This window comes from Thermobia domestica, chromosome 3, assembly GCF_964235325.1.
Source record: "Thermobia domestica chromosome 3, izTheDome1.hap1.1, whole genome shotgun sequence".
NCBI classification, from domain to species: Eukaryota; Metazoa; Arthropoda; class Insecta; order Zygentoma; family Lepismatidae; genus Thermobia; species Thermobia domestica.
Window position 1 is genome coordinate 28647266 of NC_137456.1, and position 288358 is coordinate 28935623.

General features: G+C 36.1%; 1 protein-coding gene across 1 annotated transcript; it reads right to left on the reverse strand.

Annotated features, from left to right (window-relative positions):
* Nucleotides 1-20365: 20365 nt before the first annotated feature.
* Nucleotides 20366-135897, reverse strand: LOC145681716 (glycine receptor subunit beta-type 4-like). Its single transcript, XM_081753329.1, has 7 exons — nt 135880-135897; nt 133976-134208; nt 88738-88820; nt 78889-79026; nt 70986-71187; nt 25710-25878; nt 20366-20697 (listed from the first exon to the last, which is right to left on the reverse strand). The coding sequence occupies exons 1-7, from the start codon at nt 135895-135897 to the stop codon at nt 20431-20433; spliced, it is 1110 nt and encodes a 369-aa protein (XP_081609455.1). The 3' UTR covers nt 20366-20430.
* Between the last annotated feature and the right edge of the window lie 152461 nt (nt 135898-288358).

Below are 288358 nucleotides of genomic sequence, written 5' to 3' on the forward strand. Positions count from 1 at the left end.
ACATTTGGCTATAGCTGCACATTGTCAGACAAATATTTGTAGAATCATATATTCACTTTGTCATTGTGTAAATTTTCCAATAAATGAAAGACTAGCATTTCCGTTCCATCATACTACATTCCTTTAGACTGCATGAGCCTTCTACGTTTCAAGGGGTAGTCTGGATCAGAAGTCAAGTGTGCAACAGAAGCAGGAGAACAGTCAAGTTATATTTGGAGCAGTGGCGTATTTAGTGGGGGGGCTTCCGGGCTCAAGCCTCCCTTCCGAAATCTTACTTACTATAATAAAGTAAATGCAATATCTTGCAAAATTTTAACATTTTCAAGCAAAGCCTTCCCCCACCCGAAAGTTAACAAAGCCCCCCCCCCCGAAACAAAATCGTAAATACGCCACTGATTTGGAGGAAGAAGCCGTCTTTAGACCATTAGACTGGAACTTTGAAACACTGAAAGTTCACCGCAGCATAATCAGTCTATAAAGAGAAACCAGGCTATCATCTAGCGATTATCATCGAGCTACTGCAGTGCTCCATTTATCGCTCCTGGCAGATTTGACGAGATAATAATCCAGACGTCAACTCCATTTGATTTCTTCAATTGCCAGCCAAGAAGTGGAAAGGTATTTCTAAGAGGCTACTCATTATTCATCACGACCAAGATGTCAACAAGGACCAATAATAACTAAGGCAAGTGCTAATTCCAATTCTTTTAGTTAAATCCCTTCTTCTCTCCCTCTTTTATCTTCTTCCTTATCGAGTCTTTTTTTGTCAGTTTGAAATGACTGAGCTTCATTTAAGCATTAAAATATAACCTTTCAGTATAACAGTTGCTTGTGAGTTGTCGGTTCTCATCGCCATCTACATTCCTTTGCTTGAGAATTTCTGGTAATAAACTGTTATAGACTAACATTTGAACCAATAGAATTAAAGATCCGTACTGTTACAGGGCGTAGAATACTGTGAAGCTTACGCCTTTGTAACGATTCCGAATATCGAATATTGAATAGCTCAAAGTAATTTTATACTAGAGAGTTGTTGAATACTTGCACATCTCTGTAATTCCTCTTAATTTTTTTAGACAGATTATTAAATCATTAGGCACATTCTTTTTAATGTAGTTTCTGGTAGAAATAAAAAAAGTGTAGTAGAATTAAAGTTTTCCCATTCACGAGCGTGATCCAGTTTTGTTCCATTTGCTTTCTGTTTCAAAGAGCGTGCGTTCGTCGTGTATTAATATAAATGTCATTAGGATTAGGATGATAGACTTCGGTGCTAGACTCAACAGCTGACAATGTTATTATCGTAGTTAACAGACTTCATTGTATATATCTTCACATAGCTTCAATAGAGATAAACTCGTTTTGATTATTCTCATTTATAGTTTCAAACAATATACTTTCTTGGAGGTAACACATAACCTTAGTAGCAATAAAGCCTTCAGTCAGTTGGCGCATGCTTGGCTTTTGGTTTTCTACGCTTGCACTTGAAACGCATGCTTTCTCACAATTTTCCTTTTGTTGTACTTGTAAGCGATGTTTTAGACCCTTTGCAGAATGTCATAGCATCACTGGCCGTTCATTGGCTATTGACTTGACTTGTAAAACACTTGCAGCAAGATTGAATGGAACACTGAATGCAAGGTTTTCCGCATGTAACTTCGTTACTGGTATCCAGCTTGCGTCCTCTTGTAATTAGGATTCCACGTTAATCAGTAGGTCCATGTCTCATATTGCCTCGCTGCTGAACGGAATATTAAACTCAAAAAATCAAATCAATCCAGCTTGCGTCCTGCTTGCATGTTTTCCATTCAAACTAGATACAAGTTTGGACGACTTGCAATTCAAACTTACAGCAAGCGGTTTGCAAGTCGTCTCTGCTACTAGGGAATTTTTTATGAGGATATGGTTACAGGCTTTAGAGTTAGACGATGAAACTCCTTAGAAGCTGATAGTGTTAATACCTCATGTTCAACACATATTTGGTCACACATGTTTTGTAGACCGACCTATGTTACAGAAAATTTGGTCCTAGCTTTAGTTTAGATATCTAACTAAACTACTGAGGAAACCAAAAAGTGTAAAAAATTAAATAAACTGTAAAAAAAAAAAACAACCTTCTTAAACAAAAGATCTAAACAGCAAATAATAATAATAATAATCGCCCAATAGTCATAAATAACTCATTATAATTATCTACTCAGCAGTATACCTGTTCTTCGCACGGGGAGAATTGGTTTTATTTTGGACGTAAAGGGCACCAAAACGTCATCAATCAATTTAGGAAACCCTAAAACTATGAATTCCATACTAATATCGGTCATTTTCAATTATTTTTACATGTCATAATCCCCCTCTCCTTAAGAGTACTAATGGGAGCTGAATTTGGATTTAAACAACTTCGTAAGTATCACTGTTCATCTCTACAACCCCGAAAACTGTGTATTTGACACTAATATCGATCATATATGAAGGGTCCAGGGGAAGAAACTGATAAGTCCAAAAATCGATATTTTTTGTTTTTGATACAGTGTTGTTCTATGAAAAGGGACGTTTCTGTTGATTTAATGACGAGGGGAACACTATGATAAGTCCGAAAATATTTACGAGTAAAGAAAACCCATCCTGGGGAAGAATATGTTAAGTCCACTACCTTCTGGGGAAAACTCTGTTAAGTCCAGGTTATTGTTGTGTTGTACAAATGGCAGCATTGATATCGGCCATTTAAGGAATTACTTGTTCACAGTCTTCGTTCAGAAATGTGCTCTAGTTAAAGTGAAGTTTACAATAAAACGTGTGTTTCTTTAGTTGTTGTGGTCAGTGGTAATGATCAACAAAGCATGGATGATTCCCTGAGTGAAGAAGAATCTGCTGCACCTTCAACATCTAAGAAAAAACCTTCATATGGAAGAATTCGAAATGTAATGCAAAATTCAGACGACAGAGCCATGAGACCGGCCCAGAGTGCATCTGCAAACGACGTTTTGAGAAGATTATGACGTAGGAAAACAAGAAACCATTAGACGAATGAACGAAATGATGTCAAATGATGAAATTAACATATACCTGTCAGGCTTAAGTGTAATCGTACCTGTGCAGAGACGTAGGCCTAGGAAAAACGAGAGTGAAGCGTCTTATTGTGATGCATCATATTCATACCGACTGCGGGTGGTACAAGAAGGATAGAGAGAGGAGGTCAGTGTTTGTAAAGCTGCATTCGCTTCACCTCATGGTATTGGTCGCGGGAAAGTTGATGATCTTACGAAACTTTTGAAAACTACTGGTAATCCTCGGCCTATGATGGGAAGTTTTAACGTATTACACGTTACAGAATAACTAACGTAACCTACCCTAACGTAAACTAGCCTACAAACTTTTAACTTAGCTTTTAACCAGTGCTCTCAATCGGGTCGATTCTGACTCGAACAGGGCCAGCTATTTTCGAGCCACTGGTTGGGGCAGCTCGGGTCATGAGTAGATTCAGCTACTGTCGTGTTGCGGGTCGATCAAGTCAGCTCGGATCAGGTTAGGTCAAACATTTTTGTTTTGGGTTGGTTCAAGTTGACCCAAAATCCGACCGGAACCTTACCCGAAACAAAAATGTTTGACCTAACCCAATCCGAGCTGACTCGACTGACCCATAACACGACCCTAGCTGACTACCCATGACCCGAGCTGACCAACCAGTGACTTGAAAAGAGCTGACCCGATTCGGGTCAGAATCGACCCAATTGACAGCATTTCTTCTATATACTGTCTCTAACCTATCTTGTTTTCACCTCAACTAATTTTAAAAGCATAACTCATTTAGGCCTATCATTTTTAGGGTTCCTGGAGATATCTCAAGAAAAATATGCAGATTTGCAGTCACTGAAAAACTATTGCTCTTTAAAGGCAGTGGAATACTACACAAGCCTTCCAAAGACACAGTAAATCAAAAACCACCATTAAAAAGACCATAATATGTACAAGTGTTACAAAGATGTGTTTTTATTATATTTCTTACAGCAATCTTGAGAATAAAATAATCATCAGTATCAAGACAGTACTAATTGTTTGGGGAAAACTCTGATAAGTCCGATAAACAAAGCATAATACTTTTTTATTGTTAAAAAAAGTATTACTACTATATTATTTTTCATACTTTATAATATCCAATCACAATAAGATATAACTAAAATGAATGTTTACAACAATACGCATTGCACTGTAATGACATTTTGAAAAATATATAACTTCAAACTTTAAATTTGTTGTACTGTAAAATTTGCAAAATGTGACTTATCATATTCTTCCCCTGGACCCTTCATATATATATATATATATATATATATATATATATATATATATATATATATATATATATATATATCAAATGATCGATATCCCCTTCCCCTCCACCAAGTTGCACCGTCAAACTGAAATGATAAAAAAAAAAAAAAAAACAATTTCAGGCCCGAACCTCATCTATGTTGAAAATTTGAACGAGATCGGTCGGAGTTATTAAGCCAAACATAGTCCCTTTTATTTTTACGTATATAGATAAAAAGTGTGAAGTGTGTGTGAAACCAAACAAATTAATGCCGTATAAAATGACCATTCAAAATAATTTAATATTGGGCATCAATTAATTTGTTTGGACTAGTACAAACTTCAAGAAATTTTATCGGTAAAAGCAATGCTTTTATTTCCAATTTTATTTATCATACCATCTTGTTTCAATAGATAACACTCCAGTCGTAAACACATGTAAAATCAAATTAAGTTTTAATGTAAATGTTATTCAAACAAAATGTATTATCAATAATATGGACAAATTGTTGTCGTTCCAGTATGTTGTAAGTATCATAATTATTTTGTAAATTTTTGTATTAAAATCTCTCAACTTAAAACAAATCTCCAAGTGTTTCAAGTATTAAATGTATTAAGTGTTTTAGTAGTAAATTTTGTCGTATTAATAAAAAATAACCATTGGTCTTTTGATGCATAAAATTAACTCAAAATTCAATAAGATCAGTATTGTAATTTCTTTTTGAACTCTTTAACTTATCAGTAGTTATAGAAAGAGATAGGTCTGTATTGTTACCACCTGTTGATAAGCCTAAAGTGGGACACATCGAACCCATACAGATCATCAGTTTTTCATTGCCAAATTTCTAGGCTACATGGAATAATTAATTAAGATTAATTAGAAAGAAATTGATATATTCATGAATGAAAAAGAGGAGAAAGAAGTATAACACTAGAGGACGCCGTTCCCCCACTTCCAGAAATATCTATGGCGTCCCTCCACTTTCTAAAAATTACAATGGGCAAAGATAGGCACGAAGGACGGTATGACGTCATCCTTTTCCTTACCTATTCATATCCACTTTTTCGTCTGAGAGAAGAGGCACGGTATTTTAGTGTAGAGCGAGGAGTCTCTGGTTCTATCTCGACAAAAGGTGCTTTTGTGGTGGAGAACATCATATTAATAGGGTTTTGTCGAGTTTTTATGTTTTCTCCGACATTCTAGTTCCACCAATTATTTCATAACTACTCACATTCATTATTCATAATTCTTTTTTTTTTTTTTTTTTTTACCTCAAAGGGCATAGCCATGGGCGTAAAAACCACATATTTTATTCCATCGATGAATAAATGAATGAAAACTTAAAAATCAAACCACACGAAAGAGAAAACTCGTAGCATCAGATTGTTGGCTGTTAGATGAATCAGAATTTTTAAGTCATTTAACGTCCTCATTAAACTCCGATCAATCAATTAAGTCTTAACGTAAGAATTACTCGGGATACGGACAAAATCTCGCGGCCGAAACATCGCCGCCCAAAATCTCACCGGCCAAAACCTCGCGTGGCCAAAACCTCGCCGCCCTAAACCTCGCGGGACAAAATCTCGGCGGGGCAAAACCTCGCGTTGCCAAAACCTCACCGCCCAAAACCTCGCGAGCCAAAATCTCGCCGGGCCAAAACCTCGCCGCCCAAAATCTTGCCGGGCCAAAACCTCGCCACCCAAAACATCGCGTGGCCAAAACCTGGTGGGCAAAAATCTCGCCTGCAGCTTAATAAAAATTCAGCGTAGTATAACAATATCTGCTGCTTTTCTTATAAGGAAAAAGAAAAAAAGGAAGGAAGAGCTTGGTGTGGTGAGAGTAGGGGCGCCGAATTTTACTTCGCCCCAGGCGTCGAAATCTCTAGCAATTCTATATATATATATATATATATATATATATATATATAATCCCACTCCCCCTCCCTTTTGTTGTGCCGACAAAGTGAAATTATAAAAGACATCCTAGGCTCGAACCTCATCTATGTTGAAAATTTGATTGAGATCGGTAGGATGGCTCAAGAGGTAGTATAATGTAACAAACATAGTCATTTAATTTTTATATATATATAGATTTCCAAAGCATGCATTAGAATTTTTCTGGTCATTATTTTAATGTAATTATGTGTTATTACTAAATATATACATATAGTAATATATACAACATTCTACATTGAAGAAATCGTCGTGAAGAGATTTTATCCTGACGACATTTCTTCCCAGGCGACACTATGTCTCGCTTAATTTAGACCAGGCGAGATTCTGTGTCGCGAGATCATTACAACGAGGTTTTGGTCAGGCGAGATTTTGGGTATGGCGATATTTTGGGCCGCGAGGTTTTGGAAGACGAGATTTTGGCAAGGCGAGATTTTGGCCAGGCGGGGTTTTGGCCAGGCGAGATTTTGTCCCGCGAGGTTTTGGGCGGCGAGGTTTTGGCCAGGCGAGGTTTCGGCCCGGCGAGATTTTGGTCCGCGAGGTTGTCGCCGCGAGGTTTTATACCCAAACCGAATTGCTCATTTCTGGTTTTTAGCAATCATGAGAAGCTTCTCTCCCTCAGGTTCAGTACCAAAAAGATGAAATGAACGATGAGTTATAACCTTAAAAAAGGAAGGACGAAGATAGGTAAAAAACATGGAAGAAGGGAAAACTATCCCACGCTAAGATTGTAGCAATTTGTAAAGGTGTCTAATCCATCCGAAGATGCAGAACAAAGGACAGTGCGTTAGGGTCTTCAACTCTACAGCAAGTTGAACCATGTTCTCTTTGGATATTCTCGTATAGAATGTGAGTGAAAGTCAAAAACTTGGTTGGAAAGAGCAAGAACTAATTCTTTGCCGTATAGTCGGGTCCCTTCATCTGCATTGGGAACCTTGCTGTATCCAAAAACCCTTGTTAAACATAGAGATACGTCACTTCGAGAGCTTTTATCAAACTAGTTTTCTTCTACCTGCATTTCTTTCTGTAACTTTCTTTTTCTTATGGATTGAAAGTAGTCCTGATTCTAAGTAAATGCTAAATTTTAAAATCTTTGTAACCATTACAAATTACACTGCAGGAATGCTTCAATAATGGCTTACAAACTCATACCTAGTCCTACAAAAGATGTTCTTGGGACATTCTTGGTTAAGTGTTCAACAACCAATGTGTATTTGCTGTAATACCGTACGCACATAAGTGCTAAAACTCTGACTTGATTGGATCTCAAAAGAAGGTTAACACGGAAATGTAACTCAGACCCTTCACAACGAAGCCTTCAACGTCAGTATTTAATCAAGTGCGAGCGAGACCAGTACCCAGAAAATTAAGCTAAGGCGGAGAACGAGGTTTTTTCTATAAAAAGACTAACTTGAGTTCATCTTTCACTGATACATACATTCCAAGGGTGGACAATCTTTTCTGTACTACTTTTTTTTTAAAAAAATAATTGACAGTCTAATTATCTGTTCAGTAGTCCGCTAGTATAAAACAATAATAGTGGTCGATACAGGCAATATGACACAGACCATCACGCTTCGGTCGACGCTTTTTCCATCCCTGGTATATACCAACAAAACTGAAAGCTTCAGGGCTATAACGGTAGTCGCTGGAGGACCCAGCACCCGATAGCTATGGGCTTGGTGAGAGGTCAACGGATAGGGAAGTTCGAGATACATTCTACTTTTCTGTGTAGGCGGTCATAATCGAATTAATTATACAGAGTGAGCCAAAAGTTATGAAGATAAAATAACTAGGAATAACTTTCTTTTATTTCTCATTAGTTTCTATTGATATTTCACTCGGACGCTTCTGGCCAAGTACCCCTATTTCTGGATGAATATTGTCAATGAGCTGCTGTAATATTTGTAGTTTGTTCACTCAAGAATAGAAGCTCAAGAACAATATTCGTGCAGAAATACGGACACTTGGACCAGAAGTGTCAACCCCTGTAATGAATCATGTGCTACACAGGACCCGTATTTGTGACACCCATATTGGCGGATATCTACCAGAGATTATATTCTGCATATAAGTGTAAACACTCTCCCATTCTTTGTCTTTAAGAGGCCTAATCACTGCGAAATTAAAATACCGCTAGTTTTATAGTAATTATGTGACATCTTCAAATTAGATAAAAGATAATCGACATGTGCAACAAGAGTGTGCTAGACAATTTATTTTGCATGAGATACCGTTATCGCGAGTCACCTAGTAGCTTAACGTTTACAGTTATGTAGAAATGTGAATATAAATACTGATTTTCTAAATGGCTGGAAATCAAAAGCAGATAACGGTATCTCATGTAAACTTGTACGTAAACATGTATCTCATGTATCTTATCTAGCGAGCTCTTGTTCCACTTTTCGATTGTCTTTCATCTGTTTAAAGAAACCACATAATAAGTGTAGAATTAGCGGTATTTTAATTTCGCCGTGATGGGCCCTCTTAAGTCTGTGAAATATTGATGGAAACTAATGGTAAACAAAAATGTTAATCACAGTCATAACCCCTTCGTGACTTTTGGCCCACTCTGTAATTTAACAATATAACATTGATGATATATAAGAAATTTTTAGGCTAAAATAAACAACATTTTTTTTTAGAATTCCATATATTTATTTGGAAAAAAAGACATAAGCAACAATTACTCACTTTCCGTGCAAATATACGTATATACTGCATGTATAAACAACTTGACTTATATATTTTACATATATACATAACAATTTTTAAAATATGAACAATCCAATATAATTATCCTTTAACAGGCTAGATATCAACCACTATTCTTTTTAAGTTTAATATAATATAAAAATACAAACTACTCTATCGAATACAACAGATCTATTCCATTTAGGTACCATCGTGTGGGGTTACTTTGCACCTTCAGCCTTTATCTTGCACCATACTTAAAATAAACAAATAAAACAGTAAATTGTAGAAAGTATACGTAATATGCGTATGACGCCATTTTGCCATCAGCGTTGATAGGTGATATATTCGCCGTAGCAGCAATTTTTAGATTTACGTCGCACGATGCTATTTAGGCTAAAGAAGACAAAGGATTAATTAAAGTGTATTATTATGAACGAAATAGTGAAATCAGAATGTGTGAGGAATCTGAAGAATCCCGAAAAAATAAAACAGAAATTCATATGACCTCAGCTCGAACTGCGAACTGCTATATTATACTTATTTTACAATCGAATTTCCCAAATACTTTAAAACATACCCTATAACATCATATTTATATAGCTAGGCCATTCAACTTACTATTTAATGTAGATCCATGACGAATTTTCAATATCAAATAGATCGTAGATTTTCTTAATGTAATAACGAGGAAAGTGCAACTATTTTTACTTACCTAATAGTTATAATTAACACTTTTATCGATACTATACAAGTGCATAATTACCTAATTACTTCGATACAAAAGAAATTATGACGTTTATGATCTCCATCATACTTCTACTATCATTATCGTTATAGCAGTCCTTCATTGTTGCCCCCCTATTTCTAATAAATAAAACAATAGAAAACTTTGAACAAATTGTACAAAAACTGTAATACCCGTTTTAGTTGCGTATCAAAATTTCTCCTTTAATTTACCTTTGTGTACATCCATATTTAAAGTTTTCCTTTAGTTATCTTTGTGCACACCGATATACAAAGTTCTGCTGTAGTTATCTTTGTGCACACCTATATGAGAAGTTCTGGTTTAATTATCTTTATGCACACCCATATGAAAAGATCTGCTTTAGTTATCTTTGTGTACAATTATAAGAAAAGTTCTGCTTTAATTACTCTTGTGAAGATCAACTTAACTTTGTGCACATCCATATACAAAGTTCTGCTTTAGTTATCTTTGTGCACACCCACATGAAAAATTCTGCTTTAATTACCTTTATGTTTATCTATATGAAAAGTTCTGTTTTAATTACCTTTATGCACATCGATATGAAAGTTCAGCTTTGGCTATCTTTGTGCACACTCATATGAAAAGTTCTGCTTTAATTACCTTTATGCACATTCATATGAAAAGTCCAGCTTTAGTTATCTTTGTGCACACCGTTATGAAAAGTTATGCTTTATTTATCTTTTGTACACTCGTAAGAAATTGTTCTACTTAACACCTATGACATAGATATTAGCCTATGCATTTTCCATTTCATATTATTATCATCACTCAGTTCTTATTGTATCATTTACATAAAGAGTACGAACATAGGACGTAAACTTCAAAACGTATAAATAGTAAAAAAAATAATTGTTTCTTAGCTAATTAAATGTAATATAAGAGAAAACGAAATATAACTCTGTTAGCGTGTAAAATAGGCTAAGTTTTCTTATGAAGTGTTTACATTGGGTGGAAAGTAACCCCAGATGAAAGTGTATTCCTTCCTAAATACGTTTAAAGATAAATATTTACAAATGTAGTTTATTATACATGAGAAATTACAGATAGTTTAGTTCACAAATAGCTAAAAATAATGATTTTACATATATAAAAAACACTTTATAAGTGTCCAGTCATGTTCAAAAGACCTTAAGCATCAACGTTTGTTTTCAGAAATTCTATACCCTTGGATGTACGTAGGATTCTTGTAGGGCCACATAAAAGATGTTTTTTTTCGTGTTCAGAAAGTTTAAAAAAATCTCCTTTTCTCGAGATTCGTATCTCCTTGTCTCTTACTAGAATGTTATATTCAATGGTTATAAGCAATGTCACATGGTATGATATTAAAAGCAATACTAAATACATTTAATTTATTTAAAAAAAAACTGAGAATAAAGTTTACTTTCTGCCTTCAGCCAACAGTATTACAGAAACACATGATTTTTCTAACAGGAAGGATGATAGCTTGGAAACACTATAGCCAAGTTTGAATGATAAACATACCTCTTGCTTCTCGGTTGTTGTTAGTTTTGTGGACAGATGTAGCCACTAAGACAAGAAGGTATTTCTTTATTACGACTAATAACTGATAAACCATGGAAAAGGAGGGAGAGAGTTAATATAAAGACTAAAAATAAAGAGTTCTTTCCCTCAAAGTTGTGGAATCTTTAAACAAGGCAGAAATGAGTAATGTGAATGTAGAAAAGAAAGGTATCTGTCCATAGTGGCAAAATCCATAGAGACACAATTAAGAAAAAAATAGAAGTAGTGAAAAGATTAGGAACAAACCGTAGCAACAATGAAAAATTATGAAGAAATCATGGAAATAGTGAAAACGTAGGAAGAAATCATGGAAGTAGTGAAAAAGTAGGACTAAATCATAGGAATAGTGAAATGTGATGAAGAAATCATGAAAAAAGTTAGGAAGAATCATAGGATTAGTGAAAAATTATGAAACAATCATGGAAGTAGTGAAAAGATAGGACCAAATCATAGGAATAGTGAAACGTGATGAAGAAATCATGGAAGTAGTGAAAACGTTAAGTAGAAATCATAGGAATAGTGAAAAATTATGAAACAATCATGAAAGTAGTAAAGAAGTAGAAAGAAATCAGAAATAGTAAAAAATTATGAAGAAATCATGGAAGTAGTGAAAAAGTTAGGAAGAAATCATACGAATTGTGAAAAATTACGAAGCAATCATGGATGTAGTGAGAAAGTAGGAAGAAATCCTAGAAATAGTGAAAAATAGGAAGAAATCATAGAAATATTGAAAAAATTGAAGAAATCATAGAAGTGGTAAAAGAAAGTAGGAAGAAATTATGATCCGTTTCTGCATTTGCACATATGATATAATCACAAGAAAATAAAAATACAGCTATTTTTACGCACTATAGAGTTTTGAAATGATTATCTATAATATTTCTTAATTTTAAATTTCTTATATAACATTGTTATGTTCACCTTATTATCTATGAGAATTTTCTATAGACAAGAGTAAAGAGTTTGAGAAAGAAAGGTAGTTGCTTATTTTTTAACATGACCATGCATAAAGTTTGTAAAAGGTAATCATTCACTCGCTTACAGAGCAATTAATTACATTTTGTATATCTACGTTTTAAAAATCACAATATATTCATTATGAAATTTAGATTAAAAGTCTGCTCTCAAGCGTAAAAACCAATTTTCATATTTTTTAAAACTAAGTATTCTTATAAAAGCTATTAAAATCATATTTAAACATACTTCTTTCATAAATATAAACATTTTCAGAATATTATTCCTTAAATATTATATTTGCCTTTTTAGTGTAATAACTGAAATGTTCTATGTGTAAATTTATTAATTTTTGTGATAAGGGTTTTGTTCAGAGCCGAAACCAGGTGCAGACGAATTGGACAATATTTAAAAGGTGCAAAACGATGATCCAAAAATGTTTAGGTCTAGGGGTGTATACTACAAAATATAACTTAACGTGTTGTATTCTTCATCGCCGATACAATACAGAGAATTTCCTAGACCTGATTAGTGTAACGAACTCCGCAAAATGATATAGCTTGTATTATTGTATTTCGGTTCATATCCCGGTAGATACTATGAGTAACTCTATGTCCTTATAAACTAATATCTTCTTCCAGGAATTTACGACCATAGTACCATCATACTCTACAAAGAAAAGAGCTCGTTATAGATCAAAGTATTGAGAAATAAAGTTAGCGGGTATCCGTTGCTATTAACATTTGAAATATCGTAAGGAACATAAGGAGCAGTGCATAAGCTTATCTAGTCGTAAATAAACGAAATCAGTATATTGAATAGGAGAACTGTGTTACAAATAGATTATGAAGCGAAACAAGTACAAGATGAGGTCTTAGGAACTTGTAGTATTAATATGGATGTAAAATATGAAACAAAAATAAGAGAAATGAAACTAACAGCAGACGAATCCTTTAGAAAGAGGAAAAAAGGATTTGAAGATATGTAAATGACAAGTAGGCTCACCAAATGTTTAATTTTGGAATATTATATTATACAGAGCTGAAACATTAATACTAAGAAAGAGTAATTAAAAACGAAACTGAAAATATTCGAAATCTGCGAAGGAAAGAAGGAATGAAAAGAATATTAAAATCCAGTGTTAAGAAAAGTTACAGAGGAAAGGGCATTGTATGGTAAAAAGTTATAAGAAACTTGATGGTACATAATTTCTGAGCAACTTGTTACATTATTAGTATTTGACCACGAGATTAGACAAAGCTTATCTAATAGAAAGAGATACATTTTACGACACATCACTTTCACAACATCTTTTCGAGACGAGTTAGCCTTCTCTTGTCTAATTGCCAAACCTAGAAAATAAAAAGTAAATGAGAGAAGGAAAATACAATGTTTGCATGTGATGTGTGATTACGAAGTGAATAACAAGTCAAAATGAGGACATACTCCAGGAGTGCCTGTAACTTATTAATTTATGAGACATTCTACTAATTTTATCTGACATGCACGCATGAAAATAGTATTACCTTTACAACGATATTATATATTTATTTTTGTAATTTCTTCTGTTTTTATATCTTGATTTTGGGCAACGGTGCATAAAAGTACACAATCTGTCATGTAGAAGAAGAAGAACAAGAAAAGAATATATATGTCGTTGATTCTAAATAGAAAGAAATAAGATTTAATCTTAGTAGCTGAAGATATATGTTGATTTTATGTGTATAATCGTTACATTTAGTTACCTTAACAGCAGATAGTTGCTTGTTTTAAACGTTGTTATGACAACCGAAAAAGAAAAATATAATTAATGGAGTTTTGAAGAATAAAGGTAATAGTGATATAATTTGTCGTGCATGATTTAATGTGATTTGAACGTTTTTATATATATTTTAAGAATTACGCGGACTGTGGGCTGCAATGTAACGTAAAATATATGTATAATATAAATTAATCCTTACATTTAAATGGCGTTATCTTGCCCAGGACTTACTTTTTGATGGTGTTATCTCGCGCAGGACGTTACATTTATAGATGGTGGTTTACCGACCAGGAGTATTGAGATTAGTTTGAAGCAAAGTAAAGCTGTCTCAGGATAGAGTTCAACACGGAGTATACTTTACTCAGAAGTAGGAAAAGAATCTATAGAAACATAAAAATGGGTGTTTCTGGAAATGAAAATATGAATGAGGAAGGTGGTGATGTAGAGCTAAAAGGTATGAACTCTTCAACGAACGTGGCTGATCTTATAAGACAGCTTGGTCAGCAAATATCTCAACAACAGCAAAGAATGGATACTCAGCTACAGCAAATGTACCATCAAATAACTCAATCCATAACACATCAATTAACGCAACAAATGGACACTAAATTTGAACAAAAATTTCAGCAAATGGATATTCGATTTCAACAAATAGACACTAGATTTGAACAAATTACACAGGCTATGACTCAGCGAATGGATAATAAATTAGATCAGATAACACAGCAAATCAACATCAAATTTACAATTGTACAAATTGCAGTAGATGTGGTTGAAACACAGGCGAATGAGCATACTAGTCAGATCACGGAATTGCAGAAAGAAGTAAATGCAATCAAGGAGAAATTTAGTATGGCAAATGATGATCGAGTTCCGGCTCTCAACGTTGGTCTTGCATCACATGAATCCAGAGTAGCAGTTGATGATAGTGATTCATCCAAAGGATCTTCAGAAAAGGACAATAGTGAAGGTAGAATCGAAGGAGATAAGAGAAGAAATCATTTATCTCACCGCATGAAAAAAAATCACACAAATTCTAGACATTTGAAGCATATTAGTGAAAAATAATCATTTTCGATTTAGTGAAATCAGATCCCTAACAAAATTTAGTGGAAGATCAGATGATATCCCGACCAGCACTTTCCTAGAAAAATTCTATGAAGAGTGTGATTTAATGGCAATAGACAGATCTAAATTGTTGAAAATCCTGCCTCATATTTTATTACCACCGTATTCAGTATGGTTCAAAGCAATCCGAAGCAATTTAATTAATTATCTAGATTTTAAAAATGCTTTACTTTCTAATTTCGAGAATGATTTCATGTTGGCAAATCGAGACGCCTTGGTTCGAAACAGACGGTTTTATCCCAAAATTCATAAGAATCTGACTGATTTTGTAATATCCGAATATAACGAATTAAAGTCAATTAATCCATACCAACAGGAATCAAGAATATTAGCATCAATCCGAATCTTCTTACCTTTTAAGTTGCAACAAATGTTGATTTCTGCACAAAGCGTTAATTTCAATCACCTGATTATGATAGTGCAAAATTTTGAAAATGAATCTAGGTTGCAGGCTAATAGTAATCGTAATCAAAACAATACTAATCGTAATCAAGTTAGTTATGTATCTGTTCGTAACCTTAGTGTTAGGGAAGAAAGAGATTTTAATGCAAGAAGTAATAACAGATTCCATGGTAACAATAATAGAACTGAACCTAATTGTACCGGTAGTAGAACAGAATATTAATTTTAGGAGAAACAGGAACAACAATTGTAGCGTTTAGGAATCAAGCGAACAATAAGTTTAACTTTCAACGAAATGAATTTCATAATAGATTCATAGATAACAGATATAATCAAAATAGCAATCGAAATACCGTTGAACTGCGTAATAGGCAGAACCGTATACAAGATTGTAGCGCACAATGTAACTTAGCCGAACCCTTTGGCAATGTAACTTAAGCTAATGTGGCGTCCGACAAAACATGTTCAATTGATTTTTGTTTTATTTCACTTTGAATACAATTATGATTTTATTTGTAATTCTTACTTTGTTTATATTTTATACAGATAATAAAAATGATGGATGCTAAGTTTCAGCAAGTCGTGGTATGAATACAAATATCGTTTACTAAAAGTTATGATAAATATCCTTGAATAAATAAAACATGTTATACGCTATTCTAATTCACATAAACTTTGCTGATTCTTAATATAATAATTTCTTTACTTGTATTATTTCTTGTTATGATATTAATTATTTATTTCATTTACTGTATTGTTATACTTTCTTTGTAATTCGTAGTTCCTGTGAATTCTATGCAATTTACATCTATGTATTGATACAAATATTGTATATTAGTATTGCACTTTTGTCCAGATAGATGAAATAAGTTATATAGTATGTCAGCATATACTAAGTTGGTTCGTAGATGAGCTCCCATAATATTGATTTAACAATCTATTTTAGGACTTAAATAATTAACAAATTGATTATATTTTTTGAATTAGTCTTTGCCGTCGATAATTTTATACAATTAAAATGGAATTAATTTTTAAATGAATATAAGAATGAGATAAAATGAAATTAATATATATGTATTGTAATTTATATATACGAGGGCTATTCGGAAAGTAATGTAACCTTATATGTAAAGAGAGGTAACGGTCCAGGATTCTTTCTTAAATTGTAACCAATTTAAGAAGTCCTCGTCAGGAGCCATTTATACAACGATATTATATATTCATTTTTGTAATTTCTTCTACATCTTGATTTCTTCATTTATATCTTGATTTTGGGGAACGGTGCATAAAAGTACACAATCTGTCATGTAGAAGAAGAAGAAAAAGAAGAAAAGAATATATATGTTCTTGATTCTAAATAGAAAGAAATAAGATGCAATCTTAGTAGCTTCAGATATATGTTCATTTTATGTGTATAATCGTTACATTTAGTTACCCTAACAGCAGATATTTGCTTGTTTAAAACGTTGCTATGACAACCGAAAAAGAAAAATATAATTAATGGAATTTTGGAGAATGAAGGTAATAGTGATACAATTTGTCGTGCCTGATTTAATGTGATTTGATCGTTTTTAGATATATATTTTAAGCATTACACGGACTGTGGGCTGGAATGTAACATAAAAATATGTATAATATAAATTAATCCTTAAATTTAAATGGTGATTCCATTATACGTTATACTTCATTTCAAACTTAATTTATGATTCTAACTTACAATTCTACCTTTACCTTGTTTAAGTCAAAAATAATTTTCTCTGAACCCCGTTAAAATACCAGACGCATTTTGCATCGTAGCATCACAACTTGTAGATATTCCCAGGTTATCGAAGAACGGTAGTGCAATAACACTTCTTAATTTCCATCAATGACCTGTCTACTACGACACAATCTATGATCGTGATTATGATCATAGCTTGTATGGGATGATAAACTATAACCATCATTTTCTATGTTTAATGAAAATAGAATTAGATCAACGTTGGAATTCAGGTTTTCATATTTGTATCAAAATATAGATCTCATTGGTATATAATGAACATTAACCTAATTTTATGCCTGTACAAGTACACAAGCCTAATAATATTGTTTCAGATCGACTGAATTGGAGACACTTTACAGTAATATATGGTAATAGTCAAGTATAGAAACTAAAATAGGAAAATTTATAATAATAATATATAGTATTATGTCAAGTTAACAAACAATCCTTTCTAAGCTGATCGTGCTACCAATGTTGTAGAATAAATGCTATTAGAGACAATGTTGCTTAATTTTTGCTATTCATTGGAGAAGAGTTTTCTATTATTACAATTCTCATATTGGCATTAAATATAATTGCTTCGTTATATCCGTTTCTAACTTCAAAACAAATGTATTAATAATTATTCTAGTTTATTTTCTTTCGTTCTTAATGATGTTATATATACAACCCATTTACTAACTAAACATTAACTTTATAATTAATGCTTGTTTAAGATTCAATATTGTAATTAGGCCTTTATTATATTTAAATATTAGATCTGCGATATATATATTTGATATTTACATATAAATATTGTATTAATAAAATAACCATATTTAAGTAGTATAGGTATTTGAGAATTAAAGATTATGTTAATATAACAATGTTATATATGTATATAATATTGACAGAAACTTTATGTTCTATGATACATAATATTTTCTCGTAACTTACATTGCTATAATACACAACTTGCAATATGTCCGTTTTTCTAATATCAAATATTATTTTACACATACGTGTTATATATTCTATATATTTTATATATTTATACAAAGTATTTATTCGAATTTATACACCCAAATGTCCGAAAAATATATTATTTGTGGATTTAGAATATGTTGTTATTCGTTAATTCTAAATTAACATAAAATGTGAGTTCAGAAACTTGTCTAAAAGTCCTGAAATTACTTAAATAATTGAAATTGTTAAAATATATCAGGATATTCTTAGATAGAACAATGCATCTTTTATTAATATGATGTGCTTTAGTATCATCACCATCTTCATCAAATATAATCATGCTTCTTTTATGAAGATTCTAGTGCTTTATCAGCATCTTTGTAAAATACAATCATGGTTCCCTTATGAAGTTGAAATGTTACACTATGTTTTTGATAAGTGGGTAATATTTTGATACCACAGCAGGATCTTCACTAAATAAAACAATGCTTTTGTTAAGAAGATTAAATGTTTCAGTACTATATCAGCATTTTTATTAAATACAATCATACTTCTCGTATGACGGGCAAACATTACACTATTTACTGTTTCCTTGTGTTAAGTATTTGTAAAGTTTCGGTACTATATCAATATCTTTGTCATTAAACATGAATCATACTTTTATTATGAAATTGAAAGTGTTGCTACTATATCAGGATTTTCATAAAATACAATCATGCTTCTCCTATGAAGATGGAACATTACATTGTACACTGTTTTTTTCGTTAAGTGTTTATAAAGTTTTGGTATTATATCGGTGCATCTTTTATAACGATTAAACGTTTTGACACTACCAACATATTCTCATCAGATACAACATTGTTTCTCTCATGAAGATGAATTGTTATACGCTGTACTGTTTTATGTTAAGTGTGTATGAAACATATAAACATCTTTATCAAGCCAGTAATGCTTCTCTTATGAAGATGACAAGTTCTCATTCTATATCAAAATTTTCTTTAGATACAATCTTTATCTTATGAAGATGAAACATTACACTGTATACTGTTTCTTTGTTGTTAAATTACACTTTTCTCAGAATAATATCAGCCTAATAAAACGTATTCACATTTGGACGAAAATGTTGAAAGTATATGTTATAAGCTTTATAACTTTGGTTATCAATTAAAATTAATAATGCATCAAAGAACAACAGAATACTAAATATTAACCTAAAGAGTATAAACAATATTATACGCTAACGTAAGCTTAAACAACATGAGCAATTATTTTTATTAAGTATTCTGTCTGTTGGCAGTTCCTGAAACCAAAGAGTTTTTTTGTTTTATGTTCTTGTCTGGAAATGTTTCTTCCACATTCACGATGTTCAGCTTCCTCTTTTAACTCCCAATATTTTCGCCCATTTTTCAAATCATCAATCAGTTGTATATGATATTGATATAGTACAGTATCAGCAGTAACATAACATATAAGCAATACCAAACAAAACACAAAATATAAAGGATATGAATTATAAGACAAACCCTGTAGATAACTCAAAGAATGAATATATAACATAGGCACAGAGGCTATACTAGTCAAAGATAAAAGCAATATATTTATCATAATAAGGTGTTTTTCAGGTATCTTATATCGAGATTTGTAAGTATAGTTTATCCTGTGATGAAAAATCGAAATATTAAAGATGGTCATTAAAATTAACACCCATTTATAAACTTAACCATGAAAATCTTATTATCTTCAATAAATGTATTGAAGGGCACACAATTATTTTACATGGTAATGCTTAACTCTATAACTTAGTTTGAAATATTTCTAAGTTATACATGACTAGAAACGAGGTAAAACGAAGCACTGAATATGATTGAAAATGATATGTAAAAACAGGCAAATGCATATTTCTTAGATTTAACCTTCATTACTTGTTTGATTATTGAATACTGCTTACATACTGCTCATGATGCATAGATTATACATTATATATATGTTTGTTCATAATGTATTTTATATATATCTTTCGGGCATTTCGTATATAAATATGTACAATAAATTCATATGTGCGCTCTGTCAAATACATAATGAAATAATGTATTTTCTCTAGAAGAAATCCATAACACAGTCACTTAAAATATTTCAACATATGATACAGCAGTAACATTTCCTCCTTCAATATTGAAAAAAATATTTACTGCATTATATATACACAGACAGAATGATACTTGGTCGTTCATGTCTTCATATAATATGCCACTTTTTAACAAGTTCTCTCAGTTTATCATCTCTCTCACCTAAATACCCAACCCAATAAACGATGTTGAATGTTAGGAAAGCTACCGGAAACACTGTGAGTGCGGTCATATCCAAAATTCCATCACCAAATGTCTCGTCCTTCTTAAGTTTTATGCTTCTAGCGATGCGACCGAATACTGTTGTTTTAGATACTGACGCAACACTGTGATCTTCTACTAGCTCTCCTGGGAGACGAACTCTATCTTCTATAGCCTGTAAAAAATAAAATTATTTTTGATTGGTTGGTTTCCATGACAGGTGTACATCATATGTTTAATTTTACCATTAGTTAGCATTTTTGCATCACGTAATGTATATAACGTATGTTTATTTTTACAAAACTAAGATATATATCATATCAAGGTTACACCAAGCCACCGCTTCCACTCTAACGTTCAATTATATCTGCTCCTGTTGAGCAGAAGCGTCATTTGTATGATTATACAGGAGCAGATATAATTGAACGTTAGAGTGGAAGCGGTGGCTTGGTGTAACCTTGATATGTGCTGCAAGAATCACTGCGATTTCTTTGTTCAGTATAGCGTAGGAACCAGTTGAATGCGGGAGTGTGTGTGTCGTGACGGAATATTAACTGTGTAAAATAGATGAAAAACTGGAACAATGCGTTTGTGTCAAGTTTTGTTTTAAAACCGAGGAATCTGCTTCGGAGACTTATGAACTCTTAAAAACGGGTTTTGGAGATAAATGTCTGAGCCATCAAACGTATTTATTTGGTTTAACAGATTCAAAGATGGCCACGACTCAGTCGAAGATGACTTATAATCAGGTCGGCCTTCGACATCAAAAACCAAGGGAAACATTGTGAAAGTTCGCAATTTAGTGCCCTCGGACCGCAAACTTAGAATTAGAGAGATGGCTGACGACCTGTTTCTACGCTGTTCAGTCAAACTTAACTGACGATTTGAACATGCATCGAGTGTCCGAAATTGTCACACGAGCAGAACTCTATTCCGAAATTGTCACACGAGACGAAACAACACCGACAGGAGGTGTTCCAAGACTTGCTTAATCGGGCCGAAACGGACCCAGAATAGTTAATTAACCCCTCTATCTGACTGAATAGCAACCTGATTAGTAATTAAAATTGTCGCTAAAAGGGAAGAGATTTGACTCAATTGAAGACATCCAGGTAAATACGAAAAGAGTTCTTCACACCCTTACCAAAGGTTATTTTCAGGAATTTTTCCATAAGTGAAAACATCATTGGAATCGGTGTATTCAGACAGTAAGATTCTACTCTGAAGGAGACCCATCGCACTTTTAAATTACAAGCCCAATCTTAAAACTTTCCAATTACACTTCGTGTGTATAATGTGTTACAAAATCTCTCGAGTTTGCAATTCAACATTTGAGTTTAGAGCAAATAGAGGTGTAGCGTAAAGTCTATTTTACTCTAAACCAATATAAATTTAAAATCAAGTCCAAGGAAAAGCACAGAATAGTAACAAAAAATGAAAAATGGAAATAAAACTCTCAGTTGTCATACTAATCCTAACAAATGTCGCCACCTGCGCTATTGATTAAGATATGCGCTAATATATGTCGCTAAATGTGCCATTTTTGTTAAACTGTGTAGGTAATTTGCCGACTTTAAAATATTGTAAAGAATTAATAGCCATCTTAAAAACTGCATTCTTTCAATTTAATTATTTCCAAATAAGACGAGTGTCATAACCATATTTGGATTTGAGCATTGATATGACATGAAGTTTGAAGTGGTTGCTGAGTATATTAAAATAATAATAATAATACTTTAATTTCTTATACGGTATATATATTCAAACAGAAACATAATATTAACTAACAACAACATTTAATACTGATCCATACATTAGTGTTATTTTTAAACCTTATTTTCTTATTTTAAAATACTTTTCTGTTTAATTCGTAACGAAAAAATCTTACATTTAAATTTAAAAACAATCCATAACTTAAAAAAACACTCATGCTATAAATTTACGTAAAATGTCATACATTATACCTTAAATCCGTGAAACTATTTAGAATAATAACCATTCCTATCATCATAAGAAATATATCATCATCAGTGATAATCTTGCTGGAAGTTAGAAGTTTTCACACACTACATTCATACTTTAATTATGCACTTCTGACAACAATATCATATTTTTCCAGCAATAAGTCTCGTGCTAAGATGGAAAGCATCGTAAAACATAGGTTAAGCGAGGGATTGATAAAGATGCCCGTAAAAGGAAAAAAGTTGAATGGGATGAAATTGAGGAAAGTCGTGACAACATCTCTAAATTAGATATTTTATTCAATAGCACATTAGTAAGTGTTTCCAAGGTGAGAGCAACATCTGGAAGATAAGCATTCTGGTTCGTTAAAGGACGTATGCCTGGAGCAGCCTCATTAAATCTTCTAAAGATTTCGTCGAATTGATTTAATCTGAACCAAGACAACCTACCTCATATGTGGAAAAGTTAAGTCGTAGGCCAAGAACAGATGCTTTCTGATTTATTTGTATTAAGGATGAAAGAACCACTTTGGGTTCACCACCAATTGCTCCATCGTCTAAGTACCAAATGATTAAATTGGTATCCAGTCATTTTACTAAAGAATGAATAGTTATAGCAATAAATTTTGGGCCCAGAGGATCACCTTATCGTACACTTCTCTAACAGAGTAAATACTATTTCCCTCCGGAAACAGATCACTGGTTTCAGCATAGCATTGATAAACATACGGATAAATCGAAGGAAAACCACTCAATACTGGGGCAAGTATGGTATCTCGGCGAAGCTCATTAAATACGTTACGAAAACCCAACTCTACGACCTCCTTAGTAGCACTGAGAGTAGAAGAGAAATAAACTCTAGTTGCGCACAGCTACCTTGGCACCATTAGGAATACAAACACCAAGCTGATAGGGAGATAAAAAGTTCTTAACCTGCTCACGTATTCTAAAGCACACAATTTTTGCCGATATTCTGCCCCAAATATTTCCAATCGCTATGGGCCGAATAAGACAATACTTATTTCTCAGTGCTGTAAGTTTGGCACCGAAAATCAACGGTCGAACTTCCATAGGTACTTTCCCACAAATGTTTAAATAAAATATATCACAAGAGTTTTTCCTTCGATTTCAGTACCTAACAACAAAGAAGGACTTTAAGAATTGAATAACGAAGCTCATCTAGACCTCCCGCGCTTCCTGACCGAAAGGAGTTAATTGCGTTTTGAACTTCAATAGTCGAAATTCCTTGAAAAATGTGTAGATAATCAAGAAGATTCGGAGCAATGAAATTGCCCGGGTGGGCTGGATGTTTCTCCAACAGGGTCGCCAACACCGAGGTGTCCAGGGCCGCAACCACATCATCAGAAATTAAAAGACGAACTGTTCCACAGCGGGACAAAAAGCCAATTTAGTTGGAGAGAAAATCAAAATCTGAAGTTGATCAAAACCATGAGTAACGACATGCGTCTGATAGGGTAAGGTCAGAGGTACATTAATTCACGTATGTTAGACCAATCACTGCCAAAGTGTATGAAAACAGTCACTAAAAATCTCTGTTATTTATTGGTTTCACATACCGTGATTTGAGATGCGTAAGTTAGTGGGATGTTATATTCGAGATATCGTTTGGCCAAAGACCTAATGAAGCTCGTATTTTGAAGTTATTAATTGGAAACTATACGTAAGATTGAACATGGATGACAGTAATATCAGAGCTTGTAATTGCATTTGTTATAACAAATGACGGTACATGCCAATGAGCTTATGTTTTGTAAAATACGTAAAATTCACTTAGACTTTTAAAAAAGTCTGCAAATGTCTGTGTTTTACCATTGAACCTATTACAGAGAGTAGTATTCCTTCCTTCATTTCCATGTCTCATATCTTGCTATTAGTTGCAATCTTCTGAAATACCCATCTTTTTCTTGCAGAGATATATGCCTCCAAGGCGCCCCTAATAGCATCTGATACGGAGAGATGAAAACTTTGCGACCAAGTATTTCCCACCAAACCAGTTAGTGAAGAGTTGTATAGTTATGTAGTAGCAAAGTATAAGCTAAAGAATAGTTCAAGGAAGTATTAAGGAAGAATTAAAGGTACAGGGTTACTATAAATGATTGGAGCGATTCACAGCTCTATAATAACTGTATTACTGTGTATATTGCGATAATTTTTGTTAACAATTACAAATGTTCGATATGTGCCCCATTAGTGATTCGACAGACATCAAGCCGAAAATCAATTTCTCCCCACACTCAGCGCAGTATGTCCCTATCAATGAGTTCAAAAGCATTGTTGATATGGGCTCGCATTCCTGGTAGGTTTTGCTGATAGAGGAGGTTTAAATAGTGAATCTTTCACATAACCCACACAAAAAACAAAGGTCTACGCGTGGGGTTAGATCAGGAGAGCGTGGAGGGCATGACATGAAATGCTTTCTCGGTGCCTGTTACCATCTTGTCTCACTGGTCAGTGCTGCACTCTCGTGGGAGAAATCTTAAGTACATCTGCAACGAACAAAACATTTTAAACGTTGCTGCGGAGTTTTGTTACAATATCTCAATTACTAGAGCTACAGTGAACTTATGAAATCGCTTCAATTATTTATAATAACCCTGTATTTATGCACTTTCAAGGTTGATTGCGACAAGAGATGAAAACAGTGCTGAGGGAGGAAAGAGTTTTAAGAAAGTTTAGTGCTTGGCTTGCTGAAAAATTAAAAATCTATTTTGAGAATGATTACTGTGCATACATAGAACCTGGTTCTTCAGGAAGAAAAAGACCCATAAAGAAGTTTAGCACAAGTGGAGAGGAAACAAAGAGCCTTTGTGTGTAAGAGTGTGTAACAGCAATAATACTATCTAGTAAAGTACGCCTTGACCTTGCTGAAGCGACATAAATTAAGCTGAAAGTATATAACCGTATACACAGATAAGGAGTTACACGAATAATTTTTAGCAACATTTCACCCACGGTTGGAATTTTTCATCTCTCGTTTAGCGAACTTTTGCCCCAACGTTTTGGGAACTCTGGCCTGTAGAGACGGAAGAATGCAGGTAAGACGTCTTTTATCTTTAATACATTTCTATAATATCGCCTTGGAGTTAATTTGTTTATTACTTAATTTGGGTTCTGATTATCTTGACCCACCCTATACTTACACATAGCTTAGTTCAAAAGTCTAAGAAAAAGATGTCTGTCTTCTTTCCTGTTTGTAATACTTTACCTTATGCTCATCATGATCTTCGACTTTCTCTTTCTTTTTCCAGGTATTATTGTATCGCATTCCAAATAAAACGATTGAATATTCCACCATGGCTAATACCACAAAGGCTATACAAGTTATAATCCACACTTCTATGGGTTTGATTTGGTCTGACGCAGGAGTCCGTTGTCTGGAAGAAAAAATAAGCAGTGTTAAATTATTATTCTGCATATATATAACATAATTGCATTTGTCGCATATTTCTTCTAGTCTTTATATTACAGGGTGTTAATTACATTAGCTGAAGCCTAATCAAAACACGTTTATTTTACAAGAGCATTTTATACGAGAAGTTTATGATTGTACCGTTACTACAGAATCAAGGATAGTTTGATGGGCAAATAGTAATGTAACTTTGCCTTGAAAGTAGTATTAGTGACGATGTCGCATGCTTTCTAATGTTTAAAGTGTTCTGCTTCGCAAGTAACTAATAAGGACGGTATAGTGTTTACAGAAAGTGTGAAGTCGGTGAAAGTTGTGATCCTTCTTCCCTATCAATTCCATTCTAATACCACAAAGGAATTCTACAATTATGTTTAAGGAGAGAGTCGCCATGGAAGTAGATACTTTCACGAAGTCATAGCGTTAATTATGTGAAACTTCGATCAGAAATAAAAAAATTGGAAAATAGTTCGCGCAAATTTTATGTTCAGATCCACGTAGTCGTATCTAAATTTTAATAACTAGCATTAATAAACAAAGTATTAGATTAGCAAAACATATATTTTCACAACTACAAGTATATCCATCTTAGACAGTTCCGCTATCCATTTTAAACAGTTTAGCCCTAATCACTAGAAACATGATATTTTTTCTAATCAAAAATTCGTATAATTAACACTTTGTCTGTCTGTAAGTTTTCACTTCAAAGATGATCTTGTTTACCTCACTTAAAGATAACCTTTGAATATCTTTATTGTGCATAGATTGTAGACAACATATGGGAACGACTTATTCCATATCTTTAGGGATGGCCAGCGAAAACCTGTAAAATGACTATTTTTCGACCTATCTTTGCGGCATTATTGAGTAAGGTGCGACTATGAATGCCCATCAATATATTAATGCACTTGCATCGCTGCGACAGGAAGTCAAGAACAAGAATCATATTGACAATAATGAATATAGCATTAAAGTAAGAAAGTGTTATAAATATTGCGATAAAATAATATTAACCGCTGAATACAGCATTATGTAATGACTAATGATTATCCTAGCGTTCCGAAATAATTACGTTGAAAGTAACGTAAGTGTATTGTATCTAAGGACCAGCCGACCTAATATTTTATAATCTGTATACTACTTGAGGCTAATAAAGAAGAATGAAAAGAAACAAAAATGATATAAAAGTACGATATACGCTCAAGGGGCAATCGTGACTGTTGTTGGTAGTCGCTGAAGTATGAGCAAAGGCAGAGGTGTGGGGCATTATAATGAAAAGCAAGAGCAAACGTTATTCTCTTCCACAATAATGCTAGGCCTCACACCACCACGGCATTCTATTGGGCGGTGTCATTGACCTATCCAAGCTACAAATGTGATCTGCCTCAATGAGATTTCAAAGGAAATTTAAGAAAAGTATGAATGAAACTCACTTTCTGTGTGACAAAAAGTACTTGAAGTTGATGCGATACTAACTATAGTTCCACAGAAACTGGCAAGCAAGAATACTGTACTCGTAATATCTGTCGCATAATACTATATTGAGAAAAGTGTGTTGCCACTAGTGAAAACATTCTTTCCGCTTTTTTTTACTTCTACAGACTTTCATTTCACTGATCATTATACCTGGCATGGACAGAAATTCTTAAACAAATGCTTATTTATATGTTTCAGAAGTAACGGATAGAGAGGGAATTAGCCATTCACTTGTTTATTAGGCTCACTATAATTCAAACATCCAACCTTGTGTAGTCAAAGAATGTGACAGACGTCAATCGCAGCATACAAAGTATTTAGAGATAATTCTGCTATTACTCGTTACAGCTCTCGCTTTAGGTAAGGAATGTAAGAATTTCAATTACAGCAATCTTTGAGCTCAAATTTGGACTACAGATCGTGATCCAATAAGCTGGAGTAGGAACTACGGATGAAAGAGATGCTAAATGATCCGGAAGCTACGTTGGAATTAACTTTGGTTTACGTATAGAACAAAAATCCTAAAGGAAGGTAGAGACAACATTACAGCATTTATACATCAAAGTGCATAGTACAACTTTCAGACGAAGAGCAGTAATTACGAAAGGTTAAAATAATATAACAACTTTTGTTTGAAACTTGGTGAATATTATCTATTGTGAGGAGGTTATTAACACACTGTCGATGAGGAAGTTACGTAACTAACAATCATTGTGTAAAGCTAGTTTCCAAATACCTGTCACTCTGGGGACACGTCATTTCTGCACTGGATCATCAACTTGTTAGGAATTTATGCCATTTTAGTACCGACAATTCATAAGGCACTGTCTTATATTTTAACGTGAGTTTCTAGTCGATCGTTGAACCTTAAAACTGACAACTAAATTAGAATTTGATGTCTTTAGTTTGCGTAGTTTAATTGCTATCTTAGTAAACAAATATCTCGATCATAATTGTTTGTAGATGTAGTAATGATCATACCAAATTGATTTAGTTTGATTTTGTTGGTTTGAGTTTAATGTCCCTTTTCAGCAGCGAGGCTTAATCAGACGGGATCTATTGCTTAAAGTGGGATCCGAATTTGACTCAATTTTTTGTTGACGTTTATAGTGGAACTTTCCACTTAATACCTAGGTCGATGATACTCCATAACGCTACCCATGTATTATATCACTAGTGCTAGTAGTGAAACAAAACAGATTTGATTGTTATTATACATCTCTGAAGATTATGAGTTTTTAAAAATTATTGCTTGTGTTCAACACATAAACTAAAGCGTGGGACACAGTCAATAGTGAGTGGAATAGACATATGAATCGAAGGCTGTGGTACGATGTTGCCATGTGCTAGAGGGGTGTGACGAAGAAGGTGATAGATATATCATATAGTCAGATGTGAACCTATTCAAAGATGTGAAAACATTGTAGTCCTTTTTTTGATAACAGCGTTGAAAGTTAACTCGGTACGCCACTTTCAAACACCGTAACAGTTGCTCTTTAGAATAAATACATGGTTTTAAAAACTACTCAATACGCAAAATATACCTATGACAATTTTCGAAAACAGACTTGCTATTATCAATTCTCTTCTATAGCACGCGAATCTTGTGCGGAGTTTATCCGATCCAGTTCGGTCTTTATACAATGCGAGTTGAGTGTGAACTCAATTGTTTCCACGAGTTTCTCAATGTTCTCTTGTTTCCTCTGATGTACTCAATCAACGGTTTCTTCCATCATCGCTGATTCACACTTGCATCGGCCGTATTCTTCAGCCTAAACGCTAGATAAACATATAATTAGTGAAATTTAATTTCAGTGTCTATGCTCTTGTGAAGTAAGACAACAATAACTGCTGAAAGGAATAACAGCTTCCACAAGAAGAGTTTGTGGAAAGTTATAGAGAAATGAACAGATAAATCACTAAAGCTGTGATTATAAATTATGGGTCGAACTAATGGTATTTAGCCAATGAATTCATTACAAAGACTACAAAAACAATCTCCTGGAATACACCGAGAAATGAGAGATCATCAACATGAGCGACGATTTAAAATAATTTGTGAAACCCAATTGTAGTTTATCAATTTGTATGTTGGTGGCTCGTTTCAATCTTTGCATAGCAACATGTAATGAACTCGTAATGATGTGATTTACCATATCTTGGTTACTGAATATTACTACTTACTGAAAAATTATAATTCATATAATAAAAGGAAAATGGAATCGATACTTCATAAAATGTTTGAGGAGTTACACTCATGAAGATATATATATATATATATATATATATATATATATATATATATATATATATATATATATATATATATTAATTTTCAAGTAACTTTTCTAATGTTTGTTTAAATTAATGTACCCTCCTTTATGAAATAGATGGAACGTTTCGTGACACAATTTATACTGACAAATATTCCGATCAAATCAATACGTGTGGTTATTTAATGTCAAATTTATACACAATACCTGTATCTCTCTTAGGGAACCTATATTAAATTTTTGTTTCTGCGAAGTCATATCATTAGAAAAGAAGATCTGTCAGTGTTGGTGTAAATTAAATACTGTATATGCATTAACAGACGTGATGCCTGTCACACTTCGTAACCCTTTTTCTATTTCGCTGCACAATTAGTATGGTTAATGTATGGAGTACTACTGTCGCTGATATAATAAGTTTGACACATCTGATTTTTTTTCAATATATTTCATTCAAATTGGAAGATAAATTACAACTGCCCCAAAATGAGATTGATATCAAAGTTCATAGTACCATCTCGTTACTGACATTCTCGGTATGTTATTTTACCATCTTCGCTGGCAAAGAAACCAAGGGAAATCAATAAACCATAAAAGTAATCGTACTACAAATTTGATTGCAGTATGAAATATCGTATTTATGCGAATCTAATTTGAATTATTTTATTTATTGTTTTGTCCAGATGTAGTGTCCAAAATCATTTTGCGTATTAGAATCGCTAGGGGTTTAGGTCCGAGTGCAACTTGATTCCGTAGTTAATTAGTAATTCATTAAAGTTTAAAGCTTGTTACGCCAGAATGCTAATTTGCGATTCTTAACTTCTTTATGTGTATCACTTGCCTAAGCTTTAATAGCATATAGTGTTGAAATTAGGTAGTTACGATAAGACCAGCAAATATCGTAAAGTATGCAGCGGCGGGTATAGAAGGTAAAAACTTGGGGGGACAACCAGACCACAGACTATGATAGGTATATCATAAGTTTACAATAAACTTTCAAAAATATATAAATAATAGCTTAAGTTGTTTCTGTTACTCAAAAAACTGAGGAGTCTAGTCCCCCGGCCTCGGGCTAGATACGCCACTGATGTAATGCACAACATTTCTTTTATGATAAGTATTTCACGTATCAATAGGCTATAAATTCTTTGTTTGGAAAGTTTATATATAAATCCACTGTTATATAAAATAAATAAATAAATAAAACTTACCATTGATGTGCATTACAACTTTTTTGTATACTTTAAACTTTGTAAGTTTTAAACTTTCTGTTCGCATTAGATTCGCGTAGATAATGATACTAACGTATATGCGTTCTTGAACGTATATGCTTGCTATTTCTTGGCACAAATAATCCCACTTCCCGTCTTTCTGACTTTGCTCTTGGTTACTTTCTCAAAATAAATTCGTCAGGGTGTTTGATAATGTCAAAGTTGTTAGGGATACAAAAAATAAACTAAATAATTAACAATAAATTTCCACATGACTTTATTAATACATTCGAGTAGTCCATTCTTTTCCTCTAATAGTGAGTTGTAGGTATTGGTCAGACAGGGACAAAACCACAATTAACATTGCCACATTTACATATGGACATTACGTAACGGAAGAAACAATATAGAAAAAGCAATTTATATTTAACAAAACCTCATTAGAATAAGGATATTACACGAACTATTAAATGAACAAACCGAATCCTGGAGCTATTTTCAAAACATTCAAACGCGTACGTTTCGTTAAGTTGTGGTTGGTTATATAAACGGAAAACGAAACAAACCCATATTTAAAGTAATTTTGAATTAATGTTAGATTTGAGGTGGATAAACTCGTAACTTCACCATTTAAGAGCCTGGCATACTAAAAAAAAAGTACAAAATTTATCAATTTTCTTTTGCTTGTTTTTCGTAAGTGAACGGTGATAATGAATGCCACTTACCACAATCATAGATAATGTTATTCTACAATAGAAAAAATGAACCTGAAGAATTTTGAGTGCTGCCATCCATAGAAATTACAGTGTTACCATCCATAGAACTTACAGTGTTGCCAGAATAAAATTTTCTCCAAACTCTTAGTTAAAGCAGCGATTAGAGGAACGAACTCAACTGCATATGATTATGTATCATATTGTCTTGAAATAATATGAACTACTTTTTACATAATAGGTTCATTTAGTTTGTAATAAACAAAATAGTTTTAACATAAGGTTATTAACATTCAATAATAATGTTACTTAAAATGTAGTTCACAGGATACTAAAATAACATGATACGTAATCATATGCAGTTGGGCTCGTTCCTCTAGTCGCTGCCTTAACTTAGATTTTGACGGAAATGTTATTCTGGTAACTCTGTAGTTTCTGTGGATAACTACACTGAAAATTCTTCAGGTTCATATTTTCTGTTGTAGAATAACATTATCAATGATTGTGGAAAGTTGCATTTAATTATCGCCTTTCACTTATAAAAGCCAAAAAATAGTAAATTTTCTATTATTTTCTTTGATATGCATAGTATCCTAAAAACATACAAACAATGGATGCTAAATTTTAAGATTTAACTTCCCATAAACATTTACAATTATTTTAAAACACACAGACTAGAGATGCCGAGTTAGATTGAATTTTTATTTAAAATCATTTATGTGTTTTTGATAATATGAAGTCTAAAATTTCAGTAATTATAATATATTGGGTATGATTTCTTCCCATTTTACTTTTCATCATACGAAAACGAAAGAATAAGTGAAATCTTCCTTACAATATAGAACAAAAAACACTTCATACACTATGCGTATGAGTTGCGCTTCGTAGAATATCAAATGTTCGTTTTCTAATGGCCATTAAAGCATGCATTTTAAGTTGAAGCAACGTAATACAAAAATGAAATATTAAAAATAAGTTTCAAAGGCAGCAAAAAGCAAAATCACTTTAAAATGGATACAGTGTCTGTCATGCGACAAGTGGTACCATACCGTATAAAAATATAACTTAGAGCATTTGTGTAAAATATTGAAATGGCACACTATGCATTGTATTCAAACAATTACACTTATTTTTTAAAACAACTGTTATTTTTAAACTTACATGGCCAGTTTGACACAAAATTAAGACCATACATGTACTTTAATACATGTATTACAACATCACATTAAGCTATTTAAAAGGGGGAGGGAATTCTAAGCATACATAAATATACAGAAAACAATAAATACGATACAGATTCACATGAAAAAGCTCACTGCAAACGAACACAGTAACAACCATACTTATAGGAGTACATAATTTTATAATACACATCGAAACTCACATTTAATTAAGTTAGTTTTTGTTGTGATTTTTTTTCTGTTTTATAATTACCTCTCAGGTGGATTCTCGACTATTGGAAAGCTGGTATAGAGAATAATAATTGGTTTGTTATTAGAAAAAGAGTTTTCAAAACGGCTTTGCTATAATAGCCAATAATTCTGTTGATATTTGCATTTTTGGATTTTTAAATAAATTATTGTAAATAATCTCTCCCTTTATTAATAGACAATGATTATGTTTCTAGGGTTTCCTTTTTATAGCTTGGAGCATGCTTTTTTTGTACAATTATTATGGTAAAATCTCGAAATTCCTACTACATGACAAAGATATTAGTATTTATTTTTTACTTACTTTCGATCAGGGATTAAAGTACAGACTAAAGAAAATGAAATGGGTACAACAAGAATTGGGATTTCAAACTTGTCATCCGGTTCTATAAAAGATAGGCAAATCACCTGATTCATGGCTCTCCCGCTGACTCACTTATATACCTATATGACTATGCACAATAATCCTTGCAGATACATAATACGCATCCACTTGTTGAACCACAAGCTATATATGTAAGCAGTGGCGGATCCAGAATATGATCAAGGGAGGGGCTAAACCATAATTTGCCGTTTTATCCAGTGTAAAGATGAATTGAAGCCCATTTTATCCAGTGTAAACCTGAGCGTCAAGGGGGGGCTATAGCTCCGTAGCCCCCCCTTAGATCCGCCCTTGTATATAAGCATACACATGGCGACAAAAAGTGATTTGTACGAGTGTTTATCCCAGAGCCCAGCTGGGAATCAGGACCAATCCCACCATTACCACATGTGCTCTATAGGTCTTACACCCGGAAGCCTTACGTACAGAGTAGAAAGCATACACATATTAGAGTACATTAGAGCTTCGATAACTTGGTCTAATATGCACCGAAGGATGGAGACATTTGTGAAAATGCCGGGTTATCGAGAATCGGGCTAAAAAGAATAAGTAACAAGTGTTTCCTCAGGAAATACAATACTGGACTTGTTTGTATTGGTTACTTGAGAATACAACAGAGAATAAACTGGCCAAATACACTTAAGAAATCGACTAACCCTGGCAAAGGTTGCAGGTAGACTGAATGGCTGAGTGCGCGCCGGCGCGAGACACGTCTTGGAAGAATGGGAGTGTGATACGAGAAAATGGAATGCGCGAAGAGGGGACACACGCACACGGGCAATGACCTTGAACGAGTCTGAGTGTTTTTCTTCGTCCTGAGAAGGTGTGACCGAGTTACCCAGACTACCCGGTTATCGAGTACCGAGTTTTAGGGACTCTACTGTACCTGAATTTATCCAGTGTTACCGGAACGTGTATAATAATGCTAGAAGATGAGGACCCATAAAGTGTCCTCTAGATAAAATTGGATAAGATGTTTCACGACTTCAGGAATGTACAATGTCCTGAAGGAAGACCAGAGGCCAGCGGGATGTGCAGCTTGATAGTTTCGGTATCAGAATGCCAGATACGAGTCCTGTGTGGTTAACGTGAAAAGATATAATAATTTACCCCTCTTCTGTACATTTAATTTGACGTTAATGATTTTATATTGATTGTCCAAAAAATAACATGATTCATCCCACTAGTGCATATCATAACTTTAATAGAAAGTGATAGAATTTAAAATAATCAATTTTAAAGGGGACGAGTTTGAAGATTGGCTCTGCTTTGGGATGAGTGGGCAAACGTCACAATTGGTCCCCGATAAGGGTGGTAGGTTCACCTTCTCCTGTGATGTTTTACATAAGACTCTCCTAGGCTTTAGAAACGTGTTCAACATCAAAGATCAATAAGGGTCACTTTTGAGTTTTGACACTTTACCATTAATGCTATGAATATTATATTGAATATTTCGTGGTCTACCTAAATACTTCCATAATCACATGTGGCCCATCCAGGAAAAATGTCTGAGGTCATCCATGGTGATCACAAGATGACATTGTCATGCAACAGAATAATAAAAAGTGACCGTATAACTGAGTGAAGGGTAGCGTTTGGACAGGGGTAACATCCGATTCAAATAAAATTAATATTCAAGGGTAAGAATTTATTTCCAGTTCACAGATAGTATTTGGGTAAGAAATTGCATCCGGAAAAACATAACAAATGAATGATAAAGAATCGTATTGGGAAGATTAATATTAGGAAATGGATAACATCCAATAGTACTCAGATGTAGAAAAGGGAGTATATTCTCATGACGATTAATCTTCGACTAAGGGACTACATCGGGGTCAAAATTACTGAATAAGGAACATATCTATACAGTAGATACTTTATTTAATTTCATTATTCCGATAAAAATTTATCGAATGCTGGATGATCATTTGTAGGCTATACGTATGTGAACCTACTTCATTGGTCTTCTATTCTTTCGTAGCCAACATAAATTTCTTAATAATGTAAACCATATAAATGAATCGTAGTTCTAAAATAAACCCTATCTAGATTTTATGCTCTTCCTATTTACATTATCCTAAACTATTTTACAAATTAATGTAGTTCGAACACTCCGCGATTGGAAGGAATATCTACTTGTATCATGAAGTACTTACGGGATTGTGGTAAGGAAACCGGAGACACAGGACTACAGTAATCAAAGTTAGGGGCGAAAGAATTCTAGTGAGGAAAGCAGGGACCAATAGATACGGAGAAAGAAGATCATGGCACAAGAACTGAGGAAAGAAAAATAAAGACTTAAAGAAGAGCTATTGGCGGATAGCTGAAGAGAAATGCTAGGAGTGAAGATAATGAAGTGTAAAGAACAACTATGAAGATAAAAGATGAAGATTTGAGGGTTATAAAAAAAGCGATCTGTAAGAGTGAAAATGTGGAAAGGAAAGTTAGGAGCGCAATAGTTATGAGAGGAAATGTGATAGTAAAATTCTGTGGAAAGAATATAGGCCTATCAAGATAAGAGCTGAAGGGAAAGCTGGAATATTAGTTGTGGGGATAAAAGGTTAACACCAAAGGGTAGTGAAAGGGAAAAATGTAGGAGTAAAAGTGTGAGGAGGGATGCTAGGAGTGTAGAAGTTATGAGAATAAAGATGAGTGTGTAAATGCTACGGAAAATATATGTATCAGTAGAATAGCTGAAGAGGAAAGCTGGAAATAATAGTTGTCGAGACAAAAGCTTAAGGTTTGAAGACTGTATAAAGGAAAGCTACCTTTAAGTTTTACGTCCTACGATATGCAGGCTAGGCTAAAGGAGACAGTGACGATGAAATAATGAAGCAAATGATGGAATGAAGAAAGTGGGAAGAAACAGGAGAACCCCCCAGAAAACCCACGCACACGGTGTTTGTGCACAACAATGTTCACTTGAAGCAAGCTGGAATCCAACCAGAAGCGAATGCTCTACCACTGAGCCACCGCCATGGAGAGGACAGGTAAGTACTTAAGAGCTGAGAAAGGAAGTTAGAACGTAATGGAGGGAAGTTTAGGATATGATGTCTGTAGTGAAGAAATTTTGAAGGTCTAAATAAGTATGGAAAAGAAAGTTATGTACCCGCAAGAGGTTGCAAGAACATCCAATTTTGACAGCAAGTATATATACAGTATACCAACAGAATTATTAGCTTTGTGAGCAATCGTTTTTGAAAAAAAGCTTTTCCCGCACGTATGCCATGTTTGTTTAGAGCAGTTGTAGAATTTACCACAGAATTTAAAGGGACAATCTAACATTCTAACAATGAAAGTAGTATAAGCTTCGAAATGTTATCAAATATATTTTAATCTCAGTTTAGTCTCATGGTATTTTATTTACAGATACAAAAGCATAAACGAAGAAAACAACAGAATTATTAGCAATTAGAGCAGAGTCGAATTTAAAAAGAAATTAAAATAACATGCATAATAATATGTTAATTAATGCATCATATAATGTATTGTAATGTTTATGAGATGCCTTTGTCAGCTGTTGAATAGTATAAAAAAATCCATACCATAACTTACTGGATATTGTAAGGAACTATTAACATTTCCTCCAAGTTACTTTAATTTTACAAAACTCAATTTAAACATTAATAACTTTAAGTTTGGGTACGATACCCAAACTGTTTTATTTTCATTCAGAGTCAGTAGTCAGTAAGTACGACGACCCAATTGTTTTTTTTTTTTTTTTTAATGATCAGAGAATAATTAATGACGCTATTTAATGCAACATAATGGTAAGTATTAAGAAGTTCCACATAGAATTGCGTTCTCTCTTTCATAACGAGAAGCTTAAGTAACTAAAGATTCATTAAGAATCCTTAGATCGAGTAGTTTTATATCAATCTCTTTTATGTCTCTTTGTTACAGAGCAGCTTACGTTCATGCATTTTGCATACATGGACTTGGGTTCGATTTCTAGTAACAATTTCTAATAGTACCCAAATGAAATGAAATGAAATCTTTGAGCTTTCCGTCTACGATTATGCCGGCTAGGCGAAAGGAGACGGTGATGATGAGAAATGAATAAAATGGTGGAATGAAGAAAGTAGGAGGAAACGGGAGAACCCCGAGAAAACCCCCACACACGGTGTTTGTCCACCAGAAAGTTCACTTGGCGCGAGCTGGAATCCAACCAGGAACCCCACGCACCAGAGGTGAACGCTCTACCACTGAGCCACCGCGCCCCCCCTAATAGTACCTAGTTTGAATTTCACTTGATTGCCAAGATTCGGACAAGATAAGAATTAGAGCTATCTCGTTTCCAAAATGTGACATGAGAGCTGATGTTTCATCTCAAAATGAGTATCGGTTTCTTTTGGAAGTACACTATCTCGCCTCAAATTTCTTCACAAACATTCTTTCTGATCGTGTCTTGCGAGTCATCAACGATTTCATCATTCTTTCTCATCAACCAACTTCCTAAGAGATTGCGAACATTGTCTTTCTTAATTATAGCACCCAAACGGGGCTACATACTAAGTTTGCGAAGAAACTCCATCAGTTTATTGTATCATATAAAGATATAAGCTATAAGCAGGGCCGTAACTTGTGAGGGGTGTGGTAGGGGGCAACTGCCCCCAGGGAAGCTCCTTTCCGTTCGAGGGGGGCCCATTTTAAGACCTAATTTTTTCCCTCCATATACGATACGAACATAAAATTACAAATGAAGCATCAAACAGGTTCACTACAATACATAAACAAAACAGCACACAAAAGATCAATAAAACAAAAATGATTTTTGGGCCCATTTCAGCAAAAAATGTCTACTATTAGGGGCCCGAGAAATAGTATTTATTCGTATGGCTTTGAGATTTGTCAATATCGTCATCTAAATTAATTTGTCATGTATGGAACGGGCCCAGGGGCGTAACTAACAGCCCCGCAGACCTTGCCGTGTGAGAGGGCCCATAAAGAGTAAGAGAAAGATGGAAAGAGGTTTGACTAAGAATTAGAAAAAGCAACTTTTTCTGGGGGGCACAAATACGCGTATGAATGCTTGCACCCCCAGAAAAAAATCTAAGTTTCGGCGCTGTTATCAAGACGTCTGAATGTACAATACAGACGATGGCCAAGTGTAGAAGAAATAGTGAAAACAAATGCTTTACTACGAGTAAGTACACGTCAGAGTAGTTATTTGGAACACTCAGAGAGAGAGAGAGAGAGAGAGGGGGAGGGGAAGATGAAGAAGAGAATTGAATGTATTGTATGGATATAGGCTTTTACCGATATACTTTCAGTAGAAGTTGTTGTTCATTCTGATGTCATCGAGTTACAAGTTTCTGAAAAGGTCCATAAATATATATCTTACTCTTTCTTATAGTATGCAAATACGTGTCTTAAATACAGTATAAGATCTGAATTCGATGGATTCCTTTATAATAATATGCTTACTAGATAGGAAAAAAAAATATTATTATTCTGACTTTCAGAGTATTTGATATACACATCATGTCATAATCCCCTTCATTTAACAAGCATATTAATAAGAGTTTGTGTATAAATTTTTCGTTCCTGTGGTAATAAATGTAGTATTGCAAGCTAGTTGCAATTTTATAAAAAAAAAAATAATAATAAGGAGTAGATACGAAATGGTAAATTGAAAATGAACCAGAACATATAACATAGGAGACAAAGCAGGTCCTTGAGAAACTGCAAAACGTAAAAATATGGATAATTATATAATAGTGTTGATATAGATCTAACGAGAAGTAAGAAAGTTTGTTGCCGAAATGTCATACAATGCTAGATCAAGATAAAAAAATCTTTGCTTCCTTCGGAATCGATATAGGATGATTGACCAGAAATTCTTAGTTCTTCGGTTAACACCCAGGAATTTGTATAGCATTGCAAAAATTTAAAGCGTTGTAGTTGAAGCTTCATACTCACATTTTCGTGCGTGACTGTCTTAGCTCTTACCTACAGAGTCCGCCAGAAAAATGTATAGACTGTTTACAAAAAACCTAAATATCATATTTCTTAATTACATTTAATTATTGTTCAAACATGTGTTACAAACTTCAAGTAAGTATATGTTTACATTAGATTATCAAAATGTTGGCCATTGGTGAACACCTAACAGAACGACGAGTGATCACTGCAGCTACAGCGGTCAATGTATCAATGGAGACCGATGCACATGCCAATGTACTCTTCGGGCGAAAGTTCTCGATCGTGCACGGCTTGCTTCGACATACTTCATCTTTCATAGTTCCTCACAAGAAGAAATCCATGGAGGTAAGATCTGGCGAACGAGGAAGGAACTCGGGAACCTGATAAAACACTTCCAAACGTACTTACGCTGGTCGAACGTGAAGCGGACTAATGCCATTTTCTTATCCCACTAACCGTGCTGACAGTACTGACATCTGTTGAGCGAAAAACCATACTACAACATAATTTTAACGGAAAACGATTGACAATACGACATCTGTTGAGCGAAAACCATACTAGAACATAATTACATTTCAGAACAATAATTGTCAATTCCGTCAGTATCCTGATACAGAATGACAAAGAGTGTATACATTTTTCTGGCGGACTCTGTATATCATTAATAAGTATAAAACATCTAAATTACTGACCCAACAGCACTTGGGTAGCCAGAGCCTAGCACTCACGCTTTTTGGTGATGTATGGTCAACACATTAGCTTCCTTCCCCTTTCTAGACCGGAGTTTGCTGCTTTTTTCTTTCAAATAGCTCCCAATTTTCCTCACTACGCTGGGTGGACGCCGCAATGCCAAACACATTTGGCGAGTATGAAAGGTCATCCATCTCTCCTCCGACTGAAATCCGGGTCAGACTGACTTCACTAATCTCACGCGGGACGGTATTGCAGTGCGGCTAAACCATTGGTTTATTAGTAGTATGTAATATGTAAAAATTCAACATCTTGTCTTTTTTAATTCAAAATATTATTAATGTAAACATACCGGGGACATGGTGGCTCAATGGTAGACTGCTCACCTCTAATACGATGGATTCTTAGTCCTATCACAGCCCTTATATGTTTCTTAACCATTCACTCTCCTTATTTATCCATTTCCCTTTAATCTAAAGCATATAGCCATGAGAACTAGACGTTAAATGGTTATACATGTATAAACAGTTGTATTAGTTCTGCAGACAAAGTTTTCTAAACTTAGAAATGAAATTACACTAAAATATCTCTTTCTTGAAATCGAGAAATGCACCACTTTAGTCTTAGTATCGGAATATAATTGTTACATGTTTTAAATAAGTGATGGCGATATAATTGCACCAAAAAGAACATAATATATATAATAACGGAGATAAAGCAGATCCTTGTGGAACTCCAGAACGAAAGAAATGGAAAAGGACATATTAGCGCTGACAAATTTATTTTTACTTACTTCAACAGAACAGTCATAAAGTACATTTGTTATAGATAATGTTAACTGTGATACTTTATTCCCCATTAAGATCATACGGGAAGAATGGTGGAAAGAAATATCTCCACGTTTTATTGTTGGCAATACTTTGTGTTCCTCTTTCTGAGTCTTTTATTTAGACTTTGTGTGAACTAGAAATCTTCACAAAATTTGAATACTTCGTATGAGTATCTTAGTGAACGCCCCAACCTTTTTTGTAGCCTTCCATGTCAAGTACTATACCTGCTGATATGTGGGTTTATGTATTTTTAATTGAAAGTGTAATTACCGAATTTTATTTCTACAAACTTAAGAACTTTCAACACCTAAGTGAATTACAGCGCACCGTTTTCTTTTCCTTTCTAGGTCAGAAAAATGCTGAAAAACATTTAATTATTTTACATTAAATATCTAAATATTAATTTCATATCCGTAACCTCAAGGGATTGCAACACATGAGCATTTTCTTCTAATAGTTGCAACCATATTTCGCTCACTTCAAACTTCAACTCCTGTTTCTTCATTCTAGGTCAAGCAAAAATATAATAAACAAAACATACTGAAACATACTGAAACAAAACATAATAAACAAAACATATTAAGGAATTCCGTAGTATGAACAGCTTATAATAATTGCTACACCTTTTCGCTCCCTCCAAGCCTAACTTCCAAAGTCTTTCCTTAGTGGAAACTTGTGCTACAAATCATATTCCCTGTCCAAATTTCAAGTTCATAGCTTAAGCAGTTTGCCTTAGGTGTTGATCAATCCGTCAGCTAGTCAGTCACTTAAGTGCACATAATGTATACCGTTGTCTTTTAGCTCTTATGGTCCTCGCCTGGACAAAACAACACCCCTCGCGGCCAAATATATCGTTTGACCGAAATCTCGCGTAGCTAATATCTTGCTGCCCAAAATCTCGCGTGACCAAAATGTCTAACTAACTAACTAACTAACTCTATGGCCTATGGAACCCGGAGGTTCAGTGCCGCGTTCACAAAAGCTCTCCACTGACTTCTATCCTTAGCTAATTGCATCCAGTTTCTACTTTGTATTCCTATCTCTGCGAGATCCATCTTAATATTGTCCTCCCATCTGCGCCTAGATCTTCTTAATGGTCGTTTTCCGATTGGTCTTCCAGTCAAGACTTTGAAAGCGTTTCTACTTTCTTCCATTCTAGCTACATGACCTGCCCACCTAAGCCTCCTAGACTTGACGACCCTAACAATGTTGGGTAAACCGTATAAACTATGTAGTTCCTCGTTATGAAGCTTCCGCCATTCCCCATTCTCGTTCCTCTTGGGTCCGAATATTCTTCTCAGGATCCTGTTCTCAAATACTTTCAGTCTATGTTCTTCCCTCAGAGTAAGCGACCATGTTTCACAACCATACAGAACAACAGGCATGATTATCGTTTTATATATTTTAAGCTTCAAATTCCTCGACAGAATTCGCGACGACAAGAGATTTTGAACCGATTAGTAACACGAATTCCCTGCTTTTAGTCGACATTTAATTTCTTCGTGAATATGATTTTCGTCTGTTAATATTGATCCTAAATATATGAAAGTATCCACTTTATCAAAAGCATTATTTAATATTTTAACGCCTCCACAATTTGCCGTATTACGGTCCCGACGCACTTCCATGTATTTAGTTCTCTCTGCATTTACTTCTAAACCCATGTCCCTGCAAGCGTTTAATAAGATTTCTGCATTTATTTCTACTGTTCTCCTATCATCCCCTATTAAATTTACATCATCAGCATACGCCATAACCTGGTGAATTCCGTTCAACTCTAGGCCCTGGTTGCTATCTTTGATTTTCCTTATGGCGTATTCCAGCACAAAGTTAAATAATAATGGCGACAACGCATCTCCTTGTTTCAGGCCATTTTCGACGTGGAAGCTCCTGGACAAAAATTTTCCTACCCGTACTTTACTTTGGGATTCACTTAAACATATCTTAATTAATCTAATTAGCTTTCTCGGTATTCCAAGTTCTGTAAGAACGTTGTATAATGTTTCTCTCCTAACCGAGTTGTAAGCCTTTCTAAAATCAATAAATAGTTGATGTACCGGGGTATTGTATTCCCACTTCTTTTCGAGTATTTGGCGAATGGTAAATATTTGGTCGATAGTTGATCGATTTCGTCTAAATCCGCACTGATAATCTCCAATAATTTCATCTGCGTATGGGGTCAATCTTGCTAACAGAATATTTGAAAGGATTTTATAGGATGTTGACAGAAGAGAAATGCCTCGATAATTATTACAGTCAGTTTTGTCGCCTTTCTTGTGAATTGGAACAATGATTGATTCTTTCCACTCTTGTGGCAATTCTTCCTTGTTCCAGATAAGGAGAATGAGTTTGTGTATCTCGTTCCACAATTTTTCGCCTCCAGCTAAAATTAACTCAGCCGGAATTTCATCTACACCCAGAGATTTGTGTTTCTTCAATTTCTTTATAGCGGCTTCCACTTCTATTCGATTGGGTTCTGGAATATACGGTTCTGCGGTGAGTATCTCCTTTTCTCCACGCACATTAGTTTTTGGCTGCGTGTTCAGCAAATCGTTAAAGAAATCTTTCCATCTATTTAAGAGGCTATCCGTATCGGTGAGAACTGTTCCGTCAGATTTCTTTAATATATAAGCACGAGATTGATAGCCTTTCTTAAATTCGCTGATCCCCTTATACATGTCCCGAATATTTTTATTTTTACTATTATCTTCAAGTTCCTTAATTTTAGCTTTCAAAAAATCCCATTTCTTTGTTCTAAAAGTTTTGGAAGTTTCCCGCCTGATATCTGCGAAATTTTGTGTAGTTGTTTCATTCGGATTTTGTAGCCACCGTAATTTTGCCTGTTTTCTCTTCTCTGCTAGTTTAATGCATTCTTGGTCGAACCATGGTTTGTTCCTACGTATTTCCGCGTGTCCCAATTTTTCTGTTGCTGAACTTTTAATGCTATCTCTAATTTCAATCCAAGTATCCTCAACACTAGTGCACTCCGAGTCTTCTAAAACCGAGAATCTATTCGAAACTTCAATCTGGTATTCCTCTCTTATCTGGCTCTCTTCTAATTTCTTTAAATTAAATCTCTCCGTTTTCGGACATTGAATATTACCTTTATTCAACGATAATCTCTCCCGTATTATCGCTACTACCAGGTAGTGATTAGTGTCACAATCAGCCCCTCTAAACGACCGGACGTCAATTATGCTAGATTGTCTTCTTCTATCTACTAAAACGTGATCAATTTGATTATGTGTTTTTCCGTCTGGTGATGTCCAAGTGTATTTATGAACGTCGCGATGTGGGAATTTTGTACTCTTCACGATTAGGTTTTTGGATGTTGCAAAGTTCACGAGTCTAACACCGTTGTCATTACTTTCTTTATGCAAACTTTCGTTCCCTATAATCGGTTTGAAAATATCCTCTCGTCCTACCTTCGCATTAAAATCCCCTAATAGAATCTTCATATGGTATCCCGGGAGTTGGTCAAATATCCGTTCCACTTCTTCGTAAAAACTATCTTTTATATCGTCACCCTTATCTTCAGTTGGAGCATGTACATTTAAAACAATAATATCACACCACCGTCCCTTAAGAGTAATAAAAGAAAGTCTGTCAGTAACAAATTCAACCCGTTTAATTGCTGGTAATATTCGTTTGTGAACGAAAAGCCCTGTTCCTAACTGGTGATTTTTATTTCCTTCCCCGTAAAAGAACGTAAAATTTCCGGAATTCTCAGATCCATTTCCTTCCCACCTTCCATTTCCTTCCAAAATGTCACGGGTCAAAATCTCGTCTCACCCGAAATTTTGCCGCGGTCCAGCGAGATTTTCGCTTGCGAGAGTTTGAGTGGCGAGGTTTTGGCACGCGAGAGTTTGTCCGTATACCATAGAGGACGCTAAAGTGCTTCGTGTCGGGCGCAAAAAAAATTATGCTTCATGAAAAATGACTATTATTGTTAGACGTTCGTAAAGTAAATTTATTTCTTTTGGTATTTATCATAGGAATCCTTCATTGCTGTGTATTTTGGTTGCTTAACCAAGGATAAGATAATGCACATACACTAATAACAAACAAAGATTTCACAAACAACTGCAGCAATATCACTACAGAATTAGTGATGATATGTATCTCGGAGCTCTACTATACATTGCATAGTGTGATGAGTAGGAATTTCTGACAAGCAATTATCAGATACAATTTTCACATTCTACTAAGGTGATCTTTCTTCCCGTAAACCTTTCTTTCAAGTTAGCTTGTGATGGCTTTCAGATCGCTTCCCTCTATTTGTTTCTATCTTATTTCATATCCGCTGTGACCGCATACTGAAGCATACAGTTCTTAAGCATAATATCCCTGCTTCTTCCTTGATCGGCTTCGCGCTTGTTTCCTATGCACTTTTATATCATTCACTCCGAAGGGGGAGCGTTGTTGTGTATTCCAAAGGTCTTCTTCTTGCATGCCCAAAGCTATCTCAGTCTGCTTTCATGCGGTTTTGCTACTATTGGCATCACATTTACTACTCTCTGGTTCACTTCATTCTTAATGTTGTCCTTCCGCGTCATTCCACACATCCACCGCAGTATTTTAATTTCCGTAACACGGAATTTCTGTTCCTCTCTCTTCTTTGTTGTCCAACATTCCGTTCCGTATAATAAGACAGCTCTCACTACTATTTTGTAAACTTTAATTTTCAGGCGTATTGGTACCATATGCTCACACAATTTTTCTGCCGTTCCTCTCCATTTTGTACAACCGTTGCTAATTCTGCTGTTTACATATTCTATTTCTGCATTTTTGGCAATATTGATCTCAATTACTTGATTTTCTCATTACCACACCTTGTATTTCCAATCATATTTTCGTATTCTCGATTACATTTTTACTGAAAGAAAAATGTAAATATTCTATCTTGGTTTTACTAGTTCTAAGCCTCTTTCTACCCAATGTTCCTGTCCAGGGATCTAATTTCTCTGGCAATGCTGCCTTGGTCACAGTCACCAGAACGATGTTGTTCGCAAATAACACAGTCTCTTGCCTATTCTTTCTAAGCTCTTCCATCACAATTGCAAAAAATGTATGGGCTAAGATTAGATCTCATGATGAAGTCTCACTTTAACTAGGATCTCTTCTGTTATCCCGCACGCACTATTCACTTCTGTCCTACATCCATTATACATAAAGTGATCACGTAATAACATATAGAAATAATATTTGTAAGGTAGGTGCAGGTAAATACGGCATATTAAGAGTGTTTGATATTTTGTGGCCTTAAGTTTCATGAAACACAAAGAACAAGGCATGTGCGTTGCAGAGTAGCCTTTTCTGTGTGTAGAAGAAAATGAGGAATTGATGTGACTCACTTCTATTTTGTATCCAAGGTAAAAGAAAAAAGTGTTATAAAGTGGCGTATTTATCAACACGTGCAGGTAATTACGCCAAGTTTAGGATACTACTAGAAACCTGTAATAAATCTTGCAACCGCTTACGTCGTCTGTATTATACAAACTCAAATATTACTACATAACATGGCTGAAGCAAAAAAGAAAAAAAAATAGAATAACCAAATCGCAAGATGAAGATAAAAAGATAAAATGTAAAAACTATAATCTCCAAAGTTGAAATGAAGTTCCAAACTGAAAAGTTTTATTCCATAAGAAGATAAACAAACAGTGCCACTGTACTGAGACTTATAAAAACTACACCGATATTACATGGAACATGTGGGACAAACAAAAACATCTTTGTTTTCTGCAGTCAGTCCTGTACAAGCCCTGGCATATTTTGCTGCACCATGCATAATATTGATTTAGTAGCCATGGAATCACAAATACTGAAATTACACTTACAAAACAAAGTGTTCCTAGACGGACACGAAATAAGGAGTACATTGCTATAAATAATCGGCAACGTTTTGAGTTAGCACTGTGCTAATAATGGATTGTTACCTCTATTGAAATAATAACGTCCTTCCACGGAACCTTTCCGAAGCAAACAACACTGCTGGCGTGGCGGTCTCAGTGCTGTCTCCCAGAGTATTTGTCAAATCGAGTTTGTTCAAGACAGTGGTGTGTATTGGAGGCGCATTCGATCAGATTTCTTCGGAAAGGTTCCAGCAGTAAACATTTGGCGTATTTAGCTGGATTGGCGTATATACCTACAGCTACCTTATGTGTTGTCTAATGATCTGTGCAACCAGGACCATTCATGACGTGGGATAGAGAGCAAATGGGAGTTGAGTTGAAATATGCTCGAGCATTTATCAATAGCCATTTACCAAAACTTCAAGATGCATATTTATTCAATGGTAAGAAAATTATTGGAAGAAAAGTCGATAAGACTAAAGCATTTGTATCAGGAAGGACAGGCAGAGCTCAGACCTGTAATCTAACAAATATATTAATAGAATATGCGCAGATCGAACCAAAATGTGCAGTCACTTCAAAATACCATCACAGATTTATTTAACTGAAACGTACTGAAATGGAGATGCAAATTTTCAAATGACGACAGCTGATCATACTACGTAACTTTTTCTATGGCCTATGGAACCCAGAGGTTCAATACCGTGTTCACAAAAGTTTTGCATCGACTTCTGTTTCCAAAATAGCTAACAGGTTATATTTTTGCGAGATCATTCTTAATATAGTCCTCCCACCTGCACTTAGGTCTTTCGTAATGGTCGTTTTCCGATTGAATTTCCCGTTAAAACATTGAAAGCATTCCTATTTTCTTTTATTCTGACTACATGACCTGCCCAGCTAAGACTGTTAGACTTGATGACCCTAACGAAGTTTGGAAACAGAGTAAATTATGCAGTTTTTCGTTATGAAGTTTCTTTCATTCCCGTTCTCTATTTTGTCTAATCACTGTTCAACATCGAATTTCTTTCCTGAAAGCTAATAGGCGATTCTGAAAGTTTTTTTCCACTGAATTCGAAAATAATAATAGTTTTTGCGTATCAGATCTCAATTTTGGAAAACCCTGAAAATGTAATTACAAGTTTCTACATCCTGGGACTAATTTGGATTTATTAAACATATACTTTTTATAATGATTATATATATATAACTAACTAACTAACTCTATGGCCTATGGAACCCGGAGGTTCAGTGCCGCGTTCACAAAAGCTCTCCACTGACTTCTATCCTTAGCTAATTGCATCCAGTTTCTACTTTGTATTCCTATCTCTGCGAGATCCATCTTAATATTGTCCTCCCATCTGCGCCTAGGTCTTCCTAATGGTCGTTTTCCTATGGGTCTACCAGTCAAGACTTTGAAAGCGTTTCTACTTTCTTCCATTCTAGCTACATGACCTGCCCACCTAAGCCTCCTAGACTTGACGACTCTAACAATGTTGGGTAAACCGTATAAACTATGTAGTTCCTCGTTATGAAGCTTCCGCCATTCCCCATTCTCGTTCCTCTTGGGTCCGAATATTCTTCTCAGGATCCTGTTCTCAAATACTTTCAGTCTATGTTCTTCCCTCAGAGTAAGCGACCATGTTTCACAACCATACAGAACAACAGGCATGATTATCGTTTTATATATTTTAAGCTTCAAATTCCTCGACAGAATTCGCGACGACAAGAGATTTTGAACCGAATAGTAACACGAATTCCCTGCTTTTAGTCGACATTTAATTTCTTCGTGAATATGATTTTCGTCTGTTAATATTGATCCTAAATATTTGAAAGTATCCACTTTATCAAAAGCATTATTTAATATTTTAACGCCTCCACAATTTGCCGTATTACGGTCCCGACGCACTTCCATGTATTTAGTTTTCTCCGCATGTACTTCTAAACCCATGTCCCTGCAAGCGTTTAATAAGATCTCTGCATTTATTTCTATTGTTCTCCTATCATCCCCTATTAAATTTACATCATCAGCATATGCCATAACCTGGTGAATGCCGTTCAACTCTAGGCCCTGGTTGCTATCTTTGATTTTCCTTATGGCGTCCTTATGCTATCTTTGAATAAGCACAAAGTTAAATAATAATGGCGACAACGCATCTCCTTGTTTCATTCCATTTTCGACGTGGAAGCTCCTGGACAAAAATTTTCCTACCCGGACTTTACTTTGGGATTCACTTAAACATATCTTAATTAATCTAATTAGCTTTCTCGGTATTCCAAGTTCTGTAAGAACGTTGTATAATGTTTCTCTCCTAACCGAGTCGTAAGCCTTTCTAAAATCAATAAATAGTTGATGTACCGGGGTATTGTATTCCCACTTCTTTTCGAGTATTTGGCGAATGGTAAATATTTGATCGATAGTTGATCGATTTTGTCTAAATCCGCACTGATAATCTCCAATAATTTCATCTGCGTATGGGGTCAATCTTGCTAACAGAGTATTTGAAAGGATTTTATAGTATGTTGACAGAAGAGAAATGCCTCGATAATTATTACAGTCAGTTTTGTCGCCTTTCTTGTGAATTGGAACAATGATTGATTCTTTCCACTCTTGTGGCAATTCTTCCTTGTTCCAGATAAGGAGAATGAGTTTGTGTATCTTGTTCCACAATTTTTCGCCTCCAGCTAAAATTAACTCAGCCGGAATTTCATCTATACCCGGAGATTTGTGTTTCTTTAATTTCTTTATAGCGGCTTCCACTTCTATTCGATTGGGTTCTGGAATATACGGTTCTGCGGTGTGTATCTCCTTTTCTCCACGCACATTAGTTTTTGGCTGCGTGTTCAGCAAATCGTCAAAGAAATCTTTCCATCTATTTAAGAGGCTATCCGTATCGGTGAGAACTGTTCCGTCAGATTTCTTTAACATATAAGCACGAAGTTGATAGCCTTTATTAAATTCGCTGATCCCCTTATACATGTCCCGAATATTTTTATTTTTACTATTATCTTCATGTTCCTTAATTTTAGCTTTCAAAAAATTCCGTTTCTTTGTTCTAAAAGTTTTGGAAGTTTCCCGCCTGATATGTGCGAAATTTTGTGTAGTTGTTTCATTCGGATTTTGTAGCCACCGTAATTTTGCCTCTTTTCTCTTCTCTGCTATATATATACTGCACACAGCATACGTTATTCACACATTGCAAAATATAAAATACAAACGATCATTAATGGAAAATACATTACTTCTAGACACCGCCGTAGACAAAAATTGAAAATATGTTGCGGGGAAAGGTAGAAATTTTACCGTCGAGCCTACACCTGGCAACTTCGGACGGCGGTGAAACAACTGAGCATCAATATTGTATGTTTACTTCCTTGCTTGTTGGTGTGATGAGCTGTATTTTCTCTTGACGTACTTTGCTAACAGAAGATAAACAACATTGAAATGTGTGTTCTTGCGACTCATAAGTTGTGGATCTTTTGTTGTAAACTGGGCAAAATCTGAAAACGTTGTTGTGTTTTGTGTTTTATAGAGGTACTAACTAACTAACTAACTCTATGGCCTATGGAACCCGGAGGTTCAGTGCCGCGTTCACAGAAGCTCTCCACTGACTTCTATCCTTAGCTAATTGCATCCAGTTTCTACTTTGTATTCCTATCTCTGCGAGATCCATCTTAATATTGTCTTCCCATCTGCGCCTAGGTCTTCCTAATGGTCGTTTTCCTATGGGTCTACCAGTCAAGACTTTGAAAGCGTTTCTACTTTCTTCCATTCTAGCTACATGACCTGCCCACCTAAGCCTCCTAGACTTGACGACTCTAACAATGTTGGGTAAACCGTATAAACTATGTAGTTCCTCGTTATGAAGCTTCCGCCATTCCCCATTCTCGTTCCTCTTGGGTCCGAATATTCTTCTCAGGATCCTGTTCTCAAATACTTTCAGTCTATGTTCTTCCCTCAGAGTAAGCGACCATGTTTCACAACCATACAGAACAACAGGCATGATTATCGTTTTATATATTTTAAGCTTCAAATTCCTCGACAGAATTCGCGACGACAAGAGATTTTGAACCGAATAGTAACACGAATTCCCTACTTTTAGTCGACATTTAATTTCTTCGTGAATATGATTTTCGTCTGTTAATATTGATCCTAAATATTTGAAAGTATCCACTTTATCAAAAGCATTATTTAACATTTTAACGCCTCCACAATTTGCCGTATTACGGTCCCGACGCACTTCCATGTATTTAGTTTTCTCTGCATTTACTTCTAAGCCCATGTCCCTGCAAGCGTTTAATAAGATCTCTGCATTTATTTCTACTGTTCTCCTATCATCCCCTATTAAATTTACATCATCAGCATATGCCATAACCTGGTGAATGCCGTTCAACTCTAGGCCCTGGTTGCTATCTTTGATTTTCCTTATGGCGTATTCAAGCACAAAGTTAAATAATAATGGCGACAACGCATCTCCTTGTTTCATTCCATTTTCGACGTGGAAGCTCGTGGACAAAAATTCTCCTACCCGGACTTTACTTTGGGATTCACTTAATCATATCTTAATTAATCTAATTAGCTTTCTCGGTATTCCAAGTTCTGTAAGAACGTTGTATAATGTTTCTCTCCTAACCGAGTCGTAAGCCTTTCTAAAATCAATAAATAGTTGATGTACCGGGGTATTGTATTCCCACTTCTTTTCGAGTATTTGGCGAATGGTAAATATTTGATCGATAGTTGATCGATTTCGTCTAAATCCGCACTGATAATCTCCAATAATTTCATCTGCGTATGGGGTCAATCTTGCTAACAGAATATTTGAAAGGATTTTATAGGATGTTGGCAGAAGAGAAATGCCTCGATAATTATTACAGTCAGTTTTGTCGCCTTTCTTGTGAATTGGAACAATGATTGATTCTTTCCACTCTTGTGGCAATTCTTCCTTGTTCCAGATAAGGAGAATGAGTTTGTGTATCTTGTTCTACAATTTTTCGCCTCCAGCTAAAATTAACTCAGCCGGAATTTCATCTACACCCGGAGATTTGTGTTTCTTCAATTTCTTTATAGCGGCTTCCACTTCTATTCGATTGGGTTCTGGAATATACGGTTCTGCGGTGTGTATCTCCTTTTCTCCACGCACATTAGTTTTTGGCTGCGTGTTCAGCAAATCGTCAAAGAAATCTTTCCATCTATTTAAGAGGCTATCCGTATCGGTGAGAACTGTTCCGTCAGATTTCTTTAATATATAAGCACGAGGTTGATAGCCTTTCTTAAATTCGCTGATCCCCTTATACATGTCCCGAATATTTTTATTTTTACTATTATCTTCACGTTCCTTAATTTTAGCTTTCAAAAAATTCCGTTTCTTTGTTCTAAAAGTTTTGGAAGTTTCCCGCCTGATATCTGCGAAATTTTGTGTAGTTGTTTCATTCGGATTTTGTAGCCACCGTAATTTTGCCTGTTTTCTCTTCTGTGCTAGTTTAATGCATTCTTGGTCGAACCATGGTTTGTTCCTACGTATTTCCGCGTTTCTATTGCTGAACTTTTAATGCTATCTCTAATTTCAATCCAAGTATCCTCAACACTAGTGCATTCCGAGTCTTCTAAAACTGCGAATCTATTCGAAACTTCAATCTGGTATTCCTCTCTTACTTGGCTCTCTTCTAATTTCTTTAAATTAAATCTCTCCGTTTTCGGACATTGAATATTACCTTTATTCAACGATAATCTCCCCCGTATTATCGCTACTACCAGGTAGTGATCAGTGCCACAATCAGCCCCTCTAAACGACCGGACGTCAATTATGCTAGATTGTCTTCTTCTATCTACTAAAACGTGATCAATTTGATTATGTGTTTTTCCGTCTGGTGATGTCCAAGTGTATTTATGAACGTCGCGATGTAGGAATTTTGTACTCTTCACGATTAGGTTTTTGGATGTTGCAAAGTTCACGAGTCTAACACCTTTGTCATTACTTTTCTTATGCAAACTTTCGTTCCCTATAATCGGTTTGAAAATATCCTCTCGTCCTACCTTCGCATTGAAATCCCCTAATAGAATCTTCATATGGTATCGCGGGAGTTGGTCAAATATCCGTTCCATTTCTTCGTAAAAACTATCTTTTATATCGTCACCGTTATCTTCAGTTGGAGCATGTACATTTAAAACAATAATATCACACCACCGTCCCTTAGGAGTAATAAAAGAAAGTCTGTCAGTAACAAATTCAACCCATTTAATTGCTGGTAATATTCGTTTGTGAACGAAAAACCCTGTTCCTAACTGGTGATTTTTATTTCTTTCCCCGTAAAAGAACGTAAAATTTCCGGAATTCTCAGATCCATTTCCTTCCCACCTAACTTCCTGAACTCCTACTAAGTCCATCCTGTATTTCTCTAACTCACTCGTTACAGATTTTAACGCGCCTGCCCTAATTTTGAAAATACCTACGAAGTGCAAAAATGATCCTGACAACTTCTGTTATGTGTTTGGACGGATAACTCCAAAACCGAAGGTTTCTAAGATAACACCTGCTGTGGAAAAAGGCGTATAAATTGTATTTTTCATCGAAAATTGACGTAGACAAACCCTGGGCACCGCAATTTTGTTGTAAATACTGTGCAGTAAAGCTGAGGGGCTGGTTACGTGGTTCTCACAAGTGTATGCCATTTGCTACATCAATGTTATAATTTGAATCACGTGTTCATGTACACGACTGTTACTTTTGTCTCTCAAATGTAAAGGGAATAACGTCCAAGGGTAAACAATCAGTACAATACCCAAACCTACAATCAGGAAGAAGACCAATCCCACATGGTAAATATTTTCCTGTGCCAGTGCCTCAGACGTATGGACTGTAGACAGCAGTGATGTTGATGAAAGTTAATATGTTATGAATACTGAAAGTGAAGACCCTACATACAGTGCATGTACCAGAGTCACATTTGATAACGCAAGAAGAACTGAACGACCTTATTAGAGACTTGAACCTACCCAAACAACAAGCTAAACTCTTAGCTTCAAGACTTCAAGGTTGGAATCTTCTTCAAAAGGAAACGAAAGTGACATTTTACCGTGACAGACAGCATGATTTCCTCAAATTTTATAGCAGTATTGATGATTGCATATATTGTACTGATGTGGAAGAACTGATGCAGACATTACAAATAAGGGGGCGGGTGGTGTTTATTCTTGGAATCGTCAAAAGCAAGTATAAAGTATGTTCTCATCCACAACGGTAATACGTACCCTTCCATTCCAATTGGATATTCCGTGAATTTGAAGGAGATGTATCAAAATGTGAAACTCCTTTTCGAAAAAGTGAGGTATGTTTAACATCAGTGGAACATATGTGGCAACTTGAAGGTGATTGATTTGGTGTTAGAGCTATACAAAGTATTGTTTTCTGTGTGAGTGTGACAGTAGAGCAAGGGATCTGCACTATACACAAAGAAAATGGCCTACTCGTACATTCCTCACTCCCGGAATTAAGAATATGAAAGAGAAACCCTTTGTTGATAGCAAGAAAATTTTTCTGCCTCCCCTGCACATTAAATTAGGCCTTATGAAGGTGTTAATGAAAGGGTAGGAAATCGAACGACAAGGATTTAAGTATCTCCAAGAAAAGTTCCCAAAAATATCAGATCCTAAACTAAAAGAAGATGTATTCTTGGTCCCCAGATACGTCAATTGATTAAAGATGACATGTTCGAATCAAAACTGAGTGAGGTGGAACGGAAAAACTTAAATTAATTTAAGAGTGTCTCAGAAAACTTTCTGGGAAATAACAAAAGTGCTAACTATGTGCAACTAGTAGAGAAGTTGTCAAATCTGCACACTATGGGATGGAACATGTCACTGAAAGTGCATTTTCTACACAGGCACCTGTCTTTCTTTCCCGAAAATCGAGGATCTGTGTCTGAGGAGCACGGTGAGACGTCTCACCAATCCATTCAGACCCTGGAGCAGCGGTACAAAGGAAAATCTTGTGTGTCAATGCTCGCAGATTTTTGCTGGAACTTGGCACATGACACGCTCCCCACATCACACAAGAGGCAAGCTTCATAAATGTTTCTTTTCGTTTGAGCGCCAATGTATAAATCTGATGTACATACAAAATGTCGCATTTGTTTTTACAAATCTGGCATTTTTTCGCATTTTGGACTATACATTTGCGCATTTTGTCGCCAAGTAAATTAGTTTACAAAGATTAAATACACAATATTATACAAACTCTAATATAGGCTTAATATACGTACTACCAACTTTCGAAAAATCCCTTGCACTTATTCATTCTTTGTCAGTCTGATATGAATGGAAATGCCACGAAATACAAATATATACATTTTCGTTTATGCTTTTGAGATCCAGATGTGGCACGTATGTATTGTTTTTCAACATCTCGTTTTTACATCGAAGTCACAATATTTATTAAAATTCATACTTTAAAATTCATTCATTTTAATCTTTGTTTACAAATTTCTCAACGTCCAGACCTGATACACCATATCTGACCGGATTCGTAATCAGAAGGTAAAAACTATAAAGAACACCTACTTTCATTCAGGGAAGAGAACAAAGTGAAAATTTATAGGACAGCGATTGATCTATCAGTCATAATATATGACAAAGCGAGGTCGTAGAAAATGTCAATGTTTTAGTTTTTTAAAATTTACTCAGAAATAATATATTTCCAATGTATTTCTTTCTTATTTTCTGGCATTAAAATGTCATATTGTTGTTTAACTTTTTTTTTTGTATTTAAAGTTTGGTTTATTATAATTATCAATTTTTCACATCATTTAATGCTATTAACAATATTAAATTTTTTGACGTATTTGTATTAAATTTTTATAATGATGAACAAGAAACAATTTATCATGAATTACAAAAAAAAATATAGTAATACACATAAACAGATATAAACAGTATAAATAAAACAAAGTCGGAAACAAGAAATATTAAATCAGAAATAATTATATAATTATAACGTCAAAAGAAAACTATAGTCCTTCAGAGTAGAAACACCTCATCCAGTTCCTTGCCAGGTGGTAAAGTACCAAGGACCGATGAGACGTTACCACGTTGGATAGAAACGGATATGCGCTGTATTAGATAAGATGTGGAACGAACTTCGCCGGAAACACAAGAAATGCGTCTTCCTACTTCCCTAATGAATTCAAGACTTCTTGCACCCCAAGCACCACTGGTTTCAATAGCGATTGGAGTGAAAACAAACTTTTCGAGAAGGTTTTTGTATTTTCTTTGCTTTTCAGCTTCTCTGCGATTAGCAACAGCTCCAGCGTTCATTACTGACAGAGGGAGACTTGAATTAGCGTATGTATCAGCGCATGTGAAGTCACACAATAAACATTTACCTCTCATCTATGGAACCAGTGTCATCCCATCCGGTCGCTTTCCATCCGAACGACAACAACCAGAAGGTTCCCGTATTGAAGGAAACCCAGCTGTGTTGAGGGCTCCTAGTATTATATCATTTACAGAGGAATGTCGGGCGAATCTACCAGCGCTCTTCATGCATGAAAGGCCGTGCAGGCCACGTTGGTTAACCTCATTCCCACAAGCTGGACAGCGATGAGGCTCACAAACTGCTAAGCCTAAACGTAAGCTGTTTAACTATGTTGTTCATTTAGTAATAGTGAGTTGTCTGTTAGTGTATGCTACTATAGGCAATGGTAGGTTCTTTGAGTTCTTAAAAAAACTATTTCTTCATCGCAGGCCTGTATCCAGGGGGGTCTAGGGGGGCCGTTCCCCTAAATTTTTGCTGGTCCCTTAAAAGTTTTACAGTAGGCTTGCAAAAGAACTATAATATGGTGATGAATTATCATATGGTTGGATCGGGCAACCCTAACTTCAGCCGCCCCTTCCCCTAAGTTTTTGGGCTGGCTACGTGCCTGCTTCATCGGTATTGCATATATTTGGGGAATGTTCTTGTAAAAGTTGAAGAAGAACCGAATATTTGTGGAAATTTGATTTAATGAAAAGTCAAAAAACTGTAACACACTATAAGATCAGGATCAAGAAATACACAGCCCAACGAGAGAAAAATAGCATACTAGTGAAGCAGTCAGATTTGAAATTCACTTTAACAATATTACGAAGTTACTTATTTCTTAATATGTTTCTTAATTATTTCGTAGCATTAATCATGTACAGAAATCATGTCGCTAAAAAAAATACATGTATGTTCCTAAATATATGTATGCAAATTTGCAAGCAAGTGGTAAGTATGAAAGTTGAGTTAATTTTCAGTTTAGCGTTCCATTCAGCAGCGAGGATATATGAGACGTGAACTTAGTGATTAACGTGTAATCCGAACCACATGAGCTCCGTCGGGAATCGAACACAGGTCTCACACGCCAAAGGTGAGTACGCTAACCGCTTAGCCATGAAGGACCTCGCAAGTATGAAAAGTTTCAAATCAAGGAGTGGAGTTAAAATACATGAAATGCAGCATGTATTGTTGCGTTTAGAGGCGGATCTAGCCGGGGGACGGGAGCGTAGGTCCCCAACTTTTTTAAGTGAAAAATAATTCAAGCTATTATTTATATTTTTTTTGAGAGTTTATAATAAACTCATGATATACCTATCACCAATAGCGTATTTAAGGGGGGACTTCCAGGCTTAAACCCCAGCGAAATTTTATTTACTATATTAGAGTAAATGAAATATCTTACAGAATTTTCATATTTCCAGAAATAAAGTTAGCAAAGCCTCCCCCGAAACAAAATCGTAAACACGCCACTGACCTATTACAGTCAGGGTTGTGGTTACTCCCCCCAGTTTTTACTTTCTAGATCCGCCTATTGTTGTGTTCTTAGAAATATTTATCCCAAACATCATTTATGCATTATAAAACGCATTTTCTTGGCATTCTTTTTAAAGAAATTCAAGAAATAAATCATGGTGCTAAAGCCCTTATGGGATCAGAATACATAAGTAGACCCTACGTTATTTCTCTTCTACCGTTAAAATTTTAAATTTGTTTGTTCGAAATATTTGTATTAATCTTAAAAATTAAATACATTTTAAAACAATAATAGGGCCTACTATACAAAGCTTTCACTCTCTACAAAATTCCTGTAGAAACGGTGTACCATATATATTATCAAAAATTAATGGCTCAGAATGTCTTCATTACGTGCTTGATTTACAAAATTAAAAACATACCTATTGTGTTTTTCAATACTTCTTGCAAAAATTTGTTATTTTTGCAAGAAGTATTGAAAAACAACGCCGAAGGTTAATATATATGGATCACATTGTTCATGCCATAGTGGCATGTTAGAATTAAAATTTTGTCCTCTGAGTTTTGTTGAGTCCACTCAGGCGAGCAGTCAGAACTTTTTTGTTGGGAGGAATCCAATCTGTTTTGAAGGGTCTAATACGTCTATGTAGTACTGAACCTCTGTTATTCTGCACTCGACAAGAAGTAGTTGTTAATCAATGCCACCTATCGTCTCAGAAAAATATATAGAGCTAGATCATTTTTATAATAAAAGAATGAGTACAGACGAAGCATAAAGACAAATCGTTACGCTACGTCAATCATTTCTCTGTTGAACAAGTAGGAGTTGTGTACTGTGCAAGTGTGCATGCATAAACTTGAAAAGCGACAATTGTGTGAAGCAAAATAGGGTTCACTTGAGCAGATGGTTCTACTGAAAACAAAATTTATAGGTAAAATACGATGTGAAACACATTTCGTAAAAGAAGCAGAGTGTGAATATAAGTAATTTCTGTCAGTACACAGCATATTGAAATAAATTTGGAATGAAAGTAGTGAAAGTATTCTAAGTGTAACTATTTACTGAGGCGGAAGGCGGAAGAATACAAGAATGCGAAGAAGAGGAAATAAACGGCGGAAATGTTATGTTCGTGTTAGCAATGGACCTTAGCGATGGATGCAATACAAACATACGGTTTTACTACAAAGAATTGTGTGATAAAGAACGTTATATTACCTGATATAAAGTTTTAGCAGCGTCATGGTATGTTGAAACGTAAAATCAACTGTGCGAAATGTGGAAAGGAAGAAAACATTCAGAACAGACGAATTTCTCCTCGCAGCGGGCCAGTTGTACCCGGAAAAGCAGGAAGCTATTTTGAAGGTACGAATAATTACAATTATTTAAGAGTTTTTGAAGGTAAAAATTATTGCGGATATTTTATGTATTTTTTCCACTATCCTCGTTTATGCATATGCCTCCCGTCGCTGATACACCTGCTCCTTACGGACGCATCCCCTTGCTCCGCTCGGGCCTCCCTCCTGCGCTCCTACGCTGACTCGGTTAGATAGCATTCCTGCGTTTTAGTGGCGACCTAGCATAAGTTGGATCGTGGTTTATGAACTAGCTCCTTATTTAGAGAATGTTCTGCAAAGATAAACCGCGTAATGCAATAAATGTGTGAAAATTTGGTAGTATTGTCTGCTCGAGTAATGGCGCAAAATATATGGCGGTTTTAGATTAAATGGAAAATAGCTTGTATTTAAAGAATGTTCCCTACTCAGTTTTATTCTGAAGAGATTTTCTTTCTTACTCCTGAGCAACAATTTAACTCTTAACAGCATTGCAATGCAAACGACGAAAGTGAATGGATTTCCATAAGCTAGTGAATGGATTTTCTTCCTTGGAAAATGTTTTGTTTAAAAGATATTAAAATAACGTGAATTCTACTCAGACATGCACAAAGTTGAGGGAACATACTGTTCCATTTTTTCCATTGATAAATCGCCCCTGAGTGTTTAGTTATCTAATGCAGCTTTCATGCAACTACATATTGGTTAAAATGGAGTTACCGTGGCCCGGTATTTTGCAACTTTTTTGGGGTTTAAAATGGAGATTGCTATTAGCTGTGTCCAATGGCGCCACATTTGATTTCTGTAACCAACCCCTTCAAGGTAAAATTAAGGGTCAAAAATAAAAAGTGGGACTATTTATGCAATGCGGATCAGTGTCCGACTGGGACGAAATAGGTGTCATTCGATTACCATTCATACATACATGAATAACTGATATTAGATTTTCCCGAAAATTCTATTTTAACCCGAAAATTAAGGAAGACCTGGTATTTTGAAACGGTCGGTTCTAGAATCAAAAGTGGTGCCATTGGACACAGCTCATCGAAATCTTACATTTCAAACCCAAAAAGATTAAAAAAATACGGGGCCACAGTAGCTCCCTTTGAACCCTACATATTTGCCAATATATATATATATATATATATATATATATATATATATATATATATAATTGTGTGATAAATTACAATTGTGTTGAAATTCAAACGACTTGCTAGTAGTAAGTGCACTTTCATCTTGTGTGACAGGCCCACTAGATACGAGAAATAAAGAAATAAAAATAAACATAAATAGGACTGAAAATTGCGAAAGTTACTACAAAGAAAGTTAATATCTACTTGCTTAATTAAAAAAAAAAAAAGTTATGTTACTGATGTTGCAGATCTATAACGAGCTAGAAACTTGCGATATATAAATAATTGCTTTCGAAAGACCTAATATTATATGCGAAAATAAAGCATAAGCTCTAAAAGGGAGTAAATATCCCAACATTACCTAGACTCGGGGATATTTCCAACAGGTACCCTAAAAGTAGAAATAGAATAGTACTGTAACCCAATAAGACTAAAATAATAAATCAAGGTTCGATTATAATGGCAAAAAGAATACTCTACTATTAATCAGTAGATCAGTTTGATATATTTAGATCAATATTGTTTCTTTAAGTAGTCGTTTTACTGGGTAAATGTTTATGAAGGAGTAATGCAGAAATTGTATGGGGAATATTTGAAACTGACAGTTTCATAAGATATTAATACAAAACATTTTGAATAACACTCGCATTGAAAAATTCTTGGAAATTCTCTTCTTTCTAATAAACATACATATACGTTTGTGAGTAAAAACTGTTGAAAATGAAATGAAATCTCTGAGCTTTACGTCCCACGGTTATGCCGGTGAAGCTAAAGGAGACGGTGATGATGACTAGTGAATGAAATGGTGGAATGAGGAAAGTGGGAGGAAACGGGAGAACCCCGAAGAAACCCACGCGCACGGTGTTTGTCAACCACAAAGTTCACTTGGCGGGGGCTGGGATCGAACCAAGCACCAGAGGTGAACGCTCTACCACTGAGCTACCGCGGCCCCGTAAAAACTGTTGGCTTTGTCCAAGGAAAAGAAAGGAAAAGCCCTAACAATGCCTCCTGACTAGCTGAGATCATATCTAAATTTAATAATTATATCAGTGATGAAGAGGAACGAACAAGAATCGAACTCAGCTATGTTATAAATAGCGTATCATCATAGGCATCCAAAGCTGAGAGTCAGACATTCTTAGTCCCTAATATTGTCAATCAGAGGCTAAAGTTTCTAAAATGTTTCAGTACTGCTATTATTATTTCTATTAAAGAAGTCCCTAAGTTTCACAAAATTTCTACTCAGGTGCATTTTCATTTTGTAAAAATAGAATTTACCTTCTTCAGAAAATTCTAAATGGGTTTAGTGTCCCCCAAATTGATCAAATATTTTTTCTTTCTTTCGGAATTTTTATTAACAGGAAGGAAGACAGATTGTTCTTCCAAGACTTTTTTTCTGCTCCGGAAGTCAATCGTTTACAGGTGCCTAGTGGGCGTTGTTGTTTCTCACCTCAAAACATTCCGTCCAAGATAACTTCTTGTTGTAGCATTTCTATTCCTCAATAGTTCAATTGAGTTGATTTTTACTTTAACGTCCCTTTCAGCAGCGAGGCTGTATGGGACGGGACCAACTGATTAACATGGAAACCGAACCACATTAGCTCCTACCGGGAATAGAACACGGGTTTCCCACGCCAAAGGCGTGTACGCTAACTGCTAACCGCTTGGCCACGAAAGAGCTCTATATCCCTCAATAGTAGTGTAAGAAGAATACATGATGTCCATAAAGTTTCTTTACAGTTTTTTTTTTATTACAAAAACAAATGAATGGGTACATATGAGTAAACTATTACAAAATGAGGAATAAATATTGCTGTTTAATTGCCTGTCTAATGTCTTTTTTATGGGCACCATTGGTTCCTCGAAAGACATCAAGACGGTGGATGGATGATCAATTTGTTGCCATGTTTTTCATGTCATAGTATCATAGTTGTAATGGCAACAGATATTTCTTTGTTGTTTCTAGCCATTCATGTTTCATATCTTTATTTCGCAATACACGTTATCATTAACATTATTCTATGCAAAGAAGTCCAGGTAGTGATATCGGGTAAACGAGATGACTATATGATTGGGCCACCCCTTCCAATCCCCACTGATTTGAATCCTTTTTTATTTAGAACTAGCAGAATGCCCGTTTTTCGCACGGGGAGAATACGTTTCATTTTAGACATAAACCTTTGGTAGTCAGTGTCGAGTTTGAACGACTTGTGACATGTTAGTTGCTTTGCACAGGCAAAAGAGTGAGGGTGTGTTAAGAGTGTCTGTCGCGCGTGAATATTATATTTTGTTATAAGCTGAAGAAAAATGTGCCAAAAAAGGTCACGAAATGTCAAAATCAGTATATGGCGATAGAGAGATGGCATTGAAGACTGTTTACAAGTGCTATGAGGGGTTCAAAACTGTTAAGGAGTCGGTTGAAAACGCGTAACGATCGAGATGTCTTTCGACCTTAAACAAAGATTAAAACCTCGAAAAAGTGGCACAAATGATTTGTTCAAAGAGGCAAATGACTATTCGAGAACATTCTGAAGAACTAAACATATTCTATGGGTCGGTGAAAAGCATTTTAATCGCCGATTAAAAGTTCAAATGGCTTTCGTTCTTCACCACGGAAATGCCACTGTGCTACCTTGCTTTTGATCCGTAAGTTTTTGGACGAAAATATATTCCGGTCTGTCCACATTCGCTGTGCTCTCCAGATATAGCACCATGCAAATTTTTGGCTCTTCCCAGAAATTAAAACCGCCCTTAAAGAAAAACGTTTTGACACCAATCCTGACATTAAGATAGCAGCTGAACACCATTCCAAAAGAAGTTTTCCAGAAATGCTTCTAGTCATGGATTCAGTGGTGGGATAAGTGTATTACTAGCGAAGGACAGTACTTTGAAGGAGATTACATCATATTCCATGTAAGCTTATTAGTTCGTTTCTTATAAAATTATTCACCGTATTTTTTTTATTACAGCTCGTATATTATTAACCCTGGAACTCCAGACATATTTTTATACCTTTGTGTACCAGTCGGGTCCAATGGACCCACAGTAATATATTGAGACCCTCTAGCCATATAATTAAATTTTTGGGAGAAAATGAACATCGAAATACTAAACAATGTCATTTTTGCTATGTGTTTTTGACGAATTAATAAAATACACTTCGTAGTTATCGTAGTTATACCGTACACTAGAAATATGGTAACTTAGCTTTATTACTATTTCTTTATATGAGCTCAAATAGAAGTTCTAATTTTCAGGCATAATGAAATAGTCAACATTTTACATACACATAATAATAGGATCAGATTACAAGTAGCAAATATTTGCTTCCAAAAATCCTGAAAATTACGATCCGTTTGCATTTTCTTTTGCATTTTTTAAGGTTAGTGTACGAAACATTTTTCACAAACAACTCTGCTGTGCTCAGAACACATATTTGTCTTGCATTTGGTACAGAAGGTTCTTGCCTTGCGATCCCGTTTTGATGGGCAGATCCCACATCGAGCTTTCTTTTTGGATGGCTCTTTTCCGTGAGCTGATCAATCGTCTTCAATATGGGCCATTTGTTTGCCGAGGAAAATCAGGAAGTTGCGGCGTTTCAATCTCTGTAGTGTCTCTCTTCTGTAGTGACAAGAATATAATATAAGCGTTGAGTGCGCTTATATCAATCATGTTGAAGAATATTACTAGAGACCGTCTACTTGTCATTCGCTTTGTGCTGTAACAGTGGGTCATGTGATCCATAGTGTCTACTTCAGACTGTGTATTGTTATAGTAAAGAATTACTTCTGGCTTTTTATCTGCTGTAGAAGTGTCAACTTTAGGCTGGTTATGCATTGTACTCAGAAGAGTAACAGTTTTGTACTTCTTTGGACAATACGAAACTATCATGGCATCCTGTTGGAATCCAAACAAACTGCTTCCTACAGCCCTACTTTTATCCACTTTGGTAAGTGAAGTTGGGAGTTCTGGCTTACTCTTATAATTCCGACGTAGGTGAGTTTTCGTTCCTTCAATTTACGTGCAAGAGAAGGACTTGTAAAGAAGTTATCCTCAATAATTTTCTACCACTTCCAGCAATTTCATCTGTCAGTTGAAGAACGACTCTTTCCGCTTGATTGACTTCTCTTTCCTCTTCTGGAACTTTTCCGCTATATATTTGCATCTTCCACACATAGCTTGTGGTGCTAACACAAATAACCCAGAACTTTATTCCATTTTACCCGGTTTACTTGGTATGTATTGCAGAAAGGGACAACATCCACGAAAAGTTATAAGCTGTTCGTCCACCGTCATGTTACCTCCGGGAAGATAAGCGTCCTGTAGAGTTTTAACCCAGTCTTCAAACATTGCACGAATTGGAGATAGTTTATCATCAGGTCTTCTCTGGCGCCTGCGCTCTGCATATCAAAACGTAGAGCGGAAATGATTTGTTGAAAACAATTCCTGCTCTTAATGGAATTGAAGATAGGTCGATCCTTTTCCTTACTCCAGAGCTCCATAGTTTCTTTATTCTTTGATTTGTATACTCCAATAAGTATTAGCACGCCAATATATTTCTGAAGTTCTTCAACACTAACAGGTTTCCAGTCACGAGGAAATTTTATCCTATCTTCCATGTTAGTCCACTTGCAAATTGTTTCCAGAATGTTCGTACGTAAAAATAGACAAAAAGAAGATTTCTCATCATCAACTTCCCTGTTAGCATACCCTGTAGGACCACGTTCTTTTTAGTTACGTTGGCAGCACCAGCACGCCCGCGATTGGTCGTCAAGGGTACTAAATTTCAATGTTCTATGCTACTTCTAGAGCGGAAAATTGCTTCATCTTGCATGTTTCTGTCACTAACATCAGAAAAATCACTCTCACTTACAGATAACTCTAATAATTCACAGTCCACTTCTCCATCATCCGTCGAATCACCAGAAAAATCCTCCTCTTCTGCCAACAGACATTGGCGTATGTCGTTATCGGAAAGTCCACCAGGCGCCATTATCCTCACACACTAAATCAAATGACTAAAGTGAAACATGCACTGGCTGGTTTAGAATATATTATAGGTAGAAATTTATAAAATGCCCCTGAGAAGTTGTGTCAGGGAGAAAACAGTATAAACCAGTACACATTACGTACAAAAGGAATAATTTGTTAGGAAAACTTAGTAAAACTGCATTAAACTCTTTTATAAGTAAAACATTTTTAAACATAATACTGAAAGCAAAGAATAAAGAACACGCTGATGTTAATTCTGCAATCTATGACCCGCAACGTAAATCAAAACTAAAGTTGAACCAGTATTGCTATTTAAAAAATACAATGGGTCCACTGGACCCACCTGGTACACAATGCTATAATTTTTATATATACCACCTGACTTAAAGGAACAAAGTACTTCTGACATAACATGGGAGAGGAGCACCATAAAGAAAAAGTCACGGAATATTAGCGACCAATCACGAAAACTTACTCTGTAATTAATAAACGAAAAGTCATATGGGTCCAATGGACCCGTTTGGAACTCCCAGGGTTAATAATGAAATCACACATGTATGTCGCGTTGTCTTGGAGGTTAAAAAAAATGTGTTGTCAGACATGAAAGGTTGGGGACCACTGGCCTCGTGTGTCATAAAACTAAAAATTTCATTTAATATTTTATTAAATTCCCCCCAAAATTTAAATGATATAGGAATCCTACTTTGCTTCACTATAAAATAGCTTAAAATGTAAGAGATTAAATGCTTGTAAATAGCTTGTACAAGCTATAGAAAAATGTAGATAGCTTGTAAGAGATTAAAGATTCGAAGTTGCATTATATTTGGGTAGCACAGATTAAAGGGAAGCCGTAATTCTTTTAAAATCCAACATTCCATTAGCTCATTCTGCGTACTTCAATTTCCTAAACGAATTCTAAACGGAAGAAGGGAACTAACAGTGCTGCACTGAACGTTAAACGAAGCGTTTACTGATATCTGCATTGTCATTCTTTTTTTTTTTTTTTTTTTTTTGGAAAAAAGGAAAAGATAAAAAAGAACGTTAAAGAAAAGAATACTGGGAGACAAGTAAAACTGTTTGCCAATACGAAAGAAATTTTTTGGAAGAATAATGCAAATACATCATTTCAAAGAAAATAAAAGAAACCGGAACAAAATCTTTATACTTAGAAATGTCTGCAAAAAAGTACGATCTCAGGACTCTTAAAGACTTGTTCGGAAAGTCAATAATATCAAAAGAACGATATTCTTTTCTTCTAGACTTTTCTTTTCTTTTGCATATTTTCTCTCTTTATTTTTTCGCTTTCCGATTAAGAAAAAAATCTCCAAACTGCGCAGCAGACGGATTTCTAACCTTATATTTAGTTCGCGAAGTGGAAGAAAAACTGGGATTCTTTTCTCGTTTTGAAAATCCATTAATTCTCTTTCTGAGCCTAAAGATCGACATTCGCTACTGAAATAAAAAAAAAAAAAAAATGTCGTCTCGTTTTCATACGAAGATGAAAATGCAGCTACTTTTTCTTAATACACTAGCTAATACACTAGAATGCCCGTTCTTCGCACGGAGAGAATATGTTTCCTTTTAGGAGTACTGATAGGACTGAATCTGGATCTAAACGGCATCGGAAGTATCACTGTTCATCTCAACGACTCCCGCAAACTATGGATTCAACATTAATATCGACATTTTCTTATCGCCTTCCTTCTCCCAAAGGGCACAATCAGGTCAGTTTTGAGGAATTTTACGCTCCTTGTTCCAAGAAAATGTCTCACCTCTTTCTTTTATTTGTTCGTATTCAGTACAGAGTTAACCAATAGGCAATGTCCGTGTATATTAAGCGACTAGTATTGGGACCACATGTGCAGAACTAAATACACGAATTACGCTGGCAACCAGTAATCAATAGCCTTAGCTCCTTTTAGGGTCTGTATAGCGTGGTAAAGCTAAAACTCGGTCTTACTGTGGATTGAACATTAGGCTATGTTTTGTATAAGTCTATCTTAAATGAAATAAAACGAAATCTTTGAGTGTAACGTCCCACGATTATGCCCGTTACGCTAAGGAAGACGATGATTAAAGCAAGTGAATGATGCCCTTTATGCTAAGGGAGACGATGATTAAAGCAAGTGAATGATGCCCTTTATGCTAAGGGAGACGATGATTAAAGCAAGTGAATGATGCCCTTGATGCTAAGGAAGACGATGATTAAGGCAAGTGAATGATGCTCTTTAGGCTAAGGAAGACGATGATTAAAGCAAGTGAATGATACCCTTTATGCTAAGGGAGATGATGATTAAAGCAAGTGAATGATGCCCTTTATGCTAAGGGAGACGATGATTAAAGCAAGTGAATGATGCCCTTTATGCTAAGGGAGACGATGATTCAAGCAAGTGAATGATAACCTTTATGCTAAGGAAGACGATGATTAAGGCAAGTGAATGATGCTCTTTAGGCTAAGGAAGACGATGATTAAAGCAAGTGAATGATGCCCTTTATGCTAAAGAAGACGATGATTAAGGCAAGTGAATGATGCTCTTTAGGCTAAGGAAGACGATGATTAAAGCAAGTGAATGATGCCCTTTATGCTAAGGAAGACGATGATTAAAGCAAGTGAATGATGCCCTTTATGCTAAGGGAGACGATGATTAAAGCAAGTGAATGATGCCCTTTATGCTAAGGAAGATAATGATTAAGGTAAGTGAATGACGATGGAAGAATAGGTGGAATAAGAACGTGGAAGGAAACTGGGATACTCCGAGAAAAACCCACGGGCACGATGTTGTCCACCGCAAACTTATTTGGATGTGGATCGAACCAGCGACCCTAAGCACCAGAGGTAAGCACTCTACCATTGAGTCACCTTGACCCACTATAAATCTCTCGTAAATTTCAGTCTCATGAGTAGCTTATTTCTTCCGGATGCCATACTTTACTTTCTACTTTTAAAAAAAATATGACTCCTCCCGAAATTTATTGCCCTCGTCGCTGGTCCTTGTGGTCCATTTGAGTACAACCTTATTTCAAAACAAAACATGGTAAAATAGAAACACTTATCCTCTGAAAGCTTAGTCATTTTTTTCTTTCAATTTCCAATGATTTATTGCCTTTTAAAGGAAACTACTAATGCACCTTAATTAAAAAGTTAATGCCTCTTTGAGACAAATTAATTTCAAAGACATAAAAGATAGTGTAACTATAACTTGCTTATATCTGCTCTAATGGCGGCTCTTAAAGGAAACCACTTTTATAAACAAAATAAATTTTATGACCACAAGCTGGTGGAAGAAAAGTTACTTAATGCAGTAATTCTAGTATATAGGTTTTTGAGGCCGTGTAAAAGCAAGTAAGGCCTTTCTTTTCGTAGTTTCTTGCGATACCATATAATCTTTTACTGATGTGACTTCCCTCCTAGAGCCACCACTACTAGGTCACTGTTCTATACACCTTTTAAAGAGCAATCAACAAGGAAAACCGTACTTAAATACGGAAATTCAATCTGAAGTTACTTGAAATCAAAAATATCGCAAAGAAGTATTAACGATTAGTGGTGTATGCACTGTTACAATCTAACATTCATTTATTATATGTTTCAAAGCTCCTAGAAGTTGGTTATTTTAACCACTTCAGATTCTATGTTGAACCTCGCCCGACATAAGGTTTTTTTCCTTCTGCTTCTCTCTGGTGTACAGACCACCCGTACTCATTTCTTCGTTTAGTCTATTCTATCTTCCTATGCCGTGTGGTTTGATATGAACAAGTAATCATGCATTGTATTCTTGCGGTTGTCCTAGAGATGGCTCCAAGAAGAATTATATTTAAAATAATTTTCAACAAAAACATGTAAAACGGTTTAAACTGCTGTATGTAACACAAAATATGTGATAAAATCATCAAGTAATTTTGTAATTGATTTTTTCTTTCCAATACTGTATGATAACTGCAGGAAATGCATAATTTCTTTCCCAATAAAAACTTATAAGAGTAGATAAATATAGGGATGACAGTAAAACTCGTTTGAAAAATTTAATCTTAGTTTGCTTGTAATGTTTAAAATCAATGTTCTCTCAATTATCTTAGTTAAAAGAATATAAAGTTTCGTTTCAAATGAAAAAAAAAGAGAATATTTTAAATTTCTTAAGGTTAATTCGCACATAATGTGCCATGCTGTGCCGCTACTACCTTCGACACAATTTTCCTTGGTTTCGGTGAACTTCGTGTCGCTTCGTATTCTCCGAAGAAAACCGAAGGATCGCGACCGACGAGCCACGACCGGATTGGTTTCTCTTCAAGGTGACCGGTCGGGGCACGGCACTTTATGTGTGAATTGAAAACGACAACCCAATTAATTCTCAATGTCAAAGTCTTAAGAGAAACTTTGTGTACCACGACACGGACACGGCAATGTGCGGGAACGGCACAGTATATGTGAACTAACCTTTAAGCTTTCCTTCTCTCTTATTATCAATCGAACCCGGTTCCTTGATGTTCCATCCTTTTTCTCAAGTATTACTTTTTCGTATCCCGAGAGAGTAACACGCGCGGTCCTAGATGCAAATCTCGGTGGGAGGCAAGCTTGTAACCAGAAGTTCATTTCGGAGAGAGTCCAACTGTTGCAACGTTTAAAAGTTAAAGTAAATATTTGTATTTATTCCTCAATCGGCACTATTTCTTTCCTTTGCATCTTAACTTTAAGGGGAAGGGGAATGTACTTAATGAAACACCTAGTGAGGAGTACCTGGCACAAATACAAATCCGACTAGTATTTGGGACCCCACTTTGAAGATTAGGTCTTATTTCACATGGCCTCAGTGTTAGAAAGGAACGCTAACTTCAAATGAACCAATCTTTTTGACTAGTATTTGAATCCATTTAAAATGAACGACACTGCGTCACTAAATTGTAGGCCAATAATTTTAAAACTGAATGTTCTATGATCTCATAGCTCGCTTCTCGCATTCTCAGTTGGAGGGTAAGGAAGACCTGGCCCAGAAACCTAACGCTGATAAAACACAGTGTTGACAGGCACAAAAGAACAGCAATAGCGTAGTTCATGACTTTATAGTCATGTTACTCGTGGATTCAAGACTGTGCGTGCACTGGCAACACTTGCTCTCCTACGTCATTCCCTCTTTGTCTGTGTTTTTCAGATTGTTAAAAAAAATAGTGCTTCTACGTCGTATATCCAAGCCAAACCAAACCGCTTCGCGTAACAGCCTTTTTTCGTGGCCCTGAGCTACTCGAACGCCGTCTGTTAGCGATTGGCTGAACTACATACAGCCTAGCAGCGAACATGTGAACAGCGAGTTGCGTCGCCCTGTCAAGAGCTTTCTAGCAGACCTAGTTGTCGTCACGTCTTTTATACACGTGACTCACTTGTACACCTCACAACGCTGGATGGACGCCGAAAATCGGAATCACCGGCCGGGTATAGAAACGAGAACTGGGCGGACGTGAGTCCAACGTTATGACTACTACATTACGGCGTTCCCTTACGTCGTATATCGGCAATTTGGAAATTACTGTCATACGTGGTCGTCAGGGGTCGTTGATATTTGGTGCAAGGTTCTTCGGTTCGATCTCTTGCCATTTATTTTAATATTGTAAAGAATTACAGTATATCCGTGGCTTATGTTAATCTTTCGCGTATCCCACATAAAACAGAAACGTTCCTTGGACGTTCGTATCGGGATACTGGAATGTCAACTAGATGTCCCATTGTTGCCAATGAATATTCCGTTTACATATTCACTAATTCTTCCATTATTTTTCACATGCAATTCTAACCAATTTCCGTTAGTCTACAGGACATAATTTTAGTGTGAGATAAAACTGAATATTTATTAGACGCCAACGTAAGATATCATCATCCTAACTCTTCAGTGTGGAAAAGTAAGAAAATTTGTAACTAATCTAAATCTGTGCTCGAAGTCAATTAATGTAACTTTTTAACAAGACCTCAAACGTTGAGAGACAGACAAAAATATATATTTACAAAATAAATCGATAATAAAGAATAGTGAAAATTGAGAAAGTTATGTGTATATAAATTATAGTAAATAGTACTTACCTGACTGAATTCAGCATTGTCACTAAAGTAAGTAGCGTTGTCACCAATAGCACCATTCTTCCAGGGACAACTTCAGGTGAGACTAGAAAACTGCCCCAGGACACCATTACAAATAGAGCACTAGGAAAATACGTCACCATTACATGACTCTTAATATCTCGTGAAAGGATTACAATCAGATAGATAAATTTAGGTTTCCATTCTGAAAAGAAAAATACTTCATGAATACAGTAATATTTGATATCAAACAAGAATGTGAGGAATAAAATAAAACATATTTTATTTGTCAAGCCATGGTTATCTCCTTTAGAAAAATTAAATTAAATGAAATCTTTTAGTTTAACATAACATGATTATGCCCTTTAGGCTAAGGGAGACGATGATTAAAGCAAGTGAATGATGTCCTTTAGGCTAAGGGAGACGATGATTAAAGCAAGTGAATGATGCCCTTTAGGCTAAGGGAGACAATAATTAAAGCAAGTGAATGATGCCCTTTAGGCTAAGGAAGACGATGATTAAAGCAAGTGAATAATGCCCTTTAGGCTAAGGAAGACGATGATTAAAGCAAGTGAATGATGCCCTTTAGGCTAAGGAAGGCGATGATTAAAGCAAGTGAATGATGCCTTTTAGGCTAAGGAAGACGATGATTAAAGCAAGTGAATGATGCCTTTCAGGCTAAGGAAGACGATGATTAAAGCAAGTGAATGATGCCTTTTAGGCTAAGGAAGACGATGATTAAAGCAAGTGAATGATGCCCTTTAGGCTAAGGAAGACGATGATTAAAGCAAGTGAATGATGCCCTTTAGGCTAAGGGAGACGATGATTAAAGCAAGTGAATGATGCCCTTTAGGCTAAGGGAGACGATGATTAAAGCAAGTGAATGATGCCCTTTAGACTAAGGGAGACGATGATTAAAGCAAGTGAATGATGCCCTTTAGGCTAAGGAAGACGATGATTAAAGCAAGTGAATGATGCCCTCTAGGTTAAGGGAGACGATGATTAAAGCAAGTGAATGATGCCTTTTAGGCTAAGGAAGACGATGATTAAAGCAAGTGAATGATGCCCTTTAGGTTAAGGAAGACGATGATTAAAGCAAGTGAATAATGCCCTTTAGGTTAAGGAAGACGATGATTAAAGCAAGTGAATGATGCCCTTTAGGTTAAGGGAGACGATGATTAAAGCAAGTGAATGATGCCCTTTAGGTTAAGGGAGACGATGATTAAAGCAAGTGAATGATGCCTTTTAGGCTAAGGAAGACGATGATTAAAGCAAGTGAATGATGCCCTTTAGACTAAGGAAGACGATGATTAAAGCAAGTGAATAATGCCCTTTAGGTTAAGGAAGACGATGATTAAATCAAGTGAATGATGTCCTTTAGGTTAAGGGAGACGATGATTAAAGCAAGTGAATGATGCCCTTTAGGTTAAGGGAGACGATGATTAAAGCAAGTGAATGATGCCTTTTAGGCTAAGGAAGACGATGATTAAAGCAAGTGAATGATGCCCCTTAGGCTAAGGAAGACGATGATTAAAGCAAGTGAATAATGCCCTTTAGGTTAAGGGAGACGAAGATTAAAGCAAGGGAATGATGCCTTTTAGGCTAAGGAAGACGATGATTAAAGCAAGTGAATGATGCCTTTTAGGCTAAGGAAGACGATGATTAAAGCAAGTGAATGATGCCCCTTAGGCTAAGGAAGACGATGATTAAAGCAAGTGAATAATGCCCTTTAGGTTAAGGGAGACGAAGATTAAAGCAAGGGAATGATGCCTTTTAGGCTAAGGAAGACGATGATTAAAGCAAGTGAATAATGCCCTTTAGGTTAAGGAAGACGATGATTAAAGCAAGGGAATGATGCCTTTTAGGCTAAGGAAGACGATGATTAAAGCAAGTGAATAATGCCCTTTAGGTTAAGGAAGACGATGATTAAAGCAAGTGAATAATGCCCTTTAGGTTAAGGAAGACGATGATTAAATCAAGTGAATGATGTCCTTTAGGTTAAGGGAGACGATGATTAAAGCAAGTGAATGATGCCCTTTAGGTTAAGGGAGACGATGATTAAAGCAAGTGAATGATGCCTTTTAGGCTAAGGAAGACGATGATTAAAGCAAGTGAATGATGCCCCTTAGGCTAAGGAAGACGATGATTAAAGCAAGTGAATAATGCCCTTTAGGTTAAGGGAGACGAAGATTAAAGCAAGGGAATGATGCCTTTTAGGCTAAGGAAGACGATGATTAAAGCAAGTGAATGATGCCTTTTAGGCTAAGGAAGACGATGATTAAAGCAAGTGAATGATGCCCCTTAGGCTAAGGAAGACGATGATTAAAGCAAGTGAATAATGCCCTTTAGGTTAAGGGAGACGAAGATTAAAGCAAGGGAATGATGCCTTTTAGGCTAAGGAAGACGATGATTAAAGCAAGTGAATAATGCCCTTTAGGTTAAGGAAGACGATGATTAAAGCAAGGGAATGATGCCTTTTAGGCTAAGGAAGACGATGATTAAAGCAAGTGAATAATGCCCTTTAGGTTAAGGGAGACGAAGATTAAAGCAAGGGAATGATGCCTTTTAGGCTAAGGAAGACGATGATTAAAGCAAGTGAATAATGCCCTTTAGGTTAAGGAAGACGATGATTAAAGCAAGGGAATGATGCCTTTTAGGCTAAGGAAGACGATGATTAAAGCAAGTGAATAATGCCCTTTAGGTTAAGGGAGACGAAGATTAAAGCAAGGGAATGATGCCTTTTAGGCTAAGGAAGACGATGATTAAAGCAAGTGAATAATGCCCTTTAGGTTAAGGAAGACGATGATTAAAGCAAGTGAATGATGCCTTTTAGGCTAAGGAAGACGATGATTAAAGCAAGTGAATGATGCCCCTTAGGCTAAGGAAGACGATGATTAAAGCAAGTGAATAATGCCCTTTAGGTTAAGGGAGACGAAGATTAAAGCAAGGGAATGATGCCTTTTAGGCTAAGGAAGACGATGATTAAAGCAAGTGAATGATGCCTTTTAGGCTAAGGAAGACGATGATTAAAGCAAGTGAATGATGCCTTTTAGGCTAAGGAAGACGATGATTAAAGCAAGTGAATGATGCCCTTTAGGTTAAGGGAGACGATGATTAAAGCAAGTGAATGATGCCTTTTAGGCTAAGGAAGACGATGATTAAAGCAAGTGAATGATGCCTTTTAGGCTAAGGAAGACGATGATTAAAGCAAGTGAATGATGCCCCTTAGGCTAAGGAAGACGATGATTAAAGCAAGTGAATAATGCCCTTTAGGTTAAGGGAGACGAAGATTAAAGCAAGGGAATGATGCCTTTTAGGCTAAGGAAGACGATGATTAAAGCAAGTGAATGATGCCTTTTAGGCTAAGGAAGACGATGATTAAAGCAAGTGAATGATGCCCTTTATGCTAAGGAAGACGATGATTAAAGCAAGTGAATGATGCCCTTTAGGTTAAGGGAGACGATGATTAAAGCAAGTGAATGATGCCCTTTAGGCTAAGGGAGACGATGATTAAAGCAAATGAATGATGCCCTTTAGGCTAAGGAAGACGTTGATTAAAGCAAGTGAATGATGACGGAAGAATTGGTGGAATGAGGAAGTGGGAGGAAACGGGAGTACTCCGAGAAAACCCACGGACACGATGTTGTCCACCTCAAAAATTACTTGGCTGGAAATCGATCCAGGAGCCCACACACCACTGATCCACCGTGTCCAATTATCCTCTTCAGAGTAAAGGAGACATGACGACTGGAAAATAATCGATGGGTTGAGAATGTGGGAGGAAACGAGGGAATCTCGAGAAAACCCACGAGCAAGATAAAGCAACGACGTTTAACACCACCACATACTATTTGGTCTGAGATTGAACCATGGGCCCCTACCACTAAGTAAATGTGTCCCCCCACACAAGAATGTAAGATAATTTCGTGCATGTAAATGAATAAAAATGCACAGAGTTGCTTTTTCATGAATATATTAATATTAATAAAAACTCCATGTAATATTATACTTTACAAAGACTCAAAGGAAGTTTCTACGTAAATATGCATAAATATAAAATAATACAAGTTAAATATAAACGATTCATCAGGTTTCGAAGGGCTATGTTAGAAACTGTACAATACATAGTGTCAGGCCCGTATCCAGGGGGTCTAGGGGACCGGGCCCCCCTAACTTTTTACTGGCTCCTCTAAAATTTTCACGGTATCTTGTAAATGAACTATAATATGGGATGAACTAATATTTTTGGATCAGTCCCCCCCTAATTCCCACCGCCCCCTACATTTTCGGGCTGGCTACAGGCCTCTACAACAGTGAACGATACATGAAAATATACAGAAACTGTCTCTATTTCAGACATAGAGTATTCTTACAAATATTCAATGTGGCTTCCTTTCGTTGCACGACACACATTTATGCGATAGTTTAATTTGTCTCACAAGCGCTCTAGCATATCCCTACTAATGGTCGTAAATACAGCTGTAATACACTCCTGGAACTCACCCAAAGTTTTAGTTTGTGAGGGCACATACACCGTGTCCATCACACACACACACATGAATCACTGTCATATCGGGAAAGCGTTAAGTCTAAGAAGTCATGGGAAAAACGTTAAGTCATATTCACCACATCACCCAAACCAACGGCGTGGGAGTTGTTCAATCAGGTAGCAGGTAGATATGTATAGTGGGACGAACCACATTGAACATTTCCAACCGAGTGTTTGAAACTTGAAAAATTTCCTTTATATTTTCGTGTAACATCCGTTATTCTATGCTACAGACTTTTTAACACAGTCCTTTCAAACTCGAAGAATCTCTCCAATCAGTATATATATATATATATATATATATATATATATATATATTGAAAGGAATGTCTTTGAAATATATATATACAACAATCTAAAGAAAATTTTATACAGAATGCAAATTAAGTCCATAAATAGATGGCTCCAGAAAACAGTGTCAGTTGTTCCCATGTCTAAGAAGTAAGACATTCCTATCCTCATATTTTTAAGCACCCCGTTCAAACAAGTGCATTTCATAACAAGATTAGACAGATTCTATATTAGAAGGTCAATATTCATTAGTTAATGTAAAAAAAAAGTATGCGAAAGAGAAAATTGCATTGTTATTTAGGTGAACCCTCCAATCAGGAGCGGATCCAGGACCGACTTCCTGGGGGGGGGGGGGCGGTGGGTTGTCATACTGCTAATTTGAAGGGCTCCAAACTTTGGGATGGATTTTATTTATATATATAAAATAAGAAAGTTTCCTCTTCTGGGGGGGCGATCGCCCCCCTGGATCCGCCCCTGCCTCCAATAAACAAATATATTTACAAAGTTATTTAAGCTAGGTGTTCCTAAAATTTATAGGTTGGTAGGTTGTTTAGTCACTTGATTGCCAAAATTTCATAGGATTAGAAGTTTTTACGTCAACAATTCATAAAATTAATAGGATTGGAAGGTTGTCTAGTTCGGTGATTTCGAAGTTCGCACGGTTGAAGCAAGTAGTTAGTTATGAGCAGGAAAAATGTATACTCATGGTAGCAATATACGTGGGCCGTTCGGAAAGTAACCTCCGATTTGTTTGAAAAAAAAAAAAGTAAATAAGAAGAATGTATAATATACATCTGAAAACTATTTCTCTGCTCTATTTTTCAACATAGTAAACATTCAAGCACTTTTTGTATCTTTGCACTAGCTTAGAAATTCCATCAGCATAAAAATCTCCCGCCTCTGTCTTGAGTCGGGCTGTGACCACATCTCAGCTCATCATCATCACCGAAAAGGGCTGAGATCCAAGCCACTTCTTCTGACATTGTGAAACGTCGATTTTCACGAACTTTTCAATCAACTTTCTGAACGTGTTCATCAGTGACCAATGTTAGCCTACCACTCACCTCTTCGTCATGAATGTTTGTTCGTCCACTTTTAAATGAACGAACCCATTCACGAACAACTCGTTCACTGATAACACTTGGTACATATACGGTACAAAGTTCCTGATGAATAGCTGTTGCCGAATATTATTGAAAAGTAGAACTAGTGATCAGACAACCTTTACTCTACCACGGCTGGATGCAGGCTGTTCTACCGCGCACGTCTGTGCAAAGATGAAAGATGGTATTGCAGTCCCCACTATTTCACGCACAGTGACCAATCGGAGGTTACTTTACTTTCCGGTTTTATATATATATATATATATATATATATATATATATATATATATATATATATATATATATATATGTGTGTGTGTGTGTGTGTGTGTGTGTGTGTGTTATTGTCCAAGAATTCGATTGTTTTCTTATTAGCTCAAAAGATTCCAAAGTTCAATAGGAAGCGATAAATTGCTTTTCCACATTGTACAAAATTGTAATTATTGACATTATATAGTAATAAAGCAAGTTATCAGTTGTATTCATTTCGGAAACCTTAGAAAGAGGGCTATTCATTTCAGGACTACAGGTAAGTTTAACATAAGGATTTTCTTTGTATTCATTAGTGAGTTCAGTCTCATGAATCTTGTGTGAAATACTTCTGTGCATTGTCCAAAGAAACAAATCCGCATTTAAACACTCTTCTTGTTTTGCTCGAGTGGTTCAAACCTTTACTATATGAGAAGTAGCTTTCGGCTCGCTGGGTTCTTCGCTCCCAGACCCCCAAAATTTACTCAGCCACGGCCTCGTAATCTCATATTTCAACCTATGCTTTCGTTGTTCGCAAACAAGAATACCTTTATGACACTATATTTTGCAATAATAATAATAATAATAATAATAATAATAATAATAATAATAATAATAATAATAATAATAATAATAATAGTAATAGTAATAGTAATAGTTAAAATAAACCCCAACCCCCCTTAGAATATGCAATTTCAAAGTGGAAAGATAAGAACCTATGTTGGCGCAAGTGCCGTGTTCAAAAATTCATTTCAAATTTTTCCCCCTTTCCCTCTTTAGCTTGATGAAGAGATTCATATCTTGATGTCATTTTTATCTCCAAATTTACCTGTAATTGATACACAAATTTGGAACGATCTATGGCGCTGCTTTTGCGTAGGAATTGTTTAAAGGAAGGCACTGAAAACCATTCTACCTTTCCCTTCACTTTCATATTAATTGCTAATAAGTGAATAACATACTCCTTCTTCTGTGAATTTAACCCTTTAATGCTGTCTCACATTTCCTTCCTCATATGGTTCTGACCTACCTTCATTGTAGTGGTATTCCTTCTTTACATGCTTCCGACCTATCTATGAGTAATAGTATCTCATTCTTCACATGCTTTCTACCTATCTATGTGGTAGTGGCATCCTCTTCTTCTCATGTTTCCGACTTACCTATGTGGTAGTGACCTCCCCTTCTTCATATTCTTCCGAGCTATCTATGTGGTAGTAGTATCTTCTTCACCTTCTTCCGACCTATCTATGTAGCACTAGAATCTCATTATTCATTCCGACCTACCTATGTGGTAGTGACTTCCCCTTCTTCACATGCTTCCGGCATCGCTACGTCGTAGTGACTTTTGTGTATAATGTTTGAAACATCACAACTTCTAAATTATTTATCATATTGGTGTCGAAGTTGTTTTCATCTTAAAGAGGATTTAATGAAAATGAGAGTTAATGGTAAAAATGTGTACTAGATACTCTTTCGTCCGTACGGTCAGTTGGCGCTTTAAGCTCGTGCATCACTGAAGAGTTAAAGAAACTGTTCAAAACATTTTCTTTTTTTATCGATGAATTATCAAACTTGTCCAAAGTGATAGACTATCATCTTCATGAAATAGGTGAATTTTTATAGCAAATACAAGAATTACGTTAGAAAAAAATGTTGAAGAAACATCATGCACGTTAAGTTGTATGCATCGCATTCTAATTAAGATTGAACTTACCTGGAGGATTGCCGTCTTCAGAAGTTACAAAATTGACATTGTATTGTGGCAGCTTGAAATTCTTTCCAGTATGCGACTGACGAAATTTCACAGGGTTATCACTCCATGTCAAGTTCATGAACTTGAAGTTGTGCCGAACTGAAATGAGTAGGAAGCAAGTCATTGTAATTGAATTTATTTATAAGATACGTATAAGAAAGAAAAACAAGGTTTTATTAAGATGAGTTATCCAACTTTATATACTATATTTTACAGAACAACGTTAAAGTTTAAAGGTATTAATTTCTTTATCTGACTTGTTCATTCTTGAATATGAATTTGTTTTGTATTAACATTTCTTAAATCGATTTTGAAGCATATATATTAGCGAAAGTGTCTGTCTGGTGCCCAATAACTGATATAGCCTCAACCTGAAGTTCTCAAGTGTATTTGTATGTGTGTTTCCTTTGTATTGCAGCGATCTTTCTGTAGTTTATGTATGCAGACTTTAGCTATTAGGTATCTACGAAGTATGATGGAAACACTTGGTAACGATCTGATGAGCGAGTTGAGCATGTAATACTCGTAATAGTACGTAGCGAAATAAGATGATCTGGGAAATATGTCTCATAGAAGTGACATAGATTCATTTAGCTGTGTTCAGCTTGTTGGTCTCCGTTTTAGAACTGAACAAGTATTTCAGGAAAATGTACTGCTTGAATGTGGGCTGAACACGTATCTTTGGGAAATGGATTGCTTGGATGCGAGTTGAACACATATTTCTGGGAAATGTAATGTTTGGATGTGAGCTGAACACGCATTTCTTGGAAACGGACTGCATGGTTGCGAGCTAACACATACTTTTGGGAAATGGACTGCTTGAATGCGAGCTCAACACGTATTTCTGGGAAATGTAATACTTGGATGTGATCTGAACACGCATTTCTGGGAAACGGACTGTTTGGATGCAAGCTGAACACATATTTTTATGAAATGGGCTGCTTGGATGCGAGCTGAACACGTATTTCTGGGAAATGGACTGTTTGGATGCGAGCTGAACACGCATTCCTGGAAAAAGAACTGCTTGTATTCCAAGTAGCTTAAAGTCCAATAATTGAAAAAATAGTCTAATATATTATTCACTACTACAGACGGATACAATTTTTAAAGAAGATTTTTGTAAACAGTAAATTATAAGACCTTAAACTGGATAGTTATGGTTTAAATTGCGAACATAACTGAAATATGAATACTTCATGAGGTGTTGAACTTTGAGTTTCTCTCCTGGAAAATTTAAGTTTTGAACTAGGCCACTTTATCATCCAAGCGACCAAAACTTTTTTACCCATTACAGCGTGGCTTTGTTACCAGGAACTCTTTTGTATCGCTTTACTTTTAAATTGGTACGGGTAGTGTAAATGAAAATGAAATGAAATCTTTAAATTTTTACGTCCACGGTTATGCTGACTAGGCTAAAGGAGACCGTGATGATGAGAAATGAATGAAATGGTGAAATGAAGAAAGTGGGAGGCAACGGGGCAACCCCGAGAATCCCCCCATACGGTGTTTGTCCACTACAAAGATCACTTGGCGCGACCTGGAATCGAACCGAGGACCCACATACACCAGAGGTGAACGCTCTACTACTGAGCCACCGCGGCTTTAGGGTACGGGCAGTGTTATAATCACAAATCTGCTATCCCTTTTTCACGCGGGTTTATTATAACTGGGAGCTGATATGGTTTGGACTCCATGTTAAGCTGTAGATCAACGTCTCATATAGCCTCGGTGCGAAAAGGGCGCTAACATATAAAATTCAATCCAACCAAGCAACAAAACAATCATTACAATATATATGCCGTAGTGGTAACGGAAATGGCATGGCTGGTCCTGTTCTAATATACGATGGGGTGCTGGGAAGTCCTTAGCTTTGCCCCCTTCCCCCTTCCGATATTTATAATGTTTGTTTTTATTTGAAAGCTACATGTGTCTATATGTTTGTGATGAAATATTAAAACATTGGTACTAAGGAAAGTTTTTTTTTTTTTTTTTTTTTTTTTTTTTTTTTTTTTTTTTTTTTTTTTTTTTTTTAGGTGAGTGCTTGAGATGGCAGGGCAGCCCAACAAGTTCAACGGTGTTGAGAGTCGAGCGGTGATGAAGTTCCTCTTCCTCCAGGGAAAATCTGCAAAGACGATCCATGGTGAGATGCAATAAACATTGGGGGTCCATACACCTTGTTATACCACAGTGAAGAACTGGGTTGTGAAATTTAAGACAGGCCATTTTGGCACTGAAGATGACCCCCGGCCTGGGAGACCATCCATAGTGATTGTGCCAGAAATCATTGAACAGGTTCATGAAATGACTCTCACAGACAGACGAATTTCTGCTAAAAGTATAGCAGAGGACCTAGGTATATCCCTTGAACGCGTTGGTGTCATTATTCGCGATCATTTGCACATGAACAAACTTTCTGCTAAATGGGTGCCGAAATGTTTGCAAGTCGATCAAAAGCGTGCAAGAGTGCTTGCTTCCAAAGAGGTTTTGAGCCGTTTTGAGCAGGAAGGGACTAATTTTGTGGAACATTTGGTCACGAAGGATAAAACATGGATCTATTTATATGATCCAGAGACAATGGAACAATCAAAAGAGTGGCGTCACAGTGGTTCACCGAGGCCCAAAAAGTTTCGTGTGCAAAAATCAAGTTCAAAGGTTCTTGCCAGTGTTTTTTTGGGATAAGGATGGGGTAATCTTTGTTGATTATCTAGAACAAGGTAACACCATAACCAGAGCTTACTATGCATCATTACTGGAAAGGCTTCACTAAGAACTGAAGCAAAAACGCCATGGAAAGTTGTCCCGAAAAGTTGTCTACCTTCAAGACAACGCATCTCCTCACAAGAGCAATGTTGCAATGCAAAAATTGGCTAGCTTAGGGTTTGAAAACTTGCACCACTCACCATATTCACCTGACCTGGCCCCATCAGACTACCACCTATTCCCAAATTTAAAGAAACACTTGAAGGGGCGAAAATTCGCCACCATTTCTGAAGCAATTACAGTAGTAAACTCATGGTTTGACACCCAACCAAAAGAGTTTTATTTAGAGGGCCTAAATAAATTGCAGGCCCGAAGCAAAAAATGCATCGAATTGAAGGGAGAGTATGTTGAATAAATCCATCAAAAAATTTAATTTTGTCTTATTTTTCTTAGTAAAGCTAAGAACGTATCAGCACCCCCTCGTACAAGGACTACTTGATAAAAGACCGAACTAGTTAAATACAGAGCGAACCTTTGTTGCAGCGTTCTACAACTAGCAGTGTCTTTCAGTATATGTATGCGTTGTTTGTCACGTCACGATAGTGTGATTAGTCTTCTATTGGTAAGTTCGTCGATTTGGGGTTTAGCACTCCGTTTAGCAGCGAGGCTATATGAGACGTGGATCTACAGTTTAATGTGGAATTCTAACCACGTAAGTTCGGGTCTCCCGTGCCGAGATTAGTCCTCGAGATACAATAGTTTGAGTGAGCAGGTGTGTATAGTAGACTGATTTCCAGATAGTGTAGAATCAAGGGTCTTGCTGAGCAACGTTATTGAATGAAACTTTCCTACAAGGTTTGGAAGAGGTGTACTAAGATGTTTGAACTACTTAAGTACTGGCACGGGAAGGATTGCATGAAGACAAATGAGTCCTTCGAGTGGTTCAGACGCTTGAAACTGAGTAGAATAACGACAAAACAAGACTTTTAGACCTTGACGACCTTCCATATTAACAGATCCTGACCATATTAAGAATCTTCGTTCAAAAAGATCCCTAACTGTCGAAGAAATTGCTGAAGAATTGAGTACAATTTCCAATTTCAGTCAGTTGTAGACATATAAGTAGGAATTGTAAATTTCTTGGCACTTTGTATCTACGGTCCTTTAAATCTATCACGATTGATGGATAACGTCTCTCGGTAATCACACTATCCGGGGAAGTTGAAGAAACAGGAATGAGGAAGTGGTTTGGAACCGTTATGTTAGGTGCAATACCGACATTTGCTAGGTGTGAATGAGGAAAAGCAAGGAAAAAATACAATATTTGAGTTTTACGTCCCACGCATATGCGATGTACACTAAAAGAGACGGTGATGATGATGAATGAATGAAATAGTGAAATGAAAAACTGGGAAAACTCCGAGAAAATCATGCACACTGACTACTCCAAAGCTCACTTGGCGTGACTGGAATCGAACGAGAAACCCCACGTACCAGAGGCGAAGGATCTTCTACTGAGACACCACAAAACACAGGAAGATAAGACGAATTAAAAAATGCAATGTGGAAACTATGGGCTATAATAGTAAACGCGTTCCAGGTCTTTCACTCACAGAAGAGATGTTGGCAGGAATGTATACTTAGTGGAAGAACCTACTTTAAAGAGGACAAGGTTGATTTAAGCATGTAATTTATCACAACAGATTTTATATTATGAATTCGATCTTTTATCGGTAAAACCTTTTACACATTTTTTTCTTTACTGAAACACTGCTACAAATTCGTAATGACCAATTAGAACCTGAGATCATTTTGCCGTTTCCCCGATTTGAATACAAGTATAGTATTGTTTTACATATTTCAGTTTTTCTAATTTAGAAACATACACTTTAATATTATACCACGTAAATTGTCGTTTTAAGACTTTTTGTGATGAGTACATGTCTTGAGTTAGCTTAAATAAATAAATAAATAAAATGATCGCTGTGAAATGTAGAATAAGAATACTTTGCCTTAAGTGGTATGGATGTCTTCATATCTCAAATATTTTTATGTTGAATTTTGAAAATGAACGGAACAACATTCATTATATACAAGGTGCGAAATTATGGGGTATGGGGAAATTTCCATATTTTTTTAAATAAAATTTCCCATCAGTAATAAATCACTGGGCGTGAATTGTAAGACACTATTGTAAGAAGTATGCTAATTAATTACAGGAATTCACATGTAATCAATATGTATTTCATATGTAATAAACGGGTGAATTAGCGATTAGTTGTGTTCTTAAGCGCTTCCCGGTTTAACCCCCAGTTATTTCGTTTTACTAATTAGGTCACTTCTGATCGAATTTCTTCTCAAATGTGGCTATGTTGTACACGAAATATCTCACAATAAATCACGAAAGAACGGTCGACGAAACAAAGTGCGAATTTTCACATGTTGGTCTAAAGTGAAATAAATACGGAGAACGCAATAGCTCGGCTTGGTCCATCAGGACCTAGTTACTTTGGATAAAGTGGACCGGGACGTATGACCATAAATGTGAGTTTCAATATGTCGAAGCATTGCAGTGTGAGCATTTTTTTTTTTATTTCCTGCCCTCTTTTATCTCAACTGAGATGATTTCGCATTCTGACCATACGGTACGTCGTCAACTTAAGAATTAACCAATCAAGCTTTCTCATGATAGACAAAGTGTTGTATATGAACATTTCAAGTTATAGATAAAATGATAGCTACTTCATGTCTAAGTAGTGGCGTAGTCAGGATATTGTTTGGAGGGGCTATGGACAACACAGGATGCAGGGAGCAATCGCCACCTGAGTTTGAAAATTAGACTAAATATATTTTAATTTATGCATAAATTGAAGTTTTAATGGCAAGAATCGCAGACAGGTAAATCTTATGTGATATTATACACACTAAACTTTAGTAGTGAATCTAACTTTTTATCCTATTCATAGAGAAAAGGAAGCATCTTCTCGGCCTACATAATTTCCCAGGCTACTTATTCCCTCCTCTTGATTTTCTTTAATTGAAACATTTACCTTTCTTTATAACTAAACGATGTAAATATTCCTTTACTGTAATAACTAAAGTCCCGTTATGTTGATATCCGTATAAGTTGGTGTGGAACAACAGTTTCGCTTATCAGCTCGTCTTAGGTTTGGTGTTACTGACGACGATCGATTTGAATCACAACTAACAACGGTCAAATGTATGATAAAACAAACGAAAGAAAGTAACAACTAAGAAAAAGAAACAGAAGAGCAGAATGGATGAAAGAAATAAAAGAGAAAACAGTTCTTACATGGAATGAAATTTTAACAAATACAGTATTGTTTCTGAACAAAGAGCATAAGGACGGAAAATGAACGAAATTCTTAGAAATGGTAAGAAGGATTATTATTGTACGTGGAATGCGAAAGACTGACAAATTTATTTCGGGGGAAAGGGGGCGGATTTCAGCCCAATAGCTCCCACAAATACGCCACTGTGTCTAAGTATTTATTGCATGTATTTCGTACATAACAGAATACATTCAAAAAATTAACAAACATTAAATTAAGTACATATCCTCAATATGTAAGAAATAAATAAATAAAATAAAACAATTGAAGAATGATAAATTACGTTTCTTTTTTTTATAGTATTTATATCTGACTTGTTTCTCAGTTTTGATTCAATTTAGCAAAGTGATATGAGCGCTGGTATTTCTTGTCCCATAAACAAAAGACACCATTTTCTAGATACGTCTCTTGAACTGGATCCAACAGCGAGATACCATTGAGTGCAGTGACCTTCTCTGAAATCCCAACTGCATCATATGTATCAATTTCTTGACGTAGACATAAAAATGTTTCCTAGAAGGCAAGCAAACGATAATTTACGATTTCAAAGCGAGCCTGCGAAAATATACGCAAAGAAGGAAATAGAACGTAAAGAATTGTTGCGTTAAAAAAAAATGGTTTGAATTTATATACATTTGACATGAATTCTATAATCTTACACGTCAGATACTTATATGAGTTCTAACTGGAAGAAATGATATAGAATAGATTTTTCAGCCCTTTAATTATCCGACATTCGATTCCTTTAATATAAATATTTTTGTTGTCTTGATTCTCTATAGACCTACATATCTAAAACTTTTATACATATCCAAAAAGCCTTTCTCATTGTCTAGAGAGTAGGCCCACCTATATGTGATACGAAGAAAAACCTCCAAAAGGAATAATGAACAAATAAGTGGTTACTATGGGCGCACGAAGAAAATTTTCTAGAGGAGCATTCCCATGGTTGCTACATTACGTCTGATATTTAATATAGGTAGTTTGCTATATTACGTATACATTTTCGTGAGCCAGAGATGGGGGCGATCCCCTTGCCCCTCTTTGTTCGCTCAGGGTGATTACGTGTTCAGCTTTTATTATAAGCAAACAGCTCTACCGTATCTTTTCTAATTACAAAGGCGTGGTCACAGAGAATGCACAATTCCCTACATAACATGAATTTTTTCCATTATGGAATAAAATTTTTAGAATCAAAAATAGTACTTTTAACCATTCTAGTATTAATCTTATCTATATTGAAAGTGACTATATTTGTGATTGTTAACACGTTGGCCGTCATGTGCATAATTCTGATGCACAAATAGTATGATGCTAAATACCGCGAAATCTTGAACCATCCAATCAATCTCTATCAAATTTTCAAAACAGGGAGTTTCGGGCACGAGAGTGTTTTTGTCATTTCACCTTGACGGGAGAACTTAGGGGAGGAAGAGGAGGGGGAGTTATAGAAAATAAATAAAAGCTAATAACTCTTGAACCAAACGACCAATCTTGATCAAATTTTTAACATAGATAAGGTTCGGATCTGGGATAATTTTTTATCATTTCACTTTGAAGGTGCAACTTGGGAGAGGAGGAGGGGAATATATATAAAATTATCAAAAATGAAAGTGACTGCGTTTAAGTTTTAAATTCAAATTCTGCTCCACAATTGGGGGAGGGAGAGAGAGATATAAAATTGATCGAATATGATCGATATTAGTGTCGAATTCATAGTTTTCGGGGTCGCTGAGATGAACAGTGACATTTCCGATGCCGTGTAAATTCAAATTCATCCCCCCATTAGTATTCCTGAGGAGGGATAGTGATAATTAAAATAATTGAAAATGGCCGATATTAGTGTCGGATTCATAGTATTTGGGGTTTTTTAATTGATTGGTGTCAGTTTTAGTGCTGTTTATGTCCAAAATGAAACGTATTCTCCTCGTACGAAGGATGGGTATTCTGATAGTGTAATATAAGGTATAATTTAGACTTTTTTTCCTTTTTTTCTGCACTAAGAGTAAATTGTTTTGGAGATTCAACAAAGAAAAAAGAATATTTCTTTCAAAGAGTCTTCTTTCCGGAGAACTGGCTAACGAGCGTACTTTCTATGTTAATGGTTCCTGATTTGATCTCGTGGAGGATTACACATTATAGGTATTCTACCATTATTGGCAGGTCACTTGCACTAAGCAACCTGAGAGACTTCCATGTACCATGGTCTTCAGTTAAGCTGATCGTCTTTAAGTAATAGCCTCCTTCTCTCCCTCCTTCTTTTACCTTCCATTGTATCTTCTAGGACATCCCTTGTAATACAGTGTATTTCTATTTATTGTCTTAACCATTCTTTCTTTCTCTTTTGAATTACATCTAAAATTGTTCTTTTCTCCTCTCCTAATTAATGCTCTCCATTTATCTGTAGTGGCGAGGCGTAGCGTACCCAGACGCCAGCGCCCCAGCGCATTTCTCTTATCGTGCTCACGTAAGTTACCAGCATCTTCGCAGTACCATTTTCACCCTCCGTATATAGAAAGTTATCGCCGGGAGAAAATCTGAAATTATCACGCATATAGTTACCTGACGAGCATTAATTAACATGTTAAAACATACTAAGTGCTCGCTACCATGAATATTGTGTTGGTGTCTCTCATAACGACAAATTCATCTGTGGAAAGTGTTGAGAGTGGAGTTACCCACGTAGTCAATGAATGTTCTACAAATAAAAACTTGCAGAAAAAAAAGGACTTACAATTTGTCTACTTTTCAGACAAGATAGTGTTTATTGTACTTCAATCTATCACAATGTATACACTCTGGTGTTTATGAAAATATGTACAGTAAAAATAAAACATTTCTACGGATTTATGCTTTTCTATATCCTCTGGATAAGCACATAGAACGTTTTCCATTACTTTACGCCAGGAAACGTGTTTTCAGAGTTCCTAGTGCATCTAGGACACAGTAAGTATATACGTAACAGTAGTAGCCCAGAATCTGTTAATATAATTTGTTATAGCGTGTTCACTATGCTCCATAGGTCTACCCGCTTCGCCCCCACTGTTTAAATTATTCAGTACACATTAATTCCTGTACATATTGATACAATTTCATATGTAATAACGGAATAAACCTTATGCCTATATTTAAAAAAGAAGTTTCCCATATACACTAGCTGCAATGATAACATAGGTTAAAGTTGAAATACAGTCACTTCATGCCTATTTTACTATTTAGAGGTTTGTATATTTATGTTAAGAAGTACGGTTTGTATGAAAAGCGAGTTCGGTTACTGCGAAAAGTCTTCACATTTCTTTTTTTAATGGGTTTCCATACGTTGGTTGAATTTATTTTTTTTTATTTATTTTGATTTTCAGGTTTAGGATCCGTTTTCAGCTCCAAGGCTATATAAGGCGTGAACCTACAGATTAAGGTGCTGTAAAATCAGAACTACCATTATGCGTTCAGAGCTTTCTGACCGGGTATTGAACTCGCGTACCACATGCTCCAAAGGCGCGCCTATCAGCCACTAGACCAGCGAGGAGAGAAGTTTCGGTGGTGTAGATGTATAGCTGCAGAAGGGAAGATCTACGAAACTCATTGTATCAATGAATAAATAATGATAATAATGTTAATACGTTATCGACCCCACACTTAACTGTCTCATGTATACACTAATGAAAGAATAATGGCCACAGAAGCATTATTTTTCAATAGACACTGTATATTACTAATTACATTTTAATAAAAGTAAACTATTATATTATTGACTTACATGAGTATATCTCCCAGGCACATTCCTGCACATCCATTGGATAGCGACTGAAATCCATCGTACAAAGCAAGGTGATGCTACATCTGGAAAAGAAAGAAATATTATTTTACTATTTCATCAAAAAATAGTTGTTGTGTAACGGCTTAATCTAATTACTGTAAATATTTTATATATAACTTATTAGTTTGATTACTTCTAAGGTTGGTTTTATCCAAGTGGTTGCGGTAACCGCCACATTTCAAAACTGCATTGAGTCTTCGGCATGATCCGAACCGCTTTGGATAAAATCGCGTTTCCTACCAGTCGGATTGTGAGACCGCAGTTACTTCAGATCCCCACTGTTGTGGATTAAATCACTCTTTTGAAAATCTTTCAGTTTAACGTCTCACGATTATGCCCTTTAGGCTAAGGGAGACGGATGATTAAGGCAAGTGAATAATGATGAAAGAATCGGTGGAATGAGAATGTGAGAGTCCACAGCAAACTTACTTCGCCGAGGATTGAATCAGGGACTTCACACACCAGAAGTAAGCGCTCTACCACTAAGGTAACCTGTTCCTCCCAATAATATGAAGAGGAACCCCAACATCACAAGATGTGCTAGGCATGTACCATTTAGATGTCCTAGCTACTTTTTAGGTACCCGACACTTGGAACATATGATATTCATGTGATAAGTATGTACTTCAGCTACCTACAGTTTTAGGTACTTCTTACAGTTAATTGATATTTGATACTATGTACCACAAATATAGCATTTATATACCTAGCTCAGTTTCGCACTCTAGCAGTCATTTGTTTTTATGTCGTCACTTGCAAAATATATGTGATGTTCTAGGTACGTCCATTAGATACATACTGTTTCAGATACCCTAACATCACAAGATGTGCTAGGCATGCGCATTTAGGTGTTCTAAATTCATCTCCCACATTTGATGCATTTGAAGTTTCATTTCCTAAGCGATAGTGTACTACAAGTAACAAACGCAACAACCACATTAACTTTATTATATGGTAACTGTCGCTGATCATTTTGAAAGTGAATATGGAAGAACCATGATATAAAGTAAATAGACACGCATTTTGTTATAAAATTACACGGCGAACAGATTTTATCTGATCCCAAACGGTTATCGTGGAATATACGCCGTTAAAGAAGCAGTCTGATTTGCCAAAATCAAAAAAAAACTTCAACAGCTTTTCTCTTTACAAGCAACCTTGTCTTCATCGGTTCCGTGGCCAAGTGGGAAAAGCACACGGCTATTAATCCAAAGATTGGTGGTGCGCGCCCATCCTAGGGTAGTCCTACGTTTTTAACTTGTTTAAAGTGTTTTTTTAGACTCACCTTAATGTAAATACATTACGCATATAAGCGATTTAACATATTTTGGGGGAGTAATTTTGTGGTTCATTACACTTACGGCATGGGAAACATACCTAGAACATACTAGGCAAGTTCCCCAGGTACATGTCAGGCATGTGCCTAGTGGCGGACATAGGCTGTGACTATTAGTTGCCATCCATGTGATTTCTCTCTCAGATGTACATAAGGTACATACTGGACACATTCCCATGTACCTGAGGGGGCATGATAGATATATGCCTACTATGTGATTGTGCAGTTAGGGAAGACTTGAAATTTAACTTTATTTTACTTTCCTTGTAAGCGTATAATAGGTAATTACAAGGAAAATGGGTGTTTTCCTTTTCTGCCTAAAGACTCTCCAGCACTTTATACAAAATATTTTAAATAATCTTATTTTTGGGCAGAATGGAAATTTCCGTTCTGCCTAATCTTTCAAGATGGGAATTCTGCGTAGGAATATTTTTTTTCTAGGGAATTTACTTCAGTAATTCTAACAGATTCTGTAAGAAAAATAACTATTTCTTCAAGTTTTATCATAAATTTTAGATGTTATTCTACTTGTTCTTCTCTGAAAAATAACTAGGATGCAGTTCTGTTATTAGCAGCGTTATTCTGTCCACTTTAGCACAAAGATGATTTTTAAATACTTCCTGGGAAATGGAAAATTGATTGACTCAGATGCAAGAAAGCCGCTTGACATTGCAACTGAAACGAACATCAAGCAGACTTACTTCGGTCTAATAAGTCATTTTACAATAAAATTTTATTCGGGTTTCCAGTAGTTTTATGACCAGCATGCTAAAGCTTGCAGTACTTAAAAGGTGCCACAGTTCACGTCCTTAAGACATGTGTGGCTATATACATGATTCTCTACTACATGCAAAATGTCATACATATATATCTATATTGTCAATTTAAATAGCAGTAGTACTAAATATCACATATCGTCAATATAGACAATACAATTTAAAACAAGATCTCATCATCACTGTTCTAAACTTGAAGATATTCTTTCTACAGAATTTGTTAGAAACATTAACCAGGTTATTGCTAATGCAGAACAAAATCTGAGGAAAATTCTGACAAAACAGGCAAAATTCAAGGGAGAGAATCACAGGCACAGCCTAATTAAAGGATGATTATTGTTTCTTCAACTGTCATGCATCAAAAATTTTATCTGTAATGCTTCAGTTTATTGAGATATCTTTTTAAATACTGAAAATCGAATAAAACAAATAAGACTATTATACTATACTAAGTAAATTGCGTCTTTGGAGCGCAAAGGTTCTATATTCAATTTTAGAAATTTTACAGGAGAGCAAAAATAATGGACATAGGATATATAAGGATATATGGCATAGAACAATATTGCATCCATTATTTTATGTAAATAATAAAGATTTCGAATCTTTTTGTCGCCATGTGAAAGAGCATATCATGCGTCATCTATAAGTATAAAAATCTCAATTTCGGATAAAGTTGGAACCTTAGAACCTTTGCGCTCTAAGGACGCGATATATTTCACATTTTGATATTTACTTCTCGTAATTAAAATGAGTGGTCTGACAGTAATATACTAAACTACCTCAAATGTATTAAATGTATAATAAATAGGAGTACCCAGAACTTCTCATATGGGTGTATGTGAAAGTAATTAAAGCCAATCTACTATTTTATTATAAGATTTTTACGTTTTATTGCGTGTCAGTATTTTTCGAAAAGAAAAAGAAAAAAATATTTCATTTCATTTTCACTGTGGACTTAACATCATAAATCTCGACATACTTTTGTATTACATTATTGTTGCATACCGTTATAATGTAAGATATAAAGTATTATGTACTGCATTGCTTTACATTTTACTGTGAAGTAGTACTGTATATGCATTTTGGTAAGCACTTTGAACGTGCTATTAATATACATGTTTTGTTGCTATAAACAGAGTTATAACATACTTTCTATTGTTCTTTTAGGTTATTTCAGTTCATTCGAACTTTTGTTAATCTTGCGCAGTGGCTCAGTTACCTCTAATGCGTGGTATGCTGGTTCGATCCCCGGCGAAGTGAGTTTGTGATGGACAACATGTGCCGTGGGTTTTTTCGTGTACTTCTGTTTTCTACCACTTTCTCATTCCACCAATTCTTGTATCACTCACTTGCGTTAATTATCGTCTCCCTTAGCCTAATGGGCATAATTATGGGACGTAAGATTTTATTTCATAATTTTTGTTAATCCAATCAAATTTTATCTCCAATTAGTTCGGATTAATGAAGTTTTACTGTATTTTGTATTGCCATGACAACGTAACTTTCGGGTGATAGGTATACGTACTATAAAGAAAAAATAATTAAAGTCTTTCAATTATGTTTTTTGCCCTTCAAGAAAAGGGAGACGATTATTAAGGTAAGTGATTTGATGATGAAAGAACTAATAGCATGAGAATGTGGGAGGTAGGAGGAGTGAAATGAAATGAAATGAAATCTTTAAGTTTTACGACCCACGCATATGCCGCTTAGACTAAAGGGGACAATGATGAAGAAAAATGAATGAAATGGAGGAATGAAGAAACCCTAACAGCACAAGATGTGCTAGGCATGTGCCATTTAGGTGTCCCAGCTACTTTTTAGGTACCCGACACTTGGTACATATGATATTCATGCGCTAAGTGTGTACTTCAGCTACCTACAGTTTTAGGTACTTATTACACCTAATTGATATTTGCAACTATGTACCACAAATGTAGCATTTACATACCTGGCTCAGTTTCGCACTGTGATAGTAATTTGTTTTTATATCTTCACTTGGAACATATATCTGTCATGTACTATGTACGTCCTTTAGGTACATACTGTTTCGTATACTCTAACAGCACAAGATGCGCTAGGCATGCACATTTAGGTGTTCTAAATTCATCTCCCACATTTGATGCATTTGTTGTTTCTTTTTCTAAGTGGTTGTGTACTAGAAACAACAAATGCATCAACTTTATTAGATGGCAACTGTCGCCGATCATTTGAAAGTGAATATGGAAGAACCATGAAATAAAGTAAATAGACACTCGTCAATTTGTTATAAAATTACATGGCGAGTAGATTTTATCTCATCCCAAACGGTTATAGTCGTATATATGAGGTTAAAAGAGCACTCTGATTAGCCGAATGTAAAACACCTCAATGATTTATCCCTCTACAAGCGATGTTCTCTTTATTGGATCTGTGACCAAGTCGGAAGAGCATGCGGTTAGTAATCCAAAGATTGGTGGTGCGCGCCCATCCTACGGTAGCCTGACTTTTTTTTTTTTTTTTTTACTTGTTTAAAGTGTTGTTTAGACTCACCTTAATGTAAACATATTACGCATATGCGATTTAATATATTTTGAGGGAGTAATTTTGTATTTCATTGACGCTTACGGCATGGGGAAACATACCTAGAACATACTAGGCACGTTCCCCAGGTACATGTCAGGGATGTGCCTACGGGCGGACATAGACTGTGACTATCACTTGGCATCCATCTGATTTCTTTCTCAGAAGTATATAAGGCACATACTGGACACATTCCCATGTACCTGAGGGAACATGATAGGCATATGCCTCCTATGTAATTCTGCTGTTAGGGAAGTGGATGGAAACGGAAGAATTCAGAGAAAACCCATTCAAACGGCGTTTGCCCACCACAAAGCTCACTTGGCGCGAGCTGGGATCGAACCAATGACCCTGTGCACAAGAAGTGAACGTTCTACTGCTGTGCTACCATGGCTCCTTAGATAACAGGAATATCTCGAGAAAACCCATTGACACGATGTTGTCTACCACAAACTTACTTACTTGGGCGGGGATCGATTCTGATACCCTACAGGTAAGAGGTAAGTACTCAACCAGTGCTCCCCCTAATAGCATAAAGAGAAAAAACTTGAAATTAAAAAAAAGAAAAGAAAAGAAGAAATTAAGAACCAAAATTAGTTGCACTCAGCTACATTCAATAAGTCAAGACCTGACTGAAATTAGTTATAATTTAACCTTAGCGACGACAAGCGACATCTCTTGAGAAGATTTAGAGATACCTTTTGATGCCGTAACGAAGGAGACAGCCACTCTGTGTAGTAATTCAATACAGACGATGTTGACGTAATGGTACATAATTAAGGCACTTAATTACTCCGGATGCCTGTTCGTGACCCCCATTTGGGCATTGTACATCTCTCTCTCTCTCTCTCGGTTTTGTCTATTTCTCTCGGTCTAGCTGTATAGATTATAATACAAGACTTACCACGTTGATAAAACAGCTTGTGGCGACATCTGCCGAGGAGAAAATGAGATAATAATGAACATCAGAAACATTTTAGCAACGTATGTGTCCTACAGGCGGATGGTATATTATCATTACTTCACGTGACCTTATTACTGCTCACCTTGAGGCGTTGTTGTTTCATTTACCGTTACACTATGAATACAGGGTGTTTTGTAAGTAGAAAACAAAAATGAATTTACTAGACGAAAATGGTAGAAACAGACATAATCTTCGAACGTTAAACATTCTAAAAGTTTAAGCGCGTTTGTACATCGAAGGTGGGGAAAGGAGGATAATTTTAAGGTAGCTAACGTAAGTTCGTCTTATACAGTGGCGGATCTATAAGGTAAAAACTGGGGAGAGCAGCCACAATCCAGACTATGATAGCTATAGGCGTGAGTTTATTATAAACTTTCAAAAATATAATTATAAATAATGGTTTCAACTATTTTTGTCATTAAAAAACAGAAGGCCTAGCACCTCACACCGAACTAGATCTGCCCCTGAAGTTATATTCATCATTTCAAAGTCAGAGGTGTAACTGCAAGATGACTAGACTCGCAGATTATTGTTAGCCGCTAAAATACACCCAAATTTATTGTTACGTTGTTGGACTACACGTAAAGTTTTTTTTATATATTCTCAGAAGAAGACATTACCCCCCCCCCACACACACACACATACAACTTTCGTTTGTAAATTTTTCTAGTTACGCCAATGTTGTAAGTACACTCATGTCCAAAACTATTATTGCATATCTATAAATATGTTGTTGTAGGAATATAATTTGATAACGAATTCGACCGGTATTTCAATATAATGTTAGTATGTGTTGTATAATCGACAGCGACATGTATGTGGCAAATTTCATGTCAAACGAGCAGTACATAAGAGCAATGTAACGAAAAAAAAAAAACTCTTGTCCATTTAAGCAACATTTTGTTTTACTCATTCTATTATGATTCGTATTTATAATTCTTTCCCTATGAAATTTACCACAAATATACATTTCAGATTATACACATAGTATCAATATTAAAAGTACCATGCAAAATCATTATCAAATTATATTCTTACAAGAAGACAGTTATAGATATGCGACAATTACTTTAGACATGAGTGTACATAAAAACTATTACTTTTAAATACGATTTTCTTTACCCCTTAACTTACGATTTATTTTACAATTATTATCGGTTATCCACTTCTTTTTATTGATGTCATGTTCAATGACAGTGCAACTAGGCTATTGAAACCTGTCATATTTTGCAGCTATGACCGTAAATAGTTATACCATAACAACAAGCGTATAAATTTAGTGTTCGAACAAAATTTACAGAATATTTGAGTATGTTCATAAATGCACAAAAATGTATTTTTTTTTTTTTTTTTTTTTGTAAAAATTGAAATCCCGTTATATATATTTCGGGATTTTAAGTTAAGTTAACGAGTTACTTAGAAACAAAAACTGTTTGAATTACAATTTTTAAAAAATACCACATTATATTGAGTTTTTAACAGCTTCTGAAAACTTCTTTTGAATTCCTGAAAACAAGAAATGACTATGTCATTCCATCTTTCAATGTTCCAATAAATCCTTCTCAAAGTTTAGTAAGGACAGAAACCATCATAACAGAGTGGTCAGGTTAAAAATATGTCTGTCACATCTCTACGAAACAATGGGCTGAAAATATTATTTTAAATTATATTCTCTATTGCTTCCTCTGGTAACCAAATAGATTTTATTTTAAATTTACTTACACCAAAATTCCAGTAGGAATTTCTTCACCCCTTATGTTTTGAACATTTATTTGTGTAATTGCACATCAAAAAATGAGGTGTTGAAATAACACAAAATGATTACCACTTTAGCGTGTTACTTGTGTGACAATTCAACACCAGCTACATCGCCTTCAGAGCATATCAGAAATACCTCGTTACTGACTGTAAGTATTTGCATTGTTTTTTATTGTTTGATATGAGCAAAGCTTTGCGAAACATTTCGCATTTATGACAAGTAACTAATAACATTCTGTTTTCTGTAATCGGTCAAAATAATATTGTTGTAAATCTGTGAATCATCTGATAACAGTTACACAAATCGCTATGCTTGCATCTGTTTTCTTTATCTGTTATTTTGTGTCTTAGCATATATGAACATTGGTCATGCTGAACCACTTCCCTAATACCTATAAAATCTTTAGCCCTCAGCTTTAGCAAGAGCGCCCTATTGGTTACCCTTTAGGTCTATTTCATCATTTTGATAAACCATAAGCTACTGCATTCATTCTAAACTTTAATTAATAAGACAAAACACTGAATTGCCTCAAAAAAAAAATCGACCTTTTTTTACTGTATTTTATATTTGAAAAACATTGCTTACGATTAGTATTAGGAATTATATTTCTGGACTTTCGAGAGTATGGCTATGTTAGCCCGTCAGTATGAATGGTGATGTCCCTCCGCGACCGATCTATCCGAGGAGAGGGAAGGAAGAAAGGATTGGGGAAGGAAGGAAGTAGCCTGGGACCTGCATGCTAGGTACCATCCTGGCATTTGCCTGGTATGAATGAGGAAAATATAGGCAATCCTCACTCAGGATGGCTTGCCTGAATAAGCTTTTACACTTTTTCGATCGATTGTCTCTACCGGAAATTGAATCCAGAATCGCCTGAACCAAAGACGAAAGCGTTAGCAACTACGATATGCGGGGAAACAAAAACATTTTTTTAAGGGCTTTGGTTTAACAAATACTGTCTTATATATTTATTTGGTTTGTCCATCTGTCCGTCCTGGAGACAACAAACCTCAAGAGCTGCTTGATGGATGACAATCAATTTTGGCCACAAACCTCAAGAGTTGCTTGATGGATGACAATCAATTTTGGCCACAAACCTCAAGAGCTGGTTGATGGATGACAATCAATTTTGGCCACAAACCTCAAGAGCTGTTTGATGGTTGACAATCAATTTTGGCCACAAACCTCAAGAGCTGCTTGATGGATGACAATCAATTTTGGCCACAAACCTCAAGAGCTGGTTGATGGATGACAATCAATTTTGGAAACAAACCTCAAGAGCTGTTTGATGGTTGACAATCAATTTTGGCCACAAACCTTAAGAGCTGCTTGATGGATGACAATCAATTTTGGCCACAAACCTTAAGAGCTGCTTGATGGATGACAATCAATTTTGGCCACAAACCTCAAGAGCTGCTTGATGGATGACAATCAATTTTGGCCACAAACCTCAAGAGCTGGTTGATGGTTGACAATCAATTTTGGTCACAAACCTCAAGAGCTGGTTGATGGTTGACAATCAATTTTGGCCACAAACCTCAAGAGCTGTTTGATGGATGACAATCAATTTTGGCCACAAACCTCAGGAGCTGCTTGATGGATGACAATCAATTTTGGCCACAAACCTCAAGAGCTGGTTGATGGATGACAATCAATTTTGGCCACAAACCTCAAGAGCTGGTTGATGGTTGACAATCAATTTTGGCCACAAACCTCAAGAGCTGTTTGATGGATGACAATCAATTTTGGCCACAAACCTCAAGAGCTGCTTGATGGATGACAATCAATTTTGGCCACAAGCCTCAAGAGCTGCTTGATGGATGACAATCAATTTTGGCCACAAACCTCAAGAGCTGCTTGATGGATGACAATCAATTTTGGCCAGAATGTACAGGGTCAAATGTTAGCAATCAGGTTCTTCGATTGAAGCGAGCTATCTTCTAGAAGTGGACTTAAGAAGAAGTTGGTCAAGTGCTATATACGGAGCATTGGACTGTATGGTTCAGAGACTTGGACATTACGGAAGTTAGAGAAGAAATGTTTAGAGAGCTTCGAAATGTGTTGTTGGAGGTACATGGAGAAGATAAAATGGAAAGAGAGAGAGTAACAAACAAAGATGTTTTAAAACGTTTAGGAGAGAAGAGGACACTTCTAGCCACCATCCTTCGTAGAAAGGCCAATTGAATTGGACACGTTTTGCTAAGAAATTGTCTTCTTCACACCGCCACAGAAGGAAAGATGGAAGGAAAGCGAGGAATAGGAAGAAGAAGAACACAGCTGATCGATGATTTGAAAGATAGGAGAAAATATTGGGAGTTAAAAGAGGAAGCTGAAGATCGACAAAAGTGGAAGAAACATTACCAGGCCCAAATCTAAAATAGAAAAAAAAAATCCTCATTAGTCCCAGGACCTGCCGAAAGGCAGAATACATAATAATAATAATAATAATAATAATAATAATAATAATAATAATAATAATAATAATAATAATAATAATAATAATAATAATAATAATAGAAATCAATCAGTTATAGTTTCAACCTGCATCACTATAGAACAAAAACGATGATAGATAGCGTAAACGGTGATAGATAGCATTTCCTGCAATCGATTAAACGTTCAAAGCGTATTTTTCCTGTCCATCCTTAATTGTCTACTAAAACCGGAAGTCGCAGAAATCCACTACTACTTCCGGTTTCAATATTTAACTACATACAGTAAGAACGATAAGAGATAGTAAGAAGCGTTTTTTTTTTTTTTTTGTATTTTAACAATACACACCCTATTCTTTCTTAACCCAGCCACTTTTCGAGTCCGGTCCGGTCTGGTTTCAACATTGATCGTTATAGAGTGAAAACGGTAATAGGAAATGAAAAGCGATGTTCTATAATCAATTGATAATCTCAGGAATATATTCAATATTCACGCTAATCTCTACTAAACCTGGAAATGATAGAATCGCACTACAACTTCCGGTTTTAATATGTATCTACACACAGGAAAAATAATAGGAGACAGCGTGACGTTTTGGTTTAAGTCGATTCAACGTTTTGAGAATAATAATCAATGTCTCTCTTAGCCCTTTATTCAAATTAAAAATGGCAGTAATTAATCACTATCAGTTTTAGTGTTGATCGCTATAGAGTAAAAACGCTAATATATAGCAAGAAATGGTTTTATATATATAAAAAAGATATACCACATTGACTTGATCCCTAGTCTTGCGTTGCAAGCGCTGCTATCGGCTGAAGGAATTCCACTCGCTTTCTCTCGCTTAGCAAAAGCTGATTCCTTATTGGCTCAACGCGTGGGTGTGTGAGCTTTAGTTCGCATTTTTGCCACATTTTGGCAGCACAATAGGATCAATTAAGTATATTTCATCTTCTTTCTAGTCTCTCTACTAAACCAGAAAATGGAAGATATCTACTAAAACTTCCGGTTTTTAATATTAATTCAGAAAATATGAAACCATACAAAATCGAACTTGTTTCCCATGATGTACTCGTAACAGTGTTACTTGTTACTTAAAACAAATTATATGGTGTCTCAAAAAGAGGTCCGAATTTAAAAAGTCGGTTATTTTTATTTATTGTTGTTGGCAACGTTGTTTTTGCCTGTTTTATTATGAGTGATCATTGAGATTATGTTTTGATTCTTTTTTTTTAAAGGACAATGTTTGTAGAGTATCGTCATGGAAAGATACAGTACGGAACAGCGACTGTTGATTGTTAAAAATCACTACAAGAATGGTGAATGTTTTGCGAAAACTGTTCGGAAACTTCGTACGATTCTTGGACACAATAATGCAGCAAATGAATCCATTGTTCATTGGTTGGTCAAAAAATTTGAACAAATGGGTTCAACAGGTGACATCAAAAGCTCTGGACGTCCTCGAAGTGGATGGAGTTGTTGTTGTGCATTATTCTGTTACTGTACATCCGGGGAAATCATGTTGCCGTCGTACTCAATCAATGCGCATGTGTCCAGCAACAATGCACAGAATTTTAAGAAAAGATTTGCATTTACACCCGTACAGAGTTCAGTTTACACAGGAACTTAAAAAAGGGGATCATGGAAAAAGACGGCAATTTCTACAATGAATCCTGGAAAAAGAACGAGAGATTCGTGGTTTCACAAAGCGCATCATTTTATCAGATAAAGCTCCCTTCTATTTAAAGGGCTTTGTGAACAAGCATAATTGCCGAATATGGGGATTAGAAATCCAAAGAGTAATTCACTAAAGCATACATCCTCAGCGAGTTACGCTTTGGTGTGGGATTTGAAGTAGGGGCTTAATCGGTTCTCACTTTTTGAAAATGAACAAGAAAGGGCTGTCACGGAGAATGGAGTTAGTTATCGTGCGATGATTACTTCTTTCCTTTGACCCTGTTTGGATCAAATAAACATCGACAATTTATGGCTTCAACAAGATGGTGCAACTTGACACACTTCAGAAGACACGATCACTCTGCTGCGTGAAATGTTTCCTGACAGACTAATCTCGTTATGAGGAAACGAAACCTCGATCTTGTGACCTGACACCTTGTGACTGTTTCCTATCTGGACCGCGCTAAGTCACAAGTTTAACAGGTCTGTAGTCTGTTGGAACCCAAACAAGAATTTCGACATGTCCTAGACGAAGCTGATAGGGAAATGTGTGAACGGGTGATGGTTAATTTCATGGACCGAACAACTGAGTGTAGGGCTGGTAGAAGAGTCATATGCCCGTTATGTTTCACATTTAAACCGCAACATCTTCTGAAGAGAATTATGTGTTTTTTTTTTAAATAAATGAATTCGATTTATAGTAGCATAAAATCCGGTCTTCTTTTTGAGACACCCTTTATATATGTTATCTATTTACACCATCTCCCCATTTAGGTTTTAGAATCCCAGTGAAATGCTCTCCTTTTAAAAAATGTATTTCTTTCGCATTAGTGGGTATTTATCAGCTAGAGAGTTTAGTTGGAGAAACACTACGTAAACAACTAAGGATGAAATATGTCCCTTCTTTTTAAAAGTCTCTGGTCCATTAAAGCTTAAAGAGAGAAGGATCCCGAAAGAAAGACAAATTGAAGGCTTTGGTACAAAAGAAGATGGATCTCATATTCTTTCTTCTTGCGTCTTGAGTAGCCCAGAGTCCCATCTGTAGTCAAAGCATTTGAGATCTATTATTGACAACAAACCAACCTACTCACTCAAATTCAGTTACTGCTGTGGTCCAAGTTGGATCGGTACACAACACAACATAAATCATTCACGATCCATTACCGTTCTATAATTCACGTCAAAAACAAAGCAGCATCGCGAAGCCCGGACGCACATCAGTAAACCTTCAATGAGCTATTGATCCGCAATCTATAAGGGATTCTTTTCCCTCCCACAACACAATGACACACACACAAAAAAAAACAGCACTCGTAAATTTATGAGACGTAGAAAATAAAGACTTAAAATACGTGAGAAAATAAAAAAAGAGAGATAATATGCCATGCATGGTGCTTGAGACCTTTTGAATTCTATTGACCTCTCCCATTTTTTCCCCACTGAAATTCATAGAAAATTTCGCGAAAGAAATAAAGAAAAAGAGTTTATTTTCTTACTCTTTCTTCAATACCTCTTTCCCATCACCAAAGCTATTTTTCGTCCAAGTTATATCTCTCTCTGTCTTTCGATTGAGAACCTGACATTTCTTTGTTTCTTCTTTTTTATATATCTTTGTTTTATTTATTTCACGTGAAGATAGATAACAAAGTTGGCATTACAACATGTGTTCTAGTCAAAGAAAGTTGGCAAAGTAGTTAACAACATGTGTTCTAGTCAAATAATAACAGTTGCTACTACAACAACACGTGTTCAGGTCAAAGAATAGCAGTTAACACTACAACGACAGATGTTCAGGTCAATCAAATAAGAACAGTGACACTGCAACTACACGTGTTTATGTGAAATACCAAGTGTTGGCACTACACCATGTGTTCAGGTCAAATAAACAAAAATGTTGATAGTTGAAGTGTTCGGATTCTTTGTTCACACAAAACAAAGGCAATATTGTGCTGTCTTTGTTTCCGTTCTTCTGTTGTGATTCATTTAAATTTATTACAAGATGTAATCAGTGATGATTTCATGGGATTATTCACTCCATTGTCATTATTGCTGCATCTGCTGTCACTCCAAGGTTATTGCTCTCGCTGCTACTGGTACTCTTATTTGAAACGTATATTTCTGGTTACTTATTGCTCCTTCAAAAAGTAGATCTTCAGCAACTACAAAATGAGCTTAGACTTTCTGTTGCTAAGCATGTTGCCACGTGCCTGCCGCGGTTCTGAAACTATTTCTTATTTTTGAATGCTCTATATTATAATGTGGAAACTAAGCTCTAACAATAATTACCGTGATAATAGATAATTATACAATAATAATCAACTTCATCAATAGCTACAAGAAACACACAATTTTAAAACCACGTCGAGACGCAGAGCATTTTCTCTTAAAATTGGCTCATTCCTGAGAAAATGGGGACGAGTGACAACCCCAATTACAAATTTGGCTTAAATTAAGAAACTCATCCTATGTAGCAATCCATAGATCTCACTTAGTTAAAGAAAATTATATGTTCGGGAGTAAATTTTCCGTATTTTTCCTGTGAGTTTCTGCTTGTAAACTAAACATTTTATATTGAACGATGGCCGCGTCATCTATTAAGATGAAAACTGACTCTGAAACATACATCATTTTTTTTATAAAGACAAAAGTATGGTTAACGACATAAGACCATTATTATGATTAAAAACTTATTTTTCTTCTTTTTATATAAATATAATTATGCAAAATGAGATCTATATTATGTCAATATTATGATAGAACAAAGATGCTGGATTGCAAATTCTCATGTGTAATTTTCGAGATAATATGGGAGAAACTAATTTTTATGGTGCCAACTAATTTTTTCCTTTGTTCCAATACTAAGTTTCTAATTCTGCTGCAACAGTTTATTTGCTTACTTTATTAGCTGGGTTGAGTGGGAAAAAATAATGGAATGTTAAAATAGTGGGGGAAGCAAAGAACAATATTAATAACAAGGCAGAGAACCCCGGTGTAACACACCGATTGTGATAAGATTGCACGGACATAGAGAACATCAAAAAAAAGCGACACGTATATATATATATATCGGCCAACAAGCGCATTGAAAGGGTCAAATAGGGGCATAAAAATGGGATCAAAATGAGATTATGTGGAATATAGCGAGAATGAGAAGAGATATCGGAAAAGGTTAAATGCACGAAATACTACCCATAGTCTATACGATTGGCGTTTGCATCCTTCTTGCATATCCCATCTTCGTGCATTGAGATGAATCTGCATTTCTTTCGCATACGGGCAACATATGCACCCAAAGCAAAACCACTTATTTCCTGTTTTCGTTTCTTCTTTCTTTCTGCTCCTTGCGACCCTCTTCGGTCATTTCCGTAACACGTTGCAACAATGTTGTACATGTGATTGGTCCATTTCGAGATGTTCTGCTTTCTTCACATGCGTGTGTTTTACCTCATTGCCTTGCGTTGACTATGGGTAGTATTTCGTGCATTTAACCTTTTCCGATATTTCTTCTCGTTCATAGTATATTCCACATAATCTCATTTTGATCCCATATTTATGCTCCTATTTGACCCTTTCAATGCACTTGTTGGCCGATGTAAAAAAAAAAAAAAAAAAAAGGCGTCGCTTGTTTTTTGATATTCTCTATGCCTGTGCAATCTTATCACAATCGGCGTGCTACACCGGAGTACCCTGCCTTGTAAGAAGAGGAAGAGAAATTAATTGGAACATTGGCTAAGAAGGAACTATATCATCAGACACGTGCTAGAGGCTGTGGTGGCAGGAAAGAGAGGGGGGATCGAAGGAGACTACAATTCATGGACCATAACAAAAAAGAAAAATCATATGTGAAAATCAAGAGGTTAGCTAAAGACCGTGGAGCATGGAAGCTTCGCAGTTGCGACAGCTGATCTACCAACAATGGCAGTATAATTATGCTGCTGATGATGATGACTATAAGTAAAAATAACACTGCTAAAGATATACCACATTCACTTGATCCCTAGTCTTCCGTTGCAAGCGCTGCTATCGGCTGAAGGAATTCCACTCGCTTTCTCTCGCTTAGTAACAACTGAACCCTTACTGGCTCAACGCGTGGGTGTGTGAGGGTGTGAGCTTTAGTTCGCATTTTTGCCACGGCTCAAGACATTTTGGCAGCACAATAGTACCAGATTGTACCTATTGTTCTTTATAACAGTAGTGACACACTTTCTCCTATCAGCAACGCAAGTAATTCTAGAAAGAGAGACGTAAGACCAAGGGCACGTGAATGGCCGTCCACCAAGTCCAAATCTCCAAAGCTTCCTAATTCAACATACATTCTATACACCTTTTCAATAAAATTATGCTTGTTTAACAGGGGAATAATTGATGTAGCATGAAAATTATGATCTATACAATTTTACAACTACTTATTGTCTTTTAGAATGCAGAATAACACCCGTTCAATCAAGGATGTTATAAAACAAAGAATAACACTCGTTCAATCAAGGATGTTATAAAACAAAGAATAACACTCGTTCAATCAAGGATGTTATAAAACAAAGAATAACACTAGTTCAATCAAGGATGTTATAAAACAAAGAATAACACCCGTTCAATCAAGGATGTTATAAAACAAAGAATAACACTCGTTCAATCAAGGATGTTATAAAACAAAGAATAACACCCCTTCAATCAAGGATGTTATAAAACAAAGAATAACACTCGTTCAATCAAGGATGTTATAAAACAAAGGATCTGCCTACACAACAAAATTTTAAAGTCATTCACAGTTTCGCCACCCCCACTGTGCCCCCTCTCTACCCACTAAGCAACTTTTGAGCTAACGAAACGGAAACGAGAGTAGCCAATCGGATACGACGATGCTCGGTACTTTTTTCGGCTTTATTGAGTTAATAGAGTGAAGAAACATATCTGCAGCTCCTCTATTTTGTAACATCGTTGCGTTCAATAGTACATAGACGTAGTAGCTTGTAATATTGAATCCCCCTTTTAAAACTTGCGCCCCTTCCACCAAAAGTTTCTGGATGTGCGCCGGAGTGGCAAGAGAAAAGGAAAAGAATGTAACAGGTAAAAAGAAAGAAAATAGTAAGAAAGAAAGAAAGAAGATTCTAGGTGTTCCACTTCGTTATCAACATGATTAAACCAAAGTTTACTTTCCACATTTTACGCATTGTTAAGGAAAATTGTATTATTTTCAGAAAAAAAAATAGTAATAATAAATCCACCCTTTTTTGAATGAGGAAATAATGAGAGGAAATGTAATATGCTTTAGGATTCTGTTTCATTGAATGCTTTACTCATGATATAAACAAGAGGATTTACGTATCCGTCAATAACTGAACTTGTTGCAGAATATAATTCTATTTTGGAAGGAACATCAAACGTATAATGGTTCAAGGAAGTTTCTTTGATGCCTACAAAAGTCCTAAATAAAATAATAATACTGTACGCATCTATTTTTGCAATTACCATGGAAAAAGTCACATGGTATAAGTGAAAATGGGAATAGTTCGTTAAAGTGGCATATTAATAATAATAAACTCTCGTAAATTAAATGAAATGAAATCTTTAAGTTTTACGTCCCACCTGTTTCAGATACCCTAACATCACAAGATGTGCTAGGCATGCGCATTTAGGTGTTCTAAATTCATCTCCCACATTTGATGCATTTGAAGTTTCATTTCCTAAGCGATAGTGTACTAGAAGTAACAAACGCAACAACCACATTAACTTTATTATATGGTAACTGTCGCTGATCATTTTGAAAGTGAATATGGAAGAACCATGATATAAAGTAAATAGACACGCATTTTGTTATAAAATTACACGGCGAACAGATTTTATCTGATCCCAAACGGTTATCGTGGAATATATGCCGTTAAAGGAGCAGTCTGATTTGCCAAATTCAAAAAACTTCAACAGCTTTTCTCTTTACAAGCAACCTTGTCTTCATCGGTTCCGTGGCCAAGTGGGAAAAGCACACGGCTATTAATCCAAAGATTGATGGTGCGCGCCCATCCTAGGGTAGCCCTACGTTTTTAACTTGTTTAAAGTGTTTTTTTTAGACTCACCTTAATGTAAATACATTACGCATATAAGCGATTTAACATATTTTGGGGGAGTAATTTTGTAGTTCATTACACTTACGACATGGGAAACATACCTAGAATATACTAGGCAAGTTCCCCAGGTACATGTCAGGCATGTGCCTAGTGGCGGACATAGGCTGTGACTATTAGTTGCCATCCATGTGATTTCTCTCTCAGATGTACATAAGGTACATACTGGACACATTCCCATGTACCTGAGGGGGCATGATAGATATATGCCTACTATGTGATTGTGCAGTTAGGGAAGACTTGAAATTTAACTTTATTTTACTTTCCTTGTAAGCGTATAATAGGTAATTACAAGGAAAATGGGTGTTTTCCTTTTCTGCCTAAAGACTCTCCAGCACTTTATACAAAATATTTTAAATAATCTTATTTTTGGGCAGAATGGAAATTTCCGTTCTGCCTAATCTTTCAAGATGGGAATTCTGCGTAGGAATATTTTTTTCTAGGGAATTTACTTTAGTAATTCTAACAGATTCTGTAAGAAAAATAACTATTTCTTCAAGTTTTATCATAAATTTTAGATGTTATTCTATTTGCTCTTCTCTGAAAAATAACTAGGATGCAGTTCTGTTATTAGCAGCGTTATTCTGTCCACTAGCACAAAGATAATTTTTAAATACTTCCTGGGAAATGGAAAATTGATTGACTCAGATGCAAGAAAGCCGCTTGACATTGCAACTGAAACGAACATCAAGCAGACTTACTTCGGTCTAATACGTCATTTTACAATAAAATTTTATTCGGGTTTCCAGTAGTTTTATGACCAGCATGCTAAAGCTTGCAGTACTTAAAAGGTGCCACAGTTCACGTCCTTAAGACGTGTTTGGCTATATACATGATTCTCTACTACATGCAAAATGTCATACATATATATTTATATTGTCAATTTAAATAGCAGTAGTACTAAATATCACATATCGTCAGTATAGACAATACAATTTAAAACAAGATCTCATCATCACTGTTCTAAACTTTAAGATATTCTTTCTACAGAATTTGTTAGAAACATTAACCAGGTTATTGCTAATGCAGAACAAAATCTGAGGAAAATTCTGACAAAACAGGCAAAATTCAAGGGAGAGAATCACAGGCACAGCCTAATTAAAGGATGATTATTGTTTCTTCAACTGTCATGCATCAAAAATTTTATCTGTAATGCTTCACTTTATTGAGATATCTTTTTAAATACTGAAAATCGAATAAAACAAATAAGACTATTATACTATACTAAGTAAATTGCGTCTTTGGAGCGCAAAGGTTCTATATTCAATTTTAGAAATTTTACAGGAGAGCAAAAATAATGGACATAGGATATATGAGGATATATGGCATAGAACAATATTGCATCCATTATTTTATGTAAATAATAAAGATTTCGAATCTTTTTGTCGCCATGTGAAAGAGCATATCATGCGTCATCTATAAGTATAAAAATCTCAATTTTGGAAAAAGTAAGAACCTTAGAACCTTTGCGCTCTAAGGACGCGATATATTTCGCATTTTGATATTTACTTCTCGTAATTAAAATGAGTGGTCTGACAGTAATATACTAAACTACCTCAAATGTATTAAATGTATAATAAATAGGAGTACCCAGAACTTCTCATATGGGTGTATGTGAAAGTAATTAAAGCCAATCTACTTTTTTATTATAAGATTTTTACGTTTTATTGCGTGTCAGTATTTTTCAAAAAGAAAAAAATATTTCATTTAATTTTCACTGTGGACTTAACATCATAAATCTCGACATACTTTTGTATTACATTATTGTGGCATACCGTTATAATGTAAGATATAAAGTATTTTGTACTGCATTGCTTTACATTTTACTGTGAAGTAGTACTGTATATGCATTTTGGTAAGCACTTTGAACGTGCTATTAATATACATGTTTTGTTGCTATAAACAGAGTTATAATATACTTTCTATTGTTCTTTTAGGTTATTTCAGTTCATTCGAACTTTTGTTAATCTTGCGCAGTGGCTCAGTTACCTCTAATGCGTGGTATGCTGGTTCGATCCCCGGCGAAGTGAGTTTGTGATGGACAACATGTGCCGTGGGTTTTCTCGTGGTACTTCTGTTTTCTACCACTTTCTCATTCTATCAATTCTTGTATCACTCACTTGCGTTAATTATCGTCTCCCTTAGCCTAATGGGCATAATTATGGGACGTAAAACTCAAAGATTTTATTTCATAATTTTTGTTAATCCAATCAAATTTTATCTCCAATTAGTTCGGATTAATGAAGTTTTACTGTATTTTGTATTGCCATGACAACGTAACTTTCGGGTGATAGGTATACGTACTATAAAGAAAAATAATTAAAGTCTTTCAATTTAACCTTCCATGTTTTTTGCCCTTCAAGCAAAGGGAGACGATTATTAAGGTAAATGATTTGATGATGAACGAGCTAATAGCATGAGAATGTGGGAGGTAGGAGGAGTGAAATGAAATGAAATGAAATCTGTAAGTTTTACGACCCACGCTTATGCCGCTTAGACTAAAGGGGACAATGATGAAGAAAAATGAATGAAATGGAGGAATGAAGAAACCCTAACAGCACAAGATGTGCTAGGCATGTGCCATTTAGGTGTCCCAGCTACTTATTAGGTACCCGACATTTGGCACATATGATATTCATGTGCTAAGTGTGTACTTCAGTTATCTACAGTTTTAGGTACTTATTACACCTAATTGATATTTGCAACTATGTACCACAAATATAGCATTTACATACTTGGCTCAGTTTCGCACTGTGATAGTCATTTGTTTTTATGTCTTCACTTGGAACATATATCTGTCATGTACTATGTACGTCCTTTAGGTACATACTGTTTCATATACCCTAACAGCACAAGATGTGCTAGGCATGCACATTTAGGTGTTCTAAATTCATCTCCCACATTTGATGCATATGCTGCTTCTTTTCCTAGCGAAGCAATAAACGCATTAACTGTTAGATGGCAACTGTCGCCGATCATTTGAAAGTGAATATGGAAGAACTATGAAATAATGTAAATAGACACTCATCAATTTGTTATAAAATTACATGGCGAGCAGATTTTATCTGATCCCAAACGGGTATAGTTGAAATATATGAGGTTAAAGGAGCACTCTGATTAGCCGAATGCAAAACACCTCAATAATTTATCCCTCTACAGACGACATTCTCTTTATCGGCTCTGTGGCCAAGTCGGAAGAGCACGCGGCTAGTAATCCAACGGTTGGTGGTGCGCGCCCACCCTAGGGTAGTCTTATATTTTTTACTTGTTTAAGGTGTTGTTTAGACTCACCTTAATGTAAACTCATTACGCATATGCGATTTAATATATTTTGAGGGAGTAATTTTGTATTTCATTGACGCTTACGGCATGGGGAAACATACCTAGAACATACTAGGCACGTTCCCCAGGTACATGTCAGGGATGTGCCTACGGGCGGACATAGACTGTGACTATCACTTAGCATCCATCTGATTTCTTTCTCAGAAGTACATAAGGCACATACTGGACACATTCCCATGTACCTGAGGGAACATGATAGGCATATGCCTGCTATGTAATTGTGCTGTTAGGGAAGTGGATGGAAACGGAAGAATCCACAGAAAACCCATGGACACGATGTTGTCCACCACAAAATTACTTGGGCGGGTATCGAATCTGATACCCTATAGATAAGAGGTAAGTACTCTACCAGTAAGCCACCTTGCTCCCCCTAATAGCATAAAGAGAAAAAACTTGAAATTAAAAAAAAGAAAAGAAAAGAAGAAATTAAGAACCAAAATTAGTTGCACTCAGCTACATTCAATAAGTCAAGACCTGACTGAAATTAGTTATAATTTAACCTTAGCGACGACAAGCGACATCTCTTGAGAAGATTTAGAGATACCTTTTGATGCCGTAACGAAGGAGACAGCCACTCTGTGTAGTAATTCAATACAGACGATGTTGACGTAATGGTACATAATTAAGGCACTTAATTACTCCGGATGCCTGTTCGTGACCCCCATTTGGGCATTGTACATCTCTCTCTCTCTCTCTTTCTCTCTCAGTTTTGTCTATTTCTCTTGGTCTAGCTATATACAGATTATAATACAAGACTTACCACGTTGATAAAACAGCTTGTGGCGACATCTGCCGTGGAGAAAATGAGATAATAATGAACATCAGAAACATTTTAGCAACGTATGTGTCCTACAGGCGGATGGTATATTATCATTACTTCACGTGACCTTATTAGTGCTCACCTTGAGGCGTTGTTGTTTCATTTACCGTTACACTATGAATACAGGGTGTTTTGTAAGTAGAAAACAAAAATGAATTTACTAGACGAAAATGGTAGAAACAGACATAATCTTCGAACTTTAAATATTCTAAAAGTTTAACCGCGTTTGTACATCGAAGGTGGGGAAAGGAGGATAATTTTAAGGTAGCTAACGTAAGTTCGTCTTATACAGTGGCGGATCTATAAGGTAAAAAGTGGGGAGAGCAGCCACAATCCAGACTATGATAGCTATAGGCGTGAGTTTATTATAAACTTTCAAAACTGTAATTATAAATAATGGCTTCAACTATTTTTGTCATTAAAAAACAGAAGGCCTAGCACCTCACACCGAACTAGATCTGCCCCTGAAGTTATATTCATCATTTCAAAGTCAGAGGTGTAACTGCAGGATGACTAGACTCGCAGATTATTGTTAGCCGCTAAAATACACCCAAATTTATTGTTACGTTGTTGGACTACACGTAAAGTTTTTTTATATATTCTCAGAAGAAGACATTACCCCCCCCCACACACACACACACATACAACTTTCGTTTGTAAATTTTTCTAGTTACGCCAATGTTGTAAGTACACTCATGTCCAAAACTATTATTGCATATCTATAAATATGTTGTTGTAGGAATATAATTTGATAACGAATTCGACCGGTATTTCAATATAATGTTAGTATGTGTTGTATAATCGACAGCGACATGTATGTGGCAAATTTCATGTCAAAAGAGTAGTACATAAGAGCAATGTAACGAAAAAAAAACTCTTGTCCATTTAGCAACATTTTATTTTTACTCATTATAATTTTCGGATTTATAATTCTTTTCCTATGAAATTTACCACAAATATACATTTCCCGGTTATACACATAGTATCAATATAAAAAGTACCCTGCAAAATCATTATCAAATGATATTCTTACAAGAAGACAGTTATAGATATGCGACAATAATTTGGACATGAGTGTACATAAAAACTATTACTTTTAAATACGATTTCTTTACCTCTTAACTTACGATTTATTTTAGAATTGTCGGTTATCCACTTCTTTTTATTGCTGTAATTTTAAATGACACTATTTACGTGCAACTAGGCTATTGAAACCTGTCATATTTTGCAGCTATGACCATAAATAATTATACCATAACAACAACTGTATAAATTTAGGGTTCGAACAAAATTTACAGAATATTTCAGAATGTTCATACATGCTCAAAACTGTAATTTTTTTAAAAATTGAAATCCCAATACATAGCCTATATTTCGGGCTTTTAAGTTAAGTTAACGAACTACTTAGAAACAAAACCGTTTGAATTACAATAAAAAAAATACCACATTATATTGAGTTTTTAACAGCTTCTGAAAAATCTTTTGAATTTCTGAAAGCAAGAAATGACTATATCATTCCCTCTTTCAATGATGCAATAAATCGTACCCAAAGTTTAGTAAGGACAGAAACCATAAGAACAGAGTGGTGAGGTTAAAAATATGTCTGTCACATCTCTAGGAAACAATGACCTAAAAAATATTATTTTATATGAAATTCTCTATTGCTTCCTCTGGTAACCAAATAGATTTTATTTTAAATTTACTTACACCAAAATTCCTATAGGAATTTCTTCACCCCTTATGTTTTGAACATCTATTTGAGTAACTGCACAGCAGAAAACGAGGTGTTGAAATAACACAAAATGACTACCACTTTAGCGTGTTACTTATGTGTCAATTCAACACCAACCACATCGCCTTCAGAGCATATCAGAAATGCCTCGTTACTGGCTGTAAGTATTTGCATTGTTTTTTATTGTTTGGTATGAGCAAAGCTTTGCGAAACATTTCGCATTTATGGCAAGTAACTAATAACATTCTGCTTTCAGTAATCGGTCAAAATAATATTATTGTAAATCTATAAATCATTCGACAACAGTTACACAAATAGCTGTGCTTCCATCTGTTTCCTTTATCTGTTATTTTGTGTCTTAGCATATATGAACATTGGGCATGCTGAACCACTTCCCTAATACCTATAAAATCTTTAGCCCTCAGCTTTAGCAAGAGCGTCCTATTGGTTACCCTTTAGGTCTATTTCATCATTTTGATAAACCATAAGCTACTGCATTCATTCTAAACTTTAATTAATAAGACAAAACACTGAATTGCCTCAAAAAAAAAAAAAAAAAAAAAAACATTTTCGTCTTTTTTTTTACTGTATTTTATATTTGAAAAACATTGCTTACGATTAGTATTAGGAATTATATTTCTGGGCTTTCGAGAGTATGGCTATGTTAGCCCGTCAGTATAAATGGTGATGTCCCTCCACGACCGATCTATCCGAGGAGAGGGAAGGAAGAAAGGATTGCGTAAGGAAGGAAGTAGCCTGGGACCTGCATGCTAGGTACCATCCTGGCATTTGCCTGGTATGAATGAGGAAAATATAGGCAATCCTCACTCAGGATGGCTTGCCTGAATAAGCTTTTACACTTTTTCGATCGATTGTCTCTACCGGAAATTGAATCCAGGATCGCCTGAACCAAAGACGAAAGCGTTAGCAACTACGATATGCGGGGAAACAAAAACATTTTTTTAAGGGCTTTGGTTTAACAAATACTGTCTTATATATTTATTTGGTTTGTCCATTTGTCCGTCCTGGAGACAACAAACCTCAAGAGCTGCTTGATGGTTGACAATCAATTTTGGCCACAAACCTCAAGAGCTGCTTGATGGTTGACAATCAATTTTGGCCACAAACCTCAAGAGCTGGTTGATGGTTGACAATCAATTTTGGCCACAAACCTCAAGAGCTGGTTGATGGATGACAATCAATTTTGGCCACAAACCTCAAGAGCTGTTTGATGGATGACAATCAATTTTGGCCACAAACCTTAAGAGCTGCTTGATGGATGACAATCAATTTTGGCCACAAACCTCAAGAGCTGCTTGATGGATGACAATCAATTTTGGCCACAAACCTCAAGAGCTGTTTGATGGATGACAATCAATTTTGGCCACAAACCTCAAGAGCTGTTTGATGGATGACAATCAATTTTGGCCACAAACCTCAAGAGCTGCTTGATGGATGACAATCAATTTTGGCCACAAGCCTCAAGAGCTGCTTGATGGATGACAATCAATTTTGGCCACAAACCTCAAGAGCTGCTTGATGGATGACAATCAATTTTGGCCAGAATGTACAGGGTCAAATGTTAGCAATCAGGTTCTTCGATTGAAGCGAGCTATCTTCTAGAAGTGGACTTAAGAAGAAGTTGGTCAAGTGCTATATACGGAGCATTGGACTGTATGGTTCAGAGACTTGGACATTACGGAAGTTAGAGAAGAAATGTTTAGAGAGCTTCGAAATGTGTTGTTGGAGGTACATGGAGAAGATAAAATGGAAAGAGAGAGAGTAACAAACAAAGATGTTTTAAAACGGATAGGAGAGAAGAGGACACTTCTAGCCACCATCCTTCGTAGAAAGGCCAATTAAATTGGACACGTTTTGCTAAGAAATTGTCTTCTTCACACCGCCATAGAAGGAAAGATGGAAGGAAAGCGAGGAATAGGAAGAAGAAGAACACAGCTGATCGATGATTTGAAAGATAGGAGAAAATATTGGGAGTTAAAAGAGGAAGCTGAAGATCGACAAAAGTGGAAGAAACATTTCCTGGCCCAAATCTAAAATTGAAATAAAAAAATCCTCATTAGTCCCAGGACCTGCCAAAAGGTAGAATACTTAATAATAATAATAATAATAATAATAATAATAATAATAATAATAATAATAATAATAATAATAATAATAATAATAATAATAATAATAGAAATCAATCAGTTATGGTCTCAACCTAGATCACTATAGAACAAAAACGATGATAGATAGCGTAAACGGTGATAGATAGCATTTCCTGCAATCGATTAAACGTTCAAAGCGTATTTTTCCTGTCCATCCTTAATTGTCTACTAAAACCGGAAGTCGCAGAAATCCACTACTACTTCCGGTTTCAATATTTAACTACATACAGTAAGAACGATAAGAGATAGTAAGAAGCGTTTTTTTTTTTTTTTTTTTTGTATTTTAACAATACACACCCTATTCTTTCTTAACCCAGCTACTTTTTGAGTCCGGTCCGGTCTGGTTTCAACATTGATCGTTATAGAGTGAAAACGGTAATAGGAAATGAAAAGCGATGTTCTATAATCAATTGATAATCTCAGGAATATATTCAATATTCACGCTAATCTCTACTAAACCTGGAAATGATAGAATCGCACTACAACTTCCGGTTTTAATATGTATCTACACACAGGAAAAATAATAGGAGACAGCGTGACGTTTTGGTTTAAGTCGATTCAACGTTTTGAGAATAATAATCAATGTCTCTCTTAGCCCTTTATTCAAATTAAAAATGGCAGTAATTAATCACTTTCAGTTTCAGTGTTGATCGCTATAGAGTAAAAACGCTAATATATAGCAAGAAATGGTTTTATATATATAAAAAAGATATACCACATTGACTTGATCCCTAGTCTTGCGTTGCAAGCGCTGCTATCGGCTGAAGGAATTCCACTCGCTTTCTCTCGCTTAGCAAAAGCTGATTCCTTATTGGCTCAACGCGTGGGTGTGTGAGCTTTAGTTCGCATTTTTGCCACGTCTCAAGACATTTTGGCAGCACAATAGGATCAATTAAGTGTGTCAAGAGTATATTTCATCTTCTTTCTAGTCTCTCTACTAAACAAGAAAATGGAAGATATCTACTAAAACTTCCGGTTTTTAATATTAATTCAGAAAATATGAAACCATACAAAATCGAACTTGTTTCCCATGGTGTACTCGTAACAGTGTTACTTGTTACTTAAAACAAATTATATGGTGTCTCAAAAAGAGGTCCGAATTTAAAAAGTCGGTTATTTTTATTTATTGTTGTTGGCAACGTTGTTTTTCCCTGTTTTATTATGAGTGATCATTGAGATTATGTTTTGATTCTTTTTTTTTAAGGACAATGTTTGTAGAGTATCGTCATGGAAAGATACAGTACGGAACAGCGTCTGTTGATTGTTAAAAATCACTACAAGAATGGTGAATGTTTTGCGAAAACTGTTCGGAAACTTCGTACGATTCTTGGACACAATAATGCAGCAAATGAATCCATTGTTCATTGGTTGGTCAAAAAATTTGAACAAATGGGTTCAACAGGTGACATCAAAAGCTCTGGACGTCCTCGAAGTGGATGGAGTTGTTGTTGTGCATTATTCTGTTACTGTACATCCGGGGAAATCATGTTGCCGTCGTACTCAATCAATGCGCATGTGTCCAGCAACAATGCACAGAATTTTAAGAAAAGATTTGCATTTACACCCGTACAGAGTTCAGTTTACACAGGAACTTAAAAAAGGGGATCATGGAAAAAGACGGCAATTTCTACAATGAATCCTGGAAAAAGAACGAGAGATTCGTGGTTTCACAAAGCGCATCATTTTATCAGATAAAGCTCACTTCTATTTAAAGGGCTTTGTGAACAAGCATAATTGCCGAATATGAGGATTAGAAATCCAAAGAGTAATTCACTAAAGCATACATCCTCAACGAGTTACGCTTTGGTGTGGGATTTGAAGTAGGGGCTTAATCGGTTCTCACTTTTTGAAAATGAACAAGAAAGGGCTGTCACGGTGAATGGAGTTAGTTATCGTGCGATGATTACTTCTTTCCTTTGACCCTGTTTGGATCAAATAAACATCGACAATTTATGGCTTCAACAAGATGGTGCAACTTGACACACTTCAGAAGACACGATCACTCTGCTGCGTGAAATGTTTCCTGACAGACTAATCTCGTTATGAGGAAACGAAACCTCGATCTTGTGACCTGACACCTTGTGACTGTTTCCTATCTGGACCGCGCTAAGTCACAAGTTTAACAGGTCTGTAGTCTGTTGGAACCCAAACAAGAATTTCGACATGTCCTAGACGAAGCTGATAGGGAAATGTGTGAACGGGTGATGGTTAATTTCATGGACCGAACAACTGAGTGTAGGGCTGGTAGAAGAGTCATATGCCCGTTATGTTTCACATTTAAACCGCAACATCTTCTGAAGAGAATTATGTGTTTTTTTTTTTAAATAAATGAATTCGATTTATAGTAGCATAAAATCCGGTCTTCTTTTTGAGACACCCTTTATATATGTTATCTATTTACACCATCTCCCCATTTAGGTTTTAGAATCCCAGTGAAATGCTCTCCTTTTAAAAAATGTATTTCTTTCGCATTAGTGGGTATTTATCAGCTAGAGAGTTTAGTTGGAGAAACACTACGTAAACAACTAAGGATGAAATATGTCCCTTCTTTTTAAAAGTCTCTGGTCCATTAAAGCTTAAAGAGAGAAGGATCCCGAAAGAAAGACAAATTGAAGGCTTTGGTACAAAAGAAGATGGATCTCATATTCTTTCTTCTTGCGTCTTGAGTAGCCCAGAGTCCCATCTGTAGTCAAAGCATTTGAGATCTATTATTGACAACAAACCAACCTACTCACTCAAATTCAGTTACTGCTGTGGTCCAAGTTGGATCGGTACACAACACAACATAAATCATTCACGATCCATTACCGTTCTATAATTCACGTCAAAAACAAAGCAGCATCGCGAAGCCCGGACGCACATCAGTAAACCTTCAATGAGCTATTGATCCGCAATCTATAAGGGATTCTTTTCCCTCCCACAACACAATGACACACACACAAAAAAAAACAGCACTCGTAAATTTATGAGACGTAGAAAATAAAGACTTAAAATACGTGAGAAAATAAAAAAAGAGAGATAATATGCCATGCATGGTGCTTGAGACCTTTTGAATTCTATTGACCTCTCCCATTTTTTCCCCACTGAAATTCATAGAAAATTTCGCGAAAGAAATAAAGAAAAAGAGTTTATTTTCTTACTCTTTCTTCAATACCTCTTTCCCATCACCAAAGCTATTTTTCGTCCAAGTTATATCTCTCTCTGTCTTTCGATTGAGAACCTGACATTTCTTTGTTTCTTCTTTTTTATATATCTTTGTTTTATTTATTTCACGTGAAGATAGATAACAAAGTTGGCATTACAACATGTGTTCTAGTCAAAGAAAGTTGGCAAAGTAGTTAACAACATGTGTTCTAGTCAAATAATAACAGTTGCTACTACAACAACACGTGTTCAGGTCAAAGAATAGCAGTTAACACTACAACGACAGATGTTCAGGTCAATCAAATAAGAACAGTGACACTGCAACTACACGTGTTTATGTGAAATACCAAGTGATGGCACTACACCATGTGTTCAGGTCAAATAAACAAAAATGTTGATAGTTGAAGTGTTCGGATTCTTTGTTCACACAAAACAAAGGCAATATTGTGCTGTCTTTGTTTCCGTTCTTCTGTTGTGATTCATTTAAATTTATTACAAGATGTAATCAGTGATGATTTCATGGGATTATTCACTCCATTGTCATTATTGCTGCATCTGCTGTCACTCCAAGGTTATTGCTCTCGCTGCTACTGGTACTCTTATTTGAAACGTATATTTCTGGTTACTTATTGCTCCTTCAAAAAGTAGATCTTCAGCAACTACAAAATGAGCTTAGACTTTCTGTTGCTAAGCATGTTGCCACGTGCCTGCCGCGGTTCTGAAACTATTTCTTATTTTTGAATGCTCTATATTATAATGTGGAAACTAAGCTCTAACAATAATTACCGTGATAATAGATAATTATACAATAATAATCAACTTCATCAATAGCTACAAGAAACACACAATTTTAAAACCACGTCGAGACGCAGAGCATTTTCTCTTAAAATTGGATCATTCCTGAGAAAATGGAGACGAGTGACAACCCCAATTACAAATTTGGCTTAAATTAAGAAACTCATCCTATGTAGCAATCCATAGATCTCACTTAGTTAAAGAAAATTATATGTTCGGGAGTAAATTTTCCGTATTTTTCCTGTGAGTTTCTGCTTGTAAACTAAACATTTTATATTGAACGATGGCCGCGTCATCTATTAAGATGAAAACTGACTCTGAAACATACATCATTTTTTTTATAAAGACAAAAGTATGGTTAACGACATAAGACCATTATTATGATTAAAAACTTATTTTTCTTCTTTTTATATAAATATAATTATGCAAAATGAGATCTATATTATGTCAATATTATGATAGAACAAAGATGCTGGATTGCAAATTCTCATGTGTAATTTTCGAGATAATATGGGAGAAACTAATTTTTATGGTGCCAACTAATTTTTTCCTTTGTTCCAATACTAAGTTTCTAATTCTGCTGCAACAGTTTATTTGCTTACTTTATTAGCTGGGTTGAGTGGGAAAAAATAATGGAATGTTAAAATAGTGGGGGAAGCAAAGAACAATATTAATAACAAGGCAGAGAACCCCGGTGTAACACACCGATTGTGATAAGATTGCACGGACATATAGAACCTCAAAAAAGAAGCGACACGTATATATATATATATATATATATATATATATATATATATATATATATATATCGGCCAACAAGCGCATTGAAAGGGTCAAATAGGGGCATAAAAATGGGATCAAAATGAGATTATATGGAATATAGCGAGAATGAGAAGAGATATCGGAAAAGGTTAAATGCACGAAATACTACCCATAGTCTATACGATTGGCGTTTGCATCCTTCTTGCATATCCCATCTTCGTGCATTGAGATGAATCTGCGTTTCTTTCGCATACGGGCAACATATGCACCCAAAGGAAAACCACTTATTTCCTGTTTTCGTTTCTTCTTTCTTTCTGCTCCTTGCGACCCTCTTCGGTCATTTCCGTAACACGTTGCAACAATGTTGTACATGTGATTGGTCCATTTCGAGATGTTCTGCTTTCTTCACATGCGTGTGTTTTACCTCATTGCCTTGCGTTGACTATGGGTAGTATTTCGTGCATTTAACCTTTTCCGATATTTCTTCTCGTTCATAGTATATTCCACATAATCTCATTTTGATCCCATATTTATGCTCCTATTTGACCCTTTCAATGCACTTGTTGGCCGATGTAAAAAAAAAAAAAAAAAAAAAAAAGGCGTCGCTTGTTTTTTGATATTCTCTATGCCTGTGCAATCTTATCACAATCGGCGTGCTACACCGGAGTACCCTGCCTTGTAAGAAGAGGAAGAGAAATTAATTGGAACATTGGCTAAGAAGGAACTATATCATCAAACACGTGCTAGAGGCTGTGGTGGCAGGAAAGAGAGGGGGGGATCGAAGGAGACTACAATTCATGGACCATAACAAAAAAGAAAAATCATATGTGAAAATCAAGAGGTTAGCTAAAGACCGTGGAGCATGGAAGCTTCGCAGTTGCGACAGCTGATCTACCAACAATGGCAGTATAATTATGCTGCTGATGATGATGACTATAAGTAAAAATAACACTGCTAAAGATATACCACATTCACTTGATCCCTAGTCTTCCGTTGCAAGCGCTGCTATCGGCTGAAGGAATTCCACTCGCTTTCTCTCGCTTAGTAACAACTGAACCCTTACTGGCTCAACGCGTGGGTGTGTGAGGGTGTGAGCTTTAGTTCGCATTTTTGCCACGGCTCAAGACATTTTGGCAGCACAATAGTACCAGATTGTACCTATTGTTCTTTATAACAGTAGTGACACACTTTCTCCTATCAGCAACGCAAGTAATTCTAGAAAGAGAGACGTAAGACCAAGGGCACATAAATGGCCGTCCACCAAGTCCAAATCTCCAAAGCTTCCTAATTCAACATACATTCTATACACCTTTTCAATAAAATTATGCTTGTTTAACAGGGGAATAATTGATGTAGCATGAAAATTATGATCTATACAATTTTACAACTACTTATTGTCTTTTAGAATGCAGAATAACACCCGTTCAATCAAGGATGTTATAAAACAAAGAATAACACTCGTTCAATCAAGGATGTTATAAAACAAAGAATAACACTCGTTCAATCAAGGATGTTATAAAACAAAGAATAACACTCGTTCAATCAAGGATGTTATAAAACAAAGAATAACACCCGTTCAATCAAGGATGTTATAAAACAAAGAATAACACCCGTTCAATCAAGGATGTTATAAAACAAAGAATAACACCCCTTCAATCAAGGATGTTATAAAACAAAGAATAACACTCGTTCAATCAAGGATATTATAAAACAAAGGATCTGCCTACACAACAAAATTTTAAAGTCATTCACAGTTTCGCCACCCCCACTGTGCCCCCTCTCTACCCACTAAGCAACTTTTGAGCTAACGAAACGGAAACGAGAGTAGCCAATCGGATATGACGATGCTCGGTACTTTTTTCGGCTTTATTGAGTTAATAGAGTGAAGAAACATATGTGCAGCTCCTCTATTTTGTAACATCGTTGCGTTCAATAGTACATAGACGTAGTAGCTTGTAATATTGAATCCCCCCTTTAAAACTTGCGCCCCTTCCACCAAAAGTTTCTGGATGTGCGCCGGAGTGGCAAGAGAAAAGGAAAAGAATGTAACAGGTAAAAAGAAAGAAAATAGTAAGAAAGAAAGAAAGAAGATTCTAGGTGTTCCACTTCGTTATCAACATGATTAAACCAAAGTTTACTTTCCACATTTTACGCATTGGTAAGGAAAATTGTATTATTTTCAGAAAAAAAAATAGTAATAATAAATCCACCCTTTTTTGAATGAGGAAATAATGAGAGGAAATGTTATATGCTTTAGGATTCTGTTTCACTGAATGCTTTACTCATGATATAAACAAGAGGATTTACGTATCCGTCAATAACTGAACTTGTTGCAGAATATAATTCTATTTTGGAAGGAACATCAAACGTATAATGGTTCAAGGAAGTTTCTTTGATGCCTACAAAAGTCCTAAATAAAATAATAATACAGGACGCATCTATTTTTACAATTACCATGGAAAAAGTCATATGGTATAAGTGAAAATGGGAATAGTTCGTTAAAGTTGCATATTAATAATAGTAAACTCTCGTAAATTAAATGAAATGAAATCTTTAAGTTTTGCGTCCCACTTTTATGCCAGCTAGTCTAAAGGAGACGGTGATGATGAGAAATGAAAGGAAGTGGGAGGAAATGGCAGAACTCGGAGAAAACCGACACACCCGGATTTGTCCACCACAAAGTCCATTTGGCGCGAGCTGAGATCGAGCCAATGACCTTACGCATCAAAGGTGGACGCTGTCCCATTGACCTACCGCGGCCCCTACGAATACTGTAGTGTGCACAACAAACTCACATGGTCAGTGTTCGAACCAGGAACCCCTTGCACCAGAGGAACACTGTACCACTGATTCACCTTGCAAAAGGATGTGATTTATGTTGTTTTTTCTTAACTTTCTTTCAGATAATATAGAATATATAAGGAAAGAGCATTTTATTCAAGCGTATGGGAAGGATACAGAACTAAATACAGAAAAACAATATACTGAGTTTCGTTTAGAACAAATGGTTCGATACGGGAGACTTCGGTTCGATTTCCAGTGGAAATTCTTGGTCCAAATACTACCATAAACTATCAGTGTACTTCTCGTATAGCCTAGGTGCTGGGGATTAATTTGGATTAACTGTCACAGATGGTGACTCCGAATTTAAAACAAAAAGATATGGAGAAAGAAGAGAGTCAGACGAAATGTCAAAATGAGACTAACGAAAAAGATATTAACGTCTGACTGTAGGGTGAGTAATATTGAGGAAAGGGAAGCTAAATTGTGAAGCAGATGAATTCGCGTTTCGATTCAACACAACGTAAACAAGCAATAGAACATAATGTGATAGTGTTTCAGATTCACTGCCTTAGTAAGTAACCAACCTAGGATGTATATGATGCAATAATGGAGTTAAAACCAGAAATGTAAAGCGAAAGAAAATGTAACAGAAATTGCATCTTAACCACATGTAAGTAGACAGATTTAATTTATGAATATACAATGGTGTGCATGAAGTGAGAAAATATTTTAATGTTGAAAGCCATTCTTTGATTATTCCTCTAGGAACGAAGAAATCGCTCTCACACACAAGGTACGTTTTTATTCCCTATGTACAGTTTTTTTTACACTCATACATGCATGTACCCACCATCGCTGACGCGCATGCTTCTTAGGTACTGGCACCCTTGCTATACTTCTACCCTGACTCGATTATATAATATTCGTGCTTTTTAGTGGGTAAGTAGCACAATTATATTTGTGCTTTTAAGTTCGGTTCGTGTCTTAAACACTAGTTTGTTTTGGGGCATATATCTACATGATGTATTTATACTCAGCATTCCTAAATGAATCTGAGCCCATTAATGCAACTCCTCCCTTAAGCATAATTTTCCAAAGGAGTAAGAGTGAATATGTGGCACAATATCTATTCAAACTTGCAGCAAACGAGATTGACATTGTTCACGAATTCTTAGCATTTTCCAACCATCCACCATTGAAGAAAGAAGATAAGAATTCATTGTTTCCGTTAGTTGCCAGTAATGCGAAGTCAACAATGATTAACTGAAAAAGAAAGTACACATTTTGCACCGTAACACAATATAGATGCATACGTATTTGGAAAAGAAAATTAAATGAAATCTTTGAGTTTTACGTCCCATGATAATGCCGTGTGGGCTAAAGGAAACGATGATGATTAGAAATAAATGGAATGAAAAAAAGTGGGAAGAAACGCGAGCACCCCAGAAATCCCTCACGCACATATGGTTTACAAATCCTACTTAGTGCGAGCTGTTTCTTGAACTTGAACTCTCTACCACTAAGACACCGCGGCCTCCATATTTAGAAAAGATCAAAGATGAGTATAAGAAATACCTGTGATTAACAGTTAGCACAGGGGTAAAAGTGCGGGGGAGTCGTCCCTCCACCTCGATAAAATATGTACGGCGTCCTCCCAGTTCCTAAAAAAATTACAATAGGCAAAGATAGGCAGGGGGAATGGCGTGGGGTCATGAGGCTGCCTACCGTTCCCCCATCTTTTCAGTTCCACTTTTACCCCTAAGTTAGGAGTGAATAATGGAAATGAAACAGTGGTAATTATAGGTAAGACATATTTTTTAAAAAACAGCAATTATTAATACAACGCTGAAAACAGTTCATATGGGTGTTTAAGCCGAAATTTACGCCACCGAACGTTGAGAATCCTAAAAACTAAACCACCATTTGTCATTAACATGACATATTTTGTAACACAAACGAACTCTAATTGCTTCAACTACTACGGAATAGAAATGTATATAAACAAAGTAAACATAAGCGAGTGCAGGTTTCTGGATCAAAAGTAAAGACAACAACATAGCTAGATGATAACCAAAGTAAGTATGCTTTCCCAGATATTCTTCTGTAATGCAACAAAGAAATGTTCTTGAAACCAAATGCAACCGAACTGTGAATTTTGTTTATTGATTTTTAAAGATTTATTACAATCACCTACTGGACATTTTCTCAATTGCTGGCACGTTATGTTCTATTTACCTAGTATAACAGAACGACACCTTGTGTACCAATATTTGCGGAAAATTGTAGACTTTAACACCAGTGATTTTTTTATTAAAGCAAAATCAAAATAACTTACTTGAGTGTTTTACAATATTTTTAAATTTCAGATCCATTCTAAAGTATGTGAACCCATTGAAGTACTATTTTTACAATGCATATGTATTAATACGACTTATCATTCGAAAGATTGTTCCTTCAGCTTTCAAATGGTATAAGACAAGACATTCCATTTGTTAACAATAAGCTAGAACTAAATAAGGGATCGATGGCCGAGGCTGTCTGGCAACCGGTTGTGTGTTAATCGGCGAGCTAGTTCTGGCTGTCTCGCTAACCACCTGTATATTAATCGGCAAGCTGAATTCGGCCGTCTCACAGACTGTTGTGTATACCAATGGGTTCAGCTTCTCGAGGCAAAGAAATATACGAGGATCATTTAACTACGGCTACAGGCGAAATTCATCTTGCAAGACTACGGACACTGTTTGACGGTGATCGGCGCTGGACTTGTAGTGAACATTTCTTACGGATCAGTGTTCCACACGCTAACACATTATCTTGGCATGCGGAAAATTACACCCAGATAGATACCCCATGCTCTGAGCGAGGTTCAAATGTGGCATGGGTGGGAATGTGCGCGCCTACACCTCCAACGTTACATTGAGGAAAGCGATGACTTCTTGCGCCGCATTATTGCAAGTGACCAAACGTGGGGAAGATGCTACGAGCCTGAATTGAAATGTCAGTCGAGTGACTGGCGCCACCCAGAATCTTCACGACCGAAGAAGCTTAGCCAAGAGCCAGGAAACGTGAAGGTGATGATGATAATGTTATACAACCACGAAGAATTATCCTGTCACATCAAGTTCTTCCGGGCGTTACCGTCCATGCTGCATACTATGCTTCATACCTCAGTCACCATTTGCGACCAGTATTGCGGCGCAAACGTCCACACCTCCTGGAGTCTGGACCAATTCTTCTACTCGACAATGCCAGATACCATACAGCCAATCCAGGATAGGATAGCATTTAGATTTCTGGGCTGTCGGCATCTAAAGCCATTTAGCCCTTCACGTTTTGAGGGATGACGTCCCTCGGCGAACGCACAATCCGGGGAAAGGGAAGGAAGAAAGAATTGGGGAAGGAAGGAAACAGCCTGGGACCTATAATTTAGGTACCACCCCGGTATTTGCCTGGTATGAATGAGGAAAACACAGGAAATCCTCATTGAGGGTTACTGGCCTGAAAAAACGTTTTACACTTTTTCGACCGAGTGGCCCCAACAGCCAACAGCCAGCCAGACTGTTACGACGATGAGGTTGGCAGGTACTTGATCACCTACCATACTCCCCAGATATGATACCCTGCGATTTTAATCTTTTCTCAGGGGCAAACGTTTCAGAGACCTTCCCAGCATTTTTCGTGCCTTAGGGCATACTGTCAACACTTTCTCACAACGCGGGGCTTTGACAGGTATTCAACGGTTCTGGCAAAGGGTTCAACAGGCTAGCGGAGACTACATCGAAGGACTGTAAGCTTCTTGAGTTGAGTGATTCACTACATTCCATTTAACAACTATGTTGCCACTTCGAGTTAAATGACCCTCGTATTTTTTGTTTAAAAAAAAGCTCTGTTCGTATAAATGAGTGTGTAACAGTGCACTTTCCATTTCATTTATTTATTTATTACAGAAACCTGGTATCTTGCGCTGAGTAGCGACGAATTAGTAAATTTGAAGATATACTTTTCCCTCTAATCATTGTTTTCACTTGAATCCCAAACAAGATTGTGTTTCAGCCAAAACATACGTGCCAATTGACACATCGAGGCTGCGCGTCGAAAAACTGCTATGTGACATTGTCGTCAAATATGACTTATATACTATAATATGAGTGGAAGATAGTGTTGCATCTTCTTTTATATTTCTATATGTGGATTCCAGATTGTTTCTCTACTAATAAGGAAACAAAAAAAAATGGTATTTGTTAATTACGTAAATAATGTGAAACTTCTTTTATTTTGCTTCTCCTGGAAAGTTGTAAGTTCTGTACATAGCGGTTCTTTGAAGCACAGTGACGATAATGTATTTTCAACCTCATCCAAGATTTTTTAAATTTTAATTTCTTAATGGTATTGCATATCAGTACCATCTTTAACAACTGGCCCGGGTTCCCTGGTTCGATCCCAGCTCGCGCCGTGTGGACTTTGTGGTGGACAAACACCGTGCTCGTGGTTCTCCTGTTTCCTCCCACATTTTCATTCCACCATTTCATTCATCTCTAATTACCGTCTCCTTTAGCCTAACCGGCATTACCGTGGGACGTAAAACTTAAAGAATTCATTTCATTTCATTTTTTTCTCAGATACATCTCGATTCTACCAGTGAGCTATATTTCCTAAGTCAACGATAATCGTTTTTTTTTTCTTTCTTCAAAACGACGACGAAAGCATTCCAACCGAATACAAAAGCGTAGGAATATTGTAAAGCGATGAAGTCAAAATAAAATTAATCAGGACTGACCTGTACAGCGGCAAATAGAGAAGAATGATGAGTATTCTCTGTCGGTGTGTGCAGGATACAGAAAATCATGCTTATATACTTCAATAAACATTATCTAGATGTATATGGACATTGCTCAGTCCAGAAAACGTGAATCACAAAATACGGATTTTCTAGGATTGCAGTTCTGTCGTGGCAAGAGCAGCGCTAGGGAAGCTGCTTGTAGCGAAAAATATACGGATTTTACATCTCAATGCGCTCCATATTTACTTTATGTGTTCAAAGATCTGTACAACAGTAACTATAATTAAGGAACGGGCAGTATAACGCCTATAAATTGGACATCTGCGGTTCATTATGTATACTCTTTTTCACTATCTCTCCTAGATAGATATTAAATAATGTTGGTGAGAGACAGCGTTCCTGTCGAACTCCTTCCAGTTGCACACTCTTCTGTCATTTCGTCGCCTGTTCTAACACTTACTGGTTGGTTCATTCATAAGTTTCTTATGACTCTTTGACATTTCAATTCCAACCCAACCTTGTTTAGAACTCCCAACATCAATTTCCGATTCACGCGTCAAAAGCTTTTTCTAGATCAATAAATACAATATACACCTCTTTCCCTTTTCTATAAACTTTTCATCGATCACCCTTAACAATCAAATGCATCTCCTATGCTCTTACCTCTCCTGAATCTGAACTATTCCTCCTCAAGTTTTTCATTTACTCTTCCATAAAACGTTCTCTTCAGTATTCGAAGCAAAATTTTTACTGCATGAGACATGAGACTAATAGTTCTATATAAACCTCACATCTTTCTGGGTTCGATTTCTTAGCCATTGGTATCATCATCATAATCTTCAAGAAGAACTTTGTCCACTCTCATCTTTCATATATTTCGTTGCAAGGTCGGAACAATTCTTTCTTCCTTTTGTTTTTCATATTCTTAATGAATTCGATTGGCGTATTATATGTCCCAGTTTGATTTCCATTCCTAATCTCGGTTCTAGAGTTTTCAAACTCATTTTCTACTTCAACATCTTATCCCTGCTCTCATATACCGGTATCTCCTCAACATTCCTTCCATTTCCAGTTGAACATCCACTTCGGCCATCACAGGGTTATGATCAGAGAAAAGGTCTTCGCGTTCTTGAAGCTATTCCGATATCTATCGTGAATCATAACATAGTCTATCTGGTATTCTCTGCCATCTATTGAGGATTTCCGCCATCTATTGAGGATTTCCTGCCATCTATTGAAGATTTCCATTTATATCTTATTCTTTTGTGCTAATTGAACCAAGATTTGCCAATTACTGGTGAATTATGCCTACAGAAATTGGCCAGTTTCTCTGCGCTTTCATTTCTTTCGCCTAAACCACATTGTATACGACACCACCTTCCTGTTTTTCTCCCACAACTGCATTGTAATCGCCCATTACAATTACACATTAACCCCTCTTCTTCTGTCTATAATTTATTCTATTTCCTCATAATTTTCCTCTAATTTTCAGCTGTATGCGAAATCGTCGTTTTGCATGTCTATATCACCACTTGATCCTTCTTTTTTCCCTTTAAGTCATAACATATCATCACCAAATTCTACCTTTCACTACCTTCACGTTTAACGTTTACCAAGAATTATTCCTACACCATTATGACCGCCCTTTTTATTACCCGAGTAAAATATTCTATATCCTTCGCTGCTCAACACCCCATTAAGTTCCCATATAACTTCACAAATTCCTATCAATGTCCATATCCTAAACCTTTTGCTATTGTTTGCCTTTCTTTCTCTGTCTGTCTTCCCCCATTATTACTTCCTCGTCCAATAGTCCTTCCCTATTTGTCCCCCTCCCGGAGATCCGAATAGGGGATATTTTACCTCCGGAATTATATTTTGACCTGCGAAAGACCATTGTACATTTGTTCTCTTTCTGGTGCCAGCAAACTAGGAAAATATAGAATCGTGGTTTCCCGTTGCCTCCCACCATGCAGTAGCACAGCCGTTAAAGTCACTCTAACCACTGCTGGGCCTACTGTGAAAGTTGCCGTAGATTTTCCCCAACTTGGCTATTGCAGAAGTGCTGCCTTCTCCCAGAGCACTCTTCGTCTGGCTACTCCATTTAGACCAATTCGGTAAGGATCAGGGACCTACGCAGAAATTTATTCAATCTAAATTATATTAAAAATTATAAAATTACTCCTAAAATTAGACTAAATTTATAAAAAAAGTCCCACCCCCTGGGTACATCCCTGGTAGGGATGGTCCTTCTGGTGTGAACTACCACCAGCATAGCTCTGAATCTCACTGTAGCACGCAATCCTCCCTATGTGTCTTCGCAAAGGCGGTGTTTATCAGGTAGGAATTGTAGGTAAGATATATTTTTAAAAAACAGCAAACAATTAGTAATACAATGATAAAAACAGTTCATGTGAGTGACATGCAAGACCATATCAGCGGAAGATTAACCAGTAATTTGAACCAAATCAAACGCGACAAGCAGTTCAGAGTTTTAAGAACTCATATACCACTTACCGCTAACGAAAAATATTCCTAATATACGTCTTTATACAGTAACGTCCTTAGTATCATGGGCTAGAAACTTATTATATATAAACTAAGTGAACATAAGCGACTGTAGGTTTTTGAGTTAAGAATACAGCTAACAGCAAAGCTTGCGGATAAAATTTAATAAATATGATTGCTCAAACATTCTTTGGTAAGAAAAGAAGAAATGCTCTTGAAAAGAAAATATAACTTCATTAAGGATTTCGTTGATTGATTTTTAAAGACTCATTACAGTTACCTAGTGGACATTTTGTTAACTGGTAGCAAGTTTGATTTACCCAGTATAACAGACTGGTATCATACGAATAAATATTTGCGGAAAGTAGATAAATTCTACACCATAAATTCTTTCATTTAACCAGAATTGAAATCATTTAATCCTGTATTTCACATTTTTAAATTTCGGACCGATTCTAAAGTATATGAACCCATTGACGTACTTTTTTTTTTTTTTTTTTTTTTTTTTTTTTTTTTTTTTTTTTACAAAGAATATGTATTAATACGACGTATCGTTCGAAAAATTGTTTCTTCAGATTTTAAATGATATAAGATAAATCGCTTCATCTGTTGACAAAAAGTTAGAACTAAATAAGGATCGATGGCTGAGGTCTTCTTGCAACCGGCTGTGTACGAGGGCCTTGCCGAAAGTTTTTAGCTCTGACCACAAGAAGCATCAAACTGGAACAAAACATTTTAAAGTTTTTGCAACTACTCTCCACGGACACGAGTACATTTTTTACATCCTTTCAAACCACTTAGAAAACTGTTCATTCCACACAGTTTCGTCTATATTGTCCACAGACTCCAAATAAGCACCAATCGCATTATCATCCGATGAAAAGCGATGTCCACGCAAGTGTTCCTTCACTTTGGGAAACAAAAAAATCGCACAAGGCCAAGTCCGGCGAATAGGGTGGATGTGGTAGCACTGACTCCTTCCTGGTTCAAAAAGTCTACAACTCTTGCAGCACTGTGGGCACTTTCATTGTCATGATGCAGCAGAAGATGGACGAGTTTTGATCTTGGATGTTGGGCCTTCCATTTCTTGAACACAGTGGGAAGACAAATTGTTAAGTACCACTCAGCATTCACCGTACACCGATTGTCAAGTACAACAGTCCCAACATATCCCTTCCGTAAGAAAAGAGACGCAACCATTTCCTTTCCAACACTTCAAGGTCTCTTCACTTTTGTTGGGGGGATCTTTATTCTCGAAGCACCACACTTGAGACTGCTGCTTGGTAAGCGGATCATAATGATAAATCCACGTTTCGCCACCCGTGACGATGTTGTAAACATCACGACTTGCCCCTTGGTTGAATTTATTCAACATAAATTCACTACCCTCTTTTTCCCTTTCCGTGAATAAATGTGGGACCCAACGAGGACACCTTTTCCTAAGACCCAAGTTTTTATTCATAATTGTCTGCGCTGCTGTTGACCCAATGTTGAGAGTCGCTTCGATCTCCAGGAGAGATAAATAGGGATCATCTTCCACCATTTGCTTCACAGCTTCGATGTTTTCGGGAGTCACTGCAGTGTTTGGCCGTCCGGAACGAGGTTCATCGTCAAGTGACGTACGCCCCGTTTTAAATTCCCAAAACCGATTTCCAACATTGGCTCGCGAAGGAACAGATTCCCCAAAAGTATTCACCAAAATTTCATGGCACTGCTCTGCGGTTAAGCCCTTCTTGTAATCGTAGAAAATCATAGCGTGAAAGTCACGTCTTGACAACTCCATGGCTAACTAGACAATGGGTCACGCGCGCTTTCTTATCTCTCTTATCTCTGAAAATGCTATCACAGACTCATTGTTGCTATTGATGGCTGAAAGTCACAACATATCAGAATGTCGAATATAATAAACAAAATGTTGCTGTGATGTTAGATTATTGCGCTACTAAAACTTTCGGCATGGCCCTCGTATTAATGGGTGAACTGAGCCCGGCTGTCTCGCAACTGCCTGTATATTAATCGGCGAGCTGAATCCAGCTGTCTCGCAACCGGCTGTGTATTAATCGGTGAACTGAGTTCGAACGCCTTAAAGACTGCTGTGTATGCCAATGGGTTAAACTTTTCGAGGCAAAGGAATATATTTTTAAAAATAAAGCCCTGCTCTTCTAAATTCTAGATTCCGCTTATAAATAATACCACCAAATTTACTCAAGCTTCTTTATATTAACGAAATGAGTGTGACCGTTGGATTCCTCATTTTATTTATTTATTTATTTATTACAGTAATCAGGTATCTTGAGCTTAGTAGCCATGAACTAATAAATGAAAATGTATATTTTCCTCTTAACTTGATTTTCACTTGAATCCCAAACTATCATTTTGTTTCAGACAAAACATATTTGCCAATTGACATCGGCGCTGCACCTCGAAAAACCACTATATGATATTTTCATAAAAATGAGTTATATACTATGAGTTGTGCTGTATTTTCTTTTATATTCCTATATGTGAATTCTAAATTGTTTTTCTCCTAATAAGGAAAAAAATGACATTTGCTAATCATGTAAATAATGGGAAAGCTTTGTTTGTTTGTTTGTTTCCTTTTTCTTTTTTTTCTTTTTTTTCTTCGCAGGCGCAGTGAAGATAGGTATCAGCTGCTTTGTCTAAAAGTTTTATAATATCAATCTCTTAGTAAGTATCATTTTTATTTACTGTGCTTAAGCACCTCAATTAGTAAATAATTCAATAAATACCTACCACCCTGCCTGCTATTATTTGATTTGGAGAAAGCTTTGATAGTTTTCGGTCATGGTATATTTAATTGTGAGTTAAGCGTCCCTTTTAACAGTGAGGTCATATGAAACTTGGAGCTCCAGATTAGCATGGGATAGGAACTACATAATTTTGCGCTTGGAATCGAACCTTGATCTCTCACGCCAAAGGCGCATATCCTAACCGCTTAGCCACGAGGCAGCTCAAAGCTTGAATAATGTATGTCACAGTTGGACAATTTGTAAAATCATTTTTTTAACTATAAGCTGTCTATATTAATCTCAAATTCACTTTATCCATAATAGATGCCTGACATACCCATAACAACAACCTATCCTATTAGATTTTTCAACTTCAAAGAGTTCCATAAGGTTCAACATTATCTCCATTACTGTATACAATATTGAATGATTCTCAATTAGAAAGGTCTCTTAAAGTAATAACCAGAAAAAAACACTGAAGAACCTTGAAAATGTCATAAATGATCACCGATTATCCCTGTAGTAAATTGCTGAGTTGATGAGCTCGTCAATATTAAGCAGTGATAGAATTACTACCCAGCATCTGGTAACGAGAAAATCTTTAACCAGATGGGTATCAAATCTTTAAATCCTGGCCAAAACTTGCCCAAAAGCAATGTTTCATCATTTTTAATTTTTCAACACTAACGACATATTGTAAAAGTTCTGCTAGTGCAGGTAATATGTAGAGCTAGGTTGAGTAAATCAGTCCGGAATCGACTCCCACTACGGGTTTATTATAAAAACAAATTCTCTTATAACAACAGTACTGATAGAAATACTTAAATAATATTCTCTATACTGTAAGGTAAAAGTTAGGTATCGCAAGACCGTGCGGCTAAGGGCAGAATGTCTACAGAGCTCCAGGGAAGCGAGGTAGAGTGGCGTAGGAAAAACCAATGCTCCAGGCAAGCAGTGATGGGGTTAAAAGTTATAGAGCTCCGAAGCAGGCTAAGTAAACTGAGGTTGGAATCTGGACAGAGCTCCTAGCAAGCTAAGTCAGTTAGAAGGGAAGCCAAGAGTCTCACAGCAAACTAGAAGCTTTGAGGTTGGGTTTCTCCTAGTGCTTCAGACAAGCAGGAGAAGGGGAGACCAATCGAAAGCTGGTGCCTGTTCGCTGAATGTTCTCCAATATATAGACACTCCATTCTGCGGTGGCGCTGCTGCTTCCATGACGTCATGTGACTTGCAGGTGAAGCTGGTGGTCTGTCGTCTGCTTCTTGTAGTAATCCAACGTGAGGTGTAGTACTCCAATGTAAATACATGTGGTTGTTGTTTACAAACAGGAGTTAGGAGTTAGAATTTACATTACTGGGCCTGCGGCATCTAAGGCCATTTAGCCCGTCACGTATGAGGGATGACGTCTCTCGGCGAGCACAAACCCGGGCAAAGGGAAGGAAGACAGAATTGGGAAAGGAAGGAAGCGACCTGGGACCTGTAAGTTAGGTACCACCCCGGCATTTGCCTGGTGTGAATGAGGAAAACCTCATTTAGGGTGACTGGCCTGAAAAAGCGTTTTACACTTTTTCGACCGAGTGCCCCCACCGGGAATCGAACCCGGGACCGCACGCACCGAATGGTTCACAAACAGGAGCAGGCAACATTGTTTATATCACTAAATATATACCACATTGACTTGACACCTAGTCTTCCATTTCAGGCGCTGCTATCGGCTGAAGGAATTCCACTCTCTTTCGCTAAGGCTCTCTCGCTTAGCAACTGCTGAACCCTCATTGGCACAACGCGTGGGTGTGTCGGGGTGTGAACTTTAGTTCGCATTTTTGCCACGGCTCAAGACATTTTGGCAGCACAATAGCACCTGGTACATTACAATATTAAATTCTCAGTTGTTGCTCTCATAGCTAAGTGTAGAACTTCTGTGACAACCCTCGTAAAATGTAAGTTCAGATTAGGAATAGACAAATAGTACTTACCCCATTCTGTAGAGAACTGTATTATATCTGGTTATGAACATGAGATCCACATTACGCATTCCTTTCGTCATAGACAATTCCTTCATGGGAACAAACACAATGTCAGGTTTCCATAGTTGTTGACTCTCGTATGCGGTAGCAAATTCCACTTCTGACCTGTTGTAGATAGCTTCATTCAATATAATACGACGATCAACCCAGCCTGTGTTGATAAAAGCATCAATGATCACCTCCTGAAAAGAAAAATGAAATGAAAACATAATAAAAAATACAGACTAATAGCATGTGTTAAAGTATAGAAGCCGCGTTCATAATATTTCCATTCGGCAAGTTTTAATAGTAGTTTAAAGCAATTTAGTAAACAATGTGATCACTACTGCAAGTGACACCAATTGTTAAGGTTTAATTTATTGATTATAAACAAAAGAAGAAACAGGCCTATTTGTGAGGTAAGAAAGAACCTATTGAATGGGAAAACGTGTGGAATCGTTTTCAGTGAAGCTGTTTTAATTTCACATTTTACTATAGTAGTCGCGCTCACAATGTTTTCATTCGGTAAGTTTTAATAACATTTAAAGAAATTTAGTAAACACTCTGGCCACTACTGCATGCCACCAATTGTTTATTATTTCTTTATTACAAACAAAAGAAGAAAATTTTATTTATTATTTAATTAATCATTTATTTATTATAAACAAAAGAAGCGCTTCCATTTGTTAGGTAAGAAATAACCTATTCAATAGGGAAGTATGTGGAAACATTTTGAGAGAATGTGCTCTTTTTTAAAGCATTATACAGGGTGACCCATTCAAAACACAAGTTGGAATCAGGTATAGGCTACCTTTTGAACGGAATGAGATACATGTACAAATGATACACCAGTTTTTAGCTTGATCCATGCAGATATTTTTAAACATAAAAGCAACTAATGAAGACCACGTGTGTATATGCAGTGTTGTCAAATGTAAGTGAAAGTGTAAAAAAATTACAGAATATGGTAAATCGCATGTTATACATGTGCATGGACATGAATTCCATAAATTTCAGCCCGGATTTGTGGGTTGGATCGGTAGTTATCTTAGTCGAAGAAGAACTGTTCATTTTCACCATCAGCTTGTCCAAAATTCTGCCATTAATGTGTATCGGCGAAGAAGTGGTTTTCGAAGCTTTATCCTACGTACTTGCAATACTGCCTGTGTTTTAAGTGCAACAGCATGTGTGTTTAGGTACTGTTTATCACATGGAATGATTGAAAACACTAAATAAAAGCATTGAAAAAAGTAGGAAAAATAGCGTAACTTACATGCACCCTACAATCTTGTGTGGAAGGAAGGAAACGAGGCCTTACAATAGATGTTGAAAATGCCCCCCCCCCCCCGCTCCTTCCCATTCTTGTTCAAACAAAGATTCACACGTCTTAGCATGTTGGAAGCAACTTCATGGAGAGTTAACAGGTTCATTTCCTCAATGGCTCTGCGGATGTTGGTTTTCAGGTCTTGTACAGTAATTGGGTTATTTATATACACGATGTGTTTTAGATATCTCCATAAGAAAAAGTCTGGAGATATCAAGTCCGGGGAGCGACTGGGCCAAAGATTTTTACTTATTAGTCTGTTACCGAAATACTCAGTCAACATATCCATGGTTTCATTTGACTTGTGACATATAGCCCCATATTCTTGTAACCAAGAATCGCGTTCATCATGTTGAGCATGGAAATAAATAGGGTGATTATGTCACGATACACGGTACCGTCAATTGTAGTGTTGAAAAAAGTAGGCCCAATTATTCGAAGTCGTGAAATTGCACACCACACACCTATCTTCTCTGGTTGAAGTGGTTGCTCGTGTAACACATGGGGATTATCACTTGACCAATATCATGAATTTTGGCTGTTCACAAACCTGTTTAAATGGAACCATGCTTCATCACCAAAGAAAACTTTGTAAAAATAAAATCCATTCCTTGCTCTCTGATAAAAGTTTTAAACCAACGACAGTATCTGATGCGTGCCACTTGTGTATCAGCTTCAATTCTTGCACAGCCTGAATCTTAAATGCATGTCGGTGCACCTTTCTTTAGGGCTCTGTGTGCTGTTGTTTTTGGTAAACTTGCTTGCACAACAAGTTTACGAACTGACTCTCTAGGTGACTGCGAAATGCGATACTCAATATTCTGAATCACCTCTTCTGTAAGAACATGCGGTTGTCTGTTGTGTGGTTTATCACGTACAGATTCCAGTTTCGCGAAATTTTGTTACTAATCGCTGAATTGTTGATATTTCCGAAACACCGCTATTTGGAAATCTTTCTTGAAACAAAGCTATCACATTAGCTCACGACTTTGATTTAAAAAAAAACAATGTTCTACAGTAAACACCCTCTTGTCTATGGAGTACCTCATAGCAACAATCAAACCTCTCACTACGACACAACACGAAACACACCACACCAAGTAAGACGATGAACAGCACACTGGCTGTTTATTTCTCCCTTCGCCTATATTTAGCCTCTTCTTACAAGGTTGCAGGGCGCTATTTTTCCTACTTTTATCAATGTTTCTATTTAGTGTTTTCAATGATTCCGTGTGATAAATAGTACCTAAACACACATGCTGTTGCACTTAAACACATGTAGTGTTGCCAGTGCGTAGCGTAAAACTTCAAAAACCACGTTTACGTGGGTACGCAATTAACAGCAGAATTCTGGACCAGCTGTTGGTGAAAATGAACCGTTCTTCCTCGAGTACGATAACTATCGATCCAACTCACATGTTCTGGCTGAAATTTGTGGTCTGCATGTCCATGCACATGTGTGACATGCGATTTACCACGTTTTTGTAATTTTCTTTACACTTTCACTTACATTTTGTAACACTGCATGTATATACGTGGACTTCATTAGCTGCTTTTATGTTTAAAAGTATTTACATGGATCATGCTAAAAATTGGTGTATCATTTATACGTATACCTCATTCCGTCCAAAAAGTAGCCTATAGCTGAATCCAACTTGCGTTTTAAGTAGGACACCCTGTAGTAGCTGCACTCAAACCGCGTTTAGTCGGCAAGTTTTGACAATAGAAATAAAGTCAGGACTCTAGTCACTTTCTGCATGGGTGGCCAAAACTAAGGTTTAATTTATTGCTTATAAGCTCAAGAAGAAACAGTCCAGTTTGTGGGGTGAGAAAGAACCCATTGAATAGGGAAACGTTCGCTTGAAAGAAGTGGAAACTTTAGAGCGAACAGCACCAAAAGTACTGCAATCTGTTGAAGTAATGTTCAGTTTACTGCCGTTGCCTACTCATATATTATGCAATCTAAAAACATTCTGTATTAATTTAAGTGTAGCTGAAATACGTCGCTAGTTTGTCGCAAGGGAGGAATAGGGTTGTGTAAAAAATATTTGAATCGCCTTCCCGCTTACGATACGCATGTCAGTGAAAGTGTAGTGATGCAAATAGCTGTGATACTCTACTTTTGGCCTAAGTTTTGGAACACTCTACCCTCCTCTTCTAGTAAACATCCTTTTACCAAAATAATGATAAAACCTAGCTTGAGGTGAATACTAAGTGCTAAGAGTCATTTCAAACTGATCAACTCGCTTTTCCCGAACCCGAAAAACTATGGATTCAGCATTAACCTAGGTTATTTGGACATTTTATTTTTCATTCTCTTCAATCCCCCATCCATGCCAATGGAACAAAACTTGAACTGCATTACAAGAATCACTATTCCTCTCAGTGAGCCTGAAAAGCTATGGATTTACACTAACATCGACCAATTTCGATTATATTACATATCACTCCGTTCTCACTCCCATACCTGGCGGTATCTTATTCACACAGTGTTTCATTTGACACTCAGGTTACAGGTTCCATTTGCAACAAATGAGGTTGACATTGCTCCATATATTCCAGAGTTATGCTACAATACAAACACACACACATATATATAGTACACGTATAATATCGTATCTGTGGGTTTTCTCCGGGTACTCCATTTTCCTCCCACATTTCATTCCACCAATTTTCCATCATCATTCACTTGCCGTAATCATGCGGCTACCTTTAGCATTACGGGCATAATCGTGGGACATCAAATGGAAAGATTTGATTTCGTACATTTATAATATACGTATATAGATGAACAAGCAACGAGTTCGATGTTACATCTTTAAAACTGAAGAACTGAGTAATATAATCAAGGACGAGTAACGCCTTTCAATCCCGATCAGCTGATACACGAATTTTTGCTTAAATCTGGGCTTAAATGTAATCAGGATTGCTATAAATAGTCTTAGTGAACTCTTTGGATTCGACACTATTCACGCTCATTTTGGACTTTTCATACCTTTTTATAACCCATGCCTTTGGGGGAGGGGGTTGGAGTTTATGGGTATCAGGGGCGTGATTATTCACCTCAATGGCCTCGAAAACTATAGATTCGACACTTATATCGGTCGTTTTTGTTTATTTTTACCTATCTCTTCCCAGCCCTACCACTAAAAATGATGGGCTGGTTTACCCTCACTGCGGATAAACTTTTACTTATACGACATACAAAGTGTCACTCTCAGAAACCACGAAAACTTTGAATTTGGCAATCGTATAAGTCGGTTACAATTATCTTTACATGCCACTCTCTCCATCCCCTTAGTGTTCCTTTCTTTCAAAGTACGGCACCAAGAGTGTCACTATTCATCTCAGCGATCTGAAAACAATAGATTCGACAGTGTTCGTTTTCGATCACTTTTATATTTCACTCCCTTCTGACGCACTTAGGAGTGCTATTTTTTTTTAAAAAAAAAGAATCTTAATTTATTTATTGCAAATTGTAAAGTCGTATGTTTACCAGTTTTGGTTGAAATTGCTTCAGGCGTTTCAGAGTTATGCTGGAACATACATGCATACATTATTAGATTAATATATATATATATATATATATATATATATATATATATATATATATATATATATAAAAACAACAACAACAACAAGAAAATAGAATAAAAGTTACGTTAAAATATTGTATTGTCATTTGGGTGTAAATACTTGTACACAATTTCAGAGCTAATTAATTAATATTAATTTTTAAATTGCATTATTTCTCTGTAACAAAGAAACAAATGGAAGATTAATCTAATTAAATATGAATAAGCATCGTATGTGTAAAAATGTGCCGTCATTCAACTTGTATCCTTATTCTTATTATTTCTTCTTCGGATTTATAATAGTTTCCGTTTTACTCTATACACGTTTTTGTATAACAGAATATACTGTATACGTATATGGTATAGGAGAAACTAAATTCACTTTATATCACAAGTGGTTCTGTAAAAATTAATTAGAGGCTAGCCATAAGGGCTAGCTATCTTTCAGAGGATTACGCCCTCTCTTAGGGACTAGATTTTATGGGTACTAGGGAATGGGAATGTTAGATGGGCTAAGTGATTCTAAATTTTATTGCAACAATTGACATAAATAATAAATAATTTCATATGTGGAGACTTAAGGAACATTGATCCTTAACATTAGGTGAGGTTACATACACAAAGATAAGGAAATAAGAAGATAGTATATTATAAGCAAAGAACATTAATGATCGTAACGAAGGATTAGGTATAGCATGCATGATACGTACGATATAGAATGGGCGTGAATGATGTGGCAAGGTGCATACACAGGACAACACGTGGCTGATATTAATTAGACAAATGCGCTTATCTTGTGCCTAGGGGCTGTTCTAGGTAATGATGAAAACGAATGAGGTCCATGTTGGTAAATAATGGTAATCATTGTGCTGGAAACGATGAGTGAAGGATAGGATGTTCATGAATGACGTAATCTGTAATAACAAGTAAAGCAGGATCTAATGGTGATAGAGTATAGTGATATAATGTGAAGAGAAGCAAGAGTGGAGGATAGTAATAACGGTGAGATGTTGGATGAAGTGCTAAATAATGCATTGTATCCTGAAGTAAAGGGTGGCGAGTTTTGAAACGGCTAGCGATATACAGGTATGTTAGCTGTATTGGGTGTCATTGGGTAGCTTAACAAAGATCCGTAAACGGAGGCACACATGAAATTAAAAAAAAAAAATGCATTAATATTTCTTTCAAGAGAGTGAATGGGTAAGATATTACCCCCTCAAATTTCGAAATTTACCCATCCCACAGAAAATTGTTAAAGCCCAGGATAAAAATGTATAGCTTTCCAAGCACTTGTATTTTGATCCGATGATGTCAGTCTTTATTATTCATTTTACTGATAACACTTCTCTACTTCATTTTTTCCGAAGATAATGAAGAAAATACTTTCATGACGTCATTCCTGGTCCAAATGCACTCAATTGTTTTTCGGTTTGCTGTGTAGAATGTTCCAGTTTAAGTTTGTAAGAAAAAATCTCTCGGAATTACGTGTTCTCCACTGTGCACTTCCAACAACGCACTGTCTCCTCACTATCTTGGTACACTTTTATACGACCCTGTTCATCAACGTACTGACTCCTTACTATCTTGGTACATTTTCATACGACCCTGTTCAATAACGCACTGTTTCGTCACTATCTTGGTACACTTTCATACGACCCTGTTCAACAACGCACTGTTTTGTCACTATCTTGGTACATTTTCATAGTACCTGTTCAACAACACACTGTCTTGACTGTCTTGGTACACTTTTATATGACCTTGTTCAACAATGCGCAGTCTCCTGACTGGCTGGGTACCCCAACCTGTTTGCTGGAAGTGTAGAGTGACGTTAGACATATGACCTTAATCCATTCCTGTGTTGTGTTGCTTAAGAGAGTGTAGGAAAAGAGGTCTTCTAAAATTTACCAACCAAGTAATTAGCTGCGTTGAGGAGAAGATTTAACACACACTCAATGAGTTTAATACTCTTGTGTTTCTTGTTCGAAACTTTTAATTGTTTTAAGTTGATAAAGAGAGTCAAATATCAGAAAAAAATTAAGTTTATTTATGACCTAAATGAATATAGTTTACAACTAAATATAAAGCATTATACACTATTATTCACTAAATTCCAAGTTATTGTTCACTAAAAAGCAAATATCCGAAGATATTACCTGTGCTTGTATCAACGGCCTTTCAGCATAATGAATCGAATAATGAAGTCACTAAGAAATGACCTCGGACACTTATCATTGGATCACTTTATCAGGATTTCTGTTGAAGAAAATGATCCAGGTGAAAGATTTCTAATTGATATTGTTTAGTGATATGCATCTAGAAGGTAAAGAAGGGACTGTTTGATTTAAATAAGAAACGCATTTGCAAGAATTATTACAGTATTATTTAATATGTATCATACGTAAAATATTACATACCTTTACTACGTTTACTTCTTTGGTATATAAATTGTCTGATATTAAATTTAATACGATTAGATATTTGCAATAAAAATGTAGATAAGCACATAAGTTCTATATGGAATACGTAAGTAGCGAATAGTTTTGTGACTGATTAACTTGGAGAAAAACTTTTTATTAGGCCTACTTCAAGCTAAAATTTCTTTGCTGTCTGTTATCCATTTAGAGAAAATTTCAAGTGATTTTAAAAAGAAGAAGAAGAAGAATGCAGTTTTATAATCATGGTCGATACCCGTATATACATGGTTTATGTGTCGTAAGATTTACTATTTACTACCTACAAATTTCTTTAGTAATCATTTGAACATTTGATTATGTTCTTATTAACGAACTTAATGAGTTCGTTACTGAATTCTCTATGACTGTGTCTGTGTGTTTGTCGTTCTGTTATGTATAATTTTCCAAATTTTGAATCCTTCATTCGATAGAGCATCAAAAACCATCTCAAAGAAATGAAGGAATTTTTTGCGTCAATCTTACTGTTCTCGAGATATTGGCCCAAAAAATTCCAATTTCGGGAGATTTAAGAAGCCATATTTTGGGAATCTTAAGTCATAGAGAGATGATATTGATGTCGATTAATACCAATATTGATTTAATACAAACAGTAGTCATAGATTCAATAATTATTGCGTCATTAGTACGGTAATCAAATAAATTTAATATACAACTTTTTATAAATTTCGAAAAAAAAATAATTCTTTATAAGTTCGTTCCGGCAATGCTCTTCGAGCATTCTCAACTTTTTTGGAAAAAAGAAAGGAAAACCAAACAGTAAAACATGTAAAAACAAAAGAAATGTATTATTTTATGCACACTTATCATCTTCAATATTTTAAAACAATAACATTAGAGGCGTATTTAGAATTTTGTTTCGTAAACGAAATTTTGGAATAACACTTGGTAAGTTGAAGATATCTTTTTGTTTATTAATATAAGGTGGACAAAAGCGGGACATTGTCGTTTAGATTAATTAAGTAATATATATATATATATATCAGTGGCTTATTTAGATTTTGTTTCGGGGGGGGCTTTGCCTGAAAATGTGACAATTCTGTAAGATATTCATATACTTTACTATAGTAAGTAAGATTTCGGGGGGGGGGCTTAAGCCCGGAAGCCCCCTAAATACCCCACTGATATATATACTGCTGGATTAACGGGGGAATGCACCCTCCGTCCATTGTAAATATACACTATCTAAAATGAGAAGCTAGCAGTGAAAATAGGAACACCTTCCTAAACTTTCTGCCGTTGTATTTCCGTTTCGGGCTTAAAAGAAAGCAGAGTTTTGTAAAAGCAATAGTTGAAGTCGATTTTCTGAAGGTTGAAGGAAAATAATTCATCAAGCAAAGTAATACTCCTCATTCATACCATAGATGGCCAAAGGCATTAAAAAATTCATATTTAATTCAAATGTAGTGGTATTTATGGTGCACCCCCTGTTAGAAAATCCTGAATCCTGCCCCATATATATATATATATATATATATATATATATATATATATATATATGTGTGTGTGTGTGTGTATACATACGTATATAGATATATAAAAAACACTGTGTATGATATAACCAGTTCCGGATTTAGGTTTGATTGGGCCCTAAGCTCTTGAAAGGGGCCCTTTATACGTCAAGCCTTAGGATTCCTTTATACCTCAATCTTTCTTTTCTCAGAGACATAATATAGCGGATTTTTGGTTTGAATATATACAATATGCTAACTTATGGACCCGATGTATATCTAAATGGAAACAAAGGTCCATTATAAGCTGAGCTGGACAATAGAGAGACTCATTACAAGTGGGCCTGAGAAAAAAAAGCATTATTACTTGTTTCATAAAAGCCTAATACATAACAATTCAAAACACCATTGTTGTATTGCGTTTTATCTTATTTGTTCTTTCTTGTTATTTGGAAATTACGTTACAGTTTTTTTTGTTTAAATTTTTTGGGCCCCGAAGTGAATAGGGCCGTAAGGTATAGCTTGTTTAGCTTATACGTAAATCCGGCACTGAACATAACCATGAATATTTTGCAATTAAGTTAGTTCGTACTGGAAAATTAAAAAAAAAAAAAACTGTCATCTTTCTTAGAAATGATTTGAATTCATACTAAAATGAACACCTGTGCACAGATACGAAACATTGATTGCTACGTCATCAAGTCACACTATAAAAACCTCTTTTTCTCGGTAATCGCGCTATTTTTACTTTTCTAGGTATTCTAAGCCCTCTACAAGCTTGGCTCAGCTGTCGCACGATATACCGGTTTTCACCTTTTTTTATTTTATCGTATTTTATGTCATTCTTGAGAATTTTCAGTGCACGCCAATAATATTACTTTCTTAGTACTGTAAGTAATGTGCAGGTGGGCTACTTTAATCGTCTGATAAAATATCCTGGTTATTGCTCTTCTTTCATAAATGGTTAATGAACCAAGGCCTGTTGAAATTGAGAAAAAATCATGCTCTCTCTCCCTTTTCAAGCTTAACTCTCAAAGGTAGTCGAAGCTTTTGTGAGCAAGCCTTTATTAGTTGTGTCTTTTGGGCGAAACATCATTATAATTGCTAGTTTTTTTCTAATATTCAGTTCTTACTATAATAGGTTGCATTAAACCCAAACAGAGTATAATTGTTTAAAATTTTAGAATTAATTAACTAATTTAAAGAATATGTTATTTCAAGATTATGATAAAGGTATTCAATTTTAATTTACTTATTACTAAGTAAGTTAATGAAGTTTCGTAAGCAGCTAATTACAACGTATGTTGTTATGATTACGTTGAGTAATATGGAGGTTATTATTGTTCACAGGAAATGTGTACAGTACAGCATGAAGACCATGTAATTAGCCATATGTGAAACTTGATTCCAGAATTAATTAAATTTTTGAGAGCTATTTTACATGAATTCCAGTGAAATTACATCGTCGCCTGAATTTAGCTCTTAAAAATAATATACATTTGGCAGTGGAAATTAAAATCTTTATTTTCAGACATGTGTTACATTTTCTCCATTTGAAAACTTAAAATTGAAATAAGATGTGCTTTTAAGAGACACTATAACCCAATTATTTCTTCTGACAAATTTCTAATTATATAGAGTACCTTTACTGATGTAAATGATGCTAATGGTTTAACAACCGGATAGTTCAACGAAATTAGTATTAACAAGAAAAGATGTTCCATATCGGCTTCTTTTGAGTTCAGCTTAATAAACTAGAAACAGAGAAATCCACTGATTTCCACTGACATAATATTCTCTATAGATGTTAATTTATGACAACTTGGATTGAAAAAAAAAATGTGGTTGATCTGAGAATCAAATTTGGGACTACAAATTATTGTGCTTATTATATTTACCGAGTGAAGTAGCTCAAGTGGTAGAGCATTACTTACATTTGGAAGGTCTGGGTTTAATTTCTGCTGCCGACTATCGTGATTGTGGTTTTTCAAGGATTTTCTCAGTACTATCAGGCAAGTGATGGGATAGTACCTACTAAACAGGCCTTGACCGAACCCATACCTTCGCAAATTCTTTCCATTGTTATTGTTGTTGTTAGATATCCAGCATAAAACGGTCTGTGAACTGAATCCAGCGATTATTAAATAAATAAAATATAATATACAGGTTTACTGACTACTACAGTGCTCTGACCGCTCTCTAAGTAACCGCATATTTTCACTTTTACGTTGGTGCTGAGACTATGCAGTCTACACGATTTGAAAGCTGAGTACTGAAGTAGAAATATCGCTTAAAACTGAACATGTGCGGCTGAGCAGGAAGCTGATTAGTTAACGTAGTCTTTAGCGTGCCGTTATGATAAGTTGAATATCCCGCTCCAATTTCCAGTTTAATTGCTCTTTTATATTTATTGAAATTTTATCCTTCTACTTACATATCCTGCCAAATTTGGTTCAGGTTGAACAACGTTTAATGTCAAATTTGGTTAAGATCGAACAATGTTTAATGTTAAATTTGGTTAAGATCGAACAAGGTTTAATGTTAAATTTGGTTAAGATCAAACAAGGTTTAATGTTAAATTTGGTTAAGATCGAACAAGGTTTAATGTTAAATTTGGTTAAGATAAAACAAGGTTTAATGTTAAATTTGGTTAAGATAGAACAAGGTTTAATGTTAAATTTGGTTAAGATCGATCAATGATTAATGTTAAATTTGGTTAAGATCGAACAAGGTTTAAGGTAAAAATTTGGTTAAGGTCGAACAAGGTTTAATGCAAAATTTCATTGAGATTGAATACAGCTTAGGACCAAATTTGGTCAAAGTCAAATACAGATATTGACAAAAATGATCCGAGAACAGAATCGATGATATTAAACAATTTTAGAGGCTTAATAATACACAAGATAAGAGTTATGGGAGAATAAATCTAGACTTTGGTGAAAGGCCAAAATCCGAAATAATGCAAATTTAAATTTCTCAGGAATTACTTTGGTGATTGGAACTCAAATTGGTATTATGCAACTTGTTATTCTAAGGTAGTCACAAAATTTGTTTGAATTAATTCAAGACCAAAGCCTGAATTTGGTTATGGTCGAACGATAAATCAGGAGTTGTAAAAATGACTTGACAATGAGAAACATCAAAATTAAGAGGCCTAAACACTGTGAAATTAAAATACCGCTAATTTTACAGAAATTATGTGATATTTTCAAATAGATAAAATATAATCAAAGTGTGGAACAAGAGCAAGCTAGACAATCTTATTTTGTATGAGGTACCATTATCACGAGTCACCTAGTAGCTTTCCGTTTGCAGCCATTTAGAAACGCAAAAATAAATGCCGATTTTGTAAATGGCTAGAAATCGGAAGCAGATAAGTGAGTCGTTACACATTACACATTAGACAAGCTACAAGCACATAAGTGAGTCATGATAACGGTATCTCATGTAAAATATTAGCCTATTGTTTAGAGAGTTGTTGTTCCACTTTTCGATTATTTTTTTATCTATTTGAAGATATCACATATTTACAGTAAAATCAGCGGTATTTTAAATTCTCTGCGATAGGACCCCCTAAACAATCTCAGAGACAGGTAAAAAAAAAGAAGAAGATAAGCATGGACCAGAAACGGAAAAGAATAAAGCAGAATCTGTAGTATTGTTTAAATAAATAACGCATTTCACTGAACAGTAGTAGGATAACGGTTAGCATTTTTGTTTTGTGATTGGAAGGGACACAAATACCCTGATGCCGACCATTTTGTGATCTTCCTCCGTTTCGCCAGGCGAATACCGGTGCTGTGCTTTAAATATAGGCTTCCTTCAGCTTTCTTTCCTACGGCTGTTGATGCTGTTAATTGTTAATCATTCCAGTATATCTGGAAGTTTGCTAAGCAAAATAAAATACAAGTACTGGAATCGTGGCTTGTAATACCAAAACAATATCACAATTACGGTATTTATGCCGCATTCGAAATGGGAAATTTTAAGAAGAGACTTACTTATTTGTTATAATCAAATCGGGTAAAAAGAAAAGAAATAAAGACCACTGAAAAGTAACTAACGGTAGCAGAATGAACCGTACATCACCAATGAACCATGATGACACATGGTTGCGCGTCCCACCCTGTTTATTGTATATTTTAATCCTTTTTAAAAAGGAATTTTAAAAGGAAGTGTTACTATAAAGCTATGGCTTTTTCTGGTAATGAGGCTTTCTTCGGACTAAGGTTGTCAAATCTTATATTTTCGAGTAAGTTTTACATTTTTTGGGGCACATTTTACACTATACGTTTCTACGAGGGCTGCTATATATATTTCTGGCCTAATAATGAAAATACGAATATTTATCAACGAAAATGGTTTTATTGTTTTTCAAAATATTCTCCATCAAGATTTATACACTTTTGCATGCGCTCAAACCAATTTTCGAAGCACTTTTTCCACTCCGATTGAGACACCTCCAAAACATGGTTTTTGAATGCTTCAACAGCATTTTCTGGCGACGAAAATCGTTGACCACGCATTTTTTTCTTGATGTGTGGGAATAAAAAGAAGTCATTGGGTGCCAAGTCAGGGCTGTACGGCGGATGACCCATCACTTCGACGTTTTGGCCGGTCAAAAATGCGCTGGTTTGAGCCGATGTGTGAGAGCTCGCATTGTCATGGTGCACAATGATTCGTCTTCTCTTGTTCATTTTTCGAATTTCTCCGAAGACTTCAGGCAAACAAATGGTGGTGTACCACTCAGAATTGACCGTCCTACGTTGCTCAAGCGGAACAGTCGCCACATGACCAGTTATGCCGAAGAAACAGGCGACCATTTGCTTCGAAGTGCTTCTTCCACGAACAACTTTCGTTGGATTTGGCTCGTCTTGGAAGACCCACACGGTCGATTGCTGTTTTGTTTCGGGCTCATACGCATAGATCCATGATTCGTCACCTGTGACGATCTTATAAACGTCTTTTGAAGCACCGCGATCGTATTTTTTCAGCATTTCTTTACACCAATCCACACGAGCTTTCTTTTGAGCGATTGTCAAATTGTGCGGGATCCAACGAGAACAAACCTTTTTTACGGCCAGGTGTTCATGCAATATCGAATGTATGCTGGTGGAAGAAATGCCTAGGCATGCCTCTATCTCACGGTAAGTCACATGACGGTCTTGCATTATCAGTTCACGTACGGCATCGATGTTTTCTGGCACAACGGCTGTTTTTGGACGACCTTCACGGAATTCGTCTTTGAGCGAGCGTCGGCCACGATTGAATTCGTTGTACCAGTTTTTCACAGTGCTATAGGATGGTGCTTCGTCGCCATACAAAGATTTAAGTTCATCGATGCACTCTTGTCGTGATAATCCACGTCGAAAGTTGTGAAAAATGATCGCACGAAAATGTTCACGAGTTAATTCCATTTTTTTGCCAAGTTGATTTCTTCAAGTACCTGTAAAAGAAAAAAAAATTGTCGTAAGTCAAAAAGTTCTGAGTACATTTATGCTACAAAATGTCAAACTTTCCAATGGAAATGTCAGATTGCACCTGGCAACACTTAGTGTTGCCTAGGCCAGAAATATATATAGCAACCCTCGTATGTGACTATAAAACGACGTTTTCCGTCTTTCTTAATAAATGGAAGAAGAAACAGTTTTGAACGCGCTTATCAGTAAAAAAAAAAAAAAAAAAAAAAAAAATACAATCTAGGCGAAGCTTCAACAAACATGTTAAAGATACTTTTCGCCGCCCTACTGTTCATTAGGAAACAAGCGACTGAGAATCTCTTAAATTATCGGATTCGCTTTTTCTTTCGTTTTTTATTTAGTTGATCTTTATTTTCACTTTTAAAAAATCTATAAAATAAATGTTGTTGGATAGATAAAAGCCTACCTCGCTACTGAAAAATTCCATGGAACCACTAAGTTAAAACTATATAGAATGAGAACTTGAAATGCTAGCAGAAACATTAAAAAAATGGAGAAGACATCTTTAGTTTAACAAAATGAAATGCAATCTTTCAATGTAACGTCTGACGTTTATGTCCTTTAGGCTAAGGGAGATTAAGGCAAGTGAATGCTAATGGAAGAATTGGTGGAATGAGAATATGGGAGGAAACAGGAGTAGCTACTCGAGAAACCGATGGGATACAATGCTGTCCACCCCCAGCAATGTTGTTAACCAGAGTTCAGTGTTCAAACTTGATCTACATAGAGCAAGAAAGATAAAAGATAGCAAAAATTGTTCTTAAATTGATTTGGCGTTCTAAGAATAGGTGCCATCTTGTCTGTTAAACTTCTATTCAAACCGGAAGTGACAGGAATCGAATATTTCCGGTTTCAATGATGATTCTAATTTTTTTTAAAAAAAATTAATAAATAGGTAGAATCAGTTTCTGGCACCCCAATCGGCGTTCCAAAAATATATTCCATGTCCACTCTAATTTTTCTACTAAAACAGGAAGTGGTGGAAATCTATCACTTCCGGTTTCAATATTGATCGAGAAAATATCACGCCATAGAAGTGAAACTTCTTCACGTGATGTACACGTGTCACTGCTAATTGGATATTTTCTTTTTTATATACAAGTCGGTATTTTTTCTTTTAAGTTTGTTTAATGATACCATTGATTCACCAATTCTGTATTTCAGAACTTACAAAATACACCAATGCACGAAATATGGGATTACGAATACTTGCACACAGTGGCGTATTTAGGGGAGGCTTCCGGGCTTTAGGCCCCCTCCCGAAATCTTACTCACTATAGTAAAGTATATGAAATATCTTGCAGAATTTTCACATTTTCAGGCAAAGCATCCCCCCCCCCGAAAGTTAGCAAAGCCCCCCCCGAAACAAAATCGTAAATACGCCACTACTTGCACATAAGTACTACAATAAAGACAACAGTAGAAAAAGCAACCTCGGTATCAAAAAATGAGATATTAGAGAAGTTCAATCATTTCGGAAATTAAATATTACGTGAAACCCTGCTCCAGAGAAATTTTTAATAAAATACATTAAACATTTTTCTACTATCTTCATTAAATGTGTTCTAGATTACAAAATTGATATTTTTCATTTCTTTCCAAACTTGTGAAGACACAATTTTCATTTCGGCGAATAATTTTGTGTACAAAAATATAGCCTCTTGATTTATAATATCAGCGCCACCTTGGGAACAATATATGCGGAACGCATTATGCAAACAACTCAGGTCTTCCCTGGCACACTGCATTGCTTCTGACGCTCCGCTGAGGACATCTGCCGGCTAAAAGTGACAAACTACACAGCTGGGATACTAATACTGCCTGCATATGACAAGCATACATAGAAATGAAATGAAAGAGGCGGAAATAATATTTATAAAATAAAGAAGGAGAAGAAAAAAAAGGAGGCTGAAATTGAAATTTTATTCGAGGTCTGCTTTCGGAGTTATACCATCGAATTATTATCATTATTTATATATTTTTTCCCTTCTTTCCTTCTTAACAGATGTAGATAAGAGATGTCCTAGTTCTCAAGAGACATTAAATAGAAGTAAATATCATCTTCCTGTATTTTTCGCCATAGTCCGCTATTAATGTCATATACATTCCTTGCTGGCAGCGTTCTGTCTTGTTCCTGAGTTTAAATGTTATGCAAAATACGTGCCTATTCTCGAAAGAAACGTAACATACGTTATAAGTTATTTTCTATTATATTTCTTTCTTTAATGAATGAATATTATTGCTAGCACGGTCAAGGAATTTGAGGAAATTTTGGAAGTGAAAAGTAAATATTATGGAATAGCTTTGTTATGTTAATTGTTCTTGTTTATGTCTAAAATATTGTACTATAAGCTTTAGAGAGATCCATAAATTAAGTCTCTTTAAGATATGCCCAGACAAGGGCGCCCATCAGGGGGAGACAAGGTGGGGCGCTCGCCCGCCCTAGAGGAAATTGTACTTCAGAATATGGAAAATCCAATAGAATTCTTACATTAGTTACAGCAAAATTTGAAACTATTTTTGAAACGTCGCTTATACTTGCTTCCCCTTGGAAACCACAGTATGGGCGCCCTTGTGCCCTGAGTAATTATCAATAACGCAACTCCTGTACTTCTATATCAACGTTGAATTCAGGTATTGTTACCAGACTGCAGTTGTGACACTGGCATCATTTGGGCCTTCAGCACGCCCGTAGATGGGTGCGGCACAGAGATGGCATGAATCAATGTGAAAACTTGACGCATGACCCATTGACCCACCCTCCAGTATGACCCACTCTGGCACACCACCCAAAAAAAAAACCATCGTTCATCAACTCTGACTGCTGTCCTCCTCTCTACTGACTAAAGCGTTTACACACGTAATAAAACACTGCTGTGAAATTATCACTAAAATCGGGGTTTGAATGGCTACGATCAATCTCTCAAGCACCGCTCTGTTACAGTATCCATAGATCTTACCTTCACGACATAAATTGGTAAAGTGTTTATCATAGGCCATATTACGATGAATTTCAATTTATTTATCATATATAATTATTTCCTTGTTGAATTACAGATACTTATTACTGGAAAATGAGATGAAATTTGAAAGTTTCAAATCAAGGTAAAGTGGGCCAAGTAAAGGTGGGGGAAGTGTCATAATTAGTAAGTCTTATTGCTACTATTAAAATTACAAATATCAATATCCAAAAGTACCTGAAGTTTTTTCGCTGAGATATAGGGGAAGGGAATATAAAGTGGCCAGGGTTGGTAAAGTGGTCATTGGGACTTTTCTTTCCTATTGCGGCTGCAGTAGGTTGGTTGAAGTAGGACCAATCAGTTGCACTAGATGTCATTGTAGTTCTAGAAGACAAAGAGGCCAAACGCAACTGTTGTTCTCTTGTATGAAGAAAAAGGTGTTTTCATCTATTGTTGATCTAAGGGTAAGTATAAGTTTAACAATGATTTTCTTCCAACTACATAGACTATTATATTACTATTATATACTGTTATATAGAAGACTACTACTATATAATATTTTTTTTATCAAGTGTAATGCTTCTTAAATTTTTTTCTATTATTTAGTAGCGTTGAAGTTTAGTTGTTCAGAGCGAAAAAAAGAAATGTACTGTATGGCGTGCAGTCGGGTAAAGTGGCCAGAGGCAGAGGTGGATAAAGTGACCATCTCACTGTGCCTGTGGCCAATTTGGCCGACGCTTCCAATTGATCCAAATATTGCCAAATTATGTAATAGAGCCTATATTAGGTTTAATATTTTGATATTGAAACATCAGTTTAACTATTATATACTTGCGTGGCAAAGCACGCTCATATAGACTTAGGTCTATATTCTTGATCGAAATAATGTATAAGTTATTAAGCTATTTTGTTCTGTTAACAAATAAATGCATTTGACTATTTTAAAAGTATGGTTTTGGTAGCTTCTGTTTGAATTCTCTGTATTCAGTATTACCTAACTTTCTTACGACTACAGGTAACCTACTATACAGGTAACCTACTTCTGCCATTCTTTCAGATTAGGCGGATTTTTAATTAATGACTATTGGACATAAAGATGCATTTTAATCCCCTAAATTAACAAATCAATTGTAATACATCAATTCCCCCACCGTATTATGGCGCAGCGAATGATATCCCATAAGCAACAGACATTGTGGCGAAGCATGTCCACTTTGCCCCAGTAAGTCGGGTAAAGTGGACATTTTGTATGACTTGAAATTATCAATAATTACTCCGTAAAGCTTCTTCAAAGAAGGTTCATTTAAATATATCTTAACGTTGGTTTAAAGGGACAAGTTTTGCCGATAGATGGCACTACAGTTTTCATATCTCTCCCATGTATTTTTTTACCATTCACAAAAAGTCACGATTTCTCTTACAAATTTCAACCTAGAGACTTCAAATTTTTAGAAAGGGAACTTCATAATCCATCGAAGGCAATAATCCGTGTCGATATTTTATTTAGAATTTTCTTCATTGTTGAAACGGCTTGATTGTTGAATTGGATATCCAAACCTTTAACAATGGAACTGTTTCAACGATGAAGAAAATTTTAAATAAAAATTCGGCACGGATTGTCCCCTTTAATAGATTTCAAAGTTCCTTTTCTAAAAATTTAAAGTCTCTAGGTTGAAATTTGTAAGAGAAATTGTAAATTTTCGTGAAAGATAAAAAAAATACATGGGAGAGATACGAAGACTGTAGTACCATCTATCGGCAAAACTTGTCCCTTTACACTAACCTTAAAACTTAAGGACGTAAGCATATTACAAAACTTTATCTACTTATTAGGAAGTTTCTATAGGACTGAAAAAAAAATCTCAGGATGGACGCTTTACCTAGACTTTCCCTACTCATCTCAGGTAAGTAAATAGAAACAAATGGAAAAGGAAGAAAAAATGGAGGCCTGGACAGTAAATCGTAGACAAATTCAGCAGTGTTCAGAAGACTCTGTCTACCATGCATTGAGCAGAGTGGATGAGTGGGTCAGAGTGGGTCATGATGAATGAGTGGGTCAGAGTAGGTCACTGTGGGTTTTGGATCGCAGTGGATCACGCCCTGTTGACCCACGACTCGCTCACAAATCTTGGCCCATTTGACGTTTTACGTTTTATTTAAGGTTCATTAATTTAGAAATATCGTTCTTCGATTGGTGCTAGTTTTCATTATTTCCGAGGCTCAAATAGGGCTACAGTTAAGGAAACGGGAGTAGAAAAGAGGCATAAAAGAATCAAACTCTAAGTATGAATGAGTATTAACCTAATCTCAATATTGTTCACTGATATTTACACTATCCGTGGTTTGACTGACAAAAGTTTTTAGAATAAACTATATGAATGTCGCATGTGAATAGTGTATATTCTGAATTAAATTCTTATATATTTAGTTCAGCTGTGTTTTCGAATCTCACTTCGTTACACTTAACATTTCAAACATACTATAGATAAGATCGATCATACTAATAAATAAAATACAGCGTTTCACAACCTCTCTTAACCAGTGATGATGTCAGCTTTAACTTCTTGGGGTAGGGGCAAGCGGTGAAGCAGACATTTTGGGAGACCTAGCCCCCTCCCTTAGTTTTTTGAGTGACGAAAATAATTTAAGCTATAATATATATCTTTATGAAAGTCTATAGTAAACTCATGATATACCTATTATAGTCTAGATTTCGGCTGGTACCCTCAGTTTGTATCTTCTAGATCCACTTCTGGTTACCATTTTATGGGGATTAAAGATATGGACTCAAAGATCTCCAAGATCTACATGACTTAATTAAATTCTTAATTTGAAAGTATTACTGGCACTTTACAGCACTCTTGAGCAGCTGCGCTCGAAGAAAAACTTCTAGGCCGGGTCATCTCCATGGTTGCTATATTACTTCTGGTGTTTAATATACGTGGTTTGCTGTATTACGTACACATTTTCGTGAGCTAGGGGGACGGATCCAACCCTGCACTCCCCTTCCCATGCTTTTAAAGTATATAATGGAACAACATTCGAAACTAAAATAGTTATAAATGTTCCTCAGAATGCTCATATATGTCACCTAAAGTTCAGAACGAAATAATAAATATGTTGGCAGGACTTATACTGAGCAAAATAAGTAAATCATAGTTTTTTTTTTATTTTCTTAAAAGTGGATAAAAACACAAAATGGCTCTGGTTTGAAAAAAATTATCAGTGGTTGTGAGTGGAGTGGTTGTCAGTGGTGTGCCCCACAGATAAACTATCTTTATCTTTGGAGATAGGAAGAAAATTCAAATACTACATGAAAAACCTTAAGGCGGAAATTTGATGCAAACACGTTGAAGTGGCATATGAATATACTTGCATCTAGACTAACAGACGAACAAGCATAAGAAATCCTTTTGTGTACCTGTAGGTACAACGTAACATGTAAATCTATTGAAATCTCGAAATTCTCTCTTTTCTATATCGTCGTTCGAAAGTAAATATATCTTCCGTAATTTGATCTACGCATATCACAAGTATCATTAACTTTTTTTCTTTCAAGTCGAAAAAATGAAATGAAATCTTTAAGTTTTACGTCCCACGGTTATGCCGGTGAGGCCAAAGGAGACGGTGATAATGAGAGATGAATGAAAGTGGTGGAATGAAGAAAGTGGGAGGAAACGGGAGAACCCCGAGAAAACCCACGAGCACGGTGTTTGTCCACCACAAAGTTCACTTGGCGGGGGCTGGGATCGAACCCGGGACCCCAAGCACCAGAGGTGAACGCTCTACCACTGAGCCACCGCGCCCCCTTCTTTCAAGTCGAGTATAAACATGATAACTTCAATGTGCAAGAAACATTTGTCTACTTTGTTCGAGGTCAAAAAAAGAACGTTTAGCTGTGAAGCTATTTTGTAATAAAGAGTAATGTTTTGGCATCTGTAGACTGAAAAGCTGATACAGCAGTGAATCGTAGTAGTGGAAGTCAAAGCCATTATCTCTCTCCCGTCAAGAGAGAGGACGGAGCTCTAGTTATGTAGCTGCTTTGTCCGTTGGTAATAGTGATTTTTTAAAAAAGAAAACTCTCCAGTGACTCTAGTGTGCGATTTTTTGAGAGATCTTTCTTCTGTATGAGCTGAGGTGGACTTGTTTACGTAGTCTCTTAGGGCCATTAAATTGTTTCTGTATGAGTTTCATTCGTTGCACAAATCTTGGAGTGATTGTGGTAGTTGTTTTGTCTCCTATTTCCGTTGGGAAGCGTGCTGACATGGTTGCGTCTTGCCTTGACTGTGTGTGGGTGTGTGTATGTACGTACCTCGGACGTTATGTGGGTGTGTTTGCTGGCGTTTGTGCGTTCTCTGTGTTTAGATTCTCTGTTTGTTAAATGTTTGGGTTTTTTCTCGTTTAGAGTGGACTAGTAGATTATTGTTTGTGTGCTTATTATTATGTTTAGTTGTGATTGGAGGATGTGTTTCGTGGTTTTGTTGATGGCTAGGTTTAGTATATTTTGTTTTTAAGAATCAGTCACCATGATAAAAATTAAGCTACTTATATCATGAAGGTTTTCGTTGCTGATTTTATTTCTTAGTTTATATTGATATCAATATCTGCAGTGGTCACTTGTGCTTGTTCTTCTGTCAGGAACGTGGCTCTGAAAAGGGCCAGATAGCGAGAGTGGTGGGAACTCTAGGGGGTTGAGTATTGGGGATAGCTTGTCTGGTTTGGTTGTGACTCTATCTTTGAGAGGAGCCACTGTTTATTAACTTGTGATCTATCTGCTTGCATGTGCCAGAGAGATTTTGTTCACTGATTTAATGCATTGTTTGGTGTGACTCGCCACAGCGAAAGTGAACTCTGCGACAAGTATAGGCTTATGGGGGTGACCATAGTACAACAATTATGCGAGGGATTAGATCTTGTACTGTTTCTTTATGATTTAATTTTATGTCGTCTGTTCTAGATGCTGTGACCTTCCTCAATGAGATAGTGAATGGTCTCTGGATCGTTTTAGAAGAGTCTGAGCAGAGGAAGGGGTCCCTGTCAGACTGTATGCAGATCGCGTTACAGAAATCGAAGTTTTGTTTGTAAGATCGTTTTTGACGTCTAGTATAGTTAGCTTGACGTCTACGCCTTTTGCCAAGCAGGTGTAGGTATACTGTTTGACTCGCCTATTACTACATTGTTGACTTGCTTTTGATTGTTCTTCGTTTGCTTTCCTGGCATCTTTTTCTGACTGTACTAGTATGTGTCTGGTTTTTGGTTCGAAATCTGTAGACTTGAACTTCTCCTGGAACACATCCAGTGTTTCTTGACTGTTGAAAAGCAGGTGGAAACCATAATTTGTTTTGGTGGATCTCCCTTGCAAGTTTTCCTTATCTTCGAGTTCTAGTCGAGATGGCACAATATCATAGAAAGAGATAGAATCATAAAGGCGCTCAGTGACTTTGGTGAAGACGTGGTGATCTGCAGTGTCGAATGACTTCCATGATTTTTTGTGTCGCTGTTTTAAGATGCATGTACGTTGTTCTCTATGTCCTTATCCGTTATTGTGTTGTTCATTGTATCTGTAGCGTCGTATTCTTCTCTGGGTCCGTATATTCATTGCATTTATTTGCGTTTCTCTCTACTTTTTTCCTCTTACATGTTTCCCGTGTCATCTTCTAAGTGTTCAGTCTTCTTAGTTCTTCTCACCATGGCTTATGGAGTGTGGTGGCGGGGTTATTTCTGATGCATATTGGAGCATGGTGTCAAGTGGCGCTGAAAAGGGCTGGACTTGACTGGTTGTGGGGAGCGAGTGTGTAGAGTAAGTCTATAGTACGGGAATGGGAGTACTCTTCTCCATAAATCAGCAAGGTTTGTACAGCTGAATCAATGTGAATCTTGACTTTCTTAGAGCTCTATAAACTTCTATATTTTTACCAATGTCTGAATCTGGTGTACACGAATTGTAATAGTAAAAAGTGAGTTATTGGGTGATATCAATAAAACGGAGAAGTTACTCATTACGCACAATTTTGAAGTAGTTACTCGCATTGGTATCAATAAAAAGATAACTGAGCACTAGTCGTCTCGGCTGACCTCGAAGAAGCCCCGCCCTTTTGAAGTAACCACACCTCTATTCTCGAGCCGAGTAACTACTCCGCGTTTGATATCAATAAAAATCAAAGACTTTTCTGTGATGTTAGTAACTTCTCCAAATTTGTGGAGCAAGCTAAATAGGTGACTCCGTGCGAAATATGGCAGAGTATACGATTGTTTTGCTATGTAGCAAAATTTATAAATTGCACAGAAATGTTGCAAATGGAGATTACAAAAAACATAAGTTCATGAAAGAAAATGTAGAGTAGTTAGCACAACATTTTTTAGGAAAATCAATGGAAATTTGGGGTGATGCACTACGTAATGATGAAAAGATGCGGGTTTTCTTGCTTTACGTGAGTATTCCGGGATTCCAGGTCTGAATGTCAGGGGATTCTGTTGTGGCTCAAAGTACTGTGTCTATGACTACTACAAGTGTAATGAATGCGATTATTGCGAAATCTGAAAATTGATTGTTTCCGGAGGTGTGTGTAATATTCAAACAGCAAAGGCAGAGTGGCAAGAACAATATACATTTCCGGGTGCTATCGGAGCACTTGACTATAAACATGTGGCAATAAAGAAACCTAGTATTTTGGAGCCGAATACGCTAATAGGAAGAACTCCTTCGTGGCTAAGCGGATAGCGTACATGCCTTTGGCATGAGAGACCCGCGTTCGATTCCCGGCGGGAGCTCATATGGTTCGGATCCAAGTTAATCAGTGGGTCCCGTCTCATATAGCCTCCCTACTGAAAAGGACATTAAACTCAAAATCAACTCAACTCAACGCTGATAGGAAGGGTGTATACATGAGAATGTATATTTATTTATGCCAAGGTGAAAGGGGACACCGTATAATGTGGAAAACGCAATCAGATGGACGTGCTTTACGACGTGACTGGCTGGACTATTTAAAAAAGGAAACAAAGGGACCAAGTGTCTGATTTCGTTCTTAAAACCAAACAATCTTGGACAAGACCTTGGACAACACGTGATATGCACTTGTCGTGATAATCTTGATAGGCCTATTGCTGGATTCCAATCAACATCCATCAGTTCCAAGAGGTTCGTTCCCGCGGTTTCTGTATTACTTTCTTGTTTCCCGTTTTCTTTTTCATTTTTTTAATGCCCGCTCGGATATTAAAGATACTCTTTTGGATTTGTGTCTCATTTGTAGATGTATTTGATATTTCGTTGCATTTCACTGTAATTGCATTCAAAGCTTCGGCTTTCCTTCGTTTACTTTCTGGTAACTGTGACTTTGAAAGTACCACTGGAACTTTTATAATATCCACAAATGCACTTTGATTGAAACTGTCGTTGCTACTTGTCCCTTCCAAGGCGTTTAGGATACTGCGCCAGAAATTACCCGCAACGAAATGACCGCCCAACAGATGGGAGAAATGAGTAACTACTTCTTTTATTGATACGACTCAGTGCTACGTGCAGAGGAGGCGCGAGTAAACGTTCATAAATCTGGAGCAGACTAGACCTGAGTAGTGGCTTGTTTTATTGATACGAAATTGAGGGAGGAGAATACTCCAGGTGTAGTTACTCCGATTCTCGAGCAGGACTTCTCAGGAGTAGTTACTTATTTTTATTGATATCACCCATTGAGGCATGGACTCATTTCATTTTCTTCTTGTACGGAGTGGGAGGTAATATCACTCAACTGTTTTCTTCTTATGTCTTCTTTGCGTTGACTTCGGGAGCTAAGAATCGCCTAACCGCTTCCTTCCTTCAACTTTTTTTTTCTCAAACAGAGCACTAAACTCAAGCAAGTGAGCAAGTATATTTGATTCATCTCTCCGTCATAGAATAAGGAGGGACGTTCAGTCCTGGATTGCTGAATCCAATGCAGACTTCAGATTATTTTGTTTGTTTCCAAAGATATTGCTAAGAGTTCGTTTATATTCTCGTTCTACTTGTATTGGCTGGTCTTCAACAACAGCTAGTGACAACAGTTTTGGCTCCACTGGATGCCTGAATCCCATTGTAGTTCCTCGTAGTAACTCTCGATGAGTTTTCTTGCCATGCTGAGGTCATTTTCCGCTCCTCTCCTTCACTTGTGGATTTCCGTTTCTTCCCCATAGGGTTAATGTCACATCGACGTTGAGTGCTGCATGTGTGTGGCATTATGTTTGCTTTGAGTGGGTGGCGTTATCTGGTTATGGGTGTTATCAGTTGTAGTTTGTGTGTGTGTGTGTGTCGATATATAGGTTTGTATTTCAGCTTGTTGTTTGTATTGACATTGCTTCTGTTACTGTGCTAGGAGTTCTTTCTGTAGGTTAGTTGGATGTCCCAGTGTGTGCTATGTAAATGTCACCTTAGGTTGTAGTAAGAAAGGTAGGTTTGAGCTAAAAGATGCTTTTGCTAGAAACTTTCATGGCTTTTGTTAGTGTCTTGTGTTAGCGGGGATCGGAGATCATGGTGAGTATAGATGCGATACACTTCATAATGTTGTGGGTAGCTTCTTTCATTGATAGGCAATTTGATCTGCTAATACGGTTAATTGCCGCTCTCATTTCTTTGCTTGATGGCAGATATGCTGAAGGTTCTTTATTTCTTTTTTGTTCAGTGTAATGGAGGCTATTGGCTACTTCAGATCAAAATCCAGAGCGGCAGTTGGTGGCCTGCAAACTTATCGTGTGTGCAGAACAGCCGGTCTTTCTTGTAAAATGACCCTGAATGAAAACTTGAGGTTTACTTGTGAGAACGTGTAGGGAAGCTGCATTTGGTAATGAGTTACATAGAAACAAATATTTCACTAGTGATCCTATAATTGTAGTACGTGGAAAAGTGCGAGTAAAATCTTGGCGGTGACGCGGAAAATTGTTGATTGGACTATTCGTTCAGGAGGGGCCAAACTCATTTCAAATATCCCAGATGCTATGTTTATTATAGGTTTTCATGACTCACCGGAGAATTAGTGGATACATAGATGGTCTTTGCATATCTTTTCAGGTTTCTTGTTGCGAATTTCGCATACGTTACTTTATAGGTGTACCTTCAAATGCTTCTTGCGATGAGTAGCTTATTGCATTGGCTCGTTCATCTTTAATGATCTCTAACAGCGTAGGAAATAACTAAATTTAATTTTAAATGAACGAACCAGAGAAATAATTAATGAGTATATACTGTCTGTCAGACTTGACTAAACCTGAGCTCTATGAGCCCCATTGACTACGTCACTGGCAAGATAAACATATGTTTAGATACTGTAATTAGGAACTAGATTCTCAGTCTCGTCGGCAATCAATGAATAAATCAAAACTATTTGATAAGCTTTGTAATGCACCATCTATTTATTGTTGATTCACCCATATTTAAACTATGAAATATAGTATTTTGTTTATAGCCCCAGAAAATATCTTTTAAAATAGAAAATCTAATATTTTGTTTATTATATTGCATAATGTATTATAATGATTATTGTATTCATGTAATTAATGCAAAATTATTACTTACTCCTTCACTTTCTTTAACTTGGATGTTTCTTAAAATATCCAGCTCTAGTCGAACTTGGGCCGCAAAGCCTAGAACAGAAAACGAGACATATGTTATAATGACGAGGTATCTAAAACTGTGTTATAGAAAAAGAATACTGAATAATGTATAGTATATATTTTAAGAATAGCTAGAAACATATTAGGTCAAAGATGAAGTATGCATTTGAATACGAGAGCACTTTGACTACAAAATGTGAGTACAAAAATCTAGACAAAAGGTGCAGAAAGTAAAGCAATACATACTGTCTTCTCCCTCTGCACTAACGCAAATAATGCATTACAAAATTTTCAATATACTGTATATAAAAAGGAGTTTCGTTTCACATTGTGATCTTAATGGTATTCGTGCAAAGTTTGGTAAGTAAATATTGAAACCGGAAGTATTTATTGGCGTGTCACCGGTGTGTCATTTCCAGTTGGAACAGAGACTTAAAAGACACTGATGAAACTAGTCCTTGGGATGCCGAACTGTTTTCGATAATAATATCTCGCTATAGTCTATAGTTCTTCTTTCTTTCTTTTCATATGACTCAATAGTTAAGCCAAAAGTTCAATTGATTTCCGTATTACTTCCGGTTTCAACAAAAGAATATGAGATGAACGGAATCTATACTTGAAATCATGAATTTTTATCGAAAAGCAGTTTGACACAATTTATATTACAATTTTCGCTATATGCGAGTCAATATTGGAAACTGGTGTGGCAGTAAATTTATATCACTTCAGTTTTAGTATAAGTCTATAAGAAGAAGAATAAAGGCATTTTTGACATGCTATTTTTTGCATTTTTTTTCGCTATATATTACCGTTTTTCCTCTATGATTAGCCACAGTAAAAAGAATCATGCAATTCCATATACTTTCATTACAGACAACAAAGATTGTTATGCTACTGTGCAAGTTGCATAGAGGCTAGTAAACGTCTTAGATATTTGAATCTGGGCAAGGAAGTAGTCCTCGTATGAATAACTTAAATTCGATTATATTGCAAGGATCCCCACATCACAACAGACGCACGTGTCAACTCAACACGTGTTATTATTTACAAACAACATAGAAGACAGCAAGCCAACGCGGAAGGACACCGAGGAACGCCGAAAGCAGACGGACCTCACGAAAGAACCCGAGGAGGACAAATAAAAGGAGGACCACGGAGGGACCCAGCATCAGTCGTCCAACTGATCAAATCACCTACACCGCCCTGAGGTCGCACTGGACTAGGGGACACCCATCCTTCCCGAGGTCGCACTGGACTAGGGATCCTTTCAACAACAAAGCCTTGCGAAGCTGCCTTGAGCTGAGGGGGCTATCCTTCCAAACTCACCGAACCGGCAGGTGCCTTGGAGACTGCTTTGAGAGAAGGGGCACCGTGCAAAACACCTATACTCCTCTACTTGGACATTAACGAGGAAACAGCATTATTCTCTTTGTAATCAAAGACGTTTTGTATTTATCAAATTTTATAATAAAATTGGTGAAGGGATAAATCTCGGACCATTATTGACTCTACCAAAATTATTACATGGTGATAGGCACCGGAGTTTTGTACGGGACGCTCTTTTTATTAACTTTTTTAACAGGCACAAGGTCAGTATCAGAATCTATTTTATCTAGGTTTTACTATCAAAATTCTAAATTTAATTATCAAATTTTTCTCTCTTCCTTTCCTTAAGTGCGATTTATGCCGGAAACTAGATCGGGTAAACAGACATATAGATCAAGAGAGAATAACACAAATATGACAGAGGGTGCATCCAATTTATCCTTTAATATGCCACACTTAACGAAGTATGCAGGACACATGCACGAGGATCCGGACAGGTTTTTTATGATATTCGACCATATGGCAGCAATGCAAGCATGGTCACCGGCTAAGAAGAAGGAGATTCTACCAATATATTTACAAGACACGGCACTAGATCTCGTATTACAGCTTAAAAATCAAAATCAATTTGACACAATGACATATGACAATCTAAAATCTAAGTTAGTAGCTTTATGTAGACCAAAGGTCCCATCGTATAAAGCAGAGCAGGAATTATTCGAGGTACAGCAAGGAATGGACGAGCCAATAGATTCGTACTTTTTACGTAAACTCCGAGCAATAAGGCAGTTATTACCGGAAGCAACTGAAGAACAAAAGATCCACCATTTATCTTTGGGTTTGCAGAGGGATTTCCTTAATAAGATAGCATTAGAAAGGTTTGCAACGGTAGAAGCGCTACAGAATAAATTAAACACAATGGGAGCAGCTAATGACCTTTTAAGGAAAAGAGAACACGCAGAGCTATCACAAAAATTACATATGTTATACGGCCAGAATAATATACCATACCTGCATAATACATCCTATGGCCTATCAACCGAACCAAAGTCAATATATCCCGGACAACAGTTATACCATCATACCTATCCTGTGTAGATGCAACCTGTTACACAACCAATGAACAGCTATATACCAGGATATCAACAACAAAATAATATTTCCATGGCAATTCCTCAATCCAACCCTCAAGAAACTCAAACCTCAAGCCAGGAACCTAAGACCGTTCCCCACCAAGAGCAAAATCCTCCACAAAGTGACCTCTCTACCTTGGCCAATAAAATGGCAGAATTGTCGCTGGTGATAGCCCAGACGAATTACAAAAGCCATCAGAGGAATAGGAAACGGGGAAACAGGAGGAGAAATAGCAATAACAACGGGAAGAACAATCAGCAGTTTACGGAAGATCAAATTTTGGTGTGTGCAATATGCCGGAAGCGGGGGCATGGGGCATCTAATTGTTACAAGCGTCAAAAAAACGCATAAGGCAGCCCCTTGACAAGGGGGCCGATAGTTACACGGAACGAGGAGACCCAAAAGAAACCGACACAAATTACGTAATTCCTGTAATAAACGAACAATCAGGACAATTGGCAGAAAGACGGGAAAATATTGCATTAGAGGACGAAAATAACAGGTCGCATTTAACAATTAAAACTAAATTAGGCCTTCAAAATGCGATAATTGATACAGGAAGTACTGTTTCCCTATGGCCCACCCAAATCGTTCCCCCTGGGACAAATATAATTCCATTTCAGACAATAATAAAAGGAATTTCAGGCAATAACATTCATTTGAACCAAATAGCATTAATAAAATTTAAAATAGGTCAGACAACATTCACTCATTACTTTAGAGTAATTGACAAAACAATGCCAATAATAATAGGAATCGATTTTCTCCAACGTTCGCATTCCACCATAGATTTAAACAAGAACACAATCTCGTTTTTTAAACGACCGAAGAAACCGCAGTTACCAGTTCAAAGTACAGAGAATACATTGTCAGCTTTAACGACTCAGATAGTATCACAGACGGATGACAATTGCCTATACCTGACTAAGCAAATAACTTTGCCTCCAAGATCGCATACATATGTACAAGTAGCAGGAAAGAAAAAAATAGCTGACAGAGAATTCCTATATGTATCATTGCTTCCTGGATTACGCGAGAAATTTAATTTAAATGCCCTTGATCAAAAGATAGAAACAAGCAAAATGGTCATGTTAATTTCAAATCCAAATGGCAAAAGCGTAACTATAAAGAGAAATACGCCAGTGGCGGCTCTTGAGGAAGGGCACGAAATCTCTTTTAACGCCCTAGAAGAACCAGATTTTTTTGAAAAAGCATATCAATTTAAAACAAAAGAAGAAACGGAAGAACGTTTAAAGTACACAAAAACACTTTTCAATAAAGAGCTCTTTGACATCAATCCCGAATTAGACAGAAAACAAAAGCAAGCAGTTTATGATTTGTTATTTAAATATAGAGACGTTTTTACATATGCACCTGATGATATCGGATATTTTAGGGGATACGTTCATAAAATCAGAATTTCTAAGTCTGCCGTATTCCACGACCGCTCCCCACCTATTCCATTACATATTAGAAGTCAAGTAGATAAGCAAATTCAAGACCTTATTAAGGCAAACATAATCAGGCCAACTGACAATAATGAATTCTCTTCTCCACTTCTTGTGCTCAAGAAGCCTAATACGAAGGAATTTCGAATAGTTCTCAACCTGCAGAAGTGTGACACTTACACCAAGTATCTGTCGGTACCATTTCAAGCAACAGAGGACGTTCTAAACTCTATAAAGGGGAAAACTTTCATAAGCATTGCCGATCTTTCCAATTCATATTTCCAAATCTTGTTGCATCCTAAGAGCCGTAAATATATGACCTTCGAGCTCAATCATAATAGAAAGTCATACGAATTTTTGAGATGCACAATGGGGGCCAAAACAAGTTCCCAAAGTCTTAGTGTCGCCACAAGAATGATTTTGGAGGGACTACCAGATAGAATTACAAATTTTGCTGACGATCTTATTACTAGTTCGTATAATTTTCCACAGCACTTGCAGGATCTAGAATTATTATTCCAGAAGCTTAGGAAACACGATTTTCGAGCATCACCCAAGAAGACCCACATTGGCTATCAGGAACTTAACGTATTAGGACACCTTGTTAGTGGGGAATCCATTAAAATATCTCCAAAAATAGCTAAAAAGATACGAAATTTTAAGAGACCGACTACAAAGCGGATTCTCAAAAGCCTTATCGGCCTATGCTCATATCTTAGGGCCCACATTAAAGACTTTACGTTAAAAATTGAGCCTTTCCAACAATTAGTAACATCCAAATCTAAATTTAAATGGACAGAGAATCACGATGTTCTCTTTGAACAATTAAAAGAAGATATACTAAACGCTCCATCACTTGCTCACTTTGACGATTCGCTAGAAATTCGCGTTTATAGCGATTGCATTTAAACTCAGGCAGGAGGACTACTCGCCTGCTATGACCCAAAAACTAACACTGAGAAGGTGGTTGCTTATTGTTCCCGGAGGCTAACGAAAAGTGAAGAGAAAGCAAGCATTTGGCAAAAAGAGTTGTACGCTCTTATATACACATTGCGCAAATTTCGCTACTTTCTACTTAATAGAAAATTTAACCTGTACGTAGACGCAAAGTGTATCGCGACAATGAATACCCAGCCGGACAAAGTTGGGAAGTACACAAGATATAAGTTATTTCTAGCTGATTATGATTTTGACATACAATATTTGCCTGGATCCAAACACCCAGCAGACATAATCAGTAGGCTAGAACAGGCCCAAGATATTAAGAAAGAAGGTAAAACAGAAGAAAATAACGAAGAAAAAGGGGAGGACTATTATGCTTTTAAATCAAATAGCCTTCAAGTTAATACTGTAGAAGCAGGAAATAACGAGCCTTTGCCGAATATCGCAAGAGAGCAGCGCAAGGATGAAAATTACAAAGACATCATTTCCGTTTTAGAAGGAAGGGAACCGGAAAAGATCTCCACAGTCAGATCAGCAAGATTTTTTTGTCTTAAAAACGGCATCTTATATCGAAAACAAAACCACCCCGATTATGGATTACTACATCTTTTATGCATACCGAAGTCCCTAGCTAATTTGTGGTTCACAACCTTCCACCGCCAGGCGACCAATCCGCATTTTGGATTTTCAAAATCATACAAGACCGCTATCAAGAAATTTTATATGCCATATCTGAAAAACTATCTTGCTAATAAGATACGCATGTGTACTGAATGTCAACATCTGAAGAAACTAGCACAGAAGAAACAAGCCGAACTCTTACATCACCCGGTGGGAGAGATAGCAACAACATGGATATATGACGAGTTAGGGCCCCTACCAAGCAGAGAAGGAAGAAATAAGTACATACTAGTAGCCACGGAACTAGCCACACGATATGTCATTGCAAAGACAGTAGACGCCATAAACGCGGAAAACATAGAGAAATTTCTGGAACATGATATTATCCTCAAATTTGGAGCTTTTACAACATTATATTGGGACCGACACCCAGTACATGGAGCAACTCGTTTACAAAATTTGGCACAGAAGTACGATTTCGTCTATAAGTACTCACCCGCATATAATCATGCTTCCATAGGATTAGTAGAGCAAACTAATAAAATTATACAGAATTGTCTAAAATTTTTTGTGCAAGAACACCATACGGATTGGGAAAGATGGTTACCGCACGTTATTTTTGGTATCAATACGTATGTACAAGGAGGGACCAAATATTCTGCAAGTTTCTTGTTGTTTGGTTATGAACCCAGGACCCCGCCAGAATGTACGCTAGAATCAAGACAACACATACAAATTGACAGAAATAAACTAGCAGCCATCAGGAAGAAAGTACGAAACAACCTGGAACAGGCGTATAATAAACAAAAGCAGTTTTACGATAAGCGCTATAGACAGACAACTTATAATCCAGGGGACCTTGTATTGGTATATTATCCCACAAGGAAAATAGGCTTACCTGAACATTTCACAGTTCACTATGACGGCCCGGCACGCATCCTGGAGAAGATTAATTCAAATTTGTATAGAGTAGAATTACCATCTAAATTTAAGGACAGAATTCAAGAAATTGCGGTGGACCGTTTGAAACCATTTTACGAAGACCAAACTGAGGGAACACAAGATTAAGAAGAAAAAGGCACAAATCCAAGAAGAAGAATTTAACAAAATTTCTAATACTTACCAGGAAAAGAAGAGGAACACCAAAAAAAAAAGCACTGACATAAATTCGCACTTCTTTATTTCAACTATAAACTATATCTCATTTTGTTACTTAACCTCGTTACAATTTGTATTTCCGTTCTCTTCGCAAAATGCAAGATCAACATTTTTCTCTTTCTTTTTTAGTTTCAAAAGTCATTAATCCTTGCAAGGTCGAAATATAATACTTTCTTGTCTTCAACATCTTTTCTTCAATACAAACGTACATGAATGCTTATTAAGTCACTTCTTATCCTTATACAGGATGTTCATAAAATCAGGCTCTTCACAACATTATATAGAGTGACCAAAAATTCAAATTCTCTATTTTTTTCTTTTTTTTAAAGAAAAGAAGCTATTAAATTCCAAAACTGATTCTTCTCTTTTCATTCGTTCTAATAATAATTAAAATGTGCCTTAATCTTCATAAGTCCCGTTACAAAACAAAATTTAACCAATTGGCTAAACATATCTTCACCATTAGGAACACACAATTCACTGGCGCCTACTAATACTACGAAAGAGACTTCACTGATATAGACTACTCATACCGATGTGACCGATCCATAATAAACTGATATATTTATTCATCACAGTGATGACACTTCTACCCACTTTGAGGGAAATGATAAACTGTTTTTGATCCTGCTTAGTTGGGAAGGAACTACAGTGTTATTACCATTATGTGTATATTTCACAACAAGTTTTTCATAGTGATATTGGTGTTTATAGTGTTTTCTTGTGTATAAACAGTATCCCAAGTGTTTCAGCGTTGGTGCAGTTACCTTTTACTAATTACAATTTTGTACTTTCTCAAAATAATCTTTCAGATTATTTTTTTCCAGTGTGGGGGGTGCAAGGATCCCCACATCACAACAGACGCACGTGTCAACTCAACACGTGTTATTATTTACAAACAACATAGCAGACAGCAAGCCAACGCGGAAGGACACCGAGGAACGCCGAAAGCAGACGGACCTCACGAAAGGACCCGAAGAGGACAAATAAAAGGAGGAACACCGAGGGACGCAGCATCAGTCGTCCAACTGATCAAATCACCTACACCGCCCTGAGGTCGCACTGGACTAGGGGACACCCATCCTTCCCGAGGTCGCACTGGACTAGGGATCCTTTCAACAACAAAGCCTTGCGAAGCTGCCTTGAGCTGAGGGGGCTATCCTTCCAAACTCACCGAACCGGCAGGTGCCTTGGGGACTGCTTTGAGAGAAGGGGCACCGTGCAAAACATCTATACTCCTCTACTTGGACATTAGCGAGGAAACAGCATTATTCTCTTTGTAATCAAAGACGTTTTGTATTTATCAAATTTTATAATAAAATTGGTGAAGGGATAAATCTCGGACCATTATTGACTCTACCAAAATTATTACAATATACATCGACGATTATATTCGACGAATCGTCTCGTTCATAGTTTTTTGAGTTTTGTGACAAACAATAATTTATAATAATTTATTATATAAATTATATAATATAATACAATGTTTGATAATTTATTTTCTCCTTTCTTTCCAATCTTCCCACTTTCCTACAAGGCATAAAGAAGTTCTGTTAAGCACTTGCAAAGTGGAAAATTCCGTAACTATTATGAAAGTAGACTGTTAGGGGTTGTCAACTATCTGCAACCATTTATCAATAATACGAGAAGATAGATACCCTGGAGGTGCAAATGCCCCTAATAGCATTCCAGACTTTAATAGCCTTACTCAAACTTTCAAGGCTACGTATGTAGGTTTGTATAAGCTTGCATTTAAAAGGCTGTGGCAAACTTGCTAGTTCCTTGATGTACGCTTACTTCAGACTTGCCAGTAATACGTAATATTTCACGCTAACCATGAAATTTCTTTAAGTTGACACGCCTGTCAAGGATGACTTAAAATTTACACTTGACAATTTATCTGGATAACGGAGAAACCAAACGAGGGAGAAAAGCGAAACTTTGCACGAAGCAGCTATAAGGAGGGGGACCGTTTTACGTATTAAACACCACTACTCAGTGAACAGTGTTGCCATCCCAGTGTAAAGTTAGTAAGTAAATGGCACTACGTCAGATTATTACATATTTCAAATCAACATGTTAAACGAAAACTTAAAAAAATATATATATTGCATTTATTATTCAGTGTTGCAAACTAACGATGTTATATCACAAACATCAAAAGTTTGGAAGCCTTTATAGAATATACAGGGCAATGGAGATGGACAAGACAATGAGCATCGAAAGTATCTTAGCGTTGGATACTATGGTCATGGAATGACCTGTTTTGAATGAATAGTAACGATCTTATAAGGGTTTGAAAATTTAATTTTTTTTCGAAAATCTTTATTTAGAAAAAATGCTTATATAAGAATCATATCTAGTTACTTGTATATAAGAATCATATCCCGCTACGCTTATCCACCCATAGACCATCTGCTTGCTATGTATGAACAGGACAAGTCCCCTGAGAATCACAACCCTCAATGCCGTATTTATATACATTCTCACATCCATCTTCCTTGATAACAAACAGGGCCTTATTAACCGTTTAGCCTACTCAGCACCATCTGGAAAACTTTCTGTTTCGGGTACAGCTATTATTGCCAACCTATTACTGAATTTACCAATACACACCTCCGATGATACCATACACTTAACGGCATTCAATTACAGCCTGAGAACCATTTAATGTTATCACAACCGACATTCTCTTACATCACTAGCCATAGAGATGGCATTACCTTCTATGATGGTAATGAAAGTCATTGAAAAGAAAACAGTTGATAAATATTCATTTCTGCTAGTGCTCTTAACCTTATCCTGCGCGATTAAAAGTTTTAATAATTATTTAGAAGTACTGTGTAAAGTTCTTTACATTAAAATATTCCACGTATTTCCCTCTATGTGGAAAAGTAAAAAAGAAAGGAAGGAACACCATATTATGCGAGTGAAGTATGTAAGAATTTGCAAAAGAATTCTAATTATGAACTTTGCTGTTAAAAGAGGACCCTCATAGCTTCAGGTAATATAAAGCAAAAATGGCGTATATTTTCATCCCTTTTCTTGGAAAGTTCTCGCCATGGATGGTATGTCCTCATTTTCCCTGCTTTCAAGCACTTAGGTTGTTCGTCCTGCTTCAATAGCTGAATTAACTCTTAGACTTGGATTAAAGTAGGAATTCTCTGCAACGCAACGGTTCACTGACTTTAAAGACGGCGGAAAAGTACAACCAGCTGCTTGCTATTAGTATTTAGAACTTACGGAAAGTAAAGCAGAGATAAAGAACAGTATTTCTGAGTTAAACAATTTTCATAGATCTTTATTTTTCGTTTCATGTTCTTCAAAGCATTGCAAAAATTAAACGAGTAATATTAAAATTTCACAATAATGGATTATGTTGCAACTACTCGTATTAAAGACAATCTTAACCCAAGGGACAATTGTTTTCATATTTTATTATTCCTTTAATAATAGCGCTCCTCCTGTTCGTAGCGACACTAAGGGAAAAAGGAGGGCTAGTAGCTGAAAGTTGTTACAATACAGTTAGCAAATCAACCATACTGATGAACTTTATAAAGACAAATATTAATTTACCTGCATTATAAGGTCAGGAAATCAAAACTGACGAGTGGTCGTTTTCGACCCAGGGGGGCTAATATGTTTCTTTCATACATAAACATATTTACACACACAAATATCTTGATAAAGCATTAATCGAAAAGAGAAAACATATCAAGATACTGGCGACATGTTTTGAAGATTGTAGTACAAAAATAAACCAATTCCCGGCTTGTAGTACTGATCCCATATTAAGCTGTAGGTCCAGATATCATGTAGCCTCACTGTTAAAAAGGAACGCTAAACCCCAATTCAAGCAACACTACTAAATGTTCAGAAAGTTATTAAGCGTATGCGTCTTCAGCGTGAGAAATTTGGTCTCGATTCCACATGAAAGCAAGCTTCTGGCAAACATATGAATCAACAATTTGTAACTAGAGCCAAGAGAAAGCTTCAGTTTCAATGTGTATTTTAAAATTTGCCACCGTGTTCTAACTTTATTCATTTAAATATTATGAGCTTGTAAAATATAATTATTCTTTTAGAAACACCTTGTAATATTTTAACAGTTAAATTTCAAATTATACAGCACTAAACCTAACTAACAAGACATCACAACTTTCTAAAATACTGATAATGTTTAGGTTAGGCAGTCGAGAGAACACTAATAATGCATGGGGTTGCATAACATGACGTTGCAGGCGAAGAAGGCAATTACACCTCCGAAAATTAGTCAAATATGTGCTAATTCACTAAATCTAAAAAAGGAAATCAAAGAATTGTTGCGAAGAAGACGAAAAAACCAAAACCCCCATTCTGCCTCTCAAAACCATTTTATTTAATTGAGAAAAAATATCCATACCTAATTACATGCATTTCTTCATTTAACCTTACACCCCTGTAACTGCCACTCTCAAACACAAATAAGTATAAATACCTAAATCGTATGGTAATAACAATGAAGAATAAGGTTATACTTATATTAGGGAAACTAAAAGAAAATAACTAGCATTCTTATAAGTTATATTGAGTTGGTGCAGAATTTCGTAGTGTTTTTCTTTCTTTCTTTCTTTCTTCTTCTTTTCTTGATTTCTATCAGTTTATATATTACGACCGCACTAGCAGGATTTACGAAATTGTGCCATTAGTACGTCCATTGAACTTTTGAGCTATAGGAAGTTTTTGAATTCTGACTTTTTAAAAAAGGATAGAGAGCTAGAGTGTTTACTTTGGCTAAGTTTGATAATGGAATCACACCGTTAACATCTTCGGTGACTTTAACACCTGTTTATTATTTATATAACGCCTTAGCTTCCATGCAACCTGCACAGTAGCAAAGAATTGTTGGTTGCCTAGCACAAAGGATATGTAGCTTTATCATCATCATCAGAGTTTACTTATCTATTTTTCTTCAAACAATTTGGAAAGTATACTATAATCTGTTTCACATAACCTGATAGGAAAAACAAGAAGTTTTCCCCCCACCACGCTCAAGTATAGATGAATGTTGGTATTCCATCTTCCACCATCAGCCCTCGCACACGGACGTATAAAGTCTATCTAAATATGTCTAAATAATAAATTACATCTTTTATAATAACACTACGTATTTTAAAACACTTAATTACATTTGCCTGTATTAGGGAACATGTGTTATTATAGTGGAAATTTTACTGAACAGTTGTATTGTTTATTTTCCTTCTTTTTTGGCAGTCGGGCTTGTGACAATGTTGGAATGGCAAGGAATCGCAAGATTAGTAATGGAATGGATATTTACTTATTGATACAAGAAATTCATAATATATAATCGAAAGCGAAAATGAAATCTTTATAAGTTTTACGTCCTACGATTATGCCGGAGACGGTGATTATGAGAAATGAATGAAATGGTGGGATGAAGAAAGTAGGAGGAAACGGGAGAACCCGAGAAAACTCATTCACACGGTGCAAAATAGAAAACCAAGTACAATATTATGGGTAAATTATCAGAGCGTTAAGATGATAACAATAGAACCTGAAATACTAAAAAAGAAAAAAAAACACTTCTCGTTTCCTCTCTTATTAACAGATGTTCTTACATTAAAAATAACAAAAAGAAAAAGAACTACATATAGGCATACACACTGATAATAGTGTTCTAATAATAATTTTGTTTGCTAAGCCTCTCTTGCAGAAGAGGGAAAATGACTTTATATTGTCTTAGAAATATTATTGGTCTGCATTAATAGGAATAATCATTTACAGTAAATAACTTGCAGGAGAGAGATGGTTATGGCGTGCAAAATATAAAAAAGAAATGAAATCTTTGAGTTTTAAGTCCAACGCTTATGCCGGCTAATCTAAAAGAGATGGTGGTGATGAGAAATGAAAGAAATGGTTGAGTGTAGTAAGTGGGAGGAAACGGGAGATCCCGAGGAACCCCACGCACGCGGTGTTTGTCCACCACAAAGTTCAATTGGCGCGATCTGGAAACGAAGCAGGGATCCCATGTACCACAGATGAGAGCTCTACCACTGAGCCACCGCGGCCCCAGCCGTGCAGGATAGTCTAATCTTGTTATAAGAGTTGATTATTGTATAAGAAAAGAAAGAGTAACGATAAATACGAGCTCGTTCAATTGTACAAAAATAACAAACGCTTTGGCTTAAAGAGCTCAAATGCTCATTGTAGCAGAAACAAACTTTTCCATTAGATTTTAACCTGCGAAAAGTCAATGTACCACGTTTGTTAGCAACCATCCTTCAAAGATCCTGCTTTACATTGTCCGGAAGCCTTCTCTTTCGCCCCCTAATAGTCTCCTAATATGCTTTTCGAATAGGACTTGGTGACTTGGTACGTATTTCCCATACAAGCAATGTGCCATGTTTATCTTATACGTATTAACTTTACTGTTTCTATAATACTCGGTGACCTGTAGTTGTTGTGAAATAAAAGTTTGTATAGCGTTTTAATTCACCTAAATGCATACCTCTTTTGCTCCAAATATTTTTACCAACATTTTATTTTCGAAACCCCGCAGTTCCCATTCTTGTATTCGTGTTAGGGATCAACTTCCACATTCATAGAAAATTGGGCAGATTAAGATCTTATTATTTTTAATGTTTTCGTTATTTGTTAAGACAATAAAATGTTTTACAGTAGGGTAAACTTTAGTGCATAAATAATATGCAATACTTTTCTTCAAGGCAAATATGAAAAACAGTAATTATTCGTTATTCGGGTTGATAGCTAAAAAGAACAGGAGTGCTTTCTCAACATCAGGTGCGAGCGAATTGACGTACGAATTTAGAGTTTACACGATTCTGTTTATTAGAAAAGCTTCCCTCCATGTCAAGGTCAGCGACTTGCTTTCCCCTTCTGCAGTAGTAAGTGGTGGGAGGTAGGGGAGTTTCCTAAAAGACTTTAGTAAATATTATGCTCTTGTATTGTTTACGACTGCGGTCCGTCTTTCTCGCAGTTAATAGACTACCCGTTTTAAAGAGTTCGCTAAATGATTATCTAGAATTATTTTCCAGAATCCGTATCACTAATTCTTAAACAGGGTTCGAAAAGTCGGATACACTCGTCAACGCAGTTGATTAGTACATGCTATTTACTAATCCGTTTGACGATTTCATCGAAGATGAACAACTAAAAATGCATTAATGCCTACTTGAAATCTTTTATTTATATGTTTGTTTCAAAGATATACTCATATATGAACCAAAATTCTTAAGTTTTCCATATAACTGTAGCAATATGATTGTTGAATTGCCTCATCCAAATTAGTTTTGCTACACTTTTAGTTGATTGGCGCCGAATGACCTGGTTCAAAATATTAAATATTTAATAAAAGTAAGGGGCCACGAAAACAGCAGTACTGTTCTCTGTACGAGGTCTGTACGAAAATACATGAATTTCTATATTACTCCAGTCGTGTTCAATATTAGGGTGATACCTTTCCTCTAGTTTTCAGCTTAATTTCCGTCCACCGTCACAGTCCGTGAATCCACTGTTCAATAGCATCTGCGAACTCATTTTGCAGTGTAGAGCTCATCAGTGGCTAAGCGGTTAGCATAGGCGCCTTTGGCGTGGAAGGCCCGGGTTCGATCCCCGGCGGGAGCTCATGTGGTTCGGATTCCAGGTTAATCAGTAGGTCCATGTTTCATATAGCCTCGCTGCTGAACGGGGCGATAAACTCAAATTCAACTCAACTCGACTCATTTTGCAGGGTATGTTTTAGATACTGGAAAATGTCACTTCCGAGGGCATTTCTGGGCTGAAAATCTCTGTCTCACAGTAAATCCTTCAGATTTGAAAAACAACAGAGGTAACCAGGTTGTAGTTCTTAAAGGCAGAATGGATGAGGAACCACCCCTTTGTTCTTACTCTGTAAGATGGTTTTCTCTTCTCCGTTACACCACCTTCTCTTCATCCAGCTGTTAAAGAACATGATTTGAACTCATTTTGACAACTTCAAAGAGTCTATCCAAATTCTTTCCGCAATACACTGAGTGAATCATTTAAGCTTGCAAATATCCTAAACGTTTATCTACCTGGTATAAATTATCAAGTCCTCGATAGGAACATTCTTTTCTGAGGTAGATGCCTAAATTGGTCTTCCGGATTTCCCCAGTCACTTCTGCGCAGTAGCACTACAGTGAGCAAGGGTAGTGTGCCCACATATATCATTCAATTGAAGACGAATATAAGTATCATTTTCACAACATGGAAACAGTTATTTTATTAGCCACCCCTATCATGAAATCCGTTATTTCAGGTCAGTATCAAAAGAAAGGCTTTCTTTCATAGTATAATATATTAAGAATGAACGTATAGTTCTTGGCTTCACATTGTGCGCAACTAAGCCTCAAGGCCTGTGTTATGTGAAATTATATTAATCTACCGTTATTAGTTTTTGACTATAGCAAAATTACATATACTCTTGGTATACACTCCGTACAATGACTTAGCACAATAAAGGGAAAGCACGCAAAAGACCGCACGTCAGAAATCAATGACTGAGTGAAATTGTACCGTGTCATGCGAAAACGAACTAAGCGCCACTTTCATACTTTTAAGAAAATTACGTATAAAGGTTGATGTCCAGCATTAATGTAGCCGTAATCAAAAGTGAAATTATGTTTCTTTTTTGGAAAGGTGTTGGTTTTCCTCTCTTTTCGATTGTGCAAAATGTTCTAATGCTTATCAGGAACCAATCGTCGCATTTACGTGGATTTTCAAAGTTTGGCGCTTAGTTCACTTTTGCATAACACGGTACAATTATGATGCTCCACAAGGCACCAATGACCCCATCAGGATCCTACCGCCTACAGTCGGACAATTTGTCCATGCCGACCAGATGCCACGGTCGTCATTCCGCGAGAGTTTCGACCGCGACGAATAGTTGCCTTGCCGAGCAGTTGGCAAAACAGCCGGAAATCAGCATTAAATGCGTCGGCGCCGCCGTCGAAAAGAAGCCGGCATAAGGAGTCAGCAGAGTGTCAGAAAGAGGCCTTTCCGACTGTTCTGCCGACTCTGACAATCGGCAACAGTCGGCAAAGGGCATTTTATTTTACGATTTTCGACCGCTTGCTGCCTCGGCAAAAGGTCGGCAACTTTGAACAAGTAGATAGTTGTGCCGCCGCCGCGGACGGATGCCGGCTGCCACCATCGACGGCGGCAATCCCTCTTTCCGACCGCGACTTCCTGATGGGGGAGAAAACTTCTGGTTTGAATCTAGTAATCTACTGAAGAAGTAAAATAGTAAAGTATCATATACAGTGGCAATGCACTCGTATGTTTTTTTTTTTTTTTTAATTCTATTCTTGAAAATTTTTCATTAGGCAAATTTTACGAAATTATGCACAAAACCAATACATGAATATGAAAATTAAATCTGCAACTAATAATTGTAATTAAAACTAATAAGGGAATAAATATATGCAAAAGGGTTGAAAATGTTTTCATAACATCCTTACATTGCTCACCTTCCATGGCAGGCGGCCTCTCTTTGTTGTAGTCATCCGGTAGCGAGAATAGCGACTCATGGTCGTTATGGGCCAAGCACGAGCCAAGAATAGTGCTGCAAATAAAAGAAAAGTTATTTCAGTACATAAAAATATTGAAGTAATTGCCAATTTTAAATTAAAACTTAATATAAAACATGCATTTTCTGTTTTTGTCGCAGATTTTAATTGGAGTTTCTACATTCTTTTTGATCATACAGGGTATATGAAAATGGACGTATTTTTAATGTAATAATTGAAACCTTATTCGTGCTTTTATTCGAACTGTAACGGGGGATTGAACACATGATTGCAGACAGAGAGCATGCGCATAATAGACATGACCACTAGATTCACTACACTTTATACACTTTATACGAAGATTGCCAACTGTCCGGTATTTTACCGGACAGTTCGGTTTTTGATTCACTTGTCGGTGTCCGGTACGACCTCAAAACCGGACTTAAATGTAGAGTAATTTTTCATCTTACTAGTCCTATTTTTTGTGCATGCCATAATTATAGTGCTAATTACGTATATTTGTTTTTGTGGTTTAAATACGATGTATTATTGATGGTAAATTACAAAAAATTACATATGCCGAACCAACCAAAATTGAAATTAGAAAGTTGGAAAGAAATTAAATGAAGTTATTAAGTTCTAACTCCGAATCACTCAATTTTATGTGAAGTAACCACTCTCAGATTGTTTACATTTTTCACGAGCGACGATGACACAGTCTTAAGAGTATAAGTACTCCAGGAGGTGTCCGGTATTTTCATTTGCAAAAGTTGGTAACCTTTACTTTATACGTACGAAGGGTCGATAATATATATATATATATAATGATAACAACAGAAAATTAGTTTTAACATTGTCTTATATTCTTCAATTGTTATTTTATTATTAAGAGCCTGCCTTACTAAAAATAATACAAAATTTACGATTTTCCTTTTGCTTGTTTATTCATTAGTGAAAGGAGATAATGAAATGCAAGTCACCACAATCATAGACAATGCTATTCTACAACAGAAAATATGAACCTGAAGAATGTTCAGTGTTGCCATCCATAGAAATTACAGTGTTGCCAGAAAAACAATTTCCCTGATATCTAAGTTAAGGCAGCGAGTAGAGGAACAAACTCAACTGCATTTGGTTACGTATCATATTGTTTTGGTTTCCTGTGAACTACTTTTTAAATAATAGTTGTATTTAGTTTGTAATAAACAAAATAGTTTTAACATACAGTTATTAAAATTAAATAATAATGTTAATTAAAAAGTAGTTCACAAGAAACCAAAACAACGTGATACGTAATCAAATGCAGTCATTCCTGTACTCGCTGTCGTAACTTAGATTTTAGGGAAATTGTTTTTCTGGGAACACTGTAATTTGTATGGACTGGAACACTGAACATTCTTCAGGTTCATATTTTCTGTTGTAAAATAGCATTATCTACGATTGTGGTAACTTGCATTTCATTATCTTCTTTCACTGATGAATAATCAAGCAAAAGAAAATGATAAATTTCGTATTATTTTTAGTAAGGCAGGCTCTTAACAGTAAAAAATAAATAAAATCATCATTTTTCTCACAAAATATAGGCCTTATCTTCTACATTCCTGGTGCTCAAGAAAAAAAAAATACGATGGGTCAGTGGCTGAGCGCTCTTTTCAGGTGCAAGGGGACCCTGATGCGATCCCCGTCCTCGCAAGTTTGTGGTGGACAATATTGTGGCAGGGGGTTTTCTTGCGTTTCTCCCATTGCTACAAGCACTATCATACCATTAATTATCACAATAATTTCCTTTAATTATTATTCATGTGTTCCATTTACCGTAAAGAGCAATAAAACTAGGTGAGTTCATTTCCATGCTAAAGAAAACCGTTAAAATCGAATTCATCATAAACCGGAATATTTCCAATAGAAATAGTTAAAGCTGGTGCTAAAGAAATTAGAATTTAATTTAACAGTTCTCTCCAAGGCATTGTTTATTGGTAATACGAGATATCTAAAATTGGTTTGTTGGTTGCTGTTTAAAGATTAAAATGTGACCTCCGCTCCAAGGCTGGAAGACATGTGGAAATTAAGTATCCGAATCGAACGTGCTCATATTGGAAATCGAACTACGTCTGTTGCTCACGAAAAGAGAAAAATGAGATTGTGTTCCGTTTAAACACAGCATTCACCACAATTAATTTCACCATCTGTTAAGAACAACGCATCATCCACGAAGAATACAGATTGTAAAGAAAGTAACTTTAGTTCTAACCAGTGGCGGATCCAGGGGGCGACCGGGGCGATTCCCCCAGAAGAGGAAAGTTTTTTTTAATTTTATATATAAATTAAACCCATCCCAGAGTTTGGAGTTCTTAAAAGAAATGAAATAAAATCTTTGAGTCTTACGTCCCACGATTATGCCGGTTAGGCTAAAGGAGACGGTGATGATGAGTGATGAATGAAATGGTGGAATGAAGAAAGTGGGAGGAAACGGGAGAACCCCGAGAAAACCCACGCACACGGTGTTTGTCCACCACAAAATTCACTTGGCGGGGGCTGGGATCGAACCCGGGACCCCAAGCACCAGAGGTGAACGCTCTACCACTTTTTTTAAAAACTTTATTGTACTTTTATTTAGCCAATTACATCAGAAAGGATTAACAAAGAAAATTGTACTGTGAGCATCCAATTATACCAAAAAAAAAAAAAAAGTACAATAGACACATCAATAAATTGCTGCTAGAAAATTAGCAAACTTTTGTTTACGAATTGAAAGTGCTAGAGTTTGCATACGGAACAATAATTGATTGACATACAAAGTCACATTATTATTAAAATCATTACATAAAAGAATATCGATAGTTTGGGACGTGATCCATAAAATTGCGTTATATTTAGTGCTGGGATAAAATTGATAATCCGGAAGCAGCATGAATGACGTACAGTGAATATTAGAAGGAGTTGTTCTGCAGATACGGGCAATGATTTTTTGATAATGAAACCATATAGCTGTGTTTCGTGAGCAGCTTTCGAGCCGGTGTTGGAGAGTATCGAGAACATAACAAGTACCGCAGAAAGAAATATTACAGATACCCAATTCATAAAGTCTCCCGTTAGTAGGATATATATTATGAACAACACTGTACCAAAGAGATTGCATGGCAGGAGACAATACCGGAGTATGAATGTTTTTTCAGATTTTCTTCCAGTGTGTAATTGGGTAATGTTCTACAAGACGGGGAACCGAAGTTGTGGTGCCATGATAATGATTATATAATTGTTTAACAGAAAGATCTTCAAGGTGACTCCGTGCGATAAGCGAGTAACTAATATCAAGAAATACGTCCTTGAGGTATGGCACAAGGGAAATCCAAGGTTGTATATGCAGGGGAGCTTGTAACTCAATATGACGTAGTGGTACACATAACGCCTTGCTGGAAAAGGATTCGGAGTAGGAGCATAATGTTTGGCAGACGCGATGAATCAGCAGCGAGTAGCTCTGAAATTTAATGTCTTTAAGGCCAAGGCCACCATCACGTTTTGATAAACACGCAGTCTCGTGACTTACTCTTAGGCAGTGATTATGCCACAGCAGTTGCCCTCTATGTTTTCGTATGATACTTAGGTATTTCTTCGGCAAGGAAAAAAATTGAGTCAGAAACCAAAGACGAATAAAAATAAAAACATTTAAAAGGTATACTCTGCCTGCAAGACTGACCTGCCGGACTTTACTTTGGTGTATGAGTGCAACCAAAGTACAGGTTGTGGTATGAAAATTGTAGTCTATAGTATCTGCTATGCGACGTTGCCAAGTTACGCCTAAGATTTTGATGCGATCAGTAAAGGGGAACGTAGACAAATACACGTGTTGGTCAGTCTGATTTATACACATCAGGCGTGACTTTTGTTTATTGAGAATAGCACCTGAAACGCACTCATAGTTCGATATGAGAAGTTCAACACGTGACAGTTCCTGTGGACTGGTAATGAAACAATGTATATTGTCTATAAATGCTTGTAATTTTAAGGATGTTGCACCAATCTGTATACCTTGAATGTGTTGTTCCAGTGTTAAAAGAAAGGGAACAAGAACCAAGCTATATAGAATGGAAGACAGGGGGCAACTTTGTGCAATACCTCGACGTACATGGATAGGATATGTAAGTGCACCATTAACCTTTAATCTTACATATCGTTGAGTATAAAAAAATTTAATCAAATTAAGAAAACTGTCTCCGAAACCATAGTTTTCAAGTACCTTAAACATGTAATCATGTGACAATCTGTCAAATGACTTATGAAAATCAAGCGCCAATAAAGCGACCTGCGGAGAACTTGTTTTCTGACACCAATGAATACCTTCTCGTATATTACTTAGTGCTAAAAACATAGGTTTTGTATGATTTAAACCATACTGATCATTGTGTAAGACTTGATTCAGAAACGGTTCTAAACGAGAAGCAAGGCAACGAGATAAAATTTTCTGGTCAACATTAAGGAGGGTAATCGGTCTAAAATTATCAAAGTCATGCGCACCTGCATGTTTAGGTACAAGTACCATTATGCCAGCGGTAAAGGAAGAGATGCACGTGGGCGTGAGTCGGAGTTCGTTATACATTTCTGTGAGAAAAGGCGTAAGAATGCTGTGAAATTGGCGGTAAAATTCTAGTGTAAGACCATCGGGTCCCGGAGATTTATTTAACTTCCCCGCAAAAATAGCTTGCTTGACTTCTCTTTCTGTAAAGGGGGCATTGAATATGTTACGGGCCTCCGGGGTGAAAGTACCGGTCGGACGCTCGAAGCAAGGGTCAGAAGATTGGGTTCGAGCGGGGGAATATAGGTTCTGGTATGCATCGTACAAAGCTGGGATTACCTGATCATGCTCGTGAACTACACCGTTAGGAAAGGAGACCTTGGAAATAAGGTTTTGTTTACCTCTGCGCCTTTCACAGATAACTGTATGTAAAGAGGGAACTTCATGGTGAAGCATCGTTGTTTTGCCTCTCGTGAAAAAACCTTGATTTTTTTTCGATGTAAAGTGAGTAGGAGTGCTTAATTTCCTTAATACGAGGGAGTACGTCTACTCCTTGAGCAAGTACTTTATAGTAGTCACATAATAAGTGATGGTAATAATTATATTGCTCTTTAAGAAGAGAGGATTTGTCTCTGCAGTGCTGTTTACAGATAGACCGTAAGGACGGTTTAATGTGATGTAACCACCATGAAAACAAACTTTTCTTGTGAGATTTAAAGTGCATTAAATAGTTCCACCTATTGGTAATTAGCAACTGTAGATCCTCGTCAGGTAAAATGCTGTTATTGAGTGACCAAACAAAGGATGATTTTAAGTACTTACGGATGGGTAGATCAATGGTACAAACCACAGCACAGTGATCAGAAAAGCATACCGGTTGAACGTTTATGGAGCGCACAAAATTAATTAAAGTGGTACTGACATAGATCCTATCCAAACGTGAGGATCCATTTCGTCGAAAAAAAGTGTGCCTTGGGGTGTTACCTTTATAATGACGCCATACGTCTACTAACTTAAAGTCTTGAATCAATTTACGTAATGTAGGAGAAGTATTGTAACCAAAACTTGAGTCTATAGGATCTAACACTGCATTGTAGTTTCCTACACAAATCAAATCTCTGGTACCAGAATGTAACTCCATTGGAACGTCGGTGAGATAGAAGGAGTTTCGCTCAGCACGTTTGTTATTCCCGGACGGCGAATATAAATTACAAAAGTGTATGCTTTCATAATTGGCTGCGATAATACGTCCTGACGGAAATTTTGAGAAGGCCGTTAATGAGACATCTTTGCGATATATAATAGCTGTTCCAGAACCAGTTTCGGAAAGATTGACTTCCCACAAATGATTAAAAAGAGAAGAGAAATTGTCAATATTGCATTCTTGAAGGAAAATTATATCCAGAGACGATTTGTTGATGTAATCGGCTAGCGCTTTTCGCTTGGTAAGACTAAAAATGCCGTTGACATTAAGAGTGACTATACGCGTGGCATACATATTTAATGGCCACAGAAAAAGAAAGAGACACCAAAAAAGCACGACACAAGGAAATGACACAATACACTTGAAAAAACAAAGACGGGGGGCAACACTCGCACACATTCCCGTTCCATACTGGAAGGTGATATGATCACTTGTCCGAAGAGGCAGCACTATCATTTGCCTTAGCACTTGCTTCACTATGATGGGGATCTACTCGTGACCTCGTGAAACCAGACACACAATTGTTGTTTACGGGGGGAAGACTCTTAGTTTTCTGAAGTTTATTGGCTCTACTGGATGTATCACGAGGGGAAGACTGAGATCGACCTTTGCGACGTCTCTTCTCGGGTAAAGAGGGAAGCTGGGATGCTTCTGTAGATGGTGAATCTCTATCGAAAGAATCCGTCACTTCCTGGTGAGAGTCATCAATGCCCACTAACGGTGGGGTACTTACCGTGATTTCAGGTAGCGTATCCATCTCCGATGCGGAAGATGCTGAAACAGTAATACTCTGTTGTGGAAAATCCGAACTATTAGGCGCTATGGTTGTGGAACTGGAAGAGTCACTCTGCGTTGCTTTAGAAGCAAGGGTCTGCTGGGAGGCAATAGCAGGGGACTGGTGTGAGATGCAGCTGTAGAACTAGGGGGGACACCAAGCGGACAAGTGGATTCAGTTTCATTGAGTGTCTTAGCAAAAGGACTTGCAGCAGTTGCAGTTGAAGGTGGAAGGTTCTCCTGTAAAGTTGGAGGACGTTTCTCACTTAACACAGGAAAACTAGTAAACGAATGAACGTTCGGTTGAGTATCCACTTTATTCAAATTGCCGGGCATGGGCGGGGCTCTGGATGGTGAGACACTGGATACTGAAGCTGATATGGTTGGAGGAAGACGACGCTTTGTACATTCCATCAGAAAATGATTTGGTGAGTCACAAATGGCGCAGGTTTTAACTTGACCTCCATACGTTAACCACAAACGTAAACCACAGATAGTCACATAAGAAGGTATGAGGCGCTTAATGCTCATACGTATTATCTTTCTCCCAGTCCTTACTTCATAGATGTGTCTAGTAGAATACATTTCGTCTGCAATTGACTTAATTTCACCGTAATGAGAAAGCACACGAGAAATATGATGATCTTCCAACTCGGTGGGTACCAAATGTAAACGGACAGTCATAATATTGGAACTGGCAGAATCGATTAAAATGTTATAAGTACCAAGACCATTTGAATAACTAACCTTTCCATTCACTCGAAACAGAATTTGTTCACAAAGCACTTGTGAGATTAACTTAACATATAACTGTTTGCGACTATAATCAAACTCAATACTGACAACTTGATCAGGAAGCAGATGAAAAGTATTGCGGATCCATTCATGCAAGACCAATGTGTTAGGCTTGTTCACAACATCTTGAAATGACAAACGTAAAGTATTCACTCGGATAACAGACATAATGCACTTAGTAGGTAAACCTGTACTTCACACTAGACAATATGATGAAAAGAGTAAATATAACTCGAACTACTTGTTAGTAGAAAATACTCCACTTGACAATGCAGGTTGAGTTGAAGCAAGTTAACACTCACTACTTCCACTCGAACACCTACCGGAACAACGAGGTGAACGGCACGGTATCTGCCGAGCAGCTATCTTCCACTGAGCCACCGCGGCTCCTTGGAGCTCTTAAAAGTAGCTCTAAGTAGCAGTACTACAACCACCGTCCTCCACCAGAAGTCCGTCCTGAATCCGCCCCTGGTTCTAACTAAGTATACTGTAAATCCAGATTGACTTATTATTTTCCATTCACAACAAATTGGAATTATTTTGTGCGTTACTGTTAGTAGTATGTATGTCACTGTTAGGATTATATGTGTCACGAATAGGATTATGTGTGTTGCTGTTAAGGTTATGTATGTTACTGCTAGGAGTATTGTGTCACTGTTAGAGTATACTTGTCACTGTTAACCTTGTGTCACTGTTAGCAGTGTGTATTACAGTTAGGAGTATGTGTGTCACTGTTAGAAGTATGTGTGTAACTGTTAGAAGTATGAGTGTCATTGTTAGGAGTATGTGTATCACTGTTAGAGATATGTTTATCACAGTTAGAAGTATGAGTGTCACTGTTAGGGATATGTGTATCAGTATTTAGAGTATATGTGTCACTGTTAGGAGCATGTATGTCACTGTTAGTAGTATGTGTGCCACTGTTAGGAGCATGAGTGCCATTGTTATGAGTATGTGTATCACTGTTAGAGGTATGTGTATCACAGTTAGGAGTATGAGTGTCACTGTTAGGAGTATGTGGATCAGTGTTAGAGGTATGTGTGTCACTGTTATGAGTATTGTGTCACTGTTAGGAGTTTTATGTCACTGTTTGAAGTTTGAGTGTCAATGTTAGAAGTATGTGTATCACTGTTAGAAGTATGTGTCACTGTTAGAAATATGTAACTGTTAGTAGTATGTGTGATACTGTTAGAAGTATGTGTGTCACTGTTATGAGTATTGTGTTACTGTTTGAAGCATGAGTGTCAATGTTAGAAGTATGTGTATCACTGTTAGAAGTATGTGTCACTGTTAGAAACAAGTGTGTAGCTGTTAGTAGTATGTGTGTCACTATTAGAAGTATGCGTGTCACTGTTATGAGTATTATGTCACTGTTTGAAGTATGAGTGTCAATGTTAGAAGTATGTGTATCACTGTTAGAAGTATGTATCACTGTTAGAAATAGGTGTGTCACTGTTAGAAGTATGTGTGTCACTGTTAGGTTTATGCTTATCACTGATAGAATTATGTGTGTCATTGTTAGAAATAAAAATATAACACCTTTACATGAAGAAAAACAATAGATACAATCTACAACTTAATAGTGTATTTAAACATATGAAATACCTAAATAAATAAATAAATAAATAAATAAACAATATGTTCACCCAGCATAAAATACTGGTATATCAAGTTTTCGGCAACAATACTTGTCATTTAAACAGAGACAACACCGAAAGCCTTCCTATGCGTCATTTATTTCACTCGTATTGAAAGAGACAACACCGGAAGCCTTCCTATTCGTCATTTATTTATTTCACTCATATTGAAAGAGACAACACCGAAAGCCTTCCTATTCGTCATTTATTTATTTCACTCATATTAAAAGACACAATACCGAAAGCCTTCCTATTCGTCATTTATTTATTTCACTCATACCTGTATTGAAAGAGACAACACCGAAAGCCTTTCTATTCATCATTTATTTATTTCACTCTTATTGAAAGACACAGCACCGAAAGCCTTCCTATTCGTCATTTATATATTTCACTCATACCTGTATTGAAAGAGACAACACCAAAAGCCTTCCTATTCGTCATTTATTTATTTCACTCATACCTGTATTGAAAGAGACAACGCCGAAAGCCTTCCTATTCGTCATTTATTTATTTCACTCATTCCTGTATTGAAAGACACAACATTGAAAGCCTTCCTATTCGTCATTGATTTATTTCACTCATATTGAAAGACAACACCGAAAGCCTTCCTATTCGTCATTGATTTATTTCACTCATATTGAAAGAGACAACACTGGAAGCCTTCCTATTCGTCATTTATTTATTTCACTCAAATTATTCTTCCCCTGCTAAGAACAGCTAATTCAACAAATATTGAAATACGAAGTGTAATCAAACAGTACAGTGTCATTTGATTAGAAACAAATTAATAAGTTTACATGGAGTTTGATTTAATTTCTTATGTACTGTCCTTGGCTAGCAATGAACTTATTCCAATGTTGAATCCATGACTGGAAGTATTTTTGGAAGCCTTCTTTTGGAAGGGCGTTAGCTGCTCTGTCGTGGCGCCTTCAATATCAGGAATGGTGTAAAAAGTTTTTTCTTTAAGCAGAGTTTTGAGTTTTGGTTAGAGCCAGAAGTTACATGGTGCTATATCTGGAGAGCAGAGAGAACATGAACAGACAGGAATATTTTTCGGCCAAATTCTCGTGAACCAAAAGGAAGGTGTGACCTGGCACATTTTCGTGGTGAAAAAGGAGGTTATTTGCGCATTTAATCGAGGGTTAAACTGTTTTCCATGCACCCATACGAGATGTGTAGTGCTTGAGAAAGCTCACGAATTGTCATTTGCCTGTTTGAACACACAATTTGTGCCACTTTTTGTATGTTTTTATCTATTTTTGACGTCAAAGGACGTCTCGGCCGTTACTAGTTTTCAACCGACACCTTGCCGCTGTTGAATCGCTCATACAACTGGTAAACAGTCTTAAATTCCGCATCATCATCATACACTGATTTTAACATTACGTGAGCTTCTTTGGCACTTTTTTGTAGCTTAGAACAAAACTTAATGTTGGCGTGTGACAAGACACTCTTAACATGTCCTCACTCTTCTGCCTCTGGAAGCCAACTAACAAGTCACAACTCGTTCAAACTCGACACTGACCTTACCAAAGATTTAGGCTACCGGGCTTACTAGTTGAAAAGGATATAACATTGATAGATGGCACTGTGCAGCTACATTGACCGTACTTTTTGATCACACTTTGTATAATTATACTGGGTATTGTTAAGTTTGTATCTGATAATGGTTAATTTAACAATAAATATTTAAATACAAAATTTAGTTTATGCAATCTGTTTATGTTACCTATGTAATTATGGCTAACTCTTTGTGCATTCAAGATTTATTCTATTTTTTTTTGAATAAGAAATTGTTAATTTAGCAATACAATAGTACAGGGTGTTTGAAAAAGAACTCCCTCGTTTTAAGTATAAATTTAATTGGGAAATGAATGAAAACTTACATCAATGAGTACATATCATGAAAGAGAATTCCTTTCAAGTTTTGTTTAATGTTGGTAGACTTCAACGTGGGATCCATTTGTGGCCCTGCACACGTCGAGACGATATTCCACTTCTAGCCACGTATTCACCAACATTTCAGGTGTAACTGTCCCAACCGCCGAGACGATTCTTTCCCGTAAACGATTGAGATCTCTGATCTTTTCACTGAACACAACATTTTTTATGCGGCCCCAAAAGAAAAAGCCAAGTGGGGTTAAGTCTGGGCTTCGTGGTGGCCAAGGTATTGGGCCAGCCCTGCCTATCCAATTCCTGAAAAGCGAGTGTGAAGTGCCGCACACACATGGTTACTATAATGAGGTGGGGCGAAATCTTGTTGGAAAAACACAAGCCCCTTTAGACTACGTCTGGCCAATGACTTCTTCGGGCTCCGAACACAAGAAACACGGATCTGATCAACAACATCTTCGGAAGTTCTCGGTCTACCTGGTGATTTTGCTTTTAAAACACTACCGGTTTCCTTGAAAGACTTTAGCCAATGACCGATAGTTTTTTGCTGTAGGTGGTTCACCACCATACTGACGTCTAAAATTACGTTGCACTGTTATAACTGACTCAGTTTTCACAAGCCAAATAACACACTGCGCCTTCTGTTGCGGAGTACACATTGTTGCTGAGTTGCTTTGCACTGCACGCCTACCTGGTCTGAACTGAGGAAACAGAGGAAAAAAAACAGCACTGGCGCCATCTCAAGGTCAAGCAGACCTGCCAACTGCAGGAGAGCCAAACTTGGAGAGTTGATGAATCAAACACCACAAACTAGAATAGATATGTCACTTTGTACAGATTCTAGGACACATAAAAAAACTAGAGAGTTCTTTTTCAAACACACTGTGTAAAACTTAGGCGACGAATGCGTTATGCAAGATTCGGTTTAACATTCTTCGTATTATAAAAATATTTACTTTGGAACTGAGCAGGTTAGTAATTGTTGTGAAAAAAATTAGAATTTTAAATGTAATTATGATTTATTTAAAGGTACTTGCAGAAGAATCTATTTCCGAATAACTATTGAGTATTTTAACTTCAATTCTCGGAAAAGAACGTTGCACAAAAATGTCTTCTATTGATAATGAACTAAGGGCGCCACACAGTAAGTCACAAGTAAGTCTTTGAGTTCCTTAGTGGCTAAGCAGTTAGTGTAGAATATGTGCTTTTGGCATGGGAGACCATGTTTGATTTCTGGCGTGGGTACATATTCTTCGGATCCCACGTTAAGTTGTAGTCTATATCTTATATAGTCTCACTGCTGAAAGAAACGCTGAAGTCACAAAGCTCTCTAATAATCAAACCTTCTTCCAGTATTAGACAAAGCATTACTGCTGTATCGCCGGACAAATTTCAAAATCGAAAAAGTACATAAAATATAGTGGATTCGGTTATATTTAGTTGGATTACATTAAGTTACGGTAGATTACATTACATTAGACGTGCAGTTTCACTATACGGATCCATACTGTAAGTAGAAGTAGTAGGAACGGGTTAGAAGCCCGCAGTGGTTGGTTGGGTTCTGTTCTCGACATGAAATAGACAAATTAAACACTTGTCCAAATTTTTCTGTACATTTTACAATTTATGTGACAGCCTTAACATACACGAGTCATTTCGATATTGCCTTTCGCGCCAAGCAAGTGTACCTCTCCGCAAAATAGTCCATCCGCCTTCGCATACAATGCCGCTTAGAACATAAAAAACAACCAACAAATATAACCACTTTCCTAACTTTTACAATTCCTCTTACCTGACTTTCACTCACTGTTCCTCACAAACTTAAATTCTCCAATTGACCCGGTAAATTTCCTAAAATTGGTCTGGCTATACAGCAGTTAACCCTTAGACTATGCTAAACTATGGTTTGTATAAGTAATGGAAGTTTTAAACCTAGCTGCGTATTGACCTGAGCATGGAGGACAGTCAAGCCGAGACGCAGGAAGGCAGGAAACTGCGAACGATAGAGTAAGCGTCGTTGAGCACACTCACACCCGAACAATTTTTTTTAAACCTCTTGCAAGTGACACTTTTGGATCACTTGCTGGTTTTTATGTTTAAATAATGCTTTAAATTTAAATATTGTTTTGTATCTGTATATTGGTATTGATTTATATATTTTAAGTTATTATTATTGTTAGGTTAAGAAATTCAGATCTGGGCATTGGGTGATTAATTATTATCATTATTATTATTATTAATTGTATATAATTGTAATTGTCGTATTTACTATGTATATTTATATTATTTCTATTTTCAGCTATTACATCAAAAAATACCTGTAGTAAAAAGAATAGTTAGATAGCAACTCTGTTTCAGAGAATAACAGTCAATTTCAAAGCATTCAGAGAAAGCTTCTTTTTGGTAGGAGAACACCCTCCTCCCAACCACTCGTTTTTTCTACATAGCTTATGATATGACAGCTTTCCTATATAAACGGAAGATTTTTACAGGGAAGGGGTCAGTTGACCGTCAGTCTTGGGGGAGACTTCGGACAGTCTCCAAAAATGTAGTCTATAGGACGGCCTCGGCTCGGTGGGTCGAGAGGGAACTTTTTTCTCCCCGTAAGAGAATATTAGGTCTTCATGTAAATGAAGGGGGAGTATTACGGAGGTCTTGCTTAGACTCGTTAGGTTCTCCGAGTCTTAAATAGGGCAGTAGGCATGTGCTATATTAGGTTCTACCTTCTAGTAGGTTTTCATTTTTAAGGGACTTCTTCCTTGGACTAAAATGAGGTCCTGTGAGAAGAAGGGATATAGAAAAATAATTCTTATACTAATTCAAGAAACAGATTTTTCCTAGGAAATTAGGCCCTGTAGAATAGGGACAGGATTTGAATGCTACATGCCATATTTAGGTGGATATGGCATTTAGATTAACAATTACCTGATATTAGAATTTTCGAGTACGTGTTCAAAACTGAAGCTGTATACGGCTTTGATCGGTTATAAAGTAATTTGTTCCTCTTACTGGACACATTAGGTTTTTATGAATGCTCTGAACACAGATTCCTGGGTTCGATCCCTCGAAGTAGAATCGTGAGAGGCTATTGATAGAGTTTTTAGATTTTTTTTTTAAATCACATCTCCTATTTCAGGGAGTATGGTTCTTATCTAACCTTTACCTGCCAAATCTATTTAAGGATCTTTCGCTACTATAAGGCGAACTCATTCTCCTTACCTACCTATACCTATAATAAGTATTTAGATAGATATTCTAGTGTATCTCATATTTAAGGGAGTACACGAAATAGGGTCGTAGGCCAGGGCTTTTGATGTAGTGAGTCAATGCCCTTTATAAGTTAAGGTTGACAGAGGACGGTTGTAGTGAGGGCTAACCCTTCCGTCTGCCACAGGCACATAATTAGAGAAACCTTAACTTAATAAAGTTTACTAAAATTAGAGAAAAAATAAGGAATTAGAAAAGGGAATACCCAACAGGTATTTCTCATGCACTTTTAAAGAAAGATATTTCATAGAATTTTTTCATATCAATTTTATCTAAATAAACTTTTAATAGAGGTAACTCATGTGTTATGATTTCATATGTAGATAAGATCCTGAGTTATAAACCTGCTGATTAAGTCAATTACCCTAGACATTACTTATTTTGTTTTAAGATATGAGCCTAAATATATTTATTATATTCTATTTTTTTTTTAAAAAGTTTGTCGAAAATTTTGTGATAGAGACACAAATAGCAATAGCTCACAGTCTGACGGATTTCAGTGTTACATACATTAAAGTAACTTTCACTATTTTTATCTTTCCGACAAACACTCTCTAATGTTGTCATTGGGAAACACTGTCAGCTTCACTTAGATTTCTCTCTCCACATCCTCTCCTGATTCCATCTACCTTTGACTTCCTTGTCATACCCTCTGCTCAATGTGCAGAGAGCCTTACAGAACGGTTATGTCCATCTGTTCGTCTGTCGACAGCTACCAAAACAAAAATAAATAAAGAAAATAACAGAAAGCGAAAAGCGTTTTTGCCTATTTATTCACCATCCTAAGAATAATTGTATGGTGGCTCGTCTGGGAAACTGATCTCCCGAAGAAGTCCGCTCATTTATTCGTTTTCTTTGGGTGAAACATGTAACTGGGGCTGAAACTCACCATTTGTGATGACAGTTTACAGTTTAGCTTTTGCAAGCTTCACACACCCTACATGTTCGACAGTGGAGTATCATTTTTCCTATTCATATTTAACATTTCTATCTTATTGAAAATTATTGGTAAGAACACCGTTATTATTATTATTTATTTATTTATTTTTTATTTATTTATATTATTATTAATAATAATAATAACATTGCAGACTTGAGAATTCACTGTGTCTAAAATCACACAAAGGGTGAGACAAAAAAAAATCACTTATATCCGAAAAGTGGGAAGATGAGAAGCGTGATTTCTGCAAGAATTACAAAGGAAGGCGCCAGGCAAACAAGGTTCGAAATCTGTGTTTTATAGCAATCAATTCTCAAACCGGAAACGGTAGATTGCTACCAGTTCCAGATACAATAGCGATATTAGAATTTAGATTAAACTTATTAATTTAACATTAAATTCCCACGAAAACAACGTTTCACGCAGTTTATTAGGATAACGTTCATGGGTTATGCTATTAGGGTCAAGCTAGTGGGTCTTATAAGATTGTAATGTTATTAGGATCACGCTAAATTAACCTTATAAGATTGTAATGTTATTAGGGTCAAGCTAGTGGGTCTTCTAAGATTGTAATGTTATTAGGATCACACTAATGGACCTTATAAGATTGTAATGTTATTAGGATCAAGCTAGTGGGTCTCATAAGATTGTAATGTTACTAGGATCACTCTAATGGATCTTCTAAGATTGTAATGTTATTAGGCTCCATCTAGTGGTCTTATAAGATTGTAATGTTATTAGGATCACGCCAATGGACCTTATAAGATTGTAATGTTATTAGGATCACGCTAATGGACCTTATAAGATTGTAATGTTATTAGGATCACGCTAATGGACCTTATAAGATTGTAATGTTATTAGGATCAAGCTAGTGGGTCTTATAAGATTGTAATGTTATTAGGATCACGCTAATGGACCTTATAAGATTGTAATGTAATTAGGATCAAGCTAGTGGGTCTTATAAGATTGTAATGGTATTACGTGTTCACGGGGTGATCTATTGGGTGAGCACGGTGGCTCCATGGTAGAGCGCTTACCTCTGATGAGTGTAGTCTCTGGTTTCATCCCCGGTCAAGTAAGTTTATGGTAGAGAATATTGTGTCTATGCGGTTTCTCGGGATTCTGCCGTTTCCTCCCGCTTTCACATTGCACCAATTATTCCGTATTATTTCTTGCTTTAATCATTGTCTTCTTTTAGACTAAAGAGCGTAATTGTGGGATGTAAACCGAAATATTTCATTTTTTATCTATCTATTGCAACAAAAAGTCGTAAAAATATGCTATTTGCTGTTTTAATAATACTTTTTTATATATGGTAGATATGGATTTAGCATATCAAAATGAAGCCATTTTCCGCCCTTATCACTGAACTAAAAGTGGAAGTAATTGAAGTTCACTGAACGTTTGGTTTCAATATGCATCCTCACGAAGCAAAATCGTTTATAAACTCTGCTGAATAAAGTAAAAATGATCTCACCTAACATGTTTAATTTTGTGTAGTAGATATCAATCGTTACATGATCTTTACTGACATCTAAAAGCGTGATATAGTCGCTGTGCCTCGAAGAACCGCTATGTGTTAATACTACAACTTTTTAGGAGAAGCAAAAAACATTCCGAACTCTTAAAATTTTGCAAAATACACGGGAACACTTGAAAAATATAATAAAACTGGTTCTGCGTATATTATGCACTGGACATTGTTATAGCTTGCTTCAACAGTATTAGATTTGTTTATGTAGTACCTTTTGCGCCCTTATAAGCACATAGAGAATTTGTATACATTAATCCATGCATACGTGCACTGAGAAAAAAAAATGTAGGTGGCATACTTAAAAACGTAGGTTACATTCGTAATTCCTGTAGTTTCTGGACTTAACGTACAACCGTATATAACATCCTGCAGCAAACGTATAGCTGAAAAAGTATGTATTATACGTACTGTCTGCACAAGTGCAATGACGTCATTCGTGTGACGTTATCTGCAGTAACAAGTATATACGGAGGTAATATCTAGCTTTGTGACGTCAGGGTCGTATGTAGCATGTGGGTTAATAATGACGACATACACTGACTATCAGGACGGAGCATGATTTCAAGAAGTATGCAATATACGTTCTGTACGTATGTTTCTTGCGTTCAACCCCGAGACAGCATCTATATTGTACTTGTGCCCCATACGTACGACTAGATACAGTATACGTATTGTACGTATGTATTATACAGATTTTCCTTATGTCGCACACAGCTTGTCCAGATACAGCATACAGAATGTCCGTATGCACCATACAGAGTGCATATATGTAGCTTACAGACTGTCTGCATGCAGCATATAGATTATACGTATGTCGCGTACAGGTTGGCCATATGTAATGTATAGATTGGATGTATATAGCTAATAGGTTGTCCATATGAAATATACAGATTTTACCTGTATCGAATACGTATTGCCTTCTTGTAATGTATGGATCGGACATATGCAGGATCTAGAGTGTATGTATAGTGCACCATTATTAAAGTGCTGCAACATACTGCAAAGTGCATGATACATTCTTACTGTAATGTTGTCAAATATTGTTTTACTCTGTATGAAAACAAAAATAGCTTAAAATATGGTTGATCTCCTTTGTGCCAATAATAATAAAATTAACAATACTACACTTTTCAAATCTTAGTTTGGAGCAGTGAAACTGTCCAAAGAAATGTATTTACCTGCAGGGTGTCCTATAAGTTTGGGCTTCCTGCTAATTCGTTGGAAAGCTACTGCAAAGTCAAGTGTTGAAAAGTGACACAAGCGTTAATTTTAAAATTATGGGCACAAAGCAGGGGCGGATCCAGGACGGACTTCTGGGGGGGGCGGTCGGCGGTAATACTGCTACTTTTAAGAGCTCCAAACTTGTTATGGATGGGTTTATTTATATATAAAATAAGAAAGTTTCCTCTTGTGGGGGGGGGGGGCGATCGCCCCGATCGCCCCCCTCTGGATCCGCCCCTGGCACAAAGGAGGTTAACCATATATTAAACTATTTTCGTTTCCATACAGAGTAAATCAATATGTGATATATTACTGTAAGAATTTATCATATGGTTTGCAGTTAGTTAGTTGCAGCACCTCAATAATAATGCAAAATGCACAGCCTTATACAATCCTATATTCAAACTCAAACAAGATTTACGTACAATCATTTATTAAGCTGTTATCATCCATTGCTTGTACGATATAAAGATTATTTTACCTCATTCTTTTCCTTAATAGTATCTTCTACTAAAGTGCAGTTGTTACCACAAGAGGCCTGAATAGAATTTTCCAGAAATAACTTCTCTGTACATTTTAATTAACAGGTTTTTTTTTTTTTTAAATGTCGCAATAATTAAAAGTGTGGTGTCAGCCGGAAACGCATTCGCTTACAATATTATTCCTACTCAGTACTCGCCATTAAAAATGAAACACCAAGAAGGAGACTGGGTAGATGCGCCAAAGTTCCCAGGCCGATACCTAATAGTAAGTGCAGAATACTCTTAAACGTTCGCTGTATTCGCTGTGTGACAACGTGGTGACAGCGGAGGCGTTGTGCAGCCATCGACTAAACATATTTATTCTTCCCTGCTATAGACATTCTGCAAATTTGGACTTTCCTGGATGCATCCTTCTTAGTGCAACATTTTAAGGAAAGAGCAATTTAACAGTCTCATACATTGCTTAAAGAAAGAGCAATGATTCTCAGAATTACTCGGAAGATATATATACACAATAATTTAAAACGGTTATTTCAAACTTTGCAATTCAAAGCACGAAAAGAACTATAGATAAAGGAACACTGATTTTAGCCAAATAGTAATTAGTAAACTCAATCACACTCAGTACCATTAGTTGCTTGGTGTTATCCGTAAGTCAGAGATCACGGTATCTCATTTCGTGTAGATTTTTGCATTTGTTTAACGCTAAAAATGTATTTTATCGCTAATTGAACCCAGTACCATATATATACCGACAGGACGTACCTTAGTCACAAGGTGACATGAGTGAAACACTAAACTATTCGATTGACACCTGCGGCCTTGTCAACACTAGAGAAAGTTACAAAGTGATTAAGTAAATACGGAACATAGTTCATACAAAGTATAGCGATGTATGAAGTCTCCGTTTCATACGACTTGGATAAAGGATACATCTGAAATAGCAACAAAGAAATATATAATGATTTCTCTGGATAATTTGGATTAGTCCAGAATTCGAACACACACACGCTGGTAAGTCCAACATTTTTTTTTTTTTTAACTTCTTTCTTCGGATTCCCAATAAAGTTGACTACTGAAAAGCTGAGTTATAGATTCTGTATTAAAACAACACCTTCGCTAGACATGTTCAGTATACACATTGTCTTACATACAGAACAATACATTAGTTATTAATGCATGTCTGAAATAATAGTGCTTCGTATAGAATTTTACTTCATCCAATCGCAATAGCACAAAGATAAAAAATATTGCTAGGGATAATGTTCTTATTACAGAGAAAAAGAATTAAAATGACTTAACATTAACAATCATTTTCTTTAAACAGAGATAATATTTTATTATAATTTATGGAAGAAAGAAATAATTTGTAGTACAGTATCTTTATTAGGGTTATATATTCGTACAAAATAATGTAAGTACAACTGAGTCTGTCTTCAGAAAGGGCGTACTTTTAGCCACAACCTACACTGCTTCTATTGACTGTCTTTCAAGCAGAATCCTGGTTTGATGCACGAAATACCTGCAACAAAAATCAGAAAATATTTAAAATGTTATATTCAGTGTGCTTAATTTGGTTGTACTTAACAATACAAAGTATCTTAACATTTTTGAGATTAAATGGACAAAATCTGTTCGGTCAGGTATGGACTTTTGGGTTGCACGTAGAAAAACTATGAAGTGTTTATTGATGCTGAACAACAACTCAAAATGTATTACCATTCAAAAGTAAGTGGGTACCTCAATGGTGTTCGGGCTACCATGGGGTACCTAATGTCTGTATTTTTTTTAGATATATGAAAATATATGTCTCTAAAATGTAAGGAACTGACATCTGTTTACCGAAAACCTCAACTCGGTAAGCCTTATGGATATCGAGATATGGGAAAATAAAGAGCGACACTACAGAACTGTGGAGTTTGCGTACTAGATGGTGCAGTTTCGGAAACGTAATTACGAGGGCTTACAACAACCTCAAAAGTAGTTTCAATTAAATACACTACACACACGCCCTGATGGGGGTTTTCGGGTACCATGATATTCCCAGAACTCTCATTTCTAAATATTCTAAAATATGTCTTAATAACGTTTTAAAGAACGTTAGAGGTGTGTGTTTACCGAAACCGCAAGTCGGTACGCCTAACAGTTACCGAAATATGGTGAAATAAAAAGCGACACCATAGGTACGTGGAGCTTGCATATTAGACAGTACAATTTAGAAAATTAATTAAAATATGACTATCAAGATATTGTCAAATAAAGGGAGGATCCATATAGTTATGGGGTTTTCGTGTTAGGTGGTAAAATTTCCGAAACCGGTCATGTAAAGTTAATAAGCATCAGTAGCAATTTCATCTTAAAATAATTAGGTATTTCCATGGAGTTTAAGAACATCATGGGGTCTACCAAGATTAAATTTTAAAAGTTTTGTAAAATATATTTTGACATTTGTAAAGAGTATTAGAAATATGTATTTACCTAAAAGTTCCAGCTAGTACATCTAGCAGCTAGAGAGACACCATACAATAAAAGCGTATTAGATCTTGAAATTTCAGAAAACAATTATTGATCCTAACAAAAGTTAAATAAGATGGTACTTATATGGGTTAAGTGAGAACCTCAGACTCGTCAGTACAATTTCGATCGAAAGATTAATTCAGCTCTAAATTTTCTTTGGACAATTCCAAGCGTTCATCGGGCTCTGAAATAAAGTGAACATTTTTTGTCAATATCTAATATAGCAAGCGAGATATAAGGAATTATGTATTTTATGACGTCGTAAAAATAGAGACCCACATGGATTTGTACTTTTGAGTATTTGCTGTAAGAAGAAGAAATTTCAGAAAACAACCGTATATACCTTAATAGACAATTAAATGGGCGGGGGCACAGTGGCTTAGTGGTAGAGCGCTTACCTCTGGTGTATTGGGTTCTTGGTTCGATCCACGGCCAAGTCAGTTTGTAGTGGACATCGTATTCGTGGGTTTTCTCGGGGTACTCTCCTCCCACCTTTGCATTCCATCAATTCTGTCAACAACATTCACTTGCTTTAATCATAATCTCCCTGAGACTAAAATGCATAATCGTGGGTCGCTACACTGAAATATTTCCTTTTATTTAATTTTAAAATTAAATAGGGAGTTAAGTATGATCGTATTTCTATGGGTTAAGTGAATACTCCAATAGTTTCTGCAAAAAAAAAAAAAAAAAGATTAGTTAAATACCCTACCACTAAGCTACTGTGTCCCCGCCCACTGAATTGTCTATTAAGGTATATACAGTAGTTTTCTGAATTTTTTTCTTTTAGGAAAGACCCAAAAGTACAAATCCATAAAGATCTCTATTTTCACGTCATAAAATATATAATTCCTTATATCTTATTTACTATCTTAGATATTGACAGCGAATTTTCATTCTTTTGCACAGCTCGATGAACCCTTGGAATTGCCTGAAGAAAACCTAGGACTGAACTAATCTTTCGATCGAAATTGTACTGAGGTACTGATTTAACCCATAGAAGTACCATCTTATTTAATTTTGTTGCGACCAATAATTGTTTCCGAAATTTCAAGCTTTTATTTCACAGTGTTTCTCCAGATGTTAGATGTACTAGCTGGAAGTTTTGGGTAAATACATATTTCAAATACTGTTTACAAATGTCAGATTATATTTTCAAAAGCTTTTAAAATTTAATTTTGGTAGACTCCATGATGTTCTAACACCCCATGAAGATATCTAATTACTTTAAGATGAAATTGCTACTGGTGTTTATTAACTTTCCATGACCGATTTCGGAAATTTTAGCATCTAACACGAAAACCCCTTAACTGTGTTGGTCCTCCCTTTATTTGACAACATCTTGATAGCCGTTAGTCATATTTTAATTCAATTTCCGAATTGTAGCGTCAAGTATGCAAGCCCCACATACCTATAGTTTATTCCCCCCCCCTAAAAAAATCAGTTCTTTACATTTTAGAGACATGTATTTCCATATATCTAAAATGCAGAAATTAGGTACCGCATTGGAACCCCATTGGAGTACTCACTTACTTTTGCATAGCAAGGTAAAAACGCCAGTGGTTCTCACTTTAAGTTTGAAAACATACTATTTTGTCTCTTCTCTGAGCATCGTGAATCTGTCGGAGCTGTACCATAGTTGGAAAGACTCACTGATCCTTCCTATAGTGACCATGTAGTCAGAATTCAAAAAGGAGTAGCCCTTGAAGGAAAAACAATATTTTAAAATCCTTGCACCAGTAGTCGTCACCTTAAAATCAAAATGTTCCAGTAGTAGTCAGGATTTTCTACCAGTGTTCATCACTCAAATAACTTGACAATTTATTCAAAAACGCACTGTGTATCAGTTTAGGGTTGAGAATACAATATAAAGTAGTAAGCTTAATAACTTTGCATCACTTTTAGCACTTAAGAAAGAAAATAAAAACGTTTTTACATACTTTTTAAAGCAATTTCAGAAAGAAAAATGTTAACTGAATACAAAAGTTAACTGTATATCACTTCCACGTTAAGAGTACAATATTAAATACTATGTTTAATAACTATACGTCCCTTTAAACTCTCGAGAATGAACATAAACAATTGTACATACATTTTAAAAACAATCTGAGAAACAAAATAAGTTAACTGAATTCAAAATTTAATTATACATCACCTTAAGCTTAAGAATACACTATAAAATGCTGAGATTAATAAAAAATGAAATCTTTAAGTTTAACGTCCCACGGTTATGCCGGTTAGGATAAGGAGACGGTGATAATGAGAAATGAGTGAAATGGTGGAATGAACAAAGTGGGAGGAAACGGGAGAACCCCGAGAAAACCCACGAGCAAGGTGTTTGTCCACCACAAAGTCCACACGGCGCGAGTTGGGATCGAACCAGGGACCCCAAGCACCGGAGGTGAACGCTCTACCACTGAGCCACCGCCCCCCCCTGAGATTAATAACAATGCATTACTGAAGAATGAAAACAAAAATGTTTTAGCTACCTATATTGTATTTACATGTTATTTCTCATTAACATTTTTTTTTTGATAACTCATGATCAAGTCTAGGGATGCGCAAGAGAAAAGATTTGAGGTTGTCTCCTCTCGAAAAGGTGCCGCGAAAGTTGTCTCGTCTCGAAAACTGGATCCGTTTCTATTGGAAAAGCTCTATCTTGTCTCGAATTTCGTAACAAAAATTGTCTCGTCTTGTCTCGTGCGCATCCCTTATCAGGTCCATAGCCAAAAACTTCATTTCGGAGGGTGCTCGATAGGGCTTTGGGATATCCGAATTTAGATATAGATAATCGATGTCGACAAACTATCGAAACTTGTTCGAAATATCGAAAAATACAGCAATATCGAAATATAAACAATATCAAAAATCGAAAATATAGAAATATGAAAGAGATCAAAAATATGGATATATCGAACAAAAATGGATATATGATCTTGGAATACGATTTGGTGGAATAATGAGGGAGAAAAATAATCATTGATTAAATATTAAATTGAAAAGAAATAAGAGCCTGACGCTCAAATACTTATCTATCCGGCACCCATCTTGATCCCCATAAAATATCATGAAGTGCTTCATTGATTCTAAACCCAATAATAGTAATTTAACAATAAACACAATATATAATTTACTACGCACCTTGAAATGTAGAAATTAATGATTGTAATCCCCAGCTTTCCAATAGACCTTTGATTTCTCCAAATGAAGATTCGGATATCTTGTTTCTTCTCAAGCAATAATGGGTTACAATAATCAGTTGCAGTCCAAAGCCAAGTCACTAAGTTAAGCATAAAAATAAAAGAATTCATTAGTTAGATGCATACAAAATCCTACGCATGTAAATCCGAATCTACTTGTATTAAATTGTAAATTTAAACAAACTAAATTATACTACAGTTATAGTGACATCAAACATACATTAAATAAGGTATACAGGGTGTCTCAAAAGTCCCCTGACATAGGGTAACTCTGTTATTATCAGAGTTACAACAGAATGTAGGAGGGAAAAGCATATCCAATTATGATGTTTTCAATCTAAAGTGAAGGAATTTTTAAAATCGGATGACCCGTTTGCGCTGTACACTCTCTATGCGCCCAATGTGAAATGAAAATGCAACGTTGCCATTTACCTGGACCCACAACAGAAGTGAGTGAAGTTACTGTCTTTTACGCTAACATGTCGATGGCCAGCCCCCGTTTCAAACAGTAACTTCATTCACTTATGTCGTGGGTCCAGGTAAATGACAACGTTGCATTTTCATTTAAAATTGGGTGCATAAAGAGTATACAGCACATTCATCTTGTCCGATTTTTTAAAAAAGTGTTCACTTTAGATTGAAAACGTCATATTTCGAGATGTTTTTCCTCTTACATTTTGTCGTAACTCTGATAATAACAGAGTTACCCTATGTCAGGGAACGTTTGAGACATCCTGTATACATCATAAGAGGTTCCTTTCTTAATTCTACACGGATGTGGTTTCATTGAATGTGAGGTGGGTGATACACATTAGGCCTTTTGGGAGTACGTCACACGGACGACCGTAATTTTGTGTTCAAAATTTTTATGAACTGGTGGGATATGTGATACATATGGCCACGGGCTAGAATTTTCTCAGTATGTCAAATATGCAATCAGATTTCATGCAGCTTAATTTGGTGAAAAGCTATTGCCAATTGAACGTTACATTTACCTCTTTCTTGCAGATGTTGAACCATGCCGTTAGCACGTGAGGAATGGATCGAAATAATCAAACTGTGGGGCGGGAGGAGTATATGTGCAGTGGTTGCCGATTGCAGAGTCATCCACAATGTGACTCTGTGTCACATGTTTCAGTGTCACAGTAATTAACTAAATTTGAGAAGACGGGCACATTCGTGAACATACATCGTAGCGGTTCAAACTCGCGGGACCTTGTTCCTTCCCCATTTTGAACCGGTACATGAAAATGCCATTTACTCCATGTTTGCCTGCGCCGATTTTGAAAATTCCTTCACTAATCGATTTCTCCCGTTGAGTACTACAAGAACCAGTTAAAATCTCGCGGGCCCTTTATTCTTCCCCATTTCGAACCGGTACATGAAAGTGCGATTTTTTTTCATGCTTGCCTGCGCCGATTTTGAAAATTCCTTCACTAGTCGATTTCTCTCGACGAGTACTACAAGAATCAGTTAAAATCTCGCGGTCCTTTTTTCTTCCCATTTTGAACCGGTACCTGAAAATGCGATTTTCTTCATGTTTGCCTGTGCCGATTTTGAAAATTCTTTCAGTAATCTATTTCTGTCGTCGAGTACTACAAGAATCAGTTAAAATCTCGCGGGCCCTTTTTTCTTCCCCATTTTGAACCGGTACATGAAAGTGGGATTTTTTTTTCATGCTTGCCTGCGCCGATTTTGAACATTCCTTAACTAATCGATTTCTCTCGTCGAGTACTACAAGAATCAGTTAAAATCTCGCGGTCCTTTTTTCTTCTCATTTTGAACCGGTACCTGAAAATGCGATTTTCTTCATGTTTGCCTGTGCCGATTTTGAAAATTCTTTCAGTAATCTATTTCTGTCGTCGAGTACTACAAGAATCAGTTAAAATCTCGCGGGCCCTTTTTTCTTCCCCAAGCCAATATTTTTTTGTATATTTTGAATGTATTCAAGTATGGAACAAAAGTATTATATAATTCCCTTAGTAGGCTTCTCAACTTAATATTTTTCAACTTAAATTTTATTTATTTTAATTATTTATTTTCTTGTGACTCAATATTTAATTGCAATCGTTCATTGGGGAGAAGGGTGGCCATTCTCAAATATATAAATATAGTATTCTTAAAATTTATGTGTTCTCGTACTATTAGTTTCTTCCACTAGACCTGGAAATTGCAAAATTAATACCTGGAAAACCTGCAAAATTCAGGGAAATTGAGTTCCATATTTATGTATGAACACTGCTATTTACATTTTTTTTTCGAATAGGGAGAACTGTACGAAAGGGTGGTTTGAGAATAGTATAACAGTAGGTTTCTGGGAGTGTTGTTCGAAATGAAATCTTTAAGTTTTACGTCCCACTATTATGCTGGCTAGGCTCAAGATGACGGGGTGTTGTTCGGTGGGGGTCAATGTTGCCAATTTTGGGTAAAGTCGCTAAATAAGGGGAATTCGACCTCAACGATAGCGCAGGGTGACCATAAAATTTTCAGTTAAAAACGGGACAGGTTCTTGCAACACTAGACTTTTAGATCTACCTTTGTTCTTATCAGTGCCTTGATATCAGAGTTCCCCCTCTCTCTCTTCGTTACAGAGCGGGTACTTATGAAAAAGGAAAGACACGTTGAAGTTTGTTTAACACACAACCAACTGCTAAAACCTCTGCTGCCTTTCGAGCAGTACTGCGAACTATAGAGTATGTTTAATATAGGGATTTTCAGTTCAATTTTTGCCGCTTTGTTATTATTAATACTTTTAAAAGGAGTAAAGGTACTGGGTTTGTTATTTACTTCTTTCATTTACATAAAACGGGACGAATACTACTTTTTTCCATCTACTGACGGGACGGCCCCGACACGCCCCTAAAACGGGACTGTCCCGGTCAAAACGGGACGTATGGTCGCCCTACGATAACGACAAAAAAAAAATTCCGATTGGAGACTTTTTTGGGTGATTTTTAAATAACGATTTACCTACTTACACATTTAGCGACTTTTTGCTGCAAACAAAATGTTCATCTGTAGAGAAGCATTATTAGTTCAAAACAGTTTTTACGTTCTTTTTTTCTGTTTGTTTGTTTTAATCAGCGCAAGTGATGAAGAGTTTGGAAATACAGCGTACTCACTACTCCACAATCCTGCATTGTTATGTTACCCTTGCCCTCTAACGAAGAATAACTACAAACTTGATGTCCTTTAGTTCGCAGAGTTTCCGTTGAGAGACACACGTAATACATCATTACCGATAGCAACAAGATTAGCTATAAATGCGTGAAAAAAGGCGAAGAAGGTGTTTGTTATATTTGTCCTCTGGGGTCTTTTAATTATTCTGCACTTTTTCTTTTACAAAAAATTGCTTAACGTAAGTACTGTAGTGTTAATTATTTCGGAACTATTTTGACCACAACATGAACAAAAGTACCCGAAACAACCTGAAATGATCCCTGAATTAAAGGATTGGTTGCGCCCTGTTTACAAAGATGTGAATAGAACCAGCGGCGCAAATCTGTCTTCAACATTGGGGGGAGGGGGGGTAAGACCGTTACCATACTTTTTTTGGCGATGTCCAAAATACTTATGAAGTTGAAAAACAATGTTGTGGAGGATCAGAGTTGTCTTTAGCGTTAGGAGGCTGCAGATTTGAGGCTTATTCTGGGGGACATCTCACGTTCCTTTGTAGCAATCGGACAAAAATCATCAAATTTCTCCCAAAAAACACATTTCAAATCGGATTATTTGGGAGAAGTCCCCCTCAGTTCCAAGATTGGAGGGGACATGTATCCGTCATCCCCCCCCCCTGGATTTGCGCCAGTGAGTAGAACATATTGTTTAGTTTACATCTACAACTTTTACAATGCTTATAGACAATGAATTTCTCGATTATTTCTTATAGCGACTTTTCACCCAAAATTGGAGTCGTCACCTCTCGTTTCGCAAACTTATTGCCAACATTTTAGAAACTGGTTGCGGGGAGAGCTACAATGGATGATTCAAGTTATTTCGTCGCTTCCGCTGTGAACCTAAGTACAAGATTCCAAAAGTCACATTTTTTTGGTTCCAAACAATATGTCTGCTGGGTGAAAGCATAGACTGGAAGGTGTTGCCTTTCCTACCTTATCTTTAATCCCATAGTAGCTCCTTTCCCAAAGTTAAAAAAATGCAATTCTTCCTTTCTTAATAGTACTTATGACCCAAAGTATTACGTAAGCATTGTATGTTACTTATGTAGCTCACAGAGCCGCAGCTATGGGCGAGCAAGCAAAGCACGTGTCCCGGGCGCGTGGTTGGAGGGGCGCCTAAAAGAGAGGTTATATATTAGTACTTTTCCTGGCGGTATTTAATACTTTTCATCAGAGTGCGAAATCATGAAATCAAAGTGAGAGGAAAAAATGAAATGAAATCTTTGAGTTTTACGTCCCACGGTTATGCCGGTTAGGCTAAAGGAGACGGTGATTATGAGAAATGAATGAAATGGTGGAATGAAGTAAGTGGGAGGAAATGGGAGAACCCCGAGAAAATCCACGCACACGGTGTTTGTCCACCACAAGGTTCACTTGGCGGGGCTAGGATCGAATCCGTGATCCCAAGCACCAGAGGTGAACGCTCTACCACTGAGCCACCGCGGCCCTAAAAGTGAGAGGAGACTGGAGGAGTGAAGAGAGAGACAGAGAGACAGAGAGAGAGAGAGAGAGAGAGAGAGAGAGAAGAAAACGCTCGCACTTTTACACTTCAAAGTAAATTAAGTCATTTATTTTTTCTGTCCCCCTCCTCCCCCTCCCCTAAGTTCTGTCAAAGTAAATAGCTAAAAACACTCCCAGGCCAGAACCGCATCTACGTTGGAAATTTGATCGAGATCGGTCGGTCGGTGCAAGAGATTAAGAAAAAATGAAATGAAACCTTTGAGTTTTACGTCCCACAGTTATGCCGGTTAGGCTAAGGGAGACGCTGATGATGAGCAATGAATTAAATGGTGGAATGAAGTAAGTGGGAGGAAATGGGAGAACCCCGAGAAAACCCACGCACACGGTGTTTGTCCACCACAAGGTTCACTTGGCGGGGCTAGGATCGAATCCGGGACCCCAAGCACCAGAGGTGAACGCTCTACCACTGAGCCACCGCGGCCCCCGGCCGGGAATCGAACCCGGGTGTCCCACGCCAAAGGCGTGTTCATTAACCACTTAGCCACGAGGGAGCTCATCTGTGAGGCAGTGTAAACCCCCCCAAAAAGAAAGAAAATAAACGCACACTGGATGTTTGCGCAATTGAGGATCAAAACATTCTCAATGGAGTATGAGAAATAGTAAACGTCAATCAATGTGTGCTTTTGCTTATTCATTACTTCGTTAATACTTAATTCCTTCTAGAAATAGTGAAACAATACTATGAAGAAACACTAATTAAACTAATAACAATTACGTTGTATTTCTTACCATACCGTTTTTACCACCCATAGAATTTCAATCTAGCACTATACTGCATTAGTCACGCCGTAACGAAAGCTGAAATTCAAAGACCTGGCACTCGTTAACTGTTGAAGCTGTGTTGTACCTACCTGTATATCACGCGGCCTGCGTTGGTACTCCTCAACATAAATACGTCACAGCCCAAAGCCAGGAAACATCACAAACAGAAGACAGGGGCACAAGCAGTGCCTGACACTTCACGAACTCAAACCCACCAAGACTCAACTCAACATGACCTTCAATTACGTTCTAGAAACCAAACCAGTGCTAAGGCACAAACTCACCAACTTCCTATATGAAAACACAAGAAAAAAATCTAACGTTTTGGTTCCAAAGTGATGACATAACAATAATACTAAAAAGGTTTTAATTTTCAGTAACCCAAACATTAATTAACTAGGGAACATAACAAAGCAAAAATAAATAAATAAAAATAAATTAAATTAAAAAATAAAAACCTGACAAGTAAGCTCTCCCTGACTACTTTTTTTTTTAAATTTCAGTGAGGCTGTAAAATATGTCAATATCTTCGTTATATATATATATATATATATATATATATATATATATATATTTCATTGTAAACAAGTTCTTTAAACAAAAGAAAGCTCTGAGAGCGCTTACCTCTGACGCGGTAGGTCCCTGGTTCGATTCCTGCTCCCGACAAATAGGCTTTTGGTGAACACTGTAGTTGTGGTTATTCTTAAGACTTTCCAGTTTCCTTACATTTTCTTGATTCCACCATTATCATGTATCTCATCGTCACCTTCTCTCTTACATTGATGTACAATCATGGGGCGTTAAACTAAAAGAAAAAAAAATCTTGCAAATATCCTAGTAAAAATGAGTTTTCTAAACTACACTAGTGGCCCCGCGTAGCGTATTCGCTAACGCTCTCGCCTTCGGTGCGAACGGTCCCGGGTTCGATCCCGGTGGGGGAACTCGGTCGAAAAAGTATCAAAAGATTTTAAGTCCAGCCATCCTGAATGAGGTTTCCTTGGCTTTTCCTCATTCACAGCAGGCAAATGCCGGAGTGGTACCTAACATATAGGTCCCAGGCCGTTTTCTTCCTTTAGTTATGCAATTATGTTAAGCAGCCCTGTAGTAAAACTGCTCCAAGTAATAAATCGTCACATATAAAACGGAATGAATAAACACATAACATTCATTTTGCTACCTTGAAATGTAAAATGTTTCAAAACATTAATATTCAAAGATTTCTCAAAATTCAGATTCACCCATTCCATTGTCCTCAATCATTAACGAGTTTTACAATAGTAAGAATTGTATTCATAAACTACATTACTTACTTAGTACTATATTAAAGCAAGTTACACTAAAAGAATATATAATTAATGGAATATTTAACTAAAGTAATAGTTAACTAGTGTACTTACCCAAGCACTTGTTTCCTTCCTCTCTTCTTTTCCGTTTGTAAACAACCTCGTTTCGCAAGCAAAAGACGGTAGTTCAATGACGTCAGCCATGGCGAAAGAAAGAGGTGTCTATAGGCGGCCTGGATCTCACACACAGATGGACGTATTTAACATATAGCTGAAGTATTTAACATACGTATACGTATGTAAAATACGGAAGATTGTTAGATGTCAGACATCCTGCAGCGACATGATGTAATATCTAAGCGGGTAAAAGGCAGTACCTATGTAGTATATGGATAAAGTACGCTCCGTACAGATTTCCTTAGTAAACATAACGAATCCTTGTATTTGTACAATATACCGCTGTCCGGATAATGGATTTTTCTCAGTGCATTACTGCTGTATCGCCGGACAAATTTCAAGATCGAAAAAGTACAAAAACATTCTAGATTTGGTTAAATTTAGTTGGATTACATTAAGTTACGTTAGATTATGTTACATTAGGCGTGCAGCTTTACTATACGGATCCATAGTGTCAGTCGTAGTAGTAGTAGGAACGGATTAGAAGCCCGCAGAGGTTGGTTGGGTTCTGTTCTCGACATGAAATGGTAAAATTAAACACGTATCCAAATTTTTCTGTACATTTTACAATTTATGTGACAGCCTTGACATACACGAGTCATTTCGATATTGCCTTTCGCGCTACTATTTCATACCAAGTGTACCTCTCCGTGAAAGAGTCCATCCGGCTTCACATAGCCTACAATGCCGTTTACAACATCAAAAGCAACCAACAAATACAACCACTTTCCTAACTTTTACTATTCCCCTTAACTGACTTTCACTTACTGTTCCTCACAAACTTAAATAAAGTTCACTGCACATTTGGTTTCATTATATGCATCCTCAAGGAGCAAAATCGGTTACAAACTCTGCTGAAGAAACTAAAAATGATTTCACCTAAAATGTTTAACTTTGCGCAGTAGACATCAATCGTTACAAGATGTTTACTACCATATAAAACCGTGATATGTAACTTCTAGCATCATCCGCCTATACACGTTCGTTTCAATACCAGAAAATGGGATTAAATAAGCATCGTTAGTCACTGTTACGTGTGACGACGTTAACCGGTTAACTCTATTAATGAACTCGGTCTAGATAATGCTAGATAATCCTCTAGCTATCAACTACTTAAAAAAACATCAAATATTAGTTTTTGTTCCATAGTTACTGTGTGAAGTAACAGATGCGAGTGTATGTTTAATCTTGTAAAGCCCTCTAGCGTGATCCCAATAATATTACAATCCTATAAGGCAAACTAGCGTAATCTGAATAACATTACAAGCTTATAAAGCTCACTACTGTGATCCTAATAACATTACAATGTTATAAGACCCAGTAGCTTGATCCTAATAATGTTAAAATCTTATAAAGTCCATTGGCGTGATCCTAATAACATTACAATCTTATAAGACCCACTAGCATGATCCTAATAACGTTACAATCTTATAAGGTCCATTGGCGTGATCCTAATAACATTACAATCTTATAAGGTCTATTGACGTGATCCTAATAAAATTACAAACTTATAAGGCCCAGTAGCTTGAGCCTAATAACATTATAATCTTTTAAGGTCCATTAGCGTGATCCTAATAACATTACAATCTTATAAGACCCACTAGCTTGATCCTAATGACATTACAATCTTATAAGGTCCATTGACGTGATCCTAATAACATTACAATCTTATAAGACCCATTAGCTTGACCCTAATAACATTACAATCTTATAAGGTCCATTGACGTGATCGTAATATCATTACAATCTTATAAGATCCATTAGCGTGATCCTAATATCATTACAATCTTATAAGACCCACTAGCTTGACCCTAATTACATAGCCCATGAACGTTATCCTAATAAACTGCGTGAAATATTGTTTTCGTGGGAATTTAGTGTTAAATTAATAAGTTTAATCTAAATTCTAATATCGCTATTGTATCTGGAACTGGTAGCGATCTACCGTTTCCGGTTTGAGAATTGATTGCTATAAAACACAGATTTCGAACCTTGTTTGCCTGGCGCCTTCCTTTGTAATTCTTGCAGAAATCACGCTTCTCATCTTCCCACTTTTCGGATATAAGTGATTTTTTTGTCTCACCGTTTGTATAATTTTAGACACAGTGAATTCTCAAGTCTGCAATGTTATTATTATTATTAATAATAATATAAATAAAAAATAAATTAATAAATAATAATAACAACGGTGTTCTTACCAATAATTTTCAATAAGGTAGAAATGTTAAATATGAATAGGAAAAATCATACTCCAATGTCGAACATGTAGGATGTGTGAAGCTTGCAAGAGCTAAACTGTAAACTGTCATCACAAATGATGTTTCAGCCCCAGTTATATGTTTCACCCAAAGAAATCGAATAAATGAGCGGACTTCTTCGGGAGACCAGTTTTCCAGAGGAGCCGCCATTTTGAATTTACCTACAACTAGCACCGTTGGTGGCGGATGGCTGAAACTCTGCAGAGTTGCCAACTCCATGTATTATAATTACCGCACAGTCCTCATTCCTTTCCATGTATTACAATTACCACACACTCATCATTCCTGTAAAATACACGAAACTCCAGAAATATAGACCTTGGAACCTTAGTTTTTGATAAATGTGTGACCTTTCGAATACGTCATGCTAGGAGGTGGGGGAGGAAAAGCGTGAAGTATCCAGGAAGTAACGAAGGTGGCGCTAGATAAAGAAGGTTGGGAACCATTGTTCTAGATATTCTAAGAGTTTCAGAAAGAACTTTTGAAAATTTTGATCATCTGTTTATTTGAAAAAAAGAAAAAGAAAGAAAGACAGTATATAATTTCCCGTCTTTTATTGGTGAATTATAACTTGATCCAAATGTGAAAAGTTCCATACTTTATATCTTGTACGTGCGAAGAAAGATTAGTAATTAAATTTTTAATGACTTTCCTTTTCATAAAATGGCTCTCTTTCGTTATCACTTTTTCATTTTCTGTTTTAATCCTGTTAACACCTCATAATGAGCTTTTACTTCCAATACGTTGAACTTAATTTTTCAACATGAAATAGAATTTCTGTTTCGTTGCCATAGAACGATGTCGTGCTTTATCGCACGACAAGGTCATTTATTTTCAGGAGAACATTATCGCATTATCAGTGTCAGCGAGTCACTTTGGTTCATCGACTTCTTTTAATAACACACATGAATACACTCCGATATATATATATATATATATATATATATATATACGTTATAGAAAACTTCAATGACAAAACTAGCAGATGTAATCTTGAAGGTTAATGTTAGGGAGATAGATTCTTAAAAATATAAACTTAAATTAATCTGCGATTACTATCGGTATGTGTTTATATACACTCACACGCACACATAAACAGTGTAGATAGATACATAGATAGATAGATAGATAGATAGATACAGATATAAATATGGAACACTGTAGTATAGTGGTTAGAGTGTTAGACTTATGTACGTTTGGTCCCAGGTTCGATTCCCAGCCGGTGCTTCCCAATTTTCTGCGTCCACCCAGTGTCGTGATGCAAACTGGGAAGTCACGTGAAAACAAGACGTGATGAAGTAGAAAACTCCTGATGCACCTGCTAGAGACAGGTGTCGTAGTGCACTGACCAGGGCGCCGATTCTGGGAAGGGGGCGGGAGCCGGGGCCCCCAAATCTTATGTGGCCCCTCATTATATTTGTGAATATCCAATATTTGGCATAATTTGAATGGAATTTGTCTTAAAATCCTCATATAGATGCCGTCTGCATCTGAATGGGCCCCCCCAAATTTACAGAGAAATCGGCGCCCTTGATGCTGAACCCGATTTAAGAAAGTCATTCTGTGAAACCAAATAGACATACGTTATTGTGTGACATGTATTAAGAAAGATAAACTTCGACTGCCTTATGCATAGTCGTTTTGACGTATGATTAGCGTCCTACTAAAGGCCTGATTACAGCAGGAAGGATGTGTTAGCCGAAGTCTTTAGTATGGCCAGACTCTGCATAAGGCCCTTACAGTTTCCTTCAAACATATCACAAGTTTTCTACGTGAGATACTCGCATAACACAGCCGATACTCCATCTTCTGCCATTCCTCTTTCATTAATCCGAGGAAATCAGCACAGAAGGACTCTACGCTTCCGCAGAACCCACCACAAAGGGTTTCTTTGCGTGTTTGTGGGTGTGAAAGTTGAAGATCTCTTGCTGTCCGATAGATGGATTTCAAGCACATAGAAAGATCTCTGTTCTGCAAACATCACCATTTTCCTCAAACATCACCATTTTCCATCTTATGTGATATCTTCAAATAGATAAAATATCATCGAAATGTGGAACAAGAGCACCCTAGACACTATCATTTTACATGAGATACCGTTATCACGACTCACTTATCTGTTTTAGATTTCGAGCCATTTTGAAACTCGGCATTTATTTTCGCGTTTCTAAACAGCTGAAAACGGAAAGCCACTAGGTGACTTGTGATTACCGTAGCTCACGCAAAATGATATTGTCTAGGGCGCTCTTGTTCCATATTTCAATTATCTTTTATCTATTTGAAGATATCACATAATTACTGTAAAATTAGCTGTATTTTAATTTCGCCGGTATGAGGCCTCTTAACTGCTTGCTACTGACTCTTGGCGGTAGCAAGTGGAAGCCCTGCGTTGAAATTGAACTTTGAAAGGTAATCTTTCAAAGCGCATGTCTCTCAATAACATATTCTTATTAAATTTCAAAGACTAAATTTCTGAAATCGGGTCCATCATGTTGAAGTGCCCTGTATAATATCTATCCACTGTTAGATGAAGGTCTCTCCAATTGTGCTCTACAACCTTCTATCGTGGGCAATTATTTTCCACATTACTCCACAAAGCTTCTTAATTTCGTCACACCACTTTGTATGAGAAAGTTTTCTACTTCGTTTCATGTCTCTTGGTATCCAAGTAAGAACTTTTTTTCTCGTCCGCCCATCACCATCATTTCTCCTTGTAAGATATCCAGGTCACTACCAGTTCAGTACCATTATTTTTATGATAATATGCATAACTCTTATCACCCTTCTGATTCACGTGGTTCTTTTCTTATCTTTATTGGTGACTACGAACGTATATCTTTCCATGCTTCGTTGTGTAGTCGCGGTAGCTCAGTGGTAGAGCGTTCACCTCTGGTACATGGGGTTCTTGGTTTGCTCCCAGCTTGCGCCAAGTGAACTTTGTGGTGGACAAACACCGTGTGTGTGGATTTACTCGGGGTTCTCCCGTTTCCTCCCACTTTCTTCATTCCACCATTTCACTCATTTCTCATAATAACCGTCTCCTTTAGTCTAACAGACATAACCGTGAGACGTAAAACTTAAAGATTTCATTTTCATTTCATTTCGTTATGTAGTCTGCAAACGATAAATGTCTCATTTTGTCAGTGTCCTTTTCTCCGATTCATAACGTCAAAACAGGCAAAATATATTAATTGAAAATGTTACGGTTTGGACATATTAGGCCTTATGCAGAATCATTTTGACGAATGATTAGCGTCATACTAAACACCTGACTACTGCAGGAAACATGTTAATCGAGCTCTTTAGTATGGTACTAATCACGCGTCAGAACGACTCTGCATAAGGCCCATTGACAATTGACTCCTTAACCTTTCAGCAGACAGCCTCACAATTGTGTGCAGAACACATTACTTATAAACGTTGTAGTTTCCAATATACTCAACAGATGGCAATTCAGTACCTGACAACTTTTCATTCAGACACTAACAAATGTGCTTCTACCTAATTTGTGTACTAAAATCCTATGATTGGCATTTTTTTTTACAACTAAAAGTACTATTCACACTTGTGAAAATATCTGCTGAAAGGGTTAATATGAATCTGCTTCTTTCGAATGCATTTCAGTCCGACTTAACACTACAGTGGTCGCGCGTTCTACTATTGTGGAACAGGTGTTTTATTTTTAGAATCCTGAGCAATTGGCAACACGCTCGACCTTAAGCGGTTATGTACCTTTCTCCGAAAATCTTCTGTACATTCCAGTCTATTTTCAGTGCTTGTTCTTGCATCTGCTCCGATTAGTTACATGATTTCATTAGTGTTCTACTATTGTAGATCGCGCGACTATTGGTGTACTAGTTTGTTACGTATTAGTGGTTTATTTCGTTTTACATTTTCACGTTACTTTTGTGGAATACATGCTTGTATATATTTGAAATGTTAGAATATCAAAGAGAACAGGTGAGTCTTTGGTTAGAACAGGCAGAAAGTGATTGTAAACATGTATTTGGGATCGAAGACATGGAGGAGCTCGAGGAAGATTTTGTTGAAGAAACATTTGAGTGGGTGATACCGAAGATGTACGAGACAATATACTGGAAAAAGAAGAAAACATTCTAGTACAAGCCAGTGTTGAAGTCATGGGTCCAGCCACATCACCTTCTCTCGACACACGTGCGTTTTATATCCGTATAGAGAGAAGAAAGTAGATCTCTTCGCTGGTAGCCTATGTAGATCCTATAATGCCAAGAAACTCACGAATTCCCAATTTGAATATAATACTAGCTTTTCATAGGCTTAGCCCTCAAGGCACCATTTTAATCCTAATTGATGATGAATTCATTATGAACGTAGCTGGTGTTAATGCTCTTAATATATTTAGAGCAAATAAGAACGATGAGAATGTCAAATGCAAGAATTTCCTACAGGATCTAGCTTTTGAGTTGATAAAACCAGCAATGAGCCAACGTTTAGGCATAAAATCCTTGCCAATAGATCTTCGACGTGAGGAAGACTTCTGCTCGGCTTCAACAAAAGTGTTCCACTACTATAAAACAGAGCTTTCGGGGTAGGAAAATGTTTCATTTGTAGCAGTTCTCGCAACAAGTCAACAAGAAATATGTGTGGAAAATGCCAGAGATGGGTCTGCCCAGACCGCCAGAAAAGCGTGAGTGACAATTGCTTGGAATAGATAATCATTTACAAAGAGTACATCAAATCATTCTACCTGTATGATGTATCATAGAAGAAGGTTTATGCTGTTATTTCAACACTTATAACTAAACACATATTTGATTATCCGTTTAAGGTTGTTGTGTGTTAAATAGGATGTACCTAATGTTTATTTTTTTCAATATTCATGCATTATTCAAATATAATAATTTTAAAATATTTTAAAATGTGTATAATACTCAACTAACATACCCAAGACCGAATATACCTAAAAATCATAACACTATAGAAAAATACTGATGTTCTACAGTAGTACACGTAACGGTGGAAAGCGCGACCAACGCATATGCCATTTTCATATTTCCATTTCATATTGATACACTAACATAATATTAGTTGCACAGGATACGTTACGGAAAAGATAAGGGTTCATTCCTGTATAACGGCTGGCCAATTTCAGGAGATTTACCGGGTGAAATGGAGAATGATTTTGATTTTGGTTTGTGAAGAAGAGTAAGTGAAAGTCAGGTGGGGGAATAGTTAAAATTAAGAAGATGGTTATTTTTGATATTGTAATCGGCTGTATGTGGAGGCGGAAGGATCTATTTGGCGGAGAGGTACACTTGGGAAAGGCAGTGTTGAAATGGCGCGCATATGTCAAACTTCTGACATATCGTGTTTGAGTTTCATCGAATTATCAAAAAAAAAAATAATAATAATAATAATAACGAGCGTCAGTTGTTGCAACTGCGTGAAATACAAGATTTACTGAACAGGAGAACAGTTTGTCGTAACCTAACCGAACATATCTAATCTAACCTATCCTATTCTAACCTATCCTAATCTAATTTTGGTACTTTTTTTTATGATTTTCGTGTGGTTCGTCGATACAGTAGAAATCCCATGAAGCGCTTGAAGGATAAATGTTGTATGTAACAAATTGAATATGATGGGAAAATTGACTTTCATAACTTTGTCCGTTAACATACCACCTTCATCGTTTCTAAATATCTGCACTAGGACGAGAACTCACCAAATAGTGTTAGGTAGCATGAGTAGCATATAACACATGCATGAACAGCCAGAGTGCAACATTTCGAAAAATGTAACATAACACCTTTATCCTCCAAGCGCTTCAATTCAAGGGCATAAAAGAGCAGTAATAGTGTTCCCGTGCTACTGTAAAGATTTGGTAATATCTCACATATCGCAAGTGTTAAAAATGATCCCCTTTTAATTTAACGTACTTTTGGGTACGTCAGAACATGATGATTGGAGGTGTCTACAGTTCTTCCACGGCTATGCTGCGAAAGGTGTTTGGGATGTTATCTTTAAGTTCATCCGGGTACGGATTATTGTAATATAGAAGCACCTCGTATTCCGTGTATATACATAACCGGATAGGGCAACCCAGGCCTTTGCTATCATAACAAGGCTACTATTTGTGGCTCACCCTGTATAAATTTAAATTACTGCCTGTGCAGCTTTGTCTGTGAAGAAAATTTTTTTTTTCTTTTAGTGGTTTATTCGAGTTCAACGCCTTTCCTCATTATTGAAGTTATATTATACGTGAATCAATAGCTTAATGTGGGATCCGAACCATCTGAGCTCCTATCGGGAATCGAACTCTGGTCTCCCTAAACCAATAGCCAATGCCAAGTGATCAATTAAACCGTTGCCACAAGATTTGTGATATATCAACGAATCGTGGCACACACAATAATAATGTGTTTCTTCTTATCTCCTTTATTCCATCGTCATTGTGCTGAATCTTATATACAGATTGTCCACGAACTATATTGTAGAATTACATTGAGAAGGTAGTAGGTAAAGCAAATTTTCACGCGGGATTCGGATTTACTTCCTCAACCTTTTTTTTATAAAGTTATTGTTATATACAAATATAACACACAAAGTCTATCTAATTGTGGTCCGAAGACCAATACAAATGTTCTCTATGTAGTTTCTAGCTAACATAGATGTTTTAAGACCCAGGCAGTCAAAAGAAGGATACCACAGAGCTCAAGGCAAGCTAAGTGGTTATGGTTAGGAATTCTCAGTGTTCCAGGCAAGCAGAGATAAGTTGAGGCCCCGTAGAACTCCAGGTAAGCTTAGAGAGCAAGGAAACCACAGAACTTCAGGCAAGCTAAGTGGGCAGAGGACTTCAGAGTTCTAGGCAAGCTAAGAGGCCTTGGTTAGGTTAGACATGTTAGAGCTCCAGGCATGCTAGGAAAGCGATATGACCAGCTGAAACTGATGCCGATGAAGGAGTTACAACGTGTCTTATCCCCTCTTTTTGAGAGTGATGGCGCTTTCTTCTTTTGTTACATGACTTGATGATGATGACAGTGCCTGTTGTCTACTTGCTTTTGAATTGTAGTAAGAAAAGATTGGCCTTTTTAAAATACATACGCAGACCATGTGTAGGATATTATACGCGTCGCATCCAGAAAGTAAGTTTCCCATGCGTCCTATAGCTAGGAAACCGTATGTTGCGCGAAGCGACTACGTGTACGTGAGAGAGTAAGTTCCTAGCATAGCGCATGCGCAAACGGAACTTTCCTAGTGCTCTCAGTAGCGTCGTGGCAGTGGTTGAAGATGGACGTTCCTATTCCAGCTCCCGCCGCGTGTGAAGTGCGAGCAGTGATAGTTTCTGAATACACAGGGCATAACACCGATTGAAATCCATCGTCAGCTGTATCGTTGCAAAAATGTCAATGCTGATCCTGTGCGCCTTGTTTTGTGCTCTAGGGTGAGTTGCTTCGACACAAAACTTATTGATCAACAGGCACTCCGTGACAGTGATGTGCAATAAGGAGCGGAAAATCTGCAGGAACGGCTTGCTCATGCCGTAGGTCCATGGACCTGGCACAGCTAACGATGGATTTCGATTGGTGATATGCCCTGTGCATTCAAAAACTTTATCACTGCTTGCACTTCACACGCGGCGGAAGCTGGAATAGGAACGTCCATCTTCAACCATTGCCACGACGCTACTGAGAGCACTAGGGAAGTTCCGCTAGTGCATGTGCCATGCTAGGACCTTAGTCTCTCACGTACACGTAGTCGCTTTGCGCAACATACCGTTTCCTAGCTATGGGACACGTGGGAAACTTACTTTCTGGATGCGCCTCGTAATATAATTACAGATTTCTTGCAAAATTGAATGAGATTTATCTTTGGGAAACAAAGGGTGTGTATTCCTTAATCATGCAGCATTAAAGCTTTCTCAAAGATCAAACTTCACTTTAACCTTATGGGGTTATATCTGGGGGACGAGGTAGCTATGATATCGTGCTACCTCGTTTTAACCAATGCTCTGGTAAGTATTTGTTTAAACTAATTCTGAAATCTGCGTCCAGTGGGGAAAGTGTCAACTGTCAAGCTGAAGAATGATACCTGGGTTTGTAAAATTACAAATTGTTTTAATAGTCTTGGTAATTTAACACCCATAATTGTTGGTTCAGCAAATGAAAACGATCCCACCTTACCAAAATAAACTTTAAACTTAGAGATATTTTGTTCTTGTTCTACAGAGTTAGATCGGAAAGTAATGACACGGCGCTCCAGCTGTCAACAACGTGTCTGTCACGAGCGAAATTCCTGCTGGTGGGTCTTAGCTAAGCACCAGGCTTGCTAACCAACGATAATTTAAGTGATATAAGATAACTGAAGCCTTATTGGTATATACGATAATAGTCTGGCGATAATAGGCGAATATATGATCATTTTAGAAAGCATATTCTTTTTGCAGTTTTTTAATTTGCAAATAAATTGTAGATATGCATTATATAATTATAAAACACACACACACACACACACACACATACACTGATCTTTTTAAGAGACACTCTCACTAAAGTAAATCAATAATGAATTGACAATTGGCAAAGGGCAACCGTGCATACATTCTGAAAATTCAATTACGTTTACGAGGTGGTGGAAATATTGTTGCTCAAGATAATGTTAATAAGGATTTTAAAAATTGGTGAGAACAGTGAAACCGATTTGTAGTTCAAAATTGAAGATTAGTAGATAAATCTATTATATATTTTTGCTTTGGAGTGGCAGACACGGGTTCGATTTCCGGTACGAGCTCATGTGGTTCGGATCCGATGTTAAGCTGTAGGTCCACGTGTCATATAGCCTCGCTGCTGAAAGAGATGCTAAACCGAAAATCAAATCAATATATTATTAGTAGTAGTATTATATTTGTTTTTACAATTATTACGTGCATAACGAATAAACGATAATTTTAAAGAAGAAAATTGATCATTTTGATTTCTGAGATTGGCAACTCTGCTAACCACTGCTTCCCGGATCGGTCGCTTTCGGGTTCTGGCACAATAAGAATCGCTTATTTGCAAACAGTGTTTAAAAACGATGTCGAAATTTTTGAGAACTCAAAATGCAGAGATCACTTCAGCATTTATACGCATTAAATTTTGTATCAAGATTCCAAACACGCTTTAGAGGCGTTCAACATGAATTTGGAGAACTTCTAGAGTCCAGGGTTTCTTTGGCATGGAGATTTCAAGAACGGAGATTCATCGTTATAGAGTTGAAATCACCGAAGAGTAAGGGAGGGAGTTTTTCCTCAAGAACCAACGAACAGAAGAAAACTTCTTTTGTGTTGTCCAAAGGAACACTAGTTAATGTAGCATGGAACAAACTTGATGGCGTTTGGTCTGGTCTAAGCCAATGAAATGAAAGCTGAGACGCGACGTTGCCATGTAGTGAAGGGTCATGACTAAACAAGTGCATAACGGTGTGAGCAGGTGGCAATTTGACGTGAATATATAGAAAGAGGTGGCAACACCGCATTCATCTCATTTGCAACAGTGTTTAAAAAGAACTCTAAGCTCCACCTTAAAATACCACAAAGTGTATCTCACGCTCTAGATATTCAACGGATATGTTTCTTAAACAAACACTAACATTGTTTAAAACAAGCTCCTGTCAATCTACTTAATATTGCTCGTTGCATAACCTGACAGGTTTTGAACGCATTACTGTTGATAGCAAGAGAAATTTGTTTCAACCCTTCGACACGCAATTTAATCTCTCTCTTCAAATCTGTCAGTTCCACAATAACTTACGTAGAAATAGTGATTTGATCTTGAGAAAAGTTGACATATGTTCACCTTAAGACTTAGCAATCAACTCTATTGAGTATGATATAAATAGGTAAAGGAAAAGGGAATGAATTGCAACTTGAGTCTGGATGTTTTGCAATAATGTAGCGTCAAGTTAATACTCTAGTCGTGCTTTCTGTTGCACGATAGCTTTCGTAACTTTTCCTCCTGACTTTTATGAAGCATGTAGTCTTGATATCCTAAGCTTTATCAGTAATCTTTATTATTAGAGATTCTACATAATTGAAAAAAAAAAAAAAACTGAGTGAACATCAATTTGGAAGGCTGTAGATAATAGAGAATATTGTCTTGCCTTTATTGCTTATGATATCAATAGTTAGCCATGAATGTGTTATTTTAAAGCATTGTGGCTATTTGTCCCCGTTACAATCAACACGATCAGCGTAAATAAAAGTTATAAACCATCAAAATATAAGAAAAACTAGTGCAAAATAGAAATAAAAACCGAAAACACGAGATAAAGCAATAAATATATGACAATAACAAACAGTGGTGTATTTAGAGGGGTATATCGGGCTCAAGCTCCACCCCAAATAAATTTGTTAATTTTTCTCATTTCAGGTACAACAATAATCATTCTTACCATTTCTGAGAATTTCATTGACTTTTCCATTTTCTTATGCTCTTTGTTCAGAAATAATACTGTATTATTGTCAAACTTCATTTCATATAAGAACTGCGTCCCCTTTTACTTTCTTTCTACAATACACTTCCCTTTCTTTTTCTTAGTTGTTACTTTCTTTCGTTTCTCCCATTATACTTTCGACCGTTGTTAGTTGTGATTCAAGTTGATCGTTGTCAGTAACACCAAAACTAAAAGGAGCTGATGAGTGAAACTGATGTTCCACACCAACTAGAACTACAATCAGTATATTTCAGCTTCAACTTTTCTTAACATTTTCTTTCAGGTAAAAACATACACAGATAAAACTGAATATTTCAATTTTTTTTTCTGAAATGAAATCAGTTAATTTGAGATGAGATTACAAATATTCAACGAATGTTCGCAAGAGCGACATTCATGTTTGCCTGGGGAAGTAAGATCCTCTACCAACATACAAGTTTCATATGTTATATTAGTAGACAATAGATTAAAATATTGTCTCTGGTATATTTCTAGATAATAGATTAAATATATATTTAATTCACAAATTTAGGTGGACAATTACCCTCCTGCTTCCCCGTATTGCGCATAGGCCCACCCGAATAAAAATCCTAAATGCGCCACTGATAACAAATATATATCATTAACAATAAGTAGGAGTAATAGTAGCAAGGGAGAAAATTTATAGCAATAATAATAGTAAAAACAATAAAAGTTCAGATATCAACGTTTAAGGTGAACCTTTCCATGTTGGTCAAGTACCGCCTACTCAGTAAAAAAAAAAAAAAAAAAAAAAAAACCTTTAATTATACACATAATTACAATTTCTGTAATTATAAACAATGTAAGATATTTGACTTTGAAACCCAATGTTTTTTTTTTCCTTAGTTTTTTCAACTTCAGTAGATTTCCAATGTAACATGTACAAAAGTAAACTTATGCTGCTGTAAAAACACAAATGTCCTTGATAGAGGTATAGGTTTATCGTATACACATATGTACACATAGAAAACTTCAGTTTGCATGTTTAGAATATTAATTAATACAGTTTGAATGAAAGTTAGCGAAAGTATGTCACCTAATTATCGATTTCCGTGTGCTGTCGATATTCTATTATTTCTAACACGCGTTTTCGTGTGTTGTTATTGAGAAACATAAATATTTTCTCATATAATTAGTAATATTGTTGTTTTGTATTTTTTTTCCAAAGAATAAAGAAATATTTCTGTATGAAATTTGATTAAATGTTTAATATAATGCTGAGCATGCGCGACGACTACGTGGATGCTACAGGGCTCCAGCATCCACACAGGATTTTTAGTGTGATAGAAACAAAATAAAATAAATATTTTTTTACTTGCCATTATCAAAAAATTATAATAAGCAACTAAAACATTGAGATGGAAGTTTAAATTTCTAACCTGTAAAACATAATTGTTTGTTTCAAATGAAAAAATGAAATGAAATCTTTGAGTTTTACGTCCCACGGTTATGCCGGTTAGGCTAAAGGAGACGGTGATGATGAGTAATGAATGAAATGGTGGAATGAAGATAGTGGGAGGAAACGGGAGAACCCCGAGAAAACCCACGCACACGGTGTTTGTCCACCACAAAGTTCACTTGGCGGGGGCTGGGATCGAACCCGGGACCCCAAGCACCAGAGGTGAACGCTCTACCACTGAGCCACCGCGGCCCCTGTTTCAAATGAGTTTGTGCAAAGGGAACAGATGATGATGATGATGATTATGAAGTCTTTATTCAAGAGACTACAAAATAGAAGAAGATGGGACGATAATGCCCATGAAACATGATCTTAGAGACGTGGATAATAAAGGTAAGAATATATTGCTTTTCCACTAGATAAAATCTATTCGAAATGCTACGTTTCTGCTGTGATGAACCTTTTGAGTTGCTTAAGAAATATGTATTAGAATTCTATTTTATTTTAAGATCTACGGAATATTTGTTATACTATGCCAACTCTACCATCAAACAGTACGTTGTTACTATGTCGTTCCTCGAGGTCCTGTCACTCCGCCACGCATCTGCAGCTACGTTGCAGTAGTGCAAGATATCGAATCGAAGCCACAGGTATGGAGATGGTATTGAAGTGATAAAGACTTGATACATGAGAAGAGAGATGCTGAAGCAACAACTGGCAATAATCGATCTTATTTATTTAACAGAAAGGAACCTAAGGGAAGGGTTGTTGTTAGATAGCCAGTATAAAATGACATCTGAGCTGTATCTGATGATTGTTAAATAAATAATATTCGAATACTTAAATAAAAGTATATTCGAAAACCTTAAGATCATTTTATTATGATACTCAAAAGCAAATTGAATAATCCTTCACGCTTATTTGATACTGTAACGGTGGATAATTTCACAAGTGCATTGCTTTTCGGTTATTCTTAATGCTGCATTAAACTTCTGTGCACATTAGTTATAGTACACATTACATTATTGTATTTATTATTTTTGCTCTACAACAATGATTAGGCTTATAATGTTAGTTGTTTATTACACTTAAAAACTCTGTTGTCTGTTCTATACAATTTATCGACTTGAGTATTCATAAACTTTACCTTGGAATTCGATGATGATGATGATTTTGAGTTTAACGCCCCGTTCAGCAGCGAGGCTATATAAGACGTGAACGTACTGATTAACGTGGAAATCGAACCCCCACGTGAGCTCCCGCCGGGAATCGAACCCGGGCCTCCCGCGCCAAAAGCGAGTACGCTAACCGCTTAGCCACAAAAGAGCTCACCTTGGAATTGGAATATTCAGTTCAGCATGATCTGTTAAACGAATTAACAATATCTTGTTTATCAGAGGAAATTTAGCTTGAACGATTCACTTTAGTCAGCGCCATAGCTTAGATTTTTTCTGAGAGACAAGCATTAATACGCATATTTGGGCTCCTAGGAAAATTTGTTTTCCTGATTCTTGGGCCCCCTCTTTTCATCTTTCTCTTACTGTTTATGGCCCTTGTATCCTGTGGGCCCTCCCGCACGGCAAGATCTGCGGGGCCGTTAGTTACGCCCCTGGGCCCGTTTCATACATGACAAATTAATTAAGAGGACAATATTGACAAATTTCAAAGCTATACGGATAAATATTTTTTCTTGGGGCCCTAATAGTAGACATTTTTTACTGAAATGAACCCAAGACTCATTTTTGTTTTATTTACTTTATGTGCTGTTTTGTTTATGTAATGTAGTGAATCTGTTTGATGCTTCATTTATAATTTCATATTCGTTTCATATATGGAATAAGAAAATTTTGTCTTATAGTGGGCCTCTTCGAATGGCCTGCCCCCCAAAGTTACGGAACTGATTTTACTAATGACTTGACTTTATACATGTCAACTAATAAGGCAAAATAAAACTTAGCTCCAATATCTTTTTGATGCTGGTTTACTTTTGGCGCACTACATTTTGGAAGATTTATAGATAAAATTCAATACTTTCCATAGAAAGACATATTTGTAGAGAAGAAATTTGTGCAGGTGATAGAATTAAATTCAGAGTAACACACCAATATTTTAGGTTTAGAACTGTCGGTTACTAGTGCAAAATCATTACAAGTGCTTTACGACGGATGAAATAAATGAGTGCATACGAAAGATGATTGTATTAGATACTATTTTCCACCTGTGGTGTATTTCAGCACAATGCGTAAAAGCTGTATGTTGTTTACAGGTGGATTCCTACTAGTAAGCAACCATGACAAATGCTATTGAAACTTTTATTATTACCAAAACCTACTTGTTTTACTACCTTCGCTTACGGGTATACCCATCGTCACTGACGCGCCTTGTCCGTTCTAACGCACCCCTCGCTACCTCTCGGGGCCCTCAGTTTTGCTCTGCTGATAGATAGGATTTTTTGGTACTGCTAGTTTTGCCCTGTCGTGCTTTTTAGTGGCCACTTAGCACAAATTTGTTTTTTGTACCACTGTAGTTTTTATGTCATATATCCGGACGCCACACGTACACGAAAATCGTAAAATTATTGTAATTTTTCAGCAATTAGGGTCTACGTCTGCTGGCTCTCATGAATATTATCTATGCCAAATGAGATATCTCTTCTCATATCACTCAGCAGAAATCATTTAGAAGACAATAAGAACGATATTAGTGAAAGAATTCAACTATTATTTCGAGTGGTGCGCCAAACGTAAACCTGCAAGATATCTTTAAAGAATAATGACCTAAGCATACTTCATTACTATTTTCCAGTGTTCTTTGTGCTAAATAATCTTAATTAACAATTTTAAAACAAAGTATTTTAATGAAATCTTACTGTTTGATAAACATTGTGTACATATTTCATACAAAATCAAACAAAAAGAAGAAGAACAAAACTGGAAAACTAAATTCAGAGTGTAAAGCGTCCACTTGCTATTATGTTGTGCAGACCAAGGATGTTATAAATAGAGGATCTGCCCACATGTATCTTCATCCTATAAATCGGTGAAGCCTAAAAGCAACCGAGCAAGGGCATTCTCGTTGGCACTGATTGGCTACTCTCGTTTCTGCCATCGTCTGATTGGTTACTTTCGTTTCCGCCATGATTGTTGTCTCAAAACATTGTGATCCTATTGGGCGGAGTAGGCAGAGTAGGGGCGGCGAAACTGTGACGTATGGCTTCAAGATTTTGTTCTAAGGGCAGATTCTCTATTTTATAAGATCCTTGGTGCAGACGCATGTATTTTTTCACACTCGACTTTAGCCATTTTTTTTAAAAGGAGGTCACAAACAACTGGGTGAGGTTAGATTTACATCAAAGTTGCACCACTCGAGTACGACGTACGATAATACGTGGTAATATCACGTGGTATTATCATGGGGGTCAAAGTGGAACGAAACGAGCCCCGTGGGGCTTCTAAACTCCTTTGCTCGCTCAGCTATGTTTCATAACGTAAGTAAATCACCTTTTAGGCATTATATATAACGTAGAAGGGCAAATGAGTATTTTTTTAAATCTTATTTTCATAATAAAAGTTATGATTTTTAAAATAAAAACTTTAGTTAGTGCGGGTTTGAACCCACGCAAAAATCTATTTTCATTATTGCCCCGTGCGCTGACATACTCGGCCACGACGACCGATAGCAGCTAGTGTTTGATTTATGCTATGTACATATGCTACGTGACGAGGAACGAATAACTTCAACCAATCAGAACCGTGTATTTAGCTTTTATGGCCAGGACCAAGCGTAATTCAAATATACAGGGTGGTGCAGACAGAGAAACTATTGGTACACTTGAAACATTTTGAACATTCTAATAAAATCAATAACATTCAGGCGATAATTGAATACGATTTACAAATAAAATTAATGAAAAGAAACTATATCAAATTCAGGTCGTTACATATTGTTTTATCAGTGTATCTTTCACCAACTAAAATGTCTGACATTTAATATACTAGTAGACTATGCTTACATTTTGCTATGTTTCTCTTGCGTCAGATGCAATTGAAACTAACGAGACAGAAAAATACAGCAAAAGCTTATTTTTTATTTTTCTTTCTTTTGGGGGGGGGGGATTACTGTGAGAGCAGGTGTACGCTTTCCTCCTACTAACAAATTCTGTTTAATGTTTGTCTTGTCGCCCGTTTTCCAATATCCCTCTCTAAAGGCACAAACAACGACAAGATACGAGAGAGAAGCACGGAAACGAAAACAAAAATGTTGTTCTCTCTTGAGTGCATTTAGGTTCTACAACTGTTCCATATTTGTCTCGTTCTCTGCTAGTTCCTAAACGCTTTCCTCCGGTTTATTAGACTGTCTGAGGATCCAATGCATCAAGTAGTAAATCTGGATACAACCTCAATATTCCCTATCTGCTTCAGTGTTGCCAAATAAGATTAGAATATTATCATATTATTAGTGTTCCTTCTATTTACTCCTCTTTTCTGTTAAAGAGGAAACATTTTAAGCGAATAAAGATAAAACAGGTGCCATCTACTACAGAGAACAAAGTCGGCCAAGGATAGGGTGCAGTGGCGGATCTGGCCCGATTCCGGGGGGAGTTATGCAGAAGGAGACGGATGATTGAAGTAAATGAATGATGATTAAAGAATTGGTGAAATGAGAATGTGCGAGAAAACACCCATGGACACGATGTTGTCCACCATAAACTTATCTAGCCGGAGATCGAACCAAGGACCCGACACATCAAAAGTAAGGGCTCCAAAATGTCATAAAATGAAAATCATGATGAGGTTATACTTGAACGTTACCCAGTGGTAGAGCGGTCACCTCTGATGCTTGGGGTGTCTGGTTCTATTCTCGCTCCCGCTAAATGAACGTTGTGGTGGGCAAACACCGTGTATATGGGTTTTCTAGGGGTTCTACCGTTTCCTCCCTCTTTGTTCATTCCACCATTTCTTTCATTTCTCATCATCACCGTCTCCTTTAGTCTATACAGCATAAGCGTGAGACGTAAAAATTAAAGATTTCATTTTCTTGTTAGTGTTGGCTTCATCTTAGTAGATGCCGTGGAATAAATACACATACACCTTACACTTACTCACACCATTTTTGAGCTAAAGAGTTTTGTATATGCATTTTGTTAAATTGGATTCCCTGTGGCTCAGTGGTAGAGCGCTCGCTCTGAATGCATGTGGTCCTTGGTTTTCGATCCGAGCTCGCAGCAATAGAACTTTATGGTAGACAAACACCATGTGTGTGTGCTTTTTTCGGAGTTCTCCCGTTTTCTTTCGACTTTCCTCATCCCACCATTTCGTACACTATCATCATCATAGTTTGCTCTTACCTACGGTGCATAATCGTGGGACGTAAAACTAGAAATTTCTTTTCATTTCTTTTTTCTTTTGCTTAAAAAATCTTTCTAAATGTTTTAGATCAGAGCGCAAAATTTTCGGTCGCCGATGGCGACTAGAAATTTAGATCTTGCGACCAGTGTTCAGTAGGAATAGTTTCTGCCTAAACTCACAGTTTACGCAGTTTTTGTTTCGCACGAAAATGATTGTCACTGAGTGAGTGAAAACACGGGAAAAAACACTTTGAAATTTTGCACCCTATCTTAGATTCAGATAACGTAATATCTACGGAATACACCTAACAGTTCTCAGCATCTAGCAACTCTGTTCCCGAGAACAAATTTTGTCGTGTTATCCAGTGAATACGACAGAGAGTTAAACATCCATTAGAGAAAACGAGCTTGTATCTGAGAAATAGCGCGGAAGACCACAAGAGTTAAGATAACGGATAGAATCTCAGTCTTAAAACTTTAAGTACATCTCAGCAAGAGGAAACTACCAACTTTTTCCTTGTTCTTGAAAGGGAAAAAATGAATATATGAGAGACATTCTAAGCTAGACCAACATGGTACAGGGTTAATCGTCCATTCGCCAACAGACATTAAGTAAACTTTTTTCTCTGGTATGCGTGGAGCAATATATGAATCCTAAAAAATTCTATTTAAACACATTTTTATCTGTTGTAAACTGGGAAAACTGTTGAGGGATAATATTGTCTACGATATGTTATTACAGCTTCCTAAATGCCAAGATAGATATCATTTTGAAGAGCAGACAGGATATAAACAAGATTTTCAGTAGCGATATTAAATGCCACAGAAATTTGTAGTAAACAGTTTATACGGCCCAGTAAAGTAGGAAATACAGAATTTAGTGTGAAAATTACAATAAAAAAAATTAGTACATTTTATCTGTTCAAATTGAGAATATATCGTTACAAGATAATTGAGATAGTTGCTTTTTCAACAATATTCACTATACAAAGATACAGGCCCGTATCTAGGGGGTCTAGGGGGCTGCTCCCCTAAATTTTTGTTGGCTCCCTAAAATATCACGGTAGCCTTTCAAATGAACTATAATATGGTGATGGACTATAATATGGCTGGATTGGGCCCCCCCTAACTTCAGCCGGCCCCCCTACACTTTTGGGCTGGCTCCGGGCCTGCAAAGATATTCTAATTTCGTTTTCTTGTCAAAGAAAATTTTTGGAACGAAGCGTATACTTTGTTCTTTTCATATTCAGCTTAATCCTGGGAACACCCAGGGGGTGGGGGTGGAGGTGGGGCTCTGAGGCCCAAAGCCATTAATGTTTAGTGAAAGCCAAAATGCCTTGGTGTTTCTAGGGTTAATAATGATGACCTCCTTCCAATATATTAAACAGAATTTCACCGTCAATAGACTCTTCACGATTAGCGTATACCCTATTTCACTCACTGTCAGTAATCAGTATAACAAGAACCTTCCATCTTGTCATCTACTATTTGATCTTAAGAAAATATTTGATAGTGTATGGCTTAAGGTTCGTGTAAAGGGACAAGTTTTGCCAATAGGTGTCACTACGGTCTTCGTATCTCTCTCATGTATTTTTTACCTTTCACGAAAATTTACAATTTCTCTTACACATTTCAACCTAGAGACTTGAAATTTTTGGAAAAGGAACTTGATAACCTATCGAAGGCAACAATCCGTGTCGATTTCTTATTTTGAATTTTCTTCATTGTTGAAACAGTTATATTGTTAAAGGTTTGGATATCCCTTTCAACAAACAAGCCATTTCAACAATGAAGAAAATTCTAAATAAAAAATCGGCACAGATTCTTGTCTTCGATAGGTTATCAAGTTCCTTCTCGAAAAATTTGAAATCTCTAGTTTGAAATTTGTAAGAGAAATCGTGAATTTTCGTGAAAGGTAAAAAATACATGAGGGAGATACGGAGACTAGTGACATCTATCGGCAAAACTTGTCCCTTTAAACTAACCTTAAAGGGCTAATTTTTATATTCTATTTATTAAAAATAGTAGCATGTCATATTTCATTTATTTCACAACAGAAGAACGTGTATTTCCTTTAATCATAGCTTAAATAACTCGATTTTCTTCGGTGTCACAATATGTTCAGAACAGATTACTCGCATCGAGATAAGAAACAACTTTGCATGGACTGCGTTCAAAAGTGGATAGTTTTGGAGTTATTGGGTGATATCAATAAAAATAAGTAACTACTCTTGAGAAGTTCTGCTCGAGAATCGGAGTAACTATACCTGGAGTAATCTCCTCTGTCAATTTTGTATCAATAAAAACAAGCCACTACTCGGGTCTAGACTGCTCCAAATTCATGAACGTTCACTCGCGTTTCCTCTGCGCGTAGCAGTGAGTCCTGTCAATAAAATCAGTGATTACTCATTTCTCCCATCTGTCGGGCGGTCATTTCGTTGTTTTTAACTTAATGGCGTAGTATCCTAAACGCAATGGAAGGGACAAGCATTATAGGGAGCTGGGTTTAATGCGAGGCTGAGGAATTCAGATTTGATTGACAGGTGCCCCCACCCCCGTCACCAAGAAACGGTCTCTCGACGGTCGTGGGCAGGGTTGCCAATGCGTTGTCAAAAAATTCACCTAATACTCACTTAATTCAAAGAGTTTATGGAAAATGTGCAATCTTTATCGAAAGTTTCTTTCAAACTCGTCATTTACAAATTTTCAAAAGTAGTTACCGTATTTGGGTACATTTTGCATATTACTCATCTATATTTTATAACCACACGCGTGGCGGAGCGGTCTAGCATTACTTCTCTAGCTTCGCTGTGTATAGTTTGTCCTCTCTTACGCTGTGAAGCCATTGTCAAATGAATAATAACCAACAAAACCGCATCCACAAAAGCACTCAACAAATAACCAACTCACACTAACTCTTCAGAATGACATTCACGTGACAATGTTCTACTCCTGGCAACGCTGACACATAGAAAAAGGGTAAGGGACTGGCGCAAGAGTCAAGAAGAAAAAATGTTGAAACTTTTCCTCCTCTGCCTCAGCCCCCGCTAGTAAACAAGCTAGCTCCCTATAATAGCAACGACAGTTTCAATCAAAGTGCATTTGTGGATATTATAAAAAAGTTTCTAGCGGTACTTTCAAAGTCACAGCTACCAGAAAGTAAACGAAGGAAAGCCGAAGCTTTGAAGGCAATTACAGTGAAATGCAACGAAATATCAAATACATCTACGACTGAGACACAAATCCCAAAAAAAAGAGTCTTTAATATCCGAGCGAGAATGAAACAAAAAAACTAATTTTTAAAAAGAAGGGGAAAACAAGGAAGTAATACTGAAACCATGTGAACGAACCTATTGGAGCTTATGGATGTTGATTCGAATCCAGCAATATCAAGGTTAACACGACAAGCGTACAGTCACAAACTCTTGACTTGATTTGACTTGATTTATTGACATATAACACAACAGGCACAGGCCTAATTACAGTGTTACATAGTATATCGTTATACAGATTATATAGGTTAATAAAGCTATTGGTCATAATTACATTTGTCTTACAGAATTAACAGACTTCTTAAAACTACTTACATCCATTGCCAGTACATCCAGATTGAAATTTTCTTTAACTAACCTGTTGTAGGTTGCACTAACTCTCCATATAGGAGATCTGCTTAAAACGTTTGTAGACACTTGGCCCCTTTGTTTCCTATTTTTTAAAAAAGGCCTTCTAGTCACGTCATAAAGCACGTCCATCTGATTGTTTTTTCCACTCCATACGTGTCCCCTTTCGCCTTGATATATAAACAAAATACATACATTCACATGTATATGCCCTTCTTATCAACGTTGAGTTGATTTTGAGTTTAACGTCCTTTTCAATAGTGAGGCTATATGAGACGGAACCTACTGATTAACGTGGAATCCGAACCACATGAGTTCCCGCCAGGAATCGAACGCGGGTCTCCCACGCCAAAGGCATGTGCGCTAACCGCTTAGCCACGAAAGAGCTCTTTCTATTAACGTATTTGTCTCCAAAATATTAGTTTTTTTTCATTGCCACGTGTGTATAGTCAAGTGCTTCGATAGCATCCGACAATGTATATTGTTGTCGCCACTCTGGCTTTGCTGTTTGTATATTACGCACACTTTCCGGAAACAATCCAGTTTTCACATTTCGCAATAATCGCATCCATTAGTAGTTATAGAAAAGTACTTTGAGCCACACCATAATCTTCTGACGCTTCGATCTGGAATCTCGGATCACTCACGTAACGCAAGAAAACCCACATCTTTTCGTCAATACGTAGTGCGCCACCCCGACTTTCGGTTGGTTCTCCTAAAAAAAATGTGCTAATCACTCTACATTTTCTTTCATGAACCTATAATGTTTTTTTCGTAATCACCATTTGCAACATTTCTATGCAGCTTATAAGTTTTTCTACGCTACAAAACAATCATATACTCTGTCATGTTTCGCACAGAGTCACCTACTGAGCTTGCTCCACAAATTGGGAGAAGTTCCTTACATCACAGAGGAGTCTTTGATTTTTATTGATATCAAACGCGGAGTAGTTACTCGGCTCGGGAATAGAGGTGTGGTTACTCCAAAGGGGCGAGGTCAGCCGAGACGAGTAGTGCTCAGTTCTTTTTTATTGATACCAATGCGAGTAACTACTACAAAATTGGGAATAGTGCGTAACTTCTCCGTTTCATTGATATCACCTATAGGGCGCCAAAAACGTGAAATAAGTGAACATTAAAAATTTATAGCTCCACTACTATGGGACCTATCGTAGTCGGATCAGTACATCACTAGTGTGTGTACTATCCAATTATCCATGTTTAAAAATGCTCCAGTGCTTGTTCACCAATTTTAGAGAGGTAGGTGGAGAGTGGTCAAGTACTCCCAAACAAGCCTCTCTAAAAATGATTGTGCAAGTACCAGAGGTTCTGTAAGATTGAGATTTGGATAGTTCTTATACTTGTTTCTCAGTTCGGTCTTAACCCTGCTACGATCGGTCCTATAGTAGTGGAACTATTTTCCTTTTAAGTTCATTTTTTACGTTTTCGGCAGCTTATAACTACGAAATTATGTACTTCCAACCACAGGTCTATATGAACTTTTTTTTTCTTATTTTGATGGGAGGAATTTATTCCCAAAGAATTGCTATAAACTTTTGTAACACCCTGTAGATTACAGAGGGTGTATAATAGTTGTCATGAGATGTGTGAAGATTAATTCCGTTATTTTCTAGAATATAAGGCGTACATTTTCCAAGCCCCTTATATTTCCATAGGAGCATATACGCTTTATTAGGGAATTCCAATTGCAACTAGAATTTACGGTAAGATTTAATAAGAAATCTGAACTGGAAATACATTAAGCTAATAAAATATGATGGGAAATGTTCCCTGTCATCTCTTGCTTGGTTCCGCCTCTGTTTCCACTCACCGGATCTACTGACTTAATTCGTCAACTACATATGTTCAATGAATCCATCTTTTTATTCCCCTAATTAGTCTTTTGATTCCGTCAAAGTCAATCCAATCGCTTTCATTCCAATGAAGGATTCATTCTTCTGGAACAAGTAGCGATAGCGAGAAATAGTTCTTTGATTTGGATTTAGTGTATCAAGGAATACATTCCTTCTCTGTGCATATCGCTCTTACGAAAACCGAAAGTGGTTTTGTAGCCTAACGCAACTTCCGGTTTCAATTTTGCTTCTCAAAGCGAAAATAAAAACTTTAAACGAGAAAGGAATTTCTGATTAAATTTGATTTCCCAAGAATGGTTTAATTTCGGATCTAATTCCTTTTGTCTAACTAGAAGTTGCAGAGCTATTTTCTGTTTCAATAATGATCGTAATAGGCGAAAACTGTAATTATAAGGCGATAAACAGATTTTTTAAATATGATTTTTAGTGACCGAAGTGTAGGTTCAATTTCGTTTTTAATCCTTCTATTGAAACCCAAAATAACAAAACTAGTTGTTTCTGGTTTTATTATTAAGTCTTTCTAGAGCAAAAATGGTAAAAAGTAGCGAGAAATCGTTTCTTAAATACAGATTCAGCGTCCCAAGAGTTGGTTTATCCTCCTGTTGAAGTCATAACTGATATAATTGCTGATTAGCATATTGTAAATTTACCTTAGTTTCACAATACTAAAGAAAACCATTTCACTTTTCATTTCGTTATCAGAAAGTTATGTGGGCTTCAAATGATTATAAACTAACACCAATTTATGTTAGAATACGCAGAAGACATCAAAAGCACGCGCAGTCTATATGTAACTGTGGTCATATTCAATATTTAGGTGAGACCTTTCCGTTCCTTTTGGCTGTAATCTACAACGAGATACTTTGTATCGGTTGATAATTACTTGTATTTTGGGCAGAAAGTGCTTTTAAACAAGCACTATACCTGAGATAATGTTAACTAAAAATAACAAAAGAAGAATGTTTTAATATATATAAGAAATATACATTATTGTGTAGTTGGTTGCTATGTATTTGTTTATGGATACATAATTAACATGTTTGATTGCAAGACAGTTTGTGTGAATATACGTTAAAAGAGAATCAACGAATAAATTATCTCACACTTATCATGTACTTGTAATTTCAGTATAAAAGGTGATAATACTAGTGAATATATATTTACGGAAGATATTTTAAGGTGTAAACGATTACTGCCACAAAAGGATATACTTATATTATTAGCCGAACCAGGGTTGATGACTACCTTTGGTGAGTCGTTGTAAAATTTTTGGTTTACCTCACCCGGGATTCTTGTAAATTCATATCCCGAAGTCTAAAGTAAGGGTGAATTTACCTCAGCAAGAAAGTTCATGAATACGAACTCAACTATTCTCAGAAGTGGCAGAGTAATCACAAGAAAAATTATGATCGGTGAGATAGTAGAGAATGAAACTGTTGACAGTGTTGACAACGAGCAAAATATTGCTCCCGTTACACCCGAAATGTTGACATTAGAAGACAAAATCTTAATGGCATTACAGCGACAGGAACAAAGCCGAAAAGACGATTTAGAAGCCATGAAGCAAAATTTGGCTCAGATGTCCAATGAATTAAAACAGACGGTTCAGCAGAAATCCGAAGAATCAACTAGACAATATGAAGAACTGAGTAGACGATTGGAGCACATAGATCAAAAGTCAGAAGAATTGAGTAAAGGATTAGAGCACATAGATCAAAAGTCAGAAGAATTGAGTAAAAGATTAGAGCACATAGATCACAAGTCAGAAGAATTGAGTAGAAGATTAGAGCAAATAGACCAAAAATCAGAAGAGACGAAACAATCTGTTATTCAGGCCTTGAGAGACATCACATTACAGTTTGATGAAAAGCTAAAAAGATTATCTGAAGATTGCCAGGATAATTACAACCATGTAATCCAAGAAGTCAATTGTGTAAAAAAGGATTTGGAAGTAATAGAATCTTCTGTTCGCCAGCAAAAGATTCAGGTCACAGATAATTCTAACCAAATACGTGCAAATACTCAATTGATATCTACCTTACAAGAGGAAATTAGGACGTTACAGATTAAGGACCACGCATACCACAACAACATGGTTAATGATCGTTTGGAGTTCCCTTGTTCACAAGAGATGACCTCGCATTCACCCGCAGCAGATCAACGTGGACCTTATGTTATCTCTTCTTCAAGTAATCCATCCGATGAGGACATTATTTTGGAAAGAATTCACCCAAGGAATACAGATGGGCAGAAAAGAGATGGTGGAACCACACATAACGCCGTAGGTAGAAATTGTCACTCAACACGAACACGAAATGGTGAAAGGAAGGTAAAGTTAAGTGTAAAGATGAGCGAAATACGTGCTATGAGTAAGTTTAGTGGTAAATGTAATGAAAATGCTACTTCTTTCCTAGAAAAATTTCAGGATGAGTGCAATATAATGTGTATAGATAAATCGCAATATATGAAACTAATCCCTCACTTATTACTCCCACCATGTTCTTTATGGTTTAAAGCAGTACGGGATCATGTCAATACTTATGAGGAATTCAAAGCCGCGCTGATTGCAAACTACGAAAACGACTTTTTACTTGCAAACAGAGATGCCACGATTAGAAACCAACCTTTTAATCCTCGCTTGCACAAATCTGTTGTTGATTTTGTTGTAAATACGTATAACGAATTAAAAGTCGTAAATCCACTGCAATCGGAATCCAGAGTGATTGCATCTATTCGAAATCTACTACCGTTTAAACTACAACAGATCCTGTTTTCTACGCAGTGCATGAGTTTTAATCACCTATTAATGCTTGTCCAATGTTATGAAACTCAATACCATGCTCAGAATCATCAAGCGGGATTAGGCAAAATTAAAAACAATTCAGATCACCATGTACCTGTTCGTAATCTAAATATACGTAATGTGAATAATACCGAACATAACCTAAGTTGAGCAAATTTAAACAATCAGAACGATCAAAATAGACAAAGATATGTTGGGAATTCACCTAACCTAATTAATCGTGACAATCCTTATGTCAGATCACTTAATCGAAGTAGACTCAAAAACAGTCGAAATACATGGGGGAATTCTAGAAATGCCATAAACCCTATGGATAGACATAACCGTAGTTCAAGAGATGGCACTTTGTATCAAAATCAAAACAATGACGCAATTCATGTACAAAATAGTGCGGAACATAATCACGATTGTGCAGTACAATGTACTTTATTAGAATCATGTGCAAGTACGAATTTAAACTGACTGCAGTTGATGTAGTAAGGGTTAAGCCCATATCAGTTATAGATTCTTATGGACATTTATCTTCAAATTTATGTGTTAATGTCAATAATGAAAACAACTCTTATGACTTTGAAGTACAACACATTAAAGGAGTAGGTAATGGACCCATAGATATTTTATTACGTCTGTTTCAATAAATGATAATTTTCAAATGATTTTAATTCTTTCTTGTTAATGTGAAGAGTTATGATTCGCTTCATGATTGATTAAAAGCAAAGGTTATTTATATTGTATTGATTTGTGTTGAAACTTAATTGTCAAAGATTATGTTAAGTATAAGGTTCATTCTATTAAGCTAGTTATTCGACGACTGTCTACATGCGCCATCTTATATGTTACTCGTATAAGATCTTTTTGTATCATGACGCCTTATTGATATAATGTATATTTTAAAATATCATCTAAAGTAATTACTATATAATGCGCCCTAGAAAGATCAAACATTGTTTACATCACCGTTCTTAATGATAATTGAAACTGTTGATCATTGTAATGTGTTTTAAAATGAAATTATTTCTTACGTTTTTGACTTCGCACCCTTCGTTGATTATATTAGTAAGCGACGACGTTTTTATAATAAAAGATAAATATTAAAAGAATAAAAGACTTATTATAAATGTATCTATATAAAATAATTGAATAAAGTTATATACGAGGGGCGATCAAAATGTAAAGGACACAATTAATAGAATACCATCATTATAAACGGACCAGTGGTTCTTAAATATAAAAGCCAAACTCACTTGTAACTTTTATATTCAGTCCCATCATCGGGCGACATTTTATACAACGAGATACTTTGTATCGGTTGATAATTACTTGTATTTTGGGCAGAAAGTGCTTTTAAACAAGCACTATACCTGAGATAATGTTAACTAAAAATAACAAAAGAAGAATGTTTTAATATATATAAGAAATATACATTATTGTGTAGTTGGTTGCTATGTATTTGTTTATGGATACATAATTAACATGTTTGATTGCAAGACAGTTTGTGTGAATATACGTTAAAAGAGAATCAACGAATAAATTATCTCACACTTATCATGGACTTGTAATTTCAGTATAAAAGGTGATAATACTAGTGAATATATATTTACGGAAGATATTTTAAGGTGTAAACGATTACTGCCACAAAAGGATATACTTATATTATTAGCTGAACCAGGGTTGATGACTACCTTTGGTGAGTCGTTGTAAATCTCAGTCCATCCTCACACATCGTCTCAGTCTGTATATCCCTTTCAAAAGCATGTGCATAGTCATTTTGAGGTGTGTGAGTTTTAGGTACTGGAAAATGTCACCTTTGGACGGAAATTGTGCTCCCCGCAATAAATTCTTCAATTTTGAAAACGGGCAGACGTCACTGAAACAATAGTACTTGGGAGCAGACTGAATGAGGTACCACTTCGTTGCTTCTACCCTATCAAGAAAGGACCTTCTTATGGGGTATAACATGTTCTTCCCATACAGTTATCGAGCAATCTAACGTGAACAGAACTTGAAACTCCATGTGGTCTGAAAAATTATTTCTACAATGCAATGAGAGGATTATGTAGGATTACAGACATCCTGCGGAGTTTGCGATTTGTTCTTCATGATTACTCACTCAATAGGAGCAATTGTTTTAGGTGGTTGCACATATTGGGCTTCTGAATCTTGGTGGTCCTTCAGTTGATCCCTGTCCTCGTAAATTCATGCTCTTCTTCCACACAGTACAGATAGTAAAGGTACTTATTACAGTATTTGTTCCATCCTTCTCGTGATTATGGACATATAACAGTCACAATACCAAGATCACCTGCTAAGTTCAGCCAGGGGCGGATCCAGGGGGCGATAGGGGCAATTGCCTCCCCCAGAAAAGGAAACTCTTGTTTTATATATAAATAAACCTATTCCAGAGTTTGGAGCTCTTAAAAGTAGCTCTAAGTAGCAGTATTACAACCCCCTCCCCCCAGAAATCCGTCCTGGATCCACCCCTGACTCAGCTAAGCACCACACCCTCATTGTAGTCCATACTAGAGAGAAAGAAGATGAGGCTGTATAAGCCACGTGGGTACCCCAGGTGTTGAGTCTAACAAAAAGTATAACCCAGTTCCTTAGGTCCAGAGTACGGAATGGAATAACCGGAAATCAGTCTATCATGTGTGAAGAAAAGAAAAGGCAATTACAATTGTATCGTATTTTCCTTACACTATCAATAAATATTAACTGCTATGCATTTAATTGCATAATTAGCCAATTCATAACAGGAACATGATTTAAATTAAAAGGGCATAAATATTTACCTAATTTATTCGTTGCTTATGGATACATGTTACCATGCACAGTTATGTTTCTATAACACATACTGGTATTTCAACGTGACTATTTGTTTCACGTATAGTTCGTGAATCTGCCCCTATCTGCCAGATCCACTGACATCTCGCATGAAATACATGGAAAACCGGTTTGAAACATATTCTCCAACAACACGTTAACTTTTACGAAGTGTTCATCACTCTTTCTACAGAGAGTTCCAAAACAACACCGACAACGTTTGGGAGGTGATTCCTGACACCAAGATAAGACAAAAAGTATAGACCAATCTGGGTGCACAAATGCCTCCTTTCGGAGTTATAGACTGCCGAAAACATGAAAAAATGAAGATTAAAGGTCTATAGCTCCAACACTATGGGACGTACCGTAGTCGAGTCAACACTTCACTTAATAACTAGTATGTGCTCTATCCAAATTTCCACGTTTCAGAATTCTAAAGTACTTACGCAACAATTTTTATAAAGGCTGTTTAGCTACTGGCATAATGTAAAGCACTCACTAACTACCTCCATAAAAATCGTTGCGGAAGTATCTCAGGAATCTGAAACATTTATATTTGGATAGGGCACATACTAGTTTCTAAGTGAAGTCTTGACCCGACTACGGTAAATCAAATAGTTTTGGACCTATGGATCTTTAAATTTCATTTTTTTATGTTTTCGGCAGCCTGTAACTCCGAAAGGAAGCATTTGTGCAGCAAGGTTGGTCTATACTTTTTGTCTTATCTTTGTGTCAGGAATTACATCCCAAACGTTGTCGGTGTTGTTTTGAAACACCCTGTATAATGTGCACTTATATATCATTGTTCAACCGTAGCCAAAAGTTTGTGCACCCACATCTTAAGCTACGTCCAGACTAAACAACCATGACATTTTTAAAATCCCGTCGCAAAACATTTTTAAATATTTCTAGAAAGTTATTTCTTCATTCATTATGTCATCACTTAAAAGAAAGGATTTATTACTGCTGAAATATAAAAGTTTCCATATCTTTTAGGATAAAATTTTTACACTTCCCAGTAGTTTATAAAATTGCGCTAATTTTTAGTTCATAACTTAAAGAATAAGAACGGCACCTGGGGCAAATCTAGAATGTACGAAACATCCTACTTTTTCCTGCGTGACTTTTAAGTTTTTCAAACTAAAAGAACAATCGTTCACCAACACCAATGCACTGCCAAGGAACTTCGCTGTTCTCCCCTCTTTTCCTTCTACTTCTAATGTTTAGTCTCAACGCCACCAGATGGCAAACTAATAGGAAATAGAACACTAACATGGAGGAACTCCTCCAATGACATTCAAGAGAAGTAGGTAATGTCTACAAAATCACTGTTTTGCAAGTTAAAAGAAACTTCGGCGAAAAGCAGACCAGTTATGCAGTGTCACACAAACAGCCTTCAAATAAATGCATTTCACAACATGTAGACAAAATCTTTACTAGACACCTCTACGTTGAAATCAGTGGTGGACAGGGGCGGATCCAGGACGGACTTCTGGGGGGGAAGAGCGGCCGGTAGTAATACTGCTACTTAGAGCTACTTTTAAGAGCAACAAACTTTTTATGGATGTTTTTTTTTATATATATAAAGTAAGAAAACTTTTTCTTCTGTGGGTGGCGATCGCCCCGACCGCCCCCTGGATCCGCCCTGGTGGTGGATCTAGCCCGGGGCCGGTTCGGCCTAGGCCTCTCCAGTTTTCTGAGTGACACAATAATTTAAGCTATTATTTATGAGGGGCGGATCCAGGGGGGCGATCGGGGCGATCGCCCCGCCAGAAGAGGAAACTCTTATTTTACATATTTCAATAAAACCCATCCCAAAGTTTGGAGCCCTTAAAAGTAGCAGTATGACAACCACCCCAGTAGTCGGTCCTGGATCCGCCCCTGATTTATATAAGCTATTATTTATATATTTTTTAAAGTTTAGAGTAAACTAATGATATACCTATCATAGTCTGTGTTCTGGCTGCCCCCCCCCCCAGTTTTTACCTTGTAGATCCGCCTCTGCTTGAAATCTGTAATTTCAGGACAATATCAAAATATGCTTTATTTTGCTGATAAATATATTAAAAACTAACACAGATAGAAGCTTGAAATCTTTTACACTTAAACTTCAAAGACCAAAGTTTATTCGTGCTTAATTCCATTAATCTACTTTTACTGGTTTTTGAGCTATGACAAAACGGTACATTCTTTTAGTGTGTACCTCGCACTTCAACGGAAAAGTAATATGCATTCATACTTTGAGTTGTGTCATGCTTGTATTTAATTTGTTCACCTAAATGAGCTACAACATCTCTAAACGTCGTTCAAATCTGAAATCACAGCTAATAATTAATTTTGAAAATTAGGCCCTTGCACTTTCCCCCAATATTAGTACATCTTTTATCATGTTACGTAGTCAACTGCACATGCCTGTTTAGTTTCTTTTAAACAGTCACATTCTCCCATCTGTGTTTTTGAGGTTCAGATGCTTTGTGTTGCTACTCAAATGAAAAGACACCGACAACCCTAAGTCTGTAATTACATTTCAAGCGGGACTAAATTTCTCAAATGAACTTCGGAAAAGATAAGTGGTGCCGCCTGTTGGTTGTCAAGGGAATTACTCTCACTCATTCACTTGAGCTTACGTTCCAAGCTTGTACTGTGGTGTTGAAACAGGTCGAGAAATGGATGAAGTAATCGAGTTAAGTACGTACAGTATGTTCAGGAGAAATTGTTTTACAATTACTACAGCTTCACAAGTAGAGAAATCGTATTTAGTAGAGATAAATTATTTTATTGTATTCTGTGTTTTAAGAACTGTCATTTATCACTGAAACAAATCATCTTTGACATACCAACAAATAAATTAAAATCAAGCCCTATGTTAAGCTATTCTTAATAACACATTGTTTTTAAAATCTTAATAGTAACTTCAAATGAGATTGGAATTAAACGAAAATAAGCAATGTTTGTTCTGAGCAAACAACAATTCACTGAAAATAACCTTATCGCCATATATTATACAAGGAGTCCATAAAGTCCTGCAGGAAAGTAAAACTCTATAGCTTGGAAACTGCGTAATGTATTAACAAATACTTTTTGGTGTATTTACAGAAAGGTTCAAAGTTTTGTTTCAACTCGTTAAGGTTTATCGCCAAACCTCTAATTGTGCACCATTCACGTCCAAACACTCTTGCAGTCTTTTTAGGAAACCAAGAATTGCGCGTTGGCGATGCTCATCTGGAATGCTCAAAATCACATCAGTTATTTTGTTCTTGAGATCGTGCAGATTAGCTGGCTTCTGCGAATACACCTTGGTCTTCAAGTGTCCCCATAACCAATAATCACAAGGCGAAAAATCTGGTGATCTTGCAGGCCAATGTGTGGGTCCTCTTCGGCCAATCCATCTCTCCTTAAATTCTTTGTTAAGAAACTGTCGAACTTGAAGGGCATAGTGCGGCTGTGCCCCATCCTGTTGCATGTGGACCTCATTAAGGATTCCTAACCTAGTAAGTTCTGGCAAAAGGAATGTCTGTAGCATGTTCAGATAATTGTCACCATTTACCGTCTTTTCCTCGAAGAAAAAAGGGCCGATAATGTGGTCCATTGAAACAGCACAACACGTATTGACTTTGGGACTACCCCGCTTGTGCTCCTCGAATTCACGTGGATTTTCCACCCCCCCAAATTCGGCAGATGTGCCTGTTCACTTTTCCCGACACATGAAATGTGGCTTCATCTGAAAATAGAAATCGAGACAGAAGGTCACCATCTTCTTGTAAGCGGCTAAGCATTGACTCACAGAATTCCATTCTCATGTCACAGTCTTCTATCAGCTCGTGCACAAATTTTAACTTATAGGGCCGGACCTTCAAATTCTTGTGTATGATCTTGTGCAACGTTGACTTCGATAGTCCCAGTTCCAATGACCTACGTTTACGCGACTTCATTAGATTACTGGCTACGCTGTCCTGCAACGTGTGAATCACATCGTCACTCGTTCCTGGCCTTCCACTGCGTGGTAAATCTGACACACTTCCCGTTTCTTTGAAGTTCTCGTACCACCTCTTGATACTTGTTTCTGCTGAAGGGGGGGGGGTCCCATATGTTGTTTGGAACTTTCTTCGCACTGAAACGCAAGATTTTAATTCCGCAAACCACAAAACACATTGTGCCTTTTCTTTAATAGACGTCATCTTAAGTCACGTGATTACCAGCGCAAACGTCATCGAGCATTGTGGCCAGAACAAAACTTTAAACTTCCCTTCCTTCAACCCCAAAAATTTATACATTTAAACGTAACGATTTCCAAGTAATAGAGTTTTATTTTCCTGCAGGACTTTATGGACTCTCTGTAAGCTACAATCTAATATCTAACGAATCAAATTAAATCAAAAATGATTTTTCTTATATCAGTACATTTCCTCGAAAAAGAAATATTTCAGTTTTACGACCCTCGGTTTTGCCGGTTAGGCTAAAGGAGACGGTTATGATGGGAAATGAATTCAATGGTGGAATGAATAAAGTGGAAGGAAACGGAAGAACCCCGAGAAAACCCACCACCTGGTATTTGTCCACCACAAAATTCACTTGGTACAAGCCGGGATCGAACCAGGTACCCCACACACAAGAAGTGAACGCTCTACCATTTTTAAACTTTTTATTTTACATGAATGTTGACAAGTACATTATATAACACAACAAATCAAGAGAAGTAAGTCACTACAAAGAAACACTACATTAGTGTTTGACAAGCAAAATGCGTAAGAAGTTTGTAAACTTTTTTGTCTTTGTTTGAGAAGTTACATTAAACAAATGCAATCTCCGAGTTTGTAAGTACCAAATAAAATCCAAATATGAAAACTTGGTAGGATATTGTAACATATAGGGCATAAAATGTCCATTCAACCAATTAATCGCATTTAGTTTGGTCTGCGAGTACCAGTGATAGTCTCGGAATCGTAAGATAGAAAGAGAGAAAGTAGATACCGGCAAATAAGTTCCAGCATCCGACATAAGGTATTCCAAATTGGTTGACTAGAAATACAGGACGTGATACGATGTAGTAAAATATCAAGCTGACCAAATAAAGAACACTCCGCTTGCACTACACGATGCATAGCAAATAATTTCTCACAGGCAATTTATATATGTAAAATTAAAAATCACTATGTTTGTGACTCGAAATCTCCTGAAACGCCCGACCGATCTCGATCAAATTTTCAACATAGATGAGGTTCAGGCCTGGGATCGTTTTTTGTGATTTCGGTTTGACAGAGCAACGTGGGAAAGGAGGAGGAATGGAAGATATATAAAAATTAATTAATATAAGACTGAAAGTGACTATTTCTGTGACTTAATAACTCTTGAACTACCACACCGATTTCAATCAAATTTTCAAGATATATAAAACGTATAAATAAAAACTAATAAAACCTAATAGCTTTTGAACCACAAGCGGCACTTGTAAATAATCACTAATAGTGCAATAAAAGGCAGCATGATCAGTGAACGCTGGAACAAGAATATCAATTTAGGTGACCTTATACAATTGCGTATACGTGGTATAGAACCTATCAAGCCTAGCCATTTCCGAACTTTTTCAACGTGAATTTAGGGAACTGCCATTGGAATCACCACATCACGAAGCGATAAAGATTTCACAAATTTGTTAAATGCCATGCTAGGATGGAAGTGAGAAGTCGTGTCTCATTGTTGTTCCAACGTGTTTAGATCACCATCCACAAAAATACAACTAGAACCTGCTGGTAATAGGGACAATATGTCTTCATTATAAAAACTTTCGCTTGTTTGTTATTGCCTGCTGGAGCATACAGATTTATCACATAGATACTATCAGTATAAACAATGATACGACGTTCCGATGGAATTCGTTTCACCTGAGAGTAATCAACACCATCTTTCACTAAGATCGTAGTTCCACGGGCATTGGTGCCCGCATTTACAATCGCCCTTATATGGGAAGAAAACTGAAGTCAGAAAAACTGACTTCTTGTAGTAAAACGTATTCAAAATTATGTTGTTGAGTAGATGGTTTAAGGTTATGCTTATAACGGTCAGACTTTATACCATTTATATTAAAAGAAGAAAATTTTCTTGCATTTGTTTGAAAAAAAAGGGGACGTCTGCTATTACAGCAGGAGTGAACTGCGAAACCTCATATTGGATGTAAAGGGAGGTAAAACATATAATTTATATTATCGGAACGTAATTCCCTCCAAATCGACATAACGGAGAAACCAATAATATTAAATACACGATAGAAAAAAAAAACACTGCTTCAGAGAAAAGCATTTCATGACTGTAAACAAAAGGGTATTCGCAAAACACCTCTAACACACATACGCACAAAAGGGGAAGTAAACACACCAAAGATTTTTAGTAACAGAATGGTTCGTCTCTTGGGTATGTGGTTGATCGCCTGACTAAGTCTCATGTTGCTCCGAGTCGTTTCAACGTCGCTATTCTGAGTCAATGACTTGATTTCACTTCTACTGTCTGTAACTAGACGGCTGTCCTTGGATAACACTTTCCTCTTCTTCCTCAATGAACCTAGTTGAAAACAAGTTAGCTTCGATTTTTTTTCAAAACGAAGGGAGGTATCACGAATATCAAGGGAAGCCGAAGTAGATTTTTGATTCTTCGTATTTTGGAGTGACATGGCATATGTGTTTTCACTAAGTGGTACGGAGCCTTCGTTTCAATATCTGATGTATGCAATAAAGGATCTGGGATCAAAGATGACAACAGAGGTTCTGAGGAGTGTTCTTCACATAACGGCGGTTTGAGAGCAGGAAAAGCATTAAGATCGACAATTGCAGACAGGATTCGATTAGAAAAAAAATGAAATCTTTAAGTTTTACGTCTCACGTTATGCCGGTTAGGCTAAAGGAAACGGTGATGATGATTGATGAGTGAAATGGTGGAATGAAGAAAGTGGGAAGAAACGGGAGAACCCCGAGAAAACCTACCTGCACAGTGTTTGTCCACCACAAAGTCCACACGGCGCGAGCTGGGATCGAACCAGGGACCCCAGGCACCGGAGGTGAACGCTTTACCACTGAGGCACCGCGCCATGATTAGAGTCACGATTGTTAGATGTAGAGGGAGGAACATGATTAGAAGTATGCTCTATTCCTTTCAACACGGGGAAACACAATTGTGCGAGTTGATTAAAATGGATGTAGAAGTGCCCCCTATTACATTTGTGCTTCGAAACGGCGAGCAGTGACGGTGTAAGTTTTGTTCAACGATTTGCAGTTGTTTTGGTTTGTGATAGGTCATTTTTGGCGCGTACAAGAAGAAAGAAAAGTGGTATTTTGTACGAAGCCATGACTGTCGCCATGCGTTCCTATTTTCCGTTGTGTCGGTAATTCGCCAGTAAATAAATTTGTCATTTTTAATTCAATTGGTCCAAATTCTGGACGAGTTGGAGCACGGGATGGTACTGTGCATTGAGAGAGCACATGATCAGTAATCAGCCATGGGAAACGTTTTTAGGTTAATTAGAATAAACAACATACACAGAATGACATCACGTTAAGTTTTGAAGGAATTGTTATTTTCAGAATCATATAAACAGGTCGAATCACATTCCAAGTTGCATGTTTATACGCAGCACGCCACTTTTCGTTAATAATTTGCTTGATTTCGCCATATTCCCTTAACACATCATGGAAAAAAGCATTGGCTACTTCCAGAGGCAAATCAAATATCCGGACGTTGAAGTAATTAAGTTCACCATTCGATATACCAACAGTACTGCTGACCTAATTTGAATGAACATAGGGAGCAGTTTCAGGTAACTGACCCAACACTTCATTAAATACAATATCATTTCCAAATTTCACATGCAAAGCAAAGTCGTCATTATGCAGCCCTAAAGCAACTGCTTGGTTCATAACGTCACTGAAGATGTGAGATAACCAAACATGAATGTCACTTGGACTAGGTTTCATATGTAGCATAAAGCGTTCGAATTCAAATTTAAGATATTTTTACGAATTCAAAGCATGTCTTTCCAATAACCACAATTCACACTATACAAATTACTTGTAAAGCACAAAAGCGTTTGTCACTTATCGTATTAGCACAGGAGCAGGTCCAAAGCACTTCAACACCCTTCAACGTCCACCGGTGAACTGCCTCCATTGAGCCACCGCGGCCCCACATGTTCTCCAGTTATACTCGATTCCAATTTAAAGCAATGGAATGTCAGCTTGTACGTCAATGATATGCTATATTTAATTCTTTAAAACGGTTGCCCTATAGAGCAAAGTGCAAAGTATTTCCTCAAAAATCTCAAATTTCTAAACTTGAATGAAAAAATCAATCTTGTAAGTAAATTTGCATAGTATTAAGTTTTAATTTGATTAAAGGGGTAAGCAAGGTTGAAATGTAATACTATGAGAAACAATGAAGAATTTGATTGTTATAGTAATCATCGACTAATTACGCCTGACTTTATTGGGACCTCGCTTGTGGGTCTTATAAAAATCATAATCTGAGTACGTCCAATACTCCACGCGATAACTCTTGAACGAAAGCGATATTTTTTTTTTAATTCTGTTCTTTTGCAATCTACATCTAGAGCTATTATTTCGACCGAGTACTTTAATGGAGTAAATTCGTTAACATCTTTATGGATAATAATAATAATACATTTCAACATCTTTATGGACAAATTTAATAGCGGCTATGCATATCCCGTTTAACACCTATAACATTCCTTAGTGACTATGCAACCTGCGCAATAGCAAAGTAATGTTGGTTGCCTACAATAAAAGGCTATTTAGCTTTTCCTACTGCAATTATCTTGAACGAGATTATTAATGAAGACAATCCGTTAACTTCTTCACAAATAACGGTGATCTTAATGATTGCCACCTATATTCCGTTTAACACCTATAACATTCCTTAGTGTCTATGCAACCTGTGCAGTAGCAAAGTAATGTTGGTTGCCTACGATAAAAGGATATTTAGCTTTTCTTACTGCAATTATCTTGGAAGAGATCGTTAATGAAGACAATCCGTTAATATCTTCAGCGTAACGGCAAATTTAATGGTGGCTGTCCATATCCCTTTTTCTACTATTGAAACAAACAAGTATAACTGTAGAATGCTAGACGTTACGCTCAAGACACATAATCTTTTTTTTTTTTTTTTTTTTTTTTACTGTCTTTAGACTTCCTAACTATGCTATGCCTAAGTGTCGAAAGTCTTACAGAATTGCTTTGCTTACCTGTCTGTTGAAAGGTATCAGAGCAAACCTGGTAAGAGATATCGAGATCCGGTTTATTACATTCGGTTCAGCGTTACAAGAACCTCCATCCCTTCCATTAGCTCTCTATTCAAACAGGAAGTGGTTCAAATTAGTCATTTCCGGTTTCAACGTTTAACGCCATAGAACAAAAATGGTAACAGATAACGAGAAGCTTTTTCTTGCAAAACATTCAGTAGTACAAGCCAGTATATCACAATTAGCAGCAACGCTTTACCAAAACTGCAAGTGGTTCACATTTATTATTACTTCCGATTTCAATACCGATTTCCATAGAGCAAAAATGGTAACAGATACCGAGATACGGAGGAAAAACGGTGAAGGACTTCGAGATGCAGTTTTCTGCAATCAATTCAACGTTTTAAGAATAGATTATATTTCTTTCGTCAAATCTCTATTGAAACCGGAAGTGGTTCAAATTAACCATTTCTGATTTCAAACCTTTTCGCCATAGATCTAAAACGCTATTAGCGGCACGCAAGCTTCTACGATCAATTCAGGGTCTTAATAAATCATATCATGGCAGCCCGCAACACACTACCGAAACCGGAAGTGGTTGAAATTTATTATTACTTCCAGTTTCAATACTCCCGTTTCCTCCCACATTCTCGTTCTACCAAATCTTCTATCATTATTCACTTCCTTAATCATTATCTCTCTTCACTTGACAAGCATAGGCTAATTGTGGGACGTTAAATTTAAAGTTTATTCTTTGCAATTGATTCATCATCCCAAGAACAGCTTCCATCTCTTTCGTTAACTTTCTATCCAAACCGGAAATGGTTCAAATTAAAGATTCCAAGTTTCAACCTTTATTGCCATAGAACCAAAACAGTAAAGGATAGGAAATGGGTCTAATGCCCTTTCGATATGGATTCGGCGGGCTGTATGAATTTTATAGCTTCAAGAATTCAAATCTTGCAGGAAGTTTTATCATGATGAAGACAAGAACATTCTAACTTATTTTCCGTGTATGCATGATATTGGTCATCTTAAAGAAAGAAAGAAAGAAAGAGAGCGAAAGAAAGAGACAGAGAGAGAGAGAAAGATAGAGAGAAATTGAAAGAAAAAGAGAGAAAGAAAGAAAGGAAGGAAGGAAGAAAGAAAGAAAGAAATAGAGAAAGAAAGAAAGAAAGAGCGAAACAAAGAAAGAGAGAAAGAAAGAAAGAAAGAAAGAAAGAAAGAAAGAAAGAAAGAAAGAAAGAAAGAAGAAATAAACAAAGATAGAGAGAAAGAAACAAAGAGAAAGAAAGAAAGAAAGTGAAACGAAGAAAGGAACGATGGTGCGGTATCTTGACTGACGCGCATGCAAAAGTTTACTGTTGACAGAGGTTTAGAGAATTAGAGAGCGGAAAAGCCTTTTAAAGAAGATTCAAGTAAGTCATATCCTAAATTAACAGGAAACTAAAAAGAGAACGAAGAAGAATAAAAAAGAAATTAACTGTCTTTTCGTTCGAAACAAACAGAATCGCATTTAATCTCTTTGCGTCCGCACACGGAATGCGCCATTCACAAAACAAACCGTCCTGAAAGCTAAAACAAAAGTGTCTTCTTTTACGATGGACCTTGGTGCCTGGTGGCTTTGGCAGGATTTTGTCTTATGTCTCTCAATTCAGAATCTAATGTAATGAAAACCCAATCAGTATTCTGGTGTCGAACTGTCCTCTTAGCTTCACGTAGCTGCCATATTTACAGTTTATGACTTGCGACTGTTACTCGAACGATATTCGCCAGGCATTTGTTAGTTTTTTAAAGAATCATTACGTCTCCATGTTAACAGGATTGCCAAACGTATTATTTTTATCTGATATTTTTTTTAAAATTTATGACGAAACGTTTATGTCTATTCCACTTGGAACGTGAGTGAATGGAAGAGTTGATATCCAGTCGAAGTAAATTTGGTCCAGATTCTACGTTATAATGTAGGTTCAAGCAACATATTCTTTTGCTGCTTGCCTAATGATAGAAGTTAATGGAAATCCTTTGGCGTTCTATGGACGATAGTGGTAATTAGTTTTAACCTGTTTCAAAGATGACGTGACCATGCTGAGTACGAGAGCTGATTAATACAGCTAATTTTACGGGTGCTTAATTTGAAATAGATATTCAAAGAAAGCTGTGTCTATAAGATTTACTCGGGATGTGGCTCATTGGCAGATCGGGTACTGGAACTGGACGACACTCGTTTCAAAACAAAAGAAATAAAAGTGAGAATTTCTAGAGAGTTTGCAGGTAAGGGAAGAAGAAAGGAAGGGATGAATTCTGATATCACAGTACTTGTTCGTCCATTGTTTCAGCTGGACTCTTCGTTGTTCTCTCGGTTGTACGATCGGTGGTCTGTCGTCCTGACCACAACGGAATCTGACTCTCTAGCCACCAGGCTGGAACCTGCCGTCGACTGAATTGAAATTCGTATGACTAGCTAGCTAACTCCTCCGGCTACCTACTAACCCCGTTGACTATCTATCTCCTCCGACTTATTCCAAAGACTCCCTGGACTGACTCTCTCGTCTTTCTCCTTCGACTAACTCGGCGATCTCACTCCCCGTTTCCGGGTTGAACAGAGCGTTTAAGGGTCCAAATCTTCTGGTGATCTTGCTGACTCCAGCCACGTGTTAATGAGATGATATAGTTTGAACACGCACTTTGACGCCCGAGAAGGTCAGATAGTCGGAAAAGGAATACTCTCAGCTTCATTACATATTACATAAAATACACACTGACACTATCCATTACATAAACATAAACAAACACTTTTACGATTCAGCAAACAAAATCAGAAAACTACGAAAGAATACATAATCCAAATTCCAGACGTAAATGGATTTCACTAGTTAGGTCTTCCGTCTGTCTATCGTTCTTGACGCGAACAAAATAGCTTTATGTAATTAAAGAAAGAAAAAGGAACAGATTCATGACATCGATAACAGATCCTAACGTAAATAATGTATCAGTCAGTCAATAATTGCGTATGAATTGAATTGAATTTCTCTTTATTTCAGCGGGAGAGGTTCAGCCGGAGGCTGCTCTGCCACCTAACACTTGTCATCATTATAAAGAAAAGAAAGAAAAAATAAAGACACAAATAAAACACAAGATACAAATAACAACATAACATGATAATTCAATAATACTAAAGATAAACAAAACACTCCGTAAATGTAAATAAAAAAAAACTATACTCATACTGCTAGTCCAATTTCATACCAATTTCAGTCCAATTTCGAACTGTAGTAAACCTTCCATGTGTGCCAATGCTTTGTCTCTGAGCTTTAAATAATAATGTTTGGAGTGATAATTTAAATGAATTATACGGTTTGTCAGTTATTGACTTTGATAGGGAGTTCCAGATTCTTTCTGCTGAAATTGAAAATGCCTTCTCTGTTATTTTTCAAGAATGCCGGGGCATATTCAGTTTATTACTTCCTCGGGTATTGTAACGGTGAATTTCCGATCTACATGTTAATTTATGATGTAAGTAAGGTGGTGCTTTATGTGAATTTATTTTGTATAGTAAACAACAGTATCGGAGATATCGTCTGCGGGACATGGTTAGGATATTGTTTTCAGTAAGTACCGGCAGAATATGCTGAGACTTTCTGTAATTGAGTGAGAAGCGTATAGAGTAATTCTGTATTTTCTGAATTGCCCTAGTATTTTGAGTGGAGAGAGAGCTACCATATATTGAATCGCAGTAATCGAACAGAGGCAAAATGAGAGTGTTAACAAGATATAGTCTTGTTTCTTGCGACAAATAGCCTTTTAATTTATAAAGCTGTCGTAAGATGCGCTTAGCTTTAATACACTGTTCAGAAATGTGTTTATTCCAGCTAAGCCCTTGGTCTATTATTAAGCTTAGATCTTTTACAAAGGGAGAAAAAGGAATATCGGAATTCACTACAGTTACTTTTAGGTCATCAGGGTTGATTTTGCTCAACTAATATGATGTTCCCAATAGAGTGAAAACACATTTTAATGGATTAAATAAAAGACCATTCTTAAGGCATCAGTTGCTAACAGCTAAAAGATCCGTATTAAGTAACTCTATTGTGTCCATAATATTTTCAGGCGTACTACTGATGAAGATCTGTGTACCATCCGCATAGAAGTGAACTGATGGATGATTTATGACTGTAGAAAGATCTGCTGAAAAGAGTGAAAATTATAGGGGACCTAATATTGAACCTTGCGGAAGCTCCTGCCTTTATCAGGGATGGAGTAGATACCTGAGTCTTTCCTCCTCTTAGTATTACTTGTTGCTGTCTACAAGAGAGATAGCTATGGAACCATTTAATAACTGATTCCGAGAAATTGTAATATTTCATTTTGGCCAGAAGGAGTTCATGATCTACCAGATCGAAAGCCTTTGAAAGATCCAATAAGACAAAAACTGTTACCATTGAATTCAAAATTGAATCTGTCATTTCTAAAAGGGCTGTGGTTGTACTATGTTCTTTACGGAAGCAGGATTGAGTAACAGGCAATATTTCATTTTTATTGATACAAGTTGTTAATTGCTGAAATGCTACCTTTTCTAGTGCTTTAAAGGTAATTGGAAGTATACTGATGGGACGTAGTTCATCAAGCGACTGTACAACTGTCTTCTTGGGCAGTGGAACCACATTCGCTCGCTTCCACAGTTCTGGAAAACAACCTTGAGTTAATGGGTAATTTACTATGTGAGTAAGTGGAGTTAAAATAAACGGAACAGACAGTCGAAGCATTTTTCCTGTTATTGCATCAAACGCACATGTGTTGGACTTAATACTGTGTATTGCAGTTTTAACGTCTGTTTCTTTTACAGTGTGAAACTTAAACGTTTCAATATTGCTATTTAGTGTACGCGATGAAAGCCAATGCGTTTGTTGATCAAGTACTTCAGTGACACTTGTGAAATGTGAATTTATAGCTTCAACGCCATTTACATCATCTGGAAGAATCAAGCATGAATCGCTCTTAGATACACCAAGATCACGCAAAGTTTTCCATATGTTACGTACATCATTAGTAGATCTCATACGATCAGAAAAATACGCAGTCTTTTCTCGTCGCACAACAGTAGTTGTGAAGTTACGCAAGCGTCTGTAATCCTCCCAATGCAACTGATTCTTCGTTCTTTTATATTTTCTGTAAGCACGGTCACGCAACTTCATTAAAAGTTTTGTGTTACTTGAAATAAACAGAAGAGTGTTCTTAGATAGCCTTTTCGTTTTGAGCGGTGCATGGTTATCAAAAATATCGAGTATAGAGTTTTGTAAAAATTCAACTTTATTATCTATTGTCTCCATTTGAATAATCTTATCCCAGTTGTAATTTTGTGCATCATGATAAAACGATTCTGTATTAAATGAAGCGTAAGTACGATGCAGAATTACTCTACTGGGAGTTTTGGATATTGTATGAAGCTTGAGAGTGACTTGAATTGCGCTGTGGTCTGATGTTCCAATCGGTGGACTAACTCCAAACGAGTGTATCTGTTCCGTGTTGTCAGTAATAATTAAATCTAGCAAAGATTTGGTAGTTTCAGTGACTCTCGTGGGTTCATTTATTAGCTGTGTGAAACCTAATATGTTAATAATAGATTTCAAGTAAATAGTTTCTTGTTTATCTGGACAGAGTTGATCGCAATTGAAATCACCAACAACGAATATTTGGTCGACTTGTGGATATAGTTCCAATACGGCATCTTCGATCGCTGACAATTCCCTATATGGTATGCTGGGAGATCCATATACAACAGTAATACCAATTGACAAGTGGTTCACACTAACAACAAGATTTAAAATTTCTCTATCTTGATAAACATCGTTAGATTGAAAGTCAACAACTTTCACTTTAATATGTTTTAAGTAGTAAATCAGCATGCCTCCACCCCTTCCTTTGTCACTGCGAATGACTGAATATCCTGGAATCTCAATTTGCCTTGTACTTATGAAGTCGTCTAACCATCTTTCCGATATAATCAAAATGGAACATTTTGTGGAGACAGCGAGTAGCCGTACTTCGTCAATTTTAGGAAAAAGAGAACGGACATTTGCATGCATAATCTTAAAATTTGACTAAGCAGGAGATTGAGTAAGGATCTGAATCCCCACATTATTTATGTTTGTACTACCCATATTCAAATACAAAGGTTATAACTAAAATGCATGTAAAAAAAAACACCATTAAAGCAGTAATTGAGCCCTGGCGAAACTGAAAGGCTACACTGACACACATGATATGATGACTGCCTTTACTACCGATAAACATAAAAGAAAATACCATAGAACATAGATGACTGAACTTACAGTAAAGAAGAAATAACAGTCTGGGAATAAATCGCCTTATAAATGCAGCTCTAACATAGGCATTTTTGTATTTATCACTTAACGCACACTTAATAAAACCGTGCTTAAAATTTAGCATTTTCATCGTGTTGTTAAGTTGTTAACTTCATCGTGTCCAGTTGAGATTTGTAACGTGATGAGTAACTAACTTACAACATTGATACAAGTACCGTTGTACAAGTTCAACTTCTATATCCACTAATATATTATAAATTTGTCAATTCACGGCACACAGATAACAAAAGAGCAAAATTGATTTCGACTTACCATAGTTGTCCTTTAAAGTATAAAATATAGTTCTAACATAGAACAGAACAGATAACTGTAACATAAATACACTTTTGCACTACCTGCAAGTTACACACTTTTGCACTACGCACAAGGTCATCATTCACACACTGTAGAGTGCAAACTTTACAGCTCCTGTAATTGAGAAGCGTTCGTAACGTAGTTCTTTTCGCCATTGATGATGACGACAATTTTTCCGTTCCTTGTATACACATTCTTGGGGTCAAACTTCTTAAGTGCCTTTTGCAGTAGCTGCAATCGTGAACTACATAAATCTTCTCTTATCCCAATTCCAGAGTTCTTTAGCTTTCGTTTCTGATTAAACACTTCAGCCCGTGAGCGATAACTAACAAATTTAACAATAATTGGCCGTGTACTACCAGGCTTCTTTTCTCCTACTCTATGAGAACGGCAAATGTCCCTTGTACTTAAATTCACGGCCAATCTCTTTTCAAAGATTTCCAGTGCAAGGTTGTCTGTGTTCTCATTATGTTATGAAATGAAATGTTATGAAGTGTTCTGAAATCAATGATTAATAAAAAATTGATCTCTTTATACTAATGATGTTATTATACTCATAATCACGAGATACATTGTGTTAGATTTTATTATGATATAAACTGTTGTATACTTAATGCTAAATTTAACTTAGTAAACTGACATTTCGTACCACTAAATAAATGCCTTATTATCATAAAATATGATAAAATATTTTTACATTTCTCTTGCTGACACAAACATAGTCACTCCAATATAGTACATCCTAACACAATCTATTGGAAAACTTTCTAATTAATGACACTACAAACAAATGTTTCACCACAAAAATATTACGAGCTTTTTTTGGATCAAAAGATCTAAAATATCTCAATCAAAAATTTTCTTGTAGGCGTTATATCTGAAGAACTACAGATAGTGTAGCCAAACCCAGAATATCACTTAACTCAGTACGACGTCCTTATTCCATAAAATAAAAGGAAAACTCGAATTAGGGGCAATTCAAAAATTTTGTGATCTCTGATTCACAAACTAATTATTGGTCAATATCGCAAACTTTTTTTTGGATCATTCCTAAAATTCGTGGCCAAGTTCGCAATGTTTTGAACCAATTTTTGGGGGATCAATCCTCAAATTCTTGTCTACAAATACAGCTATATTAATATTAATTTCACTACTGATTCACTATAAATGTTACTTGAAGTATTATGGTTTTCATGCTAATAATTTAAATTTGATTAACTAACTCCTCAGTACCAACATATTAATGAGTTAATAATGATCTCTCCTTCTTCGCATGTTTCCGACCTACTAACGTGTTAGCTGGCTGCCCTTCTCGATGTAGTACACCTAATGAAAATCTAACAGAAATCCCGTGAATATTTCCATAATCTTTTGAAATTTCTACTCTGGCAGACAAAATCCCATTAAAATCCAAGAGAAACCCCGTAAATATTTCCATTATCTTTGAAGCTGTGACTGGTACATCCCGTAGAGATTCAAGAGGAATCTTGTGGCTATTTTCTCATAGCTATTAGCTTTAATGATAGAACGTACACACCTACGTCTTTCCGGAAGGCTCTTTCGAAAGCACATTTGTGCAGAGCCGCCGTCCTGCCACTCGTACCAACATGAATTTTTCTACACTATGACTAGAAAAAATGAAATCTTTGAGTTTTACGTCCCACGCCACTACAACTAGAGTTCATGCTTTTTCCACCAGGAGAACTTATTGTCCTTCTGAAGTACACAAAGTACTCTAATTATAGATAAACATGGTAAAACTTTCAGATCGTTACGTCCTGCCGGAAGGAGATTGTACGTTCTAAAGCTCCTACTGTGAGAGGCACGTCCCAAATAAATCCAACTGTTAAAGTTTCTCTTGTGACAGGTACATCCCATAGAAATTCAAGGGAAATCTTGTGAATATTTCCATTATCTTTAAACCTTCTGCTATGACATGAACATTCCATTGAAATCCAACCTTGTGAATATTTCCATTATCGTTAAAATTTCTACTGTGACAGGTGCTCCCATGGAAATTCTGTGGAAACTTTGTGGATACTTCCATTATCTTGAACGTGACTACTGTGGCAGGTACATAGCTTGGAAATTCAATTAAAATCTTGTAGCTATTTCCATAATCTTTAAAGTTTCTACTGTGACGGGTACATCACACTGAAATACAAGGGAAGTCCCGTGTCTATTTTCATTGTTTTTAAAATTTCTACTTAGTACGTACATCCTACTGAAAGCCAAGGGAAATCTTGTAAATATTTCCGTTATCCTTACAGTCTTCACTTTGATAGATACACTCATGTCCAAAATGATTGTCACATATCTATAACTATCTTCTTGTAAGAATATAATTTGATAATGATTTTGCAGGGTATTTTTAATACTGATATTATGTGTATAATCGGGAAATGTATATTTGTGGTAAATTTCATAGGAAAAGAATTATAAATACGAAATTTAGAATGAGTAAAACAAAATGTTGCTAGATGGACAAGAAAGTATTATTTTCGTTTTATTGTTCTTATTTACTGCTCTTTTGACATGAAATTTGCCACATACTTGTCTTTGCCGATTATACACATACTAACATTATAAGAAATACCGGGAGAATTCGTTATCAAACTATATTCCTACAACGACATATTTATAGACGACATGCGACAATAATTTTGGACATGAGTGTACATACCACTAAAATCGAAGGGAAATTTCATGTATATTTTGAAACGTTGAGCACGAAAGTGTACTAACTCTCAAATCGTATTGAGTTATACCAATACTCTGACAGTCAAAGTGCATATTTTGAGTGCAAATCTAGTCCAAGTTCAAGGTCCTTCATTGTCCTTAATATCAACCAATTTTTTTTTTCGCATTGAACGAATTTCACTTCTACCCTGTGCTATAGTGTTTCAATGGAAACCATTGGTCTCCGTTAGCCTAAAAGGCATAACTGCAGAACGTTAAACTGATATTTAAACTGAAACTATTGGGTTAGACCATCGTTTCCCAACCGGTGTGCCGCGGCACACTGGTGTGCCGTGAATGGGCCGCTGGTGTGCCGCGAGGAATCGAAACAAAATTATTAATTTTATAGGAATCAAATTGCAAAACGTAGGGCAAAATGTATATTTGTATTCCACATTACTATGAACCTCTACTATGAATCTACAATTTTAAGTTTCATACCGGGTTACTGTTCTGTACATTTCTAATGCTGAAAAAAGTATTTGTTATCATTGTTATGACCATTATTGCTTCTTTATTGTTGCAGACTATTTCGTAACTTGAAAATTTAAGATATCATTCAATCCTTTCGACAAATTACCTACATTTGTGTTTTAAGAGTAAAAGAGATTTGTTTGTTCGTTCGTTATTTAGTGATCTTCCTTCTTAGTAAAAGGTTGGATACAGTTTTTAAAAAGAAAGCGTATTTTTAAAAACCTGAGTCCAATATTTCATTGAAATTGTTTTTTATTTTGAAATTAGAATGAAAAATAAGCATAATGATTTACCACGGGGAAAAAAACCAGTGATAGAGTTTCCTTCTCTGTGAGAAGGAGATCAATAATCACAGAAAAATACCGCTGTGTTTTATATTTACAAATAATAATATCTGTAAGTGTGCCGCGAGAATCCAAGTAACACATGTAGTATGCCGCAAGTTGAAAAAGGTTGGGAAACGCTGGGTTAGACCATCATTTGTTCAACGCGCCATTTCTGTAATTATTTGAAGTTGTTACTTTGACATGTATATCCCATTGAAATTCATGATAATCCCATTGGCATTTCTATTATCTTGAAAATTTCTACTACGAGCTTAAAATTTCCGGCATAGGTATAAGGGTTTGTGTAATTATAAGTGCTATTGAACTTTTGCAAAGTATCAGTTGGTTTGTAATCACTTCTTTGGCAGTAATGAAGGTTTATAGTACAGTACTTGCAGGTGGAAGTGTGATCTGTCTTGCTGTAGTAAGCTCGATGCTCTCCCTCCATAAAACGAATCCAGTACCAAAAATTCGTGTGCTAGTCATTACACCACCGAGAAGATGTGTAATCCATTAAGCCAGTGTTTGTCAAACTTTTTAACAATGCTCTAGGAACCACTCAAATATTTTTACTATACCTCTGTAATGTAATTTAAAACCACTTCAATTGTTCAATTATTCTTTAAAAAAAACTATGCGTAGTGGCGTATTTAGAGGGGCTTTTGGGCTTAAGTCCCCTCCCGAAATCTTACTTACTATAGTAAAGTATATGAAATATCTTGCAGAATTTTCACATTTCCAGGCAGGCAAAGCCCCTCCCCCAGAAAGTTAGCAAAGCCCCCCGAAACAAAATCGTAAATATGCCACTGACTATGTGCATCTAAAAAATAACAAAAATAAGCAATATCCTACAATCATTTATTCAAATTAATAACAAATCTCTCTATTCTAAAGTTACGAAACACCTCATACACATTGAATGTCGGCCTCACGAGTGGCAATGCAGACATAAAGACGATACGAGTATTCCCATTCATGCCACATACGCTCCAACATATTTGATGAAAGAGACTGTATGGCAACACTGATTATCCAAAGTGACGTAATACCACTTTAAAATATTATAGTATTTTTATGAACACGCTGTATAATAGTACATCTCTACAACCTTTTAGAAGTTTACTTTTATTAAATTCTTTAATTTATTATAGGTGTAAGTAATTTCTATTTTCGGTTATCAACTAGAGTGTAAGAAACGCACTTATATATGCAGTGGCGGATCCAAGGGGGGCTATAGGGGCTAAAGCCCCCCTTGACGCTCAGGTATACACTGGATAAAATGGGCTTCAATTCTGCTTTACACTGGATAAAATGGCAAAATACGGTTTAGCCCCTCCCTTGATCATATCCTGGATCCGCCCCTATATATATATATATATATATATATATATATATATATATATATATATATATATCCTATATATATATCCTATATATATATATTTGTAGCGAATGTTCAGTCTAAAACAGTGATGTCCAATTATAATGAGCCTGAAGGCCATAACCGTCTTTGCTAGTAAAGTGGAGGGCCGTAGCTAAATAATAATAATAATAATAATAATTATTATTATTATTATTATTATTATTATTATTATTATTATTATTATTATTATTATTATTATTATTATTACGTTACAAAAGAAAAATATACAAAAGGTATTTGAAATATTACATACTCAATCCTTGACAAATGAGGGTGACTAGCACCGTTTACAAGGACTGGGATATCTTGTGACGACGTGGATCGTCACAAATATGTAATGTGGATTTGGGTGATGTATATATATATATATATATATATATATATATATATATATATATATATATATATAAATAGGTCACTTATTATTATGGATTTATTAGGAAGTAGATGGCGCCATCTTTTATTTTTATGGAGACATACGACCTTATTCTCCCTTCGCCCTTTTCCATCCTACCTTTTTGGTCTTAAATTCAGGTTTGTGTTGTATTAAGAATATATATTCGAAGATCTGGTACCAGCTGGTAATATAAAATGACGAGGTCCTTGTGATCTAAAATCCGGATTGTGATTGGTTGGGTTTGAACCCGGAATGGAAGCCATGGATCAACTGACGTAGATCGTCAGTTGGTCACTGTTCGAGGTACGTAGTGTTTGTTCTTTACAATTTGTTAAATTAAATTATTGTTTTTTGTGAAAATTGGTGAGAAATTTATCATCGGAAATTTCGTGAGTATGCAAAAATGTATTTGAAAAATGATAAATGCTTATGGATTGTCATATTTAGTCACGAGCAAGTGGAAAATATTGCTGATTGAAAAATTAGATTACTGAAAGACGAAAATTAGAGGTTGGTGTAGGCCATGTTGGAATGGCGATATTTTTTTTTAAATGTATGCTAGGCTGATTTTCTATCAGAAACAGTAAGATTGTTTATTCTTATTATTACTATTAATATCCAATTGTTAATATTTTGTGTACTATTTGTTTTTTTTATTTTTATTATTATTTATTTTTTCTTTGTTATAATAAATTGTTTATCCTTGTTAAAATTGAAATAGTAGGTTTGTCATTGCTAATTAACTTCCTTAAAACAACTGAGAATTTTTGCTTGCAATTTCGTAAATTAAAGGTGAGAGTTATACATATACATATTCTGGGTGCGCTACGCGGCCTTTTAATACAGTACCGGCGAAAGCTCTCCTCGCTTTTTTCTCGGGATTATTTCCCCGGTGGGCGGGTCTGTATTTTGAAAGTTAGATGTGTGCTGTTCTTTTCATTCTTTTCAAGTACGGATTATGGCCCGGGGTGGTCATTCTGAGAAAGAAGGGGGGATTAAGGGTGTTTTTCGTTACAATCTACATCCATTCCTGTTGTTGTGAGCCACAGGAGATGTAAAAGAAAAGAATTTCCAAGGCAGTTTCTGAAGCGACTCTTCACAAGTTTCATGGTGGTAAATGCACTTTCACACAAATAAGTGTTATCAAACATTGACACTCTTTTCCGACCAAACTCACAGTTGTACAGAAGCGCTAAATGGATGCGTTATTTTAAAACGATATCACTTCGTTTTAGCCCTGATTCGCTTTACGTATCTTTTAAGTTATTACGTTATTATAGTAAACATATCAACTACTAATTTACTGACCATAAACATGAATTGCATCCAAAAATCTTCGATTTATTCCTCTGTAGTATACGTACATAAAATGTCAGCAGCAATCATAGCAAATAATGATCTTGATAATACCAACATGTCCTATCCATCATAAAACAATAATCTTACCCATGACAACGAATCAATAACAACGTTCTTTCTTTTAATTATATCTAAGTTATCTGTTTAATTATTGCGCCTCTGATCAATGTTGATAAAATGGGTACAGATTAATTATAGTATCGCTGTAAATGTCGCCCAGAACGGGAATTCCGTAACAGTATTCACGGAGAAGGAAAGAACCCTGGATATTTTCAGAACACTTACTTTTTGAATAGCCCTCGTACTAATCATTATTACATCAATATAAATATTTTTCTTTTCTCTTCTTTCTCCATATATATATATCAATTCATTTATAACAATATTTTTCTTTTATTACTAATTACATATCATAAACGTCGATTCATTACAAATATCATTTATGGGTCTATCCAAAATTATAGGTAATTGATGACTTACGCAGAGTTACTAGTTAATTGTTCCTCTTTTACATTGAGCGATAACATCCATATACAAACAACATTATTTATAATTAAGATCGTCATCTTATCAAAACAACAACAAGATCAGAAGGCAATAATTACGTTTAAAAGCTTCAATTTAAGTTCACTGTCATGGATTTCAAGTTAATACAATCGAATCTCTTTTGAACACGTAAGAAAAAAATAAAGATAAACATAACACTCAAAGTTAGTCAATAACAACATGTTCTATCAATAATAAACTAATAATCTTATTCATGACAAGTCCCAAATAAATTATTAGATGAATCTCGGGACGAACGATTACGAGAATCTTCAGCTGATATGGGATTAACCCCAACCATATCAGCGGGTTTTAGTTTAAATTATGATTAACAAATGGGTCAATTAAAGTACATTGAACACCACAATCTTGGTTATTTTCTCTTGACCCATTTCCTGTTTCATTCATTACTTCGGTCCTATCCCGGCAGTTCCTGCCATCTCGAGATCTCCAATTGGATCTGTTTTGAGTCACACTGGTATGCATCACATTGTTACTGCAATTACGTCTTCCACGAAAGTTTCTTCCGTTCGTCCAACTGTTCCTCGGATTACCATAATTCGTTCCATTTCTGCCGCTAGAATTGAATCTTCCATTAGCTCCAGTTCCAGTACGTATAACAGATCTTTCACTAATTCCAATGCCAGTATTATCACGTGACCTCTCATCGCTGCGAAGGTTTTCGATATTTTCACTAGTTATATTCAGGTTTCTGACAGGAATTGGATTGGGTGGATTACGATTACTTCCGCTAGGGTTCGGGAATTGATTCTCGAAGTTCTGAACTAAAATTATCAGATGATTGAAGTTTACGCATTGAGCAGACAACAGTATCTGTTGTAATTTATATGGCAATAAAATGCGTACGGAAGCGATTATTCTGGATTCGGGCTGAAACGGATTGACAAGTTTAAGTTCATTATAGGCATTAATCGTAAAATCTGTAAGAGATTTATCGACCCGAGGTGAATAGTGTCGGGTTCGCACCATCGCATCACGGTTAGCTAACAAGAAATCATTTTCGTAATTAGCCAACAGGGCCCGTTTAAATTCTTCGTAGGATTTGACATGATCGCGAATAGCTTTAAACCACAAGGAGCAAGGGGGAAGTAACAGATGTGGTAACAACTTCATAAATTTAGATTGATCCACACCCATAATTTCACACTCTGCTTCAAACTTCTCTAAGAACGAGCTTGCGGTTTCGTCACACTTACCGCTGAATTTAGTCATGGCCTTAATTTCACTGACCTTAACGTTTATTTTACTATGATTATGATTTTGTTGGCGTTGATAATGGTCTGGAACCCTTTCGCTCTCATGTATCTGCCTTCTTCTTTTGCGATCTGGACTTTGGAATCGCCTACTGTGATCTTCCACAACTAAACCATCATCAACAGAACTCTTAGAAGAAAATATCCCGTCAGTTTCTATTAATGGAGTTCTCGGGCGGTGATGCAATGCTTCCTGTTGATGATGCAATATTTCCTGTTGATTGGGAGTACCCAAAGCCTCCTTATACATAAGATCATTGTAGCCACATTCCCTCTCTTGTAACGATCTGATTCCCTCTTGTAAGTTGGATATCAGTATGCTATGTGAATTAACCTGGGCAGTAATATTCACTATCTGATTTTTTTGTTGGGCTGTCGTCGATTCCACCGCTTCAACGGCTTTCTTTATCGACTCTGTTTCTAGAGCTAGTTGATCCTGTCTATCTTGCCATTTGTTACTAAATTGTTGAAACCTAGTATCAAGTTCTCGCGTCATATCATTTGTAATTTTGACGGTAACTTCATTAGCTAATACTTGCAAATTTTCTTTCAAACTGTATTGCAAGCGATCAAAATTTTCTTGCACACCTTGTACTTTATCTGCAAGAGATTTATGCTGCACTAGTATCTGTTCTAACTTATCATCGTACAATTTTTGTTGTTGATCAAATTTCTGTTCTAGCTTTTCATCTTGTTGATCAAATTTCTGTTCTAGCTTTTCTAGCTTTTCATCTTGTTGATCAAATTTCTGTTCTAGCTTTTTATCTTGTTGATCAAATTTCTGTTCTAGTTTTTCATCAAGTAGTCGACTAAACATATCAATAAGGTTAGAATAGGAATGTTCAGACACAGCTGTTGCATTTCCAGATATGGTTTCGTTTGAAACACTGGGTACTTCTTCAATCTCAGAATCCTGCATATTAACAATTCTTTGTATTCTCTTCCCGCTTCTTAAAATAGTGAAACTCATAAAAAGGTATATGTACTTATGCACATAAACTCAGTTCTTACTATTCTTCGGAACTAAATAGTATGGTCCCGTGTCTTCGGCACCAGATAAAACGATATCACTTCGTTTTAGCCCTGATTCGCTTTACGTATCTTTTAAGTTATTACGTTATTATAGTAAACATATCAACTACTAATTTACTGACCATAAACATGAATTGCATCCAAAAATCTTCGATTTATTCCTCTGTAGTATACGTACATAAAATGTCAGCAGCAATCATAGCAAATAATGATCTTGATAATACCAACATGTCCTATCCATCATAAAACAATAATCTTACCCATGACAACGAATCAATAACAACGTTCTTTCTTTTAATTATATCTAAGTTATCTGTTTAATTATTGCGCCTCTGATCAATGTTGATAAAATGGGTACAGATTAATTATAGTATCGCTGTAATTTCGAAAGAAGAGTAGAAACATTAAACGAATGAATAAATATAAATGAAAATACTATCAGTAATAAAAATTGTGCAAGCTTTGTGGGCCGCATAAAATAGTTTGGCTGGCCGCATGCGGCCCACGGGCCGCCATTTGGACAGCGCTGATCTAAAAGAACTAAAAAGGCAAACCTCGACGACCACTCGTGGTACGCGGACTACAATTTGAGGAACGCTCTACTAAGACTTTCCAGATGATCGACAAGATTATGCACGTTGTGGAACTTATGTCCCGTTGAACGATCGACGGGCATAAATTTCTTTCTGACTTTTATTATTATTATTATTATTATTATTATTATTATTATTATTATTATTATTATTATTATTATTATTATTATTGTGAATGAACTACTCTGTTAGTGATATATCTTCTGGGACCACTTAGTTCAAATTTTAGTCGCTAGATAGCGCGGATATATTCTTACGTTACAGGGGAAGATTACTTGACCACGTGTCGTGTTCACGCTTATGCTTTAGCGAACGGAATCGAGAGCAATGCGAATGCTTATCAAATTTTGAATTATTTTTTTTCTTTTTTAACGAAGATTTCGGTTCTGATAATAATTCCCTAATCACAGTAAAAGATCAATTATCTTGAATGAAGATATTTTTGAATAAATTATTTTTATTATTGTTTATTGTCAATAATTAATATATAGTAACTTTTAATAGAAAGTAGTATTTTTTTTCTTTTCCAGATTTTCATGTTAGAACAATGATGGCCAAACCGTCGATCGCGAGTTACTAGTAGCTCACGGGGATATTTTCGGTAGATCGCCTTAACGCTCTGGTTGGCTAACTTTGAAATGTAAGTTTATAAGTAATAAACAAATGTAACATTCTTTTTAAAGTTGATACTTCTTTTGATTTATAGCTCACAGTAGGATTTAAAAAAAGTACGGTAACTTAGAAGGTTCATAAGTTTGGTGACCATTGTGTTGGAACCATTATTGTCGGTACAACAAGTTATATATCTTATGATAGAGCAAACTTTCTAGTTTTGAGAAATGTCTTTAAAAGAAAACAACAACCTAAATAAATTATTTTCTATGAATTACAGAAAAATCTTCCGTCTGCTGGGAAAGATGGTTAAGTGTTAAGGATATACATTTTCTGTTTATTACGACCGAAGTAGAATGCTTTCTTTCTGATTCGTAAGATCAAAATAGATGGCGCTGATGTGAAATTTCTTTTAACTTCAAACAAATACATCAATAAGGCGGCAACACTGCTTATTTTGGTGGCATTTCTTTTTTCCTGTATTATTATTATTATTTTTTTTTAACGGAGTAGAAGTATCTGTGAAGCTTAAGTGCGTAGGCGAAACAGACTATTTCCCCGCATTATTTGTAAAATAGAGTCCTTTTCCGTGAAGAGAGAAAGCTGTTGGTCATAAAGAAAAAGGTAAAAACTGCTGGCGCGACAGTTTCGCAGAGAAATAGCATTCAGTTCTGTTAAGAGTCCACAAGAGACTGTTTCAGCTCTATTCACTAGCAATAGAAACACTTTTTTTTCCTTTATAAGAAGAGAACAGAGTTGTCGATATTTTTTCGTAAAAAAAGAAAAGGTTTGCTTCCATTAACTTTAAGCTACTTTTTTTCTTAATGTGAGGCAAGAATTGAAACAGTTGATGGTTCGGACATTTTCACACATCTGATGAAAAAAGAAACAGGTCTGGCTCTACCATATGTACAACACGTGCATGAGCATGGGGCGGCAAAATCTGTCATAACTATATTATTTAAAATAAATATTTCTTGTTAGAAACAGAGTTCATGAAGATTATAGTTATATTTACTAAGCTGACTTATTTGAATACTACATTTATAAATCACGTTTAGGTCGCTCTAGTATAAGGTCACATAGACAGTGCTAAAGCAAATGGTCAAACAAATCCCAGCATGAATTGCTTGATCGTTGTCAAATACAAGAACTCACTTCTTAAACAGAAGCGAATACATGTTCCATTTAGTTAGTTATCACAGTTTTAATATGAAAACTAGTCTTGTCTTTGTCACAAACAAGTTCCTTATCATTGAAGCTGGAAACAATTTTTTTAAAAATATTTTTTAACAAATTTATAAGGAAAATCAAGAAACAAAGATAAAAGGGCTAGTTGCTCAGGAATTGCAAACTGATATATTGAGATTGAAGCTTGATATTGAATTTTATAAAAAGTTTTACCATATTTCCTCTGCAGATGTGTTTGCTTTATCTTTGAATAACATAATAGATTATTATTTAAAGAAAAAAAGAAACAACCTGATTGTGTGTATTTGTAACGTTTAGGTCCTTCTGAGTGCGAGTGCACTTTCCCTCCCCTTTGTTGTTCATGGTGGGGTAGCATACTTAAAATCGCAGGTTTTAAGATTGTTCTTTCTGGAGAAAGGGGTTGGCAAATGACGCCATTATACGGGTCGGCAAATTTCCTAGGGCCAGCTTTGAAGAAGAGTAGGTAACTTTCAAAGGGCGGGACTTTTTTTTTAATTCTTCGCTTTGTTCTGAAAATAATAAACCCTCGTAGACACTGTAAAGGAGCTGACGTTACACTTAATACCTGTATAGATTATTGGAAATGAACAGCCACCATTGTGTTACGTGTGATGAGATCACATTATAAAAAAAAAAAAAAAAAAAAAAGTTATGTCAATGATATCCTAGAAGGTTATGCTTTCAGTACCTACACTTCAGGGTACTAGAGCGCCTCTAGCGGAAATCTCTGAAAACACATACGTTCGAATGAGCTGTAGGAAGTTTGAACAGCCATTCGAAACGATATGTCGAACTGGGCAAGGTTTATCTCTGCTTAATGTGAATCTTTAACGGTTTTCAAGAAAGTGGTATAGTTGAATAATTATCGTGATATAAATTTCAAGAATTTTGTGAATTTGTTAAAAGCTACCAAAAAATCAACCTATTATATTTGTGAAAGTTCTATTTTCTATACCGAAATATCTATAATTGGTGTGATAATATAAAAATCGAGTTAACAGAGGAAATTCGAAACTGTCCTCCTGAAGGTATTTGATGGTTGTTCAAAGCATATTTAATTGGGTGAGTGTAAAATCTTTATTATTTAATATTCTCAATATCTATTGTTAAATTTTTCCTGAAGATCAAATATTGAATTTATAATTGGATTTATAAATATTACGAGGTATATTATTTATCATATTTATTGGATTCATACACGAAAGTTGTAATCTTGTTCAAAAGAAAGCATAGTACAATTCAATTTAGATATATATATTTTTGGATTTTTCAATTTTGCTTAAATATTGATGTTATTTCATTCAATATTTTTCTGTATTGCATATATAATTTTTCATGATTTTTGTTATAAAATTTGACAAGTTAGAAAATCAGTTACTTTTACTTAACCAAATTACCTTAGTATTTCACTACTTTTTTTTAATTTAAAAGAAATTTGCATTATTCTGGTAATATTTAAGTTAGATCTAGTCTGAAATGCACTCAAAATATAGAATACCTCCCGATAATTCTGCATGGATATTTTTAAATGCTTACTTGTAAAATATAGCAATTATACATATAAAGTACGAATCCCGCATTCTAATAATTGTCCTGGTTATTACAACCAGCGGCCCAGGACGGAGCACATAGTGGCACGTTACAAACATATCGTTTCGAATTTAACTTCAAAAAACGAAGTAAAATACATGTTAAGATTGCGGGGTTTTGTTTGGCAAAATCTGACTAAGGTGGGAAACTTGTTAAGTAAGCTATTAAATATATGGACATTTTTCAGGATCAATCTGTATATATCTATCTATTTTGAATTATGTTAAGGAGGATATTAAAATTAATTCAGTTAGGATTGATTAAATGTCAGTATTTTCAGAGTACGTAAAATTTATAGCCTATAGCAATAAAACTGCCAATGATTGTTAAAGGGTTGTCGCTTACCGTAAGGAATAGTAATTATTTTCGATATTTAAATTGCATTAGAACAGCTCTTTTTATTTGCTTGGTAATTAATATGGAATTTAAGAAAGAAAGAAATCAACCACGTTTATTTTTGAATGGATTTGAAAATGGAGATTCAGGAGTTGTTGTACCGCAGACTGAAGGTCAACGCTGGGATTTATCGTATTTAGATTCCGGAAGGGAGTCAAGGTCATTACAAATTTCTGCTGTTTATAAACCCAGCGAAATGGTTGAGTCATGGTCTATAGCAAGTAACACCACTGCGAGTTTAGCAGAGGGTGGAATGTTGCATAACGAGTTCCAACCGCTTATGTCTGTAGATAGTGCTAGTTGTGTCAGTGCAGACACAAACCCGTTTATTGACCTGGGGCAAACAGCTGACATAAAAGAAAAAGAAGAAAATCCTAGTACAAATCCTTTTGTAGATAAAAACTCGATAGAGGTAAAAGAAATAAATGCAAGTAGCGAACCTTTGGTTAATAGTTTTATGCCATTTCAAATACGGGCTGATAAATTAAGTGGAAGTGTTTCCAGTAATTTATTTAATGAGAAAATACAGTATATCCCAAGAACAGATGGAACAGACGATATACAGTTATTTCAATTTCTAGTGGCAGTTCTTAGAATAATTAAATTAAAAATATTCCCGGTTGAGTCTGTTTTGATAGCAGCTTTGAGTAAAGCTGAAGGTCGTTTAAATCAGGAGCTAGTATCATTGTATGAAATGACTAATAATTGGTTGCAAATATCAGGATATTTGTTTCGTAGATTAATAACTCCTATAGGTAGGCGAGAACTCATAAATCGTTATGTAAAAGTGATACAAAGACCTAAAGAAAATTTGCTTGAGTATGTTAATAATATTTGTGATGCTTATGAAATATGTAACGGACCTATTAATGATAGTAGATCTAGTGAATTGTTGGATATTATTATGGAGGGGATGCAACCTCAAATTAAATTTGAAATTTATAGATATAGCTATCCAATGTCATTAGATGATCTTATGGGTAATATTATGGAATACGAAAAACATCAACGTAATTTAGAAATGTATACCGCACTGGTGAGGAATTCAAAACAAAGTGAAAAACCGATAAATAAGATTAAGTGTTATTTTTGTGGAGGACAACATCGCATTGCAAACTGTGCTTCTAACAAACAGTACCTTTTAAATAAACGGTTAGTTAAATTGAATATGGATGTGAACTCGAAAAGACGCTCTGCAGCTATTAGTGACCGGTTAAGGGCTCCGACTCAGATTATAGGAACCGGAGTTCAAACTAATGGTTTACCTAGTAGTGTGGGTGATAATAACAAACAGTTAAGATATAAAAATGGCAATGATAAAAGACGCTTTGCAGGGAATAGTCGACGGTCACGGTTAATGACTAAAAGTGAGAGGTCCGAAGTTCCAGAAAGGGAAGAAACGGTTTCAGAAAAAACTTTGTTAGAAGGTGGAAACATTAATAGTAGTGCGGGTTACAACACACGTACGAAATATAATGATCGGATGAAGACTCCTATGGAGGGGTTCCGGACTCGATCCCGAGGGGAACATAATAGTGAACATTTGGGAGAAAAGAATATGGTGTTCAATGTGAATCCTGTGAATGTGGGGGAATGTGAAACAGGAATGCGTAAGCAATATTATGGAAACTTTACATGCAATGGCGGCTCTAGAGGGAACAGCAGTAAGAATAGCAAACCATTATATAGAGAGGATTTGCATTCTTTTAGTAATTATAAACAAATAGAAGATAATAATAAAAGCGAACATACTATTGATGGGATTAAAATTAGTGCTGATGGAAATAAAAGTGAAAATATAAAAACTTTCTCATTGGGAACATTGACTGCGGCTTTTATCGATGCATTTGTCTTAGGTAAAAGTATTAGAGGAGGCTTAGATACTTGTTCTACAGCATCGTTAATTAATAGACAAAGCTTTATTCAATGGAATCGGCAGTTGAATTACCCAGTGAATATAATAAATGAGAAGTTCATTGGTGTAGGTGTTGATAAACAAAAGTTAACACTGGATCAGTGCGTCGTTATACCCATCAAGTTTAAAAATAGTGTTTACAGACTAAAGTTTTTCCTAGTTGAAAATTTAGAACCAGTATTTATACTGGGAATAAATGAACTAAAATTCTTGAAAGCGAACATTGATTTCGTGAATAATAAATTAATTCTCCCTTTGGAAGGAGTGGACGTACAGTTACATTATACATTAAATATCCACCCCCCTTGTTTAAATCGAGATACTCGTTCGTGTGATCTATTTTACAGTGAACCAGACCATAAGACTTCTAAACTATTTCTGCGTGAATCAGACTTGGTGGAAAGGTCCACAGTTCAGGCTTTTGATACGGATGGAGGTAGACATCCGGGAGTTCCAGCACAGGGATTTTGCAGTGTTGCCACATCTATTAGACCATCTTTGGATAGCAGTCCCAACATCCAGTCGGACCAGATGGATAGCCCATTGAGGGTGGATCCTGTTGTATTAGAAGCTAATCCTGAATTACAAGGGTATGTTAACGAGATATTTAGTAAATATCCTTCTGTTTTTTCATCACATGTTGGTAAAATTAAAGACTTTGAATATAAAATCCAATTAAATAACTACACTCCTATTCGTAAGAAGGCTTACCCGTTATCACGGAGTTCTCAAAGAGAGATGGATAAAATTCTTGATGAGATGTTAAAGGCTGATTTAATACAACCAAGTAACAGTGATTATGCTTTCCCTTGTTTTTTAGTAAATAATAATGACGGAACAAAGAGATTAATAGTTAATTATTCTGAGTTGAATCGTCATCTTTATTTAAATACTCAGTTCACACCAAGGATAGAAGACATATTGTCTGAATTATCTGATGGTAAAATCTTTAGCCATCTGGATATACGGAAAGCATATTTAACCATACCTTTAACAGAGGAAAGCCGTCATCTAACAGCATTTCTTACGCATAGGGGTTTATATGAATATAAAGTCTTACCTTTTGGTTTGGCAGCAGGGAGTCATGTATTATCTAAAATATTAACTGACTTATTGTATCCTTTGAAAGATGAAGGGGTTCAATGGTATATGGACGACCTAATTTGCAAAAGTTCAGATATAGAAAGCCATAAGCAATTATTGGAAAAAGTTTTAAAGTTATTGGAAGAAAAAGGTTTAACTTTATCCACAAAGAAATGTACCTTTTTTTCAAATAAGATATCATATTTAGGCTTTATTATTGAAAATGGGAAAATGTACATGGACCCTTCAAGGTTAGAAGTAATTAGAAAGTTACCTGCTCCAAAGACAAAAAAAGGATTAATTTCTTTATCATGTTTTTTACAATACTATGCAAAGTTCGTCCCGCAGTTCCATGAGGTTATGGAACCCATTGAACGTTTAAGGGCGGCTTCTGCTGAATTTGTTTGGGGACCGGAACAACAAAAAGCATTGGAAGATATTAAGGAATTATTTGCCAATCATGTAATGTTGAAACTACCCGATTTAAATAAGAAGTTTATTGTCAATACGGATAGCAGTCTCAAAAGTTTAGGGGGAGTCCTACAACAATATGATGATAATAATAACTTGGTACCTGTAGCATTCTATAGTAGACGTCTAAAGAAAAATGACTTTAATAAGCCGATTTACTTGCTAGAAATGTTAGCAGCTATAGAAACTATGGAACGTTTTAGTACTTACTTGCATAAACCTTTTGAATTAAGAATGGATCATTCTGGACTTGTGTATGCCTTGAGGAATATGAAAAGGGTTAAACGTTATGGATCATTATTATACAGACTATTTGCATTTACGTTTGATGTAAAATCTATATCCTCTAATATGAATATAACAGCAGATTTTATTTCAAGGTTATATGATCAGAATAATTTTGAGGAAATGGAAACTGAACTTTCTCACTCTGAACAGGTAAATAATTATTGTCTAATTAACCTTTGGAATATGCCTTTTGCTAATATATCAATTAAAGAACATCAATTAAAAGACCCTGAATTAGGTAATATTATAAGGGAATTAAAAGCAAAAAGGGAAGTAGAAGGATATAAATTAATCCAAGGCATATTATGTAAGAAAACAAGAGCCATAAGAAATCCATACAAAGTATGTTTGCCCAAGGAATTAGTTCCTAGTATAATAGAATTCTTTCACTCAAATATTTTGCCAGGTTCTCATGCTAGTATAAATAAATCTATAGCTAAGATCTGTGCTCGTTTTACATGGAACGGGATATTGAAGGATATAAAAGATTACGTATCCACTTGTTTGGATTGTCAGCTAAATAAGAGCCATAATAGGAAACCAACTGGAAAGCTAGTATCTAAGTATGAGAATGTAGTAAATGGACTTTGGGCAGTAGATTTACTAGGACCACTAATTGAAAGTAAGTCAGGGCGTTACTGTTTGATAGTTGTCGATTCCTTTTCTAAAAGAGTATTTCTAGAACCAATTAAGGTCTTGTCATCACAAAGTGTGATTAATAAGTTATATAAATTAATGTGTAGAAATGGATTTATTTTTAGCATATGTCATGATAATCATTCAATATTTACATCGGCTAAATTCAAAGATTTTCTATATGCAAATGGTATTAAGGATATTAGTATATCCCCTTATCACCCGGCGTCAAATCCTAGTGAAAAATACGTATCCACTATAAAAAATTCATTAAGAATATATTTCGGAAAGAAACAAAGCTCATGGGATAAAGGATTGTGGGAAATTGAATTTTCTGTCAATAATGCCATCCATGAGGATACGAAATGTAGTCCTATGGATTTAGTATTTAATTATAATGTTTGTAATCCACTGGATATAAAGTGGAAAATAAGTATGTTGGACTTGAATCCTAGGGATCCCGAGTTATGGAATCGAGCTTTAGATAACATGGAAAGAGCATGGCAACGTAAAAAGAAAATATACAATCAACGTCGGCTAGATAATGATTATAATGTGGGTGACAAGGTATTAATTAAATCACAGGTATTATCATCAATGAAAGATAAAAGAACAAAATCTTTGTGTGCGAAATGGTGTGGACCATTCGAGATCGAATGTTTTCTGGGTAGGAATACCATAAGAGTTGTTAATGTAGACAATCCCAGAGATATCCGTAAGAGTCATGTTAGTTTGACGAAAAAGTATAGAGAAAGGAGAGGAAATGCATCATAAATATTAAATGTATTAAGCATATTTCTGTACTTGATTCCCAACTGAAGTTAAAAAAAAAAAAGGTAGAAAAAATTAATCTAGTCAGAATTATAAAAAAAAATCTTAATAACCATCTAGTCAGATAAACATTATATAAGTAGAGATAATATATTAAATTGTTTTTAAAATATTTTAATGTGTTTCTAATATATGTTTTTGTTAGTGTTCCAGATCTGGATGTCTTGTATCTATGTCCCAAAAATGTTTGTAAAAATTGTATCTGTCCTGATTCCGCCATGGAAAATTTTATGGAATGTATGTAACGAAGCTCAACCATATGTAACAAGGCGCAAGATTGATTGGAATCATGATGGTGCTATGTTTGATGAGTATAATGAATATTGTTATTGTTACTGAAATTAATTTCAAAAGAAAAAGTAGGAATACCTCCTGAGTATATATATATAGAAACATATTGAGAATGAATTTCTGTAAAACTTTATGAATAGATAGTGACTATTAGTAATAACTAATACTTATTAACTAACTAGAGTAGTTGGGATTAATAGAATGTTAGGTGTTGTGATTGAATTTATGGGGGAATTTTTTTTCTTTAGTTCAATTAATTTTTCGTTCGGTATGTAGTGAATAGAGTGAGAGTGATGGTTAGTTAGAATCAATAGTTGATTGATTAGCTGGTGGAAGTTAATAGTAATAGATACCTAGAAAGATTAACAAAATCTATCTATTCATAATTAAATTTAGAATATGAATACTTTAAAATTATGGTTTAAAATATAAATAAAAAGTTGTGCCAACTTTTTATAGCCGGGAGGGCGATATTTGTTACGTGTGATGAGATCACATTATAAAAAAAAAAAAAAAAAAAAAAGTTATGTCAATGATATCCTAGAAGGTTATGCTTTCAGTACCTACACTTCAGGGTACTAGAGCGCCTCTAGCGGAAATCTCTGAAAACACATACGTTCGAATGAGCTGTAGGAAGTTTGAACAGCCATTCGAAACGATATGTCGAACTGGGCAAGGTTTATCTCTGCTTAATGTGAATCTTTAACGGTTTTCAAGAAAGTGGTATAGTTGAATAATTATCGTGATATAAATTTCAAGAATTTTGTGAATTTGTTAAAAGCTACCAAAAAATCAACCTATTATATTTGTGAAAGTTCTATTTTCTATACCGAAATATCTATAATTGGTGTGATAATATAAAAATCGAGTTAACAGAGGAAATTCGAAACTGTCCTCCTGAAGGTATTTGATGGTTGTTCAAAGCATATTTAATTGGGTGAGTGTAAAATCTTTATTATTTAATATTCTCAATATCTATTGTTAAATTTTTCCTGAAGATCAAATATTGAATTTATAATTGGATTTATAAATATTACGAGGTATATTATTTATCATATTTATTGGATTCATACACGAAAGTTGTAATCTTGTTCAAAAGAAAGCATAGTACAATTCAATTTAGATATATATATTTTTGGATTTTTCAATTTTGCTTAAATATTGATGTTATTTCATTCAATATTTTTCTGTATTGCATATATAATTTTTCATGATTTTTGTTATAAAATTTGACAAGTTAGAAAATCAGTTACTTTTACTTAACCAAATTACCTTAGTATTTCACTACTTTTTTTTAATTTAAAAGAAATTTGCATTATTCTGGTAATATTTAAGTTAGATCTAGTCTGAAATGCACTCAAAATATAGAATACCTCCCGATAATTCTGCATGGATATTTTTAAATGCTTACTTGTAAAATATAGCAATTATACATATAAAGTACGAATCCCGCATTCTAATAATTGTCCTGGTTATTACAACCAGCGGCCCAGGACGGAGCACATAGTGGCACGTTACAATTGTCATTGAAGATGATAGCGGATTAACACCTGGACGAGGTGATTGGTCACCCACATGGTGGACCTTGCTGATCTTGTGGCTGGTGTGGGTGTCGTATCACAACGTGTCAAAGGGACGTCCTTTTCTACGTCTCACATTTATCATACCCCTGAGCACTCAGGTTTGCAGTAGAGACACTAAAGTTAATATAGTGGGACCTAGATAACTCGAAGTTAAAGGAAATAGACAAAAAAAAAAATCGAGCTATCTAGTTTTTCGAGTAATCAACGTTTGGTTATCGAGTAATCCAGTATGGTTTTCTTGAGAAAGTGTACAAAGTGCGTCGAATTACGAAGATTTGAAAGACTGGATGTCTCCTTTCCCCGTGGTATGGTTGTACACTTCTGAATTGATTAAGATTTAGGATTTAGATTTCTGGAGTTTCGGCACCTAAGGCTATATAGCCCGTCAAGTTTTGAGGGATGACGTCCCTCGGCGAGCACATTATCCGGACAAAGAGAAGTTAGAAAGGATGGGAGAAGGAAAGAAGCGTCTTGGGACCTATAAGTAAGGTACCACACCGTCATTTGCCAGGTCTGAATGAGGAAAACCCAGGAAAACCCCATTCAGGACGGCTGGTCTGAAAAAGCTTTTAAAACTTTTTTGACCGAGTGCCCCCACCGGGAATCGAATCCGGGACCGCTCGCACCGAACGCAAGAGCGTTAGCTACGCGGGACCACTCTTCTGAATCGAATACAAGGCTGAAGGTTAACACGCAATATATTCTTGAGAGGCTGACGTCATATCAGAAAACCATTTCCCGTCATCTTTTATATTTTTCTGCTGTTTGAAAATATTTATTGAATCTGAAATAATTGCAAATTTGTATCATTTCCAATAAGAAAAAATAGCAATTTTTATGTTCCGTTAGTCAGTCAATTTTTACTATTAGTCAAGCGCTCTCTAATATCGGTCACTTTGGATTATTTTTATATATATCTCCTCGTCTCCTCCTCCTCCAAGTTGCGGGACTAAGTTTTGATTTAAACTTAATCGGAAGTATCACTGTTCACCTCAGCGACCCCGAAAACTACGGATTCGACACTAATATCGGTCATTTTATATATATAAATATATATCTCCACCCTCACCTCCTCCAAGTTGCAGGGCTGAATTTGGATTTAAACTGGATCGGAAGTGTCACCGTTCATCTCAGCGACCCCAAAACTATGGATTCGACACTAATATCGGTCATTTTCGGCCATTTATATATGTTTCTCCCTTCCCCTCCCCTACATTACATAATCAAGATGAATAGATAAAAACCATCCCAGGCTCAAACCTAATCTACGTTGAAAATTTGATGGAGATCGATTGGGTGGTTCAAGAATTATTAAGTCAGAAACATAGGCACTTTCATTTTAATTATATAGGAAGATAAATAAGAAAAAATATGGAATCTCTTAGACCGTTTCCTTTCTCACCGTATATTCACCATTTTTTGCACTACAACGATGAATGTTTGAATATACACTATAAGAAAGAGGCGAAGCTTATTCTTTGAATAACTAAATCTGTGCGAAAAACGAACTTTTTTGCTGTTTCTTTCTTCTTTTGCTCTAACACTTGTTGACAGACAAATAGATAGGGTCGTACGTAAATAGCCGCTCTATAATATTCCCCATTCTTATAGATATCATGGCTTTCAAGATTAAAACACAAAAACAAACAGGTAAGGTTAAAAGTTATATACATAGAAATAAACATTTCACTTGAGAATAACAAACATTTTTCAGAGTATTAACTACAATAAGAAGAAATACATTCTGAATTATGGAAGACGTCCAAACATTAAAACATCAGTCATGCTAATCCGTGGGAAAATTCCCATATTGTGGGATTTTGACAATGATTTCTCGTGGCAGGATTTAAGGGATTTTTCATGGGCGAGTATATGCAAATGAGTCGTAATAGTAAAAATGGAATTAATTGTCATTTTCTTACTATAAACTGCATGTTAGTGTTAACATGATTTATGCAGTGACTTTAAATTTCAAGAATCAAGCTCCAAAAAAACCTTAATTGTACTTTGGTATTTAGAGAAAAGAAAAATAAGAAAAACATAAATAAGGGAAGAAGGTAAAAAGAGAAACATTAATTTCCAAAACGTTCCATACGAAATGACTAAAGAATGAAATTTTATTACGTTTAGTGGAAGATCAATGCACAAAAGCGTGACGGTAATACTAAACTCATGACAAATTATACTTATTTTCATCAGCGCTTTCAATTAAGGAAAATACGTGTTCATAAGCTGTTTGATAATCGTAGACGATCGAAATCTTTGGATAATTCGCCCATATATTGAAGAAAATGACTGATATGCACTAATTTCATTGTTCATGTGATTGTTATTAGTATAGCGTGGGAAATTCAAGAGCAAAATGAGAATTTCTGTCTCTGAAGATGGGATTTTATAAGAATTTCAAGGAGCACAATGCAGCCTCACATGAAAGTAGAGTTAATCCTGCACACATTCCGGTCAATGATCATCAGTGAACTAACCAACGATGACTTAAACCACCAACAGAAAGCATGCAGGATCTTGTTGGAGGCACATTCTTTTGTCTGATGAATGTGTTATTTATCGTGGGGTACCACATCCGGAAAAACCGGTACGTTGAAAATGATGCTCTGCGCTAAATGTGCGGAGCTTGTGATGCCGCAGCTGCCGAATCGGATGAGTAAGAGGAAATGGAGGCGTATCAAGCTGTGCAGAAATAAGTAAGAGGAAATGGAGGCGTATCAAGCTGTGCAGAGATAAGTAAGAGGAAATGGAGGCGTATCAAGCTGTGCAGAAATAAGTAAGAGGAAATGGAGGCGTATCAAGCTGTGCAGAGATAAGTAAGAGGAAATGGAGGCGTATCAAGCTGTGCAGAGATAAGTAAGAGGAAATGGAGGCGTATCAAGCTGTGCAGAGATAAGTAAGAGAAAATGGAGGCGTATCAAGCTGTACACAGATAATGGAGGCACACACACCTGTAAGTATTATTAAATATGGATGAAACAAGTGCAGGCTTAAAGGGATTTTCTGGAACTTCTCTAGAATTGCATAAAATGAGAGTTTTAAGGCATTGGGAATCAATTTCATACACAAGACAATATGTGAATAACGATTATCATTATGCCACATTTTACTTAAGTGACATATAAAACATTAACAAACTAAATTCATTGATAGAATACAACTTCCGAAGGCATCTTTCCAGTAAACAGGAAAAGTAACACTATATTAATGCCGTTGTATGGTGATATCGACACTGATAAATCAGCACAGTAAATGTAAATCATCTACGTATGAGAACAAGTGTACTGTAGTAAAGGCATTATAAAGATGCCCCAAATAGAATCATATGTCCACTGCCTTCATACATGTCCCGGTACATTCAGACTTGCAGTAGGAACTATAAATAAATGTACGGGTGAAAGCTAAGGAGATACAAGTCATATTTGCTTCAGTGGAGGATCTAGAAAGTGAATACTTGGGAGGGGGGACCAGAACTCAGACTGTAATAAGTATATCATGATTTAGTACAAACTTTTAAAAATACATAAATAATAGCTTAAATTTTTGTCACTCAAAAAACTAGAGGGCCTAAGCCCCTCCGCCACCACCTTAGATCTGCCATTGATTTGCTTGTATGAATAATCCTATTTTTCTGATAAACACAGCCAGGGGAGGATCCAGGTGGGGGGGCTTGGGATAATTGACCCTCCCTAGAAGAGGAAACTCACTTATTTTATATATAAATAAAACCCATTCCAGAGTTTGGAGCTTTTAAAATTTGCTGTAAGTAGCAGTATTACAACCCACAGACCCCTAGAAGTCCGTCCTGGATCTGCCCCTGAACACAGCAGCAGTTTTCTTTATCACTATTACTTTCACAGTCATCTGTTGAAAACTGCCATCTTTCAGAATGAAGCTCTGACTCACTTCTCATTTTCTGATAAGAGATTGACTTATCTAGAGCTGGCTTTTATATCTACTAGTAAGTTATTTATTTTATAAAGTGATTTGTATCTTTGTTACTTTCATCCGTACATATAAAGATATTGAAGACATCCACGGATGATTTTCTTTGGAATTTAATGGAATGAGTGCTACGGGACAATCTCTTTTTGTGATTATCGCCGCAAAGAGCTCAGAAATATCCCACAGAAATCCTGTAAGAAATCCCGTTGGCGAGACATTAACGAACTTCTTGATTTCCACCAGAAGCCTACTAAAAACAAGGGGGCCGCGGTGGCTCAGTGGTAGAGCGTTCACCTCTGCCGCTTGGGGTCCCGGGTTCTATCCCAGCCCCCGCCAAGTGAACTTTGTGGTGGACAAACACCGTGTGCGTGGGTTTTCTCGGGGTTCTCCCTTTTCCTCCCACTTTCTTCATTCCACCATTTCATTCATTACTCATCATCACCGTCTCCTTTAGCCTAACCGGCATAACCGTGAAACGTAAAACTCAAAGATTTAATTTCATTTCCTACTAAAAACAATTGCACGTCTCTATATTGCGGGACTGACCATGATGAAACGCCCGAAAGAAGTGTCTGAGCTATTGGATATGTTCCCCTCTCCCCAAAAGCAAACTACCTGCAGCTATAATGTTTATGCTGGCTTGTTCTTAATCTTTACGGAAGATTACGGTAAGAAGCAAAAATGCAGACATTACAAGAAACGGATAGTGAAGACTAAAAATATGAGTATGAAGAAGAATCGAGTAAGTTGTCTTGGAGAAGAGAGAAAAACAATGAGTAAATGCTAGGAATAAAAGAAAGAAGACGGCAATGTTAACGATAAAGAAGATACAAGGAAAATATTATTCTGAGGGACATTGCAATTGGTAAGGTAGAAGGTAAACAAGGGAGAGAAAAGAAAATACTATAGGTAATGGCCGATATTAAAGTCAATAACTTCCATGCCAAACAATGAGGTTATAGGAGAGCTCCTATGCCAAACAAGGAAATTACATACAGGGTGGACATAAAGTCCCTCCCTGATAACAAATATTAATAACAAGAAAACTAAGAATGATAGAAACATGTGGTTTCCGACAAATAATAGAAAAAAACTCACAAAGTTTTTTCCCTGATTTAGAGAATTTCCATATGTGCTCCATTAGTTGTCCTCAAGACATAAATGCGATATTCAATTTCCATCCATGTATTACTCGTCATTTCAGAAGTCTCTGTGCCTATTGCGACCCTTATCCTGTTCTTGAGTGTTGCAATATCACGGACAGGTGTTGAGTAAACCCTGTCTGTAACATAACCCCCACAGGAAGAAGTTAAGGGGGTTATGTCTGGGAATCGTGGGGGCCATGGCATTGGGCCATCTCTCCCTATCCATCGATCAGGAAAAGTTGAATCGAGAAATGAACGAACATCAGTACTCTAGTGTGGAGAGCCCCGTCATACCATTGCTTTATGCTCTTAACATCTGGTGCATGTTGTCCATACTCTCCTGAATGTTCATTGTACTGTGACGGGAGATTTTGTTTCATGATACCACAACACACACAACTTCGCTTTCTGCGGTGCTGACACAATTTTTAAACAAATGATTGCCTCACTGCGGTCAGCTGCAGTAGATGGCAGCACAGGTTGTGGCAAAAATCTAGACGGGTCATACAAGCGATGTTTTCAGACCGCATGCTTTTACCATTCTTTGTTTTCTTGTTATTTAAGTTTATTGACAGGGAGATTTTATGTCTACCCTGTATATCAAAATGATGAGATTATAAAATAACGTATGTATCATAACAAAGAGATTAAGAAATAACTTTTCTTATATTGAAACGAGGAGATTATAAAATAACTCATATATTAAAAAGAGGATATTATAGCAGAATTCGTACATCACAACGAGGAGATTATAGGAGAGCTCGTGTTTCAAACGATAAGGTTATAGGTGAACACCTGTCTCAAACGATGAGATTATAGGTGAAATTCCTATGCCAAATGAGGAGATTATGGAGAAATTAGGAGGCGTGTATTCAGATTACAGCAAGCGATCTGCAGCCAATAGTGAAAACAATTATGATGATATGAATTATGTTTCAAAAATATACTTTTTTCACACATTTTCCACTGAAAATTACTGTTTAAAAGAATTAAACCAAAGTATACGCTTGGAAATGGCTGATATTACTATTATTTTTTTTTAAAAAAAGGTAAACGAATATTAGAGAACTTCTTTCTCTTTTTAAAAACATTCCGTTGAACTTCAGTTAAACACGGTATGAATTCCCTGCACGACTTTCCAACACGTGACAAGTATCTTGACGTGTTTCTTTGATATTCGCACACGTGATATGACTTCAAGAATAAGGAAGCAAAAAAAAAGGTATCTTGATGAAAGGTTAATTCAATATTAAAAGTTCTTCTATACTCTTTCCGCAAGAGTAAATGTATGCAGTTTAGTATTTTGTCGTTCCATTTCCGTTTTAAATGATTCGTTTATTTGCATAAAGAAACCTTTCAACAAACAATTAGAAATCTAACATCTTCTTCTAAATTTTGCTTTAAAAATAAAAGTGTCTATTTTTACATACATACACTTCTCAAGATCCTTAAATGTCAAAATCACAGCTTTAAGTACGTATCCAGGGATTTAGGAAAAAATAATAACAATTACTTCAACTATCTACCATCATTCGGAGCTCTTACCGCTGGTCTAGTAATTAGTGCATGCGTATTTGGTGTATTTTATCCCTAGTTCTATCAGTGCTGGATCTAGCCCAGACCCAGGGGTCTAGGTTCTCCCAGTTTTTTGAGTGACAAAAATAATTGAAACTATGAACGTCTGGAGTCTGGCAGCTCGCAGTTTTTACCTTCTAAATCCTCCGCTGATTTCGACTTCCGGTGGGAGAGCATTAAAAAAATTAGAAGGGTTACAGTGGTTCGTTTTCCACCTTGAACGGTAGATTCACGTCTCATGTAATCTCAGTGTTGCGGAGGTACGCTGAAGTCCAACAAACAACAACACCCCGACCCTACCCAGTCTAGAATGAAACTTCTAAATTCCTGGAAATTGATTAATACTCCTGAGGGTTTAATGGGGACGTTAGATTCACGAAAATGAATATAATTTGTATATTGTATACGTGTATTGAAATGCTTTGTTTGGTAGAGTATTATATAATGGGCTCGGGATTTAAACCGATAACCTTTTATTATATAAAAATTAAGTTTTACAAAAGTATTTACAACGTTCTTGTAAGTCTCTAAATGTTTTCAGAGTTCAATAAGAGCTTTGATACACAAAAATGGCCTCGGAATATAGGTTCAATTGTCTTTAGCTCGTAATGCCTTAGACAGGTATCAAGGATAACTCCTTCGCTTATAGCAGCCTCAGGATATAATTTTAAAGGAATTCTCCATAGCCCATAGCGGCCCCAGGAGAAGGTATCAAAGGAATTCTTCATAGCCCATGGCGACCCCAGGAGAAGGTATGAAAGGAATTCTCCATAGCCCATAGCGGCCCCAGGAGAAGGTGTTAATGTGTGAGTAATCAGCGATAACTGATAGCTTCTTCTTCTTCTTCTTCTTCTTGAGGTTTTCTTTTATAAGTACCTTCTTGAAGGGAGGTCCCATGAAGGGCAGTTCGGCCTTTTTCGTAGTTTTTCCGAATAATCTTCGTATCTTCGTGCAGATGTGGTTTTCCTTACAACGCTTAGGCCTACTATTATTTGTTTATGAACGTAAAAACATGTGTTCGTAGTAAAGACATGGAAAAAAATGAAATCTTTCATTTTTATGTTCCACGGTCATGCCGGTTAGGCTAAAGGAGACAGTGATAATGTGAAATGAATGAAAAGGTAGAATGAAGAAAATGGGAGGAAACGAGAGAACCCCGAAAAAACACACTCACGCGGTGTTTGAACGTCCCACGGTTATGCCTTTTAGGCTAAAGGAAACGGTGATGATGAGTAATGAATGAAGAAAGTGGGAGGAAACGGGAGAACCCCGAGGAAACTCACGCACACGGTGTTTGTCCACCACAAAGTTCACATGGCGGGGGCTGGGATTGAACCCGTGACCCCAAGCACCAGAGGTGAACGCTCACACGGTGTTTGTCCACCACAATGTCCACATGGCGCGATAAAGACATGCGATTACAGTTCTTGCGGGAATGGAATCTTACAATATTAAAAAGTATTATTGTGCTAAATTTCGTATCTTCATTCCAGCGGTTGAAAAAAAAATTCTTTCTTTCCCAGAGTGTCTACTATGTTGAACACGCTTTTCAACCATCGGAGTGAAATTTTCGAAATTCGTACAATGAATAAAATATGCTTTTTCTGTTTTAAAGAGCATTATGCACCTAATTTTGTGCATCGTATGTCAATATCCAAGGTTAAAATATCTGTCCTTTCAGGCACGTCCTGTCTATTGAATTTTCTTTCCAGCCCATTTGGAATGGAATTTTTTAAAGTTTGTACTATAAAACTTGTATTCCCGTTCCGTCCACGGTAATGTTCCCATTTCCAGATTTTTGTGCTTGGTTTATTAGAGGGTTGAGGAATACTGTGCTTCCTCTCTTTGTGCCCACCACATTTTACTCTTTTCCTTCACTCCTTTAGAGTGAATCTATCAAAAACACGTGTAAATGAATTTGATATTTCTTTACTATGTATTGAGAAGTCTCATAGACGAATCTGTATGGTCATACCTAAAGTTGCTGAAATATTTACATCTATACTGCAGTGTTCTTGAAACATGTACATATACACCACTCTTAGGAAAGCCTTTTTCTATCCTTCTATAGGAGCAATCTTGAACGGGTGAATGTGGTTCTTCTTTGGTCAACCGACACCTTTATATAAACTTGAAATAGTAAAACTAAACACGTATAGCTGAGTATCAATGACAATTAATAGATGGGCAAGTGCACATGTTTCCTTTTCTTTTTTCTTCTTCTTTTGCAACAGGAATGTATACCCTTCACCTCTTAGTTTCATTATATTATCTAGTTTTGCAATATTACAATATAGTTTACAATATAGATATATTGTCAATAATTTTTATAATGCTCATTAAGAACAAGGAACGATAGAAAATAGTTCACAGATGAACTATAAAATTTAAAAATGAACTTATAAAATTTATGATTATGAAGCATAAATTATATTCTAATCAAAATTTCAGTAGATTTCGGGAAGCTTACCAGGAAATAGTAATAACAAAATCTTTAGCAATTTAGGGTTCCTAATAAGTCCAGGAATCTTACTACAAAGGGCGTTCAATAATATTTGCACTCATATGTATCACTTGCAATATGATGAAATTTTAGGTGAACATACTTTGGTTCTTTGGCTTCAAATGGTAATAATTGTAATTTCCTATTTGTCACAGGTAAACCACAATGGACACTGAAGTAGGCATCAGGACCCGGCAACGGTCGATAATGGAATTCGTGTTTAAAACCGGCGATGAATCAGTCACATTAATTCATAGGAAGTTGCTTTTAGTTTATGGGGATTACACATTGGACCGCGCCCGCGACAATAGTTGTAGCAGTTTAAGAAACTTAGACTTTCCAGATCAATCAAAAAATTATGACTTCCATTTCCTAGGATCAGTGCGGTGTCATTTTCATAGACTTCTTGGAATATGGCTCCACAATTAACAAGGAGCGTTATTGCTTGTCACTGGATAAGGTACGACTTCCTCTCTATATCAAGAGATCGAATCTGCAAAATAAGTCCATGCAAATCCATTAGAAAGATGCAAAACCTTACACAACTGTGATTACACCAGAAAATCATAAAAATATGATGAGAATTCATCCCCCAGTCTCTTTAAGCCCGGACGTGACTCCTATATGGATTGATATCTGAAGGCCCACCTGGGAAGAAAAATCTTGTACAGTGACAAGGTCCCTATGTCTTGTGTAAAACCATAGTGTAAAATTAATTCTTCTGAATTTTACTAAAGTGCATTCAACGCATAGAAAGAACATTGCACAAGATGCATCACAGCAGATGGAAGCTACATTGAACGACATTGTTTTGTAGTCAAAGGGTCTATTAACTATGTTCACCTCAAATTTCATCATCCCATCTGTGCACAACTTATTGAATGTTACTTGTGTTAAACTTGAGAATACGCACATTATTTTAGGGGAAAGTCTTTGACAGGAGATAAAAAAGAATAGAATTACACATAATTTAACAATAGAAATATGAGTGTTTTCGGTAACATACTTTAAAATGACAAATTACCTGACTGCCAGGCAACCCACATCACTAGGATAGTATGCTGGTTGCCTATGACGTAAAGCTAAAATTGAAATTAACCTAAACCAATATATTTTAGTTTTTGCTATGTTCAATCATCACGTAGTATTTTTGTGACTTTAGTTATCTTTATTGTATGACATTGACTAAAAACGCCTGACACTATTATTTATTTTGACAGAAGGTAAAGAAACAAACAAACATATACATTTAATTCAATTCTGCTGCTATTATGCTGAACATCCTTCCTTTAGTGATGCGTTTGTTAGTTAATACTTAAGCAATACCGAAAATAAGCTTAAAAGGTTCATAAAAAGAACTAATCATAATACTTCAGGATATTTATTATGAATGATGACTGACTGATCTACACGTTGGCCAAATTGCTTCAGTAGAAATTGGAAGTTTGAACGTTACACAGGATTTGTGATGTAGGGTACCAGAAAGAAAGTACTTTTGCAAATTTGATGTGAAAAAGTGGTGGCATGGGGTGGCAAGATGTCACCATTTCAGAATTCCTTACGGTAAAATACATAAAAATCGCTATTAGGTATTTTGACTTAAAATAATTACATACACAGAGGTTTCACTGTCCATTGATGCTTACCCTAGAAGGAGAGAAATAGCGGTGGGGATGGTGCCGCGAGTTTTAGTCTATTCCTATCACATTCGGTTTTAGTAGAGAGTTAAAGATGGATCTAGAACGTATTTATATATATATATAGGATGGTAGGTAACTCCACCGAAAAACTTTGGGAGGTGATTCCTTATATGAAATGAAAGAAAAAAGCTCCAATAAACATAGGTCGAAAAACGTCTTCTTTCAAAGTTATGAACCACCGAAAATTCGAAAAATCATGTTTCGAAACACCCTGCCTTAGAAACTATAGGACCTATCCCAAGTGGTTTAAAGACTTACACAGAAACTAGTACGCGATCTATCTTATATATTACGTCTTTTGCTCTGTAGTAGTCAACGTTGAAACCGGATATGGTTAGTTTCTATCACTTCCGATTAGAGGTTTATCTTCATCGAAGAACTCGATACCTAAATTTTGACCCTCAATATTCTGGCCAAAATTCATCTTGATCCATCTGACGGTTTTTCCAGAAGGACGGACGCCTGAATAGAATAAATATATAGAAATAGTTTTGGTTTACTATAAATGTATAGTGTCTATCTTGGTTGATAATGTAACATATCTTCTTGATGAAACCCGATATCATGAATCTAAAAGATGTGTTGTAAGATAATATGTTTAAAGAGAGTATGCATTAATTTGAAACTCTCTGGAAAGGGGAGAGGGCACGGTGGCTTAGTGGTAGAGTGCTTACCTCTAGTGCGCGGGGTGTCTGGTTCGATCCCCAGCCAAGTAAGTTTGTGGTGTACAGAACCATATTCGTAGGTTTTCTCGAGGTACTCCTGTTTTCTCAAACAAATTATCTCCACCAATTCTTTCATCATCATCGTCTTCCTTGGCCTAAAGAGCATAATTCACTTGCTTTAATCATTGTCTCCATTAGCCTAAAGGACATAATTCACTTGCTTTAATCATCGTCTCCCTTAACCTAAAGGGCACAATTTACTTACTTTAATCATAGTCTCATTAGCCCAAAGGATTTAATTCACTTTCTTTATGCATCGTCTCCCTTAGCCTAAAGGGCATAATTCACTTGCTTTAATCATCGTCTTCCTTAGCCTAAAGAGCATAATTCACTTGCTTTAATCATCGTCTTCCTTAGCCTAAATTCACTTACTTTAATCATCGTCTCCATTAGCCTAAAGGACATAATTCACTTGCTTTAATCATCGTCTCCCTTAACCTAAAGGGCACAATTTACTTACTTTAATCATAGTCTCATTAGCCTAAAGGATTTAATTCACTTGCTTTATGCATCGTCTCCCTTAGCCTAAACGGCATAATTCACTTGCTTTAATTATCGTCTTCCTTAGCCTAAAGAGCATAATTCACTTGCTTTAATCATCGTCTTCCTTAGCCTAAATTCACTTACTTTAATCATCGTCTCCATTAGCCTAAAGGACATAATTCACTTGCTTTAATCATCGTCTCCCTTAGCCTAAAGGGCATAATCTTCAGACGTTAAACTGGAAGATGAGAAAGAAAGGGACACTCTGTATACATGAATCGGTAGATAACACGCAGATAAATCAAATAAGATATTTCGAGGTGAATTCTAATACGCAGTTCTCAAGAAATTTCAAAAAGCGTTTATGGCACTAAAAATATGTCATTCGTTTTCATTAGTTTTCATTCCACCGGAACAATATATATGTATACTGTAATAACTGTAATTAACAATTTGTATGTGTTGTTGCCTATGTTCTTCTAATAGTGAGCGTCATTTCTACCTCTAATAATGACGCATCTACTTCTAACCGTGACACACCCATAACTTTTAGGCCAAAGCATACAGTATATTGTTATTGTGTATTAATTACAGTGAGAGTTTGGGACGCTTAAACAAAAGTTACTAAAAAAAATTCAAAATAGCAAGTTAGGTAAAAGTGGTAATACACATACATGGTAATTTTAATATCTTTCGTAAAAGAAATAGATCTGATTCTAAAATTAATGCAAAGAATACTAAAGTCAAGTCTTATCCTTTATTCGGTAAT

Coding starts and splice junctions, on each gene's coding strand:
- LOC145681716 (XM_081753329.1), bottom strand. Junction 79,027..88,737: donor TGCCTGGGAGATATACTCAT/GTAAGTCAATAA, acceptor TACTCATTTCAG/TTCGGCACAACTTCAAGTTC. Junction 71,188..78,888: donor TGAAGACGGCAATCCTCCAG/GTAAGTTCAATC, acceptor TTTTCTTTTCAG/AATGGAAACCTAAATTTATC.